Source organism: Lutjanus erythropterus, chromosome 6, assembly GCF_056507025.1.
Source record: "Lutjanus erythropterus isolate fLutEry1 chromosome 6, fLutEry1.hap2, whole genome shotgun sequence".
Lineage (NCBI taxonomy): Eukaryota > Metazoa > Chordata > Actinopteri > Lutjaniformes > Lutjanidae > Lutjanus > Lutjanus erythropterus.
Genome location: NC_139322.1, coordinates 30153303 through 30386783, shown reverse-complemented (window position 1 = coordinate 30386783; position 233481 = coordinate 30153303). Strand labels below are relative to the sequence as shown.

Sequence of the window (233481 nt, the reverse complement as noted above, 5' to 3'; positions counted from 1 at the left end):
TGTTGGTTTAATTGGTTGAGATCCATCGTATGCAAGTATGCACTCATTACTATTCATTCTTTCATTACTATTCATGTGTCATATCCCCTAAAACATTTAGTATGTCTGTTACTCTCGACAGCAGAGAAGAATGTTCAGCTTGATCAGAACCAGAAAAGACACCACATGCCATCTGATGTTCTCCTGCGTGGAAACAGATGAATGGTTTGTTGGCACACCTGAGCTGTTCGCCCCCTCAGAATGCAACTCTGTTGTCTTAACACTTGGCCTGTAGCTTCTGTGTGTCTGCAAGAATAACTGTTAGCTCTCCAGTAGTGTGATTAATAATCCACTGTGCTTGCTTCCTAACATTAAATCACTCTGTGTGGATTTCCAAAATGAAAACATAGACCAGAGTTCAGACCCAGAGTTAAAGAAACACTGAACTTGAATTTTATCTATCTGTGCTGGCTGCTACGTCGCATCTTAGGTTTACTTAAGTTCAAAACAGGCTTCACACAAGTGCAGAAAATTTGATTCGTCATCCCTTTTTTTTTTTTTACCAACTCACAGAACAAGGTCAAATCTGATGGTGCCTGCATGTGCATGTAAGAGAGCACAGAGTTAAAACTCAAAATCCATAAAACGATGTTGACATTTTAAGTGGCTATTTAATTCCCAGATTAGACACAACTGCCATGTGTGAATGAGTGTATAAATATGTACAGACACTAAAAGCCATATTAACTAAAGAGAGAGTGGATTTGCTGTGTGAATGATGGGAATTTGACGATGTCAACCGTCAAAATTTATATTATTATTAACCTCCCTATCATAGCATGATTAAAAAAAGAAGTCATTATTCATGTCTGTGTAATATAATGTAACATGCACCTTTAGATATTCTGCTGTCCGGCTGGATTAGATGTTTGAGAATGGATGGATTACTGAACAGGCCCAGAGGCCCAAGAGACATTCACCGAAATGTCACTGAAAGAAATACAAAACTACTTTCAGAGACACAAAAAACTCCTAAAGTCCTAAAACCACTGCAAAGACACACAAAATTTGAGAGGCAGAAGGATGCAGGTACATGTCTTTGCCCCAGGGGCCTGTTTGTCTTAATCCATCCATTTGTTGTTGTTTTTTTATACTGATTGTATAAAGGAGACTTACAACATCAAGAGTTTGATTCCCAAAATAAATGTAATAAAAAAAGAAATTGAAAACTACGAGAATGAATGTTAGCACAAAAAAGGAGATGGCCCTCCTGAGAATGACTGTGGGCAGCTCTCTCAGAGTGTGTACCATGTACAGTAACTCTTAACACGATGAGACGTTCTGTGCACGGCGCGTTTTTCTCCTGCACGTTTTCAGTCAGGTCAAGCTCAGCAGCTCAGCCTCAGACATGAGCTGCAACATTATGACTCCATGTTGCACTCAGTAAATAAATTTGAACTTCAGCTCCTCTGAAGCTTCAGTTACTAAATCATGATATTTGGATAGTTGACTCAGTATTTTAGCTTTATTACAGCTGAGCGGGACTCAAATTTCCATTCAAACTTAGTATTGAAATTCTGTTGACCAGACACATGCAAACATCTGCACTGATTGGACAGATTTTTACCTCAAGTTTGAACATTAAATATGTATGCTGAAATTAAATGAACAGATTTCAAAAAAAGTTTTGCAACACTCTGCTTGGGGTGTTTTTATTAGAGCTACATGCTCCTGAGCTTCAGATAAAATAAAAGATCAAAGATTAAATAACATTTAAAGATCCCTTTATTTTGTTTCTTTGCTCTTGTTGAAGCAGATTCAGTCAAGAGCTGATTTTTAATGTGGCTCATTCATCCCACATCAGGAATTCATTTTTCATAAATATATGGTAAGGTTATCATCACATCATAATCCTTGCATTACCTGCAGACCTGTTTGCACTGGTGAGAATGAAATTTTTTGACAGCCAACAACTAGTTTTAGGAGATTTTGTTGAAAATATGGAAAATGTTCCTCGAGCTTGCAGCCCTTTACATAACATGATGACAAAGAAAGTGCTATTGAGCTTCAGAAATCTTTGTTTTGAATATATTACTTACATTTTTCCTTCCCTGCTGTTTAAAAATGATGTTTTCATCAGTGCATTTAGGAGCTACGACGTATTTCACAATATACCAACTCTATGCAACGTTTGCACCTCAAAATGAACAGTACATGTCTGGTCTGTTATTGTACAGTAGCTTTACTTCCCCCCTCACCTCAACAACACATACACACACACACACACACACACACACACACACACACACACACACACACCCCTTTGGCTTCTCAGCTTGATCAGTCTGATGTATCTCCAAATCATGACTTTGCCTTTGTAGTTTATTTTGAAATATTCCAAATAATTGGAAATGATTCTAAGTTGTTGTGAGCTACTCGGCACTACAACCAGCCTTGTATCGCATCTTGGACCAACTTAAGTTTTCATTTGTTTCTCTGTTTTTAAGATTTATTACCACGTGCTTAGTTCTTGGATTTGTCTGTTTACTTTCTTTCCATTCCCTTGTTTTTTTTATTTATGTGTATTATTTATGATGTTTGAGGTTTTATGAAAAAAATCTTTTGTCATTTTTTTTTCTTTTTTTGTGTATGTAGCTAATCCAAACAGCTCTTAATTTCTCTCTTTTCATTTAAAACACACATCTGAACTGTTTTTTATAGAGGAGCAGAGCGTCTAATCAGGGCTTGAAGTGAACATCATTCACCAGCTTAACATGTGTACATTTTGCTGTGGCCGTTACTCTGTCAGATTTACTAACCGATACAGTGTGTAGGTAGACAAACTGTGTGTTGAATCACTCTCTTCTATTTTAGCCCAAAAGATCACAATTCTTTCAATTTGTCATTAAAAAGTTGTTTAAAATTGCACAAACACTACAGTGGCTGTGATTTCAGCTGTTAAAATGGTCCCAGCAGGAAGTGAACACATGGAACGGACACATTCATCAGCGCTGATTCAGACTCTACCAGTCACCAGACTAAAAGCTCTTTCGTCAAACTAGATCTAAGTTATGTTGCTTTGAGTGTTGATTCTTTCTATAAAAAAAAATGTCTTTCCCCTCCTTCTCTTGGACTGTATCATGGGGTTGTCGATGTTATATATGTGTACAAGTGCTGCACAGAGGTAATCACAAGCAAAATGGCATATTATTTTGTGCAATTGATTTATTTTTATAGTATTTAAACAGTTTTTGGTGAGAACATTGTACCAGATGTTTTATTTTGAGGTGGGGGATTGTAAGGGGTCGTTATCCAATCTGTGGACAGCTTGGTAGATTAATGAAAGGGGGAAATGTCTACTAATAAAATCCTAATTTCAGTTTTTGACCATGTCTCTTTCTTTCTAGAATAAAATGGCAAGAAGGAATTCATTGGTCTCTATAATGAGTCAAAACACACTGAATATCAGACAGTTTTCATAAGTCTTTCTGTACCTGCAGCCATTTATTGACTCAGGATGACTAGAGTCTTCAGTGTTACAGCTGTAAGAAAAAAAAAAAGAAAGAAAAGAAATCATTAGATTGTAAAGATAAAGTGCAACTTTAAAGTTGTGCTTAACTTCTAAGACAAACAGGGTTTGGTCTATTAAAGATTTTGAAGCTGTCAAATGTTCACCATGTAAAGCCTGTTGAAGCAAATCAGTGATTCTTGCAAATAAATAAAATTGACCTACAATGAATCAGACTTGAGTAGAAGAACTATTTGTCTGAGAATCCTGTGTAAATTTAAGACTTCAGGTTGTCTGCACCCTGCCCAGGCTAACAGTGGGGGTTAACACAGAAGAGATCTACAGTACATGTGCAGCTGGTCATTCGAAAGTGGGAGAAAATGTAAGAATTTACAGCCATGCAGGCGGCTGTGAGGCTGCACTTTGGCACCACGGTGTTTTGAGCTAAATGCTAACATCAGCTTGCTAACATGTCATGGTAGGAAAAGTGCAGATGATATTAATGACGATGGTTCTGTTCTCTTCCAGTGCCACAGTAAATCATGACAGTGAAAAGGCCTATAATGATGCTAACATGCTGATGTTTAGCAGGTAGAATATTTAACAGAGGTCAATGGGTACGTCCCAGGCCTCTTAAATTGCATCCATGCGTCCCTCACTTGCGTCCTGTCCCCCGTGAGGATGTGCTTTCCTCTGGTGCGTCACATGAAGTGACGTCTGTTTATAATGACGGCAGCAGCTGGCCACAGCTGGATCACAGGGGTGCACTAGGATACGACATTAATGGGTTAGCGAGGTATGTTTAGATTTAGGCTAAAAACATGGTGTAAGTGTCTTTCAAGTCAGCTTGGCAAGTTGGGACTTAAGGAGACTTGGATTACACCAGATGAGCAGAATGGAGGCATTTAATGTTTTTTGTTTTTGTTTTTATTTTGGGTTGGTTTTATTTTTGAACACTGGTCACCATTTACTTACATTGTTTGGGAGATCCTGCAATGTTGTTTTCCTGTTAAACTCCACCAGTGTTTTGTGGACTAAATGTCTAAACTCGACCTTCAATCGGCAACAGAGTGATGACTGAATTTTCATTTTTTTTGGTGCACTATCTGTTTAAAAAAGATGTGTTTTGGACATTATCACACATTCATCTAAGTCAGTTAAATCTACAAAACAAAGTCAAACTCAGTCAGTCTTAGCCACTGTGTGAAACGTTTTTTTCAAAATGGAGGTTGTGGGGTAAAATGTGCAAGTCATGTTGGAGCAAGTTGAGTCAATGGCTCAATTTACCCCCGAAAGTTTAAATAAGCTACTGAAAAAAAAAATGTGTATGCAAGTATTATTTTCTGCTCTTTTACAGATAAGCTCAACATGGCAAAGCAGACCGAAAGAAAAACTCAAAAGAGGCTGAATTTCCTTGGATGATCTAAAGAGAGGCAGTCCATTCGTCCATTCAAAGGACCACAGGTGGGCTTATTGCAAGATAGACAAAACAACAAAAAACAATATGCTAAAGGAGAATTTATCCAGGACTGGTTATGCCATATTAGCAAAAGCTTGTCTGATTTTTTATAACATGGATTTTGACCTTGTCAGTCACATTTTGGTGTGACTTGCAGACCGGTTTCATGGACTAACTCCCTTAAAATGCAGAAAACTCATCTTTGACTTTGCAAGCAAGAATGGCAGCTGTCTTCCTGAAAACTGGGCCAAGCATCCATGATCATTTCACATCAGGGCAAGTTGTGCCATAGAACAAACTTGTTGTGGGCCATTGTTCTCAATCCATAATAAATGGATAGATACATAGATTTATTTTTAATTTCACAACAACCTGAGGTACAGACTCTATGGCAACTATTATTTGAAACAAAGATTATTCTTTTGCAGTAAAATCATCAAATATAAAAAGTGGCTCATGTTACCATGTCCTCCCCTACAGCTGAGGCTGATGGGAATGTCATTAGTGTTTGGTCATAAAAAGTCTGATAAGAAAACTTTGGTTTAATCTGACAGTGGTGTCAGATGAAAAATGAAGGAATCACCAGAGTTAATGAGATAAAATGATATATTAGGCAGTTTTCAGCTGAACTTTATACTGAGGAAATGGTCACTATGGAAACCGTCGACTGCCTCCTCTACAGTTGGAGTGATCCTCTAGAATCAGGATGCAAAAAGAAAAAAAAAATCCTCAAAAAACAACATAAAAGTAAAAATAAGAGTTGACACAGCAGTTTCTTGTTTTTATGTATTTGACTTTTATTTATTTTTCCTGATTGAAATGTATTGTAAGGTCATAATTTGTCATTCATCACATTACATGGCATGATGCACCAGGTCTACTACACCCATTTACAGGAGGAATACACGGAAACATACACAAGGTTTTACAATGGGGAAACAGGAAGTTTAGCTCATTGCACTTACAACAGTGAATGGAACACTTTGTAGTCATTTGTAGGCTCTTGACCTTTTTCTGTATTTTCATTTATTTTCACCCTCTTTTCTGCATTCAATTGGGTTATTTTAATTTTTTTTTTACACATCTCCATTTGTCCAATTCACCCTCTTCATCTCCATCTCCCAAAAAATTAATCCATCCACCCCAAAAAAATTACATGGAAGCCAGAATATTTTCCCTTTTTTGTTTTTCATGTCATCTCATTTTACAAACACAACATGTATAGAAACTCTACACAGACCAATATGTTTTTTATTATTTTTTTTAATATCCGAATACAACTTTAATGAGTTTTAAACAGTCCGCACGAGCCAGCCACATACGTACACAATGATTTTTTTGTCATTTATCAAATCAACAACTGCTCTTGTTTTGTTATGTTGGAATTAAACACACAAAGCACAAGTTCGGGCAGGGAGGAGGTTCAGGCTTGCATACGCTCCAGCTTGTGTCGCTGTGTGGTGTGCAAAGGCCTCTCTCATGCCTGTGTGTGCACACGTGTGTGTGTGTGTGTGTGTGCATGTGTGTGTATATGTGGTGTGAGATTTACATGTTGTACAGAACATGTCATTTACATGTTGTTGTTTGTTCAAAGCGGACTCTGGTTGGGGTTTGTCTGGTATTTACACTGGAAAAAAAGATGGCAGCCCGTGAGGTGGGGTAAAAAGGTCAGGGGACGGGGGGGGGGGGGTTAGGTTGGGTTGGGTGGGGGAGGTGTCCAGGTCATGCACTTGTAACTTTACTTAGATGATTCATTACAGGTGAAAGATGATTTAACGCTCCCTGATGGTTTTACAGTGAAAGATGAGACTTTTTTCCTTCATGGTTTAATTGGTTTCTGCATTCTTGCTCTCTTTTTTACAACCTCTCACCTATGAAACATTTACTTTTTATACATTTATATATATATTTAATGTGTTTTTAAGTCTTTCTCCGGTCCTGCTATACATCGACTGTCTGCATGACCGACAGCATTGGTGACAGTTACTACACTACATACTGTACAAGCACTGTATGCTACCTTTTTGGTTAAGAACACGCACACACGCACAGTCCAGGTTTCCCAAAAGCATTCTAAGCTGCATTTAAATACAGTCGACTTTTTTTTTTTTTTTTTTTTAACTCTCTGTGGCGCTAAAAGTTTTTCCTTTCCACGGCTGTTAGGACAGAAAAATACCTAATTCTGACTATCAGTGCCACAAAGGGGCAAAAATCAGATTTTCTGACTGTGTGTAAATACAACCTTATTGCTGAGACTCTTGATGTCTGATTCATAGACGATCTGACTCCTTTTAAATACAGATCTGATGGAAGCAACCTCTCTTGGCTACATGTCTTTAAATCTGACTCTGTGTTCTATTGCAAACTAATTAACACAAGAGTTTTGTTCCAAAACAAAATTTGAAAGATTACGCGCTATTAATATATATATATATATATATATATATATATATATAGAATAGTCAGAATTTCAAGGCATTTGATTTCACAACATTTTTTGTGTTGAACTTTGAAGTTTTAAAAGAAGCTGAATAAAAGTATTGCAACCTATAATCTTTTGAGATAATTTACTTTTCATTTTAGAAAACATTGAATCTTTAAGGTTTAGAAAAAGAAAATAAAACAAAACTACTTTTAAAAATTTGAATAAACACATTAGAGGCATATGATGAAACATTTTCTTAAAAAACCCTGCAGCCCTCTGCCTATATTTCCTGTATTTTTCAGGATGCTTTACCAACCCAAAACCTCAGTATTTGACATCCTGGGAATGACACTCAACAATCAACTATTTTTCTGGTGTGTTATGGAAAGCTCAGACAGTTTAAGTGAATAATAAGTAAATTAAAGCAAATTATCTCCTCAAATATTTCAATTTCATTTTTTTAAAACACAAATATTTAGTGAAGACAGTTGTCTTGAAATCATGAATTTTCTCAACTTTTTTTTCATTGTGTAAATTTAAGCTCCTAGTATTTAGAAAAATGTAGATTTTCCACTCACGGGTTGTGGCTTAATTAAACAATTACCGAGCAGATTTCAGTTCAAATTTGTTGACATCTTGATTTGGAACACAACTCCAAGTTTTATGCATTAATATTTACTACATTTGTGCTTGAAACACCTCTGAAAAACCAGGCTGTGGCTTGATGATTTTGCCCACTGGTGATTGCTGTGGTCTGAACTTTAGTCCGTTGCGTTCCTGGATTTAGACAGACACCATGCAGAGTATAGACAGAGACCACGACTGGCTAGAGGGCAGTAACAGGATGGCTTTCTTCAGTGACCAGTATTGTATATAAAAGCCCTTGCTGCTATGCATATTTAAGTCACCTTCAGTGGCTGCATTCACACAGGAACAAAAAATGGGACATTTTTTACACATTTTGACGCAGATCTTGTTATTTATGTCTTCAAGGCTGTTTCATTCAAATATTGCCAAATCCATCGAGCTAAGAGGAAGATCACATCTGTGTCGTAAAGTGTTAAAAATCTGATTTATTGCACCTGCATAAACCCACCCATTATTTTCTATCGTCTATAGAACATCTCTGTCACGATGCTGCATTTAGCGTGTGCTTTCCTGAGGCAAAAGTGATTGAGGAACATTTTATTGAACATTTTATTTTTTTACAAACTTCCAAAAACATACGACACACAATAGAGGAAGTTGGTATTAATTTGGGTAACTTTAAACTTTCTCTCATATTATTATTTGTTCTACACTGACGTCTATTTTAATTTGAAGCTTCCACGGTGAAATCACGGATCTGGTGGCAGTGTACCTGTGTGAGGTGAGCTCTCCAGTCTCGGTGCGAACTGTCAGGGCCACGAGCACCTGATGTGACGGAGAATGACCAGATCCACACAGAACCAGAATAATCAGATTATTACTCCTGCAGCTGAATGTAACTTTAGAGAGGACAAAGAAAAGACCGAAAACACTGGGAGGAGGAGGTTGATTTTAACAAGAATTATGACCGTTAATCTTGTGTAGACCAAGAGAAATTTATGGAGGAACGTAATTTTTTAAAATCTTTTAAAACAGCCAATCACTTGACTGCACATTTGTGTTTCTAGCATCAATCAAGAACCAGAAAATGACATTCATATATATATATAAAATTTTTTGAAATAAAATAAACATAATGACATTGACACTGTTTGGGTAGAATAAATTTTTCAGATTCAGATTTCTGACAGTCTGATTATTTTGGTTGTGTATAAATCCAGTGACAGATTAAAATCTGGAATAACATAATCTCTGACTATATGTCTATATATTTCAAACCTTTATCACTCTTCTTTCTTCAGTCCCAGCCAGCTTCCTATCCCCTCTTGGTATGATAAAATAAATTCTCACATAGATAAATCATCTCATAAATGCTTCACAAAAAAATATACAGTATATATCAACTTCTTTTAGGCCATGCTCAAATAATGTGTAGGAGTCATAAAGGAGATGGGAGTTAAGGGATGTTTTCATACTGCATAAGCCGCCTCTTTTCCAATCTGTATTTTAATAATAGCTTCTATATATATATATAATTGCCTTTGTCACAGCGTGCTGTGATGGTAAATTTGCAGATAACTTTTTTGTTTCTGAGGTACAGAAATGTACAGTGTATTTAGCTTATAAATCTTAGTGTGTTGGTGGCAGTGCGCCTTTAAACACTCAAACACGCACATGCACGCACGCACACACGCACACGCACACACACACACACACACACACACACACACACACACACTCACACCAGTTAATTTAATTTTGGAATGCCTTGAACAGTGCTGAATTATATAATCTATAAATTTTATGTTATTATCTGTAATATGTATACATTTGCATTTGAACTGGCGTGGTATTTCACTTAAATATTCTTTAAACATTTCTCTCTGAAAAACATTTGCACATTCAGGTACCTGTAAGGATTTTTGATGGTGGTCATCAAAAAATAAATAAATAAAAGAGGAGCTTTTATTCTTCACCCCTGAGCAGACACAAACCATATAAGGGAATATATCTAAATATTTTTATAGATGTATATATAATATATTTATATAAATATTTATTTATTAATAAATGTGATTTTCTAAATCTCGACAACTTTTCTGTATTCTCAGCTAAATAAAACAATATGGCCAACAGATGTTCAGATGTGTTCATGACAACTGGGATCTTTCTGCGTTCCTTCTACCTGCTCAGTATTTCTGTTCACCCTAAACAAGCCCACAGTTTAAAATGCACTTTATGTTCATGTTTGTTTCCCTGTGAAATTTTTCTCAAATACCAGTGTTTAAAACAGCAAAAGGGCCATTTTCCATTTGTTTTTGCCATGAAAATTTAGTAATAGTAGTTTGTAGTGTAATAGTAGCGAAATAACAGTTTCCAGTTCATCACATTTAATAATTTAAGTTTTCTTAAATGAGGTAAATTATTAGATGTGAAAGATAAAATCTGACAAACTTAAGACAGCACTTTGTGTGAACTTCTAAACCTAAGTTGACAAAAAAAAAGTTCTTTTGACTTTTCTTTTTTCCACAGTATGGCAGCAACACTGCTGTTTCCTTACTTATCCTCTAAGCTCTCACTGGCATATCCCAGCTGTCATGAACGCATCTTCAGAGACACACCCTTTGGCAGAAACTCACAGTTGGGGAGGAGACGGGACCCTGAACGTGCCAGGTTAACACAAGCAATACAAAGATCCTTCTTATTATTTCATAACTTACGGTGACGGTGTCATTATTATACACAAACAAATTCACAGAATCTCCTTATTTTGATCTATGAGGAATGCCAAAACAATCTTGATATTAGAATAACTCAGGTGTGATAAACAATGATTGTTTGACTTCTCCCGTTTTTGTTTTTTTCACTTCCCTTTTTCTCCTCATGTTTCCGTTTTTCCAAATATGATTTCATTGCATAGAAGGACTGGAGATGAGAGGTCGCCTCTTCTGCCCACCATATTTGTTGTGGTTGAACTCGTGTTTGTCTTGTTTTTCTCTTCTTTTTCCACATTGGATGATGGTCGTTAAATACACGCATACAGACCCCCACACACATACATACAAACATTAGGAACAGAACAATATAGAGGTGACTTTGAGGTTTTCTGCGCCGGGCAGCATGCGAAGGTTCCCAGCGAGCGTTCACACAGACAATATACAGCAGAAGTTGGTTGGTTCGTTGGTTTTGCTGAAGGCCTCGCAATGTTTGGCCCAACAGAGTACGTTTTGAGTACCGAACCGCAGATCCCACAATGCACTGCAGGAGCAACAGCAGGGAGAACACTGACCTGAGAAGTTTCCATGACAACTGACAGTCTGAAAGAGAGGTTTTCAGGGGCTGGGTTACAGGTCTGCACGCCACCACGATAGAAAATGAAAAGTTAAAAAAAGGCGAGTGACTTCGTGACACAACCGAGTGTGTTATTTTTGGTTCCTCAGTCACATGAGTGTTGATTTTTTGTTTTTTTTTCTCTTTTTGACACCATATTTCGAGTGTGCTTTCACGTGCGCTGTGCACATTTGACAGAGTGAAGACACATGCTGATACACACTGATGTGTAAAAGGAGCTCGGCGGGGCTTTTTGCCCAATAAACGTCCATCTTGGAGGGTCACATCGAAACCCAAACCCCCGCAGGTTACGATGTCAAGTCCAGTTCTGCCGCAATGTGTGACTGGTCTGCTTTTCAGTGCCTCTCTGCTGCCCTGCAGTGCTTTCACATCAGACTCCAGCTGGCTAATACAAGCAGCATATCACTCTGATCCACTGACTGGCTGATTGAAGACATGATGTCTCACTGTTGGTTGGAGAAGATCTGGGTGGTACCAAACTCTTGTTCATAGGTGAGCTCCTGCTCTCTGATGTATTAGTACAGCAGTAGTACAGTATTGGAGTACGTTTTGTGGTAGGTCAGACTTGAGCGGTACATCAGTGGTAAGTTAGACAGACGGAGGCAACATGTTTTTCTGTTCCACCAACTTTTAGAATGACACAAGATTGTGCTCTTTACTTTCTTACCTCTTAAACTATTGCTTTTATAAGTATTGATAATAAATAAGAGTCAGAAAATTGACAGGGGGCTTGATGAAGGTAACAAAACATTACAAAACATAAATTAAAGAAAAATAATATCACAAACAATTATCAAAAACAATTGTAATAATTTAAAAAATATAAATTAATCTCACTGTGGCCAGTGTTCCAGCTGATATTACTACATAAAAAAGGGGATGATGAAAATATGTGTTCACAGGGTGTAATAAAAAATATGCCACTTTTACTTCAAAATAAAATATCTAAAAATGATTAAGGCGATATTGGTAACCTGCAACATAAAAACCAGGCAAATAAGAAAACTAAATTAGAAAAAAAAAAAATGAGAGAACTCAAGAAATGATAACAACCTACAACAACATGAGAAATATCTGAGAGCCAAATGTTGCGAAGCAGTTGGAGAAACCCCATCACCACAAGCACTGCAGGTAAATGTTGTCTTAATGGCTTTGTAATGGCTGAAAAACAACCCAACCACATACGGCTTCACTCCAAATACCAATCGATTTTTTTTCTTAAAAAAACAAAAGGTTCCTCTTATTCCCGTGGCCCAATTCCTGTATGTTGCTCCGGAAATCTCTCTTCTTTGTTATTGTTTACGTCGTCTAGCTAAGATGTGTTTCCCAGTGTCTTTATGGCCTCTGTTTAAGTAATGATGAACAGTGTAAGGTCTTGGATATAAAGTTCCATGCATTCCAAATTCCTACATTTTTTTTTTTAATCCACTATACACTTCTTTAAAGACATGGCAAGTTGAGGATCACTGGGTGGGGATTAGAAAGAAAAGAAGGATCAGCATTCAAGAAACGCAGAGAGGTGAGGAAGAGGGGGAGCAAAAGGTTTCAGTTCCAATCTGGAATGTAGATAGAAACAGAGCAAACCGTGGAAAGAAGCACACGCCAACACACTCGTTCTGCGTGTCGGCTACGTTGTTTTTAATTGTCTTATTCATTCAACGTGACATTTTCATTAATTTCCAAGAGGTCTTAAGTACCAGAAAAGCCTGCAGTTTTTCAGCGAGTTTTATTCCATTGTCCCCGCTCTTTTTTTTTTTTTTTTTGAGAAAGAAAAGAGGAGAGAGGCTGGTTTGATGCTGTTACTCCAAGTTTGAGCACAGGACTGTGAAACCAAGGATGCTAGCATGCCAACATGCCTGTAGTAAAACTACCATTTCCTGTATGATGTTAGCAAGAAAAAGCAGCTCTCATATAAACGGTGAAGTCATCAGCGTATGGGAGTAGAATCGCACCACCCTTGTATTTACTTCCACTGAAGCTGCAGGGTTAAATCCACATGGAGGGCTGAGGTGGTCGATGGCGTCCAGTGGTTTGACTTGTCTTCAATAGCTGTGTAGATCTCCAGTGATGTAAGTAGAGCTCATTTTACTGGCATGGAAGAGCAGCAAAAAGAAAAACTTGTTTCTTTTAATTTTGCATTCATTTTTGGCTGCCAGTTTCTCTTTTGGAAAGAAGGGGTTGAGATGTTTCTAACTGCTACAGGTTGGTTTTAGGGTTCGGTGGTAGTTTGGTGGACTCTAACTCTTTGGCTGGGGACAATGGATCAAGAATGGTCCTTCTGAAGATGGACGTTGGCTTGGAATGATCTGTGAGAAAAAAACAAAACAAAAAAGGTAATTTACTCAAAAGCGTTGTGCACAATCTTTTTGAAAAGAGGTGGGACCAAGCCATTGTTTAGAAAGTCACAAGTCAGTCTCAAGTCTTTGCACTCAAGTTCCAAGTCAAGACAGAGAAGTTCCAAGCCCCAAACTTTGCATTTCAAGTCCAAAACAAGTCATCTTTGTCCAACTTCAAATGTTGAACATTGAAGTTGTTACGTCTCCATCTGCAATATTTAAACCATAAGTTTTGCCTATTACAGTTATTGTTTTGTTGACCACCACATGGACTTTGTGTGCAAACATATTATCTTTAGTGCCATTTCCCCCACGGGAGCTCAGAAATAAAACATTAGTTCTTCATGGTTCTCTCCTGCACTTGATTGGATGCTCTTGACTGTTTCAAACAATTCTGGATCTGGGTGAATGAAGTGTTGAGAAATGATGGGAAATGAACAGATTTGTGGCACACTTTTTAATAACATTGTTTTTAATTTTTGGGCTTGGGGAAGGTATCTAGTATTCTGAATTCAAAAGGCTCAAGTCAAGGGAAGTCATAAGTCATTGAAGTCCAAGTCCTTTTTTTTTTTTTTTTTTTTTTACTTTTTCAAGTTTAGTCCAATTATGTCTTGAGTCCACACCTCTGCCTTTTAATCTTCCAAAGGTCTTAGCAGATTACAGTGTCAACAATAGGATTATTGCATGAGTTGATTCAGTTATCACCTGTAACTGTTGTTCACCTTGTTTACAATATCCAGTAACAAGACTTGAACATTTCATATATATGAACACCGTAGCAGACATTGTTTCACATACATCAACTGCTTTCTTCCCAGTGTGGTGGCCCAGCAATTTATAGAATAGAAAATCTCTACTGTAACACAACAGCTCAATAAATTAACAATTTTGGGGTGCAAAAAACATTTAAAGTTGATAATGCATGAGGCACACAGGAAGCCTCCCTACTCAAAGGACTGTTGAATGCATTTGTAATGATGTAAAAATAAAGTTGACCACTAGATGGTGGATAAGTCTAGGAAATGCACTGCTGATCTGCAGGATATATGAGGGTTTTTATGAGATATGCCATTAGTGTGACAAAGGTAACTGGACTTCTCTTCCCTGCAGTTAAGCTTTGATATAGTTCAAAGTTTGACAAAATAAAAACACCCATTCTCTTGATTTTCCCTTGAATAAAAATGGGGATGATAATGCCTTGTATCTGCATCTTTGCTTTAAATAAAACGTTACAAATATTGGTACAAATACACTGATTTATAAGGGTTAAATAAATGATGTAAACTATATTTTCATTCACCATTGCTTTCACTGTATATTAGTGCCGTGCTGAACACAGCCAGTCATGTACCATTTTGTCAAATCAAAATTTTTTGTGTGTAATAAATCACCAGTGGCAACTGTCAAACATGTCATGCATCTTTGTGCGTCTGTGTATTTCCTTTATTCATTACAAGAAAATTGTACCCTCAGATCTTTTCCTACACCTGGCCACAACGAGCACTGATGATAGTGGAAGCAGTAGAGTGTAAAGAGTTTGTCTAGTCATGAAAATCCTGCGGCAGCAAACAACAAAACTGAAAAATGATCAGTACTCCAGCAAGAGCCCGGTCTTATTTAACATTGTTCACAGTGAGTATTTCCAGCATCAACCAGCTGTATGAGGCAGCAGGAAAATGAGGCCAGAGATATTCCTAACATCTCCAGACACCATGTCGGCCTGTGCTGACACAGCACCTGTCGATATAATAGGAAGGGCACATGTTACGTCGCTGCCCGAAATAACACAGGTCACTTGTATGATCTAGCACTTCAAATCTGTGTCACAGCTCTGGGGTAGAGACCTTACATTGAGCCAGCAGTTCTTGAATTATTTCTCTTAGTATTTGTTCAGCTTTAATTTATTTCTAACCCTGCAAATTGGGATCTGTAGACTCATCTTTTTCTTTCTTCTCCCTGCTTCAGGCAAACAGACTGAGAGAGCACTTCAGTGCATATGTAGACACTGCAGTAATTAGCCCCAGATGCAAAACACCTGTGTACCCCAGACACAAAATCTAGCGTCACCTGTGGCCAATATTCTGCTTTTGGGTTCAGCAGTCATTGTCCTTAAAAAGATAGTTCAGACTATTTAATGTGGGGCCGTATGAAGTATTTATGGATTGTCAGTATATTACCTACAGTAGATGCTGGTTGACATGCCAGCAGTTTGGAGAAGCAGCAGGAGTACCAGCATGGAAGCAACGGGAAAAGGTATTTTAGCCACTTAAAAAAGGTCCACCTAAAGTCAAAATCAAGATCACTTAAAGAGTATACTATGTTTAGAGTATTTTCACCGCTTTGCCATCAGACAAACTTTTCCAACCATTACATAAGCTAAATATTGCTCTCTAATAAACCAACCAAACTCTTTGTTTGTGTTATTTTGCTACTTTGGTGTGAAGATTAGTGCAGATTCCCAACAATAACACAAACAAACTAAGAGATCAAGAAGGCAGTGTTAGACCTCCTGTGTTCTGCGAGGTACTGACATTTGACTTATATGACAGCAGTATTCCATCAGAAAAGGCTGTCAGATGACAAGGTAAAGGCGTGAATATATTCTAAATATAACTGAAACATATATATTTTTTTAAGTTGGACCTTTTTCTAAAGTGTAAAGCGATAATAAATATATGTTCAGAATTTGTCACACCACAGAAATGTGTTATTAAAAAATCTCTAAATAGGTAAAATTAGGTCTCAAATGAAAAAAATTAGCTGTGTCGTTTGTCAGTTGGTTTGCAGGGCGTATAGCGTCTGGGGATAACTCTAAATTTCAGTATTACGTTTATGTGGTTTTAGTTGCCTAAACCTGTAAAACCTTCTTGTACACACACAAAAATGATGTATATTATCATTTTCATGTGATGGATTGTTGCAGATTTGTATATATAGGTATCTAACATTTGCAAATAATCATAAAAGAAAAAGTCATTCTTTGTCAAACAAGGTATTTTAGAAGCTTTGGGACTCTATAATCACATTTACAGGTTGTTTTCCTCCATGAACTCCAGTTTCCTGGTTGGTCAAGTAGCAACATGTTTCCCACATGGATGCAGTAAACTGTATGCATCCTTTTAGAATCACTGCCTTCTGGTTTTCCTTCCCACTGTGCCTGACCCAGATTAAGTGCTCCAAACATGCTGTATATTTATATGTGCCCAGCACCAGACTTAATCTGTTCCAGTGAACACAGCCCCCCAAAGGGCTAGTACACAACACACACACACACACACACACACACACACACACACACACAAGCGGAGGCACAATGACGCACACAAAGATGTATGAATATAAGCACGGACACATGCACACACTGGCTGACTCATTGGATAGTGGAAGGGAGGGAAAAAACACTACATGACCTAAAGTATATGGACACGTAGTGAGGTGTAATTCTCATGGTTTGAACTCTGCCCTGTAGTTCCAGTTCAGGGAAACTTTAACGCTATACCTTTACATGCTTTACAAGCAATATGTGTACAGTATTTGACTTACAAATGGTGTTTGTTTTTTCGTTTTCTTTCCTTTATATTACTACTACAATGTGTGCAGCATCTGAGTCCAAGACAGATTTACCTACAGGGACAATAAAGTGGATTATATTGTTTCATGTTGTGTATAAAAATATTCTAGACAGTAGTGAGTTTCCTATGTTATAACAATGGTTTGAGGACGGCCCTTTCAGGAGGCATCACGACAATGCCACTGCGCACAAAATGAAGCCCATGAAAAAAAAATGTTTCTCCCAGTTGCCATGAAAGACGTTGACAGGGTTGCACAGAGCCTGGAAAAAGGAACTGGTAGCTGACAGTGAGCTGGACAACATGAATGGGCGACCTCACTAATGTTTGATGAATACCTGCAGCCAGGTCCCAAAAATTCAAAGCATCTGAGAGGAATGGACAACATATCACTGGTTCACCCATTACATTTGGGTGTGTAATGTTTGGGTGTCCACATACTTTTGGTCATATAGTGCACAAAAATGTAAGGATGAGAGAGCAATGAGGGACAGGACAAGCAAGAAAGACGAAAGTAGAAATCGAAGAGATGGAGAACTAAAATGGGGGGGTTTTCCTTACAGTAATAGAAAGAATGAGACACAACAGAGAGAGAGAGGGAGTGAACGAGTGACAAAGTGGAAATCTGACGGAGAAAGAAGTGAGAAAGCAAGAGCAAAAGAAGAGAGAAGAAAGCAGCGATGTTTGACAGCGGGAGTAGAGTGTGGGAGGAGAGAATTCTCTTTGCAGCAGTCACATGAGGCAGTTAGTCAGCGCATGGCTGCACAGCACACAGACACACACAGTCCGGGCTCACTACATTATCTTTTATGGCACATATGCAACATCAATGCCTGCTCATCCCCCCATGGTGCCTCAAAAGCTTCAAAACCCACTGCACCAAGGCAAAAGACTGTACTTCCAATGAGACACAAAAAAGCATGTAAGAGATTTTGCTGGTGCTGCTTCTGTCTTTACTGCCCTGAATCATATAACACACATCTGCAGTGCTCCCTTTATCAGAGCCACATGCCATGAAATGAGCTGACATTTCTCAAACCTGTCTCCTGAAAATTACAGTCATACATATTTAATTTGCATTGGCAAATACATTTTGTGTTTGTTAATGCGGCTTTATGTTGACTGTCTGCAAAACATTAACCACCAACCTATTTTATTTACTCCCCTAGAAAATCCACTCTTGGCAAAAAATGCATGATTACCATTTTTATTGTTATGTTTGGCAACGCAAAGCACTTGGTTAAGCTCAGGAAAAGCTTGTGGTCTTGGCTGAATATTGACAAAGTTAATGCAGCTTTGTGGCATGAAACAGCATGCAGTGTCTTAACCATACAACAATATTTTCCTAACCTTAACCAAGTGGTTTTTGTGTGTAAACCAGTCATTTAGGACACAGGAAGTGTCCCTCTGCTAGCAAACAACAGATAAATACCTACATGCTGCTGTGTGGTGGGATGCAATACCAAATTTTAACAGAAAAACTGAGCCTTTAAGAAGACAAAATGTGGACACAGGCGATAAGACTTGAGGCATCAGCAGGACGAGTATAAAACTTATTTGGACAGACAAACTGTAGAAACTGACGCTAACTAAGATACAAAATGCCTTTGACCTATGGTTGGCAATTTCTACCTGACTGACGATGTCCACAGTGAAACAACGATATCGTTGTTGTTAACACACTTCTAGCAGCCCACAGGAAAGAAACACTGCTGCTACCAATGTAACTGCACCTAACTGGGCTTTCATACGAAAATAATACATGGAAATGAAGACATACAGTCGTACAATGAGCAGCAGCAACAGCTTTTTTAGATTTTCTCTCCCACAAGTCAAAAACAGAACTTTGTCAACAACTCCTGCCCTCCGGCAACTCTGAGAGGACAGACAACCTGAATTACAGAGGGCTTTTAAATCCCTCAGAGCTCAGTGGTTGCTGACTGACAGCCATCATAATGAGAATTTTACTTGATGAATTGATCAAGTAGTTGTAAATATAAAAATATTTCACTTCTGGTCATTCAGTGGCCATTTCTCCAAGAAAAGCAAAGTAAGGAGAAAGGACACTGAGTTGAATTTGGTATACTGAAATCTAATGTTCTATCTAATGTTTTTAGCCAGCTTCAGGCATTTTGTTACTGTTTCAGCCCTTGGTTGCGTAGTCTAGTGCCGCTTGTTTCCCTTCCCACCCTGGTTTTCAGAATATGATGTGTTGTGCTCTGTCTCTATGATGGATGAAATCACTCCTCACTCCCTCCAGTATAACAAAAGAGAATACGTTAGGGTAAAAAAATCATAAGCTCCTGTTTTGCAAAAGGAAGGCAATCTAGTTTCAATGTTCTGAACATTATTAAATACAAAAGAGCACCATCTGTTTAAGGGACCATTCACATTTTGCACTTTTAATGCAGCTGCCACCATCAGAGGATTTGAAAAAGTAAATCCACAGAGCTGAATACATTTTTTTGATAAGTTGACAAGGTAATGAGCTAACTGTTGCTAGCAAAACAATGCTAACCACTGTGACTTGAATAGTTGACTGCTGTCAAAGAAGCATTTCATACTAACTTTTCCAGTGATATGCAAAGGATAAATGTGTGATACTCTAAACGCTGACACAAAGACTTTATGGAGTTGCAGCTAATTTATGCAACAGCAAATTCCATCCCTGACACAGCCTGACAAAGTTGCTACGACCCAAAATCATTTAGAAAGAGTTTTTTTTTTAATGCTTCAAACACTTTTGTACATTTTCACTTTGTTCGTCTCACTGGTTTATATTTGGGTTTTGAGGTCTTTGGGTGTTTGTCACACCACAAAAATACTGCTGGCTTGTGTGATGTTGTTATCAATGTGAAGATAAATAAACCCCAAAATATACCGTGGGCATTTTTAGATTTTAAAAGGCGCCAACGTGAGAGATGACATCACAGTCAAAACAAAGTAAATGAATCAGGTGCTCTGAATGATAAACACTGATGCCAGTTCAGCAACATTTTACTTCGGTTCTTTGATCAAGAGGGTTTGATGTTTCGTTTCACTCTAACAGGTTAAACTCAGACAGTGGACGACTCGGACATGGATCATTATCATGCTCTTGGAACAAGACAGACTTTAGCTGATGTGTTTCTGGCTGAGCTGACTGCAGGCTTTTAAACTCGCACAACCCAGATGGCAGTGATTTTCAGGAGCAGGCTACAATACAACAGCTGCAAAAACACAGAAGCAGTGACAAAAACTGGCTCCAGGCTGCACTGCAGGGACGAGCAGCACAGGCAGCCTGTATCCACATGACAAAAAATGAAATATGGAGATGGAGAATTACAGATGTACAAATGTCCCGAAGACAGAGTGATAAGTAAATTAAAATTGTGCTTTTGTACTCAGATTTGTTTCTTAAGGGTTAGATTAATGTTGCTCTATTTTTTTTTAAAGGGGCCCTGTGGAGTTTTCTTGTAAACAAACGAAAGTTTATGTTTATATTCAGTGTGACTCACCAAAACATATTCTGTGCATCCTTGAGGTCTAACAAACGTGATGAATGCATTTCCTTCCTCATGAAACATTTGCAAAGCGGATTTTTTAAAGCATTTTAAATCCTACATTGTTTATATCCAGCATGCATCTGAGTGTGTTAACACCACCTGTTGATCAGTGGAATAGTGTGAAACCACTGGCAGGACTGCGACCGTGCTAACCATGTGCACCGTTTTTCTAAATAGTTTTCCATGTTGGTGTTTGATCAAAAATGATATATTTACCAATCACGTGGAAAACCTTAAGTGTTTCAAATGTGCTGAGTCATCCTTCAAGATCACATGGTGCAAAGCCAGTATAAACATACCTAGGCTATTGGTTTCACTGGAGAGATGTATGTAGTTTCCCATGATGCTCTATCATGTTTTAAAGCTGGGCTAGGCAGTTTAATTTTGGTGGTACTGGACAAAGTTTCTATTCTAATCTTTAAGCATAATGTAATTCAAGTGATCTGAGAGAAAACTAGACTTCTGCTACTCCTGTTTCTTTTTTTCCAGGCTTTAGAAAATCTATCCCATGACAGGAGACATTGGTCAATCACAGGTCAGTTAAATAGTTTATAGTTGAGTCTTAATCCTAGGATCTAAGTATTTGACATCATAGAAGGATCACTATCTTCAATCCACAAATTCATAGATCCAGTAATTAGAAGACCCGTGAATGAGACTCAGCAATCACTCAATCTTTCACCTGAAATGTCTATCCTAACTTTAACAAGTTATTCTTCCTGAAAAAAATACAAAATATTAACTAACTCTAACCAGCTGTCAACATTGAAAATCAGTCAGTGGTTACTGACAGAATCAGTGGTATCAGAAGGGATTATCCTGCCAGCTAACTTTTCAGTTTTGCAACCAAATCTCAATCACTCAGCAAAAGTGTCAAATTCTGCTAAGGCTCCTAAGTTCGGGATTTGAACGCTGTTGATCTTCTAGTTGTAGAATCAAAAAGACAGTGGCATACACCAATACATGTGAAATACAAAAGATTGCTATTTTAATAGATAAAGACCAGAAAGTAGATATTTAGATTTCTATATTTGTGTGGTTGATGAGTGTGGCTGTCTGCGGGTGTAAAAGATCTTGATGGGCTCAGTCAGGAATAGTTAAAGGTAACTTACTGTCTGGCCTGCCAGAGAGAGCAGCGAGTTCTCTCTGCCAGCGTGTGCTCAGGCCTGAGACATTAAGGATCCGCAGGATTCCAGTCCTTGTTGGCTGCAGAAGAAAAGCAGCAGCATTTTAGACAAGATGTTTTTCTTAATAGAAAATTCCATCTCCACATATTGGATTAGACATAAACTCCAGTGTGGATATGTTGTTAATCACAGGGTGCTGTATGAAGTTATATGGACATATTCACCATTATTCTGGCAGATTATTTGCAAAGATGTGATGAAGTTACCTGTATGATACAGTTGCCCACTTTATTTACTGAACCTTTTTTTTTTATCATTTGTGGGTAACTTCTTAGTGAAAAAAAAAGATGCTTTCCTTAACACGTTAATGAGGGTCACCAGAACGCACCATTAGTTTTGGTCTCTGTAAGGTTATGCTGTCTTCATTTCATACCGAAGTTAGAGTAATTACCAGTTTCTGATTTGTTTCATGTCAGGATCCAAGTGGCAATTACAACTGTGAAAATGGAAAATGGATTTTTCTGAAAGCTCTCATAAATCTGACTTGAATTATAATGCGCCCGAGGACCAAACAAACATAGATGCCTCCTGCCAATCAAAGCTGTTGTTTAAGGTATTCAAAGTCACACTGAATGGAAATGGTATTACAGTGTTGATGCACACTCATTTTTACCCTGAAATGACCAGCTCTCATGTGACATGAATATGCTGTTGAACTAGGCTCTGGACAAAGACTCAAAAGTTTCAGTTGCAGCGTTTGCAGGTGAAATGACTGAATGTAAACACTCACCAGTTTGCTCAGCTCTCCTCTCTGTTCCCCTCTCTCTCTCTCTCGCCTTCCTCTCTCTTTCAGTAAAACAAAAGCTGGGGGAACTTCACAGGTTTTTCTGGTACAAGGCCTCATGACATTGTCATTTGACATTTACATCGTCCTGCAAATACATGAATACATTTGGTTAATTTATATACTAGTCTTTTAAATTTCAAGCTTCCTCAATCAATATTTTTCCAGACCACAAATGGCGCTGCAGGCAGGTTATTTTGGGGATGTATCTATGTACCCAGCGGCTCCTCCAGGCAGGTCTTAATCCTATGCTCACTCCTAACCCTTACCAGTTATGTGCTGTATAGAGCCGGGGAACATACTGGAACTGGAAAGGCTGAATTTCCAAGTTCCCAGCTGGAATTTCAACTGGAACACCCCCTGAAGTCGGATTCCCAACTTGGACAGTTAAAGAAACCTCACCAACCCTCACCTCAAAATCCAACATGGCTGCTCTACACAGCAACAGTAATAAACTGTCATGGTTTGGGATTCTGTTTGTTATTTCCTGTTTTATTTTGGTAGTTTTCTGGTCCTCCCTCGTGTGTTCTGTTTTTACTTCCTGTCTTTGTCTGTTTTCCCGCCCTTTGTGATCACTAATTATTTTCACCTGTCTCTGACTGCCCTCACCTGTGTCTTGTTTTCCTTCCCCTTCCTAGTGCATTTAATCCTGTGTCTTGTCCTCTTTCCTTTGTTGGTTCATTCTCTCGTCTCGTCTCTGTGTTGGTCAGTGTTTCCTTGTGTTTTTGGATTTATGGATTTTTGTTTTTTTTTTCCTCCCTGCCTGTTTTTTGGATTCTTCCTCGTCACTCTAGTAAGTTTTGTTTTTGGTCTGCAGTAATTAAATATCTTTTGAACTCTCCCCTCTGCCTTCTGGTTGTCTGCATTTGGGTCCACCTCCAAGTTAAACAACGTAACATAAACCTCAGAGGTAAATGTTTCTGTCCCTAAACCTTCCCAGATCAGTGTTGTCACATTATAAAACATAATTACTGTGTGCAACAAGTACAATGAAGAAATAACACATACAAATATTGCAACAGTTTTGCAAATCAAGGGTTCCCTTCTAGATGTAACTCAATAAATACAGTTCAGCTGCATACAGTTTACATACAGTGTAGCAGAGACCAACTCCTTTCAGTGCAAAGGCCAAATACTTAAATATTCCACGTGTGTGGCTTTGCAAAGCCCACCTGTCATTGTACTACTTTTTTTTATTGTTCTGGGATTTTTGGTTTTATGTCTTTGGGAAGTTTAGTCTCAAGTAAGTGAAATCTTAAAGCAGTCAAGTCCTTGTCCACAGCTCTGATGGTGATAATGTGTATGTATATTACACAATATATGACAACTTTGACTTGATGCCGCTGCATCACAGTCTTGTGTATTCAGCAGTGATAACCTGCTCTGCAAACACACGTCCTGCTTGATGCAGATTGCGCGTCATAGTAGGAATAAGTTGTCATTGTCAGAGTTAAATTTTCAGGACCAAAGAATCAGAAACAGACAGTGAAGAAAACACAGTCAGACACAGACACTCTGCTTCAGGAACACACCGCCTGTTCTGAGTAAACCACTTTAAGCCGCTCACTCTCTGCTCCCTACAAGAGTCAACACACAACACGCTGTAGCTATCTGTCAACAACCCAGCACACTTTGAACCAGCAGCATCTCAGAGATTTATTTTTGTGCCTAATGTTGAGATGCACTTGTTCACTTAGGAGTAGAAAAACTGTATGCAGCCCTCTGTGCACGAGTCATTGACTAAAACTACTGGTGATGTTTTTTAATTTAAGACATTAATGCACTCGCTCTACAAAAATAATCTGTGTGGAGTTCATAAATAATGAACATCATCTTCAGCTCAGGTAAAAAACAAGACAATAAATTAAACAGCAAGCAGCTCTTTTCAAACTGCTCAAGAGAAGCTGTATTGAATGTAAGAAGCTCGGCTACAACCTTTCCCATAAAATAAATACCAAGTAGAAAATAAATCACTGTTCCGGTTCCTACTTTGTTTTCAGTGCTTCTTTTATGAATGACTTGTGTTCTGCAACTCTGACTTTAAGCATAACTTATTGGGACAAACAGGAGAAAGGTAGGAAAGAAAATACAAACCTTAATATTGGCACCTCAGAAGAAAGAGGTGAACTTCTTGCCAAAACCGGAGATAGCTGGAAGAAAGTGGACAAGAAAAAGGTGTTAACTAAGGGGTGAGAACTGATTTTTAAATTTACTTGATGTGTAACTTGAAAGGACTCTAATGGGTTACTGTTATTACAGTGACTTTGCAATGTACATTGGTTATTTTATTGTTATGGTTATTACTTGGTAGCATTTGTTTTGTGTCTCTTCATGGTTGCTTGCTTCTATTTGTAGTCGCTTTGTGTTTCCATGCAGTTTCGCATTAATGTAGTTGTTTTCCTTCTCATTGTAGTCATTTTGTATCTATAGTGTTTTGTCTCTTTGTAGTCGTTTTGTGTCTCTTTGTAGAAATGCTGCTTCTCTTTGTACTTGTTTTACATTCCTCTTTAGTTGTTTGCTGTCTCTTTGTAGTTTTTTATGTTGCTACATAGTTGTTTTGTGCCGCTTTATAGATGTTTTGTAACTCTTTGTAGTTATTTTGCATTTTTTTGTACTCTTTTTGCATTTCTTTGTAATTGTTTTACTTCCTTCTGTAGTTGTTTTGGGATGCTAGTTATTTTGCCTCTGTGCTCTGCGTTTTTGTAGTTTTTCAACTACAAAAAGACAGACATTTTGCTTCTCTTTGTAGTTGCTTTTCATCTTCCGGTAGTTGTTTGATTGACGTCCAGCAAGAAATGTTAAAATTCACTTCAAACTCCAGGCCTCCTGAGCCCTCGGGCCTGTGCCTGGTCGGCTTCACGAGTTGTTATTTTGAGTGAATGTTGAATTAAGTAACAATCTGCATTGAAAATTGTTTTTCTTCAGCAATGAACATAGTGATGATAAAGAGTAATCACTGATAACTTCTCAACATGATAGATTGATTTCATTATATCATGACCAAATTACTTATTTCTCGTGTGCCGTCACTATGCGGTTTGTTTGCTGTACCTTCTCCCAGTTTGCCGGCCTGCTCAGCGGCTCCTCCAGGCAGGATCTTGGACAACACACTGTCTCCCTCCATGCCAGGCTGACCCGCTGCTGCACTGCCAATTCCTCCTGGCCTAGGAGCTGCCTTGGAGCCTGGACAGAGAAACAGAGAGGAGAAGAGACGACGACAGGATAGTGGAGAGGGAAAGAGGAGAGGGAAGGAAAAGAGAAAAGGAATCCAGAGGACAAGAGGAGTCAGTACCTGTTCAGGTCTAATATTAGGAGGCATCTTCCACTGTACAACCTGTATCTTTTATTTTTTTTATATGATGACATCTTTGGTGTAAAGTGCTCAAGTGCTGTTTCTCTATCTTTTCATTGCACTTTCCAAAATTTACTTGTAAATCAAGCAGCGTTGGCCACTGAAACCATGTTTCAAGTTGCCCTTGTTGATATGTGTCCGGCCCTGCCACTCTACTGACAACACTAATTATTCCTACAAAAAGATCCAGCACACTGTCAGTAATTATCATCAATATTAGAGTTTAATTTAGCGAGTGACAATAAGACACATTTTCTGTGCCCATTCAGATGAACCTCAGAGTTTAAGACTAACCACTTGTTTCGTCAAACTAATGATCCTAAATCAAAAGATATTCTGAATATTCAGAGGAAACCAGCAAATATTCATTCATGAGTAGTTGGAACCAGTGATTTTGTTTGCATTTTTGCTTAAAAAATATTTTAACAATTAATCAAATGTCAAAACTGTTGCCTAATATCTGATCAGCAAATCAATGTATTGTTTCAGTCCCAGAATGATCATTGTCCTGGCACAATACACAATAAAAAAAACAATATTTAATGTTGGTAAAACAGGACCCAAGATCCATTCATATATCTACCACACTGCATACTAGAAGTTACCTCCTGCATTATCATTAAATTTAACATATTTTGAAGGGAAAATGTTCATGCTTGCCTTCTCACCTCCAGACTAACTGACTCAACGCACTACTCAACAAATTGACCAAATTATTTATACTAACTAACTAACTTGGCACCTGCTGCCTTAGAGTGAAACCCCTCCTACTGTGGGATTTTCTGCAGATTAATCTCAGATTAGATGAGACAGCACACTCCGGTTACATAATACAGACTCAGTGGGCAGCAGCTGGCGAGACGTCGGAGTGGTGGGAGTCTGTGTGTGTGTGTGCATGTGTGTGTGTTTGTGTTATGATTATACTGTACCTATGCCTGTGAGCGGGGGCTGGGCAGCTTTTGTGGCCATGACGGGCGCTGCCTTTGCTCCAATAGCTGTGGCCGGAGGTGTGTCAATCTTGGCCTGCAGAGAGAGAAAGAGAGAGAGAGAGAGCAAAATCTCAGTACCTCCTCACAATAACACTGTGAAGAGACGAGTGAGAGGAACATGGGATTTAGTTCTGTTTACTCAAACAAGAGAGAGTGAGGCAGAGGGAGATAAGGAGAGCTGGCAAGAAAAGAGAGAGAAGAAAGAGATGGAGTGACTGACAGTGGACATTATGTTGTGACAGCTCGCTAAATGACATGAATGATGACTGACTGAATGATGAGTTTCAACATGGTCAACACAGTCAGCTGTCAGTCTGAGGATTCCTGTTGAAAAAAGATCAGTTATCTGCCTCTGCATGGAGGTCCATTTACAATTTTATGATAAAAGAAAAACCCTATTTGATCAAGTTTAATTTCTCTCTTGTCGAGGCAAAGAATATTTTAGAATAACAATATAAAAACTTCTGAGAAACATCTCCTTTCAGGGCAGAAATATTTAATCACTACATTTATACCATCTTGACAGCTCTCAGACAGTTAGTTAAAGGAGGCTGTTAGATTTTTTAGAATTGCGCTTAAAATGAGAACTATCATTAATCATCCAGAAACAGCTGAGACATTACCTTGTAAGAGATTTGGCGAATAAATACAATAATTTATGTACATATGAATCCCAGAAGATCATAGGAAAGCTGAAGAATTTCAAAGTAAGCCCCAATTTATAAACCAACTTTTCAGTCTGGTATTTTCTGACAGATTTTTCATTGTTATTAGTTATTATTTTATTTTAGTGGAAATTTGTCCCTGACTTGAGATAATTTCTGACAGTTTATTGTGTTATTGTATATTTTAAAACTATTTTACTTTATTTTATTCCTCTTTTGTCATTTTGGGAATTTCAATGTATTGCAGTTAATTCTTTCAGAGAATTTTGCAGCAATCTTAGTTTGCATTCACATCCATTTTTGCACTGCTACCTATACATTCTGTGACAACTGAGAAAACTCTGTCTCTTATGAAGACCATGATATTAAGTTAAAAGCCCTGGAAAAATGGAACCTAAATTTACATTAATTTAAAGGGACAGTTCACCTCAAAATCAAAAATACATATTTTTCCTCTTATCTGCAGTAAGAAATAGTTCCTACATGAAACTGATTGATCATGATTTTTAGAAAGAGACATTACTGTTGAGTTTTATACATTTATTCTTTTCTTTTGGGATGCTCTGAGCACCACAAGCCAAGTGCCATCTACTTCCATTATACTGGAGAAAAGGGAGACATCTCTACAGCCGATATCTCCAAAACTCGACACCTCACACCAAAACAATCTAGATAGTTAAACAGCACAACAGGTAAGAAAAAACATATGTATTTTTTATTTTGGGAAAAACTGTCTCTGCAAACTGCACAAACCTGAATGAAAGGTATAGAATCAATTGTAATTGATTGGTGTTTGGTTTAACCTCTAGAAATGCTGTTACTGTATATGTCCCACATTTTCCTTGCTGTTTTTTCCCTCTTTGTTTGAGTGAGTTTTTGATATCTGCTGAGTCACTGCGAGCAGTTTGAAAGGGTTTCTTTCCAGCTCTGCCCTCAACACAAAGACTAAACTACAGTGTCTGCTGCTGCATTGCACAGAGAACAGCTTCAGGAAAGATGCAGACCAGACCTTTTCTGATATCCATCACTGTAACAGTCTGTATTATCTGAACACAAGAAATATGTCCAGTGTGCCTCTGTTGTGATCTTTCTTTGTGTGCTCTGTTTTCTGTAAAGCTCTTTGTGTCACTCCTGTTTAAAAAGACTCCATAAATAAACTTGACTCGACTTGACAGACACTGGACTGAAGCCAAACAATCACATAATATTCTGTATTTGTTTCCACGCTGACTCCTGTTGAGCTGCAGCAAAGCAGAGGTGATGCATTACGATGCACCGAGCAGGACGCAGCATTTCATTATTTACAGCCACTTAATCAATGCTTTTAATTACACAATGGAGGTAACATAAGGGTGTAAGTGAATGAGTCTGCAGACTGAATAATAATCATGTGACAAATACTATTTACTGTTTATGACTTCCTGTCAGAGCAACTCCACAGCAGAGCTTTCAGAATAATTTCCAAGAAATATTTCTGCATAATTTGATATCAGACCATATGAATTATTTCACTTTACTTTCCTGCTGATAGTACAATGGAGCCGCAATATTAAAATCGTGAACACGTTTAAGGACTGAAAGCGCATCATGAATAATTTGGGGATTTTCATAATGGACATATGACAGTAGCTTTGTGAACCATCTTATATTTACTGGAGACAGATTGAATTCAGGGAGAGAATCATTAAACTATCTGAATTTTCATGTTAAACATCATAATCAGATTTTAGACTCCAACAGCAAATAGATTTACATGGATTTATGATTATGGCAGAATAGATTTTTGCAGGGAGACATTTTGAGAGCCAATTCTTGAGTGTCTCGCAGACAGTGAATCAGCTACATTCAGTTATCAGCTGCCTCTGTGTTAATCACAGTGTTAGATAAGGCCTGCCAACAGAGGCACAGCAGAATATAAATAAACCATCTGAACTGGGACGAGATGGACCAGCTCTTATCTCTGGGAGCACGGAGGGACATGGGAGGATGAAGGGGATGCAAGGGCTGAGAGTGAAGACTGGCTGAAAACTGGGGAAGGGTGAAAGGGGAGGAAAGAGGAAATGTAGAGTTAGTGCAAACAATTAAATGACTGGGAGGAAAAGGAAAATGGATGGAGAGAAAATAAGGTGGATGACTATATTGTGAATTGAAGGATTGAAAGATTGCCTGGCAGGGATGCACCCGAATCCAAATCCTTTATTTATGAAAGTACAAATAATGCAACGGAAACTAATATTTCCTCACCCAAAGTTGCTTGTTATTATTTGAAAAAAAGTCAGCTCCATGATTACCTCGGCAAAGTTAGAAAAGGTTGCACATAACTTAATCAAAGACTGATTTAACGCAACAAGATTATGCCCTTCAACTTCACTTCAACAAGTTCTTTTTCCAATGCAAAACAGAATCTTTTCATTTATAAAACATATTTTTCAGTTTCAGATTTTTTACTATCCTCCAGTTAAAGGGGAGGTGGTGGTGGGCTTCAGACAGTTAATAAAATTTAGTTTGGCTACAAACATAAAGAGAGAGAGAAAGATAAATAGAAAGCACAGCGAGGAAGTGGAAATATATTTCATTATTAATTATATGCCAATATTAAATCATGTCAGTGCTTTGTAGGCACAACAGTGGCATTACCAATGAATATTAGGTTATTTCGATTTAACATGACATCTGATGTACACCATACTTACTTCTATTTGAATACAAATACAGAGAGCAATAATTTTGTTTGTTGAACAGATACAGATGATGACATATCTGCATGCCTCTGGGTGCTAGTCAATGTTAAATTATTAAGAGAACGATAGAGGTATAATTCTAGAAATAAGAAATCCCTAAACAAAAAGGTTACATCAAGATAACAAAATATAATTCTCCATGAGGGTCGGCTTTTATTGTTATTATTTCTTTGTATCATTGTTTGTGGTATTTCATTTAATTCATTTTTATTTTTTGTGTCTCTCCTATTATTTATCTATAAACACAAAACTATTTATGAATTCAATTCTGTGTAATAGGGATTAGGTTTGTGTATTTGATGTGTAATTTAAGATTTTAATTTGGCCCATGTTCCATCTGCTAACAGGAAAGCGGTGGGATTTATGACCGATACTGCAGCCAGCCACCTGGGAGGCGAATAAGATGTTTTGGCTTCACTTCTGGGGATGTTACATTGTCAATTTTTCTATAAAAACGCCATCTCTGGACCTCCATAGAGAGGAATGCGTGTGTGAGAGAAAAATAACCATCACGCATTAGTTCTGCATGACAGCATCACTAACAGGGGAGGTATATATAGTATGTGACATGCTTCTGTTGTTTCAAAATGTCACATCAATTACACACTATGCAGTGACCGAAAGAAAGAAATGATTGTATTTCTGATCTAAACGCAGATATGCCACTGAACTGAATTTTTCATTTTTGTTCAAACAGAAAAAATATCCATATCGTCTGAGTCAGTATCATAGCATCTCTTTATCATATCAACTGGAAACAGCCACTACAAATCCTGTTAACATTGTCATATTCTATTTCTTTCCACAACCAGTCTCTCCTCTCTGTACTCACCATGGTGGGTGGCGTTGTTCCTGTCGGACCCGTCTGCCTGGTTTGACCCATGGGTCCACCTGCTGGTCCCATCTGCCCTGGCTTGGCCTGGCCCTGCCCCATACCCATGCCTTGTCCCTGGGCTGGAGGCTGCTGCTGAGGGCCTGCGCCCGCTGCGGCACCAGGCTGCCCTGGCCTGGCAGCTTGCGTCTGGGCTTGTTGTTGGAGCTGTGTTCTTTGTCCCGGAGTCCCCTCTGTCTGGGGACCTGGACCACCCTGCCGTCCTGATCCCGTAGGCCCACCTGCGGGACCCTGACCACGGGTCGAGCTGCTGCCAGACCTAGAGGAGCCTGAATGTAGGAAAGTAGGGTTTCAATATTGTCTTATCTTATCACAAGAACTAGACAAAGGTAACAGCAGCTATCACCTTTTACATTAGATTCTATAAAACATGACAGAATATCATCAGTTCTCTGAACCCTGCAGGTCTTTACATGGTGTCAAAATACAGGGAATGATTGACAGCCCACAGTAATCATGTGTGCCGAAAGGACTCAGTTGCTACATCTGTGATCTTTGCATCATCTGTTCCTTGTCTCATGTGAATAGTTCCTAAATAGAAAACCTCTACTGATAAGCTCCAGTCAGCGAGGTCTGACTTATCCAATCAGATTATTTCATGCCTCTGAGAAAGCTCTGATTTTTGCAAAATTAAAACTCTGTTGATTAAGGAATCGCATTACTCATTTTACAGTATGGTTTTCTTATAATTTTAATGGCATTTCAGTTTTAATCACATCGTATACAACAGAGATTGACAGGTGAAGTGGGAATGAAAGGGAGGATAACATGCAACAAATGTCTGGAGCAAAGATCAAACCAGCGATTTAATGAGTACACTGCTAAGAACACAGCCACAGTGCTACCCTAGGAGAAAACATTTCCTTGGAAAAGTTACGCTTGATATAGTTAATTAAAAATTGTTGATCCCTGAGGGGACAGTTGATTGTAAAAGAGCGTCAAACTCTGCCTGAACAACAAGGGATATTAAATATTTGTGCCTCAGACCCAAATAAGAAATTCACAGGGATCTTATCCAGGGATCTCAGTTTATTATTGTTCCAGTGATAATCTGAGGGTGCACTATGGTTTGGGAAACTTTGTTTGGGTCTGTGGGAGAGATTTATAACACTTTCATTTTATTCATTCAATATGGCACATGGTCTTATTCATCCACGGTGACTCAACAACGCGTGAAGTAAAGCAAGACTTAGCTCACTGATAGGTAACATTAGATCTAGACCGAGGACAATCTCCCAGCTTCCTTTTCTAAAACTGGGTGGAAACATCTCCAATGCTGAACCAATCCAAAGTCTTTAGGGAAGACGTTCAAATGTTGACCTTGTGAGGAGAATGGGGGGAGAGCGTCATTTGTGGTAAGGGACGTCCTTGAAAAAATGTAAGCTAGGTTTGTTGCTGGCTGTTCTCGCCTCCGTTCAAGCAACTACCTTGCATTCAGAAGTCCCAACTGGACTGGTAGATGGCAGGATCTCTGATTGTCTGGTGGCGTGAGACTACATTAGGTCATACATGAAAAAAAAAACTTCAACTAAAAAAAGACTTAATTACTTAAAACACCATAATCTAGGGTCTCTGAATAATTAGCAACCAATCTCTAAGCTTCTGTTCTTTTCAAAAATACGAGAAACTTTTGACTTGCATAATTAACTACCATCTTTTTGTTCCTTTTCAGTCAGGGCCTTCACTCAACTGAAACTGTACTTACTTGCTCTGGGGTGATTAAAGTCTTATTTATCTGAAATAAAACAATATGTTTTTCTTTTTATAATAGACAACAGTCTTTTAATACCTCAGGGCTCTATTCTTGGCCTTCTGCATTTCTTTCTTTATATTTCATCAACTGACCAAATTATATGCTTTCATCAACTTAATTTCCTCCTCTGCGCTGATGATAATCAGATGTATGTGCCTGTAAGGCAAACGATCATTACCAAATTATGAAGGTAATATTAATCTTAAATTTTACTTCTCCTTAACTGAGAAATTTTTTTTAATTTGACTTTATAATTGTTTGATTTCCCGAAGTTTACAGCCATGGACCTTGGTATTCTGTTTGATGCTTTCTTTTCTTTTGATCAGCTTTGTAAGAAACAACCAGCCTGGCTTTTTTTTTACCTACACAGCATAGCTAAAATCTGGTCTTTTCTGTCCTAGGATGATGCAGCGATCCTAATTCACATCTTTGTTTCATCTACATTTGATTATTGTTAACATTTTATTGGAAGATCTGACATGTGCCAGCACTAAAAGTCTTTAAAGTTAACTTAAAAAAAACTGACCATATTACACCAATTTCAGCTTCCCTTCATTGGCTCTCTATCCATGTCAGATCAGACCCCAAGGTGCTTCTACAAAATTGGAATTGCCCTTTCATATTTGTTTGATCTCCTTCAACCTTATATTTGATCCTGTGCTCCCTGCCCTCAGAATAGTTCTTTTGCTGTCATGGCCCCTTCTTCTGGAAAAACCTCCCTGTTGACATCAGACACTGTCAAGACTTTAAACCCGAACTTAAAACTCATTTTTATACCTTAACTTTCATTTAGTTGCTTTTTTCTTTGATTACAGATCTTGTACCTATACCATTATTCTTCCAGTATGTTGGTGTCAGTCTCAAATCTATAAAACCTAGCCATGTTTCCAACCTTTCTGAAAACCACTGCATCTTTCTTATTCTGTTCGTTGTCCCACAAACATATGAACATCCAAGCTATATGCCTCTTTCCTCCTTCTCTCTCCCTATTTTTTCTTGTCCATTCTTTTCTCTCAGGCTTCAGTGCGCCAAGATCTGGATTGTTATCCTCCAGGAGATTCAGCCTTCCTTCTTGGCTCTCTCCCTCCACAATGTGCATGTTAGTCTTGTCTCTCTCTCCCTCTGTGTGTTTGCTTCCATTATCCCATCAGTCTGAATGGTGTGGTTGAGCTTTGCCTCTTGTGTGTTTGTGTAGTCTGTCTTCTTTCCATTTCATCGTGGTGGAGAGGAAGTTGTGTTGCTCAGGTCTGCTGTGACGCCTTCCCTGATCAATTATTAACCACATATGTTTACAACTTATCTATATTTTTAGAATAATGGTTGGCTATAATGAAATTTTACTATTGCACGTCCACCTTGGAAGAGGGAACCCCTCCTGACATTTTTTCCTCCCTTTTAAAGTGATTTATCCAATTCAAGGGTTTAAGGATGGAGTGTGTTGTATGCTATACAGATTGTAAGGCCCCTTAAGGCAAATTTGTTGCGTGTGATATTGGGCTATATGAATAAAATTGACTTTACTTCTACTAAAAATTAAAAATTTAACTTTTACTCAGATACATGTAAATAGTCTGTCAGATAAAATGTACATTTTGAATGCACAAAGCAGTACATTTTTACCACTTTACAACTTGAGACAAGTATTCTATCAGATTACACACATATAATTTGTATATTTCTGGATGGCTTCCAGACTTCCTACACTGGGCAGAATCTGAATGACCTCTAACATTGTTCTAGTCATAAAACTGAATGAGCAAATGGCTTTTGAATGATGTATCTTTACAGTGACTTCATACCTTATACCATTTCAAATTAGTTAAAGAGATGCAAAATCAATTAAAAATGACTTTGCTCTGTATGTACCTGTTGGTTGTCCCTGCATGTCTACGGGCTGCTGGGACTTGCTGCGTGAGGAGCGGTGTGGGTCTCCCTGTCTGGAGGATCGCTGGCCGTGATGGTGCCCAGATGGATCCCGGGAGTAGTCCGAAGAGTGGTACCCTCCAGACCTTGAGTCACCACGCCTTCCTGAAGATGAGGATCGTCCTGAAGGGTCATGGCGCATTGACGGGTCTTTGGGGTGCCCCTTAGATGACCTTGAGGACCTTGGCTCATCTGAATGACGTGACGAGGATGAATGTCGGCTAGAGCTGCCATGGTGCCGGTGGTCACGGGATGAGGAGTGTCGCCCGTGGCCGTACTCATCCTGGGGCCACAGGTCCTCCTCAGGAGGCTCATCGTAATCATGGTAGGTGTGTTTGACACCGTGCCGACTCCTCCCAGATGAGTGGTAGTGTCGAGAACTGGATCGTGGCTTCTCAAACCAGTCGGTTTCTTCTTGGCCCAGATGGTAGGCTTTGGAAACCGAGAGCAGATCACAGTCAATCTCCATGTCGTTTGGAGACAGCGGCATGCAGGCTGAGAGAAGGAAGGAGGCAGGAAGAAGAAGACCAACCGCATGCAAAAGAAAAGAATAGAGGGGAGGAGACACAGAAAGAAAGGCAGAAAATAAAAATAAAAGTCTTACATCCATGCAGAACACTTCACGTCGCCTTCACACATTACAAGACAATATAAACAGGATAGAGCAAACACTGCAAAACTGTCCACACTGGCAGTTGTTTTTGCACCCAAATGTGTCGGCTTCAAAGCCAAGTGACATTAAAGAAAATTTATGCTGCACAAACATACATTTAATGTCATTTTTTAATATTCTTTCAGTGAGGAAATAATACTGAAAGTTTTTTTGGAATGATCAGGTTTAAATATAGAACTGATTATGAGGGACTGTTTTGCAGTGTAGACAAAAAAATTCATAAATCAAAACATGTAAACAAAACATCAATACCGAAGACATAAAGATAAAACCCTGTAAAGAAAAAAACAATGCATCTGTGTCGTGCAAAGAAGACCTTTCAAGTGAATCAGAGTGTAGCGAACGAAGAAAACGACCACGCCGAAGAACCATGCGAGTATTGGACAGACAGACGACTGGACGAACAGGCGGAAGGACGGACGGACAGGCAGGCAGACAGACAGACAGCAGTCCACTGATAAGAGAGCTCCAAGTGACTCTCAAGAAGAAGAAAACATCAGCATGCAACGGCTATCTCTGTCTCTCTTTTTCTTTCTCTTTTTCTTTGCTAAGCCTAGCCTCTGGGTGGGTGGGGGACGTTTAGATAAACGGTGGGGGCAGTAGTAGGTAGTGAGACTGTGTGGGCATTCAGCTCCCACAATTACCTTCGCTGTCTGACACAGCACAATGATAATCGTCTATAATGTATGTATCATCCGATTTGTAGACATGCGTCCGGGGAAGGTCCCGTATGTGGTCTTGCACATCTGGCAGTGAGTGGCTGGAACCATACTGGCCATAATAGTAATGATATCTACTGCTGCGACTGTCGTACGGGTCGGGACCTAAGCTCGATGATCGCCCAGAACCCATGAACCTCCCCAGGGGACTGAGCGGACTCTCCTCCTCAGAGTACTGCCGGGTTGGATGGCGCCCCCGGCTGTAGCCAGATCGGTAGGAGCGGTCGTCCCTCTCATAGGATCGGCTGCGATACCCAGGGTAGTCCCTGGATGAGATCTTGTCCATGCCGTAGCCGGTGGAGCGGGAGCGGCCGGTGGAGGTATAATAAATCCGATCGTCCTCCTCCATCATTGAACCGTAGTATCGACTACCATGAGTGGTAGTGCCACTGCCGGCTTCATAAGCACTCCTCTTAAAGCCGTAATCCTCGATCAGCTGGCGCCCTCGAATGTGAGCGGATGGGTAAGCCCCACCTGTCGCTGAGGAATAGGAGGCCAGGTCTGCCTCCACATCCCGAGCCTCCTCAATGGGGGAAAACTTGGAGATTTTTTGCTCCATGCTTCCCAGTTTTCTGTGCTTGCTGCGCTTGGTGGACATGACAGCAGGAGCCAGAAGGCTTCTGGAGGACGACGAAGGTTTCTGTACCCCGGAGCGGATGCTGCTGTGTTTGTAGTCGTAGTCATAGTAATAGGAGGATCCCCCACCCATGCTAGAGCTCACGCTGCTGCTGCTGCCCCCTAGAGGTCCGTGCCTGTAGCTGCTCTTACCCCTGCCATGGTGGTCGTACAGCTCTTCCTGCATCGCTGCTTCCTCTTCAGGTGCCCTGCCGTACGAGCTGCCAGTTCCCCCACGCGTCGTGCTGCCAATGGTGCTGCTGTGGCCGTGGATGTCGCCCGGGTAACGCCCACTGCCGCCATGATGCATCATGTCCCCTGTCGTCGTGCCCAGCCCGTCTTTTGCCGTCAGCTCACTTACGTCGTCAATCATCATGTAGTTCCTTGGGATGTTCTGCTCTAAGCCAGGAGCCCCATACATCCCATCTGCAGTGCTGTAGGTGGACGGACTGTCTACAGAGTGGCCATAGGCATTAGAAACTGTAGAAGTGTACTGTCCGTAAGAGCTGGCTGTGGTGGTGGTGTAGCCATAAGTATTAGCAGTGGTTGTTGTGTACTGGCCATATGAACTAGCTGAGGTTGAAGTATATTGGCCATAAGTGCTGGGTGGCATGGTAGAGTACCCACCGTAGCTGCTGGACACTGGTGCTGAGCCATAGGGCCCATAGGAGCTGGCCATGGTTGTCGATCCAGTGTACTGACCATAAGAGGGGGCTGCACTGGAATAGGTGGCATCCTGGGCCGTGGTAGTGACCACGACTGTGGGGTTACTGATTGTCTCATAGTTGGTGGGCATCTTGTGCTCCAGATCGGCAAGCGAAGTCTGCCGTGGTCGTCCTGGGTGGACTGTCAGGATATCAGCTTGCGGCTGCCCAGGGTATGGAGTGGATTGACTGGCATAGGAGGACACAGCGCTGGGATATGGTGAGCTGTGGGTGGGGTATGGGGGCTGACCAGGAGGTGCAGGCCCAAAACCTGTATGCCCTGGCTGGGGCTGAGGCTGAGGTGCAGCTGGTAACCCCATGTCTGTCTGGGGGTATGGGGGCTGAGACTGGGGGTAGGAATGGGAAGGGTAGGAGGTTTGAGACTGGTAGGAAGGTCCAGGAGGGGGGACATGGCTCTGGAGGGCTGTGGGCTGTGGCAGTGCCTGAGACTGAGACACTGTTGGATAGGGAGGCTGGTTGAATGTTGAGGACTGATACGGCAGACTCGATTGCTGAGTTGGTGCTGCCGGTTGGCTCTGGGGGTACTGACAGGAGAGGAAGGATGAGGTGGGAGGATACTGGGTCGCTGTATTGAGATCGCTGGTGAACTGGCTGAGAGGGGCGGTGCTTGGCCTTGTTGAAAGAAGCCCATTGGTCTCATGTGATGCAGCTGCAGCTGCTAAACGCAAGTTATTCAACTCACTATCAGACATGTAGTCCCTAGTGTCCCCCATACACCTCAGGTATGCAATATCCCGCCTCTCCCTCTCCTTGACCAATGTCTCTTTCCTTTGATGGATCCCCAGCTCTAAGTATCTCAGTTTAGCATCAATCTCTTTCTCCTCCTCCTCCAGTTCAGCTTGCTGCTTCCTCAGCTTGGTTGATTCTTGCTCCACGGCCTTCAGTTCGTGGGTGAGGTCTTTGAGGAGGCTGGCTTTGGCAGCCAGGCCAGACCTGGAGCTGGGCTTGAGGCTGGGCACGGAGGGCAGGTAGACCTGTTGGAGGGCGGGTGTCATCATGGGCAGGTGAGCTGATGTGGTAGTCTCGTCTGGAGGAGGGCTGGGCAGGGTTCGCTTGACCTTACGGAGCAGCGAGCTCTGCTGTAGGGCTGCCAGCTGGAGAGAGAGAGAGAGAGATGGAGGGAGGGATGGGAGAGAAGGAGAATATGGGGAGACAAAGATACATGGAAAGAAAGGGATTGGAGAGGTAAAACAGAAGAACCGGGGAGTGTAGAGAGTGATCAGTGGGATAGGACATGAGCAAGTTACATGGTGAGGGATTGGAGGTGGGAAAGGGAAGGGTAAGAGACAAAGTAGGCAAATGAGTAAGGACAGAGACAAGATAAAAGAGAGTGAAGGATGAAGAGAGAGAAAGAGGAAGAATGGGGAAGGGAAAATAGAGTAGAGGGGAATGAGTAGGGGAAAAAAGGGATGAACAGGTAAGGTAAAAATAAAACGAGAAAAGGAGAAAGTGGTAGATAAGAAAGGAAAGGTGGCAGAGGGAGATTCGTGGATAGAGATTACAGCGGGAGGAAAGGCATGAAGGAGTTGGGAGGACAGACGATGGGCACAACAGATGAATAGAACAGGAGGAAGAGGAGGGAGGAAAACTCAAAAAGAGAAAAAGGTCAAGGAACAGAAGAAACAAGGGAAGACGCAACGACAGGGATATACAAGGGAGACAAAGGAGACACATATAGACACAGAGACGAGGACAACAGGAAACAAGAGTGGAGCTTGTGTTAGAGGACATACAAAAACATTCAAATTAGTGACAATTGTGGTGCAGGTTGTTAATCATTCTACTACATTTAATGCTAACCTTTCAAATTTGTTTTTATGGATGCATGGGAATGAGCAGACCAATTATTATTTAAGGCTGTATTGACTGCAGATCATCTGAAAAGTTCAAAACAAACCCTGTTGCAGTTACTTTGTGCTAAGAATGTATTGTGGAGCAACAAAATAATTGAACTACAGCATTTGTATGAATAAAAAAGCTTAGTTAAACTTGGGAACGTAATCGCCAAGGACCAACGCTGCATTCCAGACAACTTTCCAAACTCCTACTTCAAAAAATACACCACTCAAAGTTAGTCAGAGTTCCTACTTGTGAACTCGGGGCAAATCCATCAACACATGCCATGAAAATCGCTTTGTCATGGTAGGCTCTGCCATTTGTTTACTTTTTTCCTTATGCACCTGGAACACTTTGAGATCAGAAGTTGGAAATTTCAAGTGGGAAATTCTAACCACTGAGTTTGAATGGAACGCAGCATTAATCTCCCTTCAGTTATGGATTGTGGATTGCTGTATTTATTTAATTTTAGCTGTATATCTTAACTGCACAATATGGAACTAATAAAATACTGGATATGTGTGGGCTTCTCTCATCAAAATCAGCCAAGAAATTGTATCTTGTTCAGATGAGTCAATATTTTCCTGTCACAAATGACATATGAATATCAGAACGACTTGGTCAGTGTTTGTTTTTTGTGGGTTTTTTTTTTTGTATGTGTAAATACTGAATCTTCTCTTCCCCTATCAAACATGTTCACTGCATTTTTAATTTGTAAATAGATCAAACCATGTGTCATGTGATATTTATCGTGTCAATCTGTGTGAGGGCAGCAACATAAAAAAAACAATCCCTGCGGGGACGTATTAATCATATAATCTTAGTATGTGGGAAGCTAAAACATATTCCCAACACCTCAAAAGATAAGCAGAGAAAATACTGTACAGCGCGAAAAATCTATACAAAACACAATCATAAAAACTACTGTGAGTCAGTATTGATGAGAGAAGGTGGACCATTCAGAGGAAAATAAATTTTAAAAATCCTTTTAGTCTTTTCACAGGCACATCTGCTTTGTTTTGTTAATCTTGCCATATGCTACAAACACTTGGCATTGTGAACGGCAGTGATTTGACAATACAGTGATTATCCCTGAATAACTGGATGATATTTAAAGAGGGTGAATCAAATCAAATGCATGTTGTTTAACCTCTCCATCACACAACAGTTAGGTAACAGAGAATGTTTGAAAAATCTGATTCATTCCTGAAAGGCTCTTTCGCTCGCCTGAGGAAATAAGGCTGGCTGACTATCACCTTTTAAATCTGTTGTCAAAACATATGTGCTTTTATCAGAAATTTGACTAATTAAAAAAAGCTTTAAAAATTGTCTTTTATTACTTAAGAAGACTTTCATATTACTGGAATTGGTTATTCATTCAGGCCCAGCTTTTGTCTTTTGTTATCTAAAAGTTCCCCATTGACTAGGTTTTTATATTTGATTTTAAAATGGGTTGATTTTAATTTGCTGCCTTGTCTAAGGAACTTTGTATCTTAGATTTCCACAATGAGCTCTATAAATTAAGATCAGTATTAACATGTATTCATTTCTCCAGGTATTGTGATCTTTGTTAATTGGTCTGAAGAAATGAAGCCTTTCACTCAGAAATATGTTCACAGTGAGAACAGTTTACACCAGGTTTCATTTTGAAAATTTATTTCCCCTGTTTTGTAAGTATTTTAACATTCAACTAGTTATTAATGCACAGAATTATGACCCTTTTGTCTCTGGTGCCATAAACGAATAAATCATTTTATTGATGCCCAAATCACAGTTAAAAAGAGATATTTACTGAAGTAAGTACAATTTACAGACAGAAACATTAATCACGAAGTTTAGAAACCAAATTGAGTTTGTACATCACTAGAGGTTCCTATAATAAAGGCCCACACTGCCTCATGGAAACTCATGGCAGCTATTCTTTCATAAAAGTAAGCCCTAGAAATCACTTGTTTCAAATTGGGGATGGGGTGGACTTAATAAAGTCTGTACACCCTAAAGGATGTAGAAAACAAAACAATAGTAACATCTGAAAAATCCAGAACAAAGGGAATTAGTCATCATAGCATTCAAATAAAATATTTATAGCACTCACTACATAAAAACAGGGGCAATGTGAAATGAAAGCAATGGTTTCAATCAAAGTTACATAGAGGCTATTCAGTATTAATGCCTTTGGCAGGTTTTGATGCCACTGAACAACATAAAAGTGAGTCAAACTATTGACTAGAGCAAAGATAATGACTGTGAGAACTTTTTAAAATGTTACATGAGAATTTTTTTATTCTCTTGATGGTCAATTTACATTAGCTTATTAAATGTATATAGTTTATTTTGTTCAGTGTTTTGTCAAATGGGTTAGCGTGAAGCCCTGGAGATGAATTATCTCCCAGGAACTGTGGCATTGGCCCGCATTACTAGTATTAGCATGAACCTATGATATATGCATGCACGTATATGCTTAAATTGTGGTTGGTGTTTCAGGTCATTTAACCACTGCTCCTACAGTGGCAAGTTAACTGACATAAAACTGACCACACAAGCAAAGGCAGTCAGTCCACAGTCTTATTAATTAAATGTCAATATGATTACTTTGACCATTCAATTTTTTATTGACTTGCATGTTTTTATGCTTGAGTGAATTCTTAAAACGATGGATTATGCAAACTGCAAATATATCCAAAAAGTGGTTGAGCATTGTTCTGATGGGCTGCGACAGCACTACAACTATGTTGGGGGAATGGATAAATTCCATGAAAATGCCAAGCTGCACTACCAAAATGTGTTTGTGTATCATTGTGATGATGACAGTTGTACATCTTTTTTGTTGTTGACCTGAACTCTTTCTTTCTTGTGTATTAGGTCATAATAGTGTGGGTTTAAATCATTGACAAGGTATTACTAGGTCTACCAAAAATCAATGAAATATAAATATATAAGTATTAAGGCCTGTGAAACCCGGTATCCACCGACGTACTCGAGAGGCTATTTTAGCTTTTTGTTGCAGCTACAGTTCACCACAGTAGCTTTGCAGTAGACCACAGCTACTGTAGCTATAACTGAATCATAATTGATGTTTGGCACTGGATCTCACCTGTATGTTACATACAGCTTGGTAACTTCTATTCAATGTTTTGTTTATACATTGGGAAGGCTTACAGTGAAAATACCTGCCCAGGTAGATAAGAGTATAGTGTGTAGTCCAAAAGATGTTGCCTTCCCACATGCTGCATGAAGCAAAATTTTGTCCAATTATATTGACATGAAATTTTACCCCATTTTTGTGGCCTGTGGTTGTAATAAACAATAGCAAACATGACACAAACTGACCTCTGCTGTACTCCACTGTGTAACTATCTCATCTAGACTTTTCTCTGCAACAGTTTCACGTATAATTTGTCATTTTTCTTGTAATGTGTGCCAATGCGTGTGCCAGCATGGTTTGAGTGACTTTACCTGGCTCTGGAGTGCTTGCTGTTGATAGAGGGACAGCCTGGCCTTAGTGTGTTCGTCTGTGGTGGGGCTGAGGGGCTTTGGATCGGACATGGACCTCTGGGTGCTCTTGATGGGTCGGGGCACAGAGGGGTGTCTCTGGGGGGACTCGGCGGTGTAGGACTTCTGTTGAGGTGTGACATGGGCCTTGTTTAGCCTCTCACTGGACAGAGAAGTCTCCAGCAGGCGGTGAGGGGACACCGGGGAGACAGGAGAGTAGAGGACTTGTGGGGATTTAGGGGCCGTCTGCTGCTGCCGGATGATGCTGGAGATGGACTCGTTGTGCAGGTGGTTGTGAGGCTGGTAGTTGATGTCGAGCGGGTCGGGGCGGCGTCGCTCAAACTTGGCTGCGTTTGCTGCAATATGCTGCTGCTGGCGCTGCTGGGTCAGAAGGTCGACAGAACCAGATTGTTGTGTTCCAGTACTGGTAGAGGAAGAGTATGGACTGACTGTGGTTGGCACACTGAGCTGAGGGGCTACAACACCCTGTGACTGGGCTTCTGGGTCAGTCTGGCATGCTAGAGACTGTCCTTTTTGGGTCCGCTCAGGTCCGGAGATGTAGTGCACAATCTCTACTTTATTTGGGTCTGGGACTGTCACATGGATTGCTGGGGAGACTCGTCCTAGGTGCTCCACTTCTGTCTGGCAAGACATTTCCCTGATGGTCTGGATGGCGATACTGGAGGACACCATCTTGGAAGTGTCGGTTTTGGTGTCAGTAGCTGCGGTGGTCGAGGCGGCAGTGCTGCTGCCAGTGGCACTGGACTCAGAGTGCCGGGAGAAACGGGAACGTCTCCGTCGGACTGGCTGCTCTGTCTCAGCCTTGTCCTCATCATCATCTGTCTGGACAGAGCAGTCAACACTGCGACCACGCCTTCTGGTGCGATGACGCATCATGTACCTGGTGATGGACAGAAGAAAATAAGAAAACTATTAGAAAAGAAACAATGGTGCTATAAATTATGGCATGCAAATGACATTACACCAATTTGTACAACAATATTTAGAACTGTTATGTGGCCCTAAGTCCATCGTCTTTTTGCTATGTGCTCCAATAACAGCTGAACAAGCTTGGTACCCCGTAGAACCTCAGTCAACTTTCTTTTTTTCTGTTTCCTTAGATATGCTATGTGCTAGGCTCATTTATGGTGGAAAGAAGATCAAATTTTGAAAGTGGTTAAGGGATGTTGTGGAGGGACCTGTAAAAGCAATACATAGTCACATCTTCAGTTAGCTAATGTTAGAAAAATTCTAGCTAACTAGCTAGCTAAAGATTGATCTAGATTAGTTAACTATTTTTCTGGAGTTTTGCTAACATTAGCTAACTTAAGATTTTGTTTTCTTTTCAACAAAGACAAGCCTAGCACAGCATATCTAAATAATCTACAGGAAACACGCAACAGTAATGTGACTTAGGAAGGGTCAACTGTGACTTCTTTTTGTGATTTTGTAGCTTACTGACTCTTTGCAAGTCCCGCCCATTTTTGCTCATCAGCTATAAGATATAACTAGCTAGCTAAAGACTGACATAGATTAACCTGCAAGCTAATCTACATCAATCTTTAGGTAGCAAGTTAGTTAGCATTTTGCTACTATTGACTGACCTAAGATGTGAATACACAGAGATGTGAATATATAGAATATATAAACATCTTTTATAGGTTCCCCACCAACATGTTTTAACCATCTACAAAATTTGGTTGTCTTTCCAACACAGACATGCCTAACACATAACATATCTAAGTACAGGAAACAAGCATGCTCAACTTTTATTGAAGCACAGAGAGAAAACGGTGGGACTTAGGAAGGGTCGATTGTGAGGTACAGTAATATTGTTACTCTAACAAAACAAGGGGTGTGGGAAAACAGGGTAACAATCTGATACACTGAGGAACATTTTTGGGTAGTCATGGTATGACCTTATCTATAAACAAGAACAATAAACTGCAATTGGCATGCTGTATTATAAAGTTCTAACAAGTTCTACTGAGTTTGAACATTTACCAATACTGGATATAGTATCACCTTTTGTGTGTTACACAATGTTTTTTGCCTTTGATAATCTAACAAAAATGACATATTTATTCTGTGAGAAACTGTTTATAAAATATTCATAAACCCTGCATCTACATCCCAGCTTGTGTCTTGTTGTTTTTGACTACAGAAAGACGTGAGGTAAATAGGACTATCAAGGAAATCTAATAAGCACACGCACAAACACACATCCACCCACCTACACACACACTCATCTACAAACATCTACACCACCTCCACCCACTGTATCTGTCCACTCACTCACTCCATCCACCAACACACACAGATCTCTGCAGTACCTCTCCTCCCCGTCCTCATCATCTGTCTGCACACAACTGTCCACGATCCTGCGGGGGGAGCCGTAAAACACCACGCCGTCGCCGTCCAAGCTGTCCCTGCTCAGCCTGGTCATGGAGCTGTGTTTCCTCATATTGTTCCTGGTTTCCATGTGCTCCTCCTGGCTCCTCAGACACATCTCTGAGGAAGAGTTGGGGAGGGAACGGGAGCCCATCTGAGAGTCAGTGTAGGGGTGCACGGGCTGTCCATTCACATCCATCTGAAAACAAACAAACAAACAAAAAAAAAAAGGATTGTTCTAGGGCTTCTTAGTTGTTGATAGTTTTAGCAATTCATCCATCTTTGATTCAACTGAGACTGTGAAGGCTTTGCTATCCCATTTCATATCCAGTTTTTGGAGTAACAAATTACATGTAACAGGATTATGTAATTAGGATAGAAAAATACGTAACTTTATCTTTATGCAGTGACAGGAAAATATGTTATCAGACTACAGATAGATTTAGTAAAAAAAAAAAAGGGATTATTAGTAGGATTACAATTTTAATATGCATTTTTAAATTTGTGCGTGCACCTTACAACACCTCATGAGTCTCACAATCCCACTCTGCTCTCAGTGAAACCAGCTAATCTTACAGTTGGCAATTTAGTATCATGGCCTCCAGTGAAAAAATGCTTTCACTCTGTGAAAATGTTTCCATTATTTTGTCTTTAAATCAGAAGAGAGTAGCAATGTCACAGTTCAGTACAAGTTTTGTTTTTCAGCGGTGAAACTTCTGCCATCATCTAAGGACTCTTCATCTAATATAAAGATACATTTACTGGTAAGACCAACTGCTAACGTTATTTGCACAGAAATTCAGTGAGTTAACCTGTGAATAATACTGTTAAAACTGCTACTACTGAAAAATATTTTGGGACCGTAGGTGGTGATGCTGGTGCTCAGGATGATGTGTGGATAAAAACTCAAGCCCTAGAATAAGTTTCTGAATGCTTACTTGAAGATTGAGTGTGAATAGCATACTTAACAAAGTAGATTTAAATATGCATTACCGCTATTAATGCATATAAACAAAGGAAGGAATAGCTGGACAAACAATTACTAAAACTAACAACAAAAATAAAAGATTCTATTAGGCTAAACATTCATGTTTGGTATTGAGGTAATCCAAAAATAATGGGAAGTAATCAAGTTATATTACTTTAATATTGTAATATTTGCAATACTTTAAAGTAACCCCTCAACCCTGTTCATATCACAATCATAGAGGTCCTCCAAAGATTGTCTGAGTGCAGAAATATATGCAAACATTATTAGCTGTAGCTTGAGAGGTCAATTCAGTTAACAGTTAAATTGATTAGATTTAGAAAACACATTATACACCCTGTGTGCACAGAATTTCGTGCAAGAACGCCACATTTTGAAGATGTAAGATGTTGCTGGAAAACCTGTTACAGTGACATAGCTTTGTCGTCACATCTTCAGTTACATGTTGGCAAAACTCTAGCTGACTAGCTAGCCAGAATCATTAGCTAGTTAGCCAGCGTTTTGTCAACATTATCTAACTAAAGATGTCACTGTCTTTTACAGGTCCTTCGATAACTTTTCACCATTTTAAAAATTTGGTTTTCTTTTCATTTTAGACGAGCAGAGCACATAGCATATCTAAGTACAGGAAACAGAAAATAACTTATTTTTATGGATGCAAAATTTTCTTTCAGCCCAGTTAATTCATGAGTTGTCAGATTAACTATCAATGGCTTAATGAACCGGTTAACATCAGCCATGCTTTAGAAAATATACTGTAAATTAAGTAGAAGTATCAAGTAGGAAATAACAAATCTCTCAGGCAGGCTGAAAATTAAAGCTTCTTGTGACATGTTTTCTCTGTATTTTTTAATTCTCTTCACCAAATCATTTTCTGCCATTTTTGACCAGAACCTGCAGCCTTCACCATCAGTGCTAGACGACAACTGTATGTCACATCACTTAAAAGCCATATGCCAGTGTTCCTCACTCCACTCACCTGTTGGCTGTGAACTGCTGTTTTCTGTCTCCTCTGCTCTACAAGCTGCTGCTGGAGCTGGTTCTGTAATGACTGGATCTGGTCTAGCTGGGACTTCTGCTGAGCCAGCTGCTCCCTCTGGAGAACAAGCTGTTTCTCGCGCTCTTGCTGCTGCTGCTGTAGAACCTGAAAAAATTTAGGCAGGAAGGGGAACAGAAAGAAGTACAAGTCGGCAAAAACAGAGAGAGGACAGGACAGAAAAATTATGGAGAAGTGTGGCACAAGATGAGAGTGGATCGATTGAGAAGGGAGGGAATGATCAAAGAAGAAAAATGATGGAAAAAAGACAAGATGAAAAATGAGAGAAAGAGAGACAGAAAGATAGTAAAGACAGAAGAAAACAAGATTGTTGACTTTTGGCATCTCTGGTTGCATAAAAGATGATCAATTTTCAAAAATGCAAACCAAATCACAAGACTCCTGAGACTGAATGTGACATGGAGTTATTCTTGTGCCGATGGATTAGTTTTGAAAATGGTTCCAAACTAGTCAAACTTCTATAAATTGCAAAAACCAAGAATGGAAGCGCAACATAAATGAAGTGCAGCATGTACTGGTCATTGCTGTTTGCCAGTCATACAATGCTCATAAGAAAATATTTAATGCATTTTCTTCGTTGCATAAATGGCAGGCCAGTGCAAATAAGGAGTTAGGGTTTTTGCTTGTACGGTAAGTTATGAGATGCATATTAAACATTCCATCTCTAGTTCATTCTCATTAAGGAAGGCTTCCACACCTGTTTAACAGAGTTAACTTGAAAGATTTTCAACTGCTTGTTCTATCAAAAAAGAAGAAAATTGTCATGTTAGCCCTTCTGTTAACTGTTCAAACATCTTCACAAGACTATAAGGAGCTGAGAAAAGCAATATATTCAAATGTGTTGCTATTGATTTTTAAATGTTAACAACATAATGAGATCCATTTGTCTTTTGAATATAAATCAGACCAACAAATGGAATATGAAACCACTTTCCATTTTCTTCTGAATATAAATCAGATCAACAAATGGAACATGAAACCACTTTACAAACAAAATCTGAGCATCATTAGGTTCTATCACACATAAATACTACAAGCATGTTCATGCACACTTCAGGAAACGTCCAGTAAAGTGAACAACACAGCATGCAGACTTTAGAACTATATTTTTGTAATGTAGGCTGGATGCATCGAACATTTCTTTCAACAAAAAAGCCATCAACCATTACATGAAATAACATGTTCTCTAACAATGACAGGATTTTAACAACATCTTCTGAAGGGATATTTAAAGGTTTCTCTAGCCAATAATCTTCAACAGAAAATGTCAGAGTACAGTACATTTTTTTTAAAGAAACTGATAGCAGACATGCATTGAAATACATGCATATACTGTACAGTTTAAATAGAATTTGTTAGTTTTCTGGATTACTTCTGGGAATTATTTACTTTATCTTGCAGAGCAGGTCTATTCACTGGTAAAGACACTGCACACCAAAGACGTGACATTGAAAGAACCCAATTTAAATAATATGAAAAGATAATAACTCAATAAGATACACCACAGATGACACAACCACAAAAACAAACACAAACCAATATCCAAAGCAAAACCAACAACCACAAAACACCACACAAGACTCTCCATTCCGCCTCCCGTTTCTCCCTCTACCTGTTCCTTGATGTTCTGCAGCTCCTGCAACTCTCTCTGCACCAGCATCTGCTCCTTCTCCCTGTGCAGCTTCAGCTCTATCCTCTCCCGTTCCAGCTCCTCTTGCAGGCGCAGTTGCCGGAGTTTCTCCAGCTCTACGCGCTCCCTCTCCATCTGCAGGAGCTGCTCCTGCTGCCGGTGCAGCCTCTCTGCCTCGGTTTCACCCTCTTTGTGTATGGCACCTGGTGGAGGGAAGGGAGGAAGCCCCCCTGGAATGGGTAAGCCACTGCTTGGGGCAGAGGGCCCCACTGGAGGTTGGGCATAGCCTTGAGTGTGTGAAGGAGCTGAGGGTGGGTAGGCATGGGCTGCTGGAGGAGGCTGTTGTGGCTGCTGCGCTGTCGTTATCTGTTGCTGCTGTTGTTGACTGTTTAGGTGTGCCTGGGACAAGTTTATTGGCTGTTGCTGTGGTTCCGTTGGTATGACAACTCCTTGTACTGAGGTGACCACTGCCGTTGAGGTCATTGTGGCACCTTTACCAAGGTAAACTGGTTCATCCTGGACTGTAGTGCTAGGAGTTGTAATGGAAACAGACACTGGGGCACCTACTGGTACTGAAGTAGTTGGCGCACCAGCAGTAGTGGCAGTGGCTGACGTTGTTTGAAGAAGACCCGGTGCTGGGTAACGAACTGGAGCTTGTCCAGCTAGGGGCATTCTGGGGCTCATTGGCAGTCTGCTAAGACTGGCTAGGGGCACAGGTGTCATGTTGGCTGAGGGGTATGGCCTATAGACCCCCCTCAGTAGTGGGCGAAGAACAGAAGCAGGCTGGGTAGTGATGGGAAGTGTAGAAGCAATGGGGGTCTGAATTGTGGAGTAGATCATCCCATCAGAGGACCTAATAGCAGCAGGATACATGGCTCTGAGACTGGCCTGTCTGGCATTGATAAGGTTGGTTAGTGCTTGACTGTGGGAGATTGGCTTCCCATCTAGTCCGAAGAGGAGATTTTGTCTCATGCTGAGGCCTGCTGCAAGTCTGGAGGCCCCAGACCCGGTTCCTCTCCCCAAACTACCATACTGCATCAAATCTGGGTTGCTTCCATACCGATCAATGGAATTGAGCGCTGCACACATGCGGCTGATCTCCCTGGCAGTTGTAGCACTGTACTGAGCCAAGTTAGCTTCTTGGAAGCTAGCAATGTCACGAGCAGAGTAGCCATAATCTGAACTGATGTTAGACAAGGAATTATATCTTCTTATAGGCAGCGTTTGGGCCGTGATGTCTCCTCCATGCCGTAAATCTGTATAGGAGCCATACTGCATTCCCATATATCCTCCGTAGCCCTGTTTCATAGCAGTCATATCTATGGCAAGCTCTCCTGAGGCTTGGATGTGTGGTTCTAGTTTAGAATGGTAGTGTAGCCCAGCTTCAGCCAGGTTTGTATCAGACATCGAAGGCTGGAGCCTACCAGGGAAAGGTAATGTGTAGGCCTTGCGTGCATCCATTGGATACTCATGGTAACCTCCAGGTTGTCTTTCATGGTCAGACTCGTAGGTGAGGGGTGGGGCAGATGGAGGCCTTACGCCCTCTTTCTCAGAACCACCGACACAGCTTCCTCCAAACGGAAGTCGGTAAACAACATCGCAGCAAGCTGGCTGGTTGTCAGGTTTAATTTGACCTCCTGTCAGATCCATAGCATCCTGTCCCTCTTCTACCTTCACCAGCTGAGTCACTGCCCTGGCCTGCTCTGGTCCTCCATCCATCTGTACTACCATGCTATGTGGTGATTTAACTCCTGACATCAAACCAGGAGGACTGGGCTTCCCTTTCAGCTCAATGGGACCAGTGCCATACATCTCAGGGTTAATAGGTGATACTGCACTGACCACAGCTGAGGCAGTGCTAGTCTGGCTGACAAGCAGATCTTTTTTCAGCAAAGGTGGGATCTGGCCGGTAATGTTATACCTGGCCAAGGCAGACGCCTGTTGCTGCTGGTGTTGCATTTGATGGTGCTGCTGCAACTGCTGTTCAAGGAGCTCCTGTTGCTTTTGGAGCTTCTCTTGTTGTTTTTGTAGCTCTTTCTGTTGGACACTGAGGTCTTCTAGTTTGGCATCAATTTTTGGTATTGATGGGTCAACTGGAGGTGAAATTGGTGGTTTGTTCTGGGATAGACACACGGCCGAACCCATGCCCTGACCCAGATCCACTCGGTTTTGATGGGGATCACCATAAACTGTTGGCTGTTTGGGCTGGGTCATGAACATGGAAGCAGCCACAGTGACACTCACAGTGGTTGGTGTGGTGGTCTCCTGGGTGTTCAAGTTCATAATCAGTGGCTGTACAATCGTTGAATGTCTGCTGCCCTCTGATCCACCGTGGTATTTCCTGCTCTCGGTGGCTAAGGAGGTCAGATCCATTCCCTGGTCAGTCATGATAATAGGAGCTGGTTTGGTGGCTGTTCTGAGGTCCACAACACTTCCACCATGGATCATATGGCCCTGCTCTACCCTAGAAGTGCCTGGGACTGTAGATATTCGACAGAGGGAGATGTTATCCATTGACATAGACCCTCTGGTGTAAGTGCTGGCTGTGGTCACCATACTTGTTCCCACATTTACCTTCTCCACCCTTTGTGTTCGGTAGAAGCTGTGTGTTGGAGACTGTTGATAAGGTGGTGTGTCTGGAGGGCTGCCACATGGGGAGTAAGTGTCAAATGTTGATTGGCGGCTAAATCGGGTAGGTGAAGACAGGGGAGAAGTAGCAGTGTTGACTGTCATTGGCCTAGCTGGGCTTGGTGGTGGGGAGTATGGGGCATCCTGGGAAGATTGCTGTCTATAGAGCCGTGGGGAAACCGCTCGATGTGACGTTTGGGTTCCCTGAGCCATCACTGGAGATGGAGGTCCAGAGCCAGACTCCATCCGCAATGCTGAACTGAAAGTCTGTGTAGAGAACTCAGCTGTGTTCCTTCTGGAAGGGGAACGGGTGGGACTCTGTGGAGGTGGTGATGGAGAAAGAGGAGGACTGGTGCTCCTGTAATAAGTAGTATACTTGGGAGAACGGGGCTCAATTATTCTCTCAGTAGAAGATGTTGAACTGTCTCGCACTTGGACACCCCTGGTGTCCCCTACCCTTCTGGTTATCACTTCTCTTTGACTGTAGGCCTGAGTGATTTCAGCAATCTTGCTGCACACACTTGAGACTGTAGCTGAGGACGTGGCAGCACTTCCTGTGTGTCGGCCATATATACCAGACTGAGTAGATGTCATTGTGTGGCTTGAACTAGTCTGAGAAATAGTCACTGCATCTCTGGCATAAACTCCATAAGCTGCAATAGTGGTGGCAGCCACTGTTGGAGTTATTCCATTCTTTCCTGCTTGGCTTTTGATCCTGTCTTTGTGTACATCCTTTGCAGAGAAGTGCTGTGTTACTCGGACATCAGGAATCCTTCCTCCGGTCTCAGCAAAGGAGACAGGAGCTGAGATCTGAGTGGGGCTAGTCCCTGGTGTTAGAAGGGCATTACTTTGCTCCAGTAGCTTAGCAAAAGCTGAGCCTGTGTCGAGGAGTTGTTTGTCCGGATAGGAGCTCTCAATCTCAATCTCTACTTGCTCATCAGTGGCCTGCTGCATCTTAGTGATGTTCTGAGATGTTTGTCGGATCTCCTCATAAATATCTGTTTCTGTCTCTACTGCCTCATTTTCATATCCTGTTTGATCTTGTTCATATTCATACTCATCATCATAACCTTGTCCATTAATGTCCTCCTCGTAGTACTGCCCATGCCTTCCATGTTGCTGCTGTTGCTGCTGCTGTTTCTGTTGCTTTTGAAGCATCTCTGCCTTCCTCATCATCTCCTCGTAAACCTCCTCAGCACTCTTTAGTGGTTTGGAAGTTGAAGACGGTGCTGTGGTGGTTGTTGTACTTGATGATTTCTCCACTGGTGAGTAGAGAGACATAAAGGTAGGCAGGTTGTACTCGCTGCCTGATTTGTAAAGTTTGGACTCGTATCCCTCAGCCTCAGAGTCCAGACTTTGAGGGGAATATTCAGAAGCAGAAGAGCGATGAAGCTCTTCCATTTCTGCTGCTTGTCTCAACTCTTCTGTCGGAGAAGCATCTTCTATAGGCGAGAGATTGCTAGGTGGTGTCTTGGATCTTTCTCTGCGCCTCTGAGCTCTCAGCTCCTCCTTATCCCTTTTGGTTTTTCGTGCTGTGCTCCGTATTCTCTGTTGTTCCACCTCCCTCATCTTCTCCTGCTCTCTCAGAAGTTCCTCCTCCTCTCTCAGCTCGTCCTCTTCAGAGGAGTCTTCAATGGTAGGAAGGAGAGGGCCATGGGAGCGGTGGCGTGCTTTCCTCTGCTGCTTGGCCTCTTCCAGCCTTTGCCTCCTGCTGGGGCTACTGTCGCTGTCCTCCTCCATTGATGAGATGGATGTAGGAGACTGGCCTGAGCCATATGAGGATGAAGTGGCCGGCAGAGTAGAGGAGTAGTCACCCCGAGAACGCTCCTCAGGAGATCCTGTCAGGCTCTCCATCTCTAGCTCTGGTTCCCGATCAAGGCTCAAGTCGTTTTCGCTGCTCAGCTCCATGTCTCGGCTGTAGCTGTTGGTGTTATTGAGTTCAATGGTTTTAAAGCGCCTCAGGCCTCCTTGTGATGCCATCACATCTTCCTCACCCTCCTCCACCGAGCCTTTATAAACATCTGTAGAGCTCTTAGTTTCCTCCTCAAAACTGCTGGAGTGGTGCTGAAGACGTCTCTTCTCTTTCCCTGAGTCAGAGATGATGTGCTTATGGTGGCTTTTCTTAGGCTTCTGGTAGCCATATCCTTCGTCTTCCTCATCTTCCTCCTCCTCCATCTCTTCCTCCTCCTCTTCCTCCTCATTTTCTTCATCAGCACTCATCTCCATTATTTGTCTCCTCATAAACTCCTCGTCTGTCATCTCTGTTGGGTCGGCCTCTTTTTCCTTCTTTTTCTTCTCCTTCTTCTCCTCCTTTGCTTCCTTCCGTTTAGCCTCCCAGTCTCCTCCATCCTCTTCTTCCTCCAGTATATCCTCTAATTCCTCATCAGAGTCGTATGCATCTGGTGGGATTGACAGGGAGCGTGGGCGCTGCTTTCCTCTGTCATCCAAGTCTCTGTCTCTGTGCTTCCTCCCCCTTCTGTCCACCTTCTCTTCAGACAGACTCTTCTCCAGCAAAGGCCTCATGGAGCTTTCTAGCTTGGTGATTTCAGAGGGGCTTGGTGGGGAGCCCCGCCCACTGATACCCCTTTCACTCAGCTTCATCTCTTCTTCTTGGATAAGACCAGTGATTTCACTATGGGAGCTGGAGATGCCATCAGAAGAATAGCCGGTGTCACTGAGGCTCTGAGGGCTGCGTGACAAGTCATGGGTGCTGTTGTTTTTGGTGTCCTATAAAGAAGAAGAAAGAAAGAAAAATGCATTAAATTTGTGGAATCTTGGTATTTTAATTTAAGTCATTTTAAGTCATGCAATTTAAGCCCACATACATTTAGATTTGCATCTTTAGGTGTGAACTTAATGTTTTCTTTTTAAAGTTTAATGTTCATAAATGAACAAATATAAGTTGTTTAACTAAATATGAAAAATAGTCACAGACTGAAGTGATATATCCCATCACTGTCTCTGCATTAAATTTGTCAGATAACAAGATAGTTCCTAAGTGCTTAATTTTTAAATTATATGATCAGTCTTTTTTAAAAGGTATGTTAAAAACTCTAAAATGATATAAACTACAGTAAAATTGGTCCAAGCTCATTCAAATTATGTTTACTGCATTTGGTGATTTTAATAGTTTTTTAAAGGCATATGATCAATATGGATTATACATTATTTTGTGAACATTAGCTACCAAGTAATTAAATTCTATGTATATATGTAATGTTGAACATGCAAGTAAGTAGGGCTCTGTTCACCTCTCTTGGAAGTCTATGAAAACTTTTCTTACAATACATAAATTATTTTCAATTCCATGGAGTAATAAAGTCTGTGCTTGAAAACAATGAACAGACAGCACAAAACAGTGTTCAGCAACATCCGATTTGGTTCACAGAAGCCTTAAACTCCCATTAAATTACATAACATACACATTGTATTGAGTATGTGGGCCAAAATTGAATGCTTACAATGTGTCTCATAAAAAAGTTGCTGGATAGCACAATGAAGAAAAAGCAACATGACTGAAGACTTATAAGAAAATAGGCTTGAAGTTGCTATTCAGTTACACCATAGATGTAGAATTACAAAGGAAAACACTGGTAAACTTACATATAGTTCATGTACAAAATGTAGAGATTTGCCCTTCCTAAACTGAATAAACAATATCACATATTAGATTCACTAACAGCTACGCCTGCCCTTTAAACAAAATCCTAATAATATTTTTTTCATGAATTACAGTGTAGTAACATTTCAAATGTGTAATAAAGGATGCAACTTGGTTAAAAATCTGGTTTTATTAAAAGGTAGATCTCAAATAATACAATTAATGCATAAAAGCATTAAGACAAATGACATATGCAGTTATTATGCAGTACAATCATGTGGCTTGTAGTTGTTACATTTGTGAACAATATTTTGAGCCATTGATGCAAAGAGGTAAGTCAAATTGTAGTTTTAGGAGTGAGAAAATTTAGGAGTGAGAAAGTTTTTTTCTTTTTTTTTTCTTTTTTTTGGAGCACAAAGTAAAATTGTGTCATTAATCTGAGTGGAACATAAAAACTACTCAAAACTCATTCATCAATGGCTCTGTGTCAGATGTCTGTCAATAACATGCCAAATGTCTCAAAGGGACTAACCTGGTAAATGAAAGGGGATGGAGGAAAGAATACAAAATAGATCAAATTTATGGAAATCTTTTCTAGAAAACCTCTTACGATGGTAACAATACTTCAGAGGAGACTTTACTTTGAGCTCTCTGCACTTTAAATTCCTAGCAGCTCCCCAAATGAGGAAGGTCTGCTCTGCCTTTGAAAAAAGCCCAAAGCAGCAAATCTTTATAAATATTTCAGCAGAAGCGATGGCTGCCGCTGAGTAGGAAAAGGCATTATTTTCGCTCCTTCTGTGTTTCTCTATCACTCTCCCTCCCTCCCCAAGGTAGTCCATGAGTGCCTCACTGCCACTTGCAGCGTCAGCATTCTGCAAGGAGCGAATCAATGACATGCAACAGCCATCGACATCCAACACTTAAGAAGAAAGTAACTGATTCAACTTATATTTTAAATAACCATGCCTGATTAAAAAAAAACAAAAAACATATTGTCCTCTCATAAGACAACTCTCTTTGGCAGTTATGTTGTGATGTAAAATACCCAGTGTTTGCATAAAAGGTAATTATCATATTTACTCTGTGGTATTTACAGGAAAACATGGCTGGACTGTGTAACAACTGTGTGCAAGAGTACAAGAAAAAATAAACTTTAAATGAGGAGGTAGGACTTCAAATGTAAGGCATAATGACCTGTCTCTGAGTGACTATGGAAGCAAGAACTACTAATACTGAATGTGTCAAAATACGGACAGGGCAAACGTGATACATCTGGAAATGTTCTCCTAAAACTATCAATTTCTATTCTGCTGTAAATAAATAAGTGGCACAATAAGCCTTGAGGCATCTCACATGTCACTGTAATTATTAATTTGTTGTTTTGATACGAAAAACAGTGAAATGTACCTAAAGATAAATTAAAAAAAGGCTAAGACATATGGGGAAGAGCATATTATATTGCAATTGTGTTTTGTCTTTCACTTTGATGTCAGAGAAAAACATTTTTCAAGTATTTTATGGCTCAGAAACTAGGTTTCTTTTAAAATTATAACAGCATGCAGCAGCTATAATAAAATATTCATAAGAAAATAATGGGAATTTTGTGTCCAAAATATATGGTACAAAGAAATTACTTTCTTTGCTTTACCAGGAAAAAGGAGAGCATTTAAAAAATGTCACTGTGATAAAATGTTTTGTTTGGTGTTGCCTTTGCTCACTGTGTTGTGAGAAACAGAGATAGTTGGACTAACCAATGTAGTCCCACAGATCTGATCAAAATGGTCTTTACAAACATTACAAGTGTTTATCTGTGAGCACAAGACATCACAAATTAGTAATATAGGCCACATTCACAGTAGCATGACTGACCTTAAGATGCCACCTTCATTCATTTACTTACATCTGGAGTCTGAACACAACATTCAAAACCTCGATGGAGACACAAGAAATTTAATGTGGCAACAGACAGCTGGTCGATGACAGGATCTGTTGCGATGTACTGATTAAAAAAAAGTATCAGACTCGGTCAGTATCAGACAATACAAGCTTGCCAGGTAACATGGTCCATGTATCACATGTATCTCTTTACTAAATCCTAGGTTTGAGTCTGCTAATGTCAGCAATGCACAAGTTGACTGTAATACTGAAGTCATCAAAGGTTTTAGTCTAGTGCTACCTCTAGTTTGAAAGTGTTGACTCTGCGTTTTCAGAGTCCTGAAGTCCCGCCCCTTCTCCTTAGAGTTGGCACAGGTCCAGACCTCTGAGTGGCGACCACATCTCCAATTTCAGTGATTAAAACAGGTTTGGTTTTGCGCTCAGTAATGGCTGTTTCCACTGGTTGGGAAACAGTTGACCAGAATGAGGACATTATCTTCAAAAATAAACATCCCGCAAACATAAGTAAATGTCTTTAGTTGTGATGTATTCATGTAACAGACAGCAGCAATGGATGAAAGACCACAACAGCCACCACCCTGACTGGGGATACCCAGTAGCAGACAGTGATTGCGAGGCCCTGTCAGAATGGGCATCCGGGAATTACATTGCTGTGTTTGGTCTAGATCTCCCAATCATTTACAGCCCAAGGAGAAGCCTTGGACTGGAGTATTGTCACCATCCCCTTCCAAGACATCACTATAGATGGAGCTTATAAATGCTTCTCTAGCACCATCTACAAGGCTGCCCCTACAGCAATCCAACAAGGCTACCAATCTTTCTATATTCTATGGCTGGATGGACAGTGTTGTCCTCTTACAAGCCTATGAAACATCAGAGGACCTTGACATAGCAGACCACGTCACTGACTCGCTAGCCACAACTCGGCTCCAAAGATGGGAGGAAACCACAGTGGAACTGAATATCACCCACTCTAGCAAGAAATTCTGGAGCCTCATCTGTCGCCTTGGAGTTGCACAGAAACTCCCTACTCAAAGCAGACTCAATCAAGTGTTGACCCAACAACTAACTATTGCAAAAGCAGCCAAAGACAAACTCATCAGAAGAGCAGTTATGACAGAGCTTAAGATAAACTGCAAACAACTCAGAGAGGAAAGCAAACCAGAGGCTTTTGAGCCTCAGCAGGATATGACATCATCTCTCTAGAATACATTAAACATATGGGCTGGGTGAGCTCTAACCTGGCTGAACAAATTCTAAACTCGCATTATACACACAAATTCAGACCCAAAGAAAGGGTGACCAGCAAAAGTCATCGCCATACCAAAACCTGGTAAAAACTACCAGCAAGCTACTGCCCTTTACAACAATGTATATCTCCAGGAGCAGAGAAGATCTTCTGTGCAAATCAGGCCGGTTTCTACAAGGACTGTAGCACAAGAGAACAAGTACTGGCCCTAACCACCTACATTGAGAATGGGTTGAGGGCAAGCTGAAGACAGGAACAGTGACCTCACAGCCACCATAGACACTGTCTGGCAGAGGCATCCCACTGAAACTTACAAAAGCGTTCCCTGCCTGGGCAACAGCAACAAACAAAACTTTGCTAACCAACTGTTGGTTAAGAGTTCAGCTTGGACAGAATAAATGTACATGGAGAACACAGACAAACAGACTTCCACAAGGATCTTCCCAACCCTGTTCAACCTCAATACAAATGACCATCCCTGCTAATGGCATCTGCATGGCAACCCAGGAACCAGATTGTGATTCACCAGAGCAGGTTTTCACTGAAGACCTGTCTAAACTGGACAAAATACTACAAAACATGGTGCCTAGAACCAAGCCCAGTAAAACAGTGTATCCAGTGTATGCGACCTCCAAAATGCAAAACCTGTCAAAGAATGAAACATCCAATTGAGCGGACTTAAGTTGAAGCATTCCCTCAACTTAACCTATCAGGGACAGACCCTTGACAAGACCCTGTCCTTTAAAGAACATCTGAAAGGGACCCTGGCAAAGTCCAGAAACAACCTGTTGTGTAAGTTCACAGGCTCAAAATTGGAGGCAGCAGCCCCCATACTGCTTATGTCACTACTGGCCCTTGAACACTCTGTAGCAGAACACTGTGCCCCTGTCTTGGCCCAGGTCATCCAACACACACCACATGGATATTCAGCTTAACACAACCACGCAAATCATATCCAAGTCTATTTGCTAAACACTAATCTAACACTATCTAACATAACTCTCCCACATATCCGATGAGTTACTACTTATTCAAACGATGCTCTAAAAGGTAAAAGATTCCCCCATCTACCAATTCACACAGACATTTTTGTGTCTGTGTGGATGTAGTGGATGTAGCATGTAGTAGTAACCTTCCATACAGCAGATCAGTAGGCAACTGTTTGGCTAAAGGACTTTGCAGTCACTGAATAAGTAAATAGGTAAAATATTTAACCACAAAGCTTTTTATTAATATTAGTACACTGTTTTCTTCCCAACAGGCCATGTGTTTTGTTATTAGAGTTATATTATTGCTAGGTATTTTATTCCAATATATTTTTGTATTATTTTACCAGTCTGGTTTTATTTGTCTCTGAAATATTTTAATCCTGGTTGAACCATGTAAATCATTTTGTAACTTTGTTTTGAAAAGTGCTATGTAAATAAAATTTATTAGTCATTATAGCATAGCTAGATAGCTACATTCATGAAAAATAGCAACAGAAATGTGGCAACAAGCATGGATGAATCAACATAAATCAATATATTTCTCTGATCACTGTGAAAAGCATGAAGTGAAATAAGATGCCAGTTAAGTTATAATGCTAACCTAGCCTCTGTCTAACTAGCTTCAGGAGCTCTGTCAGTGTTTGTAAAAAGCTAAAACATTCCTCCATTTCACAGTTTCTGTACTAGATGGTAAAATTCGAACACCTTGTAATTTTAGCACAGACAAAACAGCTATTATTTTATTTTCATTATACTACTACTCCCATGAGGCTTTGACAGTCCCAACGGCATTATGAATGTTAACAAAAAAAAATACATATCTATTCTTAATTTATAAAATGTCCAAATGTGACAGTCCTGTGTACTAGAATATTCTTATTCAACTAAGAATAATGTTTACAGAAGTCATCTATGAGAAAGTTTGTTGTACTTGAGAAGCTAGTGGAAGAGATTCTAGTTAGAAAGGGAAATGGGATTTTGTCTTTTTACAGTGTAAAGGAAGCCATCACATTAGATTCTGCCTTTGACCAGCTGCCTACATCATGACCTGATCAAACATCAGATCAACGTTTGCTTGCTTCACTTTGTAAGGTGTGTGTGGTGTTTGGAGGTCCACATGGGCAAAATCTTGTTCCACATGAACAAGAGCTCGAGTTTACATTAAGCTCATTAAGCTTGATGGAAAAACTGTATGAATGAGACGCAGGGCCACGCTGAAGCTGCCATGCATACTCACAAAACTTAACCTACATAAAAACTCTAAAAAGGTCACACAACAATAGCCATTTGGGTACAAAGCCTGTATGTTACTCTGTGGTTTCAACAAGATGTTCACTGAAATCAGCCTAATTTTTTCATATTTTCTTTTTTATTGCATCTCTGTTAGTGCATTATAAATTTGGTTCAGTTTTAGTCCTTTCCCATAGCTTAACATACAGAGCAGTACACTGAACTAAAGCAATGTTACAAAAAAGAAGTCCTACTTACATCATAGTGCCTGGACTTCTTAATATCCTTGATGGGTGTGATCTGCTCTCCTTTCTTCTGGGAGGGTTTGGTGTCTTTGGCAGTTTGAATCTCAGGCTCAGTCTTGGTCTTCTCCTCTGTGGGTTTTGGTTGTTTCTGGGTCTCAGTGGTTGGTACTGGTGCCGTAACTGGCTTGGTGTTGGTCGGTTGTTTGGCAGCAGTGGGTGCAAACGGTCCACTACCACCAGTTCCTGCCTGTGGTTTCTGTGTCTGGGACTGGACCAGCTTAGGACCCTGCTGACTGGCGGGTTTGTGGACAGGGCTTTGCTGACTGGTTGGCGCCTGGTGACGGGGCGAGCCCATTGGCTGGTGCTTGGGAGACGGATGAGGAACAGGAAGAGGAGGCTCATCAAGACCACCTCCGGACATCAGCCGCTGGGTCTGGCAGTTGAGACATAACCACTCCTTTTTCTGAAACACAGAGTACAAATTTATTTACATTATTGCTATAATATGGTCAATAAAACACATTTGAAGACACACTCCCTGATTTTATTATAGCGTCCCAAATTCTAAAATCTGTCCTCTAGCTTAATGTTAATGCTTTTAAGAGACTGTTTCAGAAGCATCAACACCAACCTGGGAGGAACAGCACTACTGGGCACAATCAAAACACCAGGGTGTGTATCATAAATATAAAATTTAAAGAACTTCTAAAGTGATAATGAAATGTTGCTCACTTGAATACCAAGACAGCCAAAAAGTCAACAGGAATGTCTTTACTGCTCAAAAGCAAACAGTAAAGACTGCAACACTGGGAGGTTCCCAGTTAGGTGTGCGTGTGTGTGTGTGTGTCTTAAAGGAATAGATGATATTATTTGAAGTGGGGTTTTATACGGTGCTTATCTGAGGTAAGTGTATTAGCTACAGTGGATGATGGTCAGCATGCCCCCAGTCTGGAGAAGCAGAGAGTACCAGCATGGAAGCTATGTAATGTACTGCTGTGGATGGGGTCAGCAACAAAATCGATTTTAGCCACTTTAAAAAGGTTCACCTAAACAAATCAATATCAGTTTAAGTGTACACTATATTTAGAATATTTTCTCCACCACTGTTACACAAGCCAATTATCGCTCTTTCCAAACCAACCAAACTTCATGGGTAAAATTAGTCATTTTAGCCTGCAGAACATGGAGTTGCCAGTCTATCGCAGCCTCGATCTGTTAGTTAGTTTGTGTTATTGTGTGACTTGAGTCTTTTTAAAAGGACAGTTCAGATTCACCAAAGTCACTCAATATCACAAACATACTAACAAACCAAGGCAGCAGTGGACCAGCTACTTCCATGTTCTGCACATTGAAATTACTGCTTTTGCTTATGGAATTTGGTTGTTGGGGAGAGAGTGATATTTGGCTGTTTTTAATAATAAATAAATTCATATAGATTTTTTTTAGGTTTCAAAAACAGTTATGTTGCTGACCCCATCCAAAGCAGTTTACTGCTTAGCTTCGATGCTTGTACTCCTCTCTGCTTCTCCAAAATTGGGGGCGTGTCAACTGCCATCTACTGTTGGTAATACTCTGACTATTGATATATATCTCATACAGCCCCACATCAAATCATCCAAATTATCCCTTTAATGCCATTTGACACCCTCCGTCCACGACTGCTCCCTCACACACTAAAATGATGCCTTCAGATTCAGCTTCTTAGGTTAAATAAAATTGACACTTTAACAAGCGGATTAATATCCTTAACATTAAATATGTCGATTCCACTTAAACAGCAGACTGCAGAGACAGCACACACACACACACTCACTCACACACACACACACCAAGTACTGCATACGCTCTAGAAATCTCATTTCCAGACAGAACTGTCAGAGCTGCAGCAGGCTAAGCTAAGCTGACGTACTTTCTGAAAGGCAGTCACACTGACAGCTACACCCTATTTTCATCACATCAGCTCCTCTCACTTTGCACACTGTGAGGCTGACTGACAAAAAAATTAGACTGCAAATACACACGCATATACATATTGTGCATAATCTATCTTTTGCCTCTATTCAAACTTTTTTCCATTTGCAGATGATAAATGTGGTGTCACCTTGGTCGTAACACGAATGAGCATTGCATTCATGGCTGAAAACACTAAGTGCTACTAACTACTGAAGTCAACAAATGAACTAAGAAAATGCCCCTCCCACAGTGTTTGACTGACAGGTGATATCTGGAAAGTGCAAACAGCCAAGCCACAGGAATGAGTTCAGCAATTTAGTGACCAAAAAAGAAAGGTATTAGTTTATTTAAAAGCTAGAAAACTCTTATTTTCTGATATTAAATATTTCATTTTTCTCTACAGTATCTCTCCAGTATTTGCCTTCTGTTTACTCTGACATAACTGACAGATGCAACCCCCCCCACTCGACACTTATTTCCCATCTCTCTTCTTTTCCACCCACTCATCAAATCCTCTCGTTTTCTCTGTGCACAAAACTCATCAAACCTCCTTCTTAATTCTATCTTTTCTATCTCTCCACCCTGTTGAGCCCCCTTTATCCGTCTCCTTCTCCATCTCCCTTTGAGACTTTATCTGTGATCAGTTGTCATGCAAAAGACTCCATCTAAAGTGACTAATGCTGTTTTGGGTCAAGTAGGGGACACTGTACTGCTTCTTACTTACAGACAGTAGTAAGACCTACAAAAAACATGAAAAAGACACCAAGAAATTTGTTGTTTAGGAACATCTGTGCTTTGCTCTGTATCACACTATATTAAGGCCTCATTTGAACATGTCCAAATGTTTTAAAACGGCCAATAGATGTTCTGTCCTTGCCTTTTTTTTAAATCACCAGCACTTTAGGGAAATAATGTGTGTTGGAGAGTGTTGCTGCCTGTTTGTTCTGAAAGTCTTTGACACATATCCAACTGTTAAAAATAAAACCAATACAGTAAACAGAAAAACAATACAAGGGTAAAGCAACTTAAATACAACTTAGTGGTGGTAGCTGTGCAGCTTATGATCTATTACATATGATGTTTTCTTGGTTGTTCAGTTTGTTCTGGTATCATCATTCAGAGTTAAAGCTGCCATTAAAAGAGAGGGAAGTGGAGGAAATTTTGAGCAAAGATGGATACAAGTACACACGTGCTGAGAATCAATAATGGTGGTGTTTTATTTCCACAATAATTTTGAGATACTGACATAAAACAAAAAGCTTCCCACCTCGTGGATGTTTAATGCTTTATGTTAACAAGCAGGACTATTGTGTGATTCTCTCTTTAAAGCCACTACAAGGAGTTTGTAACTGGTTATGAAACAGTCTCAGTTAAATACTGATGCTTCTGTATGACCTACATAAGATAATAAGATGATCAGCGAGAAGACTGAATATTTCTGTACAGGTGTTCTTAATACCTGCCATCGGGGTTGGAGTCTCACTGAAATCAGATGAAACAAGCCTGTGTTTACATTTTTCCCAGGCAAAGTTACAGTAAGTATGTTAAAATGATTTACTCTAGATATTTTATTTTTGCTTATATATTTTGTAGTTATTACTGTGGAAACACAACTGCTTTTGTCCACAGGGACCTCCATGATCAACAAAAACAGGCAAAAGCTTTCTTCTCTTTTTTCAGTTGTCAAAATGATTAATTGTCTGTCGATGGATTAATCAATGAATACACATTTGGCATGGCAGCCACTTTTATATAAAATAGTAGGGGAAGTAGTGTAGCAGAGGCTTTCTAGTGAGCCAACATAACAACATCTGTGTTTACTCTACTATTTCATGTCAAAATGACTGCTGGGTAAAAGGTCTATCGACCTCTACCTGTTTCAGTCAACTGTCTTCTTATATGTCTAATTCTTATAGCTCAGTCTAAATACGCACACATACAATATACATTTTGTCAGCGTATTTGGCCTGTGGTCATAAAAGATTATTAGAAATCTTCTATAGTGCAGAATGTAATACGAGACGCTGACCCTGGGTGTGTAGGAGTGTGCGTGTCAATGTGTGCAGCTGCCTCCAAAGAAGCAGCACACTTTTGATTGTATGAGAACATTGTGTGTGTGAGTACAGTGCAGAGTTCATCACTCAACCACTTAACTTACACATTACAATGAAGCCTCTTTATTTCACACATTGAAGTAAGAGAAGTCACAAGTACTCCTTTAAATATTGTGTGTGTGTGTGTGTGTGTGTGTGTGTGTGTGTGTGTGTGTGTGTGTACATCCCCTGAAGCAGCACACTGTACAGTAGCTTCAGAGACTGTTGAATCATTTTTAGACTCTAAAGTGAACTCATTCCCTTCTTGTGCCAGAGCAAGTACATTCAGTCCTACACATCACATCACGTGTGTGTGTGTGTGTGTGTGTGTGTGTGTGTGTGTGTGTGTGTGTGTGTGTGTGTGTGTGTGTGTGTGTGTGTGCGTGTGTGCATTGTCTAACAGAGTACACCACCGCTGCACCACTTAACCTACATAGCACAAACAATCTGGCCTTTTCTCCTCCTGTCAATAACATTCACTAAAATGCTCCATCAGCTCTAATTCTGTATTCAGACTGTCCTCTTCTCTTCTCTTTCTAAATGTCCTTTTCTGTTGAGCGCTGCATTGTACTGTTTTGTATTTCTACTTTACTCTCCAGCTCTCTTCTAGTTTCTTCAGTAACTTCCACTCTCATTTAACATTTCTTTTCGTTTTGTTTTCCTTCTTGCTTGTTTTCTGTTCATTCTCTCTAACTTCTCCATCTTTTTTCAAATTTCATAATAGGAAAAAGCGATGGACGTACACATAACTGTGTACATAACTGGCCACTGTGTTCAACCACCATTTCCTCCGTTAGCTAAAGAGAGGCCTACAGTTACTCATCGATGGAGACATACTCGTCACGGCCCTGAGGGAAGATGCATCATCTGTGGGGAATGTTTGGCATCGCCTTGTTTTACCTCTCTGTCTCTCTTTTTTCTCTTCACATGCTACTACTACTTTCAGAAACCAGCTTAAGCTTATCCAGCTTTGGGGAGACCTAGGTTACTCCAGTGCAAGGAGCTTCCTCATCTTGAATCACGTATTTAAACAGGAAAACAAAAAATATGATGTAATGATGATCTAAACATTGAAATGAAAGTGAAAGAAGTGAGAGTGACAGTCTCACACTACTGATGCCGGCATCAATCGTTCATTCTCAGCCGAGAGAAGTCAGTTACAGGGACAGATATGACAGGCAGTAGCACAGGTGTCTACACTGACACAGACGATCAGAAACCTGGATTTCCAACTGTCAGGGAAAATGTGCATATTTGCAAAATTTTAAAGGAAACATGAATGTCTGCACCAAATTTGTTGCTAAGATATTTCACACAAAACCACGAATGCTCTCTGGAGGGACTAGAGGAAAGTCAGGAGAATTTATCATCATGAATGTCTGTACAAGAATATGGAGACAAGATATTTCACTGTATACATTAAACTTTACCATGATGATGGCGCTATATGAAAAGGCAGACTGAAATCGATTTCAGTCATTCCCTGAGAACCCTGAATGTACGTCTAAAACGTTCTGGGCCAAAGAAATGGACTGTGGAACATGCCGCTGCCTCATCTGAAACAACAGTTAATGCAGTTTACATGTTAAATGAACGGTTTTATGTGATGCATAACAACAACAGACCTTTTCCACGGCAGCTATAATTATAAGAATGGGATGGGATGTAGGAATCAAGAACCTCAGAACCCGCTTCCAAATTTAGTCCATCAGATTGGTATGATCACAAGCTTATCAGTTCTTTTATCGATACCAGCATGCTATTTTTCAATGCAAAACAATGGTATCAACCTCATATGTCTACACTGCTGAAAACTTGCAACAAGGAGGAGTCATGGCGGACAGGAAAGAAATCCTCCAAAGCGCGGCTTTATTTCACAAGGAAATATGACAACAGTGCAAGTTCTAATGTCTGTGGAAGGATAATGTCAAGTAGGCTTAAGGCTGGCAACACCAGCAAGAGGCTGAAACATCCATCTACACAGCAAGGGCTTAAATTTCAGGAATGCCATGTATCTGACACTCCGTGAATAACTGCCACTGCTTCCCAACAGAGCAGCACATCTGTTACCGTGGGTTAATGTGGTATATGGTATAATAACAGTGCCAGATAAAAAGCCTGAAGGAAGACGAGCATCGAACAAATAATCTCTAATTTCATCCATTTTAAAGGATGACAGACGGACTTTTGCTATAGCTAGCTCTCAGGCTACAGCCAGCTTGAAATCACCCATTAACAGTCGCACTGTCACTGAAAACCTGTGTAGCCTGATTTCTTCCACACAGAAAACTTATCAGGAATCAGTGAGGGGATCAATAAAGAATTGGGCCAATCAGCAGAATTAATTATGATATTGGTATCAATACAATCTTCCCAATTCCCATTACCTACAATACTAATTAACTTCCCATTCCAATTATTGCAGAAGAGCCAACATGCACAACTGACCCTTTCATAAGTCCCACATCTTTTCATTCTGTCCTCTAATGACAGTTCAGCAAACATGGTACCTTGATCAGGTTTCTCCTTTTCTGTTTTCTGCACTTAGATATGCTGTGTTGTAAGCTCGTCTATGTTGAAAAGAGAACTACATTTTGAAGACGGTTAAAATATGTTGCTGGGGGACATGTAAAAACAACACATATTCACATCTTAAGCTAGCTAATGTTAGCAAAACGCTAGCTAACTAGCCAGCTAGTGTTGTGCTGACATTAGCTAGCTCGTTAGCTAGCATTATGCTAACATTGGCTACCCTATATGTAGCTTTTACGGGAAAAGGAGAAAGCTCATCGAAATGCCAAGTCTTCACAGCTGTTATTTGAGAACAGAGGAAAAGAGGCAGGATTTAGGAAACTTACTCTGCCTGACATGAAAGGAACAGAACCTGAATTAGTATCACACCTGTGTTTGCCACACTATTTCATATCAAAATGGCTGCTGTGAAAACGGTTTATGAATGTCAATCTGACTATTGATTTTTCATAAACGTACATATCATAATATAAAGTAATAAAAAGTTCATTTTAATATATTGTGTTCAGTCGTATCGCGCAGTCCTAGTCAATGTAAGTATCATATTCCAAACATCATTAGACTTAAAACCACGGTATTATGGTGTAAACTCCCTCCCTCCATTTAAAATACTCAGTAGTGTACTTCTCTTGTACCAGAGCTTCTCTACTTCTCTCAGTTTAGTTCACTTCCAGTCTGAGTCATACTTGTCTTTTATCTTTGACTTTTACTTTTCACACATTTGCACCTGCAGTTTTCTCTCTTCACTACATGATCACTAAACTTCTATCTTTCCCCTTCCTCTCAGCTCTTTCTCTCCCTCTCCTCTCTCCTCCTGTCACTCTCCGTCTCCTTTTCTCTCCCTCCAACAGAGCCAGGGCTATTTTTACCCAGAATGCCATTGTTCTGCCCGAGCGCACACTTCCCTAGCACTAGCTGGCTGCGGCTTTAGGCTGCACTCTACTGCACTACACGCACACTCATAGTTACACACACACTTACACACAGACACACACACACACACACAGTCACACGGTTCACATCAATGCAAGATGGAGGAGGCCTGTGTAGCTGAAGGCTAACCAGAAGGAGAGAGAGATGACAAGCAGAAGGAGGAAGAGGAGGAGGAAGAGGAGGAAGAGGAGGAGGAGGGGGAAAAAAGAAGCCCAGTGGGTGGAGAAGAGGAGAAATGAAGAGAGTGAGTGACACCACACATACACAAGTGTGTCTGCACACAGTCATTCAGCTCAGCCTCTAGTAATGTGGCTCCCTGCTGAGTCTGATGTAACTGACTTCAAGTGAGAGAGGAGAGGAGAGGAGAGGAGAGGAGAGGAGAGGAGAGGAGACATGGACAAAAAAAATGATGATGATGATGGTTTGTACTGAAAATGTTTTTGTCAAATACGTTTTGAATGGAAAATAATTGCTGCCTAGATTCTGTTCACTGGCAATGTTCTTGTGCCACAGGAAGGTGGTTGGTGTGGATTGCAGAACTATTGGGGATTCAGGTTTAGACTACAACAACGCTTTGGTAAACATTGGGGAAAGTTTGTGCCATAGGTTAATCATATAATTTTATACAGCCTATTCAAGGAAGGAATGTTGCACGGTTATTCAGCCTTGCCATTCTGTATAAAATGTACAAACAGAGTGCGGGACCATTGTTCCACTGTTAAGCAGCAGTGGACATAGTAAAAAAGACAAATCAACATCTGTGTAAAAAGTTTCTGGTAGGACGAGACACTGAAGTGTTACAGAACAGAAGCTATAGAATAATATAAAAACCTCTATAAATAAATAAATAATAGGCCTCTCTTTAATATCTCAAAACTAATGTGGCAAAGCAACATGAAAATCCTTTAATGTTAACTGAATATTTCACATATCATCACAATTTGGGAATTAATTTATATGTTCACTGTTAACAAGCCATGGCTACATAAACTACTACAGCGAATGACACAAAGCCATGCATCACCTTCATCATCGTCACCACCACAACAACCCCACAGTAAATCAACTTAATATGAAACTTTCCTGCAGCATTATCTGTCAACCCAGGGTCAAAAACTATGATCGGTCAATCAGGGCAGAGACAGATTATGGTTGATGTCTGACCGGGCCTATCAATTCACTTGGAACGCAGCTACAGTATCTGCTGACCTGTGTACTTCCTCTGAAAACATGGCACACCACCAAAGTACGGCAGAGCACACACATAAAAATGCTTTTAGAAAGTATTATTCCCACCAATCAATATAGAACTTTCTTTGAACACATTATTTGTGAGTGTCCTGGTTTCCTGACTTGCTAATTATTTTTTACACCGACTGTAAACGAGTCTGAGTGAGTTTTGGGGCAGGTTTCACCGCTCAGTGTGCAGGTTGCATCAGTCCTGTCATCGTACGTGAGGAGACTTCCTTATAGATGACAACAAAGAGCAGATTTCATATGGAGCCCTCCCACATAAACTCTTTTTCCTCCTGCTATTTTCAGAACTACTTACTCTGGTACTCCGTCTCCATCTTAATTCCTGCCTTTTGAGCTCCGTCTCCTCTTTACAGTCTGGTTTCTTCTGTCTACTTCTGTCCACTGGGATACATTTTGAATTCTTTGACTGTTTTCTCTTTCTGTTCCCTTTTGCTATTTTTCTCCAACTCATCCTCCTGTCCTCCTTCCCTCCCCGTCTGCTGCCACCATTAATGTGTTGTGTCTTTGAAATACGACACATAAGTTGGAAGTAAGAAAAGGGAACTAAGCACATTTACGCAAGTGTCAACTATGAGTTATTAGAAGTTCCACCGTAGAAAATCTCACCTCTAAACATCTGAGATTGTCATTATACTGTATCAATTTGAAGGCCCAAAGATGTCTCCAGCATTTAATCCAAAAAAGGAAAAAATTCAAGAAAATTTTGTGAAGCAGAACTTCAGTTTTTCTTCTTTCCTCCCCCATCATGTCATAGCTCCTCAGATTTATCTTGTGACCCCTTAGTGGGGGCCTGACGCCTGGGCACCACTAGACTAAACCACAGTTTATAAAGTAACAACAAAAGTTAGTTACTGATCATTATTTTATTACAGATATCTTTAATCATATTTTCTAATTTTCTCTTATCAAACTGAAATGGGAAAAGAGAAACAAAGCATGATAAAAAAAATTACTGAGACTGATCTAAAAAAGAAAAAATCCCCTCCACAAAATCATTTTCTTTTTCTTTTTTTTATTACCTTTACCAAGGAGTGATATTCTTTGGGTGCCATTTGTTTGTCTGTTCCTCTGTTTCAGCAGGATTATGGAAAAACTCTATATTGAAGGGTGACAATTTTGGGGTGAGACAAATCACGGGGTGGATACACAAATTATTTTTCACTTTTGATAACATTTTGAGATAGGTCTCTTGACTTTTATAGAGGCCAACAATTGATTTGATTTGATTTGATTTGATTTGATTTGATTCGATTTGAAGAGGGAGCAATTTTAACTACATTTACTGGATGAAATCTTAGCCTGTACACACAAACATATACAGCAAACATACTGTATATACACACACATAGACACACATAGACACACATGCACACATGTATAAAACACAAACCACACAATGCAGACACACATTGCACACGTCCTATGAGAAGACACACAGCAAAGATCTTACTATAAGAAAGCAGTGATGTGTGGAGAGAAAAGACACCAATTGTGTTCAGAAGCACACAGACAACGGCTGGATTAAAGGTGGAGGATTACATCTATCACCCCTTTGCACTGAAGGAAGAGAAGCAGCAACAGAGAGAATAAGAGGAGAAGGAAATAAAAAAAAGGAGAAGAGGCAGTAAAAAGCAGGAAAGAAACTGTAAGTAAAAGGAGGAGTAGAATTTAGAGGAGGGCAACAAGAGCAGGCGAGGAAATGAAGGTGGGGATAAAGAGGAGAAATGAAGCTGGAGGAGGAGAGGAGGGAAATAGAGAAATAAATTAGAGAAAGGGAGGAAGTAAAGAGGTGGTGAAGTGATGCAGGGGGTGGGGGGTGAATTATGGGAGAGGAAAACCAGCGAAGGAGAGAATAAGCAAGAGATAAATTAAAGGTGGAGAGGTATAAGAGAGAAACAAGTGGCAGAAAGAGGAGGGAATAAATTACAAGAGGAGAAGGAAAAAGGAGTAAAGAGGAGATGAGGAGAGAGGACTGGCACAAAAAGCAGAAAAAGAGGAGAATGTGCTTGGTTTTCCTGCTTATATAACCCAAACAGGTTTGGTTTCCATTTCACAGATATTTCAAAAATCTCCTCTTCTCATTTGATCGTCACAATGGAGCCTCTTTAATTATGTAACCTTGTTGTGAGAGGCAGAGGCGTGGGCACAGGCCTGTGCATGTGTGCATATGAATGTGTGTGTGTGTTTGTGTTAATGTTTACACATTATGTTTTATTGCCCACATTACACTGTCACCTCTCTCACTTCCTACCTATTTTCTGTCTCCGGCCGGCCGACCAGCCATTCTTCACAGAGGAGATGTAAAACTCAGATGAGGCTGATCTGCCCACCTCTTTCCTCTGCTCGTACTACGTGTAGGAGGACCTCATTAGCATATGTTGTGGATTTATAACTGCCACGATGATGAATTCTGACATTAGCGACAACCATGACTGTGAGCATTATAATCTGATTTCGGATTAACCCTTCAACGGGGCGTTTATAGTCTGCATCTGTTTTGTTTCATTTGTGAGGATTTCAAGTACCATTATATGCCTTAAATAACTTTAGGCAAATAAGAATTATTTTCATAATCACTTGATCTGTTGATCATTTTCTTGATTAATTGATGAGTCATTCTGTCCTAAAATGTCAGAAAATTGTGAAAAATGCTGGTCAGCGTTTCCCAAAGCCCACTGTTACATCCTCAAACATCTTGTCATATTCTGTTTACTGTCAGAGAGGAGTAAAGAAACCACAAAATATTCACACTCAGAAAATTTGAACATTGCTGCTAATTATTTTTGGATTAATCTATCAATCATTCAGTCTATAAAATGCCCAAAAAATGAGAAAATTGCTCAACACAATTTTGGTTGAACAAAAAACAATTAATCAATTATTAAAATTACTGGTAATTACTTTTATTTTGATCGACTAATCGATTCATTGACTAACTGTTGCAGCTAAGAAGATGAAAGGCTCAGTATCACTTTCAGAAGAAAGACTGTTTTAAGACTAGCTTGGCCTGGATGAACAGAAAAACATGAAGCAGAGAAACAGCAAACATACAGTAAGTACCTTTAATGAAAGAGTTTTCCAACATCTCAAAAGCTAACTGAGCTAGCTTTAACGTTGACGCGATCTACTAACCAACTTCATGTATTCACTGATGTTCATCTTTTTCTTTTGGCCTTTGAGCATCTCGTCTGCAGTGGACAGAGGCTACGTCCAGAGCTTCACACTGTTCTGACACTGGCTTTTGAAGGAGACTCTTCCTGCCTGGATTCACCCAGACAGACCAGAGATTTGAACCAGCGACCTGACTGTGACAAGCCGGCTTAGAGGCGGAAGCTTTTGTGGTTGAGAGATGGAAACAGACCAAAGGCCCGTCATGGTTTGTTTAGGGTTTGACCCACAAATCTGTCATCAGAGCTAATTTTACCAGACTCGCTGTCTCATTGGGACTGATGGACACAGACAGACATGCATGGACACAAACAAACACCAGTGAAGCACGGGGAGCAACAGTACAAACTCTGCAGTGTATGTGTGTGTGTCCCTGCAAGACTTTGTGCATGCATTTGTGTGTGTAATGTTTGTGTGTGTATGGGCTGCAGGGATCAGAGGATTTTGACTCCTGCAGTAATGGGATGGCAGGCAGCCAGCAGCAGCACAGGGCAGAGCTACAGTGGGCCCAGCTATCTCAACACTGGGTCAACAGGGAACACGAAGGAAAACAAGTCAACTAACTTCTACAACTGCTTTATCATACGTATGTTTTTTTTTCCTTGAAACAAATTGACTCAGTGGGCAGTGCATACGGTTTGCACTGCATCACTTAAAAGAGACCCCTAAATCAAAAATACACATTTTTTCTTACCTGTAGTCCTATTACCCATCTAGATTGTTTGGTGTGAGTTGCCAAGTTTTGGAGACATTGATTGTAAAGATGTCTGCCTTCTTTCAAATATAATGGAAGATGGCATTCGGCTTGTGGTGCTAAAAAAAATACAATTGAAAAACTCAACAATAATGTCTCTTTCCAGAAATCATGACCCAGTCACTCAAGATAATGATAGAGAACTTGTTGTGAACAGTTTAAGAACTGCTTCTTTCTACTCAACTACACCTGACAACTGTATCACTGCACAGAAGGAAGTGTGCATCTACTAATGGATGAGAGGCTTTTTTGTTTGTTTTTGGTTTTTTGTTTGTTTTTGCATCCATGTGCAGCGAAATAACTTTTTTTTTTGCTTCAGCACCCACCAAAATGTTTTTGCACCTCTGCTGAAATGTCTTAAGAACTTAGTGGATAAAAGACACTGGAGAACACACATTAATGCACATAAATTCACACCTGTTAGAGATGCAAACTGAGTACATTTACATCAAGTACTGTACTAATTTTGTTCTTTATTTCCATTTTATCCAATATTATGTTTCTACACTACATCCCAGAGGCAAATACTGAACTTTTTAATCCACAAAGCTGAAAAAGGCTGTTTTCTGACTTTTTAGAGATACATGGTTCTCACAGGACAGTGATGCTACAGACATTAAATGGCCTTATAGACCATGATGCATTGCTGTAGATTAAACTAGCCACAGTGGCCTAAAGTAGCTCAAATGAGCTCAACATTAAACATCTACAGCAGTAAACAGCCATAACATTAAAGAAATAATATTCATCCAAAAACATCAGACATAATAACACTGACGGGGAACATTTTACTGCAACATGAAGACTTTTACTTTAAGTATATTTATCTGAGAATATTTCCATACTTTTACTTCAGTAAGGTTTTGTGAATGCAGGACCTTTACTTGTAGTGAAGTATTTTTACAGTGTTTTATTTTTACTTTTGCTTCAGTACAGGATCTGAATACTTTTTATACTCCTATTACTGCCTCTCTGTTAGACTCCAGTACTGCATATTGACACACACACAGTGCAGTCAGAGAGAGACTGAGAGAAATTATCTACCTCTGCTCTAAAACTCTGCAACCCATAACAAAAAAATCTAGATGGATAAACAGCACTACAGGCCAGAGGTAAAATACATATTTTTTTATTTGGGGGTGAACTGCCCCTTTAAAGTCTACTAATCACTATTTTCTCTATTAGCAATGAATCAAATTAATATGTATAATGTAAAAGGGGTCACTGAAATGTATCAACATCCTTGTAGACAAAGTTTTTTAACCTCTTTTAGCTCCTTGTTTTGGTTTTATGGCACATTTATTAACTCCAGTCATTTATTAAGTTAGCCACAAGCTGGCACCTTTAAAAGCTAAAGATACAGATATTTCTCTCAGGAGTTTATGGAGCTAAAAGACGAATGGATATTAGACGTCAATAGGTGGACATAAGCTCTAAGTGACCAGTTTTTGCAAACCTGTTAGCCAGAACAACTTCATGTGGCTTTTAAGAGGAAAAGACATGTACAAGCTATAGTTACAGAGAGACTGCTCGCAGAAATATGCTTTGTGCGGAGCTACATCATAAAATATTCAGTAAAGTTGGGGTAGGCAGTTTATTTTTGGTGTGACTGGGTAAAGGTTCTACAATAACTTTTGGCCATAAGTGATCTGTGAGAAAACTAGATCTCTGCTCCTCCTCTTGGCTCTGTTTTCAGGCTTCAGACAATCTAGCCTGTGCCTGGAGACTCAGCCAGTCACAAGTCAGTAAGATGATTATTGTGCTCATTCCCACAGTATTTGATGACCCGGGGATGAGTTTCAACCATCTTTCTCCAAAATTGCGAATAAGATCTTTAAGTTTGCCAAGTCTGTGTACTTCAATAGGCTGAAGTTGAAGCTTTAACACTGTCAGAGTGACTTTTTGCTGCTTAGCAACTCAAAAATAAATGCTGTGCTATTTGAAAACTGTACTTAAGCTAAGTTTAGCTACCTGGTCACAGTGTTCTTGCCTAAAAATGTGACTTCACCTGCATTTCCAAAGCTGCACTTCTATTCTTAGACATTTTAAAGATACAAGTCCTATTTTTCCCCGTTTTCATCCATAGAGCTACAAAACAAATTGCCTCTTTAGGGATACAAAAGTTTACAGAGTTGAAGTTCTCGCCTTGCTGTGTGTACCCAGATTTGAACCTCATCCTCTGTGGTGGGGGGCTGTTGGGTATTATTAGGATTTAATTCATCTGGCCTTGGTTTTAGTATGAGAGAGACTGCAGCCTTTGAAGTGTTGAAGTGTGTACTTTGAAGTGCAGGAGGCAGTCCTCACTTGGACAGGAGCATTATGGGTAGGGGAGATTGCTAGCTCATCCCACAGGGCAAAGAAAAAGACATGATCAGACAGATGCTAGAAAGGAAGTCGAAGGAACAAATCTTGAGGAAAGTTTAGCCGAGAGCTTAGAGCGCGCAGAGGAGAGGAGAGGAGAGGAGAGGAGAGGAGAGGAGAGGAGAGGAGAGGAGAGGAGAGGAGTTCCAGTGTGAGATGAGTGAATGAGGTGGAAGGGGAGGGACAGTTAGGCTGAGGAGAAATGGAAAATGAGTCAAGGTGGGGGTGGACAAGAGGGAAGATGGAGTGCTGCAGCGACAGAAAAACATGGAAAACAGAGAGAGAAGGATCGGTGAGGACTAAATTAGAGGGTGCTGAGGGTGAAATGAGAGGGAGAGAGAACAAAGAACCTCTCTCGGCTCGGGTTTCCTCCTGTTTACTCCGGCACACTATACATGAATCAATATTATAATAAATTATGGACTGAAATTTAATTTATTTAAAAGCCTGACTTTGGTGGAATAGAATTGATAAAAAATGACAATGCAGGATAGTAAATGCAACAGAAAAAAGGTTAAGTAATTTGTGATAAAGAGAGTGAAATATAGTTCCGTTAATGGAACAGAACGGCGCTTCATCATCATGTAACGTATGATTTCAACCAGAACCATGATCTTTTCTTTAACCTAACCAAGCACGTCTTGAACCTAAACATAACCAAACTGTGACCGTCCTACAATGATAATAAAGTGTCTAACATCTCATGACTTACATAATGTACTTAAAAGTCCAGCACTGCCTGTCTTTGATACTCTCCAATAGTCTTATAAGTGGTTTTGTGAATCATTGGCAATTGATTTATTCTGTTGCTTGGACATGAAGACATGCAGTACATTCAACACAAACATGAAAAAAAAAAAAAACGGATGCACCAGAATCAGAGATACAACCTTGAAACGCATCCCAGCTGCAAACTGTTTAGTCAGAGATTCAGGTTTGTTATGCTAGTAGCTGCTGATGTAGCCTCAAACCACCAGTCTAAAGCACAACAACTTATTTTACATATGCAAAAGTCCTCCCTGAAGAGACCTTTAAACTGACTTTGATTTCTAAAACCGGGGGTTCTCACCATGGAACCAAGATGGTGCTTGGAATTTGATAGTACATGGAGTTGACCACTTAGCCACAAGTACACCAGTCCCTGTTTTTTTTTTGTTTTTTTTTTAAATAGGGAGTGAGAGAATGGAAAACAAAATGTTAATATATGTTTGAAGAGACAGGACGGTTTGTTCCAAAACTGAACAATTAAAGTACAAGAATGAAAATTAAGATCTAGCTGCTCTTTTGAAAATACCAGTTCACAAGTTTCCATGGCTATTTTACTTATTTATGTTTTCCTCTGGTAGAATATGAGGTTATATGCCAGTTTTAGTAGCTGCTGTTCTGCACTTCACAATCCATCAGATGCTTGCAGGAAGGGAAAGAAGAGATTGGGGTGGCAGAAGGAGTGCAGATGGAGTGATGCACCAAACAGGGCTGAATCAGAGGAAAAAGTGAAGGAAATTTGAGGTTGTATGAGGAGATGGGTAAAATGGAGGCTGATAGAACAGAGAAGTGAGAGGAAGAGTAGGGAGAAGAGAATGAGGGGAAAAAGAAGAAATCAGAGAGTGAACAGAGATGAAGGCAAAATGTCAGAGTGAAAGAGGCAGGCAGAGGGAGAGGATAAGGATATTAGCGAATTAGAAAGAAAGACGAGAGGAGGATGAGGGGAGAGAAGAACAGAGAGGAGAGGAGGAGGAGAGAAAAGAGAGGCGGATTCCAAAAATGTACAGTGAATTAGTTCTGCCTCATGAAACTGGCAGTTCTGGCTGAGAAATGCTTTGGGGGCAGGATTTCGGTGTGTGTGCGTGTGTGTGATTCCCTGTTTCCATGTGTGTGTATTTGCATGAAAAAGTGTGTGCTGGTGTGTTTGTATAATTTGTGTGTATGTCATGTATGTTCTGGTGCCTGGATGTACATGCGTGTGCTTCCATTCTTCACCGCTTGTGGTTGTGTGTGTGTGTGTGTGTGTGTGTGTATTTCTGTGCGTGTGATTGTGTGCAAAGAGCATCAGTGCCTCCCCAGAACAGAGCTGATGCCATGTTGACATTTAGACAAAAACACAAGCTTGGTCTTTTAAAAGAGCAACTCTGAGAGTGAAGCTCACAGAGAGCTGACAGGGTCAGACATGACTGCTCCGGCTGCTGCTGCTGCTGAGTACAAAACAGAGAGAAAAAAACTACAATAAACTGTACCTGTCACGTCACAACACGTCATTTAGTCTTCAGCTAGTCCTAAAAGCTACTCAGGCAAAAATTTATAATGGAAAAACACTGGCGTATTATTGCCTCTAATCAAAAACTGGGGCTAAATTCTGGTGTGGAAGCAACGACTTGAAACATAATTAAAGAGCCAAGTGTCTAGTAATTAGCAGTCAGTTTATTACTTTATGCAGAAAGTCACAACCAACATATCATACAACAAGAACATATTCATCACCGTCAACAGCTTCACCAGAGACAATGAAGAAAAACTAAAAAGAGAAATGCCTTGTTTACCGAAGCAATATTACCTGCTAATAGTGATACACTGATTAATTTGTTGGCCAGTGAATCAAGCTGATAATCTGTCATTTTAAGGACAAAAAATGACACATCTGCAGGCAGCCTCTTCAGTGTGGCTGCTGTGGAACCATGTTAGCGCTCCTCCTTGTGAATTCTGGCGAAAAAGTTACTTTCAAGCCCTGTACTATAACTCTACTGAATCCTGCCAGTCTGTCCTCACCAGAAAACGTGTTTGCAGGTCTTTTCTAAATGTCAACAGGCTTCTCCAGTCCTATATGACAACAAATCTCATCTAAAACTGTCACTGGATATTGTTAATGTATTATGGTATAATCTATAGGACTGGTCAGCAACCTCTCCAGTGGCTCCAGTAAACACCAGTAAAATTCTAAAATCTACAATATAACCAATGTATTTTTCTATTCCATTCATTAATAATGACTCCATCTAAAACAACATGTTACTGGATAAGATAACCATGTTTATTAAACTATAATGTATGCAGAGTAATATAATTACATGTGACTTTGTTTTGATATTGTATTATATATCCGTCATTGGTCGCCCTGCTCTCTAAATATCAGCATTGACTATTGAAAACCTACATCCATATACAGACCAACTACATAGAATTTGCACAACATACATACTTTGAGGCATGTTCATGTGCTCATGCTGAGAGAAGGACATGGCAAACTGTATGACCTGTAATTAATTTGTTTTTGTATCTAATACCTTGACAATATATTGGATTGTGTTGTTGCATCTCATCTTTAGCTGCTGTTTGGTTTAATTACAATAATAACTGGGCATCAAAATACAAATTAAACGTTAAGTATAAATATAAACACAGTGCAGAAACTGATTCATCATTAAATGAGAGTGAAAATAAAAACTAATACACTAATGCACTAATAGAATAATTATGAGATAAAAATGGGACTAAATGGCTAAACTTTTGCAGAGGTCCACCTGGTTCCCAGCAGTAATACAGTATGAACTCACACACACTCGCAGAGGCAGGAAGTGTGTAAAGGTCAGTGTCGTCTGTCCTTCACTGTCTAATTCGCCTCTTCTGTGTGTGTCTGTGCGTTTTGACCCTAACTTACAGCATGCTGAGTCAGCCCCTGAAATCGCACACACGTACAAACAGTATCTGGGTCAGTCTGCACTCCACCACGAAAAAGATTCAGTGTGTTGCTCAAGGGCACTTCAACATCTGTGATGCATCAGTCCTTCTGCTCAGCTGGGTGAGACCTGGACTGGGAGACACTAACAAAGGGCTGCTGCCTGTCCGGGAGTTAGCCACATGCTAACATAAGTGCTAACAAGCTATTATTTCAATGTGCTGATTGCCGGACTTGACTTCTTATATATTGTATGGACTGTTCTTTTATAGATCACCATTTGCTGTGGGTTTGACTCAACATTATCATTTTATATATTATTTTAATATAAAATAAGTTATAAAATGAAGTTTTGTATTGAGGATGGTGTAAGAATATGAGGGGATATGCTGTTATAGTGGAACTGTAATATTAAAAATAGTGATACTGAATTATTTATTTGCATGAATAATTATGAAGAATGTAACATACTGTAATATTTTGTAGGAAGGGCCGTACTTTTCTCCAGTTTGGTTCTTTCATAGTGCTTTTATTCATTTGGTTGCAATTTTGGATTCATGACGGAGATAAAGTATTTCTTTATCAGAGTGTTTAAATTAAAGGTGTTTAACTTTTGCATTTCTTGTGACAATGTAAGCGTTTTAGACTTTTTAAAAGTTGTGTTCCTTGCTGCAGCCCCATTTGTAGGACTTAATAAAAAACAGAATTGATAAATGATAAAATGATGATTATGTTTACTAATTATTATTAATGTTAAAAGTACAGTTTTCATTAATGATTACCAAATGATTTGTAAAGAAGTCATTAGAGATTAGAGACCGGATATTTGTAGTTGGTTGCCTTGTGAATCTGACAGTGACATCCCTGTGACTATGCACAGCAGGCATCCTTCATGTGTTTCTCTCTCTCTCTCTCTGTGTGTGTGTGTGTGTGTGTGTGTGTGTGTGTGCGCGCGTGTGTGTGTCAACACCACAGCTGCGGGGTGATGTCAGGGCAGCGTTTGACATCAACTCCCCCAACATTACTAATAATACACCGCATAATGTAGTCAGACACCTGCAAACAGACAATCTCTCACACAGTGCACATACACAAAGACAAAGCAGAGACCTTTACCTTCCCATCCAATCAGATCTCTCTGTAGGAGCGTGCTCACACTGTGCTGTGGAATTATCCACCTGCTCGGAGAGATGAGGGCTCCACACGCATCACACTGCTGCAGGTGTTCGTCTATGTTTCCCTTCTTCTTTTATTTTATTTTACTTTTATGTTCAGTGTATCTTGAATTATTTCTTGTCTATATGTCTATTCCCTTTCTATCACTCTCAACGCCTCATGTTCTCTTTCTTTTTCCTTCTTCTTTCTCTCTCCTTCACCAACATATTTCATTCTCAAAAAGTTTGTATTAATGCATGCACAGTTTACTACAGAAGAGTATTAGGACCAGGCATAAATGCCAAAAACAAGATTCTCAAAATGTTGAGAATAAAGTTGAAACATTAGAATAAATTTTAATGATGAGAATAAAGTCGAGATGTCGAGAATAAAGTTGAAATATCAAGAAGAAGATGGAAACATTTAAACTCAATTTAAAACATCCAGAATAAAGATGAAATACCATTTTAACTTTATTCTTGAAATAGTATTTCAATGTAATTCGACAATTTGACTTTAATCTCATCATTTTGATTTTATTCTCAAAATGCATACATATAGAAATGTAAGAGAGAGAGACACAGATTAGGTTTACAAATTAATCCAAGGAGTAGTATCTTTACACAGAAATAACTAAAAACAATGGTTGTTGGCTAATGGTTTTACTCATATTTAATGCAGTTTATTTAATTAACAGAAATGTTTGAGAATATTCCCTGTGTGTGAGTGAGTGTGCACTCAGTGCCTGATTGTTGGAGGATCTGCAGTAGCTGCAGGAAGAACCAAATCACCACCGCTACATGGTGATTATTTATCATCTCTGTGCAGCAATGACACGCTGCCTGTCTGTCACTGCAGCTCAGATTGGCATTGATTATGTGTCAGTGTCGATTCTCTGCCTCCATCATTTGTTCTTTTTACACAGAGCGGGACAGAGAGGCCTAACCAGAAACCGCTGTCCCACTGCAGCGAGGGCGACCAAACGCGAAGACAGAAATCAAAGACAGAGTCAAAAGGAAGCCTGTCATTTTGATTGCTTTTTAAAAGATAATTCAAGTTTATTGCTGCTTGAGTGTATTTTTAACAATCAACAAGATAACCTGACTGGAAACAGACCATCAGGTTAGGCGAACTAAACTCATCAAATGAAGGTTTTTCTTTCAAAAGGACAACAAAACTCCTCAGGTCATGTAATGGTATGTTTATGTTACATTTAGTCTATTTTATTTTGCTTTCATCTGAAGAGCTGAAGTGAAGTGGAAGCGGCTGTTCACAGATCAATAACCAATAACTATTAATTTACACACGTAGCTAGGAAGACCTCTGACAGTGAAATCAATAGAAAGTAAATGGGAAGGGATGCATGGGAGAATAGAGGCGGGCAGCGTCCAGTGATCTGAAATTACACACTAAGGAAAAGCAGGCATGTAGACTGAATCCTGTATGTTTTCTTCTGGTTTTACAGGTAGATGCATCCATGTTAACATGTATATGTGAATTTATATCCACAATATCACAATATAATAATATATGACAATATATTTAAATGCATAAGTTAACTGCTTTTTGAAACCAACCTAATTCCTCACATCTGAACAAAGAAAAGCTTTTGTCTGTGCCCTCCAAACAGACCGATATGACTGCTGGAAAGATTTATCATGTTCCTCGAGTCATCTGAGGACAAGGAGTTGCAGAAGTAATTCAGCGACTTAATGTGAAAATGATACAAAATTGGACGGCCATTTTTCATTATCCAAACATTAGCTGGTCACAAGATTTAGCTGAGCCAGCAAATACACCGAGAAGTCACCCTGAAGTCCCCGCAGTCTGTTTTCACGTACAACATAATAATTCATGAGTGACAGCACAGCTGTAAAATGCAGAGAGGAGTCAAAGGTGAAATGGAGCAAAAAACAAGGGTGAACGGTATAGAAGAGGGCAAGGGGATGGAGGGAGAGATGGAAAGAGGGAGGAAAGCAAGAAGTTGTCTGGATGGATTGTTTAAGAAACAGAGTCAAGTAAGTAGAGTAAGAACAGGGCGTTTGGCTTGGGTTCCACATCTGTTCTCCTTTGGAATGAAACAGGAATTGAATGAAAAGTGAAGAAAGATAGAGGCGATGGCAGCACAGCAGCTCTTACATAATCATGTAATCATGTACATTCAAGTCAGCAAAACTACAAACACAACCTGCACTATGAAGCTAAATGAGATTTGACAGCGTTTTCCACACAGACACACGGCTGTACCTTTATTGGCTATAACCTCAACTGAATATCTAACCCCAACTGTTATTCTAAACTTGAGTTCAAGTCTAACCTTAAGGCTAAAACCAGGTCTTAGCAGAATAGCCTAGTTGTGGTGGGTGTGGAGTTTTTGGCAGTTTCTTACATCTTTACGGTGCTGTGGCTTTTTTGCTTAGAGATGGACGAGAAGATTAGCATAAAAAATGGAAATATGAAGAGAGCTAGTTGGAGTCTACTGTTTACAACATGTAGCACAATGTAATTTGAAATATTGTTATTGACAACATATAGCTGCATGCCACTACACTACACACACACACACACACACACACACACACACACACACGCACACACACTGCAGTTTACTACACTGTTACTTCTGAGTGTCCCTTGGGACAAATTAGTGTTAAAGCTACCTGCAACCCTATAGGAAATTTACTGCCTTTCAACAGCATGGCACAGCACATGTGCACAGATACACACACACAAGCATGCACACACATCCTCTTCAGTTTTATTGATTAGTACCCAAGCAAGCCAATTGGTCAGTCATGGGGCGAAATCTACTCCCATTGGATTCAGAGATGCCTGAACTGTAATTTGATTCGCCAAAGTGCTCCAGGGGGTGTTTTCTAATTGTTTTCTGCTTGTGTGCACAGGAGTAGGTGTGCTGGTGCGAGTGTGTTTGCTGAGGAGGAAAGATCAATTTACCCTCATCTCCCCGGAGAACCACAGAGATAGTACACCTGCTCTTCTCTCACCCTCGCTATCTGCTGCCATAAAACTCTCTCTGCCATTCTGCTTTATTTTCATACCGAACACACAACTTCTTCTGGTAGACATGCTTTATGTAAATGATCATTTCCAAACTGTTGTTTTTTTCCCCTTTTCATTATTATTTCGCTGTGTAGGTGAAATTAAAATCTCATGTGCTTTGCTCATATTTATGCACTTTTCCATCTTAAAGGGATAGTTTGTGTTATCTGCAGTGGAGCTGCATGAGGTAGTTATTAACAGACAGTGTATGAGCTACAGCAGATGCCATTCTGCACATCCTCAGGTTGGAGAAACAGTGTAAGAATATGCTATGTGTAAAATATTTAACAGTGTCCCCTATCCAAACCAACCATACTCCTTTAGAAAAAAAAAGTACTTTTATCTCGCAGAACACAGAACTGCCACAATCTGTTATTTTGTTTGTGTTATTTTCTGTCTTTGGTGAATATGAACTAACATTTTAAAACACAAAAGGCAGCAGTAGATCAGCACCTCCCATATTCTGCAAGATAAAATTACAGTTGTACAGTTGGGTTGGTTTGGAGATAGCAAATATAATCCTGTCAGAAAAGGCTGTCTGATGGCAAGATAAAGCAGTGAAATTACTCTAAATATAGCTCACAGATATTGTTGTTTTTTGTTTTTGTTTTTTTGGGGGGGGCAAAAATACCTTTTATTGCTATCCCTGTCCACAGTAGTACATTGCTAAGCATCTTCTTCTTTCTCAGTAAGTATCTCATTCAACCTCACTTCAAATAATCCAAACAATCCCTATGAAATTACAAATATTACATGTTTATGTATAAATGAGGTTAAGTACATTATAGTTACTATGACAGATGGTAAAGAATTACATCACAGAGAACTAAATTAGCCTAATATGGTGTATGACATTACATCTGTCTAATTGTTCTTTATTGTTAGTTATTATGGTGAATGCACACACAGAGTAATGAGTCACTTGTTTTATCTGTGTGTTTTTTTTTTCTTCGTCTGCAGCTTAACTGATGGAAACTGCAGGCTTTTTCACTATTCATGAAGGTCTAGTTGAGACAGTTATTCAACATCCATTATATTTCAGAAAAAAAAACAGACACCCCCTGGCTACTGACACGATTAACATAATAAAGTGGAGGAAAGTGCAGCATCTATTTGTGAAGATGGTAATTCGAGCTGCGGACAAGGAGAAAAGTGGAGCTGACAGTCTGCTGAAAAGATGTATCACAAATATAGTGATTCATAATAAATATGATTTTGCAGCAGGAGTTTGACAGCTGCACAGGAGCTCCTGCTGAGATACACTTTTCACTCCCCCCACTTTTTTCTTTCTTTGATCTCTTTCTTCTGTTTCTGTTTTCTGCCGTCTCTCCCTCTTGATGTCGTCCCTCTTATTTCCCCATCACTGTCGTCTCTTGCATTACACAGAGAAACTCAACCACACCAACAAATGGACTGAGAGTCGTGGTGGTGCTTCGCCAATATTTATTTAGCAGTTGGCCGGCAGCTAGCAATCTTTAAAAAAAAAGTCTATAATTTATCTGTGATTGTGGTGGGCAGCTTGTAGAATAAGATACAAAAAAGTGTGAACCAGACCTTATTTTGGAAAAAGTCCAAGTCAAATTTCAAGTCCTTGGGGGCAGGTCCAAGTAAACTCACAAGTTCTTAAGAGCAGATTGCAAGTCAAGATGTGCAATAAATATAAATGGAAATGAAAATATGTGTGGCTGTGCAAGATCTGCCTGTCATTACTGATTTCTTTTTTTACTGAGGTTTTGACACGTCCAAAACTACGACTGGTGTGAAGTAATTATGACAGGCCCTAATGCATGCTACTGAGATGTATATATTTTTTCCAATAATGTGTTGGATTTTACAGTTAAATGAATTACTTGGGCTATTTGAGGTTGATGAAAAAGCTATCAGAACCATATATCAAACTGCGATGGTCAAAGTCATCACATGATCAAATGAGCTGACAATGGACAACATCAACATACATAGTACTCAACAAGCATCATTTGATATATATATATATGACAAAAACCCAAAAGAAAATAAGATATAATTAAATTAGTTGAATTGTTTTTATACCATATTTTTAGTTTATGTGGACTAAAGACAGAAAGACAGAAAGGAAGAAATAAAGACAGAATGAGATCAGTTGGCTTAGTACGGGGATATATAGCAAATGGAACTGTTTGGAATTTAATGTGAGTTCTTCTTTGAACACAGGCATATTTCCAAGGTGACAATCTGAATCAACACATTGAGTGCCCACTCTCTCTGCGGGCCCCCAGCCCTTTGGGCCTCAGTGCCACCGCACTGCCTACACTGTCTATATTTACACCCCAGACTGCAACAACAAAACTTGAAGCCTTGAGTCTTCACTTTTGTAACAAATGTCAGACTGAAGTCTAAGTGTCCTCCATCTTTCCTTACCGCCGCCATGTTATCATATGAATTTGACCGACAGAACAGAATTATGCTATGAAGTCACATGAATAGACCTTTTTTCACAGCAGCCACTGATATGAAATAGTTAAGTAAACACAGGTTTTACCAATGATACTAATTCCATTTAGTGGAGCACAGCCTTTCCAGTAAGTCAACATGCACAATAGCAGCACCCTGACTGTTTGACGTGAATGGAAGGGAACCTACCTGTGTTTACACTACTATTGAAATGTTGAAATGTTCAGTGAGGATGTGAAGCTGCTTCATATATTACCGTACATGCAGCAGCTCAAGGTCCACATAAGAAAAGTCCAATCAGAAATGTCAAATTCAGCTGATTCAGACAGTTAAAATTATCTAAGAACTGAAATATACCAACATTTTTATTTCTGACTTCAATAATGCAAATATTGTATAAACTGCAATGTAGAGGAGATGCTTCATGATAGTCCTGTTTGTTTAAAATTATTAAACATGTCAACAATGAATTTAGTACTACTATGCATTATTGATAATTAATTGCTCATTTTACTGATAAAAAAATCAAGACATCTTTTAGAATTGAGCCATTAAGAGCATGATATTAGATATTCACTCAGGCAGCAGTCCTGAACAGCTGTGATCAGCACCATGGACAGAGGCAAACGCAATAACCACAATCTACCAGCAGGGGGGCCAACAGCAATGTGAGAGCTGTGATTCTGGATAAAGGAACATGCTACACAGTGTAACATTGTGCTAGTTAGTTTGTCAGAGAGAGGAATGAAGAGTATATTAGCATTTAAAATCACAAAGAAAAAATGACGCAGAGGCAGAAAGAAGAGGGGAAGTGACGGAGAAAGAGAGAAACAGAAAGAGAAGAATAAGAGGAGAGAGAGAGAGAGCGAGAGAGAGAGAGAGAGAGAGAGAGAGAGCAGCAGCAGAATACAAACCACTGAGCTGCAGGTTGCAGCTGGATTTTTCTAGTTCTACACACACACACACACACACACACACACACACACACACACACACACACACACACACACACACACACACACACACACACACACACACACACAGGCTATGGAAGTCCAGAGCTGAAAAGCACCAATCAGAAGAAACCATTCCACTGCTCTGGTCTCTCTGGGTTTGAATGTCTGTGGTGTTGCATTTAAGTCCATAGGATGTTTTATACCACCCAGTGATTTTGACTGTTGCCATGTATGAAGTTTTATTAGACATTAGATCTTTTTTTCAAAGGAGAACTATCATGCTCATTTCCATCTCTATATTTTTATTCAAGGACTACGAATAGACAGAGCGGACGGGTGAGTCCCTATATTTTGTGGACATGCTGTGCCTGGAGCAGATGAGGAATAATCGGAAATCCATAACAAGTTGACCTGTTCTCATCACAAACCTAGAAAAAACTACAGAGAAACCTATTCAGAGTATTCTGAAACCTGAGCTTTCTGTTCATAGGGATTACTTTTACATGTTTACATCATTATTTGAAACTTGAACCACATTTAAAGGGAAAAGACCGCACTTTGTGGATGTCCAGTCAGTGCTGATAGTAAATGCAGTCAACCGAAGCCTCAACGTGTGCTATATTGACCAAAAACAGTTTGCAGAGTTCTTCTTTGCATTCAGAGACGTAAGGAAGAACTACAGGCTATTTCAGCTTGGATTTATAGTCTCTGCCTCTTGCTAGCCAGCACTGAGTATTTTTGTCACTTGGCGCCATATTTTGCTATAGGCTACAGTGGTGATGACACAGCAACTGGTGGATGGGAGTCACAAGCTCACTTGCGATGCATTCTGGTACATGTGGACACAACAGGAGAACTCAGTTTTCTTGCTCAATATAGTATGCACTGACAAATTTATTGCATCAAATGATTTTATTTACTATCAGCACTGACCGGATATCCACATGAAAAGTGACAGAAATTTCAGGCATTGTAACATTATATATGTGACAGAAAATGGAAAGAATAGTAGAATAGGTCAACCTTTACTTTGATATTCTCAAACTTCTGAATGTGGCGCTTTTAATTTTTATTTTTTGTAAGTGCACAAATGTGAATGAATTTTCTATTTTTTTTTACATATATATTGGCAGACCTGGGACTTCAGTAACACCCAGACATTTATCAAGGAACTGCCCTATATATTGACTAAATTGTTCATATGATACAACACATTTATAAAGACATAAACGTACAAAATATAGTAAATTCTGTCCTTCATGTACTCTCAGTCCCTGTCTCTCTAGCTATACCATTTCTCCCCTGCGCTCTGCATCATGGTACAGTCCAGTTCTAACCTTTTTGCTTGTTTCCATCTCACTTTCCTTTAGCCATCCATCACTTTCTCTCTCTCTTTCCTTCTCTGTGTGTTTGTAGCTCACTCTCTCATCGTGTTTGTGAGAACCATTATTGCTCAGATTTGTCACCATGGATGAATAAAAGCGTCGCCATGTGTGTGTGTGTGTGTGTGTGTGTGTATGGAGGCGTGTTAGGATGTGTATGTGCTTTGCATGTGTGCCAACTGGTTTCTGTGTCTCTCCTTATGTCTCACTGCCTCGCTCTCTCAGCCTGTTTTTGCAGAGCCATTATTGCTGAGATTTGTCACCGTGTACACAATGAGAGAGAGGCAGTGTGTGTATGTGCACTGATTGGTGGCTCTAAACCATTATGAGACACTACATGCATACATAGGGACACATACACAGGATTTTCCACGGCGCCATTAGTCGTTATGTCTCCCACCGAGAGGAGCAGATGAACGACATGCTAGTGACAGAGCTAATTCAACAACCCACGCCTGCATTACACAAGACTGAATTCATCTGAACATATGCATGTGTTGCTTGAAACTAATGCAGTGAGATCAAAATAGGACTGAGATAGCTGTTCAGTATGTCTGAAATCACTTCCCATTTCCTGCTTTTTGCCTTCTGCATCTTGTATGACTATAAATAACCTGTTCTCAATGTTATCACTGTTCTTTGTCAGTTTAGATACCCCACTGCTGATTATACACTATGTTTATAGTATGTTTTCAAAGCAAATACAGAAATGTATCATTTGCAAAGATAATTTGAAATATTAAGATGTTGTGATACAGACTAATAAAGGACAAGGTGGAGATGAGTCCATTATTTCATATCAGAACATCTTGGAATGTGTTTTGGCTCTGAAACACCACTTTTTTTTACTTAAAAGAACTTTATTTTAATATTCTAATAATATATGTTTTCATATTAATATGTGTCTAATATTTTAATACTGTGAACTGCACTACAATTGACTCAACTTTTTTTTTAGTTTTTATTTTTTTTATTGTTCAGTGCCCCAAGTATGAGGATGAGGAAATATATTTCATAATTAATTATATGCCAATATTAAATCAACTTGCTGTTTTAAATGCACAACAACTGCATTGCAGATTAATATTAGGTTAGAAAATAGAACATTTGCCCAATTTAATTGGACTTCTGGTATAAACCACACCCATTATTGGTCTTCTATTTGAATACAGATATGGAGACAGATCATTACGCAGAGAAAATAAAAATCAGATGTATTATGATGTAAAAATACCTACAGATTATTTATGGTGTAATTCAGCGTGTCAAGTTTGATATCAACTTTAATTTTATTGTCCACTTGGTGAAACTTGTTTAAATTGTCTTTAATTGAAATGTAGTCTACAGTCACAAGTTTTTTGTTTTTTTTTCCAGTATGGCATTCCCAGAGGTGGAACAATGAGATTTTATATGTGTTTTTCCTATGGTGGACTTCTTAATGTTTGAGAGGCAGATAAACCAGTATTATGAATACAATTGCATGTGACCACAGAACTGGACAAACCTTTGCAGGGTTATGCTAAAGGGTTTTACTCAGGGGTTCCAGTCTGTAAAATCTGCAATGAAATCTGGCTCACCTTTCCTGTAAAAACCTACTAACCTTCCTGAAAGAATTTCATTTGTCTGGATGTCAACAGATGTGACGAATTTCTCAGTTCTTTACTGACTCCTTACAACTTTGAACAGTGGGTATGACCTTTCCAGGGTCACTCCTCCAGACGTCAGCGGGGACCAGCTACAGCTAAAGGTGCTGTTACAATTGTGGAGATGTTACAAATGTAGTAGTTCTCCCATGAAACCACTCTCCTCAAGGCCTATATAACAATTTATGATTTATTATTTATTTTATTATTTATTATTTATTCCACCAAGGCCAAATGCCCCATTTCACCATGTTGACAAAAATCAGAAATAGTTTGTGGTGCTTATCATTATTTGGAAAAGTCAGCTCCACGATCACCTCGGCAAAGTTGAAAAAGGTTGTATCTCCTTAATCAACCAGATTTAATGCACCAAGATTATTCCTTTGCCTGAAGAACATAATCTATATGGATATTTTTATTGCCAATGCAAAACAGAATCTTTCAATTTAGAAAACTCTTTTCAGGTTCTGATTTTCCATTAACCCCCAGTTAAAGGGAACAGTTCATTAAACTTGCAGAAAATAAAAATAGGGAAAGAGCTAGATGAAACATACAGTATAAGGATGTGGAAATACAATTCATAATCAGTTATATGCCACTATTAAATAATGTTGATGCCAGTATTTTTAGACTTCTTCCTTGGCCCGGGCTACATCCTTTCACCAGATTCCATGAAAATCATGCCAGTAGTTTTTCCATGAGCGCACAACAGAAAAAAACACAGCACCGAAAATGTAACCTCCATTTTGGTCCCACCCTCAACAGAAATACCATCCTCATTCATTTACTGTGGCAGCACTTCTACTTTGCAGGGTTTTTAAATTGCTATTAAGCCATGGGAAACTTTAAACTTCTTGCACAGATGTTCCCCATTTAAATCCTCCCAGTGGCTCAAGGGACATTATTGCTGTTCTTCTTGGTACTGTAGGCTTTTAGTGTGAAACATCTGCAGGAAGTGTTTCATTGATAGCTGCTTAACATTGGTTGACAAAACGGCAAAGCATTATTTAGAGACAGAACTGACAATTGGATTTTATTCATTACAACTGTCAAGGCTCTTGCTCTAACCAGATTTTATTTGAGAGTTTAGAGAGCTTTTTTGCCTCTCTCATAGAAATGTTCTACTTAAAGGCTTTAATCGGTTCATGAAAGCTTTTATATTTTCAGTTTTACTAGTGTCTGGTGTCATTTAGGAAATTATGCATTTGATTTGATCTAATTGCTTGAAATAATCTACATTTTCAGTCCAAAGGTACCCATATCAGCATGCATAATCCCATGAATCCTAATGCCAATAAAGCAACAGAAAATAGAGGCAGAGGGGGGAAGAGAAGACAGAAGGAGAGAACGTCTGAGTGGGTAGAGGAGAACAGCTGGAAGGAAGGAGGGAGGGATGAACGGAGGAGGTAATGGAGCAGAAACACATCAAGCTTCGGTCTCGGGGGCAGAAGAGCCAGCAGAGAAAGGAAAAAAAAAAAACACCCCCACAAACAGAGACAGAATGGCACGGCCCGCTTGGGAATCATCCATTCAGTAAGCAGCACAGGGGAGCTGGAGAACACAGTACAAGTATCTGGCTGGGTATACCCTCAAATTTATTTCTCTCTCATGAGATCCCTCCATCTCTCGCTCGCTATCGTGACCTCTGACCAGCTCTCTCTCTCTGGTTAATTCTCCTGCTCGCTCTGTCAGATTTGTTCGCTGTTTCACGGCTGAGTCATCATCGAAGTCATTCCCTTGATTTCTCTCCTCTCTCAATCCTTCACTCTCAATCTCTCCCTTCTCATCTCCTGTCATGGCTGTCTGGTACTTCTTCTCTTTTCTCTCAATCCTTTCATTTCCATATTCTCTCTTTCACTCCTGTCAGACTGTCTGTCTTGCTTTCTGTCTATCACCCTCAACTGCACTTACTAAATGAATAGTTTGGATGTTTTGAGGTGGGGTTGTATGATGTACTTACCCATAGTCAGTAGATTAACTACAGTAGATGGTGTTCAACATGCACCCAGTTTGGTGAAGCAGCAGGAGTACCGCTGTAGGAAGCTAACAGGGTCAGCGGCAAAATGTATTTTAGCCATAGAAGGCCTACATATCTACCTATATATCAGTATAGACCACATGTAGAATAATTTTACCACTTTGTCTTGCCATCAAGTAGCCTTTTACGACAGGAAACTGCCATGTAAGCAAATATCAGTCTCTCCAAAGTATCCAGAAACCACTGGCAAAAACAGTCGTTTTACTTTGCAGAACAGGGATCTACCGCTGCTTTGGTCAGCTAGTTTGTTTGTGTTTTTGCGTGACTTCTGTAAAGCATTGATTCTCAACCTTTTCAAGGCGTGACTCCCCAGAATAATCAGGTTGATGATCCAGGCTCCCACCCCGGTCTGCTCGAGAAACTCAAACACCAAGAGCCTTGCTTTGACTCTCATGGAAATACCTGATAAAATCCATTCTAAAGCAAATGATATCACTAGTACAGGTGATGTGATGTAAAAGACTTTCCCCAGTCTGTAATACTGGCCTCATTTCCCATCATGCCTTGTGCTTGTAATAGTTTGTTAAGTTAGCATTTTTATCTGCCAAAATGCAAATGTTACTTTTTGTTAGGGTTTGTGTCAATGATGGTGGTTTATGTTAGTAATTTTTGTGCTGGTTTATAGTTTTAACTATTAACAAGGTGGCTGTTACATTTCATGTTGTATTTTGCATATTTTTGAGTGCTTCTTTTAGGAGTTGATATTCTTATGAACCGTTTCCTGGATCTCAGTCTGTGCCACATGCCACAATATGTTTTTCTTTTCTCCACAGCCATCTGGCGGCCCCCAGAAATGATCCTGGGCAACCTTTAGGGGCTTCTGGCCTCCAAGTTGAGAACCACTGTTTGAAAGATTTGTTAAAGTTATACAAAAACACAAACAAACTAAATGATCAAGGCAGTGTGTTATCCAAATGTTTTTTGTCATTTTTGCTAAGCGTCCTACACCAGAACTCCTTCTCCAAACTGGAGGTGTGCTAACTGCCATCTACTGTAGGTGATACAGTGACTATGAATAGTTACTTCATACAATCTTGTTTCAAAAAATCTGAACTATCCCTTTAAAGCAAAATTATACCACACATTGCTGTACACCTCAACAAACTTGGTTGGTTACACTCCATGTTTTATTTGTGTATGTCTATGTGAAGTGTTGTCTAGTTGCCTGTACACTTGTGAATGTGTATATGTATGTGTATCTTGGATGTAAATGTGTCTTTGCGTGAAAATATGTGTGTGTGTGTGTGTGTGTGTGTGTGTGTGTGTGTGTGTGTGTGTGTGTGTGTACAGAGCTTCCAAGTCAAGTGTGGACATATTTATCTGTATCTACATACACATATGCTTGAGCGATGGACTGTTGATATTTGCATGCACACGTCTCTTTCTGTGTGTGTGTGTGTCATATCTTGGTAGCTGTCAGTGTCAGCGACAGGCAGCCACACACACAGGATATGACAGCTGATTGGCAGACGGACCACCAGCATTCGTCATGGCAACCACAGAGGACATTGTCAGGCTGTCAGGGGGTGTTTATACAGAATATATGGAAGCTATTAAGGTTTTGAACTTTTTTATCATTATTATTATTATTATGTGGACTCACATGTGCACTTGAGCCTACAGACGACAGACTGATGAATAAATTAAATAGGAGATTTTAATGTTTTACAGAGCTCCCTGGAAACTGCAGCATGTGTGACATCAGCGCTGAGGTCTGCAGTGCTGAGGTGTCTTTGAGTAAGATAATGAATCCCTACCAGCTAGTGACCCTGTAGCCTGCAAAAACATTCATTCATTCTTTGTACCACATTATGATAAAGATTGCCCCGATTCAGTCTGACTGCAGGATGGAAACATGAATGATTTCTGTGATGATAGGTATCATTTCCCTCAGAGTAACCTGTGGAGGATCCATTTAATCATTTAGCGCCTCCAGCTTTCGGATTTCAACCCATTTTGTGACAAATGGGTGCATAGCTAGTGATTTCAAGTTTCATTTTGTGAGTCTGATTTTGTGATTTTTTTTTTTTTTTTTTTTTTTTTGCTGTAACTTTACAACTGAGGTAAGTGCAACTTATTTTTAATAGAATCTCTACTTGCATCTGGGTGAGAACAGTCACACAGCAGCTGTTTGTCTTTATCTACCCAGTCCCCTATAATTTGGCTATAAAGTATCTGTAGAGAGGAGGTTGTGGTGTCCTGTCCCAACCTGGGAGACTGGGGTTTGAGTCTTGTGTGAAACTAGATGTCATTTTAGACTTAGTTGACTTTTTCTCTTAGTTTTCAGTCACAGTTTGGTCAGGTTAAGGAAACAACACTATTAATGTTAGGGGTGTACCGACATCGATATCAGCATCAGGTATCGGTCCAATACTGTCCTCACGCACTCGTACTCGTCACGAAAAGTATCCGCTCGTTACAAGTAAACATCTAAAGAACCGCCACGATGCAGATTTCAAGACTTTTACTGATGCTTACCTTCTTTTTTTGGACGCGCCGTCATCATCAACGAGAGACTCTCTGTCCTCAACATCATCCATTAAGGACCGCAGAGACTTTGGAAACTGTCCGTAAAACTCCATGTAAGTCCATGTAAAACTGAAATAAATGCACAGAGTGCAGCTGTAGACCGCAGCAGGCCGCTGTCCAGTAAGTCCTGGTGGGCGTAAACTAGTTGAATGCCTCGACAAATTAATCCGAAGACGAAGAAAAAACACCTTTCTTCGTAATAAGATGCTACAACTTCTCTCTGTGTACTTATTCTTCATCCAAACGGCCTGACAGCACAGGACACGCAACTCCACTCTGCGTGGTTCACAGCAGGGTCAATAAAACTGTTGCACACATGGCACCACACTCATACCTGTCCCCCGTAAACAATGGCAGGTAGGAACTAATTATCTCTTAAACAAGAGAGACATGAAGAAGAAACCTAAATACTAGTCATATAAATGTTAAATTAAAATACTAGGTAAAATGCTGTAAATGACTATGACATAATTCTTATATATAACACCATTTATAATAGTAAACTTAATTTTTCAAGTCCATAATAATGTTTTGAAATTATTATACTGAAATATACACAGTAAACTGCGCAGCTTAATAAGAAACACAAAATCAGTTCAGTAACTTACTACAAATAACCTAAAAATGTAATGTGTACACTTAACTATGGTCACACTTGTAGCAGGAAGCAGCAACAATGATTTGTTACATTAAGGAAGTGACCATCTAATTAAAAAATAAAACATGTTTTAAAAGTTATTATAAGAACTTTAATGGCATTATTGTGTCTGTACTCCCAAATGTAAGTTCTTGTACATTTACTCAGTCTGAAAAAAAGTGGTATCGGTGCATCCCTAATTAAGATTAAGGAAAAGACCATGGTTTGCCTCTGCCATGTAAGTGTAAATAGCCACATTGGCTGTTTACATCCTGGGGTGAAAATAGCATTGTTAGTGACTGACACCTGGGTGTTTGTCTCTGCCATACTAGGTTATATATTTCCAGGTGAAAGTAGCCACATTAGCTATTCCACCTTCTGTGCAAATAGCGTTGCGGGCAACTGACACCTGGGTGCTAATAGCATCTGCCTTTGTTTAATTTATTATAATGTCAGGTGGTCACAGATTCAGGCCATAGAGGCTGCACAATCATATCAATGAATGTCCTTAACAGTTCCCAAGATGAAGCTTTGGTTCTTCTAAACTTCCTGCAGTTTACATTCACACTTTTAGCATTTGAATTATATCTTTTGTGGATGTATATGATTCAGTTATGAAACACAAAATTAATAGTAAACAAAAAACTAAAAAAAAAAAATCTAAAATTGTGAATGAAACCTGGTGGAAAGCAGAGAGAAGTGTGAATCAGAGTAGCCATTCATGTGCTTTCCTCAGGAGATACAACGAGGAAGTGGGTGAATGAAAAACTCGTGAATCGATGTTCTCCCTGTTTGTCACGACCCCAAAAAAAACACCTCCACCTCCCATCATTCACACACACACGCACACATACAAATACACAGAATGTAGGAGTATAAATGGTACGTTTACTGAACAAATGACAGTGGTGGTACCATGGAAGACAGAAAAGAAGAAAAGAGAAAAAAAAGACATTAAGAGTGTGTCTCACCCTTTTCACTTAATAATCGATGTGAGTCATGGCTCTGTGTGTGTGTGTGTGTGTGTGTGTGTGTGTGTGTGTGTGTGTGTGTACTAGGTTTCCTTCAAAGAGCACATACACTTTTTTGACGTAAAGTATTATGTGTGTTATTGTATGATCCCTCTTTACCACACATGGACACACACACAGAAATCAGCTCATGAGTCACTCATTTTGCAGACTTAAAAATGGTGTGTAAGAGAGAGATAACATGCCAAAGAAAGCGAGATGAGCGTGTTTGTCTTTGATACGAAAACATCAGAACCCTGGAGAGAACCAGAAAGAGCCGTGGGGCAGAGGGACGTAAAAAGAAACGCTGCTTTTTACTTATATACCCATATGCCCACGCGCTATGGTAAGTCTCTTTAAGTTATAATCGTTGCCAAATTTCCTGCTGTCAGAGCTTGGTTATTTCCCGAGTAAGATTTATGCTGTGTTCAGAGATCCTGGGAAATCTGAAATTCTGACAGGAAGACAGGATGGTGTTTATAACAAACTAACTAAAAAGTAGATACGAAGCACTTTTTTTCAGCTTTTTGCTATGTCATTTGTAGCTTATTTCTTTTTCTTGTCCAAATCCACGGTGTAACACACACAAAGTTCAACTGTTATAGTTCCCACATGCCACCCTCAGTTCCCACCTGCCACCACGCAGGTGCCTCGACCCATAAGTGCTATTTGCAACTTGAGCCACACATGCACCCTGTCACGAAGACTATTATGCAAATACTCTGGCTTGGAAACACATGTTAATAAAATACTCAAGGACTGTCATGAACAGATGCTGTGCTTTCAGACAAAAAGCGGTGTGTTATCTCATCGCTTTCAGTATAAAACTAAAAAAAAAAGAGTGCAGGTTTAAACGAGAATCCCCCAACTGCCTGATGCTCCACATTTTAGTCTGTCTCTCTTTTCCCTTGCAGAAAATATGGGTCAATTGCAAATATTTAAATGCAGCAATCAAGGATTTACAATTCTGTGAAGGCAAGACATCTTTCTAAGGATGAGAAGAAACTAGGAAATTACTTTTTGCATATTACAATAGACATATGCATATAATCAGTTCTACAAGTTAGATTTCCAGAGAACCGTGTGTTTGCAATACAGTTGTTACTTTTACTTTCTCAGGATTGGGTTATCTTGTCTTTCTTATAAATACATGTCGGAACCTGCTTAATTTAAAGACTAAAATGCATCATAGACTGTAAAACAGTGGAAAGTTGGGTAAAAGTAAAGCTGTAAGGCATTTTTCAGTTTACTCAATGCAGGGCTCATTTGTTGTGTCAGCTTAGAAGGGAATAAGTTCACTCAAAGTGCTATCCAAAGTTTATCAAACTTAAAAGATTTAGGATTTAGAAATATTTGGATCTATTCATGTATTTAAGTTAAGTAAACTTAAATTATTACATTTGATGAATTGGAAACTGTGTTCTGTATTCAGCTTTTACTGTATACTACAGTGTAAGTCAAAGCAATATCTGAAGCTTATAAGTCACATGTATTATAAATATCACTTATATTTCCAAACATGGCAAATTGTCTAATCCACTGGTTGATTCAAACCCAACCCAATGCTTTCTTATTGTGAGGAGACAAATATCCCCAAATATGGATTTTTATGTGGTGCTGCTGATTTTGCTTTCAGTCTATAAGAACACACAGTAGATTAGTAGATGAGAATAGAATCCAAGAATAGAGAAAAGAATGACACTGAGTGAATTTAATTGCATGAGTAGATCTAAATAGTAATGTTAAGTTTGACAAACTTATATAGCTAAGTTATATAGCACTTTGAGTGAACTTTGAGTGAACACAACAAATTAGTCCTGAGCTAAATCAACTCAAACAGGGTTTGCAGCTGGTTGCTTTACTTTAGGTTTTCTCAATTCTCCCCCTTTTTTTTTTAACAGTGTGCTAACTACAAACACACAAAAGTGACACAACATGAGCTCCTAAATGCAGCAACATGCCACTAGGCAAAAAAAATGTTCATGGAGCCATTTTCCCCCGTTTCTCTGTGCTGAGGCTTGTGTTTGTAATCACCACCTGCCAGCACTGAATTCTGACTTTCTTCTTCGAAGAAACTACATTTCTTATAGTCAGCCATCACAGCTCAAAATCCAGTTTAAAGTCAACATATTTCTCAAACCTGCATTCTGGCACTGCTGCAACCTCTGGGAATAACAAGCTTCATGTCACTTTAAGACACTATTACTCAAGTCAGCCATAATGACTCAAGAAGATCAAGCCTCTGCTCAGCATATTGCTCAAAGAGAATCCTTCATTATGGCTCAGCAGTGGACTCAGTTCCAGTAATAGTATTTTTTTTTCTACATCTCATCTATGCCCTCAGGCTTCGTCTTGGTAAAACAGTGCTCATCTTGTTTTCCATCACTGGCAATTGGCAAAGCAGTTACTGGGGTTCAGACCAGTCAGGTTCTCCATTATGACTCTTCTTCAGTGGTTGTGATGTGTGCCGAGCCTCATTTTGGCTCTCTGATCCCAGCGGAGATCTGCCGCTTCATTTCGTCTTGTCTGTCAAATCTACCTCAGTCCACCATCACCGCTATAGGGTTACAGTAAAGGTTGCAGATTGCAGAATTCTCCATTTAGTTTTTCTGGGAGTCATTTTTTCCATGTCAGTGGTAATGTTGTGCAGGTGTATAACCCTGAGGAGGGATGTTTTCCCCTTCTCTGGCTCCAGATGCACAGGATTACAGTTAGGTCTACATTCTGGTTATGAATAAGTCTTATTTTCCAATGTATGCAGTAGACTGTTTTTTCAGTTTTTTGTGTATTTTTGCTGCCTTCCAGACAGCCATTGGTTTCAATTAATCATGCAATATGAATATTAGTTAGTCAACCATTCAGATTTTCTACTGCTTTTGTCCACAGGGGCCTCTAAACTCAACAAAATTCCTTGCAGCAGCTTTAAACTCCAGAGTAAAGGTATATTTTTTTTAGTGGCAGATGTATTTATGCCTCGGTTTTGGTTAAATTTATGTTCTGTATCGCCAATATTATTTTCAGGAGTAGATTCTGTGAAACTTTCTGTTCTAATTTAGCATTCTATTGGGGTAGTGTCAGTTTTGTCTCGACTCAGCAAGAAGTCGTCATTCTCAATATTTGGGCAAGTTATCAATAATAAATAGCAATGTTCAATGACACTTTCAAAATAAAACTTATAGAGAAACATTTCATTTGTTTAATTTGGTTAGGTTTAGGCACCAAAACTACAGGTGCACTTGGTTAAGTTTAGTAAAAGTTCATGGTTAAAACAGGTACATTAGTTATGGAAGATAAATATATGTTATGTATGTTACATAAGTTCATATGTCATGTACAGCAAATTAACTTCGGTATTGTAGTTAAAATAAGTTAATATTTACTACTGGTTTCAAACAACAAATGAAGCGTGGTCTCCTGCCAGACCCTTTTACACTGAACTCAGACCTGGAGAAAGGTCTGGATCTAATCATTATCATTCTGTTATTGCAGAAAGATGCAGTGATGATGTCCCTGCAAAACAGCATCTGGGTGGGTGGATCTTGTTTTGGCTCAACATTTGCACGCGTAGTGGCGAGCCCAGGCATTAAAATGGCTAAATCCCGCAAAAGAAAAGGAAACAGCTGCTCATTTTTAAATTTGTACCACTGAACCAGGTGCTAGCTTGCCATTTTCAGCGTGTAGGTTTCAAGCACGGTGGTCGGTGCTTCCTGAAGTGACGAGGACCTTGAAAGCAGACATAGCGGACGTCGCAGGTCACCAAAGCCAGGCTCATACTCACAGTCTACATCCGGTGAGCCAGACTAGTGTTTGGCCCTTTCACCCTCTCACCCACTGCTGGTACTGCATCTTCATTCACATGCACACTTTTCAAATCTGGGCAAGTTAAAGCCCAACACTAAATCAGAATCCTCTAGTGGACCTGTGAGTGTATGACGTGAGACTGGGCTGAACAGTCAGTTGAATCCTGCATTTTGGATCTACAAAAACCTCAGTTTTAGCTGTGTGTTTTTTGGGGACAGTTAGCCCCCCTTGTAATCGTCTTTCCCACCTCCACACCCATAGGCATTCTTTATAATGAAAAGTCTCCACTGTGGCTCCTGGTAGCTTCATGTACTTTCACTCTTCACCCCAGTGAGGGAATTCCCATCTTCTCTTCCGCAGTATCGTCCCTACACCTTTGGGTTTAACTTGTTCAGAATCACACATTGTGCTGGGACTAACTCTTTGTGTGTGTGTGTGTGTGTGTGTGTGTGTGTGTGTGTGTGTGTGTGTGTGTGTGTGTGTGTGTGTGTGTGTGTGTGTGTGAGGGGTGCTGTTAATCAGCTGTGTTGCCCAGGGGAGGGAACAGCTCTCCTCACTGACCCATTTAAAGGCAACATGGTGGAGAGAGGAGTGAAAGTAGGACAGGAAAAATACAAAACTTAAGAGTAGTCCCTCTGCAGGCTAACGCACTGACAACACACACCTATCTGCTCAACTCCCTCAAGATCTGCTGTTTTTGTACCAAAGATGAACATATTGATCTGTCTCTCTGTGTCTCCACACATTATGATTTTATGTCAAACGTGTCTTCACATAAGTGTATTACTTCCCTCGAGGGATCGTAAAATGGTTCCATTTCTCTTGTGTGGAAGTGTTTTTGATCCCAAATCTCCCCTATTGTGGATGGTGTAGTAGTGCTGTACTTTCCTGTTTGACGTTGAGACTCTCCGAGGGAGGCGCCACTTGATGGTCCCCAGGAGGGCCATTCTGTGTCTTTTACAGCCTCCACTTCAAAATAACACCACTACTGCTGACTGCAGGGGGGACAGTAACACACCCGATCATGGAAGGGTACAGTCTCACACACAGACACAGGGAAAGAGATGAGAAAATACACTTATAGGATTTCTTTTTTGACATATAGTTTAAATCTCTTGTCAATCTGGAGCTGTGACTCAGCAACATGTTTTAGTTAAAGGCACAATGAAATTTCCACTCTATTTTAATCTACACACTTAAAAAAATCTGTTGGTGATGAAGGTTGATTTTTTGCAGATAGCTATCTTCTGACTAAGAACTATTTATAGAGGATGTCCTCACCTGCACTCCTGAAAGATTTAGCAGGACACATTTTGGAACAGTATGTTTCCTTGCAAACATCCTCAGCCCCTCCTCTGTGGTTATAAAGAGGGAGCAAACTCACTGCCCTCCTTCTCATCCTCATCCTCTTCTGCTGCCACAGTTATCTTTATATATGAGTTTATCAGTTGCAGGAGCATGTAAGTGTAACACTGATAAAATAAATCAATATAGCACATCTCAGAAATTGCTGCAACACTTTTTAATTAAGAGTAAAACTCTCTCTTTGCCACTGCAGTTCTGCTCTGTAAATTTTATTCTTACAAGCACTTTTGTGGGTGTATAAACTACTTCCATAGACTTTTTTTGGGGTTGGGAAAACTTAAAAAAAGTAAAGCAAACAGCTGCAAAGAGGTTTTGAATTTATTCAACAAAGGGCTAATTTGTTGTGTCAACTTATATTAAGAAGTTCCTTCAAAGTGATATCTTAAGTGTGTCGAACTTAACATAAATATTCAGATCTACTCATCTACTTAAATTAAGAAAAGTTAAATTCTTACATTTGATGAGCCGGACGCTGTGTGTGACTTTGAATGAACTTAAGCTCATGAGAAGATCTGGTTAGCAATGTTAAATTTGACAAACTTAAGATAGCACTTTGAGAGAATATCTTAATCTAAGTTGACACAACAAATTGGCCTTAAATAAAATAAAACAGGCTTGGCAGCTGGATGCTTGTGGAGGAAATAAATCTGATAAAAATGAGTCTGACTTTGACTTTTGACTTTGTGCAAATCCACTCATTCTGACAGTTCCATACGAGTGAATTGTTTTTGCTGGGACCTGGAACCTTGGACCTGTTTTCCCACGATTTTGGGTATAAGTGACTAATTGGGACAACATTTTTGGAAACTGCTCCAGAATTGAGAACACTGCAGTTGGCAGAAGCCTAACAAAACTATAGTAATTCCTCCAGACAACTGTGCACCATCAAAGTACGTCCACTAAAAGTGCTTTTTGTTTTTGCCACTGACCAGCTCAGATTGTTATTTTAAATGTCTGACAGCAACAATCGCTACAGAGATAGACCTTTTCTAAAAAAAAGTAGTAGCCAGAGTAACCAGAAACAGCTGCTGAAACACTGTCCAAGTAATGCCAGACTCCATTGTCAAAAACAGTCATTTTGCTTCTCTGGTCTACCCTTTAAGCCTGTGAAAGTCTATTGGAGGGATCAACATCATCATCGGTGATGTCATAAACAATACAGTATAGTTTGTATAATGGTTAAAATGTATAAAAACCTAAAGATACTTTAGTCTGCGGCTGTAAAATGAACTTCTTCATGTGCTGCAGTGCTACCTGTGTTTTGTCTTTGGTCTTCCACTTTAGGAACCTTTTCTTTCCACTGTCCCTTGGCCTCTGACTAAAGCCTTCTGTGTTAATGGGGGGCAAAACTAATAAGAAATAATAATAGAGCTTTAAAAAAGTAGTTTTTTCCCTGTGTGTTGGTCTGTGTATGTGTGTGTGTCTGTGTGTTTCATAGCAAGGCCTTCAATTCCAGCTGGGAGTTTTTTGTTCACACAAAACAGTTAGAGAGAAGAGGACCAGAGAGAGATGACTCTGTGAGAAAACAAGTTACAGAGAGAAAGAAGAAAAGCTATAACTCGTCCACACAAGCAGAGAGAGCTGCGGCTTACGACACGAAAGAGATGAGGAAGAAAAGAGGCAAAATTTGGGGAGAAGGGACGAAGAGATGATAGGATGAAAGAGGATGAAGGGGGGACAGATTGAGGGGTGGAGGCAGACTGAAGGGAGAGGACAGAGGGATGAACAAGGGCAGAAGTTAGGGAAAGATGCATGAGTGGGATGAGTAAGGAGGGAGGGGTTGTGGTGTGGAGAGGAAAAGGGAAGCAGAGACCTGCAGGAGAGGAAGAGAAAGAGGAAGAAAGACTGAAGAGATGAGAGGCAGAGATGTGAAATGAGAGGAGGAGGAGAGGGCTGAGGAAGAGAGTGAATGGAGGACAGGGTGGCGGGAGGAGGAGGAGGAGTGATCGGAAGAGGCTGAGGTGAGAGAGGGAGAAGCAACACGAGGTGAGGTGGAAAATCACAAAATAACACCATCATAAATAAAGATCCATGAGGGTGCATAAACGAGGAAACCTCAGAAGACCCCATCAGACTGGGAGCACTTGATTTACCTCAGAATTATTTGAAGTCTTTTGCGCACAAAGAGATAACAACAATAACTGTTACTGCCGATTTTAAGTCACAATAAATGGATAAGGACAGGCCTTCATCGGTCTTCAGTCTCATCACACAAGCAGAGACGTTTTAAAATGACAATCACACCACCCGCCTGACTAAACTAAGTGAGACAAACCAAGCGCACCGCCTCAGTATACGTCATCTGCAGGTATTTAAAGAACCGACTGTGATATGTCAAGTTCGCACGCGATGCTCGGCTCAGACGTCACTCTGAAAGGAGAAAAAAAACAAAAACAAAACACTGAGTACTCAGAGTTTGAAGTTTGCATGAGAGGTAAAAAAATGTGTTTGGCAAGGTCTTGAGAGTGTTTACAGTACATATATAGGGTTCAAAAGAGGTAAGGTCAGGTGACGCAGTCAGTTTAAGATATTTAAAGGACTTGACAGATTCAGGACAGACATATGCAAGCTGAAAGTTTCTAATGTTGAAGCTACGTTCAAATATTAAAGACTTTCCTAATTTGGGCATCACATTGAATCAGTTCAATCTCTATCATAGAGGCCAGTATTGCAGAGGAATAACAACAGATTTTAGGTAAGTAATTAGGCTCACATTTTATAGTGTGAGAATTGAAGTGTCATGGTAGCTTCAATTCTAGTATCCATCTTCATTTCTCAAGAAAATATGTTAAAATCCAGACATCTAACCATCAGCTTTCACCAAAGATGTTTTGTGCTACAGAAAAGTTAGGGCCTGGGCAATAAAACAATATGTATCGACAACATATGCCTTGTTAATAGCAATAAGAAAACTGTTCAAATGCATTAAATACAAACTATCATGAAAGGATGTAACAAATGCAGCCTGGCTCATCAACAGTCTATCATATTCCTGGATAATGGAGCGTGCTACGAGCAAAAAGCCAATCATTTAACAGGTGTGTTGTTCAGTTGTACCATCGACATGCGACACAACAACAGAAGCAACATAGAATAGAACATAAAATGAGTGTGGATGGTGAGGAAACTGTTAATGTAAATGGAGACACGATTTCCAGCCACGGATGTGTTAGAACTCAAGTTCGGCGCCCTTCAGAAAACAAAACACATCCACTTCAGTGAGGAGAAGATACAGCAAAAGGTCAGATACTTATTTTTTTCATGACTGTCGTGATTTCGATGACTAACTTGACAGGCAGCTGGCTGAGAAAAAGGGCAAAAAAAAAGGCAACAACACATGCAGAGAAAGTTACTTTTCATGCAGGTTTCTCAATGCATATTGTATGAATTCAGAAAAAACTAGAGCAGTCAGGTGTGCTGAATAAGTCAAGAGCTCAGAGAGAGACAGAGAGAAAGAACGGTGGAAGAACTAAGAAAAGAAAATGATAGAATAAAGGCTGAAACTACCAAGGTTTAGTTTCCTGCAAAGATGTGAGAATAAAAGAGGACAAAGGAAGATAATTTGTGAAAAAAGAAAGAAAATAGAAACGAAAGGAGAAGTGTAACAGAGGGAGCAGGAAGCGGCGTAGAAAGTGTGAGGGCTATATTTAAACTCAAAGCAGGACAGTGATCAGAAAGTTGCCAGTTTGAATCCCACCTGGGAAAATCTGGGTGGGAGAGAGAGAGGATGAAAAAGACGGCAGAGAGCACGAGATGAAAGGAACAGATGGAGAGGAGGCGGGTGGACGGAGGCAGGGAGAGGAGGAAGAGGAGAGATGGAGGAGAGAAGGAGGACAGGATGGCGAGTCGTTGTATTATTAATTGTAGTGAGATGTCCTGAAGTGCAGGAGCGAACCGTGCGTCCATTAAGGAGCTCTGTCGTGCCCGCTGCCGCCGCTCTCCTCCTCCTCTTCCTCTATTTTTGTTCTGATTTTTTTTCTAAATACAGAAGCATGACTCACTCCATCCTTATCTCCTACCTTTGACTCCTCTCTGCTTGTCACCTCTCCTTATTTCTGGCTCTTTGGTGCTTCTCAAAGTCTTCTTTAGAGCACGACAGTAGTTTCAGACTGATATTAATTCTGAAGGCCAATCCTGATATCTTTATTCTTAGATTCTTGGATCATTTTCACAGACAAAAATGTATCCGTTACCCATTTTAAACATTGCAGTATAATCATTCTCCTCTGAATGACTCATGAATATTCATAAAGGAAGTAGTCATCACTTACTATTGATTGGTAATTTGATCATTTTTGCATATTCACATCTCTTTGATTTGAACCGTAACAGTCATTAATGCATCTTTGGGAAAAAAAGGAATTGAGAATCAGATTGAACAGACATCCAATCAACAGTGAGAGAAGCAGTGAACAGTATTAGAAGACAATAAAAGATGTAGAATAGAGGGACGGAGGGAAAATGAGGAAAATACTACAATTTACACTACTAATACAGATACTTATAGCACTATTCTAGAAATATAAAACATTGTGATATAAAATCATGATATATATTAGGGGTGTCACAATTTCGATTTAAGAAATAGAGGGTGTGTTGTCATAGCAGTTGTGATTCTAAAATGGTTAATCCCAAAATAAAAGATCTAATCAAAATGTATTAATATTGTAGGGCAATTTGCTCTCAGACCTCATGTGTTTCCGTGACTAAACACTGACTGGAAAACGATCTGTCACATCATCAGACTCCTATGTAATAAAACCTAGTTTGCTACTCCAGCAAGTCGGCTTATCCTTACTAATGACATAGCAACAGAGATGACTTCTAGTCCCTGCTGAGTCAGACAGCCAACTTGAGCTAACATTTATACTTCCTAGAGATCATGGGGTTTTCCAAACTAAATAAAATACGTATAAGAAACACATTTTAACACAAAACTGCCTTGCTAACCCAATGCAGTATCATGTTACCCACAATCTATATATCACAACATATGGGATATATCCAACAAACATACACAGAAATAGATGAAGTGGTGGTGCAGTGTACGTGATTGTGTGTCTGTATGGGGTGGGGTGGGGGGGTGGCGGGGTGGGTGGTGGATGGGGGTCTTGCACAATGTGACATCTGCTCCTTACTTTCTGTACTATTTTAAGATACAGACCAGCACAGCAGAACAGACTGTAGAAATTATTCAGACTCTCTCTCTCTCTCTCTCTCTCTCTCTCTCTCTCTCTCTCTCTCTCTCACACACACACACACACACACACACACACACACACACACACACACACACAAACACACACTTTGGATTTGTGCAGGATTTAGGCATCCAGCAGTGAGCTTGTAGATTGCAAACTCTTCACCTCACCCTCCCCTTCCAAGTGTGTAGCAGAACCTACACTGGCTGTGAAAGTCACACAAAACACAAAAGCCCACATTTAGAGTGTGTGGTGTTCGTAGGCTCCAGGCTACTGTAGAAACATGGCAGTGCAGATGTAGATATAAAATGTCTCATTCTAAGATAATGAAAACATAAAAGTTTTTAGGTGAATATATACTAACAAAAACATACTGTATATTGTATTCTATTTCAGCCATATGTATTCTGCCGATAAATCCCTGTAAATCTTACATACTGGACCTTTAAAGTCTTTTTGGTAATATAACACTATTCATTTATATATTCACAAAAAAATCTAATGTTTTATAACAGACATAATTTTTTACACGATTTAAAGCAGACCTTTAAAATGTCCCTTGTTGGACCTGATGTCCACTGTCGGATAGGTACACAAGTGCTTACACATATACTGTATACACACACACACACACACACACACACACACACACACACACACACACACACACACTAGTTGACAAATTGACTGGAGAGCCACAGTGAAGTGGATTATTGTGACTTTGATATAACAAGCAGATGATGAGGATGGCCACAATCACTTTAGTTACACTGTGTGTCTGTCTGTCTGTCTGTGTGTGTGTCCTGTATGTGTGTGTTTGTGAGTGTCTCAAATCAAAATCAGACGTGGTCATAGTGAATCAGTTGCAGACGTTTAGTTTATGGCATTTATTTGTTTGCTGTTCACTAAATGTCACAGTTTATGGAGCATTATGCAGCTTCAGTGTTTTGTTAAAATTTTCTTCTCGCTGTTTCTTCCTCGCGCCATTAGTTTGTGCCTCTCTGGGTGTTCTGCCCTCTGCTCATCAATTTACACTTTGTTATTCTTTCATTTATTTTGCCCAGTGGAATAGAAAGCAGGGGACACAATAAGTGAGCATAACAGACAGCAACTAGATGAAGGGAAAAGGTGAAGGAATGATTAGAATAATGAAACAAGTTACATAAAATAAAGAGTAACTCTACTCCATTAGCCCTAATGACACCCACAGTGCTGACAGCAACCTTTATAATGACCAATCAGCACTGTGGGAACCTCTCACACATGTACACACACATAATTAAAAACACACACACACACACACACACAGAAACTCATTAAATTACCCACGTTAACCTTTTGGCCGGTGTGGCATTTTCCTGAGGCAGAACGGAGAGTCTGACTGTGTGAGTCTGAGTGAGAAAACACTATGGTTACTATGGCAGCGACCTATGACCAAAATCTAGACTGTGATCTTAACTATGTGAGCAAACCATGGAAGCTGCTCTAGATTTGTAAAAGATTTGTAAAATCTAGAGCAGCTGCCACCTCTGAAAGTTTCCAGACTACTCTTCTGTTGTTGGATGCATCAACAAAGACAACAAAGACAGTGACAGAGGACTGATGGACAGCTTTGCCACATTCATCACTTAACAGCTGGCGAGGAAGGCCGGCTCTGTGGTCACACAGGAACTGGCAAGTCTGGAGGCGGTGGCAGAGAGGAGGATGAAGGACAAGATCAAAACCATCCCGGTTAACTCCTCTCACACCATCTACGATGATCTGCGGCAGCTCATTCAGCCACTGGATCATCCCGCCATGCTAACAACAAAACGGAGCGCTTCAGGTGCTCTGTTGCACCCGCTGCCACCAGACTGTACAACAGCAGTGGAAACCACAGACTACAACATCACTTGGACCACCACCCAGTTTTACTTTGCCTCACTGCACCATACACACACACACCGTACACACACACACACACACACACACACAACAGAGACCCATTCTCCACAGTTTCACACTAGTCTCTCTTTCCATTTTCTTTTTGTTGCACTTTTAGACTTATTATACGTTGATATATTATGCTATTTATTGTACTATATTTATTGTCTATTCTATTTTATACGACACTTAACTATGCCCATACTATACCATTTGAAATTGTAATTTCTATTATATTGCTGTAATATACAATACATTATGTTATGCTGTATTACAGCCTTTACTATACCATATTATGTTCACAGATTTTTGCACCATATTCTGTATTATACTTCAATCAAGTCTCTATATTAATACAGGTAATGTTATCATTATTAATCATATATCAGTCTGGTGTGCACTGTTAACATGAAAGCTGAGTCTGCTGCTACTAAACACACCACTGTCATTTTATGTTTTTGTGTCAAAATGATCTTGACTTCCATTGTTTTCATCTTTTGTTTTCGTTTTATAAACCTCTTGTTATTTATTTCTCTCATCTTCTCGATCTCTCTGTACTTATTTCTGTCCTTGTGCTGCTGTAATAACCAATTTTCCTGCAGGGGATCAATAGAGGTTTATCTCATCTTAAATTGGGTCTTACTCCCAAAATTATGGCAATTCTGGCTCATTCACAAACACTTTGTTAACTTTGTGCTCACCACCTCTGTTGTAGATATTAAAGGAAAATCCTGAAGAGTTCCAAATAAAGTAACACTGGACACAAATCATTTTGAATATTTGTATCTGAGTGTGACTAAAAATAAACACAGAAAGTAGCCTCCTGGATTGTAGCTAACCTCATATGGATCCAGATCTAGGGACACTTGCCAGCTACCCAAACTAACCAAAAAACACACTTTCTTGTGTCAAAATTGGCCTTTGTGCGGCAGTAAAACTAAATGTACCATGACTCTTGTTGCACCTGGACGCACACTTAACTTTTCTCTCTACTAGGTTAGGTTATCTCATGTGGGAAGGAGGACCAGGTTAAGTCTGGCACTCTGGTCTTCATGTGCTGAGTCCTTCACAGGATCCAGCCTCTCATCTGAAATGCAGCGTATGTGTCTCGCCACCGACACAGATACTGTATAACAATACACGCAAACACAGCACATATGCACAAACACACTAATGCAGATTAAATGTCACAATCCCTAATCAGTTTTCTTCAGATGTGCAGACACACAAACACACATACACACACGCACATTTGGACACACATCCAGGTGGACTGGGTGCAGTAATCCTAATAATTGCTCCGACAGCAGTGATGACAGCTGTGAACAGAGAAATGGCCTCATTCGCTCATTCACTAACACCTGCTTATACAGTGTGAGTATAATGTATGTGTGTGTGTGTGTGTGTGTGTGTGTGTGTGTGTGTGTGTGTGTGTGTGTGTGTGTGTGTGCGTGCGTGCCATGGTGTGTCATCATTCAGACACCGAGTTATTATGTTTAATACGTATATTTTCATGTTGAAATCTGAGCTCAGACTGTTGCATTAAATATACGTGAGCACATTTTTGAAAATATACACAACTCACACAACACTCCCTGTGCCTTTCAAGCTCCATTTGACTTATTTAAACAAATATCATTGCCTCATCTTTTCCCTTTAAATAACAATGCAAACACAGAACAACTGAACAACTAAGAAAGAACAAGAAAGACAGAATGAGCAGACTTAAGGAGAAAGAAAAATGTTAAAGAGAAGTAAAAGGAGGAGGGAACAAGTACGTGAGGCAAGAATTAAGTAAAGAATCAGAGAGGACAGAGGGGGCAGGATAAACCTAGTGACTTTTTACTTTAAGGTTTCAGGAGGTTCTGCCTCCCCCTTGCATATTTCATCTCTCCCGCTATTTTAGTATATATATAAAAAAAACTTTGCTAAATTATTGATACATCAAGCGAGCGCTACCCGCCATGTTTCTCTATCACACAGTGTTCTTGTCTTTCTCAAACACTAACTCTCATCTGCACCGCCCTGTCAGACACATTCATTTTTCAGTAAAGACACAAGGTTGTATTCTGTCACTGTGTATGTCCCAGTGTGGGGTGAGGAGAGGAGTGACCTGTTCAAAAACGTTGACTGAAAGTAGACGGCTCAGTCCTCTGACAGCAGGATAATTGGTATGCTAACATTTCTTTCTAAACTAGATATATTTGTTCGGTGAATATGCGCAGTCAGTTGTTACATGGCAAAGTTGGAAAATACAAACACACAGGAGAAATTAAATCCCGTGTAACGCCACAGTAGCAGCTTTGTGATGCTGTAAATCCTAACATTAGCATACTGACTTGCTCACAGTTTAGCAATTCAGCAGATATACTCAGCATGTTACCCCGTGTTTACTATCTTAGTGTAGCTTGTTACCATGCTCGCATTTGCAGGTGCAGGTATTTAAAGGCATATTATGCAGGATTTTCCTAAAAAGAAACAATGTATAGACAACAATGTACATACTCACTAGTAGTGTGGGGTCGTGTCTGTGGAGACCCTGCCCTCTGCGTGTATTTTCTTTAGTTTCTCATTGTTTTGCTGTGTTCAGGCCATTATTATCCAAATTAATTTTAGAAAGCGAAAAAAGCCTGTCTCCGTCTCTCTCCTCTTCTCACTATATGAGCTGCAGAGAGAGCTACACACTCATACACATACATAAGCAGAATGTACTGCAGATTAATGTGAAACTTGAACTTTTCACATGATGACGGCACTAGGTGATCTGTCGGATGATCACTGAAGTTGTTCCACAGTTGTTGTATGGGCAGCATGAATATTTGTACTCAGTTTCACAGCAACCTGTCTAACAGTTGTCGGGATATTTCAAGAAAAAACAAAAATGTCAGTGTCACGGAGGCACTGGCTGCAATCGTCAGTTGCTGAGAGATTTTAATCTGGACTAAAGTGGTGGGTGGACCAATTAACTGACATCACCATCCCTAGAGCCATCCCAAACTTTGGAAAGTATTTTGTGTCACCCTTTTAAGAATGAAGGCCTTTAGAACGCAGTGGAACAAATTTAGCTTAACTGCCCTCTATCAGTCAAACCTCCTCAGCAAGAACTGTGCTTCTGTGATCTCTTCGCTCCTTTGTCGTCATCTCTCCCTCCCCCCTCTTTACTTCACTCACTTGATTTTTTTTTTTCATCTTTTCCCCTACTGTTCTACTTACTGTCTTCTGTGTAAGTATGCGTGTGTATGTGTGTCAGCGCCTGACTTCCCTCTGGACCGAAGGCTGCACGTGATTCAGCTCTACATGTCTGGTTTCCCCTCAGCTTCTCTTTCCATCTGTTTCCACTGCTTCTTCACTCTTTACTTCACTTTGAATGTCTATTTACTCATCTGTGTTTCTATCTAAGTTTATTGTGAGTTCTTCTGTATCATTTTTCTCTCTCTAACTGTCCACGCTTTCGTTTTCTTCTCTCCTTTCCCTCTCCCTTTTCTATATTTCTCTACTGATCCATTCTCCTTCATCATCTTTGTGTATATTCTCATTTTCTCCGGTCCTAATTACCTTTTTCTTGCTTGATAAGAACTCAAACATTAGCAGTTCTTAACAAATACATCATTGCCTTTTGGTGGTCATTATATTTACTTTTTTTTTTTTAACCCTTTCTTTTTCCTTCCTCTCGTCATTTCTCTTTCAGGTTCATTTATTTCTTTTGGAGAGCCGTAGGCCTTAACCCACATTGCACACACACACGGGCATACACACATCTCTCCTGTGCGTGTGACAGTTTTAATGGCATTGATTCCTCACGGTCTAAATAACTTTTTGACCTATTCTTTCTCTTTACTTTGTGTGTGTGTATATTTATTGCTGTAGTTATATATATATCCCTGTATATTATCTCTGGGTCTATCTTAAGGCACTGACAGTACACTGCAATACAATGCTGTGAACAACCGTACTCCCCAAAGACCCTGAAGGCATCACACTGCCTCAAAGTAAATAGCTACAGCACAAGTCATTCTCAATCTGCCTGACAGACTGACTTACACGCATCCTTGCTTCTTTCTGTCTTTTCTTTCATCTATTTATTCCCTCAGCTCTTTGTCCTTCTGAGCTTCTTCCCCACTTTTTGTCCATCTTAACACATTAGTTTCCTTACTTTTCCTCACCCTTTTGCCTTTTTTCCCCTACTTCCTTAATAATACCCCTTTTCCTAACGCAGTTCATTTCATTCCTGTATCTAGTTGATGATTTGCTCATTCTTAACACAGGTGATGGCCACATAGGAGCATTTTTCCCACAGCACAGACACTACTAAATGATTGTAGAAATATTATAGGGTATTATTGGAAATATTATAGGATTATTAAAGCGGGGATGGAGACAGAGCAGGGACCCCCTACTACACTACACTTTACTACTCTAATATTTTCAGGTCTTTTCTCATTGATGCTTACCCACAGCTGATAAGTCAGCAGTAGTGGTAGTACTGCTAATGTTAGCTGCATTAGCCCCGCTCTCTGCACTTTTGCTGGTGGTTTTTGAATTAGCAGGGATGTCAGGTTCTTGCTCCTGAGGTTACAAAATGATCAACTGTGGCTCACAAAAGTGTCTGTACTCTTGCAATAATAACATAGCTAATTGGTCAATATGGTTTAATATTATGTATCTAATTAATTTACCATTATGGATATGTGTCACACATTGCATTAGATTAGATTAGCTAGATCCGACTGCACAAGGATTCATGGGTGTTTTTGATTGTTTTGTTTTATTAAACAAATAGGTTGATTTATTTTGTGAAGAGGGAAAAAGGCACAGTTACAAATCAATCTGCTACTGCAGCACCACAGACAGCACCATTCATTTATCAGTACACAACACAGTTAGCCTGCTGATATTTCAGAGCTATGGTCGGGGCCATAGACTCTAACTTAACACAAACCTCAATTAGATAAAGCATCAGTGAGTCGGGCAGTCTAGATTAATATAGTCAATTAAACAAACACCTTTGCTGGTTCTATCTTTGTCTTTAAATATCTTTGACATTTTCTCGATCTTTGACTTTCCTACTTCCCGTCTTCATTCCTTAATACTTACCTTTCTCTCATTAATTCTTTACTTTCCTCTTCCCTTTCTAACATCCTTACTTCCTTTACTTATTTGATTTCCTTTCTTTCCATTTTATTGCTTTCTCTATTTTTTCTTTTCACCTCTATAAGCTTGTGTCTGGATCGATAAGGGGAGGTGAGAGTGCAGTCGGCCTTTACACTCGTTTCATTGTGGCCTGAGCAGAATCACTTTGGAGGAAAGAAAGAAAGCATAACTGAAAACGATGTCTGTGTTTTGTGACTCTGCTTCTCTTGAAACTTTCATTCTCTCTCATCCTTCCACCTTTTGCCCTTGCTTGGTCTATTCTTTATCTGCATTTTTATCTTTATCTAGATGTTTCCATATCTCTTCCTTTTGTCTATTGCCTCTCTTTTAACATCCCACTCCCATGCTTTCTTGTCCTCTTCTATGTCCACATCTACGTTGTATTTGCTATTTTTTTTTATTTCACCTTTCATCTTTCCTTCTTGCTCCCTTTCTCTTTCACCTTATGACCTGTGAATCCTTGAAAAAACAAGGGTTGTTTGACCTATTGCTGTAGTTTGAATGAATGAGGCTTCACTCATTGAACAGCTGATGGACTGTTGGAGGCCATGTTAGACTGATTTCAAAGTGACATGGTGACTTTGTGAATGTCAGTCTGAATAAAACCATAAAACTTTTTTAAGTCAGATTTTATGCATATTGTGGTGCGGTCTTGATACTATGACAATTTTCCTAAAATTAGATAAAAAACCTAGAAATATATCACCTTGCTTACAATATTGCAGTATATCGCAATATACTGAATCGTAACCCCTGTCTTGTGATACGTATGGAATCACCAAAATCTTGTCAATACACAGCCCTACTTTGTAATATATTTCTTTCTCGGGGTCATGAAACTTATCATGCACAATAGGAGAAGATCTGCGTCTATGCATCTGACAACCAAAAAAGACCAACTTAGAGCACAGAACGCTTTTGTAAAAGAGCAAAAAGAGAAAATCCAAAAAGAAATATTGGCCCACAGAGTAAGAATGGAGGACAGAGAGAATTTCTCAGAGGAAAGAGAAGGATGAGAGGTTCCGTCTGACTGCATCCACACAGTGAGGAGGAAGAAGTCCAACAGTGGAATGAAAAGCATTTTCTATTTGTGCTGAATGGTATTGATTGTCTGGGAGGAGTCGATTCAGATGTGTGTGTGTGTGTCTCTGTGTGCAACTACAGTTCTAGTTCTTGAATATACATTGTGAAACACTTTCTGCATACATCATATATGCATGTATCTGTGTGTGAGAGACCGTGTGTGTACAATGTAACACATGTATGAGGAGCACTCCTCTTACCTCCACCAGATGTGGCGTGGGGTTGAAGCCACACAGGTTACACACTTGGCTGTGACACTGCGTACAGGTGTTGTAGTTGGGCGGGTCGGAGCTGCCGATGTTGAGCTCCGTTTTACAGAGAGGACAGTTCACTTTAGGCTTTGCAGGCTCTGGGGTGGGCTCGGGGGCCGTCACGGGCTCCTGCTTTTGAGGCGTTTTCTGCTGATGAGCAGGTGTTTGCTGATGTTGTTGCCCTTTTTGATGATGTGCGGGCGACTGCTGTTGTGGCATTCCTTGTTGATGGGGTTGCTGCTTCTGGGTTGGAGCATGGGGTCCACCCATTTGGGGGCCTCCCATTTGGCTTGGTGGATAAGGGCCTCCCATTTGGCCTGGCGCATGAGGACCCCCCATTTGGCTCGGTGCATGAGGACCCCCCATTTGGCTCGGTGCATGAGGACCCCCCATTTGGCCTGGGGCATGAGGGCCACCCATTTGGCTCGGTGCATGAGGACCCCCCATCTGGCTCGGTGCATGAGGGCCACCCATTTGAGTTGGAGCATGAGGGCCACCCATACCAAATGGTTTGGAGCCGGGGGCCCCTTGTTGTTGCTGCCTATTGTCAGGAGTTGCATTACTGAACACCACCTTGCCTCGTGCAGGGCTTGGCTGGGTGGAGGCAGTGGGTAGTGGGTCAACATTGATCAGTGTACTAGCCTGATTGAGCAGCGATGCCCCGAAGCCGAACAGTTTGGTCAGGCCGTCCTGGGCAGGAGGAGGGGCCTGACTCTGAGGTCTGTGTGCTGGGGAGGAGCCAGCGCTTCTGGTCTGGTCATGGTGCCGCGCCATAGACTGGTGCATTGGAGAACCGCGACCCAAATCGGGCTGTGAGGGAGCCTTGGTCAAGCCGGGAAGGGGCACAGCGCCAGGGTGAGGAATCCGCGGTCCCCCAGGCTGGCTGGCGCCTCCTGCAGGAGCTCCAACACCTCCTGGAGCTCCTGGACCTCTCTGGGAGTACTGGTCGGATCTCATGCCCTGCTGGAAGCCCCCTGTCTGAGTCTGGGGGCCACCAGGGCCTGGATGTCTCTGCAAACCTGGGGATGTATGAGGCTGAGCCTGGGGCCCTGGCTGGGAGGCAGGGTATGACTGTGGCTGTGACTTGGGGTACTGCTGCTGGGACTGGGAGTATGGCTGGGACTGGGAGTAGGGTTGAGACTGGCCGTAGGGCTGCGACTGAGGCTGCTGCTGCTGCTGCTGCTGCTGCTGCTGCTGCCGCTGGGTGGGCTGACTCTGTGCCAAGGGTTTGGGCTGTGCTGCCGCTGCTGTCGGCTGTGTTGGCTGCGTTGGCTGAGGTGCGGGCTGCTGAGGCTGGACGATGGGTTTGGCTTGGTGGGACGGAGAGTGAATCTGCTGTTGGCTCTTAGAGCGAGGCGTGGTCATATCAATGCCAAGAGCTCTCTGCATCTGACAATTCAGACACAGCCACTCCTGGACCTGCAGACAGAGAACAGAAAGGTTTGATGTTAGTTTAACCTCTTAAAATTGTTAAAATATCCTTTATCAGCTTGTTTTGACTCTTCACTGAAACTATGTATTTATACAGAGTGATAAACTGTTTTTATGACTGTACCAATCCAACAAATGGATCTCCGCTGGAATTTAAAATAAGATTCTGTGGGTTTGAATGATGCTTGGCAGCCCGATGTGTTTGTATTGACTGGGTCAATGAGGTTGAAGAGGTTGTGACTGAAAACCTTTGTTTGGTTCACCTTGAACTGGTGAACCAACTCATGAATGTCTCTTTAGTTTATGTATTTTTTTGATAATTCAGCTTTACAAGGCCATAGATCCTAACTTAGACAAACCTCGGATCAATGAGTCAGACTAACTTATTCAACTAAACATCCCCTCTGCCCCTGTACTCTCTCTGCTACTAGGGGTTCAAGAAGGGGGATGGCAGGTTAACGAGGAGGGCAGCACCCCCTTCATCCTCCCTCAATTCATCTCTTGACTGAAACCAGTTTAATGAAAGGAAGGAAAATGGGGAAAGAAAGAGAATAAACATAGAGCACTGTATAGATCTAAAGCATCACTATGATTCATAATTTTCTCTTTCAAAGCAGATTGCTATTGATTACTTTAAATATCATCGCTGACTCAGACAGGATGCACAAGTGTCTCTATTCATCCAAACCACATGGACACTGGATTCATTCATCCAACTTCAAAGTTGCCCATGATGGAGTGAGTGCATTTGGATGGCTTCACATAGAATATGGTCCATCTCTCTTGCCGTGGAAAACAGAAGTGCAGAGAGAATAGTTGTAATCAACCAGAAATAGAGGCAGAGAGAGCTAAATCAACCACAAATTGACTGCGGCGCTGAGTGATTGCTGAGCCGAAACCGCAACCTGAGTGAAAAGCATTACACCTCACACACACATAAATCCACACGGTTATGCACAGGTATGCACACACGTAGAAATCAACACAAGCCAGACACAAACAGATATGATAAGAGACACACACAGTCAAATGAAATGAATACGAAACAGCCCCCAGCATCTAAAAATAAATAAAAAAAACATCACCCCTCCTCCTCCTCTTCTCCTGTCTTCCTCCTTCCTTCTCCTCTTCCTCCAGATGAGAGCTGATACTCCCTTGTGTCCGGACCTCGCTTGGCTCTCTAATTTCTTGCGACTGCGAAAAAACACACAGCTCCTCTCTGAACTGTGTCAACCTGCTCTCGTCCTGTCTGTCCTACAGTAGCTCTGCATCCTCCACAGCGACCCAGCTGCCATGAATAGTGCTATTTTAGCTCCTCTGCAACCGGAGCAAAGCTAGTAAATCTCTGCACGTTCCAAGCGTTTCTCCCATCCCCTTTCCTTCCCATAATGCAATGCGCAAACGTACTGTATCACCCCACCCGCTATATCCGCTGAACCCCCCCACCCCCCCTGATTTTTTTTCCTTTCCGAGGTGCTACAGGACAAGGTGGCTGCTTGAATTTGAGGGGAAGATGTGAAGAAAAAAAATGCCTGCATCAGTCACGTACCCTAACTAAGCAGTTCCTCCCTCTGTGCTGTCCCAGCCTGCTTTGCTGTCTGGCATTTTCTAGCTTGACAGCATCACTGATCCCATGTTCTGTTAACTCAGCGGCTACAGCCACTGCTACAGCCTGACATCCTCCTTCCCTTCTTAACATATTCTCTTTGTAGCCGTCTTTCCTCTCCTCCCTGCTTCTCTTCTCCCTTTTTCCTCTGCTTTACATCCCTTCTTTTTTTCCCCTACACTTTCCCCCATTTTCTTGTTCTCAGTCTTTACCCCCATTTTTCTGCTCTCTCTCTCTCTGATCAGGTTGAAAATGTAGGTCTCGTTCCTTGAATAGCTGAGGCGGAAGCAGATTTGAAAGTATAATTTTGCAGCACAGGCTCCTCCCACGTTGTGCTGCCATAATTACATCTGATGAAGATGGCAAGAGGGAGATGAAGAGAAGTAGATAGGGAGAAAGAGAAGGGGGGAGGGGGGTGATTTTAATGAGTCCCTGTCTGTCCCTCTGCTTTATAAGCAACATCACAAGAGACACTCAAAGGAATGAGGGGGTCTAGAGCGAGGGATAGAGGGATGGGAAAGAGCAGGGAGGAGATGGAGAGCGAGCGAACAGTGAAGGGAGAGGAGTCAGCAGTTTTTTAATCCAGGCAGCTCTTCAGCTCTCATCATGTCAGGCTTAATCAAGAGCAGCAGCACAGAATATCCACTTCTGCTTCACGGTGAGTAAAACCAGTGAGTCCTTCACACACCTGAGTCCTGTTGCTAAACAGGTGCGGACGAATCAAGTTGTTACAGGTTTGTTTCAGGGGTCGCTTCAGCAAGTTATGAAAAAATAGATTTTTCTCACCTACTGCGAGTGAGATCTAGCCATACAGAGAGTTTCAGTTTATTTGCAGTCTTGCAGCAACTTGCCTTTCCATTGTGCCAGTTACTCAGTTTTCGCTTTCATACTGCTTCTTCATGTGGTAAAAAGCAGTTCCAATGGAAAGTGTCCACAATGAATTCCACTCAACTGGAGTGGAGAATCAGTATTTCCACTCCATACTACAACTCGACTCAACTCTACTCGCCTTCGGTACGTCTACTTTGTATTTCCACTGCAGGCAGCACTTCCGAAACACAGGCAGAGTTGATTGTCTCAGCAACACTATACCTGCTGTTTGGAAACAACACACACACACACACACACACACAGGTGCTTCGGTTTTGAGAAGCTGCAGCCTTTATTCACTAACAAACTGTAACCTACTGTACACCATACATTTACCGCCAGATGAACAGCTTCACTGATCACCTTTTCCTGTGCTCTGCAAAACTCACCCACTCTCTCTCCCTCACTACACACACAAAAAGGAGCTACTCTGCACTTCCTCAGTTGATAACAGTGTGGTTGAACGGGTGGTCATTTTTGAGTGAAGAGAATTTGTGCAGGATGTCCTGTGTCACACATCCAGTCAGTGGTCTGCAGTGTTTTCATGTTAACTCTTAGTCTCGGCTCAACTACCTCAGAACTTTGACTGAGGTGATACCAAAAGAAGTGCAACATACTTTATGTAATGGAAACCAAAGTTAAATTAAGCCATACTCTTCAGTGGAAATGCAGCTATAGATACCTCTAAACCTACACAAATAAAACCAGTTTTCTGCATGACTGTATAAAGGTAAGATCTTTTTTAATGGTAATTTAAGTAAACTGTCCTTTATATGTCTGTAATATGGCACTACCTCTCTGTAGGGGCTGTAGTATCAGTTCTTACATCAAAATTATATATTTTATAGTACAATCAGATGATATACATCATCAGACACATTGTTAATAGTGTGCATTTTGCATTTAGTCTGCAGCATATATAACAGGAGGCTTAAGTCCAGCCAATATTTTCAATAAAATAAACAACAGGAAGTGGCATCAGTGCAATGACATAATACAATCAGGAGAGATAAAATGTGGACTCACACAGAGATAAAGCACAAAGCCAAACTTAGATCAAGAGTTATTTCCCACTTAACCTTTAACCGAGGAGTCCCACTGAGATGAAAAGTGCCTTTTGCAAGAGAAAGTTGGCCAGGAAGCAGCATGTAGCAACTGATAATGTAACGAGTGCGGGTTAATGCAATAACTAACCCGGGAGGACAGCGCTACAAGTGAGTGGGTGGGGATGAAAGACGTCTCGACTACAAAGGTTAAGAACACTCGATCTGAAGTCCAGAATTCAAAGAAAGTAAACAGACTTTTTTCACAGCAGCCATTTTGACATGACATAATATGCTAAACAGGTGTTACAGATGATTCTAATTAAGGTTCTGTTCCATTCAGGGCAAAAGGAGTCAGGGTGCTTCTATTATACATGTCTCACTGGAAAGGCTCTGCTACACTAAATGGAACAGGACCTTAATTAGTATCATCTGTAACACCCGTGTTTACCTTATTTCATATCAACATGGCTGCCATGAAAAAGGTTGATGTTGAGCTTGGTGGTGAAACCTTGGTCAAGTCTTTGCTATCATTAGCTAGCTTGCATGCCTTTAAAATTAAATGTACTTTTACTACCAGTGTCAACAAATCCTTTTCACAGGAGCAGACAATTTGACTTGCCATAGTACCAAAGTTGTCAGGCAGCTAGAGAGGGACTTATTGCAGATATTGATTAGTGCGTACAGTAGCCAATAGCGCTCTGCATTAAACTCCCTTGACCTGGCTGCTAAGGTGGTGCATGAATGTCACACTAGGAGGGAGAACAGTCTTATTAGCTGAGAGCTCACAAGTGAACATGGCCAGACTGGCATATACTGCAATACCTACGTGGTAAAAACACTTTAACATCGATTGTGACTTTATGGGATCTTATATGATAGCTCTGTTGTAAGTCATGACAGCGTGACAATGAGCCAGCATGAACAATACCAGGATCCTGAAACTGAAGCAGCTAAATGGAATTCAACCATCATTCATTTTGTTAGTTACACTTGTAGATTCTTTCTTTTATGCTAGCTAATTACGCATAAAATAAAGATACTGGAGTCGTTGTGTAGTATCAAAATGAGACAGAGATCAATAAAGATCACATAATTATACACCAGCCTGCAGCCTGAGACGAAATACAGACAGACAACATCCAACCTGTTTTATGAGCTATCACTATCATCTGGCCCTCCAAAAACTGCCTCAGGCCCATTGCAGAGTCTAGACCCTCATGCTGAAAACTGCAGCTCTGACAGAGACTGATAAGCTTGTTACGGGGTGGCTTTGACAGGTGTCTTATGCACCTTAAAGCATTAAAGTACAGGTGTCACCTCAAGTTATAGCCCATTTACTACTCTGTGTGTATGCTTCACAAACCAGTCAGTTAGTGTGTCGACCAGGCTCAGGCAATTTTCAGGCCTGTGGAAGTTATTACAAGAACAAATGGCTGCAAATATCTTTTCTGAAAGAAGGAAAATGAGCCCTGACAATCTCCAACGATGCTGACTCTGCAGTCTCCAGCAGGGAGAAATGTAAAAGAGAGAGAAACCAGTGCCCCATTTTCACTAAGTAGAAAAAAGGGTTGCTAATTTTTCTGAAAAACTCCTCTCTGCAGAAACAAATTTGAGCCTATTTCTCCCTGTTGTTGTATAATTGTAATCAAAGTTTCATAGTGTTTTATGCATACATCAAAGAACCATAGTTAATGGCTTCAAATCAAGAGGAAACATGTACCATTACATGTCACAACTGGAACTGCTGGATTAAATAATATACATCAAAACAAATGACTGTAGGCTATATAGTATAAACCATTCTCTGAAATTTACTGTATCATATATTACTTGACAGGACTGTCAAGTTGTCTGAGTTGCAAAACTCATTGAAATGTACAGTTTTTTGTTCTCAAACTTGATATCCACCATGTTAGTGGTTTATAGGTATAAACCCTCAGATATAAGGAGGCACACAGTGCATTGTGGCATCTTTTTGTGTGTAAGATTTTTTCTGAGCTTCGATATTTCAACAAACAACCCAGATGACAAACAAAAACTAATACCAACAAAATTAAGTTAATAGTTTTTGGTATTAATGGTGCAAAAATCAACAAATCTCCAAGTAGTTTTTTTTTTTTGTCAGCGCCTTCCAAAATTACCCATATTTCCATTATAAATATGATTGATTGAGCATTTTCTGACCTGACTTTGAATGACAAGCCCCATATATATATCCTACATATTAGCTTTCCTGCTAAAGTCTCCTCCTTATTTAACACCTTGCTTTACACCTAATAACTGCACCTTAGCTTAAATGATCCACCAAAAAAAAAAATCATGAATTGGGGAAAACTGGGCTGTTTGTGTTTCCAGGTGACTTTAGACAGGTAATAAGCTGCTAAGTTGCAGCACATTAAACATGCTTACACATATCATTTTGGTCTGTTTAGGTGTTTCACTAAATTTCACTTTGTCTCTTGGTCCCTGCTGGGGCTCAGCCTGCAAGCTGATGAAGCCCTGAAGTTTTTCTCTCCCTTTTGATAATAAAAAAACATACAGTAAAAAAATAACAAAAAACATACAGGCACTATTTTTGAATGCAAAAAGAGATGACCAAATGTGATCTCAACTAAAACTACTGTTGGTTTCAGTTTGGCATTGATCTCCAGTGTCAAAGTCATGAGCTACACTTTGACATTTAAATAAATCGTGGGATCACAGAAGGCAGTTAAAGCAGAAAATGCAAATTATTTTAATGAGTTTCAAAAGCCACAACAGAATATAGTGTGATTAGATTTAGCTCTTTAATGTGACACAGAAGGAGGTGGTATTTCACTGATGGGAGAGTCAGGTTATCTACTTTTAAAATTGCGTCTGCAGGCATCACACACAAACACACACACAGCTACACACAACAGGTCCCACACATGCAGACACACACATACTTACACCCATGACTAGAAATACTGCCTTCTAACACACACACAGAAACACACACACTGCAGACCATGACTGCAGCCTCTCATCCCCAGCTTATCCTAAGTAGCTCAGCTCTCCTCAAACCTGCAGGACTCTGATTTCCTCGATCACACGTTTTTTTTTTCTTTGTTGCTGTCAGTCTGCACACACACTCGCACTGACATAGTCAACCACCCAATCTAACACACACACACACACACACACACACACAGGCACATACACACACAGGTCTGAGCTCCTCTTGTAACAGTCATTAACTTGGGGGTCAGGTCTATCTATTCAAGAGGTTGAACTCTGTCACTATTGTGTCTCATGCACACACACACACACACACACACACACACACACACACACACACACACACACACACGCACAAGAAGAGACTTCTATTGGATTTATTTCATGAGGTCTACAGGTGTTAAACAGCTGAGCAGATGTTGAAACACGGACAGGGAAATGCTTCTGGTGATGATCACATTTAAACAGATATTGCAGCTGTTTAAAAAAGGTCTAAATTGCAAAGTCTGAAAGAGTTTTGTGGAGAATAATGAGCCAAATGTGCACTTTTCAAGCATCATGATGTAAAGTCCAGGTGTAAGTAGAAAGTTGAAGTGTATTACTGTACTACAATATGTATTGTGGGTAATTTGTTGCACTGTTATACTAAACAATTTGAAACTACATGATCAGGATGTGCAGATTTAAAACATAATGTACAATTTGCAAATCACCTGTTAATGAAATCTTTTTAATCTTTCTTTCATTGTGTTAGTTAGTTTTTATTAAAAGAAACTAAAATAAAACACACACACTTCATCTATCCTGAAGGCAACCAGACAAAGACAAAGACAATTTTGTGTTGCATGAGCTGGCTTTATGTAACAGATTAACAGAGAGGAGAGTAAAACAATTAAATGAATCAAACTGCACGCTAACTGCGAAATCATTTGAAATAGTTGGAATATGACACTTCACCAGTGTCATGCAGCTCTACTTTTGAGTCCAAAAGGCAAGTGGAAGTTTCACGAAGCAGAGTTCACTGTGACTCTAATCTCATTTGTCATTAATTAGCTTGGAGGCACAGAGAGTGGAGCGTAGAGGAAGTGGGAGGACCGAGATCCAATCAAAGAGCTAAAACAGCAGAGAGGAGGAAATCTATGAGGTCTCCGGTCCTTCCATCGCCCCTATCCCTCTTGGTTTTCCTGCTACTCTACCAATTAAGAAAGCAGCTAATAGGATGTCAACTGAGCAGCTTGATCAAATACAGCAGTGGGTACATCATGTGCTTATCCTGTGCTCAATACACAGTGTGCCCTATACACTAACTTACAGAAGCAAACAAAACAACGAATAAGTAAAAATACTAATAAAGGGACAGATCACCCCAAAATTCAAAATACGTTTTTCCTCGAACATGTAGTGCTGTTCATCCATCTATATCATTCTGATGCAAGACATGGGCTGTAGAGATGTCTACCAAAAAAAAAACCTAACAGCAGTGTCTACATAATGAATGTTAATCAAGATAACCCACAGACCTTGTTGTAAGCAATATTAATAATTTTTTATTGTATACCAAACTACACCTGACAATCTTATCACTGTGCAAAAGGAAGACGAGAGGTCACAGCACAGCTAAAAATCCACAACACATATGCTAGTTTGCAATTCTCTGTATTTGAACATGTGTACAATAAAGTTATGCGGGAAAACCATGGCTTTGTCATGTAAATAATAGTTGTCCCTGTTTCTCTTCTGATTGTCCTTGTAAGTGGCCGGTGTCATATTGAACAGCTCCAGGTACTCGGACACCAGCATATCAGCTCCTCCATGATCGTTTCTTTCTGACCTGTGATGTCTCCTATTTCCACAGTGCCCGCCCCTCCTATTTGATTGGCCAATACCAGGTTGTAATCGCCAGAAGTTCAGTGCAGTGAGGTTTGAGTAGTGGAGCACGATGTGTGTGTCACAACCGCTTCTTACCCCTCCTGCCTTGACCAAAACTACTTCACCTCTGCCGTCTTCCCCTCAATGAAATGACTGGAGGTGACCCGTTACTGTGCAGCAGTGTGAAAAGGGCTTAAACGTTATGTTTAGATACCATGCCAACACAAGCACGAGCCTCTCGTCCACAAGTAGACGCACACTTCCTTGCAGGGACCCGATTGATGGGTATAGGTGCCATCTAGTTTCATTATATTCAAGAGCTGGCAGACATCTCCCAGTTTCCCCAAAATTCAGCAATTCACACCAAAACAATGTAGATGAATGAATGACACTACATACAAAAAGGAAAATATGCATTTTGAAAATGGGGTGAACTGTCCCTTTAAAAGGAAAAATATGGCAAGTCATTCTCTTTTGTGGTCCAATATTTTTGTGCAGGTGGATAATACCTGACAAACAGTACGGATGCCCTCATCTTTACTCTTCCTCTTTTGACTGGTGGCTTTATCTCACTCACACACATTCACTGTATCCCTGTATGCCCTACACCAACACACACACACACACACACACACACACACACACACACACACACACACACACACGACACTAACCTTTGAAAAGAAGCCACTGTTCTGTCATCAGGAGAGAAAAAAAAACACAGAGTCTGACACTTTAGGCCTCGATGACAGGATGAGCTATTTCCTGTGGCTGTAGCACGCAAAGTGTGACATGGATACAAACCCAGTTACACACTCAAAAAAAAACACACACACACACACATGCGGCACACACTCACACACACACGCACACATACACGGCGACCAGCTGTCAACATAAAATATTCACGTCACAGATCTCCAAACACTACGAGTGCTGAACAGGTGTTAACGCCGTTTCGCAGAGAAAAACCTGAGGTGTGATTCACAACATCGTCTGCAGCACATCCGCAGACATTTCACCTCTGTGTCTCACTGAACACAATGAAAACGACTTCACACTGCACCCCAATAGCACTCTCATTTATATTTAATTTTGAAAATGCTTCCATTTCCAGGAAGTTGTTTACTATGCTCCTGCACAATCATACATATCCTGGAAACTGTCCAGTGCGACAGTCCTGTACTGCTGCAGCTCCACTGGACTGTTTGGATGATAAATGTCTTATTCAAGGACGCCACAACAGACGTAATGGACCCCAAGACATGTAGAAGCCCCATCACCCTGAACCATCTTACAGAGGTTTCTCCTTTAATTTAAACCGTCTTGTGTTACAAAGAGGTTTGAGTCTCACTACAATAGTCCTGCAAATTTATAGTTTCTGCTTCACAATGCAGGTGACATTATTGCACCAATATAGTTTATTATCTTCACCATAATATGTACTGAAGTGGGGCTGAGACAAACTGTCCCTGCCTCCTATTCAAGACTCCATTGCACAGAGTTTGTCAAAGTAAAGCTCAAAAACAAATGAGGGTCAACACTGACATCTTCTGTCTTTGTTTAGATTATTTTTGGCTCTTATTTCCTTTTATTTGAGATCAGGAGCCAAAGCAAGAGACAGAAAAGGTCGGAGATAGAAAGGGGATGACATGCAGCAAAGTGACACAGGCTGGTATCAAACCCAGGCCGTTGTGGAAAGGTCTCAGCCTTTGTCCATGGGACGCATGATCTACCAGGTGAAACATTAGGGCACCCCATGAATGTCTGTCTTAAAGGGCCAGGATTTAGTGGCATCTAGAGGTGAGCTTGCAGATTGCAAACACCTCGTCCCACCCTTCACATAAAGAAGAACCTAGGGTTGACTGTTAATGTTTTTTTACATGGACAAATTACTTTTTTTTAGCTGTTCTTAAATAACAGAAAAGGCTAAAGTTATTTGATGCTGCAACATCTGTGAAATGTCAGAGAATAGTGAAAAATGTTCATCACAAGTTGAGGTCTTTAAATGTGCAACATAGTGGCCTCTGTGGAACAGGACTCTCGCCCTCTGTAGATATAAATGGTTCGTTTACGGTAAAGAAAACATTCAATTCTCATTTTCAGGTGATTATACTGAATTAAAACATACTTATTACGATTATATTCCATTTCTATCACATTTAACTCCATAAATGCCATGCACTGTACCTTTAATTCATTAAATGTTAATTATCACTGTGCCCTGTGTGGAGACACACAATAATCATTGAACTACAATTAATGTTGGTAAGTTTAAACCATATCTGCAATAACCACATTTTTTCTCAACCCCTTAACCCAACCGTAGTTGCCCGGCACAAAAATGGTTGAAAGAAATAATAATAAAAAAACATAATCCAGGGTTTTGCAGAATCATCCAATATCAGCACTATTGAATAGACAATACAAGGAGAAATCTCCTCCATATTTAGGAGAGCAGTGAAGTTAAAGTGAGATTCAGTAGGAGTGTTTCTTTGTTAAACCTACAGAGGCGGGGGATTTATTTTTGTAAAAGAAAAACTGAATATAAAAACAAATATTTGAAAGAAGGGTGGGCAGTATGATACAACAATACAGTATAAATTTGTCAGCCATCAGGGGTTTTGTCATAGTTTTAAATGAAATATACTGTGATAGAAGATTTTATCCACACCACCTACCTCCCATACTGAATTATAATTAAAAGGGGAAGTTTGGCATGTGGATGTCGAGTCAGTGTTGATGGTAAATGTAGTCAACTGAAGCAATAAATTCTGTGATAATGGCAATATTATTACTTATTGACACAGCGCTGCCATGCCATTACACACAGCAACAACAAACTCGGCTGATAGCAAACTGCTACTGGCTCCACAGTGTAGACGTCAGTTCAGAAAAGGCAAGTGACTTCAGCAGTGTGGAAATGGTTTGGTTACAAAAGATTAAATTTACAATAAACCACAGTAATACGTAAGATGTAAATTTATTTCACCACCTCAAGCAGAATCACCCTGTGGAGTGACAGAGACCCAGTGATCCTGCAGGGAGACTCAACAGCTATTGGCTATATTGTTATCACAGAAACACTGTGATTATTGTGATATAATTTCAGGGCCCTTAAGTGCTATTTTGACCAAGAAAGCTGAAATTACAAATTGAAGATGCTGTCTTTTTGACAGTATCAGCTAAACTGTGCCTATCTACATCAGCTCTAGTAAACAGTGGGGAAGTGAAGCAGCACAGTTGGACTAGAAGTAGAGTATAACAGCTGCGTCTAAAAAATACACTAAGATTTGTCATTGCACACTTTCACTCACTATAGAGAAACAGTGGGAGGTCTATTATAGAGATACACGCGCAACATGGTTACAGGTACCTTTATTAAATGAAAGTGAGCCTCAATTAAGTTGCCATGAGCTGTAATTGGCTCAGAGTGGCTGAAAATGTCACATATAATGTAAAGTAAATGAAGCCCACCACAGGCATAACAAGCTGTTTGTGGTTTACTGTTGTGGTCTGAGCTGAGCTGCTCACTTTCGCTGTTATAGGATCAGGACACACACATGTGAATGCAGCATATACTGTATACACACACACACTATACTAAACACATACAATTAACCCCATTCAGTGCATTTCACAGGCTCACATGCTCTGCAGAATCCATATGCACCTCAACTCAGGGACATGCAGGCAGCTTTTAATAGACCTGTCCATCAAGTTGGTGCAGCCTTTCAGGGTGAGGTGGAGAAGTGAGGCAGGCAGGGAGAGAGAGGGCAAACACACAACAGTGGGAGTGTTTGTAGGAATGCAGGTCGGGGATGAGGATAAGGTGAACGTATGTGAGAATGAGAGTGTGAGATAGCAATAGAGGAGAGAAGAACAGATATTTTTTCAGTTGAGGCGAGTTTATTTCTGGAGCGTTTTTATGTACCAGGTTACAAAGTGCTTTTCAAAAAAACAAAAAACACAAACAAAACAAAAACAGCACAATATAAATCAAAGGTAATGGAAAGATGAGAACAGCTACTTCAAAAAATAAAAGAGACTATCACGTGTGATTGTGTTTTCACTTATTTTGGCTGATTGAACCTCTCTTCTGGACTCTGTGGGTGTGAACAGAGTGATGGATTGATTGATTGATCTTTGATGAGACAACTTACACTGTTTTGAATCAGTGAAAGCACCAAGAAACTTAATATTTAGAATCTGATAATGGATATTAAACTGAAGATTATGGTTGAGAAACATCTGATAGCAATATTTTTTAATGAATTTGTCCAAAAGCTTACTAGTGCTTGAACAGTGTTCCCACCTTTGTTAAACCAGGATGTGAGACAGGGGTCCTTATGGTATAGCAAAACCTTTTTATGACTAATTAAATCACGTTTCTTTAAAAACCTGACAGAGTTGATGGAAATCTGGGACTCAAATTTGAAGGGCCAACATTTTTTGTATTTAAAAAAATGATTTTAAAATAAAGATGATTATAATCGCATTTTAAAATGTTTAAAATTGTCTGAAATTGTGAATTCTTATGCATTGTATTATATATTGCTGTTTTTCATTGACATAGCCTGGCTAGCTAGCTACTGTGAGAAAGACGATGTCCCTATCCATAATCCCACCTCAGCGATGCCACTATGTACACATAATAATGCATTTCCTACAGAAATCTCCAAATGTCAAAAGTTTTTTATGTTGAACCACAGCATGAATTTTTCCATTTTGTCCCTCGAGGTCTTGATGTTTTAATGTGGTATTTTGGGGGCATTTTTGACAATTTCTTAAATCAATTTTCTAGTGGTCAAAAATGGTTACATTTTGCACAAAGTCTGTGTAATAGATGGTATCAACACCAGACCTGCTGCAACAACTTATGAGACATAACTGAGCATGGGAATGACCATCATATACTTCTTTTTTTTTGACTCAAGTAGATAAATGAAAATAAAGCAGAAATGTATGAATGATTGCATTAACAGGCTGTGCAAAGTAGCAGCAGCAACGTGCATGAAGAGTTACAGCATAGAAATATTAAATATTTGCTGTATAACGCGAGGGACATGGTATATGTGGAAGGTCGGTATATGACATGTGACGTTGGCAGTTCAGCAGGGGGCACATGAGAGCAGACTGTATGTTTCACATTTATCTTGACTTTTGGTCATTGAGTGGAGGCTCTTATGCAGAGAGACTCCAGCAAGCAAACAGTTTGTCTGGCCGCTCATGGCAGCCAACTAATGTACTGATCAATATTCCACACAGAGAGAGGACGTTCCAGGAAGTATTCCCATGATGAAGCACTGAGATTCTACAGCTAATTATGGAACCACTCACACACACGGTTTTATTTCTTCTGCATACTTGTGAGGACATCCGATGACATGATGCATTCTCTAGTCTCTATGCACAACCGTGACCACCACTAATACATGCCTACCCTGACCTTAATCTAATTCTACCCTTAACTCCAAGCCTTAACCTGAAAAAAAAACCCAGCCAGAATGTCCACACTTTCCAAAGATGTCCTCATTTTCAGAAAGACGGATGTAAAAGAGCACACACGAACACAAACATCCCATGAGCTTTGTGTTCAATCAAGCATCAAGTGAATTTTACACAAACCCAATTAAACAGGCTTACTGGATGTTGTTTCCATCCACAACCATTATGCGATTATTAGTATTTGGTTCATCGAGATAAGCAGTACATGGCGCTACTTCTCCAGTCGGGTGCAATTATGTCATTGCAGAAGAAGAAGGTGCAACAAGATGGAAATTATGGAAACTCACGTGCTTCATGTAGGAATTTATTTCTTACTGTTTCTATTGCACGTTATCACATTTTGATCTGAGTGATTCACTGTTATTATTAACCAGTGCTTCACCTTCAACAAGTCAAAATGATTTGCTACAAAATGTGTGGATTTTTGTCACCGAAACAATATGATCACCATTTAGAAAAACCTTAGATATCTAATGGTAAAGACAATACAACACATACTGTAGTTATAGTGTTATAAATATCACTCATAAAGATTTATGTAAGATGTATGCCATTAAAAAAAGAGGATTAACCTGCAGCTAAGCCCCGACAAAAAGATTGATGGTGTCAATGATGAAAACAAAAAATGAAAACAAACTGGAGTTTAATGGGAGGGTTACATAAGTCTTCATTTGACAGAATTAGAACACTTTGACAGATTAGATGCTCAAGATTTTAATGATGCTGAATTATCAACTTCAATAAAAGTTAATACATAATGAACTGAAAAATTGATACATAGCATTTTGAAAATTTAGGTTGTCATCATACTTAATCATTCACTTAGTGCTAATTTGTAGAATATGATTTTGTTCATTTGGGGGTGCTGACCTGTGCAGTAAGTTCACACAGTTTAATTACAAGAGAGGCTGTTGTTTAGCCGAGGTTTGGAACCTGCATTGTACTGCTACATTAAACAAACATTTTCTACCTAAGAATTATGAATTAGACTATATTCATTCAGTAGTGTGACATTTGTCATTAGCAGGAAGCCAAATCTGCTTCCAGTTCCTGTATGTTTGTCTGCTCTTGTCTGGTGTTCAGACCACAAAGGAAACAGCATAATACGAGCGCCAGTGGTTTTTATATTGACTTCATTTTGTTATACTCATGTTTCCAGATTGGAGGAAATGATGCCTATCAGGACTGAAGGCGTCTCTGTGCAGTTACTGAGTCTCCGCAGATAAATGAGCAAAAACAGTGGTAAATATTCCAAAGTTCCATTAAACTGCTAAACCACTCCATACATTTATGCATTTGTCTGCAACAGAGAGCCATGAGTCTGAACGTTGAAATGTAACATCTGAAGACACAGAAAAAGACTACCCTTTCATTCAAGACCTAATAGCACTGCAGTTGACAGTTCATTCTCTGCTTTGTCCTGATGAATGGACTACACACACACACACACCCACACACACACCCACACACACACACACACACACACACACACACAAAGGTCTATCTCAGCATGATTACCATCAGCAAGCTCCTGGCCAAGAGAAAGTCATAAAACACCCTCACCTCTCACTTCTGAGGCTGTGCACCAACACACACACACACGAACACACAGACACACACCTTAATACACACACACTCCTATGTCCGCTCCAGTTTCATAAATCCTATTCTTATCATGCCATCTCAGTCCAAACTCTGTTGCTACAGTCTTGCACATAAACACACGCCCCTGCCCATCTTTAGTGTCATCTACACACACACACACACACACACACACACACACACACACACACACACACACACACACACCACACCTCTTGTGCCATTCATCCATTGCCCTCCTTCAGTGAATAACCCCAACTGGTCGATTGTATTGACCACTATCACACTTTAATGCATGTTTCTTAATTAAAATCTGCCTCAGCACTTTGAGCCCAATCCAATATGATCCCAGACTCCATGTGAACTCTGCATGAAGAAGTGTGTGTGTTTATAAGCATGCAGTTTTATTCATAGATAGATAGATAGATAGATAGATAGATAGATAGATAGATAGATAGATAGATAGATAGATAGATAGATAGACAGACAGTGTGTGTGTGTGCTTGTGTGCCACCTGTGATTAAAAGTCTGGGTCTAATCCTGCGCCATTAGATCAATAGTAGAATTGTGTCAGACTGAAAAACAATAACACAAGGTAGTGCAATGGATGGATGGATGGATGGCTGGATGGTTGGCTGGGTGTATGGATGGATGGATAGACGGACGGACGGACGGAAAAACTCATAAACCATGTGGAAGCATTTGGAAAATGGAAATGGATGGAGGAGAGGAGAAAAAGAAAAAGGGAGCTGTCAAAAGAAACAGGAGACAAGAAGGGAAGATTAAAGACAAAGAGATCAAGATGAGAGAATCAGGATGGATGATGGGATTTTAATGCATTTTTAATGAGATAATAAAAAAATCCAGTCTCCTGTTTGTTTACAGTACATATACACGAAGGATCACTTCATGTGAATATTTATGTGTACACTTGTTTACTTGCCTGTCACTTGTCCTGTTTTGTTCTGCAGGCCCGATGAACTACAACACTTTACACCATTATCCAAGAGAAACACTTTTCTCCCCAGGAATGACTCTATAATTAAGTGATAATACCCAACAAGGTGTTCTTCTGTAAAGATTTTTGCTTTGGTTTGTCCTGATTTATTTTTTGTCAGCTGCAGAAACTGAAACTGAAATAAATATATTACCCACTGGAAAAAAAAAAAAAAAGAAAAGAAAAAAAGCACACAGTACCTATTTAATCCTGCTATGTGTCTCCAGGTGCAGTTACCCTCAAACTGACAACCAGCATAGGAGATGTGCCTCAACCAAAACGGGAAGAGCAACTTTTTTATTTTTGGATGGCGACGAAAGCTGCCTGAACTGGCAGATGGTAAAACAAATGAAACACTCACAGCTGTAGCCTTTTCACTAAAACGCAAAAAGCACTTTTTGACAGCAGAGGAAAAAGGAAAGGAGGAGGAGGAGCGGGAGGAGGAGGAAGAGGAGGAGAGCCTGATGAGCCAGGGAAAGACCAGAGCGAACCTCAACTCGCCAATTATTCATTAAAGAGAGCTCTGCCAGTTAAAGGGGTTCAAAACTAATATTAGAGTTTATTTCTGTCTGGAGAGATGTTAGTCTACAACTTATTTGGCTGAGGGAGGAGAGACTGACTTTTTCAGAAAAGCAACAGCCCTGGTCATTTGTTCAAACAGCTCAATGTTTATTTTAAGCGTCTTTGGAGCAAGTAGTGCGACGTTCATTGGAGGCCGCCACACATCTGCGAATGCAGGTGAGTGACTGTGGCCTGCCGAGGAAAAATGTGGACAACGCAAATGCTCCTTTTAAATGCTCCTTTCATCTCAGCCGAATGGAGGGGCGGGTCCCTCTCTGTGTTTGATTGACAGCAGCTGGCAGGCAGAACCCATGAAACAAGATGAACATAAACACATGTAGACAGCGTGCTGTTAGCAGTGACATCGAAGCGTTAAGGGCCGCATCTAAACACAATAAAGTGACAACTGCAGGAGCGTTCACATGCTGTTCAGTTTGCTGCAGCAGACTAGCTCATTGGCTATCTCACTTTCAAATTGACCGTTTCCGGTTCACAGACGTTTTGTTACTGTATGTGCATTTGATGACTCATTCAACAAGTTAAGATGGAGGACATGATGTGTCTTCATGTTTGTAGGTTAAAGAAGAAAGACTGTAGTGGGGAAGCTAATGTGGGTGGTCTCCTCAAGGGAGGACAAGACAGTATGCAGTATTAGACAAAAAAGTAAAGTAATTGTAGTAGAGTAGTAGTAGAATCTACTGGAACTACTTTCTTCCTGAAGTAGAATCTACCACAACTATTGTCTTTCAACTAGAGTAAAAGTAGTTCGTACATGAAACTGTTCACTAAGTCTGTGGATTATCTTGAGCAACCAGGTCATGATTTCTGGAAAGAAACATTGCTGTTGAGTTTTTAAAATATAAAGTGCCGAGTGCCATATAGTTCCATTATATTTGAGAGGTAGATATCTCTAAGGCCGATATCTCCAAAACTCTGCAGCTCACACCAAAATGATCTAGATTGATAAATAACAACAAAAGGTAAGAGAAAAATATGCATTTTTGATTTAGGGGTGAACTGGTGCTTTAAGTGTGTTTTCCTGCAATTGCCGCCATGTAATGAGCGGCACACCCACACATTTTTGTGTGTTTGAGGTTAAGATTAAAAGAAATGTGGTGAGTTAGACACACTTTAGTTTTTCAGGCTTTTCTCAGAGGGGACGAGTGGCCTGCTAACAGAGTTTGATTAATTGATTTAACATTTTAATTTTCTGCTTTGATTAGATTCCTTTGATGACTTGAACAACCCCATGAGGCAGACATGATATTGAGGACATTGCACCAAAGGGTGTCTGCAGTCTTCAAGAGAGAGAGAGGCTGATAAGACATCTATCCACCCAGGAAGCCGGCCAGACAGCCAGACAGTGCCGACCTGTTTGCAGAGGTACAAGAGTGTGAATGAGTCGTATCACCTCCACCTCAAACAGTCTTATCACGCAGGGACAGCACCCAGTCAGCCTTTAAAAAACCTCCTACGGCCAGTCTCTCCCTCTCCATCAACCACCTTCTCCGCCTCCTTCTCTCCACTTGTCCTTTATCTCCAATGTGTCCCATCCCTTCAGTGTGTGCATGTGTGATAGGAGTGGACATCAGTGGCGTCTGCATGTGTTTGAGTCTGTTTCGAAGAGCGAGGATGATCAGAAGTGTGTGTAAGACATCAGTGACACCGAGCGGAGGGAAAGTGTCTGCTGCTGTGTCCTTAAACAGCTTCTCTCAGCTGACAGGTGGTGGCCTGACTGATATGACAAGCAGCATCAGTCATTTCAGCAAATGTCCAAAAAATGGCATCAGTTTATGTTGAAGTTTCAAAGCCCTCTAGCGGCTGAGGAAATCATGACTCGTGTTAGCAATGGATCTTACCACAGGACATCATTGCTTAGTTCCCATTTTTGTCCAACAGTTGATGTTGGTTGATTTTAAGCATGGCAGTGATCTTTCCCAAACCTTAAACACATAGTTATTATCATAACCATGACAACAAAAGTCATTTAAAAGATGGGTATACACTAGATGATTTTAGCCCATTTCAAACCTGATTTGTGAGCCACATGACTCATTTTAGAGTCAGACTGAATTTTAGCATTTAGTGTTTAGTGTTATTTGCAGTATTGCAAGCGAACAAGTCTCCACTTGCCACAGAGCTTTCAAATAAATCTTTATTGACAATTATCAACAGCCAGATCAGTCTGCAGGGGCCAAGGTTTTATTTCATCTTATTTATTCTTGTTCAGTGTGAGCATAAAAATTGTGAACTTTGGTTTTACATTGCAGATTTACTCATACAGTAAGAGTTGGAATTAAACAAGTTGTTTGCCTGAATTTAACCAACATTAACCATATCATTGCCACATCACAAAAGGTTTATTTTTCTACAGCGATTTGTCTTTTTTTGTGACTTGTGTTTTTGGAAGGTGGGGTCATCGTGGACATGCTCAGGACATGCTTCAGTATTCTAAAACAGACAAATCCTTTGCTGGCAGATTTTTAGCATTAAATAGTTTTATCATTGCCTCAGCAGGCTGCTGTTCCAGTGCACACCAGTACAAATGATTATTTTCATTATCAATTAATCTGCTGGTTATTTTCATGATTAATTGAATAATGATTTAATCTATAAAATATTCGAAAACTGCAGCAAATGCTCATCACAATTTCTGCGAGCCCCAAGTGATAACATCATTGTGCTTCTTTTATCCAACTAAAAGTCCAAAACCCCAAAAAACAGCAAATTTGCTGGGACCAGCAAATGTTTGACATTTTTGGTTGGAAAAGGACTTCAATGATTAATCATTTATCATAATAGTTGGCAACAAACTCTCTTTTGATCTACAAATCATTGCACCTCTTGTACAAATGAAGGTTAAATTCGGGTGGATGTTCAAGGTAAAAAAAAAAAAAAACACTTCTAAAATGTGTTTTATCCTCAGTGAAGTCAACAAAATGAGGTAAAACCATTTTGCCACCAGTGAAGTTAAAGGGCACCGAGAAACATCCTCAAATGTGATTTCATGTTGAGAAACTATACGATAAACACTTCAGAGGCTACTAACTAATCGCAGGTTTTTACTCTCATTATATCTAAAGCTGATTTATAAAGGTAATTATGAAAAGGAATAATTAAAAATGTATTGATCAATATTTGTTATATGGACAGTGAATCAAGTGACTCCAGGATAAAGTGAAATGGTCACATCTATCTCTTCTCTAAATTTCTTTCGCTTCAGTTCGTCTTTCTCAGTATAGGTGCTGTCTGTCTAACTGTCTGTGTGTCTGTCTGTGTGTCTGCAGGCATCTGTGAGTGCCAGCAAAAGGCATTAATCATTTAAAGCAGCTCATTATAAATTCCCATGCTTGAACTCCTGGGCTTGCAGCTGCACTCATGTTGTGCGTGCGTGCGCCCACATGTATCGATGTGAGCGCGTGTGTATCTGAGCTCACTAAAGTGCGTATGTCTGGATGCATGCATGTTTATTTTTCTAAGTGTGTGTTAATGCAGTTGTGAGTGTGTGTGCGTCTCCAGGTGTTGGTACTGCTTGCCTGGGGCTCCTCTCTCTGCAGTTCTCGCCTGGCTGGAGCCTCTCTGCTGCTCTGTTCTCATGGTTAATGCATGTGGAGAGAGAATCCTCGTCCCTACAGTTTTCTCCTACCCCACACCACCCGACCTCCCCAGAATAGACCCGATCCTCACCATACATGAAGAAAGATAAGTACCTTTCCTGAGGAGGAGTTAGAAAAGCATAGAGAGGTGAGGAAGAAAGGGCAGGAAGATAAGAGATGGGAAAAAGAGGGACGACAGGGTGATAAGGAGACATATATAAAAGGTAAGGTGAGGAGAGGCGAGGGAGTAAAAGAAGGTAAAACAGAAGAGAAAAACGAAAAGCCTTCTCTGAAAAAGTCAGCAGAGAAACCCCCTCATCCATCCCTGTATCTGTCTAGAACAGTGTGTGTGGATGTAAAGATATCAGATCAACAATTCCAGTGACATTTACTGAAGTAACAATGACTGTCTGTGTACAAATGTATAAATTCTGCATTGACACGTGCTGCAAGTACAACACACAACTGGGGCTTTTCCATTGTGACATCTGGCCGTACCAAGTCAAACCATCCTGCATTGATTTACATTTCCGTTACCGGTTTTATCGCGCCGACCCGACCTAACCTGACCCTACTCTACTCATGTCTCTGCAGGAGAGCAGAGAGAGAGATATTTTTAAAAGTCTTGGTGTGTTCAGCTCTCAGTACTTTTGTAGCTTCTGACTGAATCTCTGTGGTCTCTCATTAAGTCACTGCTGATCAAAAGTTTTAATAAAAGCTTTTAAATAACAAAATCATGGAAGTCTTTTATTGTATGTAAGGATTTATTGGAAACTAAATGCATCTATTCAGCATTTTACAGCTGCTTGACTCAAGACAAGTGTGTATCAGTAAAAAGACACCTTCAAGTGGAAGGCACTTTTGTAATGACGCTGCAAATCTCCATCCAGCCAAATCGAGTGAAGCCAGGCCAGAACATCTGTATAGAGAAGGGGTAAAAGTCCACTGGGAAGCAGGAAAGGTGACAGTGTATATAAATAAGTGTATATAAATATGATGCATTAGCCTGGCAAGCTAGCACAAGGTAATGGATGAAATTAAGCAAAAAACTTGCAAAAGGGGAGCTTCTTGAAATTCGGGGATGGACACTGCACTGTGGAAAATTTATGAACTTCTAGTAACAAACTTTCACCTCAACACAGGATTGCGATGGTGCTTGTATAAAGTACTGGACTACAGCTGTTTGAACTGGTGTCAAGTGGGAAAGATGTTTGTAGTTTAGCAGTCATGTGCAACTGGCTCATATTGGGAAAAGCTGAAGTTGAGCTACTAGCAGATAACATATCATTTTCAGATGTGATAGGTCAGGGTTTCTCAAAGTTTTGATGTAGCAGCTGATCAGATAGTCATTTCCAACGCAGGCATACAACTTTGTCTTTGTCTGTGCAGAACTTTAACACGTACTTCAGTTCCCTTAGCAGACCAGGAACTGGAAAAAAAAGTTTCAGTGTTGAAACAAGCCAGTTAGGAATAATTCTATCAGCTGGTCACTGGAAAGTCCAAAATCAGAGAAAACGGGAGAAATCCAAGAACAACACATTTTAAAGGTTTATGATTACCAGGTTGGTCAGTTATTATTTAAATATTATCACATTACTATTTAGAAATCATAAAGAGGTATGTACTGTAGTAATTAAAATCACACGTTCATCTCAAGGTGGAGTCACGCTATTTAATACAAAATATACAAGTATTAAAAACTTATGCTGTGACAAACACTATCTCACCAAAATCTTATGTGTTAACCCTTATTTGGACTTAGTAATCAAAGACCTCAATATCTCCATATGATAAGTCAATATGGAGAGATGATAAAGAATAATATTGAATATGACCCAGCTTCTACAATCAGGTTTTGTTCTCTTGCTCTATTTCTGTCTCTCCGGCAGCTTCCTCTGCCAAGTGGGCTGCGCTTTAACCAGTGCCAGGTTAGAGATGCAGAACAGACACACATACACACACACACACACACACACACACACACACACATAGGGCAGCTATCATACTTCCGCTGGGCTATATTAAGAGATAATTCAGAACTGGCCTTACAGTGACACACACACACACCAGCACAGTTTCCCACAGCCCATATTTGCTATTTAGTAGAAAATTTATTCCACTACAACAAAGAGAATTGCAGGCAGGTACACTGGTGTTTTTCCCATGCCGGCACTGAATATTCAGAAGCATAATTACATGCCATTTGGTGGATGTTTCTCTCCAAAGCACCACGCTCTACTACGAGGGTCAGTTTCAACCTAAAAAGCCCCAGTAGAAAACAAACCAGGTGTGTTTGAGTCCAGTTTTTTGTCAAATGTGTTTGGAATGATAAATCATAGATATAAAAGCTCTCTGAACAATCTTATTGCAATGAATAGTAGCATAGAGGAAACGCATTTTTTTCCCTTGTTGTTATGGGGCCCATTTACACTTGTCATTTCAAGCGGCTAATATCCAGATGAGATTTAAGACACTTTTGTTTACACCGTGACAGATATTTGCATCTTTTTTGGCCATTTTTCTGGAATTCCTGCAAATAGGCATTGGCCATCCACAAAATCAGAAGGAGGTGGTGATGCGTCTGAAGCTTTTATCTGCCAGTATCACAAGGACTGAGGAGACAAACCATGGATATGTGTTAAGACAATAAGAGTCAGGATATTTCCATAGACTGCTCAGTGACAGAGAATGACGGGAGTAAAAATGACGTGTCTCAGATAGACAAATGGAATTTAACTTTAATGCATCTCCAGAACATTTAGCTTTTTTGAGATCACACAGCTATCTGAGCCACCCATGTAAACAGTGTAAATAGGGTCAAAATATCATGAATCTTAATGCACCCAGTGAGAGATTCATCTGGAAATAGAAACACGCAGGAAACTAAAGATGAATAATACTAGGCAGTTATGAGCGTCTTCCAAACTGAATTTACATTGCACCAGTATTTAGTATCAGTATTAGTATTTAGTATTGCATCATGATTGAGGATGTAATGTGTGAGTATAAAGGGACAAAAATGAACATGTTAGGGAACATCGAGCCATAAAGGGTTAAAACTCCATGACCTCTTCTAATATCAAGACCTTATAAAAATGTGGATAGCAAAAACCCACAAATGTCAAGCTAGCTGACCACAGATAAAGGTGACTTTCTGCTTTAAATATCCCATCACATTAAAAACATACCCTCTATATAACAGTTTGCTCACTAGCTGACCAAGGATGGATGCATTAAGTCACATCTTATAAGCAGTTAGCTATTAGCTAACCACATAGATAGAGACTTAAAGGGTCTGGTGCCATGCTAGCTATTAGCCTACCACACTGCAAATGATGTTCACCTGTTGGCAACAACCACAGTCAGGTTATTTGTTAATGGTGTAGATAATCTAGATAATGTAGATAATCTGAAGAAATCCATTGTTTGAGAGGCTGAGTTTCAAGTAAAGGTGGCACACCTTTACTTGAAACTCAGTGTTTGGACAGACTTCTTCATATTGATACGATATATTTCAGTAAAGGTACAGGGTTGTACTTCATCTTACAGTACACTATCAAGATGTAACAAGCAGTAATTTGTATCAAATCAGACAAAAACTAGAAATATGCTCTTAATTAGACACCATTTATACCAAATTACACACTACACACTTGACAGTACGCTAATAATACACTAATAAATCAGAACAAGCCATATTTTGTATCAAATTCGACAAAAACTGGAAATAATATGCTGTTTATTTGACTGTAGCAGTATTAAACCCTTTATTAGACTTCCTTGGAGGATAAAAGTAAAAAGTACAGTTCTGTGTCCCTAATTACCCTCTACAAAAGTCTAATAAAGTCTAATAAAGGATCTGATAGTGTCTAATAAACAACATGTTACTTCCAGTTTCTGTCTAAATTCATGCAAAGTACGGCTTGTTATGTCTTATTAGTGTACTGTAAAATAAAGTGCGAACACTACCCCATAAAAACCAATGTTGCTGTTGCACAGAGTCTACTATTACATAAGTCTAATTAAAACATAAATAGATAAAACCCACTACTAAAAATAAAAGTGCGGGAAGTGAAGGCAATCTGCTGTTGTTTTTTTTAAGATTTAGATGTTGTTGTGTCTGTGGCTTTTGAGGTATTCCTGGAAACAGGAAGAGAAAGTAATAATTTCGAGGAATTGTCACTCATATGCATAATATCCTGAAACAACAGACTCGAGACTAGACAGCAGTAAACAATACAGAGTGCAAACTGTGAGTGAGCTCTATGAAGACAGAAAAATAAGAGATGAAAGACACAGAAAAGAGACAGAAGGTAGATGTTATTTATGTGCCTGAGTGTCATTTGTGCCTGATTTTGTTTCACTGTACAGGCAGTGTATGTTTCTGTGTTTGCATGTACAGTAAGTATCCCCTGGCGGCCCCGATGATGCTGTTGCCATCACACTCGCTCCCAGCAGATTTCTCCACCTTGATGTCCCAACATGCCCACAGAGCCTCACACTTGGAAACATACAGGCCACATCAGCATGCGCACACTCAAACACGCGTTACAAATCCAGTGACCTTCACCGCGGATGACCTGGTTTCCATGGCGATGGTCGTGTCCCACCGTCAAGGTGCGAAAACTATTAACGGCCAGGAGTGACACGAGTGGAGGGAAAAGATAAAGGTGTCAGGAGGGAATGACAGGAAGAAAAATAAGAGAAAGCAAGGAGCGCAAAGAAAAAAGTGAGAGCTCAGAGTGAGGCTGAGGAGGAGGATGAAGGGGAAACAGAGCAATGTCAAGTGGAGATCTTTAAAAAGTGTGCTTCTGTGCGACTAATTGGAGGGAACACAGGCAGGGTTAGAGGTGTTATCCCTACTGGGGCCACTTGGAGTCAGAGAGAGAGTCTGGTAAAGATGAACGTGTCCTACAAAATAGTGTTAAGGCTATTTAAAGTCAGGCCTGCAGCATGTATTTGTGATTCCCCGAGCAACTGATGTAACAGAATTATTCAAACTATTGGCAGGTCATGAAATTTTGTCCATTCATTATTCTAAAGGTGTCGAGTTGGTCTGTTTCTAAGAAGACCCTGTTGTCCCCAGGGAGTGATGTACTTTACGTTTATGGCAGTGGCAAAAGCAGGTTGGTTCAAGCCTATGTAAAAAAGTAAATATGATTGGATTTTTGCTCTGTTCTGCATCTGTTTTGTGACATTATTAGGAAATACAGTGAAATGAGCGTAATAAATTAAGTGTAATGAAATTTTGAATACAAAGAAATAGATTTTATGCTTTTTTTATGCAAATAATGTTAAATATGTGCAAAATATGACAAGGAAGGTGACTGAAAAAAGGATAATAAGGCATCTTTCATTTCAGCTTGACTTTAATTACTTCATATCAGCAAGTCACTTATCTTAAGACATTTCCAGTCATGGAATACAACATTGCTGGCTTCATCCATGCGTTAAAGTGATGGCTTTTTGTCATTCAGACATGAGCGGCTTTTATAGCTTCATCCAGACATGACAGGACATTTATGGAAGAAGTCACGAGGCTTGCACAATATTTGTCACCTGGTGCGCAAGAGGGAGCAGAGAGAGAAAGCAGTTATAACTTTAAAAATGGGATATTAGAGGGGAAGAGTGTTCCTGTTCTTACATAGGCAGGATCACCAATGGACTGTATAATTTATTTGAATGTTATCTTGATTAATGACTATTGTGAGCACAAAGGATGCTTACCCCCACATCTCATAGTGAATTCAGGAATGTATTTTCATCATTTGAATTATACATTTGCTAATTTTGCTTATTTTACAGTCTCTGACAGTGCACAAGCTTTAGCATTAAATTAGTCTTGTTAAACAGCCCTGCTCACATTCTGTGTTTGAGGCTTTTTGTTCAATATTTATTCATTGATGAGGTCAGTAGGAATGAAAATTGAGAGAGACAATGAGACTGAAAAGTTCAGATTATTATTCTGGTTGTACAAGGGTTTTTTGGCTTCTTTTGACCTCCATTTGCACAGGCAGGGGAAAAATAGTTTTTATGCACTGATCTGATATGAAAAGAATCTTCTCAGCAACTTGAAATGTGTTTGTGCATTCAAAGATGATGACTGAGATAGTAAATTCACTGCAACGATGTCAGAGGCAGGAGCAAGACATACATTTCTTTCCAAGTGCATCTTTTTCCGTGTATTGTTGTTGCAGCCTTTGTGTTAATCTGACAATATCTGACCGACATGTCAGACATGACCACTAATGAGAAACTACTCCAGACTTTTTTTTTAATCGCTTGGCAAAAATTAGATACTGTATGGGTGGTCAAAAGATCATTTCTCCACTTTGTATCCATTGTCATAGAGAGTACATTAAATTATTTATGAAAGAAAAAAGTTTTGACCTTAAAAAAGTGAGTGTTAAGTTTGACAAACTTAAGTTAGTGCTTTGTAATAAAGTACAGGTGTTAATCTAATTAGTAATGTTCACAAAAGTCACAAATTAACCCCTATTTGGGTAAACTCACTTGGCAGCTGGTTACTTTCTTTATTGTTTTCATTACACTGGCTGACACAGCTGTAGAGTTTGAAAGAACAGGCCTGAAAAAAAAGAGATTAAAGAAAAACGTGGCAGCACCATAAAGGTCCTGAACACTGCTGTGGCCTTTTCACGATGGATCGACTCTGGGTTGGTGCCAAGGTAGCTTGTTTTTTGCTGGAATGGACCAAATTAATCACTTTTATCTAACTAACCAAATGAATCTTTTCATTGAGCCGTTCTCTGTCAGTTCAGAACAATGACGACTCGATTGTGGTTGGCTTGAGGAACAATCCTCAGGAAAAATGTCCATACAAACTGTACATTATGCATACATTCTGTCATGTGTTGATACCATATTATGCATGTGAAAATGTGTGTCACAGCCCACATATGGGAATTTACATACAACATGCACACACGTCTCCTCAATCTCCTCTCCTTTAGATTTGTTCATAAGTATACTGTGTATATGCATCCATATGTGTGTGTGTTGCATCTCCACTGAGCTGTCAGTGCAACTGGAGGCTTTCAAATAGGATTTCTGCTGCTTGGCGGAGGTTTATGCCGACGCTGGGGCTTTTGATTCGCCGCTCACTCACGGACAGCCATGCATGACAGACTGCTTCCTCTACCGCAGAGAAGGAGAGAGGGAAAGAGGGGTGAGACAAACTGAAGACGAGCAGACGGAGAAAGTGAGAGGCCGACAGAAAGGGGAGAGGTGGATAGAAGGCAGAGAGTGTTAGAAAAGAGAGGAGGAAGGAAGAAATATGGACGAGAAGATGAGAAAGACAGAGACAGGGTGATGGACAGGGAGAAAAAGAGTCTCCGCTCTGTGGTTAGTTTGAAGAAGAGGGGAGAAAGGATATTTCCAACACAGCTTGGAAAATGCTTTACCCACATTTCAGCAAAGTTGAAAGATGCTCTTTGAGACGTGATTACTTTCACCACTTAAAATGGAACTTAATTGCATGTCAGGATTCAGGCAATCACTTTAAATTCACACTGGCAGCGACAATCCGCTAATGACTAATATAAATTATTTGCAACTGCTTTTTGGTCCTTGCCGTATGATTTCACCTAAGCCAGTGTTTCTGCATCTCAATTAGGATTACTGGTATTGGTAGGAAGCTTTCAGACAGTTCAAACCATGTGAAAGAGTTCGCCAATAATAATTTGCAGTGGTTCAGACGAGCTCCTACTTTCAGCTTTAATACATTTGGCTTGGTTTCAACTGGGGGAGCTATTCTGAAGCCATTTAGGAAGTTACTTGTAATATGATGGACATAGTTTTGTGGAAAACTTTGTCAAAATCACTTTATAAACAAAAGAAAGATCCTGCTTTGTTCTTCTGTATTTAATACTAGACAAAAGTGTATTTCAGTAGTAGTTAAAGTAATCTAAGTAATGTTTTAGTGATAGCGGTCTACTTTTGTGCATTATAACACCTTGAAATTACATCCCATTCCCTTAACTTGCTATTCTTATTTCAGTAAAAGCATGTCAGGTAGGTTTCTCTTAATATCGTGTGTCTTTTTTATTTTGTGTTTGAAATAAAGCATTTTCATTCATTCATTAGTTCATTGAGACCATGTTACGTGGTTAATAAGGAGCAGTATTTTACTTTTGGGTAAAGCAAATAATAGGGTTGGAAAATTGGACACTTTTAAGTTGACTTGCCTTAAATTTAAACTGCATTAATGCAAACCAAATAGATTATTAAGTACATTTGACTCAAACCAATTATTTTCATCTCACTTGTTAATTTGATTTGAACAACTTAATTGAATTGTGTGTTAACAATTTAAGTTTTTTGTTTTTTTAAAAAAGTTGGTCCAATAATTCTCTTTTTTCAACGCACTGTCGAGTCTTATACAAAGATAAGTTTGTTGTGGATCATTGCACAAAGACTTGGGCAGCAGTCGGTCCTCAAACAGCAGAATAAAAGTGAGAGACAATGGAGCAGTGATGAGCTGACACCAGCCACTATATTTAACTCCATTCTAGGTGTCGTCTGAATTATAATCATTATCCTCCGTCTGCGGTGTTGAAAATATATCCTTTCATTTAGGTCAGCGCGGTCGTGTCCGTCATTACAGAGGAAAACGTCATTGTTTTCACTCCTTATTAGCGACCGGTTTCATTCCTCTGGGTGGAGAAGCCAACAGGGTGATAAATATATTATGTCATCAGTGAGAAATCTAAGAGGCAATTACCAAAGTGTCATTCCTGTAACCTGTGTCATTAGTGATATTATTATTATTATTATTATCATCAGCAGGACTGCTATCAGGAGTAGGGCAGCCACACACACTGAGATGAGTTTCATGGCTGGTATTTCATCTACTGTCCTTCTCAATCAAATATAGACAGAGAATTATTTTCATGATACTTGTTTCTAGTATTTGTATATGATAAGAAGCAAAGAAATCCTGTGTGCGTTTTACCCAGTGCACCTCGTAACAGTTAATAGCTTTTTAAGAGCTTCCAGACGCCTCTACAGACTTCATCAGTAAATTGAACTGGCTCAGATGTTCAAACTCAAGTGTACTTTAATGTCAGTGTGTATTTATATTAGGGATGTATCTATACATACTAGTGAGGTTGACTGAACACTTTATCCTTGTATCAATTCTGTGGTTGTAAGGTAAACGTAGGACCAGTTATTTATTGTAGTGCCTTCCTGCTCCTTCCCCTCTTTGAAGTTCCCTATAGGCCTCTTGGATTTTTTATTGTCTTTATCTGTCTTGCTGCAAAGCCAACTGCCCTTTGGGGACAAATAAACTTTAAAGTTGAAGTTGATGATGTGATTGCATGATTTACAGTAAGTGTGGCATGTTACACCATCACCTGTTATCACATAGTAAATGCTCAACACACTCCTGCCAACCTGAGTACTAGAGCCAACCTCTAAGTCAAATCCACACCCACCCAGAATTGTGAATTTAAGTCCTGCAACCTGACCCGTGATTGATCACACATCCAGTCACTCACTTGCATTCTCAACTGGCACAGCACCGGCGCTCCTGCAGCTGTGCATGTGTCTTCATAGTGACAACGAGCCAAGCTTGCGGCTATCAAAAGCTAATACTTTTTGAAACTTTTTACAAGCCGCTAACATATTCTTGCAGTCTTAGAGCACACCAGAATACGCCCTCCTTGGTATTCACCACTGGATATTTTTGCCTTCATGTCTTCCATTTTGGCCAGCAGCTAGTCTGCTTCTTGTTAGATCAAAGAGTGACGTCCCGTTGTCTGACAGGATGCAGGGTCAAAAGTTGTGTTGTAGGCTTTCAGAAGAAAGTCCTGCCAGCCAATTAGACTTCATATTACTGTATCAGTTGACTTAAATATTAAAAATACTGCACAGTTATTTTAATTTCTGATTTCTGCAGGGGGGAAAAATGAACCACAATAAGTTAATATTTGCGCGTCCACACATTAATTTAAGTAAGTTAAGTACATTTTTCACCTGTCACACATTTTTTTGTGGGTCATCCCACAGGTGCAGGACTCTAACACATGATGCCACCTGAGCCATGTCACAGATGAAGACTGTGATATATGCATGATTATTTCAATTTTTTAGGCTATAATTTGTTACATTTCTGCATTAAAATGCTATACATATGTTAAAAATTTTGTTCAGCTGTATACTTACATTATCCCAAATGTTTCCAACAATTTGTTCAAAATTTTATTTAGTAGGATAAACCCCTTGAGATGTATCATCTCATTTTTGAGAAGGTCAATGGGGTTCAGTGCAAACAGTGCAACTTCTGCTACCACCTCTTGGCCTCTGGGGAAACATGGGATATGTCGGATACGTCAGAAAGTGAAGATGGAAGCTGAAAAATATGACTAAATATAACAAGAATAACAGTGAAGACAACAACTCCCACGATCCCACACTACAGATATCATCAAACTGCGTCTTTTGTGATTGTTTAAATGTGAGCGAGACCCCTAGCTGCACAACTCACATACTGCACATGATGCTTGGTAATTATTTCCACTAACACATTTTTTCCCCCCTTTGTCAGAAATGTATCTGTCAATGTTCACAAGTAGAAGTCTGTGTGTGTGTGTGTGTGTGTGTGCAGAAGGCATCAGCAAAGAGTATAAATGACGATGTTTCCTTTTGCAGCCGTGTGTGTGTGTGTGTGTGTGTGTGTGTGTGTGTGTGTGTGTGTGTGTGTGTGTGTGTGTGTGTGTGTGTGTGTGTGGAGAGAGAGGCCTACAACTGTGAGATTTAATTAACCATGATGAGGTAATGTAATAGCTCCAAAGTCAAATGGGCTGGAATGTTCTCTATATCAGACATCAGCACAGGTAATAACACACTGATGTCCTCACGTCATATCATCATAGATCTGTTTATATCCATGTACCTGTCTGAAGCCTCCACCTTCTTTTCGAAACCTTGTTCTATAATTCTCTTCCTCTTTTTTCCTTTACCTTATATGATTTGCTCTCTCACTCCTCTCTCGCTGTAACATGTTTTTCCTTTTTTCTATCTCATGCTCATTCACACACACACACAGTAGTTTGAGAAGTCACGGTGCCAAAAACAGTGAGAGATTGAACTGTGCTCACCCAAGAACCCGGGTAGCTTTGACAAAACTGATACAAAAGAAATATCACCTACTGGATGATGGTCATCAATGGTAATGTTGATCTACAACCCAGAAATTATGTTTATTTATCGACCATCTGGAACAGCAAATATGTTTTGAAAGAAATGTATCATCAACACAAAGGTCTAGTGTGTGTAAGATTTACAGAGATTTATGGGTAGAATATGACAAAAATGGAATATAATATTTGTTAGTATGGTTTTGCTAGTGTATAATCACCAGAAAATGTGTTTTTGTTAAATTAAAACAGAGATGTCAAACTCAATGTCAATAAGCAATTCAAAAATATGTATTTGCCTAAAAAATATTAAAAAAAAAATAATGTTACCAGCTACCCCACTTGGCTAGACTGTCACTGCTGGAAACAGCTGTAACATACTGAAACACTATTATGCTGTCATCTATGCTAGCAGCTGGACGCACTCAGTGCATGGATAACAAAATGGTGATGCCTTCAGGGACATGTGATTTATGGACACTGTGCAGTATATTGCAGTATTGAATTGTTTTGCATAATTTGCGAGCCACAATAAATGAGATGGCAGGCCTCATTTGGTCCACAGGCCTTGAGTTTGACACATTAGAATGAGCCGTTTGTATCTATAGAGGAAACGGGTCCTCTTTTATATATGTATCTGCAAAAGTCACACACTGTTCATACTTAATGTACATGCAAAAAGGTTGACAATGGATTTCAGTGGTTTCGCTAGTGACTCATAGTAGCATGATTTATATTTTTATGGTCATATTTAGGCACTCAAAGCACCTGGTTAAGGTTAGGGAAAGATTGTAGTCACCCAAGAATGATATTTGTTCAGATTTCAAGTGACCAAGTCCTGGAGTGTCAGGACCAATGGGAAATCAGGTGACGTTATAATAGAGCAACAAATTCCAAAAAACGAGGAGGTCTGGTTTCTTAACCTTAAATACCTGGTTATGTAAGAACCATGATGATGAAGGCCCCCTAAGATTCGGGTGGTAGTAATTTTGAACCAAACCACAATGTTTCTCTGAACCTAACCGAGTTGTGTTTGTGCCTAAACCTAACCAAACCATAACCACATCAACGTGAGATCAGAGTTTTCATTTTACTTTTGATTTAGCAGTGTCTTTCTGATTTGTAGGTGCCGCTCTGGAGGGCACCAACCAACTAAATATTTTGTTGTACAATTTGGAGGACTCTGGAGCTGCTGATATTGAATGTCTGCCTCATATCATCAGCTGATTGCAGCAAAAGCAGGTAGAGACGGATGGAGAAAGAGATGGTAGGAAGGAGGAGGTGCAGTAGATGGTGAATCGATGTATAGGTTCATTAGCCTGGTCACCCCCTCACCTTGGTGCTCTTCCTCTGTCTCAACATGCTGTCAAGATCAGGGAAGGCTCTGTAGGTCCTGACCGTAAGTAAATCCATCCACGTGCAGGTAATCTGAACTCACGCCTTTGCAGAAGTCAGTGTTCTACATGTGCTTTGTTGCTGGCAGCTCGTCAGATATAAAACCTATTAAAACGGTGATTAAAGCCAAACTGTTACTTTGCTTCTTTTTTTTTGTCAAATATTGCTCATGTAAAATCTTAATATAACCCTGTTTGGCTTCCCAATAGCTGCTCTTTACCGTATCTCTGTAAATTATGTAAATGCATGATTAAATGCAGTAATTGTAGTACAATGATGATAATGAGATAATATGGTGATTATAAAGCAATAAGTAAAATATACTATAAATCCTATGTATGTAATAGCAACACATTAATGGTTATTTGTTCAAATAAAATGTTTAAATGGTTCTGTGTTAACTGTGTTTATCTGCAGTCTCAGGAAAACACTGTGTTTGTATGTTACTGACTACTGAACACAATGAAGACACACACACTCGCATTAATAGAGTGTGTGACAGGCAGGCGCTTAGATTTGAGAGGAGGGAACAGAAAGGCACAATTTTCAGATTTCTCCGGAAACTAATTAACACACACACCCGCACACTCACACACACACACACATATCTATTAGCAGCCCTACGTGCACGCTGCGTCTAAAATTAGTCCGCAGTCTGTTGAACAACAAACAGGCTACAGGGAGGAAGACGTGCTGCCAAAAGGCTGAGATGACAAATGGCTGAAAGACAATAGAGAGATGGATGATGCAGGTAGCTGAGACCAAGTCTGCGTTAACAACAGTGGTTATATAGCGGCCATTTTTCTTTTGCTTCAGTTTGTTTTGTTCATTGGCATTAACTGAAAACCTCTGGTCAGCAGCTGTGGCTCATCTGCTTTCATCTGCAAACACTCACTGAGAGTCGAGGCTCAAAAGGTCATTTCCTGGGAGTTAAGCAGGTGCAGTCAGCCTAGTAAACAACGCAAGTGCAGGGAATCACCACGTGATGCAAATAAATGTAAAATATCCTGTCTCCATTACATATCTTTGTCATTTTTGAGGGATCATTGAAAAAAATGTGTTTATGTATTCTATATTCTGTATATCATATTCTGTTTAAAAAAGAATATCAGCTGATATATATCAAATCTTTTTACTCCCTAATGTCAGATCTGGCATTGGCCCCAAACATCCAGTATCAGTTGTGCCTTATGTCAATTCTACTTGTAATATTTTAGTTTATTTCAGTTTGTTTATTTTACTAAATTCATTTTAGTGTTATTGTTATTCTAGGGATCAGTTTAGCATTAAATCCTTATATACGTTATTACTCTATTGTTTTTTTATTCTTATGTTATTGTAATTTTTTTCTTCTCTGTTTTTTCAATGTGTAAATAAATGTTATTGGGCAGTAGAAACTGCAGAAAAGATGATCACAATGCCACATTGAATTCAAAAATAATTTACAACTGTTTCTGCTCTCATATCAGCCCTGTTACTTGTTAATTTGTTGTCATAAGACAGACAGAGTTAATGTTTCCATTTCCACTGGGCGGCCCACTCAAGGCACTTTGGATAAAAGCCTCCACAAAATTGCATGCATTACATTCCACTCACTAATGGCTTATGAAGTCACTTTTATCAGCATATTCACATTAAGGTTCACACTTCTGCATGTTACTCTGTAGCTTTGTTGGCTAAAAAAAACAGTTTGCACAACCACAGGCTGCTAATGTATTTTCCATCTCTGAGACTGAAAGCAGTTGAATCTCAGTTGACATCAATCATGTGATTTAGTCGACAACAATCAACCCATTGACAGCAGAAAAGCAGAAAACTTTGCTAGTTTTAGACTGTATTTTATTTAACATTTGAGAAGTCCAGCTTCTTTTGTTAAATGAAAGTAAGAGTTTGTTATAGAAAAACATGTTTATAGTTCTTAACATAAGATATCAGGGAAAAAAATGTATTGGCACTGTGAAAATATTCAAATTACCATAAAATATTTCAGGAGGTGAACACAATCAAATACTTGTATTTAACCTATGTTAGTTGTAACATTAGTTGCAAAACTTTAATACTGATATAAGTAGCAATGTTCAAATGTTCTGATTACCTGTTATTTGCATTATCTTACTGTTGAAATGTGCTGTACAAATAAACTTGTCTTACCTCGTCAATTAGGCTAAAAGTAAGAAAACACTCTGCGACAGTAAACAATATCATCAGTTTGTCCAGTGTGGCTAACATCAGCAGTGCTAGCTCCAGCAGCCTGCTCTCCTTTCAGGTTAACGTCCGCATGTCTGTGCTGGATGTGCTTACGCAGTCCTCCGCTCAAGTGGTTATATGCCAGCTTATTCTAACCAGCCTATGTAGAACATTATGTTCATTTTCTTGATCAAAATGCTGCCAAACTGTCATGGTTTTACAAGATGACACTGTCAATCCACCTTGCTGGTTTACACATAGACATTACATAACATTTTGGATGTAATAGTTAATTACAGATGTACATTAATAAAAGTAGCAACGTTTAATCGACTAGACAGCCCCTAACGAAATATAACACTGGGCTGAAGAGGAGGGCGTTAATTATACAATATTAAAAAGAATGAAGCTATTTAGCTAGTTGACCTTCAGTATCTTACACAATACCTCAATATCAATAACAAAGGTAGATATAATTTTATTATATTAGAACCAAGGATCAGTCTCCTGCCTTTAAAGTTTTGTTGTCCAGGACTTTGCCCTCTAAAGCTAAGGTCTACCAATAAAATTATTTCAGTCTCCAGAGCTGCTCCACCACTTAGACATCTATAATGCTCTACAAATGAGGGAAGTTGAGCAACTGGTTGCTGGTTCAAACTCCAGCTTTGTAGAGTGGGTGGTATTATTGAACATCTGTGGCGCACAAAGCATTTAAAGGCCATGGTTGCTTGTTGAAAATGTTTTCTCATTTCCAGAACATCTGGAGAAGGTGACAACCTGCAGCCCCTCCACACATCATTATTATGCCCAGTATTCAGCTATGAGCCGCCACAGTGAGCGTTTTCAGCATCTTTCCCAGGTGTACTTTTTCAGGGATTGAATAACTCATAGAAATGAGTTGCAAATACATGGCGTGTGGGTGTTTCAATATCCCACATCCATATTCATGAGCACTGCAACACTCTGGGTTTATCCTTTTAAGGTGCTAAACTGACAACGCCAGCACACATCACACATAAAAACATCGAATGAAAAGGTGTTCAATGGGTTCATTCCAAGATGCTGTTTATCCATTTTAGAAAGAAAAATGCTACCTATAATTTCGCAGTAGACATTTCTAAAACACAGATGATTCCATACTCAAAAACAGAGGTATTTTTTCGGTAAAATTATAGCTATTATTGTGATGATGGAACAGCATTTTTCTTTTGTTAAACACTTTTAAATCAAACCAATAACATAGACCTGAAGACACCTCTCATATATGGTGTCAAGAAACAACACTAAGAGTCAACACCCATGCAACATGTTCTCATACCTAAATGACAGAAGAGACTGATTACCAGTGACTGACAAAACATCTTAAATGATTAGGTTAGGTTTAGGTACTACAACTATTTTGTTAAGTTGGTGGTTGGGTCAAAATAAGAAAAAGTTTTATTTAAATAACAGATTTTTCCCAATATAATAACATCATTTGCCTCATTAATCCACTCTTTGCAGGTCGGTGTGTGCTCTGTTACCATCAGTGGTACCACTCTATGGTTTGTTGCTGCATGTCGAAATACAGAACAGTCTCAACTGTCCAAATGACAATGAAAAGTTCGTAACGATTTTAGATTTTCAACGATAAAGTGGAGAGCAGAGAGAGAGATCGATCACAGTTGATAACAGGCACAAATGACAAGATTCTGTTCCAAATGGAGAGTCTTTAAAGTCTGTAGAGCGATTGCCTTTGATGACTCACTGGAATCAATGTTCTAGAGGTCAATTATACTGAGGTCAATGTGCTGTAGTTGTTTTTGCATTTACAGCCCCAACAATAACATTGTTCTTTTAAATTATCATGCAGTGTTTATATTCACAAACCAAGGTTACAAGTAGGGCTGCCCCCCAAGAGTCCACCAAACTGTTTGATGACAGGGGTCTTTGTTGAGCAAGTTTTCATTAATCGCAGAAAACTAAAGTAATCTCGAAATTTATTAGAGAGCTGCACTTTGCTGGTAGGGCCAGGACAAAAGTATCAGGGAGGCAGCGGCAACAAAGATCTTTTGTTTTGGCACAAAAAAAAAGTCACAAGCACCACAAGCACAGGAGCTTTGGACCAGAGGAGGAGGATGAATAAATAAGTCATTGCAATAAATGTCTTTTTCATAGTGGAGTGCTGAGGATGAAGAAAGAAGCAGCTCTGAAGTCTGGTGGTGCAGCAGCAGATACTTCTGTATCTCTTGCCAGACAGCAGTAGGGTGAACAGGCTGCCAAAGGTATTATTGGAGCGGTACTCATATCAAATGCACACGAAATTTGACTTCAGAGCGCACACTACATGCATTTTGTGTAAAATTGTGTTATTTGTATGAGTGGAGAGCATTTTAGGGATGATGTCTAGTTGAGGATAGTTAGTGATTAAACAATTGCAATGATGTTGCATGCACTGATTTCTGTTACAAACAACAAACAGCCTGATATTATACTACACTCTACAGTATGGACATTTCAGTCATTAGGTCATGAAGGTCAATTAACATCATGAAAGCCATTTTCCTGAATGCCACCCTTCCTGAATCAGATATATCAACTATAATCTCTCTGAGCCCCCTCTTTGGCCTGATAATTGGTGTCACTCTCCTGGTTTAGTCTTCTAAATGTTATCTGATGCAAAAGGCGTCAGAACGTAACAAGATATGAATGCTGGCAGTGCTTATTAGATTACGGGACAGAAAATACATTGATAAGGTATGATAATGATGGAGAAAGCTGAGTTAAAGTATTAATCCGTAATTCTAGACAGAGTAGGACAGTCGACCCCCCCAACACACAGCTGCCAAAGAGAAATTCTGTGCTTTTACAATAAAAATTTAATGGCTCATGCTCCTTTTTATTTATCTTATTTTGATTTCTCCTTCTCTCTACCTTAAAAGGTATTTTTCCCTCAATCAAGTCAACATTGTTGAAACATGAAGAAAGCAAGAGAAGACTAGGTGTGGCTTTGTGCTTGTTAAACACTCATAATGAAACATACCTGACCTGTTAATATAAAATAATCTCTCTGGTTTGCCTGGCTAAGTCTGCTAAATGTTATCTGATGTAAATGGAATCAGAGCGTAGTGCGACGGATATGGAGCCTGGCGCTGCTTATTAGATTACCAGGACACACAGTACATTGATTAGCCGTGATAATAATGGATAATGTTCAGTTTAAGTATTAATCCATAGCTGCAGACACAACAAGGCTGGGGTTTTGCCACACAGAGCCGAGGAAAGGTTGTTTTTTTTTCCTGTTTGTTTTGCTTACAAATATTTACTGTATGCAAGAATAGTTAATGACATTTAAAATGAAGTCTTGGAATTACGTTGAGTATTTCTGTATATTTTAAAACATTTCAAGGAATGTATGTACTTTTGCCCACAGTCCAAATCCTGGCCAGCAGCTTGCTGCAATGAATATATTTTTTGCAAAACAATTCTATGCAGTGTTAAGGTGTCCTTTATTATTTATACCACTTTGGATATTTCATTTTTTAAATAAATTGTTTAATAGTTGCTGTTGTTTTTCCTGTACTTCTTCTTTCAGAGCTCATGTTTTAATTATTTAGTTATTTTTGAAACCAGTAATTGAATGTAGAGATAAATATGTAATAAGACAACAAGAGGATACATTTATACAGTCTTACGTTTACAACCATCCCTCTGAGGGCGACCATAATGATGATGTCACCTAGGATAAACTTGAGTTTGACACCCCTGTCTCTCAGGCACACGTCCCATGATATTTCAACTCAGAATCCACCACTGTAAACATGAATTTTCAATTTCACAAAATGTCGGTGTAGATATCCTCTGAATAAAACAAAATCCTTCAAATCAGTTTAAGAGTCCTTGTTACTTGACAGTGTTTGGATTGTGCAGCGCTGATCATGATGCAGCATTTCATTTAATTAAGCTTATACATGTTTGTTTTCATCATATTGTAAACTGAGTGAAGTAAATAAGCGTATATCAGTCTCATACAGCAAGGTTGGAGGGCCAAATCACCTTAATGTTGTACACTGCAGCAGAGTAATGAGGTTTGTGGGGTGGGACTGTTTATTAGATTATCAGGATTGAGAGAACTTTGATTAGCGGGGACAATAACCGAGAGGATAGTAAATATTAATAGGAATAGGGAGCTAATCCATAATTCATGTTAACGCAAACAATGACAGGACAAGTCCATTAAGATTCAAGACGCAGGAAAGCTTTGTTTGCCATGCACATTTGTGCATGTTTCAAACTTGTACACTAATTCATGTTTTATTCCTCCTCTTTTTTTTATTATATGTATAGGTGGTGGTTGGATTTGATGCTGTTGTATTTCATGTTGTGTTTTCCATTTTGCTCTACAGGAAATCCCTGTGGGTTCCTTCAATTAATTAACATCACAATTTATTGCACAGGCGTCTTGCATGAATTATGTTGAGCCAAATGGGGGTGACTGAGTGTGTTGTGTGTGGGTGTCTACATATCTACACTTTTGATAGTGTCTTAAATGTGTGTGTGTGTGTGTGTGTGTGTGTGTGTGTGTGTGTGTGTGTGTGTGTGTGTGTGTTAATCTATCACAAGTGCAGTCCAAATCCCTAAGTCAGAGGCTTATCAACTCCACACTCCTTCCACTTCATTAGCATTATCCGCCATCATTAACCTGGAGTACTCACTCTGTCTCTTGCACTCTCTCTCTCTTTCATACACATACGCGCGCGCGCACACACACACACACACACACACACAGACCACATGTGCAACCATGTGTACCTGAGCAGAGATCAAAGCCTGGTCTTAAAGATGATCCCACATGAGCCAGATGGCAGCTGCTGTACTGTAAATACAGTGGGTTCAAAATTACAACCAATAAAACCCTCATGGCATGCTGTGCTAAAAATGAGTCAGACTTATGTAAAATACACTGCTGACTATTTAATGCGTTTGAGACACTGAAATCCTGTTTTTTAGGTGATGAGAGCACAGATACGAAAGTTTCGTGAAAGCCTAAAATTACTGGTCAACTGGATACTGGAGTTTTGGGGCCGATGCCAATACCAATATTACGGAATACAAAAAAATCTGATACTGATGTATTCTTTATTATAATGCAAAATGACATGGCACTGAAACAGTGAATTTCACTGGTATTTTTAACAATTAACTATAAACAAGAACAAATAGAACCACTTAAATTAAAAAAATAATAATAATAAATATACATAAAATGCTGCTAAATAAATAAATGACAACGTGCATTGCTGTGTTAAAAAAAAAATATGAGACAACATAGGCTAAATGCTGATATACCAATATAGCTGTGCTAGGCCAATATCAGGCCAATAATATCAACTGACTCATATATCAGCAAAAGGGTAACTTACATTGTGTGGAAGCAGTAAAGACAATAAAAAGTTTGAAACCTTCAGGAAATTCTGTAGAAAATACAATTCCATCATATAACAATCACAATTAGGATTCTGGTTTCCTGAAGGAAACTAAACTATTGACACTGTGTTGAAATTGAACAGCTGTATTGTTAAATTCAGGATTCAAGATTTACTTTATTGTCCCACATTGTGGAACATTTAAATTGGGTTGGTTAGCAGCTAAACCCTGTACAAAACATTTCGTTTCCTTGGCTGAGATAAATGTGTTTTGTATATAGATAGACAGATTGTCTATCATATACACTAAAGGTGAGAATATTTTTGCTACACCGGGATCCTTCAACTATCATACACAATTTTATTGCACTGACACTTTTCATTTCACACATTTTTTTAAATAAACAAAAGTTTAAAATCAGTCTTAAAGAGGAAGTATTTTATGATAGACAGTGACCACTTTACACCGAGCTGCTTCCAATATACCAGCCTACCTTAATGATCTGTGTATTAAGCAAATTTGGAGGTAAGTGTTGTTGAACTGAACTGAACTTTTTAGGGTGTTCTCAGCACTTTGTTCACTATTGTAAAAAGAAATACAGGTCAAGTCCTCTAATTGTCTTGTTACATGAGGTATTTGGTAATGAGACTAAACTAATCACTAATCATCAACCTATAGATGTACTAAGATTGATTATAATCTATACCTGACATCTATTTTAATTCCAAAATGTATGAATCTGCAAAATACCACTAAGACTCATAATCTCCAATACAGTGTATGAGTATTATTATTAATGGTATTAGTCATTTACTACTGCTCAGCAGTGGATGCTAATTTGTTAGCATGGAGCATCAGGGTGAATGATGCACCAGGTACACACAGATGATTCTGGTGCCAATATTCTCCCCCACAAAAGCAAATGAAAAATGACACACAACAACACAACCACAGTTGTTTGTTTAATCCAGCCGAGTGTTTATCGTGCTGTCTGCCAATGATGTGCCCCTGGACCTGACATCAGTGGGAATCAATGGGTGCCAGCATGGCTAATATATCAGATGCAGCCTCGTGCGCGGTTGTGCTCTCCGTCTGAAGTCCTTCCTTTCTGCCCGGGGAGGCTGAGGTTTTGATATTTGTCACCCAGCGCTGACACCGGACTGATAGTTTGAACCCGTCACCGTAGGCAAGCGTCAACCTCCTCTCAATCAAAGAGAGCCTCTTGACCTCCTTTGTCCTCCTCACCTCTCTGTTCATCTCTGAATAACTTTACAGTCGCATTAATCCAGCCTGTCTTTCTTTACTCCTCAGTCTGTGTTTCCTCTGTCTCTCTCTGAATGCCAAATATACTGCAGTGTTTGGCTTCCTGTCTTCACATCACACCTGAGTACAATGAAGTCACACACACACACTGTCATGACCCGTGTGTCTTGCCTCGGCACATTAATGGAGATTCTGTCAGCGCCTCAGGAAGGAATTACTGCCACTTGCTGAGCCCTTACACTCACTGTCTATCACACATACACAGAAAGACCTACAGTACAGTACTTCATGCTCTCATTCATTTGCTAAGCCATGCATTTCATAGTTCTTCAATTATTTTCTCTTTAAATGACATACATAAATATACACACGGTTAAACCTTCCTGTTATCATTTTCTTCTGATTTTCACAAAATAGGAATATTTTTGAGAAGGAAGAGATTTGTTTAAACTGGTTTTCACCAGCTTTTATGCACTCTTTCTCTCTTCCTGACCTAATTTATCTTCCTCGCCTGAAACCATCTCTCTCACTTCCTCCATCGCTTTCTCCGCAACGACTCATTCATTTCATTCATTCACTTCAATTCAATCTCATTCTAGTCGAAGGTGCATTATTGGCACGAAGAAATAAGTAGCTACTCTACCACAGAGAAAACATTTCTCTCTCTCTTCTCCTCTCTCTCTGACTCCAGCAACAGGCCAGACAAAATCTTTATCTTGTCTGTCTCTGCTGGCTCTGTTTCCAGACTCAAACTTTAGTTGTGTATATCCTGTTGTTTATCATCTGAACCTGAAACATTAATCAACAGTGACTTCTGTCCGCCTACAGAATTAAACTATATTTTTACCCAAACAATTTGTCCCTTGTTATAAATCAGCATTGTAAGATTATTGATTCCATTTATGCAGCCAGAAAAATGCAACAATCTTCCCTTGCTGCACAAATTTAATGTGAAAAAGTCAGGACAGATATGAGAAAAAAAAAAAAGAAAAATCATTTAATCACAGTCATTGTGGTTAGTCGTGGATTGGGCAGGGCGGGTCATAAAAATTAACTATCTGATTAATAGTCAAAGGGTCATGGGGGAAATAGGATGAAGCCTCTCCCCAGTAAGAGAGACACTGTGTGCACTTACACACAAGGCACAGCAGTTCAGCTTTCATTATTTAGTTATGTGACCTCCAGAGAGTTTTCTCTGTCCTCTTAAGGTTATAACAACAGGTTTTAGTTTTGCTTCTTAAATGTCTCATATATTTGCTGCAGTGACATCACTGTGTGCATGGAAACGAAACTGAAAGCAGCAAAACACAAATCACCTGGAAAGCTCAGACTGCTCAACATAATTGAAAAGGTAATATAGCCTACAGGGACCAGTAGTGGTGTTGGTCAGAAAAGGGGACGTGTCTCCCCACTAAGAGAGAAGTTGTGTGCACATTTGCACAGCTTCATTGATTAATTCAATTAATACTGTTTCCTTTGGAGTTTCCTCTGTCCAGTCAAGTTTATAACTACAGTTTTTCATTTTGCTGCTTAAATACTAATGATGTTTACCATAGTGACATTACTACACACATGAAAATATTTTAAATTATTGAAAGCAGCCTCTCTAAACATTCAAGAATATCAATCAAGTAAATTGTTAAAGAAAACACTCAGACATTAATACAACACACAATAACGAAATCACCTGGAAAGCTCACACTGCTCAACATAATTTCAAATGCAATGTAGCCCACAGGGACCAGTAGAGGTGCAGGTGGGAAAGAGGGTGCATCTCCCCAATAAGAGAGAGGTTGTGTGTGCACTTTTGTATGAGACCAAGCAGTGCAACCTCATTTATAATTTAATTCTGTTTTCTCTGGAGAGTTTCCTATGTCCTGTCAAGTTTATAACTGCAGTTTTTTGTTTTGCTCCTTAAATATTAATATTTGCCACAGTGACATTAATGTGCAAATGTAAATGTTTGAAATTACTGAAAGCAGCCCCTCTAATCGTTTCAGAAAATCAATCAAGTAAATCGCAAAAGAAAACACTCATACATCAAGGGTGTGGGTCTCTACATTGGACAACATAATAAGTGTGGGTGCATGGCGGGCAGAATATGTGCATGCGGATTCGGATGAACTCATAAGTGATCCTCACATCACTACTACTACACACACACAGATAAACACACTCATACATTTCTTTGTCAAACCTGACTTACCTCAGTGAGGTGCGGGTTGGGGTTGAATCCACACTGGTTACAGACAGTGGCCTTACACTGGGTGCAGGTGTTGTAGTTGGGTACAGCCGGTGGGTTGGACAGCTCTGTGGTAGTGCACACTGGGCACAGTTTGCTGCTCGGCATTGGTGCGATCTGCGGCACAGAGTAGGGTGAGGTGGGCGTCACGCCACGATCAGGAGACACTGATGGAGACCGGCCTGTCCTGGAGCCACCCGAACTGAAGTCGACTTGGAGGTTTCGACGGGAGGCGTGCTGACCAGGACTTTGACCTCCCATGCCGGTTCCAGTTGGACCATGTCCCATCCCATGGCCAGACCCAGGGCCTTGCCCCATGCCAGGCCCCTGGCTTGACTGCATGTGTCTGGGGGACACTGGACTCTCGTGAGTGGCCAGGCGGTAGGGCTCACCAGCTCTGGACCCTATTCCTCCACCAGTGCCCATGCCTGCTCCTATTCCGCCTCCACCCATTCCTCCTCCCATTCCTCCCATCCCTCCTCCTCCCATTCCTCCCATTCCACCTCCTCCTATTCCTCCCATTCCTCCTCCTCCCATTCCCCCCATTCCTCCTCCACCCATTCCCCCCATTCCTCCTCCTCCCATTCCTCCCATTCCTCCTTGTTGCATGCCAGGCTTGGGGCTTCCCATCGGACCCATTGGACCCCTGGAAGAGAGGGACAAAGAAAAAGAAAAGAGATTAACATCAAATCTGATTACAACTTCCCAGTTGCTGGTAAATTCAATAAAATGACATTTAAAATTACAATGAAAAGGTCATTTCCTTCTTACAACACAGAAAATGTTGAAACGGACAGTGAACAATGTCTGCTGCAGAAAGTAGTTCTGATAAACATTGTTCACAGTAAGATCTGTAAATTATCAAGAGTAACCATGACATTGTTCTAAAAAGAGATGTTGTTATGAAATCACTCTTTGCTAAAGCCTTCCCAGCTATCGTTAATATAGTTTAGCACCCATAACTAGGCACAGCGGATGTTACAAGCTCTGGACTTCTCCACATGTTGAAGCGTTGTGTGTGGACTGTAGTGAAGTAACAGTCCATATACAGGGAGTCTGAAAGATGGTTTCTTTTTAAACACTCCACTGAACCAAAAATACAAGAGCAGAAGTGTAAGGAATGAATTGCCTCACGGAAGCTGCAAACGTCAGCTTGTTCAGGCAATTAGCTTACATCTAAGGCCAGAGGTGTTTCATGCTAAATTATTTTGTGGGGTTATAAGTTACATTTTTAAAAAGCCCAGTTCACCACAGCAGAACAGTTGGACAGTACTTGCCTACCATATGGGAGCCAGTCCTGAATGCTACCATATCAGAGTGTAAGCTAAGTTTTTCCTCACCACTGTTTGCCTAGTGCTTGCTCATGGTAGGCATTGTTGAGTCACTATAAATAATATTATGAGGAGTACAGTCTAGATCTGCTATATATGTAAAGTGACCCAAGATCATTTCTATAATGATTTGGTGATATATAAAATAGTGATGGGAAGTTCGGCTCTTTTCAGAGAGCCGGCTCTTTCGACTCCTGAACAGCTCATAATTTAGGGTTTTTTGTAGGCCTTTATTTTACCATAACTTTGCAAAAATTAATGGTTTGTGTGTTGAAAACCCTTTCATGTTCAGTGTTTTTATGAGAAGCCTTATAATTGCCTAATTTTGTGCATTTATTCTGTTACAAAACCATTCTTTTGTGTAAGATTTTAATCAAACATTTTAGAGAGAGGGGGGCACGCAGACAGACAGACAGAAGGGGCGCTCCACTGCAAGTTAGAGCACTCGATGCGAGCCGGCTCTTCTGATTCACTGCAAAGCATCGGCTCTCAGAGCCGCATCTTTTGCACATGACACATCACTAATATAAAATTGACTTGACTGAGTTAAATTGTACTGCACGACAAGAACAATGTCTTCCACATAGACCTTTAGACTTTTTGATTGGGTCATGTTGCTTTAACTATTTTATCATCAACTGCATATGCAATAACCATTTATAGGATTTTAATTGTAAAATAAATCAGGTTAATTAATTTAAAGTCAACTCACAGACTTGTATACATTAGCTTCATGTTAACTTTAGCTAGCTAACTCTGAGTTATCTACAAAATTGATGAATAGTGGCTAAAAATGAGAGGTTCTGCTTATGTTTACTACTCTCTGAAACCAAAGACCCATTGTTTCAACAAAGGTCCAACTAGACAGGAATATTCAATCCACACAGCAAACACAGATTGACTAGTTACTTTTGCAAATGTAATGAAACATCTCTGACCTAAAAAACGATTTTCAAAATAGTGCGTGCCAGTGTTCATTTAAATTTTATATAAGAAAATAATGGCTGAATGTGATTATAGTATTTTTCTTCTACTACTGCTGCCGGGACAAAGTAAATGTTGCAGTGTTGGTTGATGTCACCTCAGTATTTAATGGAAAAAATGTCTTACTTTATTTAATATATTCATTAATTCTATGAGCACCACCACAGCCTAGTATTTGTTGCTGTATTCTGACAAATTCAATTATCTTCTGACTGCCAGAGAAACAGCAGCAGAAACTACATTAAAAACCAGCAAAATAATTACTGATTCATTCATCGGTAGCTGCTGAAAGCCGTGGAAGGACCTGCGGACGTCCACAGGCATCAACAAATTAAAGTGGAACATAAGAGGCTGTGGCACACAGACCACACACACACACACACACACACACACACATTTCTACTGTCTGTCAAGGGTGACATGCACTCGTACACCTCAGGCAGAAAATAACACACACCTAGACGACATTCGTTCAGCACACACCTCAGGCAGGAGACACAAACACACACCTGAGGGGAAGCAAATCGGTACAAAACTCTGCCTGAGGACACGTATGCATTATTAAAAGAAGTTGATGTAACAATATTATTTGTCAAAGTTGTTTTTCATTTTATTGTACATGGGGTGACAAAACTCAGCATGAGGGACTTTTCTTGATAGAGTAGTGTGATAAGCACACACCTGTGTTTCTCTGTAAATTCACACCATTATCCTGTAACTTTTTCTGTTATGAATATTTTAAATTTTAATTTTCAAAGTGAAATTTGGTTTAGATACTCAATAAATAATTTCACATTCTGCACAGGACTCAAACTTGTGTTACTACTTCTACAGCCAACAATAATACATTTACATAACTAAACTGAATCAGTGCAATAACAACTGAAGTTTTTCCCCAAAGCATCACCTGAAACAATTTTTCTTTCAATCTTCAGGCTCAAATGAAAGCAGCTCAGTGATATGTGCAACAAACAAACATCTTCATCTATTTCTGTGATTGAGAGGTAACACTGCCGCCTCTAGCCCTGCTGCCAACCTAACAGCACCTCTAAAACATAAAATAACACTTGATGACTATAATCAGATGACAGACAACCCTCTTCTGTATGCAGTTTTTATCTCTGAAAGTAAAATAAGAAGGAAAACCTCATCTTTCTGACAGCTGCCCTGACTTTTGTGGACTGAAATATCTCTGCTTTGTAAAAAACAAAATAACTAAATCCTGTGGCTTTGTTTTTGTACATCGACAGATTTGTAAATCCATGCAAGCTGATGTTTGTTACTGTTTTATGAGGGGTGGAAGTAACAAAAAATAACTGAAAACTGAGGTGATGAAAATGCATGTGAATTTAGAAATAGATGGGTAAAAATGCATTTAACATGAAAACTGCAGTGATAAATTATTAATTGTTTTATTAAGTGTTTTGATTGAAATAGTTGTGATATGATGAAAAGAGAATAGTATTTCATCATTTTCCCTGTCTTACATTACTCCTTCATCATTCTCACCACAAAATTGTTATTTATCACTAAGGAAAGTCGCCACAAGGGTGAGAGTAGCAAAAATAATTGAAAAAAATGTGAGGAAAATGATTATGAATTAATAACGGTGAAGTGATGAAATGTATGTGAACATTATGTGACTTCCATTATCAATTGTAAAAGATTTTCATCACTTTGTGGACACTTTCCTGAAATGATAAATGTGTTGTGAATGATCAACGATAAATGTAAGATGAGGAAAATTCAACCATTTCTCCAGCCATCATTCCATCCCTCATTTGTTGACTTTACTCTCCTACAACAGAGCATCTCATGTATAATATAATGTAGTGACACTTGCACTGTATGCATCCCAAAATTAGACAGCATGTCTGAGCAATTTTATTCTATTGCCTGTGCTGTCATTGATTGAATAAGACAAGGTTCTCTTAAATGGTTGGAGCAAACTGAAATTGGAAATGTTGATTTACTGAGCTCCAGTTTCACAATGTTCCAGTCTGCTTCCTCTTTCACTGAAAGTATTTCTTCTTGTGGACAGTCTGGCCGTGACAAAATGTCTCTCTCTGGGTCTGACTTTTTCTCCTTTTGTATTTTATTTGTCTTTCTCCTTTGCAATCTTTCTCTCGCCAAACTTTTCTCTTCCTCCATCACATCCTCCTCTCTTTTCACAACGACCCTTTCTTTATTGCCTCTCTGTCTGTCTCTCGCGCTCTATTATCTTTCCCGTCGGCGCTGACCATGGCCTCGCTCCCCTCAATGTTTTCTTTTCACCTTTGTTGAATCTCTTCTTTTTTGAACATTTTTATTTCCGTTCTTGAAAGGGAAGTGAACCTTAGGCAACCCTGTTTGTCTTTCTTACACCAAGTCTATCAGGACAGGAAATGCTGGAAATGGCAGCGACAAAGTATTTGATCTTGCAACGTTTTTCCCAGTTTTATATTTCAAGCCCTTTATAGGTCAAAATCAGAGACTATGAAACAAAATATTTCTATATTCTGTCTGTCTTCAACGGCGTTGGAAGTCATTTTGGCTGAAAACCTTCACCTAAGGCAGCTCTCTGAAGTGGATCAACTAAAGACTGACAGTCGGCTTCGTAGGACGAGAAGGATGTCTATGAAACAAACAAAAAGTACTGACTTAACTGACTGTTCACTACAAAGTTTGTCTGCACTGTCTAAGAGACTACACTTCCATCAGTCACAAATGTACAGTAGGCCTACACATTTTCAGAACAACACAGAGGGGCAGAGGAATCAAAAGTACCAACACTGAACACACACTGCAACACACAGCAGCAGGAGTCATGTAAGTGTAGCTGCATAGCTGCGAGTGATGCTTCTGAGAGTGTGTTTGTGTGTGTGTGTGTGTGTGTGTGTGTGTGTGTGTGTGTGTGTGTGTGTGTGTGTGTGTGTGCATTTGAAGGGGAATGGGGTGACTCAACAAAAACCTCAAAGCTTCACTGATTCACCCAGCAGAGACACTGAAGAAGACGGGATAAGAGACTTAAAGCTGGCAGGGAAACTGATGATGGGAGAGGAAGAAAAAGAGAGAGAGAAAAAAACAGAGCAGGCAAAAGAACATGAGCTACAGTACACTTGTAGAAAAACTGACTACTACATTTTTCCAAAAATTCCTTGCTTGTATTCTGTCACCAACACCTGGATTCAGTTAGGCATTGTGTTGCTCGTGGCAACCACTACTGGCACGGATCCGGTGCAGTTTGACTGACAGCAACCACTTTGTCAGATGTGTGACATACAAGCCCACTGACAAGCACCTTTCATCTACTGCTCAAATGCTGTTTTTATTGTAACTGTTGTGTTTTTATTGATCTGTGATCAGTTTAGTGCTAACCAAGCTAGACATGGATAATGTTAATGCTAATGCAACATTTTAACTAATTGTTAATTTACTGTAGGACCAACTTCCTGTTGATCTTTCAGTGGTGACCCTTTGTTTCCTCCTGGCACGAGGGACAATATAACTATTTCAATAGTTAGCCTCCTCCTTGCTTTTGTTAATCCAGTTTTCTTGTTTCTGAACTAATCAAAATGGTCTAACTCTTGTTTATGGGATCTCATCTTTTTTAACTACTGCCTTCAAACTTTATTGGAAGTGTAGAATAATAGGGAGTGCTCACACATACCAGTGAGAGAGCTGGAGATACTCGTTTTCATTTTCAGGAAGACACCATCACTAATTGTTGAGAGAAACTGAGGCTGACGGAGGTGACAAGCCAAATAATAGGAACGGTCCTTCTCTCTGTGTGTTTACACACTTCGTCTCTGCGTTGTACTGGGGACATTTATCACTGTCGCACTCAGCCTTTAATGACCCAATACACATGCTTGTTCAGTCAAAGTGATTTCACCCACTCCCATTATAACCCTCAATTTACCGTCTGATTGTGGCAGAGAGGGATAAAGCTTGTCTGCCAATCACATGTAAGTGACCAAGACAGGGACAGATGAGTCGAGACGGGAGGGAGGAGGGTCGAAAAATGGGGTGAAGATGTCACATTGTCTTACCCAAGACTCCAAAATAAGCCACTCTTAACCTCACTGTTACACTTGGCAGTATCAACACAAATACTACCATAAACCATTTACCCCAGTAAAATGTCAGGAAGGTATGAAGGTCTGAAAAATTAGGTACCACCCAAGCCTCCTGAGTAGGGCTTTTTCACAGACTGTGGTTTTAAATAATGTCTAAAAGAGGCTTCATGGTAATAGCCATTTTAGGATTTCTCGGTCTCAGACTGTCAGACGCAGCTCTGTCTTGGTTCTACCTAGACTGCCAGGCTCAGTTCAACAAAGGGGGGGCGCTACTCTGCAAGAGTGACTCCCAACATGTATCTCCTTCCTGTTACTGCCATCAGGCAGACATTACAAAGTCCCACTGGCCTGAAAAAAACATCTACAAAAAATTAATTTTCTCTGTAAGCACCACCTTGAACAGTTTAAATAGACACCTGTTTTCCTGTTTTTTCAGTTTTTATCTTATTCACTCTCTACATCTGTGAGTTTCTAAGTGTGCATGTTTCTGAAAGTATTTTAAATGTTTATTGTCTTTTAAATTTACTTGTTTTAAATGTGCATTATGTGTTTAATTGTCGAGCATCGTCAAAGGAGAATTTCTGTCACTTTGTAACAGACAATAAAGTTTTCCTATTCTATTCTGTTCATCCATGTTCAAAACATATTTTTGTAGGCAATAGCTGGTAGACTTATGAGTTTAAACGTGAAATATTAATATAAAAAGTACAGCTAATTTTCTCAAGATTATTTCTGCACGTGTTGTATTTCAGGTGAGAAATCACAGTTTCATCACCAGATTTTTCACAAATATGGAAGGCTTTATGGATATCTTTTACAAATGACACCTTTGCTTTAGGGCAAACTCAAGTTCTTATTTAACTGACTGCATTTTGAGACAATTCCTATATATTATATATTATACATTGTATATAGAGTAGTCTGAGTGAATATTCAATTCTGATTGGTTGCAGGATGACCACTTATTTCCTGATAATGGACATCTCTCAAGTAATTCCAGGTTTTCCAGGAAAACTGTCTGTTCATCATTCTCAGTTAATGTGCTGGAATTAGTAACCATAGCAACAGGGTGCTCCAATAATGAGCGACTTCAACATTTCTTTGAACCTATTTAGAGGATATGACAACTCTGGGATGCAGCTGAAGAAAGAGGAAAAGGAAAGAGAGAAATAGCACAAAGAGTTAACATGGCTGATAGCACTTAGCCTTGTTAAAAATGCTGTCAAATTATAGATGATGTTTGTCAAACATACACACACTTATTAACTTTGAATCTTGCGAGCATAACTTTAGTTTTCTGGCTCACAGCAGAGCTGAAGGCCTCTCTGAACTAAGTTGACCAGAAATGTCTCCTGTTGCCAAGTCGTATTTAAGGTTCATCCTGTTTACTGGAGTAGTGACAACATTTGTATTGCATAAGAAACTTATGAGATGATACAGGATAATGCCCAACGAGGTGTCTATTATGAGGAATTAATGGACGACGTGGAGTCCATGCGTCAGACAGTTGCCCCCACAGAGTCTGTTAATTCCTGATTATGGATGCCTCAAGGGGTATTCTTTGGCACTTACCGAAGAAAAAAATGAAGAACTTTATAGTTGGATGCAATCAAAATCTTAAGTTTTTTTTTAACAAGCCATAACTCTGTTTCCCGAGGGCTTGACTAACACGTGGAACAACCCCTACTTGAAGATCATGGTGCACTATACTGTATGAGCTGACCATGAACCAGTTTTGAAAATATACTTAATTAGATCAATTCTTGCCCTGAGAATGAAGGAGAGAGTGCTGAGCTGCAATCTGCTGCCTGTCTGTAGTTTTTCATCTGTAATCCCAGAAAATCCCCAGAGGAGGTGCTTTCACTTTTTATTGATGTTAGCTTTAGTATCCTTCTCTTCGAGTTGATACGCAGAGCAAACAGAGATTTGGATAGGATTTACCTGATCGTGTTCCCCCTATCCGGGTACATTCCTTATCCCACCTCCAGACCAGTACCAAAACAAGTCTATTTAGGTTATTGGTGGACCCAAACTAAACATCTATTTCCTCCTCCTCCTCTATTCCTCCTCCATTTCTTCCCACTCAGGGCTGTTGACAGAATTGCTTTTGTACGGCCCATTTATTTCCATCTGCCTCCTCTTCTCTCCCTCCTTTTTCTCCACCTCACCTCCCATTATTTTCTGTCCTCTCTTCATCCTCTCTCCCTCCTTTTCCCCTTTCTTCATTTCTTGTCTCTTGGTTCTCGAGAGTTGTGCAAATTAAGTTTTGGGAGAACAAATTAACTCATTACTCTGAATAGAAAATTACTTTTTATTTTTCATGTATTCCTAACCTTGACATTTATGATGTTGGAAGGTCAGCAGACAAGCTAGCTGCCACCACAGAGCTGAGTCTGCCAGTTTGAACTTGATTACCTTTACAAAGATATAGATACCTGTAACAGGTATTGGTTAGCATGTTATTAGCTTAATAGAGTACTTGAATTTGTAACATTAGCTCCTAAATACAAGTTAGGACAATATATGTATATATATATATATATATATATATATATATATATATATATATATATATATATATATATATATATATATACACATATACCTATGTATAGGACGGGAGGATACAGGACGGTCATTTTGCTATTGGGACAGTAGCGTACTTGATGATGTCACCATCTCAGCTCGTCTTGGCTTACCCACTTCCAGTTATTTTCACCATTAATGTATATTTGAAATAAAATAAAATATGATATAAAACACAACCCTCTATCTTGTTGTTTAAATGTGAGGAAAACAAATTATATCTTGTTTTACTACTACAGAGATATCAGAGCCAGCGGCCAATTTCAAAAGGTCATGCCGGGATAAGGCTGTTTTTAGTGGGTTAACATGTATGCTAACAGCCCGGTCATCTTGCTAGCTGGCGAGGTATGCTGGCCATCCTGTTAGCAGGATGACACATCTCCGAAAACGTCAGAGCAAATTTTAAACTATGCGCTATCGTGATGAATCAACCAAAGATTCTAAGTTTTAATGTCTACATTCTCACATAAAATACTCTTAAAATTGCATTCCATGGTACTAAAACAGTAGAATTTCGACACTTGTAACTTAAAGTTGTGTGTCTTCTCCTCTGCCATTGTTGCTACGAAATGCATTCTGGGATACATGGCTGCCCCAAGTCCACACAAGTCACCACCCGATGCATCCTTGATAAAACAGGCGGGCAACATCCGTTTCTCAAGTACACAAGAACAGAAATACAGAGAAGAACGCATATTGAGAAACAGCTTATGACCAGAACTGTATCCATAGCAACAGTCGGCTCTTCTTAGCAACAGTTATAACAGTTGCAACAGACCTTAAAATGCTGTAATTAAACAATCAGAATTGAGTATTCAGCAAAGCCACATAACAAACTGTAACATTAACTATCAGGACTTGTCTCTGAGCTACTGCTGAACTGTTTTAGAGGTAAAATTCCAGCAGCCTATAGTCTTCCCCTCCTACCTTATTAATCTGGTTGCAGGACTGAGTCTCTTTCCCCGCTGCTAACCTTCAGTGACCTTCGCACTGCAGAGTCACTCATCAGCTCAGGCAGGAAACTCATCTTCTGAACAAGACTGCATCAAGAGGTCACTTTCTGAATCATATCTCTGCTCACTCAGGCTGTTCTTACCTCTTTCTTTAGGTCTTCACTCTGTGGTCACATGAATATTTCCAGGTTCTTGTATTTCCTTTTGTTGACAATGCTGATATTACTGGATATTATACTGCTAGGGTATGTGTAAGTAACTTTCAGGCAGGCCTGTCAGGTAAAATTAAAACATGTAAAAGCAGCCCCTCATCAGCACTGTTTATTGGTTTCAGCTGTGCCAGAGAGCTGATAGACTTGGCAGGCGATGCTCTTTTCTCCTCCTCGCTTCTCTAACAGATGATTCAACGCAACACAACACAAGCACACCCTGCTAATGGCTGTTACTATGGGCACCAGGTCTATTGGGTACATGCAAACATGTACTGAACACATGCACAAGCAAAGGCAATGTATGCACATAAATTTAAGCACTTGCATGCAAATATTTTGCATATTTTCAATGAGAAATAAAGCTTTACTGATTCCCATAGGGATAGTGGGACCTTGCAGCTGCAAATTATAACAGGAAATTTAAAATGTATTGCTGCAGGAAAGAGGAGTAATCGAAGTTGACAAAGATGCAAACATGCCCACACACACATGCTCTCACCAGTGCCTTTCACTGTTTTAAGGAGTGAGTAGGCAGCTCAGCAGGCTATTTTCTGTGTGACAAGACAGAATAAGTAGACACTATACTACAGCACACCATGTGTTTTCTGGTGTTTTGCCATACATTCAAAAGAGGGAGGAAAAGAAGGAAAAGGTTCAGGAGCCTGTCATTCAGAGAATGTTATTGTGGCAAATTTCTTTTTTCAATCAAACCAAGCAGTACACCCTGTAATTTCACCGATTCATGCCATCAAAGAGGAAATAATCAATGAAATCAGGCTCTGGAATGAAAACATGTATTGTCTCAGCTCTCTGTGGCACAATTTGACACATCAAATCCGTCATGTTGAAGGTAAGAATGTCCTCCAACCTTTCGTCTTGTAGCAGATATGTGTGTTACCAATGTTATTCACACATAAATACATGTTTTTTCATTAAAGGGATAGTTTGGGTTATTTCAAGTGATAGTCAGTGTATGTCAGCTAGATACCAAGGTGCTTTAAAGGAATGGTTTGGCTTAACTGATGTCACACAACAAAACAAACAAACTGCTGGATCGAGACACCAGTAGATCAGCAGATCCTGTGCTCTGCAAGCTAAATTTACTCATTTTGAGAGGGCGATATTTGGCAGCTTAACATCAAAAAGGTTGTTTGATGGCAAAGTAAAACAGCAAAAATATTCTAAATATAGACTGTACACAAACTGATATTGATTTTATGTGGCTAAAATGCCTGTTGTTGCTGCCTGCTTCCCCAAACTGGCGTCTACAGTAGTTAAAACAATGACTACCTCATATGATCTGAACTATCCGTTTAATAACTGTAGGGTATGTATTTTCATTGTAGAAAATAAAATAAAAATGACAAATTAATTATGATTCAAACCAACTATCTGACCAGCTTAATCATCTTAAACATCAGGTACTCTTCACTGAAAAGCAAAAACACCAAAAATAACAATACAGCAGCAATAATAGATCTTACAGTAACACTGTGATCTCAGGCAAGTCACTTTGGTGTTTGATTCATCTTGCTTTAGCTAATGTTATATAACAGCTGTGTCTGTTCCACACACTCAAGCTCAAAAGTACATAATCTCTTCTTCTACAGTTCGTGGTGATAAAGCTGTGGTATATGGTAGGAATTTGTCATTACATGGGAAAAGAGGAAGAAGATCTAACATTGATCTGCCATTACTAATTTAGGCATATCTATTCACGCTGATAAAACACAAGGTGCAGCTTTGATGTTGCCGTTACGGTCGTAATTATAGTATATGAAATAGCTTGGAGCTTGACCATATTTAGGATCTCAAGTTCTGCTTAAAAAGTGGTTAAAGCTTTCATATCATGGGGCTTTGGATGATGAACTTTATATTAGCGGAGATGCAGCATTAGGGAGGCAAAGATCAGAGGGGCAACAGAAATAAAGTAAAGTCAACCTGCTGAAGTGTTCAGCAATGCATTATTACAGTATGTGAGCACTTGATAAAGATAAAGCTTTGTTATGTAATCTGTGAGCTTTGCCATCCTAATACTTGTGCACATTCACACCAACACAAACACAGACTCATGCATCTTAATACCGTTGTGTATTGTATACACATGTATGCACTCAAATATGCCCACGACAGAACATACAGTACTGTAACAGCACGTGTACTGATGGCCGTTAGTGTAAAGACAATACAGTGTAAGAGGCTTTGCTGCAAATGACTTTGTAATGATCCCACATGGTGCTGAGTGAAGGCCACAAACACTGACCTGGATTTAAATAAGTCACATCCTACAAGGCCACATTTTGTTCCCAAATGTGAAAGTGACATCCGCCCCTCCCCCAAGAAACCTAACATCTACTTTATCTAAAGGGCTTTAAACGTGCAATATACTACACTCAGCCTCACTAGATGTCAGCAAACAGCTATTTGCTGTGTTAAGATATAGTGGAATAAAGGCATGGTCGTATGTAGTTATCCTTCTATCATATTAAAGCCTAACAGTATATGAAAACATGTCTGAAAACATTTTAGTCCAGAAATAGGTCATGTATTATCATAATCTTAAGCCATCTTTGATCAGCACTGCCTAATTTGACAGTTTGATCTGAGTATTGGGAGTTTCCGTTGGAAACCAGAGCCAAAATGGGTGATATCTGGCCATAATATAGCTCATATTATAGCTAAACAGCACAGTAAAATATGTTTCTGGAGATATTTTAAGTGAGAAATATGAAATGTAGTAACATAATTGTGATCCATATTTGATCAACAATGGCTATTTTCATACTTTTACCTGAGTTTTGGAAGTCTCAGTTGGAAACCAGAGCTAACATTTTCACAATAGATCACATTATCGCAGCTAAACAGTACACTAAAATATGCTTTCTTAAAAAACATTTTAGGCGAGATTCTGGTCACAATTTGTCTTGTATTATAGCTAAAGAGTACACTAATATTTTAGGCAACAAACAGGCAATGTACTAACATAATCTTCATCCATAATTGATCAGCACTGCCTGGTTTGACAGTTTGGTTTGAGTCGATGATCAGATGACACTTTTTTTCCTCACTCTGTTGAATAAATGAAGAAGAAGAAGTGAATGTTTCATTCAGTAAATTAAAGCACAAATAAGTAACAGAATAGATAAGAGTAGAATAGAACAGTGGTTTTGCGAGGAGAGAAAATGTCTTCAGTGACACCATGGCTACAATAAAATGTCTCATTTACATCACAGTCAGTGTAGAACCATCACACCAGGTGCTTGATGGTTGCTGTTTGATTTACAGCCAGAGAGGCTGGAGACCAACACTTCGAGCACTAACTGTATTCTATGATACCCAGGTGCTTCTTTACACTCGGGCACAAGTGCACACACACATGCATGCTTACTGTATTCTGCTGCACTGTTACTGTCTGTCAGCCAGATGTTTAATGCACTCCTTTGTCTATTTATGTCTTTAGCCCATATCTTTGTAACCTTCTTATGCATTCTTGGCAGATGGCTGCTGTAAATGACTACTGTTCTGTCATTTAAATGTTGTGTGTGTGAGCGTTTGATATGCAGAATGCAGGAAGAGATTTATTGATGTATGCATTTATGTACAGTACATGCAGAGTGTGTACACTGTTTGTTTGATAGTGTGCGTCCTGGCTTTTATCATGCATGCCTGTGTGTTCATCTCTGTGCTAAATCAGTCTCCAGCAGATGTGCTATTCCACATGAACAGTGTGATAAAATGACAGTACCCATATATACACACACCTGTCTACGTTTACCTCTCTGTGTGAGAGCAGGCTCACAGTGTTTTGAGCAGTTAGAGATGCCATCAGCGCCCCAGTGCGTAACCGACTGTTCATTATGAACCATATAAACACGTACACACAGCTGCCCGCACCTATGCCTAAGGCATGCAATCACATACAGTACGCCTATATACAAATTTAGACACACAACCTCTCTCTGTCACACAAACACACAAACACAGACACACACACACACACACACACACACACACACACACACACACACAGCAGCAGCAGCAGCAGCAGCAGCAGCAGACACTGATTGAGATGTATAATGCCTCATCAACTTTCCCCCCCAGTCAAATCAAGTCCCCAAGAAAAGGCTAGAACAGAAATTGAATTTTGAAAATTATGTCTGGCTGACTTGCAGACTGCCTGTCTGGTTGCCTGTCTGACAGATTTTCTTGTTAGTTTACCGTCTCTCTGACAATCTAACTAGTAGCCTACGTGACTCAGTAACCTGCCTGGTGACAGGCTTAATATAGGCTTACAGTACTTGACTGATTGTGATGGGTTGTCTACTATCTGATTGGCCAGTTTATTGATTTATTTCCCTTTTTTTACTAGAATAACTGTTGATGATTGAGCAGTTATCTCACTGGCCCACTGACTGACAAAATGGATGACTAGCTTAGTTAGCATTAGCTAGCTAAACTGACTAACTAGCTAGACTAAATAACTTGACAAGATGACTGACTTGACGATTAAACTAACTGACCGGAACTGGCTGGTTGCCCACTTCGTGAACTGATTAGCTTTTAGCAAGTCACTTGCCCAGGTGACTCGCTAACAGACTTTCCTTTAATGTGTCTGGTTGTGTCTCCTTTGTTATATAATATACTGACTGACTGTTCATTTATTCAGAATTTCTCTGGTGTGATTAGCCTAAACAAGGGAAACTCATCATTTCATACACATAGCCTACAGAGTAGGGTGGGTCCGTCCTTGACTTCATGTCCCGCCAGCAGTGTTTCAGAAGTGCAGCATTTTGCTCACCTGATTATGTTGACTTGCTCAGATTTGGTCATTTTTCCTTCATTTTTGTTCTTCTACCATGGGTAAGTAGGTTAGGTAAATAACTTTTTTTTTTGTCTGCAGGCACCTTATTTTGAAAATTAACCAGATTTTCTATGCTGTTCCTGTATCTGACTTCCTGCCTGCTCCTTCTCCTCTGTGAGCTACTTCTGGGACTATGCGGCTTCTGGTGAAATAACAATCACTGTCTTGTAGAATGACCGCGATGAGCTTCGGAGGCTGAGGCGCAGCTGCAACGCAATGTTGTCGAGTCTCATTCCATGGCAGTCAAATACTAATGCTTTGGGTTGGTGGCTCAGGCCAACCCGGAAATGCATCTCAACCATCAACTATATTTCTCCAGAACTGCTTACTCCATCTTTAACTGACAGATGGGCTATCAGGCCAGTTTATCAATTATCATACAACTGATTACACTGCTTAGCACTGGATTAACTGATGAGTTGCTAACCCTGTGACAGTTTCACACTCTGCCTGACTGGCTCGCCAAATCACTGTCTTGTGATTTACAGTGCAGACTGGATGATTACTTTGCTACTTTAATAACTGGCTGCCTGGCTGAAATGAATAAATGAAAATGAATAGTTACCTGACTACTGTAGCAGGCTGACTGACTACAGGCGCTGCCTCGTTCAGCTCAGACACTGAAATGAAAGCAGCCAAAGTCTGACAAATGGAGGCTGGTGTGAAAATGATCAAAGGGAAAAGCAGTGAGATGCAGGAGAGAGGAAAGGAGAGAGGGAAGGTCTCAGAGAGGAATTACTCTGCTTAGCATGCTGCTCCACACTGGAAGCATATCCTTCACCCACTCTTTCCCCCTGTCCATACATCCTCACACACCCACACTTATACATATGTATGTCTCAAGACGCACACACACACACACACACACACACACACACACACACACACACACACACACACACACACACACACACACACACACACACACAAATGGAACTCTATGTCAAGGTGTTTCCCCTTCTGCTGCACCGGCTCAAAATTCAGTCTGACTCTACAACATAATGAGGCAACATCTACCTCATTATTTGAGTTTGCTAGTGATTGTACATCATTTAACACAGGCAAGTTTTAGGCATCTGTCAAAATCATAGACATCGAAATGTAAAATGTAATGTGAAAGAGATAAAATACTTTTTAACACAAAACACTTTTTTCCCGACTTTTTTGGAATAAGAGGCACCAGCGGGGGATCGGAATAGTTTTCCTATAACCGCAGAGTGAACTTTTCAAACAACCCTCGACATCCCCTCTGCACTTTAATTGAAATTCCTATCAGTGGTGTGTTGCCTCGGGAGGAGAGGGGAGCAAATGCATTAAACAGACGAGAGAAAAAAAAAACGAAAGGAGAGGATGGACCGTGCTGGTGTAAACACAGAGGAATAAGCAAGTGTGAAGACGCATAAAAAAGAAATAAACACGCAGCCATGTTGTTGTCAGTTTGAAGTGACTAGACTTCAGCAGTGACACTGAAAGTAAAATACATGTGCAAATTGGAAAGTGTGTGTATGTGTGTCTTCATTAAAGGAATTTGATTAATGTAAGTTAGAGCCTCTTTACTTTCAGTAATGTGATACATTTTAGAGTAGCAATATGTGGGAGATTTAAATCACATTCTACAGATTTGATAGGATCACTGTAAAGTGGGTGTGGCTTAACAAATACAGAGCAAGGGAACTGTAGAGGGCTGTTGGTGTCCACCAACACCTCCCTCACCTTCACTGTTAAATCAAGAATCATATCATATTATGCTTGAAGGCATAATATCCAATATTTTCCTAAAAAACAATGTACAGATTCATATAAACATAATACCTCTAAATCGTCAGATATGATCCAGTAGACATGTGTGGTGGTAGCAGTACATGCAGAGACCCCGACCTCTGCCTGTATTTTCTTATTTCATCATTTCAGGACTCTAGAAGAATATAACAACCACTGCATTCTCCTTCTCTTTCCTCTGCTCTCTGTCTGTGAGAGCTGCAAAAAGAGTTTTACACACACAAACACACGTGCATTAGAACATAACCACTGTGAAACTGAAAATAACTTTTTATTTCACTAATTCATTACTTTGTTCTCACTAACGATTCTCACTTCCTTGTTCCATTCAGTCCAGTATTGATATTGATATGCGGGCTCTTATGAAGAGCTGGCAGTCAAGTCCAGTTTTATATGACAGGCGGACAACATTTAAATGAATTTTTGCATTTTCCAGGAAGAGATGAGAACACAAATATACAACAACAAAAATGTTTGTGCTTGTCTGTGACCAAGGGTATGAGTCAGTCTATCTCAATCTGTCTTTAGTGTAATGACTTAATAGTGACTGGTATCTCAAATAAACTCAGTTTAATGTATCTTATCAATAGGAAACAGGAGGACAAAACTACTGAAACATAAGAACAATATTTGCAGATTAAATTTAGAATTTTATATGAGTGTGTCTGAATATGCTGCATGCGATTTTTTTCCTGTCCACCTCTTTCTTGTCGAACACACCCCATTTTCTCCTTCCCTGTACAGTCTATGCCCTCGCTCTTCTTCGCCCAGTCTCTCCCCGCCTCTCTCTCCCGCTATGATCTTTGTTTACAGAGCGGCTTGTTTAGCCTTAATAAGAGTCATTTCATAATTACTCTCATTAAGTCAACCAACAGGCCCACAAGCGGATGAACAAACACAAAAGGCAGTACTGGTGTTGCGGGTGAGTGAGCAAAAAGCGGGAACAAAATATTTTCACCTCACAAAATCAGAGATGCACCTGAGTGGAAGACCAGTGAAGATTTATGTCAACTTGTGCTCAGATATGCACATCAAAACGTAAGCCTTATTAACATTAAGACAAGCATTAATAACCCACATTAGACCTAGTAAAACAAAACTGTAGGAGAAACCTAAAATGTGGTATTAAATGTCCCCTAAAAGCTGAAAACTTAAAACTAAACAAAGACAGAAAAGTTCAAAACCAAAAGAGAAAAAATAAACCCCAAAGCAAAGCAATTATAGATGAATGTGACTAAATTTACTTTTCTAACCTTTTCTGAGACCATAAATAGAAAGAGACTTAAATTGGCTGGATAATTTGAACTGACAGTTTCAGCAAAACTTCACTGATGATCTTTGCATTTGTTTCAAATCACTGAAGGTTAGATGGCAATATTGGTGGGTTTGATTTACTATATGACTTTCAAGGCCAAGTCCAAGAAAATCAAAATCTCGTTCCTCATAGATGGTGGAAGCATTTATTTCAAAAGACACAAAATCACAAAAGAAAAAATGGAAAAATTGTTCACACAAACAAATTCAGACAACCTGAACCTCCCTGTAAATGTTCTTCATGCTGAAATATAACACAGTGAGAACTAAGAGTCTTTATTTTTAAAACAGCCCATATTTTCTCTGGGGTCTGGACAGTATCTCACATGAAACACTCTTCCCCCCCTCAGGCGAGGACTGACCACTGATCATGGAGTGTATGAATATAACCAGTGCCAGTGTCTCTAATATTAGGGGTTCATTTTATCCCTGAGGACAAATGTGCCATCCTGTAACTTTTTCTTCAGCACCAACAGCGCGAGTAGAAGCAACTCTGAGCTAAGCATATCTGGTAAATGAAATTAAATTTATAAATAATAATGGAAAAAGAAAAAATATTTTCAAACAGGATATTCTTTGCTGATATAGTCTGATCCACTGATTGCAATAATCAATGGATCAGATTATATTGACATTGTTTCCTGTTTTCAAGGGGATATAGCTCTAAAAAAAAAAAAAAAAAAAAAAGTAAATTGTGTACTGGAAAAAATCATCCTCCATGTCACAGTAATTTTGACTGGAGGTGCTGCAGGACATTGTCCTACAGAAGCTTTTTGACCCTGTGCTATGAAAATGAAATTTTACATAATCATTACAGCCACGACCCAGAATCTGTGTGTAATAGATCCAGCGGTCAACCGTGACACTGGTCTGTTTTTCTGTGCCAGGGCTTGAAAAGTATACAGGTACTCATCCCACGGTCAAGTTAGCAATCAGGGCTCAGCAACCTGTGGCTTCAGAGCCACATGCTGCTCTTTCACACCTCTCCTCCCGTGGCTTTGACCAAAAATGGTATGAAAATGAATAACTTCTTTTTTCACCATCTTAATTTTCATTTAATATTGTTGTGAAAAAAATGTATTAATATTTTGTCAACTAAAATATGCGTCCAAGCCTATGTCCATGGCTCAGTGCCTTTTCCTCTAAATTTGCCAGTCACTAGTCCTGAGTCTTCCTAGGCTAACTATGGATGCCAGAAATGCAGATTAATTAATGAATTAATTTATTTATTTATTGTCTTTTTTTTTTGTTGTTATAAATGGCTTGTTTGACTTTAAGATTGCAGACCCCTGATACAGGCTATGCAATGTCAATGTCAAGAAAGGTCATGATTTGGGTTAAAATAACTATTGCCTGCACAGCAGAATCAAAGTCCCATGTGAAGGTCCTATGTTTTTACCCTGAGCTTAATGGTCTTCATACTACTTCACCTTCACACACACACGTTCTTTCTGCACCTAGAAACAAAACGTGACATGGACACATATCATCTAGTGATCTATTACACACTTTGCCATGAGACTGGGCTGACATGTCACCCTAACCCTAACACAATAAAAATAGTAAAAGTGTAAATTAGTAATTCTAAAATATCAACACACATCTTGGACATTTATTTAAGCCTGGAAGTAAAACAAACTAGATGTAATCAAACACAACAGGCTAATGTTAACGGTAACTGCCATCTCTTCACCCAGCCTCAAATATGTCCTGGTCAATAATGTTAAACCATATTAATTAGTCCCCAATGAAAGATAAGAAAGACGTTATAGGCTAAAACCTTGAAATACATCCCTCTGCACTGATGCCCTGAAAAGAAATAAAAAATGTTCAAACTGTTCCTCACAATGAAGCAAACAGTTGATAGTGAGAATTAGTTTTTGATGTCATTTCTATCCATGAATTATTTAACAATCAATAATTACTGATGTAATTTAATTTAGAGTAACTCTGGAGGTCATTTTTTAATGCAGTAATTTGGCTGCTCAGAGAGTTGGCTGTTTCTATGGCAACCCAACCCTCCATCACACCGTCACTGCTCTCAGATCAACGTTGTGTACACCTTCAGTGTTTTTGGTAATACTCTGTGAGGTATACCTTTCAGAAATACATTGTGTTTTTCACCTGACTAAAGTTCATCTCTGTCTAATTCTCTCCTCCATCCTCACTTTTAAAAATAATTTCTTCCGACCAGCCATGTTTTAGCTCCACTAGCAGCAGCAGCAGTAGCTGGCTATTTCATGCTGCGTGTGTAATAAAAGGATTAATTTGTGCTGCTCAGACTCAGAATGGGCAGTAAATGGGACAGAGGGATATAAATAGAGACTACCTCACTCAACACTTTCTATTTCCTGACACAGATTGCCGCAAAAAAGGCAAAAAAAGAAAAAAAAGCTGTTAGTGAAATCATTTCTCCACAATCATCATCATCAGCCTCATCATTATCTCTGCTGTTCCTAATCATGTATCTTTGGCCTTGAGGGCTTTTCTGTTTACTGTGTCCATAACTCTGTTTCTCGCTCGCTGTCAGTGTGTAAATCAGAACTAACCAGAATATTAATGACATGTTGATGTAGTAACACGATGAGTAAAAACTGACGCAGCATGATATGAGGACAACAGGTCGAGTGTAGGACTTACAGTATGAAACAGGCTGTGCAAATAACCCCACATTAAAAATCTCATTGTTAACTGTTGATTTATCAGTGGCCAAAGTGTTGTTTGTTCTCTCATGGAGCTGATGTGGCTCTGGGCTCACAAATCTGAAAGTGTTAAATTACTCCAATAAGTGTGAACTGGTGCAGAACACTTGTAAAGTGTTTAATATTTAGTGGTATTTCTCTCTGTTTCTTCTTTCAGACTCTTAACTGAACTACAATTCAACTTTCAGCTCTTGACTGCATTTCTTGATCTTCATCAGTGTCTTTACTCTTGTGAACTTGTGTTTATTTGATCTTAAATAAAGGTTCCCTGGGAAGTTTTTGACCACTGGTGGTGCTATAGAGCAATGTTTTACAGGGAGGTCTCCTCTTGGTTCATATTGTGTTTTTGCACAAGGACACATTCACATGCATGAGAGCACATGGACGGCATGATTCATGTTCCTGTGTTCATGCTATTCCACTGAAAATACTTTTTAAATGACTTTGCAGTGTTTTTATTATGCCAAAAAAGGCATTTATTACATTTTAAGCAACATGGAATCACACCAAAGTGTGCAAATAGACCCGCTGGTCCACATTTTGCCTCGTCTCAGTGTGAAAAATACACATGCTGTCAGCAATTTTATAATATGCAACATCTGGTGAGACTTTCAAAATAGAGCTTGCTGAGAAAAATTTAATTTCCATTGCAGTCTGCTTAAGTTTAGGCAAAATTAATAAATAATAATATCTAGTTCAGTAAAGGAAAAGATAATGGTTTGGGTTAAAATAACTACTTTCTTAAAATAATCAACTTTGAATTGAACTCTGGTCTGTACTCCTGTCTGCCTAGACACCCTCTAGTGGATCGGTGGTCTATTGCACACTTCGCAGTGAGACTGGGCTGCCAGGATACACATAATGTGTTTTGGTGGGGAAACCACAGATTAAAAACTAGTATGTTTTCAAGAAAACACCTTTAATGCCTGCAATAAGAGAAACTGCAGTGCTGCCTGCTGTAGTGACATATTTTATCAACATGTCCACAAAATGTTCATACTGAACATGCTGTATCTGCGAAATATTCACCTTCAGCATTGTACATTTGTTTTCACTGTAATATCTGCTGGTGACAACTTTTTTTTCATAGTTTATTTTTAATTTTCCTTGTCTATCTTTTCAATGCAAGATGTATTATTGATGATTATGTAACATTATTGGCATGTGCTTCACTTACTGGATGTCAGCAGTAAAATTAGTAACGCAGGTCATGTTCAGTCTGGACTCTGTTTTTCTATCATTTTCCTTCTGAATGCTTCTAATGAAGTGTTTTCTCTAGAGTTGGTTGCCTGAATGGCTGCAGTACAGTCCTGACAGGCTGGTGGATTAAATTAGAGGGGGAAAAAAAACTTGTTCTACAGAAACAGATGGGAAACATTGGTGCCAGGCTGGAAATGGTGCCATTAGGCTTTAGGTTGTAGTCGTGAAGTATTTACTGCTGATTTGATTTTATCACATTACTAGCCAAGAGGCTCACAGCTGGCAAAGCACAAATTAGCACTGAGCTAATTTCACTTGTAATCAAAGTCGCTGGTTAAAGGATGTGGTGAAACATTGATCATGTGTTGGGTTTGATGCATCAACCACTTCTGAAACCAGATCCGCAGTTTTAATTGGGCTGCAGAGGCCTGAAGGTCAAGAAACCGAGCGAGCACACAGAGGACTGTGTCACTTCTCAATACACCGAGGATGAAATCAATAAGGGCGAGACTGGAGTTATGAGGTTGCTGTGTGACGGCGAGGATACGCAGCCTGTCCTTGGCAGAGCCACAACCCAACAGAACTGCTGAGCCACAATATGTCCTGCTGGATTTACCTCTCTCCGCCTCCCAGTGTCTCCTCCTCCCTTTATTCTGCTCATTAACTGTCAAACAGGACTGTCAAACAGAATCAGAGACGAGCGGGCCGACCGCTCAGCGACGCCTTCAGAAACATGGAGGTGTTGTACCAAAAGTGAAGCAGAGCTGCAGGGCTCACAGACAGCTGCTCACTTCACAGCAGAAACACATCTCAAATTTGTCACTTGTAAATTTTTTGTGCTTGATTCATGGCCTTCGCTGAGAAGCCTCCCCATATTTCTTCTTTTTCTGACACCATATATTCCTCCCTTTTACATTACTTCTGGAAATTCTTGGACTACTCTCTGACATTTGAAAACATGGCTTTAGTTTTTTGTAATCATTGAAATACTTTCATTTCTATTACACAAATGCAAAGTTGGAGAAAGTGCTGGTTCTGGAGGTATTATTGCCACTACAAATTTACTTTTGTTTAAGTGAAGATTAAACTCGCATTACCTGATTTTTTTTTTTTGGCTTGGAGGTAGCAAAAACAACATTTATTAAAATATGGTAAATGCGTTGTGAATGTATTAGCAAACAGTGGATGCAGAGCAGCTTTATCAGTCATTTAAAGTCTTTTTTGGGGCACCTGGTAAATGTAAGTCTAGTATATATTTTCCTCTTTTTAGCTGTGTTTAGGTACCGGACAGGTAGCGTACAGTGGCTGAAAACAGCTGCCTGCTGGGAATGATGCTGAGAACACAGAAATAAAAACAAAACTACAGTATGAGCTGAAGAACAAATGGACACATGAGGGAGACTGCAATCACGTCTGTGTCACTCGTGACCCTTTTTGCACAGGCCTACAAGTGGTCATGTGATCAATTGTTAGTATAAACATATTGATTCTAGTAACTGTAATGCTATCCTTAATATAATATTATTATAATATATTATATTATTCTAATTTTGTTGAAGAGAAATCACTTTTTTTCTATAGTTTTTAGCATGAGCAATGACTTAAAGTACTACAGTACCATCCTTGGTAACTGCTGTGGTAAAATCACCACCCAGGTTCAGACATGTAGCAAATTTGGAGGACGTTTTAGTTGCAATTGACCCTCATCACCCTAGAGCACAGAACAAAAAGGGGAGGTAGGTAGGGGAGGGGATGGGAATTGATAAGATTTTTACGATTCTGATTCCATTTTTGATTCAGCTTAACGATTCGGTTCTTTATCGATTCTCTTATCGATTCTTATTTGGAAAAAAGGAGAGCAAAAAGGAAGCTAGATGTGAACTGGAGCGAGTACTGCCAGCCTCTGAGCCAGTCAGACTCTGTCTCTCGTCATGGTCATCTAAATGTAATGCATGAGAAGGCATTCATTTAATGTTAACAGTTAGTAATAGCAGGTTTTACAATGAGGCAAATGGTGCTAACATGATAGGGAGTGTTAGTTAATTAGTTACCTGCAGTATTAATAGCAGAGGACATGCTAACATTGCCACTGCTGCTGGGTTGAGATTCACTCTGGAGCGGATTGAAAACGCGACATTCATTCAAAGTTATCGCATGCTGTGTGTGCAAATGTTTCTACATATTGGTTGTATTTTCTCCCTTTGATGAAATATCCACTTTGCAAGTATTGCAAGTTGCCCTGTTGTCATCCTTGCTTGTGAAATGTAACCAAACTTTCTAGCACTTGTGCCGCTTGGGCGCCACGTTTTCCTGCTGGCTGCACTGGTGAATGACATCATCACGCAAGTTGCGTAGCTTGCGTAAGCTACGCAACGTGCGTGGTGACGTCATTCGCGCCCACTGGAATCGATAAGGGAATCGTTTGCTAAATTGGCAAATGATTCCAAGGAACTGAAACACTGGGGACCGGTTCTCCACAACAATTTCGATTCCCATCCCTATACTTAGGATGGGTCAATTAGAAATAAAACAAACAACATAGTTGCTAATTTCCCCATATTTCTTTAAACTGCTGAGTATTTTATTATTTTTCTTTAGTGTAAGTTTTAGCCTCAGCTCATTTTCAGCTCAGTGATTGTGACACAACTGCTCCTTGGAGTCCTTGACTTCTCTGAGTTTTATGCCCACAGGCTTGTGCCTTTGACCTTTTATCAAAGAATCAGATATTTTTTTAACAGCGGCTCACCTTTACTTCTGATGATTCAGCTAGAAGAGTTCTATGTATTTTCAAGCCCCGAAAATGTGCTCGAACAGCACATTGTCTACAAAATGAATGAGACTTTCATTTCTGATACCCTGGACGTCATTTATTTGTTTAATCTGTTAGCTGCTAACCTGTGATTACTGTAATCTATGCACAGATCACACAGTTTATTTAATTTAATTAAATTAGATTTTAAAACTACAGTGCTTGGTTTGAGGACCTTTGAGCGAGATGGTTGTTTGTCAGTGACTCTTTAGTAACTTTGAGCTACTCAGTCCTGACAGAGATTTGAGGAAAAGGCCATTAAAAGAGTTATTTCACACCTTCTGGAAGCTGTAAAATATTTGTGACAGGTACAAGCTGCATTCAGGAGGAGAAATATAGACCCACTGTAATGCTCGAGCTCAGAGACTGAAACCTCTTTGTCTTTTTGTGACAGACTATAAACTTTGCATTGGAGAGACACCCAACTGATACTAACGTCTCTCAGAAATCGTCCTTTCTCATCTCGCTTTTCTCCAGCTCTCTCCATATTTTCAGCTCAATTTATTTTATTGTGGATCAAAGTCAAAATTGCCAAGCAAGTTAAAAAATGTCTAAATTAACTGTTGACTGTATTTTTTTCTAGCAGTGACATTTAAAATGCTTCTAAATGTGGAGACGTTGAGAATTTTTTGTTTACCAATCATGCTGGAACAGGATTGGCTCGGTATAAAATCAGACAAGTCAACATGATAACAGAAACAGAAGCCGCAGCTTCTTTTGAAGCTGCTGAAAATCTGCTTGCAAACATTTAAACACATCAACTAAAGTGACCTAAATTCAAAAATCCCATATTTTGTCTAATTTCATGCTGATAACAAAAAACAACCCATTTGAGTGTCTTTCGATGCACCAAACCCCCCACCGAGTCAAAATGACTGCAGGAACAGAACTGCGCGTAAAATTAAACTGTGGCATCCAGAGGAAACTGTCACTTTGTCAGCGAACAAACACAAAGGGTTATAATAACTGCTGATTTTAGTTTAAATTTTACTTAAACCTCACTAAACTCTGCAACATGTCATCATCTTTTACACACTTAAAATTATTCATTTAAAATCATGGGTTTGTGTTTATGAACAAGACAGAGTCTGTGGAGTTTTATATTTTCTGTCTGGGCTTCCAACATGAAAAATGCTGTTTTTTTTTAATCCACCATCTCTGAATAAATTACAGTGAAGGATAAAGGAGAGAGCAGTAAATCAGTTTAATGCTCCATAACAAACAAATAGAAAAGGTTGAAACTTATTGACTATGAAAAAACACCCATTCATCAATAGGCTTCACAATGCAAGTGGAAAAAGGCTAATGTGAGTCAATACACAAAAATACACACATACACAAACAGTGTGCTACTGTAGTTAGTTCCAGGTGGTGCTGTGTCTGTATTTCTTGACTTTAACAAACACACACACCAAACATACACACACATACAGTACATGCACACACACCATATTCAGCCCCAGCATCAATACAGGTAACATTTACTGTCAGGTGGCGACAACATAATGAGAAAACACGGCGTGACCTTCGCTGGGGCAGCGAGGAAAAATGGCCAAGCGCAGCATAATATTCTCTGACAAACAAATGAAAGTCAGAGGAAATGTATCCCCAACTGAACGAAACAAACAGCCAGTGTAGGGTGCCATTTACCCACAGGCACCATCAACAGCATTGAGTGATCATAAAAATAAACCTGACGTGTTTTAGAAAAGAATATCACAGTAAAACTGAACATGTTGGGTTTTTCATATTTTATATTATATAAAATAAGAAAGAATTTATATTATTTTATATACATAGGTTCAAAGAAAAAGAGCATATTGCAACCTACAATGACGTTGACAACGATATAAGCGGTGCTATGTGTCAACATCAACAAGTTCAAATAAAAAGTATCTGACATCTCTAACCTGAATGTTTGCACAAGAAAGAAAATGACAATATGAAGCAAGCACAGCACTGTGAGCATGTAGAATAAACTGTTTCTATTTTTAACCATTGTCATCCTAGTGCAATGCAAAGGTGAAAATAAGATGTAAGAAAGTGGAGAAAAAAGTGTTGTCACTGGGGCAACTCAGAACTAAACGCAGAACTAAAGCAGTAAGAAGTGAAAAATTAAAGGACCAATGTGTAGGATTTGGTGGCATCTAGCTGTGAGGTCGTGGATTGCCAACATCTCGCCCTTAACTTCCCATTCCTAGGTGACAGGAGAAACTATGGTGGCAGTGAAACCTGTGAAAAATGTCAAAAGGTCGTATCTAGAGCCACTTTTGTCTGCTACTGTACAAACATGGCTGTTCAACATGGCAGCCTCAGTGGAAGAGGCCCTGGTCCATGACTACAGCTCTTTCTAAAGTAAGAAAGACACGACAATTCTTATTTTCCGGTGTTTGTACACCAAGGAAAATGCATGAAACGATACAGAGCAGTGCACATTTTTGTTTTATAGTCTATATGGCATGATAGTACATGTCAGTACACATAGAATCAAGACACAATTTTACTGAAACTCAGGTCCAACATTTTTTCAGTCGCCTAAAGATGCTGCCTTGCCATATAATGGCCCTTAGGAAGCAGGTTGGCTAATCACAAGCGCATAAATGAATAAACAAATCTACTAACTAGACTGACATAAAATCAGCTAAACTACAATCCAACATTCTGGAGTCTCTAAACGAATTAATTGCTCCAGGGATCAACAAATATGGGGTTTTGAATCAGATATTTTTAGTTGCTATTTTATGCCAGTATTTATTCTAATTAAATTTAACCATTTTCCTGCCAAAAATATAAAAGTATTTGGTGCTTGTGCTGGATTTTTCTTCTGAGAAAGCCAAAAGGCATTTGAACCAGCATTTAGACAAAAACCCTGAACTGAGACCAGAAGTAATTAAACCATTCAACTATTTTTTCCAGGCAGGGTTGCCACTGCATCTGCATTCAAGAGTGAGGAATAACTTTTTAACTTTTAAATCAAATTAAAGGTAAAGATGAACTTTATTGTCACATATACAGTTATACAGAGTACAACATGCAGTCTGTGCTTGTGAGCCATCCTAGTCTTAGAGGTTAGAACTGCTAAGCTATGAAAAGTGTGCAAGAAAACTTTTTGGTTGTCAATGCAGGCTCAGCATTATCAGGTATTATAAGGTGAAAGAGCAGCATTTGCCCCTCCCTCATTACCGCCACAGTGGTGCCCTTGAGCACGGCCCTTACTCCCAACTGTGGTTGTACTGGGAAGCTTCCAGGTGTGTGTGAATGCAGTCAGGGGGTTCCTGAAAAAAGGCTATTGCAGGGAGAGGAAGAGGGAGAGAGGCAGACTTTCCACAGCTGAAGGAATTGTCATTATTTTGCGTTTGTTTCCTTTCTTGAGAGGTAACATGCGGTGATGGAATCTAATTTAAAGGCCACATTCTTTGACTTTGTTTCCATCACAGCCAACATCTGGACAGCTAACAACAAAAGCTTTCTGGGTGTTAACAGTTCACTGGATCAGCAGTGCAACGTTGGAGCACAATACAGTACAAACATAATAACAAGTACTGCAACTAATTACTTTTTATACCAAGTAATAAGTAATGTTATTCATGTTTAAAGGATTAATGAGTAAAAAAAGTAACTTATAACACTTCCTGAGTAACTTCCCGATACTGGAAAGACAAAACTAAATATAGCGAGGACAGTTTATTTATTTTGGAAATCGTCCACTGAATGTTTTTTAGAAGTGCTGTTATATATTTCTGCTCAGTGCAGAGCTATTGCTCCTGCAAAACAGCTCAGTGCTTCATTTTAGGTTGGTTATTATGAGAAGTGGCTTATTCATTAATTGTTTTGCACGGCAGGTTTACATGATTAAGCCTCTTCAGTCCAAGCCTGTGATGTTCCCCATGGCAACCAGAGGCCAGAGGGAGAATGAGCACCTGTGTACAGGTACACGTCAGGGCAGGCTGCTGCATGTCTCTGCTTCTGGACAGTTCTTTCTGTCCAGAGCTGGCTTATTAATCATCCCCTGTCGTGTTGGTATCTGGCAGAGACGGAGGAGCTGTGCAGTTGGGCTGTTGACCCTGCAGATGTTCACAGTGCGTCGGGTCACAGCTCGCCTCTGAGCTGATCAATTTGTGAACAGCGGAGCTTCGCCCAGAAAGGATTTCTTGGCAGGGTGAGAGGACCTCTCAACCCACAGTTAGATCACATGACACTGAAACCGATAGATGTGAAATTCCTTCAGGGAGAGAGTAAATTCATGTAAAACTAGACTTAAACTGTCATTCTGAATATAAAGCTTCTATTTAATGCGAACCTCCACTCTGTCTGTAGGATGAAAATAAATTTAATTCTCTTTATGTCAGCTCGAGTTTTAGAGTAACTGCCTCCCAAAAGCGTCCCTTGGTGCATTTAGTCTGTATTTTGACTTTGGAGTAAAGGAGAACTTTTCATTCTAGTCCCACTAGAACAAAATTAGCATACAGTGAAAAACATTCTGATATTTCTCAAACATCTCGTTGCTGTTTCATTATTTGTCCTCTCTGACTGCTGGACTGAGAGAGAAACTTGATTTTCTCTGATAATTTCCCATCTGAATTGGACAAGAAAACACAGCAGCAGTTCAGCAAGCACACAATAAAGACTTTTTAGTCTGAGCTGAAGGATTCATACTGGTTTAATATGGACACAGTCCTGATGTAATGGAGTTCAGTTTGGCAATGATTGATTTGTGCTTTGGAGGTCAAAAGATAGCTGGACTCGAGGTTGCTAATACGGGGACCGCACTCTGGGTTAAGACATCATCCGATCTGGATCCAAATTTTATTTTTTATTTTTTATTTTTATTTTATTTTTCATTCCCAGCTCATCAGTTACCATGTCCCATGCAAACCCTAAACATGACTAAAATTTATAAGATACGTGACTTTCATCATACGAATTTCATCCTTAAGTCTCCTCAGTGACATCAAACATGGTCTAATTCTAAACTGTTTATAATATTAACCACGTTTAAAATGCTAGTCCATCAGTATGAGATAGAAAGGGTCATGGCAAAGCAGCATCTGTAGTTGACAGGCTGTGATGATAACAGCTGGTTGCTCATAGTGTCCTTTAATGTCATTAAAGGGTTAATATTAGAATAAAAAGATGCCCTGGCGCACTACATATAGACACTAAAAGGTACCTTGTGCAGCTGTACGAGATGCCGAAGAGGCGTCACAAAAGAAAGGATTCTTATAGCACTAGTTTAGTGACCCAAGAAACTAGTCAGCCAATCAAACCTGTGCATTCTGATAAGCATATTTCAACTCCAGTAAGATACACTCACACAGGGGAGAGACGAGAAGAGAAACAACGGTTGGAGAAATAAATCAGAGAAAGTCAGAGGAAAGTAATTTCATAGGGCCTGCTCGAAAAAGAGAACACTGAACTGGAGGGGTAATAATGAGAACTCTAGTAATAAATAATTGTTTTTTTCTCATTTCAAGTGAAGTAGTTGTTGTGTTTTAAAATAAAATGCATTACAGAGAGCTTTTGAAAATGTGCATCTTAATAGAAAAGTGCCTCATTTTTGAAAAATTTAATGAAAAGAGTAGCTTTTTCTTTTCAGTCCTTTTCGTTAAAGGATCAGTGTGTAGGATTTAGTGGCATCTAACGGTGGATTTCAGATTGCAAAGACTTAATCTCTCCCCCGTTTCAAGCATGGAGGAGAACCTACAGTGGCCACAAAAGTCACACAAAATGCAAAAGGTCCTAACGAAAACCAGTGTTTGGTTTGCCTGTAGAAACATGGCAGTGCAACAACTCCATGGAAAAGGAGCCGTGCTGCCTGTAGATGTAAAAGGCTCATTCTGTGGTAACAAAAACACAATAATTCTTCATTTCAGGTGATTGTGCACTATTGAAAACATACTTCACATTCCATTTCTGCCATCTTACATCTTAAAACTTACACACTGGACCTTTAACTCCATTTCACACTTAACAGTCTCAATTTTATTTTTTAATTTTCATTATTATTTATAATCCCTCCAGTTCATTGTGAAAACAGCAATAAACATGGCTGACTTGTACTTTTTATTTGATTTAACAGTCAGCTGTTGTATGTAGTCAACAGATGTTGATACAACTAGTTTTCTTCAGTATATATGGCACTGAATTATAATGGAAGTTAGACATTATGATGTTTCAGATCTTTACTTGAGGAAATTGTCTCTAACTGATCCTCTTTGAACTTTAATTGAAGATCTATACATCGAGTATAAATGAGGGTATAATTTGGGTTAAAAAGTAAGAGGTCTGCAAAAAATTAAAAAAAAATATTCAATCAGTCCTTATTGAGAGGATTTGTTCATTAAAAAAATGTATGTAAATACTTTTGTAAGATCAGGAAAAGATGTAACTGATGAAAGCTCATGATCTCAAAAGCCTAACGCTAAATTCAGACACATCAAAAGTAATATATGTTTATTTGAGCCAATAGCTCAGCAAACAAATAGTCTCTGATGGTGAGATAGGATCTTAATGATGTGGTTTGAGGGGTTATTAAGGAACATGAACGATGATTAAGCTTTGAATGGCTCTTTTTTTGGCCTTGAAGCAGCAATCAGTAAGTTCTGGATAGGAGAGATTTTCTCTAAAAAAAAAAAAAAAAGGCAGATGTTTCAGCACTAGGAGGTTCTGAAGTGGAAAACAGGAACTAAGTAAATTATTTCCTTACATAAAAAAGAAGTAATGTTTTGGTCTTATAATGGAGAGCAGATTAACAGTGTCTAAATCCTCAAAAGCCGTGTTTGACCCAGTGGTAAACACAGTACTAATACTGTTTAAGGTGAGAGCACCCCACCCTGACATCACGGTGGAAACCTGCAGTGCTGGCTGAGGTGGTGGAGGCAGTGCTGCACTTTGCTCACTACATGAGGTCGGGGCCGACTAGACTGGTGTCTGTTACAAATCCCCGCTGAGCCCTGGAAGAGGACGCAGCACTCTGGGACTGACAGCCAAAACCAGGAAGCCTCCATAATCTGGACTTTTGATCCTTCACTCGCAGAGATTTAAAGGGTGTGGCAAGTGCAGACCCATATATGAACTAAAAAAAAGCAAAACCACATTAACTTTTCATGCTAAACAAATTTGTGGCTAAAATATTGTGGAAACTTTGTCTTTTCCAAACAGGTCTACCCCAGAACTTCTGAGTATCAGACACCAAATAGAAGTATGCTGGTTGAACATCAAATTTTGAGAAGTTCTTATTTGTTGTACATTAACTCATTCATAGTTTACACATTCATTACCCTGAAAACTTGAAAATTAGCTTTGAAAGGTTTAAGTTTAGTTCTTCATTTCAAGCAAAAGTCTTTTGATTCAGGGTCCTTTCAATAAAGTTTAGCCTTGTTTTTGCTGGTACGGCTCAACTTGACTTGACTCTCTTTTGGTATCAAGTACTTTTCTTTTTCCACTGGATATAGTTCCCTGTCAGCGTAGGCAGGATTTTTAACTGATAGTCATGGCGAAGTCGCATGAAACTGCTGTGACAACATGACGCATGCAGCATCTGAAATCCCATACTAACATGCACCTTAGTACACAATTAGTATGTCTAAAGCCATAGTATGAAACCGTAAAAAAATGAAAAATAACATTAAAAAAATAATAAATTACAGTATGCAAGAACTTGCCGACATAAATATCCCACAGTGCAATGCAGTAGTGATGACAAACTCAAGAACATTACAGACAAAGGCAGACAGCGACAAAGACAGCTCTGGCATAACTTCATTATCACTTTTATTTAAACAGTAAGGTTTCAATTTGCTGGGTGTAATATATATTTTAAATTAGTTCTCTGTTCGCGTGGGTTACTATGGTTACATGTCTCCCACTGGCAGAGGCTCTCATGGAAGTGGCATGATGCCCGCTGAGCAATGGGTCCAACAAAATATATACTACATATCATATTGTTCAATATTCTTTTACATATGTTGAACGATTGTAAACATTTGAGATATGTAGTACATAACATGTGATTTGGGATGCATTCAAACACAAATACAGGAATAACGTAGGATATCGAGGGGATGGTGTTTGTGAATCAATATTATTATGTGTCTGTTTTCACAGGAAGGGGACAACTTTATCGCAGGAAAGGTTGAAGGCAGCGAGACAGAAGATGCAGAGAAAAGTTTAAGTTGGTGAAATCCCATCATTCTCTGTATGATACCAAATAGCCAGATTCTACTCAAAAATTTTTCCTCTGGAAAACAAACACAGAACGGTTCAAAGCAAGTGAAGCTGAACTATGTCATGTAGAGGAAATGAAATATTTGTAGGTGACTTGAAGATGGTTTCATTGCAAACATGAATCAAAATCAATTTTGTTTCACTTCACTGTTTCAGCGCCAGTCAGGGATGGGAAATGTCCAACCTTCAACTGTCTCACTTAGCCGAAGGGAGCAGGCAGATTAACTTTCACATCCCTGTCAGGTGAGCGCCTGAAGCTAACAAAGGACCAATGGTTCTACTCAGAGCTCCATCTGTATGAACAAGCCTCTCTCTGACAGTTGTTGTCCGACTTCAAAAAAGTCACACAGGTGAGTTGGCTTGTCGTTTTTTCATCTGCACATGTCGATCAGGCAACCAAAAAATACACCTGTGACATGACTGGCTGTCTGTGGGTCACTGTAGCACCTTGGGATATGATAGGCTGTTTGAAAGCCAGGAAAGGAGCACATGTGGGACTTGTCTATTAAATGATTGGCTTTCATGTGTCACTCATTAGAACGCTCCATTATTAAGAGATATCAGAATTCCTAACCCTGCCTACAAAGTTCTGATTGGTTAAACCTGCAGAGACAGATGTCAAAGGGCACAAGAACAGACCTGTATATGAACTGCCAATCAGAAACGTGGGCTGCACTTCAGAGGTCTGTTTCAGCCTGACCTCAGGTGTGTTATACAAGGATAGAGCAGTAAAATCGTAGAAAACTTCAGTGAGACGTTTGCGCACTACTGTAATATTACCTCGCCCTGTCTACATCTACCAGGACAAATTCCTACATTTTGTAACCACAGTTTTGTTTCTGTTTTCGATCTCCTTTTTAAAGAATGCGACAGATAATCCATTATCCGCCAGTGTCTTCCCTGTGATTCCACAGATTTCAGCCCTCGTCCTGCTCAGATAGCCGTATCGTTCCTGTTCAGTCTATTTCTGGGTTTCACTCATAAGCTCCGGCGACAGCATCTATTTGCTGAAAACTAATACTGTCTTGGGCTGTGATATTGTGCTTATTGCCATCTTATCTCCCGATGCAGCCACCCAAACACATTTAGTATTTGGAGGCTCCCGCAAACATGGCCCCTAGATAACAGGGCGTGTAAATATATAGAGAGCCACTGTCTGTCTGTCTCGCGCCCACTCTCTCGCGCATTGACAAACAAGCTCACACGCCCACAGACAGCAACGCACGCTCTCTTGTATCCGCTCACAGTCGCTCTCTCCAAAACGTCCACTTTAACTTTTGGAGGTCATTTGCAGAATGAGGTCAGTGAACCTTCAGGTGATTCAAGATGGTGACTAAGAATCTGCTCACTGTCTTTTCTCGTAGGAGTCGACCTACAATCTCAGCCCAGGAATGAAAACACAAAGTATTTACAGCGATGAGATCACATTTGGGAACAAAAGCTTGAGACAAAATGGGCTGTCTTGTTTTTGTCTCAAGCTGTCTTGTTTTTTTTTTTATTTTAGTAAGATGAAACCTGCTGCGGTGTCGTCTTCAGAAACCTTGAGTCGTTAGTCTCTCTGCAGGAGTTTGTTGTTTCTGTGTGCATTTTATTCTTTATTTCTGCTCATTCATATGTAGGCTATAATGTATTTTTCCTTGTCATCTCATTGTTTTTGTTTCTCTCTGCACTGTAAAGCACCTTGGAACAACTTGGTTGTGTTTAAAAGAGAAATCTGTAATATATTTACTGCAATAAATCATAAAATTACATATGTCATCAATGGAAACATTTGATGTTAAAAGACTCGCTTCTCGGACAACAACAATGGTAATTTTATTTTACAATTTATGCTGAAAGACTAAAACGTACCTCAATAAGTATGAAAAAAATCTGATACCACAAACCTTCAGACAATGGGAGAAAATTAAAAACACACTAAAACCTATTAGAAAATAACAAGATTTAAGAATAAATAAATTAATTAATAAAAAAATTGCCATCTTATGGCTTTATATTGACTTTTTGTACAGAAATTCTCTCTGAGAGATGTAAATGTCTCAGAGACTCTGTGGTTAAATGTCTTCGACAGGTTTATATAAAGTACCTGCTTTAACGTGTGTCACATACTTTTCTGCATAAAACAGCAACTATTTAAAAGTTAGTAAAAGACCAAAACCACACATTATTGTCGCTGCTCATTTAAAGAAATATACAGTATAAATTTTAAAGTAATTAAGTCTTCTTTGCTGAAGTTTTAAGATGTGTCCCTTAAAACGCTAACATACTTTATGCTATGTGTAACTTGACATTTCCAAAGAATCAGGTGATGAACTGATCACTGTGATGGACTGTGTGTCTCAAACCGACTGACTATTAACTACACTAAGTATGTCAAGATAAAAGGCACAGACCAGTGTCTTATAAGTGCAACTGAGAGCTTTGGGGTGAAAAATTATGCTATTTTAGGCACAAAATGTGGCCACAAGAGAAATCCAACTGTTTACTGCAAGTCACAGATCTTTCCCCTAGAGGAAGTGAGAAGAATATTCAAATTTTGTTTTTTGCTTAAGCCGCCAGAAAGGCCAAGAGGTTCAGAGATTTGCACTGAAAAAATACACATATTCAGAATTAATTTGCATTTTGTTGTTGGCGTGTGACACCAGTGTAAATCCAGTTTTGTTGAGTCTCATGTCTTTAATTTCATTGTCACATGGTCCTCTGTGACTTGACTGAGCTCAATTAACTCTCCCAAAAGACGAATGTCAACAGATGCGTTTTCCCCTTTTAGTGCCTAGTCCACCATAGTTTGACCATATATGGGAGAATTCACATTAATGATAAATCTAGAAGGCAGTTTCACTGGCTTCAATTCATTTTTAAATGTGTTTACACCAATTGTCCATCATATTTGAAACAGTTTTTGATTCCATGCAACTCTTCATATTCACTTGGGCAAATGCAGTATCCATTTTTCTTTGTTCCTAGAATTTTTGAGGAAGTTGGACGTAGGTCTTTCCAATACGAAGCTCCGTCTGACTTTTTTTTTTTTTTTTTGAGATTTGTTACCTCTTTCCACTGCTTCGGGACTTCTTTATACTGTCTTCCCAAAACAACCTGCTCATGTTTTTAATTTCCAGTAATGAAAACTCCGCTCTGTGCTGATATTATTGTTTTTTTATTCAGGTCATGATATCCAATTCCAATTCTCTTGTGCATCAGCTGAGGGTAGGGGGTGTGGGTGGGAGGGTGAGCGAGATGTTTGTATTTGTGTATTTGTTGTCTATGTTTGTTCTGTAATGCTGTTTTGTCTGTATGGTTTGTTTTTTTTTATCTGTGTCTACAGGACCCCCTCGAAAATGAGATGCTACATCTCAAGGGGCTATCCTTCAATAAATTCAAATTCAAATGATAATGACATACAATTGAACATTTTAAAAGTTTATGAATATTGGCCTTTTTTCCTGTTTCACTTTTTTCAGGATGATATTGAGTTTAATACCCCTGGGCTAAATGGTCAAAAATGTATTAACATATCTTACAATTTCACTCTTCCCTAATGTTTAAATACCTATTGATCAATTTGCCAGTGGCAGCAGGTTCCAGTCCTGTGTTTAGAAATTTGATGGTATTGTGTCTTTAGAGCATATTCAGTTGACCACCGGCTTTTCTGCTGTTACCGAGTAAAGAAGCCAAGCTTTGGTGTTGGATAAAAAGAACACACCAGCTCAACCAAACACCCAGCTGCAAACCCTATGTTGCCAACAATGCATCTGTTCATTTACTAGTCTACATTTACTCACCATCGCACCCAATAATTTTGTACCTCGCTGTCGATTTCAACAACAAAAGGCTAAAAGACGGCCTGTAATCAGCCCACTCAGCACATCACAAACTGAATTGTATCAGCGTTTGTCCCTCTGCTGATGTGAGAAAAGAAAAAAAAATCATGTCACTCCGAGCAGGACTGTCAGCAAAAAGCCCTGAACATTCACACTGAACACAGCGGTGACAGGCTGCTGCTTTTGTGGAAAAGGTGAAAAAAACACAGCCACACTAAAACACACATACACACGTCCTCCATGCATGCCTCTCTGCGAAGTGAAAATTGGTCTGTGTTGGTGTAGCATGTCAGAAAAACGATAAAATACAACAACAAACTCAATGTTCACACACTTTCTCTCTCCAACGCACTCACATATTCACACACTCCCACACAAGCAGTCTCTCTGTCTTACTTACACACGGCTTGATAAGTGTGTGTATAGGGAATAAATTGCTGGAGGTCGCAAGTCATCGAGCAGCTCTTCACAGTTACTGATCATATACACAGTACAGTACAAACAAGTATTCATGCATAACACGTTCATAGACACACACTGACACACACAAATGTACACACAGCCCCGCCTGTAAATGACAAATACGCCTGCAAACATGAGTGTGAGTTGAGTCAGATGTAAAGTGAACACGTGATGCCGCAGCAAGTGAAGGGTCTGCTCCATACGTGCTGTAGATCTGAGGGTCTCTCACTCATTTCTTTGGTTTTTAAACAATCTGGATATCAGTGCTCTTCATCCTTCTCTTATATTCTCCATTTTTCACATCACATTCTTACCACATTACTTGATTTCTGTTTTTTAGTTTTACTTTTTTGTCCGTTGTACATCTGTGCACTCTCCTTCATTATCGCTCTCTCTCTATTTGGCTGCGAATGAGGCTCCATCTGTACATCCAGTTCCCTTCCTGTGTATTCCCTTTTATAGCCTGGGAACCAGACGAATCTGCAAGCTCATGTTTTATGTGCTCTGGCAGATACGTCTGGCCCCCTTCCTGTTCAGACAGATTTCCACCCATGCTGGATCTGTTTGGGCCAATCACAACCCTTTATCTAAAATGAGCAGGTTCGATAGGATGGCTGTACAAAGGAGCACAACATTATTGGCTGTTGAGTCTTTATGGTAAACAATAAAGATGGCTGCCACTGATATGGAACTCACATACTTTCATGTCAGTAATTAACCAACTTGACGGTATATTTTCTCTAAAGGAAGAACAATTAACTGCACTTAAAGCTTTTGTTGATAAGAAAGATGTGTTTGCCGTAACTCCTGCGGGATTTGGTCAGTTTAATTTACCGACTACACTGTGTCACACATTTCATTGCTGTGATTGGTTGTAGCTGTATCCGTCTGGCCCTTGTCACTCTGTGCTCCAATGACAGTCGAGCAGGCTGGGTACCTTGGTTGACTTTCTCCTTTCCTGTTTCCTGTACTTAGATATGCTTTGTGCTGGGTTAAAAGACATTGCTGAGCATCTTAAATTAGGTAATGTTAAGAACACCTGAGCAAACAAGCCAGCTAATCTGTATCAATCCTTAGTGGGATAGTTAGCCAGTGTTTTTCTAATATTAGCCAACTTAAGATGTGACTATATGTCGTTTTACAGGAAAAGGAGAAAGTTGCCCAAGGCACCAAACATGCTCAGCAGCATGGAGCAAAAAGGGGCGGGACTTAGGACGGGTAAATTGTGTGCAGAGGCATAACTCCCCTTGGAAATGAAAATGAAAATTTTAGACGCATTTGTGAATTGGTCTGGCTGCACCAAAGCTATTTGATCTGTGAAGTCCAACTTCCACTTTCCTATTTAAACTTCTCCTCAAATTGGAGAATACTTTATTTGCATGGCTTTGATTAAATATTGTTTTGTGGTGCAAAATTTGTTTTAGAACATCTATGTTGACAGCACAAGCAACCAAAGCAAAGCAAAATGGAAAAACGATGAAATTTAATTCTAGATGAGACAACACTTATGATGCCATTTTTTGTACCGTCCTCACCCAGAAAAAAAAGACATCAAACATCGTTACATATTTTGACCTCTTGTGAATACTGACTGCTGCCAATCAGCAACAAAGAAACAAAGGAAGTAGCGTGATGTTGTTATGTCACCACAGAAGGTCGGAGTGGGTGGATGTGTCAACAAAGCTTACGAGTTTGAAACTACAGCAAATTACTTTCAATAGATGACATAGGATCTTCAAGGGGAACTCCTGCTATTTTAAAATCAAAGTCTGTTTAGATCTTGGGAAGTCCGGTTGCATATGTGAAAAAGTTACCTCAAGTGATGTCACCTGAGTCAATGTCGGTTGGGGCTGAAATGAAAAGAATCAGGTGTGTGGAGTCAGAAAGAAGAGAGCTTACCACAGCTCTGTAGCTTGCTCCTCATGTCTGCTTGAAGCTAGTATCTCAGCACCAGCTGCTACTAGCATAACACACCTGAGTCTGTGAATGACTGTTGGGCATGGAATTGCATTGTGGGTAATCGGGTTTTAACAAGGAATGAGAATGTATGGAATAAAACAGATGACATATCTGGGCCTGCTGTAATGACTTTGGAGAACTCATTTAACCAAGATGTTTGGTCCTTTTGGAAGAGAATGACAAACAACCTGCTTTGTAATTTTGGTTGGAAGATTTGTTGTTGTTTTTTTTTTATTTATGATGCCCATTCTTTGCTTTACGATATAGTTATGAGAAAGATTGTGATTATGACAAATAAGCTGTAGTTAGGGAATGATTAGGGTTAGTAGACCAAAACAGACAATAAAGGTTAATGAATCATCATGGTTACCATTAATACAAACCCAAACATTAATTAAAAGTCTGTGACACCAACCCAAATTCCACAACCCAGATGTCTGTTCAGCACTGTTTTAATGCGTTGCACTTCTGGACGGGCTTCATCCATGAATAATAAGGCTGTGTTATCTCATGCAGGACTACGGCTGGTATGAATGTGGCCTGACTTTCAGCCTTGACGTAAATTGTGAGGTGTGGAATTGTCCAGTACAAATGTAAATCAGAGGCACACTGCTGGCTGCACTGAGGATGGAGCTGAGCTTAGTGTGCCTAAATTCACTGTGCCAACAATTCATATGCAGGTACAGAAATCCAAAATCATTGAAGACATTGCTTTACCCTCTTATTTAGTCTGATATGAATAACTGTGTTAAAATCAAACTGAAATAATTTATATCTGAGTGGGTTTAAAATCAGATTTAACTGTTTTCCTGGTGATATAATGCATTTTGTTTATATTGCTGGTTGTTCCTGGGTTATCCCTGACTGGAAGTAACAGTTCTATTCACCTTTTGATTTATCACTGCCCCATCACTCCCTCCCCCCTTCCTGCATCCCTTTAGGTTTTATCCCATTGTACAGCCGACTACACTTGATCTATTTCCACTGGCCTCTAGTGCTCCTTCTGTTCACTTCCTTCTGCTTTCTCTCTCTCTCTCTCCTCCTCTTACCTCTCACTCTCAGTATCTCTCTTTTTCCTTATCTGTGCTCCCATACCCTATATAGCACTGAGGTTGTATCTCATCGTAAAGGCAGAGCCATTTATAGGCTGCTGGTTATTGGCTGAAAAGGGGGCGGGGAGGGAGAGAGGGAGATAGAGGGGCAGGGATTCTGTCAGAAGGAGCTAATGTGCAGTATGTGTGCAGAGACAGTGATCTCAAGAGGAGCGACAGCATCAGTTTCAGTAATGACCCAAAATGACATGTTTACTTTCAAGTGACAAAGCCCTGTAGGGTCCATAGTAATTATGACGAGAGCAAGGGAGGAAGTGAGGATATGTTAGTTTAGAGCAACAAAGAGCAGCGTTGGGAGGACGTGGATGAATGGGTCAACAAAATATTGGTCTTTAACACTAGACACTGCAGTTGGTTTCTTGTGTCCAACTGACAATTTATAACAGTAACTATGACAGCAAATTGCTTATTTCAAAGGATTATCTAGCAGCCAGGTTGTAGATTGCAATCAACAGAATTCAGTGTGCCTCACCCTCCCCTTCCCAACGTGTAGGAGAACCTACAGTGGCTGCAAGACTCACAAAAGGCCCCCCCTAAAGCCAGTGTTTGGTTTGTCCATTCTGGGCTACTGCAGAAACATGGTGGTGCGACATGGCGGCCTCTGTGGGACAGATCCCACTGTAGATATAAATTGCTGATTATAAGTTATCGTAAACACAACAATTCCTATTTTCAGGTGATTATACACTAATAAAAAATATACTTGGAATATACATGAATATATTTCAGTGTAAATTTAACTAAATTTTGAACATCATACGACAAAGCTTGTGCAGTCATGTTTTTATCATCTAAGAAATATTTCAAAAATACGTTCTACACTATCTTTTAAAGACACAGAAACCATTTTACATGCTTTTATCTCATCACGCCTGGATTTCTGCAACAGCCTTTTTACCTGCCTGAACCAAAAATCTATTAACAGACTTCAGAATGTTCAAAACTCAGCTGCCAGACTTTTAACCAGAACTAGGAAACATGATCATATCACTCCTGTTTTAGCATCTCTACATTGGCTCCCTGTATGTTTTAGAATAGATTTTAAGATTTTACTGATGACTTTTAAAGCTCTCAATGGCCTCGCACCCCCATATATCTCTGACCTGTTAGTACCTTACACTCCACGACGTACCTTGAGATCCTCAGGCAGAGGTCTCTTGTCTGTTCCACATGCCCGGCTGAAAACTAAAGGGGATAGGGCCTTTTCAGTCAGGGCCCCAAAGCTCTGGAACAAACTGCCTGAGGAAATTAGGACAGCCGAGTCAGTGATCTCCTTTAAATCTCTTCTTAAGACATACCTTTATCGGAGAGCCTTTCCTGATTTTATCTAAACTTGAACTGTTGTGCACTGCTTTTCTTAAAAATGTTTTTACATTCCTATTCTTGCTCTGTACCATCTTATTTTAACCTGTTTGAGTTGTTGTGTGACACTTGATCCTGTCTGTTTTACTTTGTTGCCTTTGTGAAGCACTTTGTAATGTGAATTTTGAAAAGTGCTCTATAAATAAAGATTATTATTATTATTATTATTATTATTTGAATATTACATTCCATTTCTGCCATATTCTGCAGATAGAACTTACACACTGGACCTTTAACCCAAACCATGATCTCTTCAAGTTATCTTTGTGTCTGAACTTAACCAAATTTTAACCACAGCATTGCCACACTATAAAAAAAAAACAGCAACTAGGTCTACAAGCAGTTAGTGGTTGTGTAGACGAAGCCAGATATATCATAAGCCTCTGTGCCTTACAGCTCTACTGTTGAGAAAAAATTAAAAACACATTTATCAAAAACATCATCATGGACATGGACACTGTTTATTAGTTTATTTTGAATCAAGTTAATATACAATGTCTGGCTGACTAAAGGCTGATTTATAGTTGTATGTAGGCTCCACACAGAGCCTGCGCAATTGCATTTCTACTTGTGCACTGGTGTGTCTGCGTCGCTCTGTAATTGCACAGTGTTAAGCTTCGACTGAAACTGGATCACGTTGCAGTTGGAGCTAATAAATGCTGAACAACGGTTACTTATCAGGCAGTGTTTATAATGTGGTGAAGAGGAGTCAAATGTACATATCTATGGACTTCCTTAGCACAGGAGCACCTGGAAATGTGTCGGAGGAAATGCGATGCTACCAAGCGGACCAATCACATTTGTTGTGGTCTGTGTTCCTGTGACGTGTAGTTATGTTCCTGGTGCACTTCAGAACTCAATGCAGGAATATACACTTCAATATATTTAAGAGAACCACATTTGTCCACAGCTGAAAATAGTCTCCAAAAGTGTACAGTTTACTCCTGTTCTATTAACTTTTGCTAACAACGACAGTGCCCAGGTGTTTTAGACAATACCTGAGCCATTTTATAGTGCAATTTTAAAGATTTACATGCTCAGTAGGAATAATGGGCTTGGGACTGAGAGCCACAGACACTGAAAGACAATTGGAAAGCACTGGGAGACAGATTAACACATTGTCAGTCTGTGTTTTTCTATTAGGTTTTAATGACAATGGGAAAAATTTGAATGATAGCAGAAAAACAAACACACTTTTGCCCTCATAAGGAGCACAAAATAATAACTGAGGGGCATGTTAATTTATAGGAAGAGAGTAAGAGAGAGTGAAAGGAAAACTATAGCGTGGGAATGCGCAGAGATTGAGTGCAAAGCAAAGAAAAGCAATAGAATGAGAGAGAGACAAAGAATGGGAGACTGGAGAAAAGAGGATGAAAGAGGACATCCACTCTCCTACATAAAGAATGCAAGTGTGCAGAGTATATAAGGAGAGACAGAGAGGAAAGATGTGTAGATAGAGGAGGAAAAGCGAGCGGCAAACCCTGCGAGTGTGCAGAGGAGACAGGGAGCGAGAGAATGATAGGAGCAGGCAGTGAGGCAGAGCAGTGCAGGAAAGGGAGGGAGTGAGTGTGTGAGTGTGTGAGGGTGAGGGGAGGGGGAGAGCAAACACGCTCTGCACGTGATTCAATCTGTTCACATGGCCTTGTATTACGCCGTTATAAATACTTAATGTGAGGCGGTGCACACCGCAAAAAAATCCTTGCCTGTTAGACTCAGAATGAATTTGAAATGTGGGTGGCGATTTAGAGGTTTCAAAGCAGGAGTGCAGAAAACACCACGTTTTTAAAAAACATAATAAACTACATCAGTGTGAATCCCCTAAGCAGAGCGATACAGAGATAACTCATCAGAGCATGTTCAGCTCTGTTGTCGTTCATCTGAAGTGAGCTGAAGCTGTCATCTGCTCTGTGAGTCCCTGCGTTACATAATGATGGATAGGCCTGTGCTGCTCCGCTCCTCTCTCCTGCAGAGGCATGAATCAAACCCGCCATGTGTCCTAAATATAACCCTGGTGTGTGTGTGTGTGTGTGTAGGCCAGCTGTAGCCCTACTCATTACTACTCGGCAGTATTTTCACAAAACGTCAACCTGATTAGGTCTCGGTATGGCAGCCTGGCTGCAGGAGGCTTTTATGGATGAGGTGGTACAGTAAGTTGGGATGCTACACAAAGAGTGTGTGTGTGTGTGTGTGTGTGTGTGTGTGTGTGTGTGTGTGTGTGTGTGTGTGTGTGTGTGTGTGTGTGTGTGTGTGTGTGTGTAGCATCAGCATTATCTTGCAGCTGCAGATGTGGTGCTGTATGGGTGAAATCTGTATGTGGTAGCAGGATGACTGTACTGTGCAGCTGTTGCAGATGTTATGTCAAGTTATGTTAGGACACAGCATGTTATGGTGTTTGGTTATGTCATGCATTGTGTGGTAAAACTTCTAACCTGTTCTTCAATACAAATACATACACTTTCATATAATTGATCTTGGAAAACGCTGACACTCACTATCAATAATACAGTGAGAACAGGGTTGCAGATATTTTGATGACAAAAAAACAAACAAGTCCATGATTTGTATCATATGGTAAAAAAAAAAAATCATATCACAATTATTTTAACAGATATTATGATGCGTTGCATTTTTATTTTCACTGAAGAAAAAATAATTAAAATCATAGTGAAAATACTGGGATGAGATATTGACAGATACTGGATCTTTGGAGTTGAGGCCAATTTCAATTATTGATATATTAGCCAATATTCTTTATTTTTATGTATAAAATCCAACATGCCATCAGGACATTGAAACAGTCACTTTTCACTGGTATTTTTAATAAATATAAATAACTATTTTAAAAAAAAACCCACAAAGACTTGAATTAAGAAAATAATCAAATATACATAAAATGCTGCCAATAAAATAAAAATAAAAAAACAATCTGTATTATATTCTGTGAAAACAATAAGTATTGGTCAACATATACGCTAATACCGATAAAGACCAATATAACTGTGCTAGACCAATATCAGACCAACAATACTGGTTTGGTCATAGGTGTCATTAACATCAGGGACCCTGGAGACATGTCCTCACCATTTTCTGAAATGAACAATTTTGTTCCTATCACTTTTTTGAAGCAACATTTATTTTAAAAAAATGTTGTGAAAATTAACTTGCACCAAAAAAAAACTTAACTAACAAATTAGAACAGAATAGTTTGTTTGTACAAATGAAGAAGACATACAATGAGTCATGATTGCTGTGGCCAGGGGTGTTTCTAGAGGGGAGTCTATGGGGGTCCCTGACTGCCTGAAGGGCCAACCTGTTATCATTATGTATGATTTGCTATCTGTCCAGTTTCAACAAACTCTTTGATGAGTATTTTTGGATGCGCATTGTTTTCTACTTTCCTACTTTCATTTTTTACAAGGTAAATTTATTTATTGATCATTTTAAAATACAGAGTAATGTTAATCCCTATTGACAAACACAAAAAAAATCACAAAAAAAATATATATATATCCGACAAATGAGTAAATAAAATATAAAATATAATATAAAAAACTTTTTCATTGTGGAATGGGCCTGAGGGGAGAGGTATAATAGAGGCATTGTTTCATTTTGAGGACTAAAGTATGCTTCATATTATATTTGTATGGTGTCACTCTGTTGTGGTGTTCTTGGTAAGAAAATTAAATGATATGAGAGGTGCTAAATGAATGCTATTCTGACATGTGGGCATGCATGTCCTACAAATCAGTGCTCTGGTCAAAAGTCTCTGGACACGCCCCTGTCCATGCCATTTTGATGCAATGTTATGCAATTTTTCTATATTCGCATATATAACATAAATACAGATGCTGAAGACTATTCGTCTGCATGAGCCTTTACGTCCCCACCACTTATGAGGAAAGTGGCACCACTGGGTTTAGCAGTATGTGTATGGCACAGTAGTAGGCTTTCGTTTTACTCGGTTTGGTTTCACACGGTACGGTACGGTATGGTATGGTATGGTACGGTATGGTATGTCAGTAGGCACTATCGATCTGTCAGACGCCTCCACGACCTTAACAGGAAACGTTTGCGCTGCTGATAGTACCAGTACTACACACACACATCACCATCATCATCATCAAACACACGCCTACAGAGCAAGGCAAGCCCCTTCACGTACAAACACACTCGCACACATGCATGCACGAACACACACATTCACCAGCACCCCCCCTCCTCTCCTCTCCTTTCCTCGCCCATGCGGAAACAAGCATCACATCTCCACACAAACCACAAAAAAACACGTCCCCGTGGTCACGTTTGATTTAAAAAAAAAAACGACACGCTTTAAAGTCGCAGCTCTCAAACGATAATCGAAAAAAAAAGACGATTGAGACGTGTCCCATGCAACGCACTACGCCAAAGCACAACCAGAGCTGGAGGAAGGAGGAAATACTATGACAGCACATGACACCACCGCGGAATAAAATCACAGCCGTAACATAGAGCACCACACAGGCGGGTGGTTTGTGGTTGTAAGCCACCTTAACATGCAATGTCAAACCTATTTTAGGAAACCAAGGCAAGGCATGTTCAAATGAGTCGTTCATGTTGCAGCCTGTGTCGCTTCAGCACCGCGGACAGCTCTCTGCTGTTTTTTCGTTTTTCAGCGGGATGTCACTCCTCTCCTGTTAATAACACTCCATCATATGTTCACATATCCTCCTTAGAGGGGGAAAACACTGTGTAACATCCTTTAAATCCCCTCCCCTGACCTAACCACATCTGCTCTAGTGTTTTTATCAATCCACACACACACACACACACACACACACACACACACACACACACACACACACACACACACACACTGAGCTGTAGTAAACCCAGAGCCCCATTCACCCGAAACACCACCACCACCGCTGCTGCTCCTACCTCGTCATTCCCATCCCGGGGCCTCCGACTCCCATCCCTCCCCCGGCAGCGGCTCCGTTCACCGGCTTCATGTGCTGTCCCGCCCCGGCTCCCGCCGCGGGTCCACCGGGCATCACTGACCCCATCATCCCCGCGGCTCCCGGCTCACCGGGCTGCCCGCCGCCCTCCATGCTCGCTTCGTTCCCCATCTCGGTCTCTGGTCAGGAGACGGGAGGGAGGTGGAGAAAGGTGTCAGGTCAAATCGGCGGCTGTTGCTGTTATATCGCTATGTTATCTTGTTTTTTTTTCCAATTCTCAAAAATGGGGAAAAAAAAGGAGGAGAGAAAACTGGGAGAGCGAACTCAGCGTTGCTCTTCCATCACCGCCATCATCATCATCATCAGCTTCAGCACCAGTGAGGCTGCCTCCTCCTCCTCCTCCTCCTCCTCCTCCTCCTGACGTGGTGACGGGAGCGCGCATGTAGCGCGGCCACGGTGAGAGAGGAAATAAAAGCGTGAGAGGCAGGCGAGAGAAAGCGAGATTAGATTAGATTAGATCAGAGTTAAATGAGCCCCGTGGGGCAGATTGGGTCGCAGCAGCAGCAGCAGCAGCGAGATTTGGATACAGCGATAAATGAAAAAGAAGGGAACGCTCTGACCTCCAGCTGGAGGCCATCAGGAGGAAAAAACACACAAATATAGACAGAAAATTCAATTATATTTCTCAAGAAGGTATTCAGGTTGTTTTATCCCTGAATATTACCTCCCTCTGTTCATATTACTGGTTTGAGTTTGTGTTTATTTACTGTAATGTCTTCAGTGAAACAGATTTATGCAGGCATATAAACTGGATAAACTCATTTTAGTCTCCTCATCCTTGACTGTAGCAATAAAGTTAAACTAAATCAGCCAGGAGACAAACACATGTAAAGACAATACACAAGTTTAAAGCTGCTACACTGAACTTTAATATTTTGTTGATTGTAGATGCCCCTGTGGACAAAAGCGCTGGTGTTTCCATCACAATAACTACAAAAAAAAACTACAAAAACTAAAGTACGCCTCAGTGTGAAATGTAAACACACAGGCTCTTTTCAGGTGATTTCATGTAGAATCCGACCCAGTGGCAGAGGCATGGCCCTATTATAATGTAGGTCCTCATCAGTAATAAACTGTTTCATGCACTTAAAACACATTATAGTAGCTTTAAAGTAATGTTGATTTCCAAGATATGACATTACAATTACATACATTATTATTATTTACAGTTACTCATTGTAGTATGGTGCACATTTGTGAAGGTATTTCTTACATTATGTATTGTATTGTTAGATTGTTTTGTTTATATATTGCAGTAAAATGTACACATTTTTACATGTTATTTCTCTTCTTCTCTCTCTCTCTCTCTCTCTCTCTCTCTCTCTCTCTCTCTCTCTCTCTCTCTCTCAGGCTGTCGCTGCTGCTGATGCTGAGGAGTAGAGAAGTGGAGAGAGAAGGAGAAGAGGGAGGGAGCTACAGTGTGCGTGCGCGTTCACATGACACTTTCTCACTTAAAGAAGGGCATGAGGAGTGACGTGAACGCGCAGAGGCGTCAGGAAGGATCGACTGCACCGGCGCGTCACGTGTCCAAAAACATTTCATGGTGTTACACACCTGCTGGGTGCTCACTCTCTATTCAGCATGGACAGAATTTCCTCCTGCTAATACACATTAATTGTCCGGAAAATGTTTATTTGCTGAATCCGATAAGTTGGAGGTTGACTACATTTGGACAGGCTTATGCTTTATGTGTATTTTAAAAGTTGAGTTTATAGGGAATATTCCAAGTTCCAAGAGAAATCCAAATAATACATTAGATGGAAAGCTATTTCAATATTTTTTATATATAACTTTAAAAAAACAGCTAAGCATATAGACTGCCAATATAAAAGTTAATTCTGCCATATGTATAGGACATATAGAGGATTTAAATGTCATTTCTCTCAGACAGTGGTGTGGGTATATGTACTAAAACAAGACAACAAGGGCTAAAAATACCAAAAAAAAAAAAAAAAAAAAAAAAAGCAATTACAATGTTTAGTTACCCAGGCTGTAATAAGGCAAATGAAGAGCGGAAAAAACTGTAGAGATAACAAGGCAATGGTAAAGGACAAAAAGTATAAAGATGAACTGTAATGAATAATTATAGTGCAAATAGAATAATTATAGTGTAAAATCAATGTATCAGTTGCATATTTCATTTTGGTCAAGCAGGAGAACTCAACACTATGTAAAATATCCAATAGAAACATAATTAACTCAGCTCAGGGAGTGCTTTTGTTTTAAGACCACTATTATATAGACCAATATGACAAAACAATGTTGCAACAGTTAGATGAAATTTAGCTAAAAATTTAAAAAATTGAGGCCAAGAGCCAATAAACAAGTAATTATCCTTTGCTGCAGCCTGCAGGTCTTAAGTCAGGTGTAGAAGTATGACATTAGTGGCATTTGCCCACATTTTCTTATAAAGTATTACAATCATTTCATAGAACAAATTGGCATATGAACATTTATGATTGTCTGCCACCAAGGCTGGACTACTGACAAGGCAAAGTGGCCAACTGCCCCTGGGCTACGAGCTCATGAAGGCCCAGTTTCATTGTACATTTGTTGGTTTATGGTCATTTGATTAACTGAAAAACTCAGATAGGAAATAAATATAACTACAGAACTGGATCAACTTAAACTTTATGATGCCAAATATCTTTAGAGAGAGTTTTAATACAAGGCTAGAAAACACTTAATTTATTCATTTAACTGTTCGGCTGTAAATTTGATCTCCCTAAATTTTATCTTGGTGCCAAGAATGTAATTTAGATGTATACTAAATTCTTTTCATCTTTACCTTTTATTTTTATATTTTGCATGTATACAATCCAATTTAAAACAACAAACATATGTACTATGTACACATTGACCCTGTCCAAGCCCTTTTTGCTCTGTTTCAATAACATTCAAGCAGTCTTGGTCCTGGTGGAAGGTCTCTGTTCTCCTTTCCTGTTTCCTCTACTTATGTTGTGTGTTAGGCTTGTTAGTGTTGAAAAAAAATTACATTTTGAAGATGTTGCTGGGGAGCTGCACAAGTGACATGTAGAGCCACATCTTAACTTAGCTATTGTTAGCAAAATGCTAGCTAACCATCTTGCTAATCTACATCAATCATTAGCTAAATAGTTGATCAGCTGGCAATCTAGCCAGCATTTTGCTAACATTTACTTGCTAGTTAGCTTGCGTTTTGCTAATATTAGCCAACTCAAGATGTGGTATATGTCGCTTTTCAAGGAAGAGGATAAAGTTGGCCATGTTTCAAGCTTGCTCATCTGTTATTGGAGCACAGAGCACAAAGGGGCGGGACTAAGAAAGGGTGAGCTGTAGAATGTGAACTTGTCGTCATGACACCAAAACCCACAGATTACAGACAACATTACTCATATAACTATTGTGTCCTGCATCTCCACCCCTGCCTGTGTCAAAATTTACATGGTCCACAATTCCAAAATAAATATGTGTTTGACCACAAATGGTCCCAGAGCGATTTTTTTGCCCCAAGGCTCCCTGATGGGGTTTATCTGGGCCTGTCTGCCACTATGTTTATCTCTATAGAGCAGCACTTGGAGAAACTCCAGTGGATAATTAGAGCAACTGGTGTAGAGAAAAAGCCAAACAACCAAATAAAAAGGCAAACAACAGTCAACACCATCTTTTATATGCAGAAACAATGTTTTTATTGTCCAAATTCAAACATGATATACGACCTGCCGAAGGGTCATGAAAGACTGTTACCTTTGTCACATTTTATTTGACTCAACAGTATAATTTAGATCAGCCACAACAACCACAACAGCAGCTGGGACAAAATAACATGAACACCTAGAGCAGCAAATATTTAACAGTAACAAAACATATTTTAAAAAAAGGGAGAATTTGAAAAAAAACAAAAAAACAAAGTTAAAACAAAGTATTAAGTCCATCCCATGGAACAATAACAACAAAGTCAGTCAGATAACAGCCTGTAAGCAGCATGTCCCACCCTCAGCCACTGGGAAAAGGTCCACTCTCTGTTCTGGTGCCAAGTGTCTCCCTCTGAGGCCAGACTTTATAGAGATGAATAAACCCTGCCAGCTAACTTCAGCGCTGCATGTATACTGTGCAGTATCTCTCTCAGTGTAGAGGAAAGAGACAAAGTGCTACTGGTGCTGCAGCTACAAAAGATAGAGAGAAAAACAATTCTCCTCTAAGCTTCTTTCAGCTCTCACATTTCACAAATAATGCTATTAGTTTTCATTCTAGGCCATTTTTCCTAACTTTTGGTCACACTTTTTGTTAGTCAGCAGTTCAAAACAGGCATGACCTTGTTCACATTTCAAAAATGTCAAGTGATTTTTTCACAGTAACAACTTTGAACTAGGTTGCACCAGGGACAATAAAATAGTAGACAACAAAAGAAATTCACTTTTAAAAATAATAAACACAACTGTACTTGAAGGCATCAGGAATTCTACACATGCAGTCAAGCGGAAGCAACATTAGAGCTGTTGCATTAAGCACAAAATACAGCAACAAAGAGCGGAAGCAACACTGCTGATAGATAACAGTGGCAATGCAGACACTTGCATGTAACATATAATACACACTTGTAAAGAAAGACAGGCTGTGAGAGAACAGGAAATGGACAAAAACATCATTGTGAAGACCTGGAGGAGAGAGAACAAAGCTAGCCAACAAGAAATTACTGAGTTAAAGAGGCACTTAAATGTAACAATGGTACATTCATTCAAAGCAATGCAAATGGCAGTGAGCATTCCCCAGGGGCAACCCAGCTATGTGCCAAACGCCGTCAGATTTTGGCTTTCTACCAGCATGGGCATAAAATAATGGCGCACTCTCGCTTGACACTGCCAGTGCTGTCTAACTGAAACACTTCACTAAACGTATATTATTTGTGTTCACATTTGTCAGGTGACAATGTAGTGTTTTCACTGCAACTACAAGGTGAAAAAGCATAAATATGACTATAGTTGGTCTGCCAACTTTGCTATATGTGTACGATTTGTAAAATGTTACAGATCTGCGCTTTCAAGTACATAAATCACAAAATAGTATCAGTAATTTCTGATAGAAATGCACTCATAGACATTGGAAAACAAAACACCAGGTTTGGATTAAGAGCAGAGGACCCTGAGACATCCATTGCCCATGACATCGTCCCACCACCATGCCAGACCAGCCCAACCAAATGCCCCAGGAAGAGGTAAGAGAGCCAGGATAAGAGTCCTGGTAAACCAGGCTGGTCTTAAGGCTGCTGCTGGCTAAAGTCCAGCTGGAGGGAAATGAAACAGATGAAATGTGTAGACCAAGCGACAGGAAAGATGTTGTAAGATGATGTGTTCGCATCTTACAAAGACTGTTCCACCACAACATCCCAGATCAAGCTGAACCTAAAGGCACAAGACTCTGGCAAAACAAAGTCATCAGTGGTTACATGACAAAACAACAGAGGTCAACAAGAGACACCAGGTTTGAGGCAAGAAGGCTGCACAAGTCTCCAAAGAACATTCATCCCTGTTTCCACCATCCAAAGATTGTTGTTTTTACTCAGAAGTACGGCAGGAGCCTGACAGAGCAGCTACAGATGCTGCTCAAGATTGTTGTCTATGTTGTTTGTGTTACCCATTTTGTCATGTTTATGCTTATATGTCATATTTTGTTGCTCATTGTAAAGCACTTTGACTTTTCGTGTAATGAAATGTGCTACAGAAATAAAACTGCCATTGCTACAGGTGTTGATCACCATTGTTGATGCTGCAGTGTTGGAGGTCTGGGTGCTGTTTTCAGCCTCAGACTGACACACATGTATCTGATGCAGTGAATGGTGCAGAGGCCTTTCACAGGCTGAAGTTTTGAATGAAGATCCTGGTCTGGAAGAAGACAGAGAACCAGTCTGAGAAACAGACTCCTCAGGCTTGTCTCCTCCACCCACCCCTTTCACTGTTGACCCTGCTGCTTTACTGGCTTGGTTGAAACAGAGGGGTATTCCTCTGTGCCCAGTCTGAAAGCAGACACTCCTGAGACTCTGTTGTGGCGCCTGCTTCACCACTTCCAGCCCCTCGCCATCTGTGCCATCCATGGTGATTCAACCATCAGGAAGACTGATCCTGCTGAGCAGCCTGCACCAACCCCAGAACCAGCCCGTGCTGCAGAGACTCCACCGCTCTCCACAACCTCTTCCAGTTCTCCATGATTCTGCTGTTATGCACTGAGACCAATCATCAATTTGATCATTTCCTTTCATTATTTCTTTTCAACATAAAAATGTTGCATTGCAATCAGTCTCCATTGCTGTTTTATTCTGATATATTGTGACTTAATAAGATATGAGACATTATAATACTAATGAGATATGACATTCACGTAATAACACCATTGCTTCTACTGACAATTTTTAGTCAGCTAAATTATCACTGTTTCTGTGGTTTGATGGTTCTATTTTAAATTTTTACCAAGGGTTTTTTGAAATTCATCATGTAATTGCCAACCAAGAGCTGAATATTTTAATTTGTGTATATTACATTTCTTCATATCATAGTGAAACGATGCTTAAAACTAAATGTCAGCTCACATTTCTTAATCATATTCCAAATAATGAAAAGTTCGACTAAGCTCTTCTACTTAACATTCAGTGAGAACACTGAACCCTACAAACTCTGAAATGGCCCCGGGATCTTTTCTTACACGGGTTGAGGGTGTGCAACAGCATTGCAGAATTGTGTTTGAGATCTTCAAGCTGTCTAGCAGCAAAATACCTCAAATACTATGTATTACACTTGAGTTGACTGATTTTTAAAATGATATAGGTATATAAAGGTATACAGATCTCACAAGTTTGCAGGAACAATTAATGTCTTTTGAATGTACCATCTTAATGAGTGGCCTTGCTTTGATTGGTCAAACAACTTTAATGACCTGCACAATTATTTTGGCCCACTGGCTTTAGTTTCGAGTCTTGGCTGACCACAGCAAGCAAAAGAAACTTAAAAACTGACTATGTGAGGTAATAAAATGACCTCAACATTTGTCATTTCTACAGTACCCGACTGTATGGCAGGAGTCCAGGCGGTCTCTTTTCAATCTGCTATCATGAAGTGGCTGATGAATTGTGGAATGCAACAACCAGTTTCTCATCCAGTATACAGTTTTCTGCTCTAGAAGAGTCCTGGGTGCTCAGGAAAACCCGCAACACCGGAATCGATCTCTTTGACAGACTGACTCATTGACGCTAGTGTGGGGGCGAATACTTAAGAAGATTAAAATGAGCAACGTGCCAGCAGTCCACTTCACTCCAAAACAACAGGCCAAGCAGGGAAGCCCTATTGGTCAGCCGTGAATGGTTGATTGAATGATTGATAGGCGGGGTAGACCGCCATCAGCACTTTTACCGCCCAAGTCCAGAGGTAGCAACAGAGGAGTCTATTCTTGTCATTTATCTCCTTCCAAAGTGTCTGCCCTTCCTATGACTTCACCTCTCCTCTCCAACAAGCCAGGAAAGAGGCACTAATATTTACCATTAGTTAAAAGACTGTACCACTGTTTTGGTCCTGTTTATGCGGTATTTTAAGACTTCTGGTCATTGTCCCAATGTGTTTTTGACATTTGATTGTGTTTATCTCCCAAACAGCCATTGAATTCCATTCATTCTTCTACAACGGGGGGTGTCAGACATATGGCCCACAAGCCAGATCCGGCCTGTCAAAGGGTCCAATCCAGCCCACTAGGTGACTTTGCGTACACGTGTGAAAATTGTGGAGAAGTCATTGACTCCAATTTTTCAATTAAATGCACAATTATTTCCAATTATTTTTTCTTAAGACATCTCAAGCTGCTCATCATCTGTTTTGTAAACCCTAATCCTGTGAGTATTTTCAGAATGTTTTACTTCGACTGATAAAAAAAAAAAGGGGGAAACATTTGGAGGTACTGTTTAGGACTGCAACACAGGCAATTAATCAATTAATTGCCAACTATTTTGGTAATTGATTAATTGCATTGAGTCATTTTTTTAAGGCTAAAATGTCTGCACTGTCTGATTTAATCTTCTCAAAAGTGGATATTTTCTGCTTTCTTTAATCTTCCATGACAGTAAACTGAATATCTTTGGGTTGTGGGCAAAACAAGACATTTGAGGATGTCATCAAATTTTCACAATTTTCTGACATTTTATGGACCAAACAACTAATCATTTTAATCAAGAAAAGGATCAACAGATTAATAGCTAATGAAAATAAACATTAGTTGCAGCCTCAATATTGTTATCTATATGTTATTGTGCACTTTTCTTACTGATCTGGCCCACCTGAGATCAAATTGGACTGTATGTGGTCCATGAAGTAAAATAAGTTTGACACCCCTGCTCTACAGCTGCAAAATTTATTTACAGAGCTTTAACAAAATGCACATGCACATTTAGTCTGCTTTTATCATGATCTCAGTTCTGTTGCAGTTGTGGAAATGCAGCTGTAAGCTTGTTTTCGTATGGTACAGTGAAATGATTGCCACTGATGTGCCTGAAAGGCATCTTAAGTCTGAAAACCACTGGTTAAATACAGTTCATGTGCTTCATCTACTCCATCTTATTCCTCCTTTAATCCATTTTTCTGTCCATCCGAAAGGAGTCAAATGAGGAAGTAATTTCTCCTTCCCCCAATAGGAAATTAAGCCAATATAATGCTGCAACAGAAATAGCCTTTTCAATTTTTCTGACTGTGAAATTAATTAAAATGAAACTGTCACTGTGTGAGATGATTGGTTGGTTTTTTCATGCTACTTCATGGTAAGTCAAGAGAATGAGAGAGAACTACTTTCATGTCTGTTGTCATGTACTTAATTCCTTATCTTCTCTTCTTCCTTCTCTCTTCCATCTCTTCTTTCTTTTGTTTTGCAAACACAAAGACTTGAGGTTTGATTTACATTTAATTACAAAACTTTCAAACTAATCAAGTGATGTCTCTTAACTACGTAACTCAAAGCAGACATTATGACTTGAATAAAAATGACTCTGTTCCATCATGGAGTGTACAGGCTGGTTACTGTGTTGGGAAAACTGCACCTGGGCCTTTTTCACAGCATCTGACTTGTGGTAAGAAAAGCACAAGTGTTGCTCATAACATTAGCAATGGCTCAATTCAAGCCAAGGCAGCTAAACTGAATTTAGTTATCATTAGGGCGAAAGCACTGACGTTATGAGGACCATATTGTAATGCAAGGAATCATTTTTCTTCTTTTTCTGCCAAATGAATTGCATTTTGGGGGGACTAAACACGCTTGAGAACTCATAAAACTTACCACAAACATCAGTTGTGGTGAAAGTTGACATCTGTTATGGGTTTTGGTGATGCCAAAAACATGGCTTGGCCACACCCTCTAAACAGCATCCCCAATGGCATGTTTCACCTACGTGCATGAAAATTGCCAGGCTGTACGTTTTACCTACATGTACGAAAATTGGTAGCCAATTTTCTCATGTCCAGACATACAAAAAACCTCAAGGAGCCATACCGTAAACCCATACCGGAAGTCAGCCATTTTGATTTTACTAAGACATTTTAGCGAATCTTTGGCCATTTTCAGGCACTGTATTTTAACGAACCCCTCCTACAGATTTAAACAGATCTACTTCAAAATTGTTGCGTGTGATCTGGACCACTCTGTGATCAAATGTTATTGAAATATTTAGCTATTGTTGAAGGGTGATGTTATGTCATGAAACAGGACGTTGCTGTAACTTCAGTGTACATTGTCCAATCTGCCCCGAACTTCACAAATTTGATGAGAGTCCCAGTCTGAAGACATCTACATAACAAGTTAGTCACAGTCATAGTGACACCTACTGGCAACAGTGTACTGGGATGTGCTCCTCCTTGCAGGTTGACCTGACAGGTTGACAAGTTGTACTGTGAAGTTTGTGACATTCAGTGGTGGACAAAGTACTCAACCCCAGTACTTGAGTCAGTATTACTCAACTACAAGTGAAAGTTGCTCAGTCAAAATTTTACTTGGGTTAAAGTACTAGAGTTCTTGCTTTTAAAAATGCTTAAGTATTCAAAAGTACATGATTTAATAAAATACTTCAGCATTCAAAAGTACAAATTACAAAGTACATTTTCTAATATCAATACATGCTGTATTGTTTTCATGATGCATTTACAGAAGCTTGTAACTCTGAAACCATCTAATGATGCACTGACTTGCTTGTAGAGTCACTCTGCTACACAAAGTCTATAGAAACACCTATAAAAACTTCAGCATAGAAATACAATCAAAAACAAAAAGAACAGTTATTGTCATTTTGCGATGTAACTGTATTAAAATCACAACATAAAATTAGAACTGTAAGGAGTTCTTCAAGTCTGTTAATAACTGAGATTTCTTTCTGGCTTCAGAGGCAGTATTATTTCACCCCTATAAAAACAACCCAACTTTAAAAGCTACCTGGAATAATGAATAATTATAATAACATCTTAAGATTTAATTTAGTCTTTCTCCTGCCATCACCATTACTGCTTTTTGTTTGAATGACAGAGGGAGAGTTTGCTTGCTCTTGTTACAGAGCGCCTGGATGACGTATGTCCACTTTTACATCAGTCCCATTTGAGAGGAGCTAGTTGCTTTTTAGAGCTGGTTTCCTTCTGTGAGGAACACAGCATGTGACCAACTGCATTTTAGAAAGAAAAAACAGCAACAGCTGACTTCAAAGCTTAGTCAAAAAGTAACAACAACCTTCCTAGAAATGTAGTGGAGTCAAAAGTACAATATTTGTCTTTGAAATGTAGTGGAGTGAAAGTCATAAGTTTCCAAAAAAAAACAAAAACACAAATACTCAAGTAAAGTACAGATATTCAAAAAATGTACTTAAGTACAGTACTCAAGTAAATGTACTTCATTACTGTCCACCACTGGTGACATTACATTAAACAGCATTTTATTCTCAGGCACGTTTATTCTCAGGTTTTGGGGTCTAGCAACAATGTGTGCAATATCTGATCATACTTTGATTATATACAATTAACCTTTGGCTTCTTTCCACAAGCTACAGGGTTCTAATGTGACCTTACTGAGTGACACTAAAATACAACAGAGGAAAAGACCAACTAGAATACTTTTGAGCTTTTATGCTTTTAATTGATAAGACAACTGAAGTAACGTGCAGCAAAGGTTGCAGGCCGGAATCAAACCCACAGCCACTGATGAGGACTTCCAGCCTCAGTACATGGAGCACAGACTCCATCCAGATACTTTTTGATGTATTTGTGGCCATCTGTGACTCTGTGTGGAAAAACAACTGAAACCTGGCCAGAGATCTCTAATTAACTTTGTTTTTGTGAAGGTGATTTACTCTGTGGGGGAAAAACTAAACAGACCACAATTTAAACTTTGTAGGAGATCTTAATTATTTCTGCCAAGTATAAGCAATCGTACATGTGCATGTAAGTAACAGACCTGAAGCTTCTCTGTAGCTAATCTGAAATTCTTCTGGACAAATCAGCCTAATTTTTGTATGCTGAAGATCTTCTGAGATTAAGAATTCTCGAAAAACACTCAAATACATTTTTTTGGCTCCACACTGCCACAGACATTACAGTTATCTTTTCAGGTTATTCAGTACTTGTGAACACAATATCTCAAACACACTGAAGGAATTTCTTGGCACAAAATGACCACTTGGACTCGAGGATGGACTAATTAGATTTTGGTGGATAAAGGTCAAACGCCACTGTGGCCTCACAAAACACATTTTAGGTCGTGACTCAAGAATTCATGCGCTAATTATAACACAGTTTCACGCAAATGCTAAAAAGGATACTATAAGTACTGGAGAGTAACTACTTACATTTAACTAGTTACATGTAATTAAATTACTAAATAAATGTAATTTAAATGTAATCATTGTAATCATTGTAATCATTTCCAGTTACTGTGAAAAAGTGTGCCAATTAAATTACAGCTACTAATCAAAATGCTGGTTGACGTTATATCAATATATATATTAAATTATATATTATCTTTTGGGGTTGCCTGGCAGACAGTGACCTCAAAGTATATCAGGCAGTGTGCTACAAACCATGATGAAATATTTTGCTGGTGATCAGTACATCATAGTTTTTTTGTAAAATGCTGAGACTTGTTCAATGATAGAACTCAGTGTTACAACCCCTGAAGATTCAGCGCTATAGTTACAGGTTATAGGTTTTTCGTGGAGGTCACCATCATATGAAGTTACCAGTACGACACATCATCAGTTGTGGACCTCAGCATCATTGAGTGTTTTGGCCTTTTATCACAAGATACCCTCAGTCGAGGCAGGCCCAACACAGGTGGGTCAAGTCTGGGTGCGTGTCTCATGGAACATGTAATAACTCAATTACTATATCAAGTACTTTTATGAGTAAATATGCATTACACTATGTAATTTACTGAGTAGTATACAACTTGAATTAATATCCAAACCTTTCATTTGTGTATTTTTCAGCCAATGAGGCTGTCTGACTCCAAACAGGCCAGTGAAAACCAGGACATATGGATGAAAACAAACTCAGCATCAGGCTCAGGTTCGGGGAGGTGACTGAGACCACTGATCAGAGCAGAGCAGGAGTTGGGAGTATGATTACTGAATGATGAATGATACTGCATTAAACATCATCTGTTAAAAAGTAACTAATACTCTGAATGGTTTTGGAAAGAATACTTGTATGTAAAGGGACATTTCACCCCAAAATCAAAACTACACACCAACATATTCCCAGCATATCCAACTATGTACAGAAATGTAGATCAGAAATCGTACAACTATTGGTTTTAAAATATATAGAGGGAAATTCATCCCAAAATCCAACATTATTATATTTTCCTTTAACCTGTAGTGCTATTTATCCATCTAGACTGTTTTGTTGTGAGTAACTGAGTTTTGGAGATAGTGGCTGTAGAGATGTTGGTCTTCTCTCTAATATAATGGGACTACCTGGTTACTCAAGATAATCCACAGACCTTGTTGTAAGCAATTTAATATAGGAACTACTTTCTTTCTAGTAGATAGCTTGTGGTGCCAAAAAACAAACAAATAAACAAAAAACAGCAGCAGTATCTCTTTCCAGAAATCATGCACAAACCTTGTTATGAACAGTTTCACATAGGAACTATTTTTTTCTACAGTTGAATCAGCTGGAAATATATTCTGAGTGTCATTTATTTGCATTATATTTGAGAGAAGTAGAATATTTTAAAAACTCTATAACTCACACAAAACCAATTTAGATGGATAAATAACACAGTGTATGTATTTGGGATTTTGGGATGAATCAGTCATACTAATTTAGCCTGTGGCGCTAGCGAAGCGGCAAGCTATCATTTGCAACTTCCGAGTGGGAGGATAGTTGGCACAACAAAAGAAATCAGGTTTTTTGGTGGTCTGGTAGGCTTCCAACGTCGGAAAAAAAAAAAAAAACATTACCGGCCACCATTCCACCGACAGGCTTTTCATGGTGCCGCTTTTTCCTTAACCTTATAACACCCAAGTGCAGCGCTTCTGTGATTTTCACAGCAAAATAAAATGACTGAAACAGTCCTCTACCATGTTTTGCTGTGTAGTCGCACTAACTTCTCTGTCCTCTCCTTTGCATGTTTGTTTACCCCACTTTTACAGAGAAGCAGTGGTTGAGATGAGGTGAGGTGAAATTTGCTTTAAGAACAACTCCAGTCTGCAGTTGTAATTACACAACTGAGGCTGCTGGTCCTCTGCAGCAGCTGCTGGTTCGACTCCTGCCTGTAAGCACCCAGTAAGCAGTTAAATCCCCAGAAGAATAAACACATTTATTTCCCCGTGATGTTTCAGGGTTGCTAAGATTGTCACCAAACAAGACAAGTGGATTCAGAGATTGTTTACCACTCACACAACACATGCTGGGTTTTAAAATGAAGCTATAAGAGAAAAAAGCCTGGGTTTTGGTTTGTTTGTACCTCAGAGTGCCCTGGAGCAAATCTCAACGAGTTGAGGGGAATCAGAAAAGGCTTGTGGTTATTTTTCTTCTTCCCTTCCATCTATGGAGAGACTGATCAAAGCTTTTATTCCAAATCACCAAATCATTCAGGGGGAAAAAGAAATATGTGCACTGTTGAAAGTGATGTCTCTTCTATGTGACTGCTTTATAAATACAGAGAGCATAATGCAATTATTTGCTGCAATAATAAATAATAATACACCACAGGGAGCATAATGAAAAGCTGTTCTCACTTCTCTTTCTACTTTTATATTAAGTGTCTTTTTTTCTCTTTTTGCCCTGTGGAAGTCATGACACAAAGAATCAAAGAGCCATTTCAACTCATCTGAATGTAAACTTGAACATGAAATGAATAATGTATTTAACTTAAAGCTAAAGAATTTCATTTATATTTCTGATCCCCACAGAATCTGTAGCCTAAAACTCCAAAAAAGGCTGAATGCAACGGAAAGAGACCAGTCACCGCCTATTTTTTCCTCAAACTATCTATGGCTCACAAGAGTTGCATCACCTTTTTCATCCTCTGAATGCAGAGTTAATTACTGTAATGTGTGTGACGGGAAAGATTCGGTCCTTGTCAGCATTCTGTTTGGGCAGCGTCCCAGCGTATTCTGCTGCAGAGCTGGCTTACTGAAATCTGTTATGATGACACCGAAAAAAAGTCACTTTTATTGTAATGAATATGAGTGAATTTACACTAAAACCTGTTTTGCAAGTGTAAGACTGACAGCAATTAAAATGGTTACTTTTTTCCCTCCAAGTCACTGCTATTTTGCATGGTTTCTTATCTTATGGTGAAGCATTTTGGTCCTGAATGCAAAATATTTGAGGCACAAAGTGAAAGAAAATAAGAAAAAGGATAGTTAATTACAGTTTACAAGTTTTTCATTCTGAGTTGGTTGGGTAATAATGGATTACATGTAATCTGGATTAAATAATCTGATTGCAAAAAATAAGTAATTAATTAATTAGGCTGATTAACCTAAATTACATTTGAAAAATATGTAATTGCATTGTACTCACACACTGTAAAAATACACTATTTGTTTTCACTAAAAATAAGTTACTGTCCAGGATGCCTTAAAATTTCATGTTGACTGACTTTGAAAAGACAAGTGGAGGTCATGATTCAAAACTTTTCTGATGAAATAAACTTGATATTAATTCAGTTGTCCTTGAGAAAACATGTTTAATAAGCTCAAGAGATTAAGTTCAACCAACAAGTCTTCAATTACACTGACAAACATTACAATCAAATTTGAGTTCCTGTTACATTCAACTCATCATTTCAAGTCAAAAAATTTCAACTTGGAAGAGCTCATCTTTATAAATTCTAAAACAATCTGAAAATAAATAAGAATTTTTAAGTTCAGTTAACTTAAATAAATAGTTTAGGTTAATGCGAAAAGATGTATGTATTCTTTTTACACTGCATTGTCAATGATTACTGGATTACATTTTTGATTATATCTTTTAAATATGTTCATTTTAAAATTATGAAACTTTTTTCCCCTGACAATCAATGTTTTATTAACTCATGCACTCATGCACAGTGGTGCAGTGGTTAGCACTGCCGCCTCACAGCAAGAAGGTCCTGAGTTAAAATCCCCCAGCTGGCTGGGCGGGGCCTTTCTGTGCAGAGTTTGCATGTTCTCCTCATGTCTGCCTGGGTTCTCTCCGGGTTCTTCCTCCCACAGTCCAAAGACATGCATGCTAGGTTAATTGGTGACTCTAAATTTCCCATAGGTGTGAATGTGAGTGTGAGTGGTTGTCTGTCTCTATATGTCAGCCCTGTGATGAACTGGCGACTTGTCCAGGGTGAACCAATGTCTCGCCCAATGTCAGCTGGGATAGGCTCCAGCCCCCCGCGACCCTTCAGAAATAAGTGGTTACAGAAAATGAATGAATGAAAAGTGTGGCTGAAATATGAGGATTCTCAGACAAGTGCTCTACTTCATGGCAGACCTGGCAGGAGAAAAAAGAAGCAAGGGCAAAATTGCAATTTTAATTTGCATTGAGAATCTTTTGAGATGTTTAAAAAGAGAAAAGATTAATTGCGGAACTCAAATTTGTGTGGCTTTTTTTTTAAGGTGCAATATTTTCAATGTTTAATTTTGAAGTAATTCGAATCCACAAAGGATAAAAACAAGAATAATGGGATTTTAAAAAACAAGAATAAAACAGATGAAACAGAAATGAAAAACGAGAGGAATGAATAAAATAAATAAGCACAATTAATAATAAGACGTAGCCTCCTCTATCTACTATACCTACTTAATAAATAATAAACAGTCTGACCCAGTCCTCTCCTTATATTATGTATTAAGTGGATAGAAGTGAACGTATTTGGTCCTGATCAGCTCATTTTACCCTGGACAGCTCCCCAGGAAAATGTTCAGCCATCTAAAGAGTTTGGAAGTTTAATATAAACAGAGTGTGTGTGCCAGAGCAGTCGTCTCTAAAGAGGTCTGCTCTGCAAAAATCACTCACCGTTCCCACAGCTATCGCAAGGAAGCAATAAAGTAGCGTTGGCAGGCAAAAGTTTCCTTCCAGGTGAGATTTTAAAAGACGGGAATTAAATACCTACTCATTTTAAATTTGGGTCACTATTACTGCAGCATGAATATTTTTGTCATGTCATGAGCTTCGTATCAGACCTTCAGGCTGCAGTTGTCTTTAAAGGTAGACGAGAGTCTGCCAAGCTGTTTCACTTTAAACTGCGCCAGACCATAATACAGTCCTGTCCCATTATAAGCCAACCTAACTGAGGGTGATACTTAGCAGAACAGATGGCTGACAATGAAAGAAGGAAGCTTGCCAGTAAAAGAAGACAGGAGGAGAAAATAAGCAATGGAACAAAACAATTCAATAAAAGAAAAGAACTGAAGAGGATATTGTTGGAAAACACTGACAAACCATATAGACGTGCACTAAGAGACAGATTAGAGTAGAATCGGGGAGAACATGTCCCGTACAGAAGAGCAACAGGCACCTGCAGCTCTGCTCTGTAAACATGCTGCTGTGTTAACAGTCGGGGGGTCAGATGAGGACGTGATGCTTTGCAGATATTATCATCAGTCTGTAAAGCAAGTCTGGCAATAATAGTAGCAGTAAATCTACAAGTTGTTTATGCATATCAGCTAAAGAGCCTTTTCGGTGAAAACTGATCCACTGTAGTTTTATCTGTTTGTTCCTTGTATTAGATTGGACATAAGGCCTCTCAACAAGACTCTGTTTTTACATAAAGCAGCATATGGCAGAGCTGATAAGTGAGCAACCCAGCCGACACGTGATTTCCTCTCTGCTGCTTCACACACACACACACACACACACACACACACACACACACAAACACACACACAAGGGTGAAGAGAACAAGAAGAGCAAGCACAGACCTTGAAGCAATGATGATACTGATGGTGAGATAATAAAGACGCAATTCCAGCAGAGAGACGAGTTAATAAAACTTTTCTCCCAGCGGACATTTCGACTTGTCGCAGCAGGAAAAGCACAGGTGAAACAAATTTCGTTAATGGCTTTCCATCAGTTTCCCAGTAAGCCATGCTCATTAATTATATTATTAATCACACCAAAGCAATTGCTTTGACTCCGGCAAACGCATTGGTACAGACTATGTAATGTAAAAACCATTCCCCGGTCTAAAGGAGTGCTAGTGCCAGACTGAGCCGTTTCTTGAGTTAAATATTTTATGTTACAAAATGCAAAATGTTATTTTTTGTTAGTGTTTGTTCCGAATGTGGTGGTTACTGAGAGCTGCTTCATGGTGCCCATTCCCTGCTGCTTGCTACAGTATTTTTTTTTCTCCACTATCACCCCCAGGTTGAGAACTACTGATCTAGACAGAGGCGTTTCTGTGGCCAGCAAAATGAGCATCATATTCCATGTGTAGTTTATGAACGAGTGTTTGTTGTTCGTTCCGCTGAAATCCCCACCAGCCCGTTAAAACATAATCAAGCACACATGCTGCACATTAGTGACATGTGGGTTTGTACTAGAATTAATTAAACATTTCAACTTTCAACCTCCAGAACTCTACTGTCAACTCTGTTTTCATGTCACAAAGCAGTGCATTGTGGGTTAGTCCCCTGAGCAATGTCTGGTGAGTAAGAGATTTCAGGAAAGTGTGCATAAGAGGTTCAAAAAGTCAACTGGAGAGTCCTTGAGCACTTTGCCAGCTTCACAGTGGGAATGCCCTGAGTCCTCGCACACTCAGCAGGAGCAGATCCTCTGTTTCTCATGAATTGCATTGTGGGACAGTAGTGTCAATCAGCAAGAACCCTGAATAATCAGGCACATTCTGTGTGCACACTTACATCTTTGAGTATCCGTAATTTCCCAGTGTGAACACACTACATGTTTAAGGTTTTTCTCAATCACTTTAACTTTTTTAACAGTCTTAGCATTCTCTAAACTGTAAATGCAAGTGTCACAGCTGTTTTATGGGATGTCACATCACAACTCTATTATATGACTGCAAAAGGTCGTGACTCCACCAAAACATTGCACTCATGCTTCAAAACACAGTTGTTGTGTCAATAAATTGGTCAATGCCATGAAAAATTAAACTGAAAACTGTACAACCTGCTTTAGAAATGAATAAGAGCAAATCAGTGTAGTATCATGTGGTAAGTGGCTCCATCTAGTGGACATGGGACATTAACGCAGGTGAATCTTCGAACTGTCAGTGACTGATTGGATTGCGTTTGATTGCAGTCACCATCTTGAGCTGTCTCCTGACATTAACCAGTTGTAACCACGGGACTCTTCCCTGTCACTTCTGTTCATCTCTCATGATGTGAATACAGCATGAGGGCAATTAAACTGTGTGCATCTGCTTGTGACTTTAGCCCAGCTGAGTCCTAGAGGCCTTGAACACTTGCTTCTGTAAAATTCAACCATGCAACAAAAGGATCTTCTCCCCTCCCCACCTCCCATACAGTGCCTCCATTTTTTTTCTGTGTTTCTCAAGACACAGTTCATCCTGAATCAAAATGCATATTTTTCCTCGCACCTATGGAGTTGGTGGATTCTCCTTCTCTCAGATATGGATGGATGGAACAAGATGGCACACAGTTTGTGTTGCTCAAAGAGTAAAAAAGCATCACCTGGTTACTCAAGATAATCCACACACCTTGTTTGCATGAAGACTACTGTATTTATACCATAGAAAGAAAATATTTCCTCAAGTAAACCAAAAATTGAATGTAGTGACATTTCTGTTTTTATCTTTTACTGTTAATTGCACAGCATTAAAGTAGTTGATAGAGCAGAGTCACATTTTCAGTTGTAAAAATAAAGCAACCAGTCAAAAAATGTGAGAACTCTGGCTTCTGCTTGTTTTTTTACATGGTGGAGCTTTTGTTTTTCAGAAATTCTGGACAAGTTTCAGTGTTGTATATGAATTGTGCAACTTGTATATTGTTTAAAAAAAATCAACTAATCTGTTCTCATTAACTTAAGACTATGATTGAAACCTTGCAACCTCAGTGTACAGTAATGACAAGGAAAACGTTGTGCTGTAGAATACAGGAAGCTGCAAAGAACATGAAGAGCATAATCATCAAAAGTTGAGCACTGTGAATATGTTACTACCACAACAGACTGCTGGTCTGCCAGACAACATAGTTACTTAGGTGTCACCTGTAGCTGGATAGACCCCACTTCTCTAGAGAGGCACTCCGCTGCATTGGCTTGTAGACGTGTCAAAGGCTCGCACACATTTTATGTCCTTGCTGCAGCATTAGAGGAAATACATTCTGACTACCACATCCGGCAAAAAGTGACCAGGACGACTTTTGATTGTATGGCTTGGAAGAGAAAGAGGGTGAAGCTGCTGATGGACAGGAGGAGAGACTCCATCCTCGATGATGAGTCAGAAGATGAAAGTGAGTTAGAGGTGGAGTATCAAGATGTGTCTGCTATTTTGGATGATGACACTGTGATTGTAGTTGTTTTGAATGACATAGTTAATTAAATGTTATTTTATTTTGTATTTATTTGTTAATTTAACATGGACAATGCACAATAAATATATGGACCAGAAAGAGCTCATTTTCATCTGTACATCTTTTATAGGCTCAATCCAGCTGAAATGGGATTTTTGGCTGAGTATGCTGCTATAATGAAGCCTGTTGCCATGGCCCTTAACATCCTCCAAGGGGAAACGTCGGTGCATATGCGTATCAAGGTTTGGAACAGGAAACTGGACTTGATAGAGTCCTTGAAGACGTTTCACCTCTCATCCAAGAAGCTTCTTCAGTTCTACCTGACTGGTTTGGGAGTTCAGGTATTAAATCTAATGGGGTCATTAACACCTAGGGGAGAATGTGACTGCCATGAGTCCATTGTGTGACCCTTGAGTGACCTTTCATGTCCATCCACTGGAGGTATGGATCAATTGCATTCCTTTCCTCAAATCAAGAAATTGTCACTCAAAGTCAACACAAGTCCTCCAGCGTCTGCAGCCTGTGAGAGACTTTTTAGTCATGCATGCTAAAAGATCACAGCTTCACTGCAAGAACCTTGAGAGCCAACTAGTGTTGAAGCTTAACAGTCACAGAACATGCAAAAACACTAATTTTCACTAAAACACACACACTGTTTATGGACACAGAGACCTCTGAATGTACAGGCTGCCTTATTCTATGCAGTCTTTGCCTGCTCAGAATAACGTATTGAAAATATCTGTTTGACAACTCATGTATCATGTAAGTAAAAAAGGGGAAAAAATGAGACCTTGCAGAATGAAATTTAAGACTTGTGAACAAAATTCAATACCTTTTCAAGGCCTTAATTTACAATTATTAAATGTAAGACTTTTTCAAGTTTTAAAGACCCCACGGGTACCCTGTTATATGTGTTTCTACTGAAGTATTCATCAAATCTTCAGGAGAAATAAACAATTAGAATTTTTGTAAAATTAGTATATACAATCCAGTAAGATGTATGAAGATAAGCACCATTTTTAAATGTATGTATTCATTTTATAAGACAGGATTTTCTTATACACATTTTAGATGCAGAAGATTTTCAACATGCATAATGGCGTCCTCAATATGAGAAACCCCAGATGTGAAGGACTTCTTCTCACCAATCAACACTGTTTATGCTTTCATATAATGCTTTTGTTGGGACCAGGTAATGCTTGGATTGGTATTATTGATGCTGTTACTGAAAATGTTAAGGGAAATCAAATGTGTACTGTTGTCAGTGTGACTGAAGAGTTGTTGGTTTAACTTAATATCTTTAACCCATTGAGCACGTTGATTTATTATCAGGTTTATTTGACAAGGAAAATGTATTTATTTTAAATCATTACACAGATCGCCTCAATTTACCTTTTCAAATTGAATCAACTTAAGATTTTAAGGCACTGACACTAGCTTTTTAAAGTTTTACAAATAGTTTATTTTTAAAGTGTACTTGTCTCTTTTCTTTTAACTAAAAAGACACATGAGGAGCAGTTTCCTCTAAATTACTTCATTAAGTAATTCTAATTTAAGTGTTAAATTAAATTACTCTGAATAAAGTGTGATTATTCATTAAACTAATTCAAGCAGCATAAAAATTATTTCAATAAATGAATATAAATGAAGGCAATCTGGGCTGATAACTGTTTTTGAATTGCAAATGTGATTTATTATGAAGTTAATCATAATCAGTCCAGAATAAATAAAGCGGTACATCATTGATTTTACCCAACTAAATGTATCTGGGCTGCATCACATGAAAATTAAAGCATTCCTGTCCTGTGTTGCTGCTTGTTTATTCAGTTTGTGTGTATTCCTGCCAGTTTGTTAGCTTAGAGAGGTGTGTGTGTGTGTGTGTAGGGCTGGATTCACTTTTCAAGGCCTCAAAGCTGTCATGGGTGAGGAAAGATTGCCTGAAACTGACTTGAGACAGGAAGAAAGTGTGTGTGTCAGAGAGAGAATGAAAGAAAAAGGAAGATGGCCGAGCCTCAGAGCTTGTTCCAATTTCCTGAGCAGCCAGTAGCGTCCATCTTCTCCTGTCACTCCACAGATATCTAACATCAATCACACACACACACACACACACACACACACACACACACACACACACACACACACACACACACACACACACAGACAGATGCACAAACACGTTTATTTCATCAGTCCCGACGTTTATTCTATTTTCTGCTCCTCTGTTTTCTGACTACACTGCTGCACAGACACCTCTGGTTTCAGAGATACCGAGGACATCAACAAATGAAAAGGAAGAAGCTGAGAGATGAAAGTAAAAAGACGAAGAGAAGCTTTCACATTATTTGGACAGCACAAAAATAGCAAGTTGCAGAGTCATGGACACAGAGAAAATGGAGATGAGGACATGCATCAGTAGTGGAGATGGGAAGGGTAGAGGAGACGGAGAAAGCCATAAATAAATAAGAGGGCTGAAAGCAAAAGCAGAATTAGAGTAAAAAAGAAAAAGTGGAGCCTTTATGGCTTTGTGTTGTTTACAGACATTTCCACTGCTGTGCTGCTGATTAATTAGTATCTCGAAAAGACACTGCCAATATATACAAACAACACCAAGACAGAGTCTTCTCTTCAGTTCTCCCTGCTTATTCATTAATGCACTGTGAAAAAAACAGAAGTTTGTTTTAACTTACAAAGTTAGTCTCTGGGCTGTCCTAAAACTTTAAGAGAGAACACATATTCAATAAGTCTATAATATGAAATTTAACCAACAACTAGTCACATTATCACTCATAATAAATTTGCTTCCCTTTACATTTTCCTAATATGAAGAGTCAGTTCTTCATTCTTCATTTCACATAAAAAACTTACGGCTACTCCTCCTTAAACTTTCAGTGAAAGGAGGTAGAGACTAAAATTCAGCATGAACCCTCATCATGGTTCTCATCATATATATTTTCTGCACATTATAAAAAAAACAAGGGTCTCTGGAGAGTTTTAACTCTCAAACAAAGTCTGCTAATATGCTGATCATATTTCTTTAGAAACTTAGAAGTTTAATGAGTTGATTGATTCATTCAACTCATCATTTCAGGTCAAAATACTTCAAGTTAGAAGAACTCATGTTTATAAGTTCTGAAGTGTTCTGAAAATAAAAACTTGAAATTTAAAGGCTAATTAACTTGAATAAATAAAACTTGTATATTTATGCTAAATTAAAGAGAAATGAAAAGTTGATTCCATTCAGATCCTGCATGTTTTTTTAAAAAAGTGATCATGTTTCTCCTCAGTAACAGAAACTCTTCACATTCCAGTTATGTATGAACAGCTTCTGTTTAACTGGAGCTTGTGTTACCTGTGATCACGAGGGCAAAATACCATTTACCATAGACACCTTTCAAATTAAAAAGGAACTGTAGGTCTGACTCATATTGGGGATCTTAACAAGTTTGAGGTTATTGTATTTTCTGCACTGATCATTTACTGGCACTGCTGGTCATCTGCTAGGGATGATTTTGTAATACATGTGTACAGTATCAATTCCCATTTTAGCTATTCTTATCTTGTACTCAAATCAATAAAACTATGAGGTGCAAGTGTCTGTCTCAGCCTCCTGCTGAAGTTGCATAATCCAGAGTTATGCAAAGCACTGTGTAGTGTTGGCCAATAGGGGGCAGTGCCTGAATGAGAAAAACAGAAGGCACAGTGAGGACGTTGAATAAGGAATGGTACTGTATGTTGAGTCATCAGGTTGGTAGGGTGTGCAGCAGTCCACCTGCTGCGCTGACTCATGACACAGTTCACTAGAGCTGTTTAATATAACATATCAAGAAATCACCTAAATACAGTCACATCAAATTTTAAAAACTAAACTTCATGGCACTCTTTACATGCATAGCTGAGCAAACTTTTATCATATTTATTTGCTGTGCTTAATGATGTGATTTAAAAAAACACTTTTTTTCCTATTATGTCTTTATCAGTGCCTCAGGGATAAAGACCAACAGATTGGTAAGTGAGGAATGACACATCACACAGATGCAACTCTGAGTGGCAGTCAGATATAACAGCTTCAGGGGTTATCAAACATGAAGGAGACGACCTGTCAGGTTCATATAATAATACTTGGAAGTTGGAAGTTCAGCAGTTAGATTTGTTGATAACAATCTGGAACAAAAAAATAAAACAGCCAGAGAATAATACGAAACAAACCTCTGTAACGTACCTTCAAGCTACAGCAAGTGCATTAACTAGATGTGATATGTGCTTAAATATGCCTAAGGCCAAATAGTCAAGAACGATTTTAGAGTTAGATTAAAGTCTAGAGGAGGAATTTATTCACTCATTTTAGTAAAGTAGTAAAGTAAAGCTCCAGCTAAGTCCCCAGACATATCTTAAAATACATCACAGCAAGGGGATCATTCATAGCTTTAGCTTTAACGTCCCAAGTCAGAGTTTAGTGAATACACATTGTTAATAAATAATTTTTAAGACTAATAAAATCATGATATTATATAGACCCAAAGGTCAGTCCATGCTTCACTCCTCCTCAGACGTCCGGCTGATAAAAGCTGGCATAGCAGATTTTTAGTGATTCTGTGCTTTTTTCCAGCTCTTCTTAAGATATTTTCATATGAGTCAACGATGGGAAACAATGACACTTGAGAACAATCAACACTGAAGCTTTTCCCTGGGGAAAACAACCTTTTGAACTGCAGCCATATGGCCATATTGATAGAAAAGGGCTAAACACAGGTGTCACCAATCATACTAGTTAAAGTCTTATTCCATTTAGTGTAGCAGAGCCTTTCCAGTGGACCAACATGTACAACAGCAGCACCCTGACCAGAGCCAGTCTCAACCTCCATGGGGCCCTTGGAAAACCAGTGCTTCCACTACAACCCCTCCTCCTTTCAAACAGTTTGCTCCATCTGTCAATCAAAGACTAAGTAGTATATTTATTGAATATAATATTTTTGTGTAGAATCCTAGGATAAGTGAAAATCTGATCAATCATCAGTCACTGTTAATCCACCAGTTTCTATCTTGCATTAGTTCAGAGTTGTAATCAGTGGAGAATTTAAATAAGCACATTTATACCAAGTTCTGTACTTATGTTGTACTTCACTTGAGTTCCATTTTATCCAACTTTATGCTTCTACACTACATCCGAGAGGCAAATACTATATTTTTTAATCCACAAAGCTGAAAAAGGCTGCTTTCTGACCTTTTAGAGATGCATGATTCTCACAGGACAGTGACACTATAAACATTTGATAATCTTAATCTGTGTTAATCATCCTGCTTTTGGAGAAATTCACTCTTAGGTCAAACTATTTAAATATTTACAAGATCAAACTAACTATTTAGATTTCCACATTTTTTTTCTCCGTGTTATATTTTTTATGGCATTCCCTAACCCTAACCTTAACCCTCCATTTATGAACACACTGAGCCAGAGATCAGAGGAGAGAGCGAAAGAGGAGCTCCTGTTTACATATTTTTTTTTAGGAATATGTCAATCTGGAGATCCGGACAGAAAGAGTGAGAGAAGCTAGATATCTACTTACCCCTGTGCTGATATGAGGGTGGGTGAAGATCTTCAGTTCACAAAACACTCAAAAAACAGACAAAACAGTACTGCAGCCAAATCCAGTACAATTGAAGTGAACGGTGACCAGTTTTAAAATTAAAAACAACACAAAAAAACACAAAATGTCTCCATACTGCTTGTGTGGT

The 233481-nt window shown here is 39.6% G+C and overlaps 1 protein-coding gene across 4 annotated transcripts; it reads right to left on the bottom strand.

Annotated features, from left to right (window-relative positions):
- Positions 1-10467: 10467 nt before the first annotated feature.
- bsna (bassoon presynaptic cytomatrix protein a) lies at positions 10468-208072 on the bottom strand. 4 transcript variants are annotated; one of them, XM_084721612.1, is made up of 17 exons: positions 207715-208072; positions 161031-161712; positions 115299-116768; positions 61024-61473; positions 49155-54527; positions 47465-47629; positions 45440-45696; positions 43071-44007; positions 36364-38872; positions 34990-35478; positions 31311-31639; positions 27013-27106; positions 25783-25914; positions 24826-24881; positions 22678-22819; positions 21873-21966; positions 10468-13616 (listed from the first exon to the last, which is right to left on the bottom strand). In XM_084721612.1, the coding sequence occupies exons 1-14, from the start codon at positions 207900-207902 to the stop codon at positions 24841-24843; spliced, it is 13116 nt and encodes a 4371-aa protein (XP_084577738.1). In that variant the 5' UTR covers positions 207903-208072; the 3' UTR covers positions 10468-13616; positions 21873-21966; positions 22678-22819; positions 24826-24840. The 4 variants fall into 4 exon arrangements, with proteins under 4 accessions (XP_084577738.1, XP_084577740.1, XP_084577741.1 ...); XM_084721614.1 differs by having other exon boundaries at positions 34990-35541; positions 37207-38872; XM_084721615.1 differs by having other exon boundaries at positions 37207-38872.
- Between the last annotated feature and the right edge of the window lie 25409 nt (positions 208073-233481).

Coding starts and splice junctions, on each gene's coding strand:
- bsna (XM_084721612.1), bottom strand. CDS start 207,902: ATGGGGAACGAAGCGAGCATGGAGGGCGGCGGGCAGCCCGGTGAGCCG. Junction 54,528..61,023: donor AGAAGTCCAGGCACTATGAT/GTAAGTAGGACT, acceptor TCTTCTTTATAG/GACACCAAAAACAACAGCAC. Junction 38,873..43,070: donor AGCAAGCACTCCAGAGCCAG/GTAAAGTCACTC, acceptor CTCTCTCTCCAG/CTGGCAGCCCTACAGCAGAG.